Here is a 288358-nt window from a genome sequence, read left to right as displayed (position 1 = left end):
TCTATTTAGCCTGAGTGAAGGGTGACCGTCAGCCTCGCTCTCCTGTGCTTCGTCAGCCTGTGACTGATCAAAGAGAGGTGTGATGTCTTGTGCTTCCCACGGTCTGACATTTGGGCTTGTAAAAACAGTGAAAGGAGACGTGGGTTTTGGTGTGGTTGTAGAATACTGTCCATTCATACGTGTCTTTTCAACTGTATGGGAGATCTGTTACGCAGCCTTCTATCACAACACGAGGTATGTGTAAAACAGCTGATACGATATTATCATGCCCATTAAACGGTCTTTGCTTTCATTTTTCCAGCCTTCTTCATCCATGATAAGTTATTCTTGGCTTAGTACCTGGAGTAAGACCTAGGAAAGCAACGTGTATTCTGCAAGGATTTAGGCAATAGCTCTGAAGCTCATAAGCGTTTGGATATAAACGTGCTTCTTGCATATGTCTTCCTTCCTTATCTTATGGAAAGAGAACTGGAACACAGCATTTTCAGGATTAAGCCTTTGGGAAAACTAGTATAGGAACTTCTGGTATGCAGCTAGCTCTTCAGAAGAGACTGCTGAAGGGAGATTTTTGCCTGTGTTGTGAATCAGATTATTTGCCTTCTTACCTGTTTGGAAAATTGCTCAACTTCATCTTTTATTGTGTCAGTCTCCCCTCTCTACTGTTACTTGCCTGTGGCTTGCATTTTTATACTCGCTCACAGCAGAGTTGGGTCAGTTTTCATAGCAGCTTCCACCACACCAAAGGAGTTTCTTCCGCTGGTGAAATGGCTGCCGCTACAGATTGCCATCCTGGACAAGAGCAGCAGTAACTTACCCTAGGACAGGACATGAAAACATCTTAGCTTTAGCTGAAACTGCTGTGAAAATTGGGTCAACACAATGCACTTCTCTCTGTGCCTTGTTATGGCAGATCTGAGAACTTGTGTTGGCTACAATAGAGGGGCTTTAGAAATACAGAGAACCAAGCAGAGCTACTGAGAAATTTCACACCCCAGGTAGGCGGAGGATTATCCTTGTATCTTATCTATGAGAGGGAGTCTCCAGTCAGACAGCTGCTCCACTGACATGTTTGGACAAATGACTCAGCTCTGCAGTGGAGAGGAATGTCCCCAGTGCTGCTTTCCTGGAAGCACTTTCACCTGGAGGTTCTCATTCAGGAATCAATTTGCTTATGAAAACTGGATCATTTCACAGAGCCTGGGGTGGCACAGCTGCAGGCACATTGCACTTACCGGTATGAGGGTGTACAGCTGTAGGCAAGCGTAATTAAGACCTCTGACAAATTTTCCAGTTGTAACTACACCAGTAATTGTCAGGATCTATGAAGTAAATAGAGGTCAGTTGTTCTCTCAGTCCTGAGAGTTGCACAAGTTTGTAATCATCCTATCTTACCAGGAATGAAACACGAGGCGTATTAAAGGAGGCAGTGTTTGCTATTCACTGGTGATCTGTTACAAAAGAAAGCTTTCAGAAATGGCACAAGATGGGTCTGGCAGCAGTCAGCTGACCTGTAATTTTAAGATTGGGGAAATCATTAGAAAAAGGAAGCAGAGCAGAGCAGAACTCACAGCCTGGTAATTCCCATGAGCTTAGCTGGAACTTGAGATACTATCACGAGTGAGACCCCGAGTAGCTGAATCTCCTGAACCGTACAGGTTTGTACTGAAAGTCACCCTTCTGGAAAAAGAAGAGAGATGCACATTTCTGACAGAATAGTTTTATGAGCTGCTTTTTTCCTTCCAAGACATCAACATTATCAGTAGCACTGATACTAAGGTCTATTTACTATCTATAGACATTATCTCTCAGCTTCTTATTTTATTTAAGGGTAATTTGGCTGGAGAAATCGATCATTGCAAGGAATGGCTCAGTTACGTAGATACTATGGCCAAATCCTTAAGTCCTGTAAACAAGTTTTGTCCAATTCTGGCAGCACAAACCAGTTTTAATCCTGGTTTGAAATGGCTAGTATTCCTAGAAGTCCTCTGCATATGGCAGTGGACTAAAAAAAAAAGGCCCCATCCCAACAGGTACCTGCCAGCAGGAGCCCAGCTGGCAAGCATTATGTAGGAGAAGCACCTGGAAGCTGACTTTCTGTGTGGAACGGGAAATTGTTGAGCATCTGGAGTATCTGTTTTATTTTCTGTCAGCTTTTCAATCGCCTGAACAAGATAAAACAAATACGGTGACACATGGAGTTTGTGGCTTTTGCATTGTGAACACTGTTCTGCATAGGAGGGGGTGGAGAAGCAGAGTAATTAAAGCATCCCACTGTGCAGCCAGATGTGTAATTTGTGTCTTAATTTGTTAGCCCCTCACCAACCCAGGTGAAAAACATCTTCTGGGATTAGTTAAGTCCAAGGAAGCCAGGTGGTATATTAACCTCTTCCCTCCAGGATGGGGCTAACTGCAGAAATGGAAGTATCTTAGACATGTTCACCTGATAGACGACTCCAATCTAGCACACCTTTGAACTCTTCTGCCTGGATTCATTCAAACTCCTATGTTGGTATAGAAAAATAGGTCTGATCCCACATATCCTGAGGACGCTGCTTTACTTCCCAGGGCTGGCTTTCTTACAGTAATACTTTCAACATGTCGACAGCTTCAGTGAGGCACAAACCCAATGTGATTTGCTAGCTGTGTGGCTGCAAAGGCACGTTCCTCCTTCCTGGCTCTGACACAGATACCTTGGGGAGTATCAGATTTATGTATATATGGTAAGATATCAGCATGCATTGATGAAGTATATTCAAAAAAGGGGTTTCAATGGCTATCGCATAAGGAAAAACTTAAGCTTGTCCTTTTGAAATGTCCTGGCACTATTTGGATGCAAGAATTACTTATTAGGGAGACTTTAAAGTAGGATGAAAGTAAGCAATCCTGTGAGAAAAAGTTCTGTTTGTTTCTTACATTTTCTCCACCCTTCCCTCACACTGGACTGTTCCATATGGTTAGAAGGAAAATCTTTTCCAAACCCTTTCAATCTAAAATACCATCAGATGGAGCAAAAGGAAAGCTGAACTTGCCCCAGAAGCATTCCCATACTGGAATGTTTTAGATGCTCCAGCCCCAGAGCTTTGGGTACAGGGAAAGTAGGAGTAGCAAGATGTCCATGCTGTTTGTGGAGGGGTGGATCAGAGAGTGTCTCATGCCTTGGGCGCTGTAGGGAACTATCTGGCAGAGCAGAAATCATCCTGCAATGTCATGATGTAGGGACTTTGGTGTCAATACCAGCTCACAGACTTCTTTCTTGTTCTCTGTCCCTGCTTGCCTGTTTCTGTGCGATAGGGCACCATACTTGTGGCTGGATGAACGCAATTCCCTACAAATGGCACTGAATACCAGAACACTTGGCAGGCAGGGTGGGGTTGTTCCTTAAAGCCAGAGAAGCTCAACACTGATCTGATTTACAGCACGCCCCCACAAGTGTCTGCATGCAGGTGACTGACCTTACCCATCTGTGGTGCAGTAAGCAGTGCGCTTGCCCAGTGTGCTGAATAAGGTCCTCGATCTGAGCCTCTAGGTATGCTGTGGAAGTCTCTGCTCCAGCTTCAGCTCCGTCAAATCACGACCCATGAGACTTGAGCGAAGATGACCTCCAGCAGGTTGTTTGCCCTGAGTCATTACTGAGAACAGCAAGGCCCAGGGGCAAGACCGGGAGAGGAGCGCCTCGTTATGAAGTGTGTTGGGCCTTAGCTGCATGCAGTGCTGTCAAGACCAAGGGGCTCATGTTAGGATTTCTGGGAGATCTAGTATCAGAAAATTTAGTGTGTCTGTGCTTCAGAGCAATGGAGGAGGCTTAGGGGATTTTTAGATGTAGGTAATAATTTATTGTCTGAGCTCCACCAAAGCTGCTCAGTGAATGTACTATGTCACCTCTTCTATTGGAATAACACTGTCGCAACACTGCGTTCAGTAATGGGACTTTGAGGAGAGTTTAAATTCAGCAAAGATGGAAATACAGTCTGCTAAACAGCTCTAACTTTCTCTTGTTATACTGGACAAGAGAGGAGACAGTAAGCATTTCAGGTCCTATAAAGCTAGGTGAGATAAAACTAGCTTAAATTTTGTAACAAATCTGAATTTTAAAAAGTTTGCTGGAAAATGAAAAAAGAAAGAAAGTTAGGCTTTTTCTCTTTAACAAGTCAACTGTGAGTAAAAGTGGTTACCTAAAAGCTTATTTTTCTATGACATTTATTATCAGTAAGAAAATGAGAGAAACTGCATGCCAACATTTGTTATAATTTCATTAGGGTCCAGGTAGATCTAATTTATGTGGGGGTGCAGTTTCCAAGAGGAGGAGAAAATGAATCTTGTCTGACAGACAATTGAGTTATAAAGGCTTTACATGAGAACTGTTATCCAACAGAATGTAAACAAAACACATTGTTTAATAAGGTCAGACATGCAATAAGGAGCTAAATTACTGCAGGGTTCATCAGTCAGCAACACGTATATATAGACCTTCTTTAAATGGTGGAAGTTAGCATGCAGTAAAGCTGAAGGTTTAAATTAACCCTAGTGTTTTACCCTCTGGGCAGTGGAACTAGGAGCTAGAGGAAGTAAGTTTATAAATCATAGAAGTAATAGGACTCTGTGCAGCAAGTTATAAAAACTTGAATTTCTCCCAAGGACTTACAGATTTTTACAGTGTTAAATACCACCATAATTATGAAATCTTGCATGAAGAACCCAGGGAAACAAACTACAGCATAAATGCAACATTTGAGACTTAAAATTTATGCTCTGGCAACTGACAGAAACTGCACAAGCAGAAGATTGATGTAGCAAAATGGTGAAAGGGCGTCCCTGCTAAATGCCTCGTGGAAAATGCTAAGCAAACTGGAATAGTTCCAAAATATGCAGGTGGGATTGCTCTTCACAATGCTGGGATTTACTCCATTATTGTCCAAATGACTCAGCTGAAATTGCCCGCAATATACTAGACAGATTTTATTGTCAATACATTTTGCTCTGGCCTTTCTTCTGCATGGCTACATGACCTTCATTCACCTAAATTTCTAAAATGGTGGTGTCAGGTGGTTCTGGTAACAGCACTGCACTTTCCATATCCAAATACGATGTAGACTCTTCTGCATATTCAGGAGGGCAGTGTGTCATTGCCTTGTGTCAACATTGTCTTGGTTAATCTACTGCCAAGAGAAAGATACTGCCTTCCCTGCTATTGGACTGAGCTCTTTATCTTCTATACATGACACTGCCAGTTGCTAAATGACCTTGAAACCGATTCCCAAACACAGAAAAGCACCTATTTGAAGCCCTGACGCTTAATTCAATCAATCAATGAGTCCTGGTTGCCCCTGCTGTGGCAGAGCAAATGGACCTTTTTTCATTCAAAAATGGATTAGGGCTAAATGGGTTTTGTGCAGATAAAACCACAAGATTTCCACATCTGTATCTGGCAGGATGATACCCCTGATGCTGCAGTCCACCACTCTTTTTGACAGAAAATAGGCTGTTCTTCCTGCCTTTTTATCTAGAATATTGTTTGCCTTAAATATTGGATCAGGATTTGCTCAATCAATTCACAGGAGTTCCTGTAACCTCAAATGGAGATTAAAATCCAACCCAATGCATGGGATTGCAGTATCTTGTTTTTAGAGCAGCCAGTACCAGCTGTTTCAGAAGAAGGTTTAAGAAGCTCCTTAGAGGACAAATACGAAATAATCTTGAATTCTGCCTCTGAGCATTTAGTGAGGGGCTGGGCTCTGAAGCATAGTGGTTTATATCTCTAGCAATTTTTCAATCCTGTCTAAAAAATGTCAGACATCCTCATTACCCGCTTACGTATCCAGTAATGTTTTGGATCCTAAATCTCAGGAATACCTATTGACAAGGAGTTTGTAGGTTGGCTAAAGGTGTCACCCTCCTCTGCTCTTCCAAACCTGCCATTTGCAATTGGCTTGCCTTCAATTTCACTGATTTTTCCCTTATTCTCCTGTCATACCAAGATATGTGCTGCAACTTCTAAGCACTTTCCAGCTTCCAGTTCTAGCTTTTTACTCCCCGCAGTAAATGAGATGCATGTGTGCTAAATGTCCCCGCTCCCTCTCCCCTGGCTCCCGAGGGAAGGAAGCCCAAGCACGTTGGCCAAAAGACAGACGCTTTGACCAGGTACCATACAGGTCAGAGCATCTATTTCTTGTAAGTCTAGGCACAGCTCTGGTGCCCTTTCTCTGTATTCTGTTTAGATAAAATTCTCTATATAATATTGTACTTTAACATATAATTCCCTGTGTTTATCACCATTTTAACTGACTAATTCATTCTCATATAAATACCTTCCTATGCTCTTTAAGAGGAAGCAAAACATACCATTGCTCTTTATTAAGTCTCCTTATGCACGTTGGATATCCTATAATGCCAAAACAGCTGCTCTTTTATGTTGGATGAGGGCCATAGATCCTTAAAGCTATGTAAGCACCTAATTCCTTTAAAAAATTCAGGCACAAAAATAGCTCCAAAAGTACTTGACCACTTCTACAAATGCAAGCCAAAGTGTCTCCTTTCCAAACAAAGTGTCCTGAAACTTGGTTCTCCAGCTGTGGATTTGCAAGACAAAACAGGACAGTCTCTGTGCTTGCAAGGGGGTTCCTGTTCCTGGCAGGGACAAGGAAGAGACCCTCCTTGGGGCAAGTAGCCAGGGAAGAGACAGGACACAACAGCTAATAGGGAAGGAAACCTATAAATCGAACTCCACTAGTGCTAGCAAGCCAAATCACAGGGACTATGGGGATTGCACGGGGCTGCAGGAGGAAAAGGAGTAGCTGAATTTTGAGTTATGGGAGGAAATTTTAAAAAAATTTAAGATCTCTATTGTATAGGACGCTGAATGGCACAAAAGAACTATTGGACTCCAGGCTAACACATTTCAAACTACTCCTCTACTGACAGCATGTCATAACTGGACCAGCACACAACTGTAAGTAACAGTAGGAAATCTACCTACATCATGCCAAGACGGTGAGTCAGCATTAGTCATTTGGTGCTTTTTTTAATAATTGGGGGTTTTGCCCAAATCCTACTTAAAATCGCTCATCTCCCCCCTCTGTAATACCAGGGGGGATGTGGTTTATATATGTCTTTTCTTAGATTTCATGCCATCAGTTTGCCTGCCCACAGATTTTTACAAACTTCTTAGCATCCTTATTAAAAATTAAACTTGTTTATTAAAATAAATTCCCTCAGAAGTTTTTCAGCAAAATGTCTCAGCCCTCTGCAAAGTGCAGTTAGCACATGGGATGGAAGCTGCGTGGAGACAAGAGAGAACTTGTGCTGTTTCCGTGACCTTAATTCCCTTCATCTTTATACCTGTGTAATCACTAGTATACAGAAAGTGTGTTTAATACTGATACGGCAGCATCTTTTAGTGTTAAAAGTATGCTGTACACAAGACAGTGAAGACTCAAGCCCTTCTTATATTCTTTGACTATTTTTTTAATTTCAGTCTTTTAAAGCACTTCTTTTAAAATTTATAATAACTGATTAAATGGCTATCACTATATTTAATAATTCAACCCATTGTTAAGCTTAAGCTTTTCAGTTTCTCAGCATTCAGTGCTTTGAATGTATGTGCTACCATTTGAAGTAAAATAGAAATAGCTTGTTTAGAGGATTTTGCTAGAAGACCCATCAACCACCACTTGGGCCTTATTTCAAAGGATTAATCATGCCTCAATTAAAAACAGACTTTCCTAATGGGCAACTGCTTTCTGCAGGGTTGATACTCCCTCTTTGGAAAGCAAAGTCGCATGTGTGGGGAGCTACCCAAGGGATGGAGCAGTGCCCAGAGGGAACACAGGGTGCTGTGGGCCACTCCGATCCGCTGTGGCAGGTCTGCGTTCCCAGGGACTGGTTTCTGGAGAAACAGAACAAGGTGTAAGTTAATAACATACTTCATAGAACAGCTGCAAACCTCTTTTGTCCCAAATGTGGAGAAGGCCAGGTGGGCTGTTTTAAAAAGAAATATCTTATGGGGAGGCAAGTTTGGTCACACTGGTGGATTAAATTGGATTTTTTTAAGACCCAGGTTGATCTGAGAAATCCGTAAGTAACATACCTCCATGGGAATGTTTTCTCTGTGTTAAGGACAGTGAACTACCAGGGTCACCTCCCACTGAATTCAGGGTCAAACCTCATCTCTGTAGGCTTCATAGCCCAGTAGGGAGGTAAATTTGGGTGGACAAATGTCTTGTGTCAAACTAAACAGCATCAGGGAGCTTTCTTGGGGAGTGGAGCTAAGCCATCTATACCAGCACAGTGGTTCCTAGCCTGGTTTTGGCCTGAGGCAAAGATGGTCTCCCAGACGAGGCTGGGGTAAGATTTGGGAATTAGCATGTGCCAGGACCCCTTCCCAGTGGGCAGCCTGGGTGAAGCCATGCTGCTTTGGAGGCTGAGACTTCAACAGTGAGGGTGCAGGGCGTTCTCTGCCAAAGAATGGTCTCAGACAAGTTTAATTTTAATTTGTATACATGGAGCTGTGGAGTGTGGGTGAATCCTCGGAGGGACAGGGCACGCGGCTGCCTTGGCGTTCCTCCCGCCCCGGGGGATTCAGATCTCCTTGGGATGCTCTGCTGCTGCATGGGAGCAGAGTGTCTCCTGCCCCCAGACACCTCTCTGGGTCCCAGGTACTTGGGCGTAGCGTGGTAGCAATGGAGGAGGTGTGAGGAAGCAGGGTGACCATTGCAGGAGTCATAGCAATACCCAAATGTATCAGCGTTGCCCTGCGGTGCTGGGTTGCTGCAGGAGTCCCCTGCTACAGATCAGCTTCTGGGAGGGAAGGGAAATCTTTCCGAGAGGAGGAGGGCCTCGTGTAGAGACTTGCTGTCCTGTCTCCATCTGATGGTGGGGACAAGCTGTAAGCCAGACATCGATGACTGATGAAAGCTGCTCGTTAGGCACATTTCTGTGTTACTGGCAGGCAATGGGGTGGTTACATTTCAGCTTTTACTCGCTATTGATAAATGTGTCATGACTGACCCGCACAGGCTGACAGGATGGGAAAGATGGTGGTACCTATGGCTGCACGGCCTACGTAAACACATGAACTGTTTGCCAGCAGCAAAACCCCATCTACCTCCCTCAGCTGCACCTTTGCAATGGCTGTTTTGAGGCAGGACTAAGAAGTCTGCTGAGGACCAGCATCTCCTGTGTAAACAAACATGCTTGCAGGCAGGTACTGGGGCCCTATCAGAAAACAAGATGATTGGAAAGATAAGGTACCAGCATGGTCTTGAAAGAGCTGGGTTTGCTAAGAATGTGCAGCTTCATTAGGAGGTTTTGTGGGTTGAAGCATGTTTGAGCTGGTAAAAATAGACGGGGTGGGCCCTGATGCCCAAACACCTGAAATGGCTGCACTCCTAGGGCGAGATCTTGGAGCTGATGGAGCTCTTAGAGTGCGAAGCTGCTGAGCAGAAATCGCTAAAATGCTTTAATTAAACCACAGAGGGGAGGGGGAGAAGGCAGATGTTTCTCGGGAAGGAGAGCACCTTGCGGCGGTTCCTCGCAGGACCCGACCGCAGCACATCAGAGAGTGGTGGTTCCTTCAGACGGCAGCTCTCGCCCAAGTGCCAGCCCTTGGCACCTTCCTGCAGAGAAGAATAAATATGCAAAGGTGTTACCAAAAAAAACTACCCAGAGGAATGGGGCTGGGGGGCCCCGCTCACCATGGCAGTCCCTGTTCCTGCCGTGGCAGGAGCCTGGCCTGGCTTGGGGGGGTGTCCCCACTGTCTCCAGCCCCTGCTCTCTGTCAAGTGTTTTTTACACACCTAATTTTTTTATAAGTGTTAAATTGATTTAAAGCGGGCATGGAGGAGGCACAAAGAGCAAACAAGTTCTCGGCAGAAATCCTGTGCCATTCCCCGCCGCAGGCAAAAAGGGCACCAGGAGATGCAAGAAGGAGATTTTCAAAGCTAATTATTTACTGGTTTATGGACTTTCAGTTACTTCAGCCTGGCAGGTTTGATAAAGAAACCTGGAGCTTCAGTGAAAGCAGTTAGCACGACTTCTACGAGATATTACTGAGTAATTGTGCCATTATTTATTTCCTGTAAAGCGACAGACTACTAGAAAGGAGTTTATGTTTTCTGTTTGCAGATTATTTGTGTCAGGGTGGATGCAGTCACCAGGAGGATGGCAAGTAGGCGTGGGAACACTACAAAGACTTTCCCTGTGACAGTATAAGGACATGCACTTCTCCCCATCTTGTCCACTGTCTGGTATATTTCCCTTGCTTTTATTCTGTGGTATTAATAACGGTGAAGATCCTGAGAGCCAGGTTTGTATTGGTATTAGCCCTGGCCTGGGAAGACCCCGGGAGGGGGACAAGAGTGCCCTGGGTTAATGCCATGCTGAGTAGGCAAGGGGGCAGACCACGGGGCAGATTCGTGCATCAGCCCTAGCAGTCTGAGAGGTGGGTAGAGATGTCCACGTTGATCAATATTGAAGAAGACGGTGGAAGAAGTAGCAAAAGTTGCGTTTCCCTCTGCTTGCAAGTAGCTTTCCTTTTCCAGTTTATATCGCTTCCTGCCAGGCATGAAATCGAACCCCTTTGTATGCAGGAATAATTCAGTCCACCTCAAACCAATTCCCGTCCACTCTGAAAATGAAACATGAGAACTACTAAAGATAATCAGTAACAGGGCAAGAAATAAATAATCCACCACTTTGTCCAGGGAGAAATACTTTCTGACTTGGTCATCAGCAAGTAATTATCCTTGCTGGAACTGGCTAAGAGATTGACATATCTGGAGTGCATAGCTGACCCTGCCTTGGGGAAAATGGTGGGCTGAGATACTTTTTGAGGTCCTTTCCAGGTATGGTATTAAGAATAATGCTGTAGAAATTATTTAAGAAGCCTCTCCTTTCAGCAGGGAATCGCTGATAATTTGGCTTTTTTCTGGAACTCCTAAACGCTTGGACACCAGAAGTTTTCAAGGCCAGCACTGAATTGTTGCAACTCTTGGAAGCATTGTGAAAGACTGTCGTGGTTTAACCCCAGCCGGCAACTAAGCCCCACACAGCCGCTCGCTCACTCCCCGCTAGGTGGGATGGGGGAGAGAATCAGAAGAGTAAAAGTGAGAAAACTCGTGGGTTGAGATAAAGACAGTTTAATAGGTAAAGCAAAAGCCACGCACGCAGGCAAAGCAAAACAAGGAATTCATTCACTACTTCCCGTTGGCAGGCAGGTGTTCAGCCATCTCCAGGAAAGCAGCGCTCCATCATGCATAATGGTTACTTGGGAAGACAAACGCCGTAACTCCGAACGTCCCCCCTTTCCTCCTTCTTCCCCCAGCTTAATATGCTGAGCATGATGTCATATGGTATGGGATATCCCTTTGGTCAGTTGGGGTCAGCTGTCCCGGCTGTGTCCCCTCCCAACCTCTTGTGCACCCCCAGCCTACTCGCTGGTGGGGTGGGGTGAGGAGCAGAAAAGGCCTTGACTCTGTGCAAGAACTGCTCAGCAGTAACTAAAACATCCCTGTGTTATCAGCGCTGTTTCCAGCACAAATCCAAAACACAGCCCCATACTAGCTACTATGAAGAAAATTAACTCTATCCCAGCCAAAACCAGCACAAAGACAAAGACCAGTGATCAGATGATGAACAGGAAATGTACTTTCTAAAATGCTTTAGTCTAAACAAATACTTAAAATTTGTGAGTACCAGTACAGACAGAAAATGAAATAGAATGGGAAATTTTACACACAAAATACTGTTCAGCTTGACATTGGGAAAAACTGGTGCACTTGAGAATGAGCAAAACCATCTGAACCAAACAGGTTATTCCTTTGAAAGAATACCTGAAGTCTTTTGTAATGGAAAAATGACATTTTAGGTCTTGGGGAAATTATTTAAATTAAGTTGAACCACCAAAGACATCCCAAGGATGGGATGCAAGGAAAGAAATAAAAACTAGGGCCTCTCAGGACACTGATAAAGTGATGCAAATCTGCACCAGTGAAACCAAGATTGCCACAGGCAGCACTGACCCTAAAGTCAATTTCAACACTTATATTTAGGGCTTTAATTCCAGAGTTTTTTGAAGCTCGAGTGGACTGAATGGCAAAAAAAAAAGTCTTTTCTGCACTCCTCCCCTGGGTGACTGAACGTCAGCTGGGCTAATTCTTTGCAGCTGGTCAGGCAGAAAGCCAGACCCTTCAGGTGGCGGGTTATAGGCAGAACAGGAGAAGGAGTTCTGGCATCCTCACAAACAGGACACCCTTGGGCAGGGGAAAGCCCAGAAAATATCAAAGTAGTGCCCAATACTGCTCTCCCACATGGGCTTTCTAAGAGCCAAGATAAGGAGCATCCAGCAAGGTGATAGAACATGCTAATGGGACTCCAAGAGCCAGGCCATGGGGAAGGGGAAGGGATGTGGCTCAACACTGTTCTGTTCACCCAGGACACATGGTTTTATGTATCTTACATAGGAGCAGAAAGTAGGGACCTTTGATGCACGTGCACAGTAAAATTAGTGTAGAGGTTAAAAACCTTTTCTGTGCCATAGTTCTGCCACTCTACATCATCCCTCCATCCTCCCTCCCTCCTGCTGAATAAACCTCTAATCCTCTGCAGTTTGAGTTCTCCTTTCCATAAATTTATTTTTTCTCTTTGAAAGTTGGAATCCTTCTGATTTATTTGCTTTATTATTATATTTCTCTTCAAACAAATGCTGTTTGATGGAGTCAGTCTTTGGCACAGCACTTTCCCTTTCTCTAACAGATTCTGTTTCATAGAATCATAGAATGGTTTGGGTTGGAAGGGACCTTTAAAGGTCATCTAGTCCAACCCTCATGCAATGAGCAAGGACATCTTCAACTAGATCAGGTTGCTCAGAGCCCCATCCAGCCTGACCTTGAATGTTTCCAGGGATGGGGCATCTACCACCTCTCTGGGCAACCTGTTCCAGTGTTTCACCACCCTCATCATAAAAAATGTCTTCCTTAAACCTAGTCTGAATCTACCCTCTTTTAGTTTAAACAATTACCCCTCATCCTATCGCTACAGGACCTACTAAAAAGTCACCATCTTTCTTCTAAGCCCCCTTTAAGTACTGAAAGGCTGCAATAAGGTCTCCTCGGAGCCTTCTCTTCTCCAGGCTGAACAACCCCAACTCTCTCAGCCTTTCCTCACTGGACAGATGTTCCAGCCCTCTGATCATTTTTGTGGCCCTCCTCTGGACCTGCTCCAACAGGTCCATGTCTTTCCTGTGCTGAGGACTCCAGAGCTGGACACAGTGCCGCAGGTCAGGTCTCACAAGAGCGGACTAGAGGAGCAGAATCACCTCCCTCAACCTGCTGGTCACGCTTCTTTTGATGCAGCCCAGGATATGGGTGGCTCATGCCCAACTTTTCATCCACCAGTACTCCCCAAGTCCTTCTCCTCAGGGCTGCTCTCAATCCCTTCATCCCCCAGCCTGTATTGATACCGGAGGTTGGCCCAACGAAGGTGCGGCACCTTGCACTTGGCCTTGTTGAACCTCATGAGGTTCACATGGGGCCACTCGCAAGCTTGTCCAGGTCCCTCTGGATGGCATCCCATCCCTCAGGCATGTCAACTGCACCACACAGCTTGGTGTCATCTGCAAACTTGCTGAGGGTGCACTCGATCCCACTGTCTGTGTCATTGATGAAGATATTAAATGGTACTGGTCCCAGTACGGACCCCTGAGGGACACCACTTGTCATCGATCTCCATCTGGATGTTGAGCTGTTGACCACTACCCTCTGGATGTGACCATCCAACCAATTCCTCATCCACTGAACAGTCCACCCATCAAATCCATATATTGCCAATTTAGAGAGAAGGATGTTGTGGGGGACTGTGTCAAAGACTTTACAGAAGTCCAGACAGATGACATATGTAGCTCCTCCCTTGTCCACTGATGTAGTCACTCCATCATAGAAGGCCACTAGGTTGGTCAGGCAGGACTTGCCCTTGGTGCAGCCATGCTGGCTGTCCCGAATCACCTCCCTGTCCTCCATGTGCCTTAGCATAGCTTCTAGGAGGATCTGTTCCATGATCTCCCCAGGCACAGAGGTGAGGCTGATAGGCTGGTGGTTCCCAGGGTCCTCCTTTCTACCCTTTTTAAAAATGGGTGCAATGCTTCCCTTTTTCCTGTCACTGGGGACTTCACCTGACGGTCAGGGTGGTTGAAGTCCCCCAGCAGGATGAGAGCCTGTGAGCGTGATGCCTTCTGTAGCTGGAGTAAGAAGGGTCTGTCAATAGGCTCCCCTTGGTCGGGTGGCCTGAAGGAAACACCAACCGCAAGGTTCCCTTTGTTGCCTCAGCCTCTAATTCTTACCCATAAGCTTTCAACCTGCTCATGGCTATTTTTCTCCCTATGGGATAGACTCTCTACTTCTGTACATCTGCTCGGGTGCCAGAGCTCACATGAAACCTAACTCAGCTGAAAACTTCTCGTCCATCTCATTCATGTCTGCACATCAAGAAATTATCTTTGCGCATCAGCACAATGCATATATCTAACTGAATTACTCAACTTTTTTTCTGAATTCCATCTTCAGTTTTGTTTCTCCAATGTGTAGAGGGCACCATCAATCAGATAGGATGAATCCAAATTATTTGATATCTGGGTCTCTCAAGTAAAAATAATAAGCTAATAGTAATGTCATCCTTAAAAGCTAGGGTTCTTCCCCAAAAGATTTTATCTAAACATATCCCAAAGTGAGATCATTATTTCTACTCTGCGCTGTCGTGTGTCACATCATAGAATGTCCAGAAAATCTGAACAGGTATGTGAAATGTAGAGTATTTAGAAATGATTGAACAAAAAAGCGTTACCTATCCCAGCTGCCACAGAGCTGCCGCTCTGCTGCTGTTTGCTGGGATTCAGCTGGGATAATCTGTCTCCCGGTCTTTTATTTAACTTTAAAGGCAACAGGAGAGTGACAGTAGGTTGGACTAGATGACCTTTAAGGTCCCCTTCCAACCCAAACTATTCTATGATTCCATGATTCAGACGGGGATGCTGGTCAGCGCTGGCCGATACCCAAATCCAGCCCCAGAGCAGGCAAGCTCCCTGTGCGAGTGGCCAGGGCTGTACAGCCGGAAGGAGCTGTTGTTTCCTGCTCACTTTGCAAGCTGTTGTTCTGCTTAAAATGTGAGGCCAAAAAGAGAGATACTGGGAAAGCAAAGGTCTGGTTGAAAAGGTTCAAGTGCCTTCATGTTCTCATTGCTTATGAAGGAATAACTTGCCCTTGTCAAGCAAGTGACCTGGAGATTTATGTTTGCACCATCAGGACAAGGTCTAAGTGCTATTTTTTTAAACGAAAGCAAAAGCCTGTCCTCCTGCAGGGAGGGTCGGCAGTCCCTCCTGCCTCCCGACTAAATCTGCCCATCAGTTGGGCAAGGTTGTGCTGGGTTTGGGGAGGTAAGGTCTGCAAGCTCTGGCCGAGGGCTGCAGGACCTCACTGAAAACTGGTCTGCCAAAACCTGGCTCTGATGAAACAGCCCAACCCATCCTGTAAAGGCTTTTACTGAAAAATCTTGAAGTAATCACAGGGGAAATGACAGGAACTCGGGCCTCCCTTCCCGCCCAGGCCAGACACTCCCCGGCTCTTTTTCCCTCCAGCCCGCTCGACACGCCGGTGTCCCAGGGGAAGGGCCAGGGCTTGAGGTGTGGCACGGCAAGGGCAGGCTGAGGCGGGAGGGAGGAGGGGTTGCAGCAACGTGCTCGACGCTGTGCTCAACTCCTCGTAGGGGTGTGGAAATGTAGGGTCAAGTTCAGAAACTGCGGTGGCAGGAGAGGGAGGAACAGAGCGGTTCCTCTGGCCGTAGTGACATTTCACTTATTTATACCAGCTGCAAATCTTATCTGGAGTCTTGAGAGACTTTCGTGTGGCTTTCCTTGTTTACATTTAAGAAGGCACTCAACAGGAGTGCCGCGTGCTGAAATACCTTTATGAGGGGGCAGGGCTGAACAGGTTAAAAATATATAGGACTTCAGATTATATTACTTCCTATGAAACAGTTTCCAGCTCTGCTGTTCCAGTCCATGTATCTCCTCCCTTATCAGTGGATTAGATATAAAGAAACCACTCTCACTGTTTTCATCAAGAAGGTGAGGAGGCTGTTGTGTTTGATTTTTTACCTTGTGGTTTGTAACACGTCATTTCCTGGTGAGACATACTCTGAACCCGGCCTTGGTTTGGTACCTTTGTAAATTGCTGAACATAACAGAAGGGTAATAAGGAACATGCTGTGCATTCTCTACCTGCCCTTCATCCTGTCCATCTTCTTGGATGACTCCAAACATTATTTTGTGTGCCACATTCCTCTATTGCACACCTTCTCTTCAATGCTGTTTTTTTCTAATGCGTACTAATGTACTCCTGTCCTATGGCAGCTACAGAGGAGCAACATGTCAGCAGGCTGCAGTGTGCCTCCGTGCACACGCAGTGTGGTCATCAGCCTGCAGGTACAGTCCTGGGCTGGGGAAGTGATGCTCTTGGGAGCTGTGTTCCTAAATCCTTTAGAGTCACCTGAACCCCCCGCCAACCTTTAATTTCTGGAATTGTACAGACCGGTGACAGCAGGACACAAGCAGGAAACCTGAGAAAACGAGGTGTCCTCAGCAGAGATGTTGCAAGATTATACCTTTGTACTTGGCACTGGTGAGGCTGCACGTCGAATACTGTGTTCAGTTTTGGGTCCCTACTACAAGAAAGATATTGAGGTGCTGGAGCATATCCAGAGAAGGGCAATGAAGCTGGTGAGGGGTCTGGAGCACAAGTCTGATGAGGAGCGGCTGAGGGAACTGGGGTTGTTCAGTCTGCAGAAGAGGAGGCTGAGGGGAGACCTTATCGATCCCTACAATTACCTGAAAGGGGGTTGCAGAGAGGTGGGTGCTGGTCTCTTCTCCTAAGTGACTAGTGACAGGACAAGGAAATGGCCTCAAGTTGTGTCAGGGAAGGTTTAGTTTGGATATTAGGAAAAATTTCTTCACTTGAAAGAGTTGTCAGGCATTGGAAGGGGCTGCCCAGGGAAGTGGTTGAGTCATGATCCCTGGAGGTATTTAAAAGACATGTGCATGAGGTGCTTAGGGACATGGTTTGGTGGTGGACTTATCTGTGTTAGGTTAACGGTTGGACTTGATGATCTTAAAGGTCTTTTCCAACCTAAATGATTCTATGATTCTAAGATTTGGTGGCCAGTAGGTTCTGCCCTCCTCCAGGCTTCCTTCTGGATGTTGCCACCAGCACCTCCTGCTTGGTTGGCTTCACAGATGGTCACCACTTGCCCTGGGTGATGGCAGCAGCCAGCAGGACATTACCTTTACCTTTGCACAGCTCTGAGATTTGTAAAGCTGCTCCAGACTTCAGAGAAAGAGTGTGAAGCCTGTTCAGCCTGTACAGAGAAGCTGACGTTGCTCCAAGGCAGGGCAGGGCTGTAGAAACCACCAAGCGATCTGGCCAGTCATGGGAAGAGTCATGGAAAGAAAGAGGCGAGCAGGCTTCGCCCCGGTCTTCGGACATCTGCAGTTGCTCTGAGGCTGTAAACCACTCGTGGCAGGAACTGTCATCTCCTGTGAGACACAGTGGGTGGTGTAGGCCGGATAACACACGTCTAAAACCCAGTCCAGTCCAGACTGTAAAACAGGCTTAAAGTGAAAACAGATTCGCGCACTTCTCGGGCTGTGGGCAGACTCAGCTCCCGGATGCCGCAGCTCCTCTGGGCCTCTGTTGGCGGGTTGTCCTTGCTGCTTTGACAGAGCGTGCCACTTCCTCTTATCCCATGGCGCAGCTCCCCGGTTTTGTTCATTCGGTGGCTGGCTGGGGAAGAGTGAGCAGCAGCAGCCGGGTCAGAGCGCAGTGACCTCCGGCAGGGCGGTGACAGCTGGGGCGGGAATGGAAACCTCCAGCTGGCACCACTCCCTGCGGAGTGCCACCCTGTCTGCTGCATTTTCGGTCAGTGCCCGATGAAGACGTGACCCCTTGTCAGCTGTTCGTTAAGGCTGCGATGCCAGGGATGCCCTCAGATCTGCTGTCAGGTCAGGGCAGGTGCTGCGGGGACTTGCTAATCCCCTCCAGGAAAGTTCCTGCGGTTTATTTCAAATACCTAGTTTAAACTGGTTAATCCGAGCGGGTCGGTCTGTCTGGGCAGGGCAGGCAGTGCGCTGACACATGCGCTGCTCTGGGTTAAGGTCGGCTGTTGCTCCAGGGCAGTGACGAAGAGCGGCTGGTTCTGCCGCTCCCCAGCCAGACCTCCACCTGCAGCCCTGAAAGCCTTTCGTCCAAATCCTGTGCAGTTCTGGGCTGTTTCCCATGCAGTTTTTAGTGCTTTTTGTCCTTCCTTAGTTTAAAACAGGACTTCTGTTGTTTCCCTGCTTAGGCTAGTAAAAGCTAGGAGGGTATTAATCTTAAATTTCCCCTTTACACCATATTATACACCTGGGTGAGCAGATGGGGTGAAAATGTGGCTGTTCCCAAATTCTGCAGCACAACTAACAGATGCCAAAACACAGTGACCTGTGTTTTGCTGTAGCCTGGTTTATCTTGCTCGGAGAAATTTCAGGAAGTTGTGCAGAGCGAAAGGGTACAGCTTGGCTTTTCATTGTTTTCACTGCTCCTGCTCATATATGATGCAGGAAAACAAGGGGAAAATATCCTTTCTCTGGGACTCACTCCCGTGTTTCTTGTGAACCTGAAGTTCAATCAAGCATCGATAAAATGGAAACTGAGGGAATGCAGAATGCATTGAGGGAAAGGTGGTGCTCGGTGCAGTGCATGTGCTTTGCACTCAGCCAAAGTTTGTTTGCTTCACCTGACTCATTGGCATTTAAGTAATTTCACTTAGCATCTATACATAAATAACTTTCCATGGCAAACAACATCAACCTTGAATCTGCAACTCTTTCTTTGCTCAAGAAGATTCAGCTAAAACTTGGTTTATTTTCATATAAATTAATTAATTAAACTTGGAAATACTTTTTTTCTCAGTCATATAATGTTAATTATGCTACATTCACAAAACATATCTTATGTTGGCTGAAAGCCAGACCACTTTGTGAGCTGTTTGGAGGGTGCTGGTAAATTAACTCGCATTAGTTCCCTTCCTTCAGTTTAAGTTGCTTTTTCCAAGCTGTGACTCCTGTCCTCCCTCCTAATTCCATCTGTGACTCCTCCCCTCCTTCCTAACTCCTCTGCTGATGTTGATGCTCTCAGAGGAGTAATTAGACGATCCCTGGATCAGGTCCTGCATGTATACTCATCCTAATTGCCAATTTCTGACAATCACCTGACTTTTTACATGTAAGTGGCAAACTCCCTGCTGTGAGCCCCGTGATGGGCTCAGCAACCCCTGGCAGCGAGGTGGAGGGAAGAGCTAGGCGCAAGCCTTCCTTGAACAACAGCAGGAAGATTTGCTAAAGCCTGTCTGTCAGGGCTGTCTGGGTTTTACATGCGGCGATACACAGTCTCCGTACACACACCATTGTACTCAGAAATGCCCTGATCAAGGTCAAATGTTGCTTTGCTGAAGTTCTTGATTCAAAACTTGAAATGGAGGCAGCTTGCCATGTACTAACAATGGATGACCCTCCTACTTACACATTTTTGTCATATTTCTCTATCGGAATAGCTTCAACTTCCAAGTGTATGGAAGGCTTTGTTGTCAGATTAAAAGCCTCTGTAGTCAAACTCATCTCTCTTCCCTTTCACAGGTAACATTTACAGCTGACTCATCTGCGTCTGACTCACCTGATGCAACAGCGCATTGCTTTCAGGACAGTCCTGAGTATAGAGTCAGGTAAAGGTAGGAAATTTGGGAAGCTGCAGGCAGAAGGATGGATGCAGGTGGTGTTGTCCTACATGGAACTGCCCTTCCCGTAGATTAATTAGTGATTCTGCTGTGTCTAGGGAGCATTAGGTACATCCATCATGTCCTGCTTAAGTGGCCAGAGTTGTCCAGTGCAGTCTATGCATATTAGATAGTCTTAGTGGTCACACAGAGATGGACTTCACAGCATGTGTCCTTCAAGTCTGATATGCCTGGGGTGCTTTGGGCATCCTGTGCAAGTGCTGGGTGGGTTGTTCAGACTATGCACAGTAAGTATGTGTCATCATGGGATCAGGATGCACCGGATTTACTCTGCATACACAGTCATGGTGTGGGTTTCTTGAAAAAATATGTGAATCCACTGTGGGCTTCCCTTTCAGTCCCCATGCTGGTGCTCCCCAAAGCATTTTGGCACTGATAATCATGCAGCCATAGAGTGGGTAGAACCAGCTCAGTGGTGCAGCTGACTGTGGAGGTACACAAGCACTAGTACTGACACAGGAGAGGTGATGGGAGCAGGCAGGGGAGAGCAGGACTGCTCCTCTTGACAGTAGCACATGCTTAGATTGACATAAGCCAACCATGACACTGCACTCTCAGTGATTTGTCTGGGATTTTAGAGTGTGGGACAGCCCAGGCAAAATTATGGCTGGGGCTCACGCTTTGATGAAGCTGCTGAAGACCTGAGACCAGTGGACAGATTCCTCTGCTTCTGTCTGGTAAAGAGGACATAACTGGGATACTGGGACAACTGGTAGTTCTGATGGAGCTGGCCTGGCCACAGGGTGGACTAATCCCTGCATACCACAAGAAAGAACCAGGACCACCAAGACCACATGGCTGGGCATATGTGGAGAGAGAAATTGCACCTGGTTTGAGTAATGTATCTGCTTATCTTCTCCTGGTTAAAATTACTGACCAGTCCCAAGAAAAGGATCATATTGATCTTTCACAGCTGTAGCATACTAAGTAATTTTTTTTTTCTAGGAACATGTCTGCTCCTTAACTCAGGCAGTGAAGTCCTGTGTCTTGGTGCTCAAGCCCTATTGATTCTCTGTCCCTTCCTTCTGCGATGACCTTCAAATCTTTACAAAACTGCAGCACATTAGTGTCTTTGACTGGGCCTTCACTTGACATTGACTGGCTTTGGGAGCTTAGAGCTATCATAGGGCTTCTCTTCTAGCTACCACAATCTGCAAACAATTAATCTTGGTCTGGACTGTACAGGCGCTATGGTCTACTCTGTCTTCATAAATATTTCTCCTCCCTTGACCTTTTGAAATGATCATTCAGTCTGTAAAGTTTCCCTTTGCTTCCTGTTGTATTCAATAAATTCCTTTGCTTAAAAAGCCTCTTGTTGATACTAACCATCTGGCATCTCGGGGAGAGGAGAAGACAAAGGAAAGACGAGTGTTGGATTGTGGGTGAAAAGCCTCATCTGTAAAATCCTAACGTAGAAACATGCTGAAAAAGGAGGGAACAGGAGTAAGAACTGGGGAAAACTTCTGCTTCAGGCTGCTGTTTCCTGGCACAGTGCCCAGCAGGCACTGCATCAGGCAGCTCAGATCGGGATCTTGTTTTCACCACTGCGTGCTACCTCATTTTCTGGCCTGGGACGACATCTGGCTGGGATGTTCTTTTCCACACCCTGGGAAGAGTGCTCTTTTTAGCTGGTTACTGCAGTACTTGGCATTAAGATATAGTGAATCAGACTACAAAGTAGCATGAGATTGGCTTAAAAATAATGAGGTTTAAGTACAGTTGAGCTTTGAGTTCTTTTTGTTTGCCTTTTGGCTTAGAATACGTGATGTGCATATTGTCCTGCTTTTCATCATGACTGTGAGTGCTCAGAAGTCACTTCAAAAATGGAAAAAAAACCCCAAAACAACAAAAGCAACAAACCAAACATAATACATCCTTACCTCTTTATTGAGAAGTCCAGAATAAATTATTTGGGCTTTCAGAATAAAACCAGCTATCAGAAACTCTCAATTAAAAAAACCAGAATAATTGGCAATATTCTTGCTAAGAAAGTAGAAGGGAGATAGTGGGACAAGAAAATCGGAGAAACGGGCAAGAAGACTTATTACCTTCAAGAGATCGCTTAAATCTAGCAAGAAACAGGGTCTGTGATGGTGTAATACCCACGCAGTTGTCTCCAGATTTTGAGAACTTCCCCTGTGTCTGGAAAGATTTCCTCCACCAGCAGAGAAGAGGTCCCAGAACAGAATTCATGGTCTGGAAACAGACACCACTGACTGTTACACTGATCTTCTACTCCATCAAACCAGCGTGTGTACTCCTACATCCACCAAGTCGCATCGAAGCACAAGGAACTTGTGCTTGGCTTCTTTCACATCATTCTGTATTTCAACAGCAGCTTTGCATAACAACGTGTTTCAGCTTTCACTGATAACCTGTTGCAAATCTTCCAATCTACCCCTGCAAAACAGAACCTGGTGTTTTTGCACAATGTGAAACTGGGGTACTGCATGCTGGCAGAGTTGTTTAATTTACTGGACCAGCTGCAGGTATGGGTCTGGTAGCCACATGTTAGTTCAGCCTGACTTTTCCTGGCTGGGGAATTCTGCAGAAAGCACAGCTACAAGTGAGGGCTACAGACCAATAATTTCTCTTTTGGTCTATATACATTTATTACTTCTCAACATAATAATAAAGCTTTCTGGTTTTAGCTCTTACAGATAGGATGGACAAGCTTAGGTGAAATACGTCCCTTCCAACTACAGGAAGAATATAATTCAGTACTAATGACAAGTTAGCACTATAAATATATAAAAATTTGACCTCTGTGTACGTGTCTCAGAGTTAAAAATGTACTTTAAGAAGATTGGAATGATTTCCCTTGAGAGTGGAGCCACACACATATCAGCTGCTCTGATACCATGTATTGATGTCTCCTGGTTGATATTTACTTAATCATTGACTCATTTATGATGCTAATTAAGCATTGGAACAGGTTGCCTAGAAACACCATGTACTCTTCACCACTGATGTTTATGAGACCAGACTGGACAGAGCCCTGACCCCAAGGAGCAGGAGGTTGGACTAGAAGCCTCCCAAGGCCCCTCCGACATGAGTGTTCCTGCGATGCTGTGACTCCAGGCCTCTCAGGCATGGATCTCAAGTTTTGAGATTTTTCCCTGCATTTTCCAGTATCCAAAAGTTTAGCCCAGCCTCTTCATCCCTCTGTAATTCTTGTAAAAAGGAAAAAAAGCCCATGCCACTGAAAAGCAGTAAAATGTGCTGCGTTTGTGAGTTTTTCATGGGTGCCGAGTACAGATATAAATATTTTGCTCTTCTACTTTGGAGGAGCCTGTAAGGGTACAGAAGCAACAAAAAGGGCAAGAAATATAAGCACATATTTTATTTGGTAAGGTGACAGCTGAAGGTGTGGTCTCCTTGTCGGAACAGAAGCACAGTCCGACGACAATTGACTGGCAAACTAGAACATTGCCTGGCATGGTAGTTCCTCAGAGCCCAACACGAAGCAGTGACTCCCGTCCTGCAAAAGCAGCAGGCAGAGTCATGCAGTTGGCTTAAATACATGCAATGTCATTTTATTTTACAAACTCATTTTGGAGGCCTGTTGTCTAAGGCCTCTGAGAAGACTATCAGGTGCCTCGGTATGAAATGCATGGGACATACGTGTGTAGTGATACTTTCCTTATTGTTTTGTGGCTTCTCTGCTAGAAACCCTGTCCAAAGTCCAGTGTTTGCTTTGGACTTCTCCCAGTTCACTTTTCTGGGCTTTGCCACATCCCCAGCCTTTTGCTTCCTCAGGCGGTGCCCAAGCAGGATGGCTCTGCCACCAGTTCCTGTTCTCCAGACACTCCCTTGGAGTTACCAGGGAGTGGTAGGGGCCTGGGGACATCACTGTGGGATTGTGGGAGGCCGTGCAGCCTCACCAGGGAGGAAAGGCTGGTTGCTACTGGTATGCTTGCCACAGCCTGGTTGTCTCGCTGCACCCTCACAGCACACTTTTGCTCATGGTTAATGTATTAACGGCTTCTAGAGTCCCTGCTTTCTTCCTCTGGGATTAGGGGCTTTAGCCACTCCCAGCCTTCAGGCTGGTAATCCATAATCTAATCAGATTTTATTATGCTCAGAGCAAAGGCTATCTAGGATGGCCTAGATCTGATGTCCTGTTCCTTTAGGGACCATCAATTTTCCATGTTCTGTCACCTTTGAAGATGCTCATGAGTCTCCTATTGCATGACCATAGCTCATCAGTGCTGTGTTTAGTATCGGCTCAGAGTCATTATGTCAGTAGCCTCATTAACCTCTGGTCTTTCAACAAGAGCAATGTGGAGGAATGCTGACCGGTTATGGTTATCTTCTGGTACAGGGGTTTGACTTAAGCTACCTAACTTTTCCATTCTTTCTGATGCCTGCTACTTCTGCTCTTCCATCCCTCCATTTCATGCTCCCAAACACCACTCAGAGCCTCGGTAACAGGCCTCCTGCCCAGCTTATGCTGGAGATGAGAATGGGTCTGAAAGGCTACAGGATTTAGGAAGGATTCTCTAGCATGGCAACAGGGGACTCTCTTCTTCAGGGCTCCCATTTGGCTCTCCCAGTCCCGATTCCTCTCTTCTGCTGTGTGTCTCTATAATTCACATTGCCCTGTGTGTGGGCTTAACCCCAGAGCTATTTCTGTAGCTTTGGTGTCCTGCCTGTTTCTCGGAGGTGGTCTTCACCCTGCTGAGTCATCATGTTCCTTGAGAAGTGGGGCCCTGTGGCCAAAATATTTTGCTCTGCAGTATTTAGATTTTCAGATAGGATCGACAGATTGTTTCTTCTTAGCCATCGTGAAAGCATCGCCCAGCCTTTTCAGGTGATGTAGAGTCCTCCTACCAGCTGCGTCATGTTAAGCTGTATGATCAATGTAGACCATCCCTTTCCCCCAAACCAGCTTTAAGCATCATGTTTTCTGGGTATGGGATTCAATGGATTGGACAGAACATCTGATTAGGGAAAAACTGAGAGAAAGAGAGGGATAGGGAAGAAAACAGAGGGAATTAACAACTCTTGAGAAGGGGGTATAGGAATGCACTGAGTCCCAAAAGGCATGTTTCTGGAACAATGATTTTCAGTCTGAGGAGGCACAGATGGTTTTTAGGCTATGATACACAAAAGATCACTCATTGAAAACGTGTGTATGTGAAATCTAGAAAGGGATCTGTAAAATTTTTAGGGATCCACAAACTGGAAAAAGTAGAAGGCTGCTAAATATTTTCTAATAAAGTGATGTGATTACAGTGAACTGTGAGAGAAGTATCATCACTGAAAGCCTGAACTGAAGTCATATGCCAAGAGGGAAGACAATGTCATCATCACCCACTTGTTCCTTGAGAGGGACAGACACTAATCCTCTAATCTGGGAAAAGCAGAAACCTGTCCCTGGGAAGTGGTGCTGCATAGCTCTGGAAACTGCTTTTAAAATGTTAGGCAAAGTTCTCATCCACATTTACAGAGATGAAGCTTGTCCTCTTCAGAAATTCAAATAAAAATGCAGAAGTTCTCAAACTTGATAGCTGTCCAGTGCGAGTTAATACACTGATGGTTTCACCTCTTGATTTTTGCCCTGTTTCTGGGAGGCACAGGAGGTTGTGTGTGCACTGGTTTTGTTACCTTGATCTCTATGAATCCAAATGCAAAGCTGCCTTTAAGTAACTCCCAAGTAATAACCCCCGAAGAGGCTGGCCATTAGATGGCAGCACAGATATATGCAATATCCATTACTGCCAGGTGCTGCTCTAGGAAAGCCCCTCCATTGCTTTCAGCATCCCCAAGGTATCTTGTGGCTGAAGAATTTTCACATTACTTAATGAAAAATTAATTAAAACCTGTAAATGAGGAATTTCATATTATATTACAGAGATAAAATATAAAAACCCCAGTGGTGGCAGGTATTAAGTTGGAAGATCTTTCAGAATTTCTGAATGATTTTATTCCATACCCTCTGAAGCATACACGGAGTTCAGCTATACTGACTAAACCAGCTCCTTTCTTGATGTCACATATAGCAGCTTATAGTCTAAAAGCTCTTCCAGAAAACTCCCTCATTTTGATGCCACCAACCCTCTCAGCTCATTGCTTGAGGAGCATAATATTTTACATTCTTTTCAGTTGCCATTTAGGAAACTCAACAAATACAGCAGGCACTTAGTTGAGCCTCAGAATATTCCAGTGACGCTCCAACTAATTTCATTTTATTAATGGAAAAAAATTGAAGCAAACGGAGAGGAGAGCTAGTTTTCTTTTTCAAACTTGAATGTCTCCCACCTCGCTCATTACTAATTTTGCATTGTGTTGGCATAATGTCAGATAAAGGAGCATCAAGAATTGCATACCCATAAGCCTGACATTTGTGCTGACATCCCAGTGCTTCGCTTGGTATCTTGTGAGAAGGCTGTGTTTGACAATCGTCAAAGTAATGAGGTGCCTGGTCTTCTCTACGGCAGAGCAAAACTCCTACCTTTCTGTGCTAAGGCTGGATGGGGAAATCCTGGGTCTGTGTAACTGGTAGTGTAGCTGATATTCTAGAGCATCTTCTGCTGCTAAACTGTGGAAATATTTTTTTAAATCTGTGGTAATCATATCAAAGAGACGTCAGTCTAGCATACAGGATTTTGACAGTATTTAATTTTTTTCCCTAAGAAACAGCAAGGTAGTAGATTAATAATTATTATTAACAACTATTAATACATAAATATTTTTTCTTATTAATAATCCTTACAGCTATATTAGGCTAATATAAAGCTAACTTGCACTTGACAAAATCAGGAGTAATAATCCATATTGTTATGCTAATTTAAAACCAGTTTGTAGAGGTAAGTTCAGCCCCAGCTCCTAGCTTTTTGGAGCATCTTTCCTTCCAGGCTGTTTTCCCAGGTGACTGAGCTGATGTTCAAACTTGGAGGCCGGTCGCACACCGGTGGTCTCAGGAAGTGTTTTGCAGCAACTTTTGGAACTGCTCCAGAAGAAGAGGAGCTTTTTAGTGTTTCATAGGCAATTGATGAGCAGGAGTTGATGAGCACAATGTGCCTGCTTATATTTTATTCCCCAGAAATTTGTCTCTTACACAGGCAATACTTTCCTCATCACCTTGTGATGTGGAAAAGCTATGTAACTGCCCACAGCGGTGTTACGAGACTATCTGGAAGAAGGGAAGGGCATCTCAGTTTACTTTTTAAAATGCAAAAGGCATTTCAGAAAGCAGTATGAAGTAACACTAAGCAAAAATTCAAGAGAGACAGATGGGTAATAGAAAGCATCACGGCAGTATCTAATCACTGCAAGCCTTGGTTTTTTGTATTCAGCAGCACGGGTCTAGCGTTTGATATAAAAGAAAGAGCATGAATTTTTAAACTACATATTCTACTTTCTGCAGAATTTTGGGTCTTACATGAAAGTCTCTTCTCAAAATATTAATGTAAGCCAAAGAGGATCACAGATCAAGGTGGAATGGCTGCAAGTATGGCTAATGTGCCAGCTACTCCAACAGCAGGCAAAGCCATTCCTCCTTGGAAAGGAGAAATGTGTAAATGTCTAGACTTTAGCAGATGGGAAAAAAAAAAAACCTGTGTTGCTTTCTGACACTACCTCAGAAGCTACTCAGCATATGGCTGGCTTTTCAATGTATAAACTAGTCAGGACAAATCTGTTTTAAATAAGTTCTTATTCCATTTCAAATCCTCAGAGAATCAGCTGAAATTACTAAAACCTTTAAATGTTTGAAGGACATCAGACTAGCAGAGTGAAAATGAACAGAAAGCTGCTGGGCCCAGCGTTACATTTTCTACCTAGAACAGGGGAAGCCGTATGGTGTGAGGGAAGCTGATCTGTTACTCCGATCAAAATATGGCAGAGCCTGGGAGTTTGGCAATAATTAGACCCCAGTCACAATCATTTCTAGATCATCTCCAAAGGCAGATACCACTGCATCAGCATCATGGAGGCAAATCCAGCATTTATTTGACAAGAAAGTACCTGTCTCTTGTTGGTGCAGGCTTTGGGATGATGTACATCTGTGACAGCCCCTGACAGCTCCAGTGTAACTTCATGTAGTGAAATTAGGGGGCATCAATTTCTGAGCTTTACTGTGTCCTCCAAATCACTTGTTTGAGATTTCCCATCTATTTAGGAAAAACTGAAATAAGTTGCCTATAAAAATGAACAGGACTTCAGCATTCTACAAACCTGGCAGTTCTCTATTTAACTATAATTAACTCCTAAATAATTGACACTCTCCTTTCTCTTATTGTAAACTAAGTTTTATACCAAACAAAGTAATCAGGAATTTTATATTGTTGGCCATATTTATATATATAGTCTGGAACCAGAAGGTGGAGATGACTTACCAACAAGGTTCTTATGCTGTGAATTTGTCCCGTGTATACAAGTCCCTGCACTTATTGAGGGATCAGATCTTGCTTGGACTTTACATACCTTAGGGATCTGTGTAGGTACAGGTGTGTAGGAGGTGGCCAGGCTTGTGTTTAGGAGGAGGACAGCAATTCCCAACAACAGCAACCGTTACCACAGATGAGCTGGAGAAAAGCACTATCACACTTTATTTTAGTATGCTACAAAATTCATTGTTGAACTTTATTAGGTACTTTAATACCAAGCATACTTTAAAGTAACAAAAATTATTGTTGTTATTACTTTTTACAGAAAATCAGGTATTTCAACAGTTTTCTTTACAGTTTGTTGACTTAAAAAAAAAATTACATTTGACAAGTTACAATGGAGTGGGATGGGAAAGCGGTAACGTTTAAAAAGATGAAACATACTATTCATACTGAGTCAACATTTAGTGATATACATCCTGGTATGTCTCTCCTTCTGACTGTGTACAAATGGTACATACTCACTGAGCTGCCCTGGCAGGGTTGCGAGGTCTTGTGATGACACTTTTTTTGCAACATTTGTGTATATTTAGAAAGGGCTTCTAGATTACACAGTCACCGTGATGCAAAACTTCGTAGTCCGTAACAAAATAATATAATACAGAGAAACCCTGTTTTGGTGATTTCTGTCGCAGCAACAGTGCCATGACTGCAATAATGTGGGGTAGGTTAAACCTAAGGAGCAAATGAAGACAGTGATACGATAGCACATCCAGATAGCAAACCCTTTCACAGGCTTTTTGAGGTGAGAGTGTGGCTGTGAGCCAACAAGAGCAGTGAATGAGGACGGGCTTCACCGAGACACCATTTAACAGAGACTTCTGAATGCATCCGGCCCTTAAGGATGTGCGTTTTCCAGCTGATACAGGTTGGACTAATCACAGATTTATAAACCTGTCTGAAATGGGACCTTAATGAGTTTATGCAGCTTCATGTGTAAATGACTTGATTTTTACCTTCCATCCCCTTCAGGTCAGTAGCAGGTACTGGGAATATGTTTATGGTGGTTGGTTTATTTGCATGGGGGTTTTGCCCAGCTCTAATGCTGGTCCTGTAGAAGTCAGGGGAGTCTCCTACACAGTTACAAGAGCAGATTTGGATTAAAACAACATTTTTTTTATTTTAAATGCTGCCCAGATTCACACACAGATTTACTTGGCAGACATCCACATCAGTGTTCAGTCTCTAAGACAAGCAGCGCCACACTGGTACCTTGGTAGTTAGAAGAGTTATCTAATTCCCTGTATTTATTTATCGACAGTTTGCTTAAAGATTTTTTTTTGTTCAAAAATAAAATAAATTTTCTGAGATTCATGCACTAAATTCTGGAATAATTTGTGTCGTGCAGCCAATAGTTAAAAAAGAGTTTTAACTCATGTTTTACTCAGGTCTTGAGTGTATTGCGTTATTTGGGATCATCATTAGCAATGAATTATTATTTTAGCCATTTCCTTTGAAAGCCAAATAATGAAGCAACAGGCTTAAAAAAATCTGAAGAAAATAGCGTTCATTTTGGGCTGGATTCAGCTGCGATATGCAGGAGAGGGTGGAAGAAATGTAGGGAGCAGCGTGCTCCTGCCCAGTCCTGAGCCCGGAGGAGATGCGTGCCATGCTGGGAGGTATCGGAGAGGAGCAGAGGAGAGGGGGTCCCTGCTTCCCTCCATTGCTCTCTGCCTGGCGCTTGGCATCCAGGCCTTTCGCTATGAGGTCTTTCTTGATATCCTGTGCGTCCCCCTGTTTTGCTGTTCAGTGGCTTCTGGAAAGGAGGGTGTTCTTTGGGGAGCGACCCGCTGAGCCCCTGCAGAGGGAGGCACCAGCCTCACCAGTGCCCCGGGGCTCCACGCACCCAGCCCTCCTATAGCTATTTGCAATGTGTATTTGCTTACTAGCCTCTTAATTTATGGATTGAGTTTAAGGCCAAAAGGGATCGTTAGATCACCTTGCCTGATTGGCATTAGCACAGGCCAGAGAGTGTCACTTAGCGGTTATGTGGCAGAACAAGGAAAAGAATAGAAATGCCCTTGCAGTGAGCAGCTGTATGTTACATTTAAGGGGTAAATTACTTTCTCCTATTAAAAAAGAAATCAAGTGCTTTTATTTTGTCACTTCAAATACAAACAATTCTATGTGTCTTGGGAAATTATAGTATTATTATATTTAGTCAGACATACCTTACAGTATATATGCTTCATAGAACTAGAATATAGGTCAGAAATAATTTTTCAGTCTTAAGTTTGTTACAGACATAGATTAATTGGAACACATATGCAGTAAAAATTGAGAAGCTTTACAGTTTTAGTCAACTTATTATACAGTGAAGTAAATGAAGTGCAGCAATGTAGCAGTAAAAGTTATACTTTTTCCACTAGGTGATGGAAACATTCAGAGAGTCTATTTATAAATGCTAATTTAAGAGAGATGGCCTATCAGCTTCTTGGCTACTGGGATAGGAATATTCTGGAGTTAACTGCCTCTCTACTGTGAAAGGTTTTAAAGCTTTTTGCTTTCCGTCCGAATAAAAAAAATGACATTTATAAACTTCTTCAATGCATATATAATACATATGTTTATCTAGCAACAACTATACCCCTTTTAATTTATTCCCCAAATGTGACTTTTCATGCATGTCTTCTGGATGCTGTATTCAACAACAGTTTCTAATGAGCTGGTGTGTAATCCATGATTGCATTTCTCTTCTGAAAATCACTTCCACGTCTGGCTGATCTATGTTTAGAAGGTGGCGCTTACCCATCAGGCATTTTTGCACTCGTCAGCGTTCTTCTCTCTCAGAGGCCCTTTCCCAAGCTTCTTCCCATTTTAATGTTGATGTACAAAAGCTGTTACTCATTTTGTTTTGTGCTCATTCTAGTGAGGATTGGCTTAGTAGGACTGTGCAAAACAGAGAGAAGAGAGAAGCTGGTTTACTGCCAGCAAACATAAAGTGTTCACGTTGTGCTTGGCTCAGGGCAAGCCTCTGATCAATATTCTAATACACTTCATTATTTGCATTTCCATTTATCATGAAAAACGACAAGTTTAATTGTCAGCTATGACAAGGATTTGTAATCTGGAATTCTTAAAAATCAGTTTTCATCAGCTAATCAACACGGGAAGTCAAAATAATGCGATTGTTTCATCTAAAGTTTGAACAATAACGAAAATAAAGATACGATGTGTATGGGGAAAGAATGACATTTGCTAGATGAATATCATGAATTGAGTTAAAATCCTGACGTTTCTGTTGCATATCACTGATTTCTTTCACTCCCCTGACCACACAATCCACATTCGTAAACAAGATAAAATAATACCTTATGTTAAATTTCGAAGGAGCAGACCACAATAAGGACAGAGGTGTTTTCAACCCAAACTCTCTCTTAAAAATAATTCTCACCCATCCAGTTTCCAAATACTGTAAACAGAGCTGCATACGCAGAAGAGCGGACACTGGCTGCGGTGGCACTGTGAGCGGGGTGACGAAGGCTCCCCCCTCCTTGCTGGAGGTGACTGCACATAAGTTGGCACCAGAGGGGCAGTGCATGGGAACAGGGGCTTAATGAGAAAGTCTATTTACAAGTACCCATGTACACGCAAATATAAAAAACATGACTGCTCCAGCGTTTGGCATTGAACAGAAGGGTCTTGTCCCAAATGAGCTCTGCAAATTCACCATTAGCTAAACTCTCATGGATCGCACAGAACAAACCGTGAAGTCATTTGCCAGGCAGCCTCCCCATTGCCTCCTGCGGAAGGGTCAGAGGTCCTACAAGCCTGCAGCCTGGGGGAGAGGACAGCCACCTTCATCGCAACCCTACTACCCTCATCATAATTCAGGAGCCTCTGCAGCAGAATCCTGGAATGCAGAACTCGGGGGAAATCACAATTTTTGTGAAAATGAAAGAATTAATTTCATTGTGAAATGACAGTGAACTAAGAGTTTCAGAACTAGAAACTCTTAAAAATGTTACTGTAAGAAGACTGAAAAATTTCATTTCAACCCCATGTTACATGGAGCAGCCACCTTCTCCCATTCCCACCAATTCCTCACACGCCTTGACTCCCGTGGTCACCTTGGCCTGCTGATAATTCAGCCACAGGCACCAGGGTGAGCGACGCCCTGGAGCAGGATGCCCAGACCTGAGCGCTCGGGATGGTGGTACCACGAACCGGGGAGCCCAGTGGTGGCTAACCCTTCTACTGCGGACCCTGGGTGCCTGCTTCCCCCATCAACTTCAAACAAATTGACATTTTTCATGCAAAGTTTGTTTTGTAGGAAAATTGCTGACTTGTTATAGCCCATGTGTTCAGCATGTATCTGTAGTCCAGATATATTTTACAAAGAAGACACTTTTGATTGATGTTGCTGAGACTAGAAAGTAGAAAATAAGCTATGCAAGAAGCATGAGGTGAGCTAAGGAGGGCCCTGCAGAAGACAAATGGATCAGTTTTGCTTTTGTCAGAAAATGAATACGAAATATAGCGTTCACTGTGTTTCACAAGTATGTAATGGCGATGTTAGTTTCCAGTTGTAAAAGAAAACTTGCCATTGATAGCTCCATGAGCTTCCTTTCTCCCTTTAAAAAAGCAAAAATGAAGGGTAAAGAATGGATGAGAAATGCACATATTTGTGGTAAATAAAATCTATTAAAAGTGGTCTGAGTTGGGAATTTTGGTGTATTTTATTAATATGGTTACTAATGTAATTAATATGGTAATTATTAATATAGGTAAATAGCACTACTAAATAAAAGAAAGAAAAAGTGCTTGAGCCTCCAATCTGTTTATTCGCTAAGTGAGATAGGGGTTTTTGTGAGCCTCTTAAACAATCCATAGTTGGTGAAACTGAAATCCAGCGAAAGCCAAAGTTGCATGGTGAGGAGCACGTGCCCTGATACTCCTGGGAACAATCTAAACTTAACAGAACTGAATGAGCCATTTCTTTCAATTATTTTTAATCATAATTTCATGTACTTGTCTTATTCAAATCCTTAACAGTGCTTATTGGATTTCCAGCAGTTCTCAGTGTTTCAGTTGTAACATACTAAAACCTTTATTAGTTCTTTTGACAAATTTTGCACACAGGTGTTATACACATAGAAATGAAATTTAATAAATGCCAGAGGTGCCTAGTTGATAAGGCAGAAGTAAGTCATTCACATCCAACATCCCTCAGTCCGCTTTGTATCACATCATAGGCTTTTGACTCCTTGAAGTCTATTTTCTTAGAGCTACTTACAATCCTTTTCTCATGCTGTTGCCTAGAAATCAGTTAATGAAAGCAGGCTTTGTGAAAGCCATATTACCCAAACCACCTAGGTGCTCTGCTGTTAAATTCTCTATTTAAAGTCTTGAAAGGCTGCCTGTTAGGCTGACATCCTGACAACATGGTTGTTATTCATATTTGACCTGTTCAATTAGGGCAGTCACTTCTGTTGACTGCAGAGCTAGGGTACAGTCACCGTGGGAGGGATTTACAGCATTTTAGCATTTATGTACATTTTCAGAGGGAGGCCACTGACACTTTTTTATTTTGAAGATGAATCACGAGGAGATTTCCAGGTTTCTCCCTGCCAAGGTATAAAGCACGTACCAAATTTCAGATAGTCCCTTACATGCTGTTACTATAAAGGCAGTCAGATGGATAGTAAATATACAGAGAAGGGCAGACCTTCTAGGTCTGAATATATATTCTCTCCAACAATCTTAACACTTTACACCATTAATTGTCACCAGCCATATTTATACGATTTTCTTCGCCATTTATTTGACTGGCATCTAGAAAATAACACCTTTCCAAGAGTTAATCTTTTATTGCTGTCTCCAAACACACACAATTACTGAGCTAAAGAGCAACTGGCATTCATGGTCACACCAAAATTGGTGCTATTCCAAAACCACAGCAGCTGGCAAGAAGCCCATGGGCTAATGAAGCACCAGAGATTTCTTCCCAGCGCCTCCACAGTATTTCTCTAGCCTAGGGAGCAACATTATCTCTCTTGAATGCTGGTGCTGTGTTTGGTGTATGGGAGGCGATGAAGGAGGAAAGAAACATTGCTGCTGAAAATCTGCAATTGAAAATAAACATGCAGAGGCACCTTGGATAACACTGCTGCCTGGGCAGTAGGCCAAAAAATTATGGACAAGTTCAGTTTTAATGAGGTGCTTGGAGTTCTTGCCTTTCTGCTTATGATCTGGGTCAGCTCCTTGTAACCACAGGTAGATGGTTTTGTTGTTCACTACAGGGTTGGTGCAATGCTAAACATGTTAAAACTCCACTTGTAGCTACTGCACCCCAAAATTCCAATAGTGGCATGCATTCAGGGCCTGGGCAACATCCAGATGTGTGTAATTAAAAGGCATGAAAGGCAGCTAGATGCCCAGCTGCAGGGGGCATCTGGTGTCCCATCTTCTCTTCTTTCTTTGAAGATATTCCCTTTAAAGCACATAACAAAAACTATTTGGGTGGCCTGAGAGAATGATTTTAGTTTTCATGTGATGAGAGAGGAATAGGGGTGTCTTTAAATGTGTGTTCCCATTTGCCTACCTGCTGTGGGTGCCTTTTCCCCCTTGATGCACTGAGCATCCTTTGCCCTGGCCTCATTGCGGGGCGTGCTTATGCATTGCCCTGAGAAGTACCCCTAGGCAAATACTGTGCTCTCAATAAACAGCCAGGCACCAACTCAGGTTCTCTCCAAACTCATATAAGTCCTGATGATCCAAGCTGAAACTCCAGCACATGTTCTGGAGATGCTGCCCACAGATCATCCTGGAAATAGCTGTGTGGCCAGGCGGTGAATGAGTTGTGCTCTCTGGTGCCTACGCCTGCACTGCAGTTTAGACACAACAAGGAGGGAACAAGGCTGCTCTATGGAGATGGAAGGAAGAATGGACAGAAATTCCTTAAATATTTTGCTAGCAGCCCTCTTTCAGTGTTTGAGTGTTCAGCATCTTTTCAGCAAAACATGATAAAGGACCTGTCCACACCAGAGCTACCTAAGCGCGTTTCCTGGCAATCCAGCAGGCAGGATCTGGCAACTGCCTGCTCTGCCGTCACTCACAGCTACTGAAGCCTGCCTGAGAGGGCAGCGGTAAAAGAGAGTACAGAGCAAACCTTGAGGGGCTACTAAAACTTTTACAAAACTTTGTGATTGAAATTGTGTGATGGTTTTGTCTATACGGCATACAGGAGAAGCTCATCTCAGCAGAAGGGTATGTGAGCTGGCTTTTTTGTTGCAGCACTTCCTTGCAATAAAATAGAATCGAATCACATAAAAATGACAAGGCTTCTACTGATTCGGTATGCAAGCCCTGTGAAACCAGAGCTGAGTGGAAAGGTAGGTCTTATTGGACCTGCTGGGCAGCATTTTGTGCACGTTGTTAGTGGCAGCAGCTGAACTCCAGGGCACGGGCTGTCAGAAATGTTTCCAGGGCTGTAGAAAGTGTTTCCAGGGCTGTAGGAAGTGGTTTCAGGAGCATCCAAGATTTTTCTAAATGTCCGTCGAAAGGAGGCCCAGGCTGTTTTGCAGGCAGAAGGCTCAGTTCATGGCTGTACAAGGGCATTTCTAGCATTGAGAGGACGGTGTCAGGGCCACAGGGGTGATGATGGTCAGAGTTAACCACTGACCAGACAGAATGCCATTTTATTAGACATCCTTTTCCAAGAAGAAACCGAAAAATGGCTGAAGGATTGCCAGGTTGCTGTGTAAGGAGTATCTGTGAATGACGTCTAGATGGACAGACCTTTGCTATCAGCAACTCGTATACTGTCATTCACAAGGAAAAACCCAGTGCGTTGGCAGACCTAAAGCCATACTCCTTGCACACTTCGTGCTCCCAGTGACTGCCCTGCTGGCCACTTCCTGTAGTTCTAAAAAACAATTCAATCTTACATTGCTTTTTTTCCCTTTTTCTGTAGCTGTATGTGGAGACTAACACATGGGAGGAGGAAATGGCTGTCAGTTCAGAGGCTGGCTGGTTGTAGGCAGTGTGCTACGGGGGGAGAAGAGTGACACGGCAGGGAAACATTATTTTCTGGGTTGTTTTCTTTTATGTCTCCAGACAGAATGTTTTTTGAAGCTGTTATGACAGTAAGCAAAAGTCTCCAGAGAAAACTGCGGTTGTCAAGACAAATTAATTAAAAGAAAAAAAGAAAGGATTAAGCAATTAAGTCTGACACCTTGTGCTAAAGTATTAAAGGAGAGATATATTGGGAAATTAAGTCTGGAGCCCAGGATGTGTCAGGACAGTCTATTCATTTGTGGTCTTGGCTTCTTCAAGTTCATAGTTTTTTCCTGAAGGAAATTTTGAGAAAGGTGAGGGGCTTTTTTGGGAGGAGAGAGAAGATGGAGGGTGGGCTTGGAGATGCATCTCACGTAACATCAGCTCTCTGAGAGTCAGGCATTGGGTGTACAGCTCTGGGCAGTCCCTGGAGAGGGACAGGGCCCACTCATTTCATCCACCCTGGGTTCCCAGGGTGGATGAGCACCCGTTGGCTCCTGTGGGACCATAGACCATTGGATGAGACTGGAGGCCTAAGTCTGAGATGGACAAAGTGAGGTGTGTGAATCCTGGACTTACAATTATCCTGCACAGACTGATTAACAGCATGCATGGAATCAATCACAGAATCACTACAGTTGGAAAAAACCTGTAAGATCATCAAGTCCAACCATCAACCAACACCACCATGCCCACTAAACCATGTCCCACAATGCAACATCCACACGTTCCTTGAACACCTCCAGTGATGGTGACTCCACCACCACCTCCCTGGGCAGCCTGTTCCAGTGTCTCACCACTCTCTCAGTAAAGAACTTTTTCCTAATATCCAGCCTAAACCTCCCCTGACACAACTTGAGGCCATTTCCTCTAGTCCTGTCGCTAGTCACTTGGGAGAAGAGACCAACACCCACCTCTCTGCAACCTCCTTTCAGGTAATTGTAGAGAGCAATAAGATCTCCCCTCAGCCTCCTTTTCTCCAGCCTGAACAACCCCAGTTCCCTCAGCCACTCCTCATCAGACTTGTGCTCCAGACCCCTCACCAGCTTCGTCGCCCTTCTCTGGACATGCTCCAGCACCTCAATGTCCTTCTTGTAGTGAGGGGCCCAAAACTGAACACAGGATTCGAGGTGCAGCCTCACCAGCGCCGAGTACAGGGGCACGATCACCTCCCTACTCCTGCTGGCCACACCATTTCTGATACAGGCCAGGATGCCGTTGGCCTTCTTGGCCACCTGGGCACACTGCTGGCTCATCTTCAGCCGGCTGTCAATCAACACCCCCAGGTCCTTTTCCGCCAGGCAGCTTTCCAGCCACTCGTCCCCAAGCCTGTAGCGTTTGCATGGGGTTGTTGTGACCCAAGTGCAGGACCCGGCACTTGGCTTTGTTGAACCTCATACAATTGGCCTGGGCCCATCGATCCAGCCTGTCCAGATCCCTCTGCAGAGCCTTCCTACCCTCGAGCAGATCAACACTCCCACCCAACTTGGTGTCATCTGCAAACTTGCTGAGGGAGTACTCAATCCCCTCATCCAGACCATCGATAAATATATTAAACAACACCGGCCCCAAAACTGAGCCCTGGGGGACTCCGCTTGTGACCGGCCGCCAACTGGATTTGACTCCATTCACCACAACTCTCTGGGCTCGGCCATCCAGCCAGTTTTTTACCCAGCGAAGAGCGCACCTGTCTAAGCCACGAGCTGCCAGCTTCTCCAGGAGAATACTGTGGGAGACAGTATCGAAGGCTTTACTAAAGTCCAGGTAAACAACATCGACAGCCTTTCCCTCATCCACTAGACGGGTCACCTGGTCATAGGAGGAGATCAGGTTGGTCAAGCAGGACCTGCCTCATGAACCTGTGCTGGCTGGGCCTGATCCCTTGGTTGTCCTGCACGTGCCCTGTGAGCATCCTCAAGATGAACCTCTCCATAATCTTCCCCACCACCGAGGTCAGGCTGACAGGCCTGTAGTTCCCCGGATCCTCCTTCCGGCCTTTCTTGTAGAAGGGCATCACATTGGCAAGCCTCCAGTCGTCCGGGACCTCCCCTGTTAACCAAGACTGCTGATAAATGATGGAGAGTGGCTTGGCAAGCTCCTCCGCCAGCTCCCTCAGCACCCTTGGGTGGATGCCATCAGGCCCCATAGACTTGGGAGTGCCCAGGTGGCATAGCAGGTCATTAACTGCTTCCTCCTGGATCACGGGGAGTTTATTTTGCTCTTCATCCTTGTCTTCCAGCTCAGGGAGCTGAATACCCTGAGAATACCTGGTCTGGCTATTAAAGACTGAGGCAAAGAAGGCATTAAGTACCTCAGCCTTTTCCTCATCCTTCGTGACAATGTTCCCTCCCGCATCCAGTAAAGGATGGAGATTCTCCTTGGCTCTCTTTTTGTTGGTAATGTATTTGTAAAAACATTTTTTGTTATCCCTTACAACCATGGCCAGACTGAGCTCTAGCTGGGCTTTTGCCTTTCTATCTCCCTCTCTGCATGACCTAACGAGATCCTTGTACTCTTCTTCTGTTGCCTGCCCCTTCTTCCAAAGGTGATAAACTCTCCTCTTTTTCCTGAGTCCCAGCAAAAGCTCCCCGTTCAGCCAGGCCCGTCGTCTTCCCCGCCGGCTCTTCTTACGGCACATGGGAACTGCCTGCTCCTGACCCTTTAAGATTTCCTTCTTGAAGAATGTCCAGCCTTCCTGGACCCCTTTGCCCTTCAGGACCATCTCCCAAGGGACCCTCTCAACCACTGTCCTGAACAGGCTGAAGTCTGCCCTCTGGAAGTCCATCGTAGTAAGGACCCCCCTCCTTACTTCACCAAGAATTGAGAACTCGATCATTTCATGGTTGCTAAGCCCAAGACGGTCTCTGACCATCACTTCTCCCACCAGACCCTCTCTGTTCGTAAACAGCAGGTCAAGCAGGGACCCTCCCCGGTAGGCTCGCTTACCAGCTGTGTCAGGAAGTTACCTTCCACACACTCCAGGAACCTCTGGGACTGTTTCCTCTCAGCTGTGTTATATTTCCAGCAGATGTCCAGTAAGTTGAAGTCCCCCACAAGAACAAGGGCTTGCGATTGTGAGACTTCTGCCAGTCGCTTGTAGAATGCTTTGTCCGCCTCTTCGTCTTGGTTGGGTGGTCTATAACAGACACCCAGCAGGATATCTGCCTTGTTTGCCTTCCCACTCATCCTTACCCATAACCACTCAACCTTGTCATCACAATCGTTGAGCTCTATACAATCAAAACACTCCCTAACATATAGAGCCACCCCACCGCCTCTCCTTCCTTGCCTATCCCTTCTGAAGAGCTCATAACCATCCATTGCAGCACTCCAGTCATGCAAGTCGTCTCACCATGTTTCTGTGATGGCGACTACATCATAGCTGTCCTGCTGCGCAATGGCTTCCAACTCCTCCTGTTTGCTGCCCATGCTGCAGGCATTGGAGTACATGCACTTGAGCTGAGCTATTGATTTCGCCCCCAACATCAGCGTGCCACCCCTAGGCTCCTCTCTAGGCAGCCTGGTTTCATCCCCTTCCCCCTTTGAATCTAGTTTAAAGCCCTCTCAGTGAGGCTTGCCAACTCATGAGCGAGAATCCTTTTCCCCCTTTCCCCCCTTTTCTCCATCTGCTGCCAGCAGGCCCAGTGCTGTGTAAACCAGCCCGTGGTCAAAAAACCCAAAAATCTGCCGACGGCACCATCCTCTGAGCCATGTGTTAACCAGGTCCGTTTTCCTGCTCCTTTCAGTGTTCCTCTCTGCCACTGAAGGGATTGAGGAAAACACCACCTGTGCTCCTCATCCCTCAACCAGTCGCCCCAGTGCTCTGAAGTCCCTCTTGATCACTTTTAGGCTTCTTTGCTCAACCTTATCACTGCCAACCTGCAAAACCACCAGCGGGTAGTAATCAGTGGGCCCTACAAGGGAGTTTCCGAGTGACCTCTCTCACCCGGGCCCCAGGGATGCAGCAGACTTCCCTGTGGGTTGGGTCTGGTCGGCATATTCAGCCCTCTGTTCCCCTCAGGAGGGAATTGTCAACGACAATTACCCTCCTTTTTGTCTTAGTAGAGGTGGTTGTGATGTGTGGGGCAGACTGTCTCGCCCTAGGCAACCCCCTGGAAGGACTTTCATCCATATCCTCGTTATCCTGGCCCTCAAGTTCCAGAGCCCCATATCTGTTGTGTAGGGGCAGCTGGGAAGGTGAGGGAGGCCGGGAGGGGATTTGCCTGCTGCCCCGAGCAGGGACCTGTTTCCATTCCCATTCGTCTCTTTGGTCCCCTCCTTCTGCTCGGCAGCAAGAAGGTAAGGGATCCTCTGCTTCTCCTGGAGCCTCCATCTGCTGCTGCCTTTCCCTCAGGGACGGTAGGGCATGGCTCCACCAGTCTATCTCCCTCTCACACTCCCTGATACTCCTCAGCCTCTCCACTTCCTCCTTCAGCTCTGCCACCAGGCTGAGCAGATCGAGCGACAGGCTCAGGCACTCCCGGCAGCCAGAGACCTGGACAGCCGCGTGCCTGAGCGGGAGTTCTGTCTGGATTGCCACATTCCTTCTGGAGATGGCTTTCAGCTGAGTGGAGACCACAGCTGGGCCTCTTCTGGGAGGGCGATGACCACTCGTCGAGAGAGCCTCCAGAGCCAGGAGGGAGGACTGTGTCCTGCCCGCACGCCTTCCCTGCACACCCTGCCTGTGCCAACTGATGCCCCATGCCCTGTTTGCCCGCCCTGGTCGCCATACCCCGGGTCGCTCACTCTCCCTGGGGGCTGCTCTTGCACGCGAGGGGCTTAGGCCGCCATCGCTCTCGTCCCCGCTCACACTGAGTCTGAGCTGCTGCTCGTCAGGAGCTCGCTCTGCCAGCTCAGGGGGTGTGGGGGGCCGGGCTGGGGCACCCTCTGTCTCCCTGCGCTTTCCCCTTCGCGGTTTGCCGCCTTAGGAACCATCCCCTGTCGTGATCCTCCACTCCGGAGCCCTTTGCCTTGGAGGCATGAAGAGAGAAGCTACTGCCCACGCACAGAAGATAATTTTCAGCCTGAAATGTCAAATTATTAGGCAGTTGTGGATCAGTTGTTTGTAACAGGCTGTCAAAGATCTCATCTGCGCACAGCTTGAGGACGGGTATTTTTTAGTCCTGTTGGGGCGTGCAGTTGAGTACCAGGACTGTCTTCACAGGGGAGCAAATGGCCTTGCAGAAGGTGGGTCTAAGATTTCACCCCCAGCCCAGGAGGGCTCAGTAAGATAAGCTCAACATCTTAAGGGCTGACTGGCCTTGGTATAGGGATGCAAGGAGCAGGCCAGCCCGGTGGGAAGGTATGAGCCATGCTATGTATGGCAGTCAGCTTAGCTGCTCTTGTCAGTGAGACAGTGCCTGCGGGAGCAGTTGAATTTTGACTGCAAATCCTGAGAACCATGGTTAGAGCAGCTTCAGGAAGGCACCTCATCAGAGCCTGACAAATTTTCTTATTTCCAAAGGATCCTCCTTCAACTACACCTAAATGTAACCTGGTGGCAGTGACAGGCTCCGGAACCCCGAACATGGGCAGGCTTCAAGCTACCCTGCCACCCTGCCTAATCCCTGGCTTGGGTGGCTTTCCTCTGGTTTGAATGCAGCTCAAAGAACACAACATATGCGTATGTGTCAGTGAGAAAGACGGGGGAGAGGGACAGGAAGAGAGACCTATCCAAGGATGGAGCAAGTCATAGCTGTCATTCCTGTCATCTGCCAGCACCAGTCAGGGCTGATGGGAACAGGGCTCCCTCGGGTGATGGCTCTGCTACCCACACCTTGCTACCAACAGCTTTCGGGTCCCTCAGCTGGATGGCTTGGTGCTGCACTGTGGTACCTCCCGAGCAGGCACGACTGCCCCTCTGCTACCATCAGACACAGCGCAGCATGCCCTGAACAAGGGAGGAGGTTTTGTGTCCACTCAAGGTGGGTACCAAAACACTGAGATGTAGTGATCAGGTCCCACTGAACAGTGGGCAGTGTTTTCCTCCATTTCAATATTTGCTTTATGCCTGCCGAGAAAAGGAAGATTTTTATCATAATGAACAAACACAGCGAAAAGCCTCCTATTCTTCCTCCTAAAGAGTTTTCTTTTACTGTGGAGCATCACAGAGAAGCTCCTTCCTCCAGTGGTCCCTTTCCAGAAGGCTCATCAATTTGTCTTTTGTACTTGGTGATGTTTCTGGCAAGTTTGGAATGGGAGTCACGTCTCAAGACAGGTTTGCTGGCATAGGAGATCTAGTATGTTGTTGGAAGGACTGGAGAGAGGCTGAAATGCCTTCATCAATAACATCTTTCACGTGAAGTAGCTTCCTGCTCTGCAGACTTGTAGGCTCGAGTCAAGCAAAATCAGTTACTTGTTGTTCCTCTATTTTTATTTCCTCCATGTGGTTTGCTGCAGTCTTTCTTTACCCAGATGGTCAAATAAATTGCTGTCACTAAACAGGAGTCCCTGAACAGTGACTCCTAAACTCTTCCTGTTCTTTAACTGTTTAAAGAGAAAATATTTTACTTTATATTCTGCACATTTGCTGGACTTGCTTTTCAGTTTCTCCTCCGGAACCCAGAGGATATGTAGGTATTTTTGTTTGTTTCGCCAGCCTTCAAGCTACGTGATCAGACTGCTCAGAAAGCTCTGCATCATCTTTATTTAAAAACTGTTACGAACTTTGATCTGTACTTGTTTACTGAGAGCCCCTCTGAGGATCCAGCCATGTCAGTAGAGGTACCTTGATAAGGTCCTGGGCAGATCAGCCTGAAAATGTTTGGATTGTCATTGTATACTCTTCTGTTTTTTCATTTTGTTAATAACAGTTTATATCTAACTTTATATCTTCCAGGAGTTTTCTTGTGCTGGGCAGTGTTAGAAGTTGATGTTGGCTCATCTTTGGTCTGGGAAAACAAATCTTATTGACATTGATAGAAAGCTCTACTTGTCGAGGAGGGGCCAACAGGAAGGGCAGAAGGCAGTGCTCAGGGCCAGCGCGGGCTGGGGGGGGCTGCGAGCAAGCTCGAGCTTGGGAAGAGCCAGTCACCATTTCAAGTGTGGTGCTCAGGCTTCACGTTGGTTTGAGCCTGCATTTCTGCGCAGCAGAGAAAGAGTAGGAGTTTGGCCCTGGGAGAAAGCCAAGATATTGACGCAGATTCCTGAAGGTGCTAGCCAGGATCTCTGCATAAGGAAACTGCTATGATGGGGCTTATTTTACTGGTGTGAACGAAACGGAGCTCTGCTCTTTTTTCGACAGGCTGGATTTCTCCAAATGATTTTACAATTCATACAATGAGTTTTCCCTCCTAACATAAAGGAGCAGGGCCGTGACAAATCTCTGGTCATTCTAGTGTGTTAAAATGACATTCCCGTGAAGGAAATTTCCTGAAATAATTTGCTAATTTTTAATTATAACATAATACTTAATTAAAACATCTACAAGAAATTAATTTCAAGCATCTCAAAAAATGTAGTAAAAAATACCAGTGCTGGTGAATCTTAAATGCTGCAGAATAATAAAAACTTTTAAACTTTATTCTCTTTGTATTCTCTGTTCGTTGGCCAGTGCCAAAGCTGTGTGACCTGGGAGCACAGCACAAATCCCACTTGCTTCCCTGCTGTGCAAAGGCACATCCAGGGGTTTCCAAAAGTTTTGCAAGCTTTCTCTTTGTAGGGACTTGTGCTGGGGAGAAGAGAAAATTTGATGAGAGTGGTGGGCTGAGGCTAGGAACGGGGCTCTGGCTGCTGGGGCTTGCTGCAGAGGGGACAGGTCTTGCAGCTGGAGGGCTTTGTCCAGAGCACGCTTGGGGCAGGGGCTTGACAAGGCAAGGCTGCGGGTCCTTCACCCTGAGCGCAAACTCCTCGCGGAGTGATTGGCTGCTGTAATGCTGGGTCTCAATCAAAACCTGCTAATGAGCTGCGAACATTGATCCCATTTCTGCCTCTGTGAAAGGTACAGTTGCCAAGCTACATGTTTATGGGAAACAGAAAGCTAAGGATCTGGGAAGCTTTAGTCTGAGGTTTCAAAACTGCGGCTTAATGATCACCTTACCTGAGCACAGGAGTATTAATTAACTGGCTATATAATCTCTAGGTAAATAGGAAGTATTTGGGGCTGTGCCTAAGGCCCACAAACATTTCCAAAACTATGAAGTTACATGTAAAACTACTGAAAAAATCTCTATGGGGTTAGGTGATATTCAGCTAGAACAGAGGCTGGATGCGGGAGATGGCAAAGCCAGGGTCTAAGGAGAGGGCGAGGTTTTTGGTGACCACCATCCATCATGGAAACTTGCCTGATGTGCAGCAAAGAGCGTGTTGGATGCTCATGGTCCTGAAGGCATCATTTCAGTCATCTTCCCTTTCCAGCTGTCCTGCAGGACTGCTGCAAAACTGATTTACACAGGCTTTGGACAATATATAGGGATTTATTATTGCTATTCTTTTATATTATTCTCTTAAACATTTTTCTGAGTTGCTGTAGGAGTGTTAAGTGCACTCTTGCAAAAGAAAAAGAGGGGATTCCTTCCCTGAAGAGCTTTCAGCTCAGAAGGCAGACTGTGACTAGCAGTGCAGAGAATAAAAACCCTTCACAGAGAAGGAAGGGGAAGGATGTGTTAGGAAATTGCCAGCCAAAAAGCGTACAGGAGAGCAGGCTGATTTGCAGTAGCCCTGAATGATGGGTATGGTACAGTGTCCTGGTCGTGCTCCTTCTCCTCTGGTTTAGAACAGGAAGGTGACAACCCGGCGTATCCAGCAAGCCCTCCAGTTTCAGGCATATGAGGCTTAGCAACTGCTGTGCATATGAAATGGCGATGGCAATGAAAAGAGCATCACTCTTAACGCTGCCTTCCTCCCGTCTGTGGGAGCGGATCCCTGGAGGGAAGCTGTTGGCTCCCACCTCTTCCCGCTTCCCGCGGGGGTCCTGCAGACACAGGTGTTCCCCGTACGCCATCCTCTGCACCCAGCATTGCTTCATCTTCCTAGTGTCACCTTGCAGCTGTTTTCTGCTCTTCCCACTGTCCCATTTCCACACCCTGCTCTACTCCCCACACGCAGTTCCTTCTGGTGATGGCTCTGGTACATGATGCCCTCACAATGGAGACTAAGTAAATAACTCTTCAGGTAACCAGTCTGTAAGCATCTCAGTACATCCAGTGTTTTCTAGTCCTATCCTAGAGGCCTGTCTATATAAAGGTGCGAATACAGAAGCCTCAACTGTATGAACTTCACTTATAACCTGTGGTGTCTCTTGCAGGAGTGAGAAGATCATCAGTGGTCTGAAGGGCAGCTTTCTACAAGCTTCTGCTCTCCAGCAGAGCCTTCTCTAACACTTGGATGTGGCATCCATGTGGTGCTGTAAAGACACCCCCCCCCCCCCCCCCCCGCCTTATTCTCTCCTTTGGAAGGATCACACCTCATACAGTGTAAGACTGGCTCCAGGGCTTAGGAACCTTGGTGGCTTCTTTCCCCCTTCCTCCCTACACCTGTTTCAGACACACACATGGACAATTTTCCATTCGTTTGGCTATTCCCACTGATGACCGTAAGGCAATTCTTGTATAAATGCCACTTTTCTACATAAGGATGCCATTGTAACAGCAAGAGACAGCAGGGCGGTCTCAAGAAGCAACCAGCCTGGTGGAAAACACTAACAGGGAGGGGGAAAAACCTCACCCCATTTCAGACCAAAACCCAGTTTTACCAGGATTCCGCAAAACTCAGTCACCCCTTCCTCAGAGACAGTAATAGATCAGAACAACGTAACAGATAAAGAAGACACTGATATAGATTTGCTCAGAAATGAAGCTCATCAATAAAAAAGAGGGGAGCTTAGACAAAGAGAACAAGTCTGGTCTGCACAGTTACATCCACAGCAGCACTCCCTGAGGAGCTGTGCAATAACGCCTTCCACTCTTACCTACAGCCTTTAGTACAGGGGTTAATGCACTACCCTGCTGTGTAGCCCTAGCAAAGCTCTAATAAAGGCTTCCACCCTCCCACCCTAAACAAGTGATTTTCGTCCATCCTTCCCTCTCATTTTCCTCCATCAGGGTATGGCCTTGCAGTGAGTGCCGTGGGCCAGGTCAGCAGTGGGAGCATGGAGGATGCTGTGCATGCCCTCGGCACTGGGCTGCTCAGGGCTAACAGGGCTCAGGGTCATGCCGAGAGCCCCTTGCCTCCGATAGACCCCGGTGGTGTCAACTTTTCAGTGCAGGTGCTGCCTGTGTTTGGTATCTCGCACCAACTGAGACACCTCTTTGGTGCTTAAATAATAATGATGGATATCTGCTTTTAAGTGATAGCTTGTGTTGTGCAGCTGGGTTAATGTATGTCAGCTGTCATCATCCTTGTCAGCTGCTGCTGTCAGTGAGCGGCAGATAACTAAATCTGTGATGATGAATATCCCAGAGAGAACAGGGATTAAATATTTCATCGCTTCAGACATCTCCTCATTTGGAGTCCTTTTCTAGTGGTCATATCCTCTCAGATCACCCCAGCCTTGGGGAAGAGCAAAGGCTGCCTGGGTTTCTAAGATCGCGGGGCAGGGGATCGCCGGCGGCAGAGTCCCTTCAGCTGGGGCAAGCCAAGCTGCTGCTTCAGTCCCAGCAAATTGAAAAATAAGCATAAACTCAAGGGAAAAGAAAAATCTTTTTTTCTGACTTGCCTGACAAGGCAGTTGTGCAGACCTGCAGCACTTGGCATTTACCTTGCTGACCCTCCACTGTTGACCAGGGACGGATGCCCTAGGATCCATCTTTAGCTGCCACTGGGACATGCTGCTGAGTACCTGGTGCCATGGACCAAGTATCTGCAGTGGTGTGGTGGCTCACTCCATGTGGGAAACGCTATGGAAAGCATCAGCCGTGGTTGTAGTTAGGTAAATGTGATTGTCTTATGGTGTTCCCAAAATGATTGGTCACCAAACCTTGGAGATAAGCTTGGTGGTCATTCCTAGAGCCCCTGTGGCACCATGTGTTCCTCCTTTTTCTTCTCTGAGGTGTTTCTCAAAACCCATTGCTAACAAAGTCTCGTATTATCGATTGCTTGGAGACAGGAAAAAATGAAGTCATTCAGGTTTCTTCACTCTTCCAGGCTTTCCTGGTATTGCCCATAGGAACTTTATATTGAAGGGATTTTCAGTGCAGAACACCAATTTGTTGAGACTGAAGTTTTCTCGGGTGCTTCTTATTTTGATCACATCAATGGAGTTAGTCTAGGGGGATGTGGAAAATGAAAGAAAACGCTCTGATAAACAAGGTCTTGGCTACTTTGGAAACTGGCTCTTCTCCACTAACTACCTACAGAACGAAATAAAAATGAAAATGTCTCATTTTTTGTTCAACACCAGAAGAGAGAGAAGACCCATCCTGCCAACACTGCTCATGAAATGAAGTCCTTGTTTTCCAGAAAGCCTTAATGAGCCACAAACCTTTGCAAACCAGGGAGATGAACAAACATGAGCTTCTGAAAAGTCTGATTTCTTTCCTATTTACCTCACGTTTTCTGAGAGCTAGGGATTTTCTTTGCAATTTTGAGGAACAGAAGAGTGGGGTTTTTTTGAAAGTTGACATTCAAATGCAACATGTGATTCAGAGCTGGAACATGAAAAAAAATAGCATGAGCATTCATGACATTTCTAAACCTTTAGGAAACTGCACAGGCATTTCATCTTCATACTCTCCTCCTCTTTATATAATCTAATATCCTTCCTTTGTTGTGCTTTCAACAATAGATATGCAGTATCTTCCATATGGGTATGTTCCTATACAGGTCTGTGGTTCCCCTGAGACTGGTACCTGAGGATTCGGTAGCAGGACCCCAGCAGAGGACAAGTGTTGAGGCTGTGCAGGTGGATCTCGCTACTTCCTTATTATGTAAAGTGCCAAAATCAGTATTCATCTGCACATTGCTAAGTAGCAGCATTTCTGCTTTTTTTCATGCAGGGAAAGTATAGTTTGTGCTGTCTTCTTATATAAAAATAGCAAATTTTATGAGATGCATTCCCTCAGGCCGCACAGAGTAGAGTTTGTTCTGTAATAAGAAACCAACATGTTTTAATTGCTTGTTGTAGACTATTACCTATTAAATTTGTCTGAAAGTGTGACACCAGCAAAAAACTTCTTTTCTGTTTTGCTTCCTTCTACTTTAGAGCTGCCAAATAACTTGAACATCTAAGAATAAAACATGACAGATGACTCAAATATGTGACAGGTCATAAAATATCGATTCTTCATCTTACCTTCTGATGAAACACATGCCACTGTGGGTAAATCTTCTTTAATTGGGATTCCTAACTTCTGATTGTTATAACCCCAGTTTAGGTTGCAGTCTAGAATTATGAAGTAATGGGTTTGGTCCCAGGAAATGCTAAAACCTGTACGTTGGGAATCAGTTTTACTTTTCTTAAACTAGTGCTTTTTATCTAGACTCCCAGCCATGTTTTTGTTACGATCTACATCTCCTGGAAACACTTTTGGACTTTTCTGGTTCCTTTTTGTCCCAGTAGAGCCAACTCAACTCCTAAGATCGTATGATAATGATAAACACTGTGGATCTATCAAGGACTTTTTTCTCAAGGTAAGAATCTTCTCTTGATTATGTATGAAATAAATCAATCATATTTACTAGATTATTTTTCAGGATTTTGGAATTTCCCTGGTTAAGCTTTTAATTTTAAGGCTTTTTAGGTAATTTTCAACTAGCAAAGACTCAAACCTGGCTTTCTTCTCTGGTCCTCTGTGAAAACAGAGTCTTTGTTGCCGAATGAAGGCAGCGTTTATTGGCTAGAGCTCAGTGTGTAAGATCTTCGGGCAGCAAGAAGGAGATGCTGCCCTACTTGAACCTAGCTTTCAAGCAAAATGCTGGAAAATAATGCTCAAAATTAGATTTGTAATCTCTGTTGAGCAGAGCTTGTATGAGTTTAGGGGCCAGAAAAAACCGCAGTGCTTCCACAGTGAAACAGCAGCAGCTGCCAGTCTCCTGACGTGAGTCTGTACAAGCAGACCTGTGTCACATCTTCACTTCTAAAGCACTTCCCCATCCATGACTGAAAACTTCTCACAGGAAAGTTAACATCGTCCCTCCTAAAAGGAGCCCCTTCTAGTGTGGCGAGCACCCTTTCTAATGGTGTAACTGTGTGCTTTCAGTGCAAAATTATCCCTGGCCAGAAGAGCCCCAGTGCAAGGACCCATTGCAGACTGGCAGACATTCAGCCCTGAGAGTAGGAGGTCTTGGAGTCCGACATGGTCTTTGCTGCTGTCGAGGGGGAGATCCCTGCTCTCCGTAACTCCCATGCCTGGGAAACCCACCATCCCACAGGTGGCAAACCAGGGCTCTGCTCCAGGTGGGATGAATGGCACAGAGGAGCAGATGTGCATTAGGGTATTTTATTGGAATCTGAAGGACTTATCCTCTGTGTGGCTTGGGAGGGATGGGCAAGCTCTTCCATGATGCACCATGAAACTATTCCCAGGGCAGCTTGGAAGGTTATCTGTTTTCCCCTTATATAAGCCAGTCTACTAAAAGTCTTGAACCATGCCCACAAGTCTTGTCTCCGGTATTCACCTTTGGGGCTACAATCTGAAAACACTAGATAAACTGCTATGGAAATAAGTGCAAAACTTTTTGGAAAGACATACTCTTAGAGTTGTGATCAGTGGTTCGCTGTCCATCCAAAGGACTGCATTTATTAGTGTTTCACGGGAATCTGACTTAGGTCTGATATTGTTAAAATACTTTCATTAACCACTTCAATAATGGAATAGAGGATCTCCAATGGAATAGAGGATCTCCTCTTCCATTTGCAGCACACAGTTATCCTGGAGGGGCTGCAAGTGTGTTGTAGGACAGAAATAGTACTCAGTGTTTACAATGAATTAGAGAAATAGCATGAAAAAATAGGACACAATTAAAAAATGATATGTACATGGGCAGAAGAAGGATTTGTACAAAATATAAGTTAGGGACCAAGTGACTACATGAGTTCATGGGGCCCTTCTGTTGTGGAAAAAGACGAATGCCCTATCAGGATGTGTAAGCAGGACTATTATCTGCCAAGATGTGCAAAGTGACTCTACAAGGCTACTAAGCAAGGCCTCGGCTGCATGGTTGGCTTTTTGGCACTAGACTGTAAGAGAGAAGTGGACCTACTCAGTAAAGATAAGAGTACACAGCAACAAGAGCGATCACAAGCCTTGGAAGTCTTAATGTAAGAGAAAACAGGGGCAATTGAGCTGTTTAGCCTACAGGAAAGGAGACTTACTGGACATAATATTCTTAACTATAAAAAAAGATGCTGCAAAACGGAAGGGAATAAATTATTCTCTCTGGGGAGGTGACAAGTAATGGGCTTAAGGTGCAGCTAGGGAAACTTCACTTAGACATTAGGAAAAGCCTGTCTAGGATAAAGCCTGTTGGCCAGCGGAGCAGCTGCTGAGTGGGAGCCGGCAATGCTGGGGGGGCCTCATGGTGGTCTCCCCACTGAAGTGTCCTCACTCCCTGCAGCATGGCACGGCTGGAGGCACAATAAAAACCCATACTGCATCTACAGACATCGAACAGGGAGAGGAGAGAAGAAAAGCAAAAAGCACTGTCTCCATCTTGTACCACTTGCCCCCATAGGAGCTACAACAGCCCCTTCCAGACGCTGGACCGCAGAGGCTGTTTGTAAGCCCAGGCTCAGGTGACAAGTTGTGACTTGCTGTTTGCAATTTCCCCAGCTGGAGGGGCTAGCTTCCATAGGGACATCATCCTTTCTCCCTAGGTGACTTACACAGAGGGCATTTCCACTGATCAGGGAAAGAAAGATTCCCCAGCTCTTATTTCTGTGCCAACTGAACTGTCTATTTTTAATGGCAGGCTCCCATTAGCATTTGTTTGCTAAAAATAAACATACTTCAAATGCAATTCATTATATAGCGCATTAGAGTAAAGGCAATTTATGCTTCAGTCAAGAAGAAATATTTTTAAGAGATAAATTGGTTCATGCAAATATCTGTGGCTTGCACTCATTGCACGTGGTACCAGTGGAGACGATGCTCTGATTTCTGTCGATTGATGGGATAGATCACAAAATTCAGGAAGCTGTTGAGGAGCTCAGTGCAACATCCTATTTCAACTTAATTAAAAAAATGACCACAATTATGGAAGGGAAAAATAAAAACAAGATGGGGGGTGTTCTCCCTTATAGCTGCAGCATAGCAGAATTGTAACAAATGGGGTTTGGGGAGGGGATATTCTTTATTACATTGACCATAATGGCTTCCTAAAACCTAAACATCACTGCTTCTTGCTCACAGAACAGGGAAACATTACAAGGACATAATTTTGAATCAGAAAATGCCAGTGCATAAGGATTCTGAGGGGGTTTAGATGAGCTGCTGAGTCAGGAGCTGGATGGTGATCTCTGGTGAACCTGTCCTTCATGAATTGCCTAGCCTCCTTCTGAGCTGTCAAAAAATAATTTTCTCTTTCAAAATGTGTTGCGGAAATAAAGTATTTCAAGCAAACCTTGCTAGTTTTGATGGCACTTTTAGCTGGAGGATTTCTAGGGCATATAGGGAATTACTGCTCTGAACCAAGGTTCCCAAGTAGGAGCTGAACCTGAGTCTCGCATACCGCCCCCCCGCCATGAGTGCCCCTCTATCCTTCCCGTTATAATTCAGAGCAAAAACAACGTACCATAAATAAACAACAGACCATGAAAAGATAAATCGACTCAGAGTCTTCAGGATGTTTGGGGGAAAAGTGAAGCTTCCCTTTCCAGTCAGTGCTAATGAGCAGGATGCAGCAGGTCCTGCAAAATCGGGACGGTCTGATTTTACCCACTAGAGGGGAGTGCTGTACCTAGAGTTACCAGCTCACTACGGCAATACTGGTAATTTCAAAATAAGTGGCATTACTAAGAAAATCAATTAATGTTACTTGTAATATAATTCAAAACAATGTAAAATTGGAATATGCCAGAAACCGTTATTAAATGTTCAAAATAAAAAAATAACTTCTCAGGTTTAGGATCCTTCACTCAACAATATTTTGAAGTTACCAGACTTTATTTAAAAAAAGATTAAAATCTACTAGTTTATCTGAAAAATGTGGTGTTTTTTCTATATTGTTTTGCAATGCACAGATGAAATACTTCAAATTGAAACAATCTGTTTAACCTCAGGAACTGTATCTATAAAATGCTCCTAATGATTCACAGTAATTTGTGTTAAATCTGCAAAAGCCAACACCTTGCTGTCCCAAAATAGTTTGGTGGCAGGATCCTTAGCCAATCGCAAACACCTGAAACAAAATGCGAAGAGGAAGTTAAAAGGCCAGGTGTGCTTCCCAGCTTGGATGTGCTGCTGGGGGAATGCCACAGCTGATGGGACAAAGAAGGCTCTGAACACGGGAGGAAAGAAATATATGATTTCTTCACACAGTCTCTTATCTATACAGTTTTGGCACTTTAGCAGTTCTTTGGTGCCTGTTTCACCAGAAACATCCACCGAAGTAGCATAAGTTAAAGCACATCTGCATTTATTGAGGTTTTAGATTCCAGGAATGGGGAACGTGTTAGCACTGGTGCCCACTGGGAAGGGAGCTGGTTTTGGGATGGGTGGTCCCAAGACTCGGGTTTGAAGCTGGCTGCTCTTGCCACTAGGCTTTATTTTACAGAGCTTTATTTGTATCAGTTCTTACTGACTGACTGAGACAGCGTTAGTGGGAGATGCCGCCCTCCCACTGCGACGATGCAGCCATAGGTGGGGTGTGCTGCAACACCTCCCCTGCTGCAGCGGTGATCCCGTGGGGAGACCTGTTCGCACCCCCTGCTCACCACTCCATCTCTCTGGCAACTCTAACCTGTTGTTTCTTACTGGCCTTTTACTGCAAATCCTTAAACCAAAACTCATATTTTCCACCTGCTGGTTCCCTGCTGTTATCTTGTCTCAGTGTCACAGACTCAGAAAATGGCAGAGGTTGGCAGGGACCTCCGGGATATCTAGTCCTACCCCACTGCTCAGAGGAGGGTCAGCTACAGCAGGCTGCTCAGGGCTGTGTCCAGTCAGGTTTTCAGTATCTCCGAGGTTGGAGACTCCACCACGTCTCTGGGCAGCCTGCTCCAGTGCTTGACTATGCTCACCATAAAAAGTTTTTTCTTATGTTTTAATGGAATTTCCTGCATGTCAGTTTGTGCCTGTTGTGTCTTACACTGTCCCTGAGGCACCACCAAGAAGAGTCTGTCTATGTCTTCTTTACTGGCCCCCCATCAGGTATTTATATACATTGATAAGTTCCCCTTGAGCCTTCTCTATTCCAGGTTGAGCAACCCCAGTTTGCTCAGCCTTTCCTGATAGGAGAGATGCTCCAGTCCCTTCATCATCTTAGTGGCCCTTCATTGGACTGTCTCCAGTATGTCCACATCTCTCTTGCACTGAGGAGCCCAACACAGGACACAGCACTCCAGGTGTGGCCTCACCAGTGCTGAGCAGAGGATCGTGTGAACCTGCTTTGCCACAAGGATACATTGCTGGCTCATGGTCAGCTTGGTGTCCAATAGGACCCAAGGTCCTTTCCTACCAAGCTGCTTTCCAGCTGGGTGGCTCCCAGCATACACTGGTGCATGGGGTTGTTCCTCCCCAGGTGCAGGACTTGAGGTTTCCCTGTGTTGAACTTCATGAGGTTCCTGTCCACCCATTTCTCCAGCCTGTTGAGGTCCATCTGGATAAGCAGCACAACCCTCTGGTGCATCAACCACTTCTCCCAGTTTTTCATCCAGCTGGACTTTATGCCACTGATCACAGCCCTTTAAGCCTGGCAGTTAGCCAGTTTTCAGTCCACCTCACTATCTACTTATCTAGCCCACACTTCATCAGCTTGTCTGTGAAGTTGTTATGGCAAACAGTGTCAAAAGCCCTGCTAAAGTCAAGATAAAAAATGTCCACTGCTTTCCCCTTGACCACTGAGGCAGTCATGTTGCTGTACAAGTTTTTCAGGTTTGTCAGGTGTGATTTCCCCTTTGTAAGTCCATGCTGACTACTTTGAATCACATTCTCATCCTTTGTGTTTGGAAATGGTTTCCAGGATAACTTGCTCCATCACCTCCCCAGGGACTGAGGTAACACTGCCATGTCTGTAGCTCCCCACATTCTCCTCCTTGGAGATCGGAGTGACACTGAATGTCTTGTCTATGGTATGTCCAAAATGACTGAAATTTTTTAATGACTTTTTTGATTCAGTCACTGAATAGAAAAGTCATTGCCATGGTCACCTCGAATACTGTGTTCAGTTTTGGGCCCCTCACTACAAGAAGGACATTTTGGTGCTGGAGCATGTCCAGAAAATGGCAACGAAGCTGGTGACGGGTCTAGAGAACGAGCCTTATAAGGAGCATCTGAGGGAACTGGGGTGGTTCAGTCTGGAGAAAAGGAGTCTGCGGGGAGACCTTATTGCTCTCTACAGCTACCTGAAAGGAGGTTGTAGAGAGGTGGGTGTCAATCTCTTTTCCCAGGTAACAAGTGATAGGATGAGAGGAAACAGCCTCAAGTTGCACCAGGGGAGGTTTAGAATGGATATTAGGAAAAATTTCTTCACTGTAAGTATTATCAAGCATTGGAACAGGCTGCCCAGGGAAGTGGTGGAGTCACCATCCCTGGAGGCATTTAAAAGACGTGTGGATGTCGTGCTTAGGGACATGGTTTAATGGTGGACTTGGCAGTGTTAGGTTTATGGTTGGACTTGATGATATTAAGGGTCTTTTCCAACCTAAATGATTCTATGACTCTATGATTCTTTTTTCCCTCCACGGGTGACAGGCACTCTTCTCCCATTATTAAGATTTTCTCTTCCTATACTCATCACAAGTTTCATTCTCCTCTGTCCTCTTCTGCTTTCCATTCTCTTCTTTTTTATTCCAAGAAGAGAAAAGGAGGGAGCACTGGCATCCCAATTATTTATATGTAAATATTTTCTCTACTTTTGTCCTGATTTAGCAAAATTTGGAGTCCTGCAGGAGCAGGCAACAGAGTCCTTTCTATTCCCATCAGGCATCCTCACAGCTTCATTCCTGGCTAGCAAAGCAGTTTACAAGACCGATGGAAAACTGACGTTCTTTTATCCCTGCTGCAAAACTTGTTTCATAATTATGTGCCCTATTCTAAAATGTATATGCAGCCTTAATCCTCCTAATATGTAGGGTTTAATATGTATAAAAAGCCTGCTATGTACATCATCTCAGCACAGAATTTCAATTGCTAGAAAGGCTGAAACTGAATTAAAAAGGAAGCACTGTGCATGGCAATGAGCTCATTTTGACAGGCTGAATTAATTTTAAATGATAAGGAAGTAATTTCCATCTCACTAAATGCCTGCATTTTTCTGCAAAAATAAAACACTATAGTCAGAAAGATACTCTTGAGAAATGTCTCTGATAGAGACAAGTAAACCAGATAGCAATTAAAAAAGTAAATAAGTCATAATTACAATAGTAAAAGGTAGTATTAAGTATTAATGCACTTCAAGCCCAGCTGCTTTGATTGAGTTCTTCTTTATCTCATTAGCTTTATAATCAGAAAAATATCATCATCTGAAGATACATAGATTTAAGCACAGACAAATACCTCCAGCAGTTAGATATGGCTGTTGTGAGGATACAGTCACAACTTCCTGATGCCAAAGAAAAGCCCATGAGAAAAAAAGGCATGGGAAGATGTAGAGAAAGAGATCCCTAGACCACCACCACCACCACTGTCCCCCACCATCCCAAAGCTTAGAGGCTTGAAAGTGAAATGTTCTCTGGATGGTCATGTGAGAGACATGGCTTTCTTTTGTTGAAGCATGACCAGAAGAAGCGATGGTGCTTCCTGTGAGAATCAAGACATTATAATAGTCATCATGAAACTGAAAGGGTGATGTTCAGCTCTCTCATCTGGAAGGGAGGATTCACTCCTGTACCCCAGGCCAGCCAGGAGAGTTTTCCCACCACCAGGCTGGGAACACAACAGGGCACACAGCACTGCAGTGGCAAAGGTATGCACCAGAGCCTCTGGGTCCACCCTCGGCACTAGACCGCAGTTTATTTAATGAACTATGCACAGATAGATGCTGGTAGATCCATGGCCAGCACTCCCATGCCCTGGGGAGGGATGCAACCACCAGACACTGTCCACATCTCTCCTTGAATACTGAATTATTTTCTGCACAGCATCGGTGGGGGGATCTAGGTCATGGATGTCTGTGTTTGTGTGTGTGCCCCTCTTCTCTAGCGTAGCCTCTGGGCTGGGGTGTAGGGCCCTCTCCAGGGATTTGGACAAAACCACCCCTTTTTTATCCAGCAGAGTGGTGGTTTGAATGTCTCCCCAGGAGCTGGGAGATCCTGGTTCAGCTCTAATCCTTGCACTAGCTGCTTGACTGCAAAGTCTTCTATAAAATGCAGCTTGCTTTGTACTGTAAGTGAAACTGGGAGAAAGGGAATAAAAAAGCAAGATCAAGGATGACATTGTAGCCTGGTGATGGGGGCATTAAGCTGTTGAAAAGGTGATTTGACTTCCACTCTCTGCTCCCATTAATATTTAATAGTCATTAAATTAAAAGACAGGGATGTGTAGGATTAAGTACAGGTCAGCATCCTCATGCTTATATCTGAATGAATGAGATAGTGTTAGTATGGATGGAAATGCTATTAGCAATGAGCACAGCCAGTATGTCAGTAACAGGCATAAATTTAAACTATTTAAACGCTGTCCCCGAGAAACCAAAACAATGAAATGGCTGCTCCAGTACGGAGACCTGCACAAACCCTGCACCAGCACCGAAACCTCCTCCAGCGCAGACTCTCACTGAGATCTGAAACTGTTTGGCAAAAATCAGCCCTTTCTCCCTGTGGATTTGCTCAAGGGACTTGCGAGAGACTGACACTGCTGATCACTGAGAAAACAGCCGTAAACAGCTTTTCATGCACTCAAAAGCAGTGATCACAAACCAGCAACCTTTGAAGGATGCTGTAACTGAGCCACCTGCATTGCCAGGAGGGAAGGTGAGTGCCTTGCGCAGGAGGACGCCGGGCTCTTGCCGCACCAAGCCGCCAGGCTCATTTTTAGTTTGCAGAGTTTGAGTGGCTGATGGGAGAGCTGCAGGAGTATCCTCCTGCTCCTCTCTGGCCCTGACCTGCCACCGAGGCACAGAAGAGCTGCAGTCTGATTTCCCCTCTGCTGCGGTTCCTATTTTGGGTGCAACTTGGGAACGTCACAGATTGCAGCTGTTACTGCAAGATTTCCTTGTCCTTTCCATGCTCATTAAAATGAAAAGCAGTCTAACCCCAAGCAACCTTTCCACGTCTGGAGGAACCACACGTGAAGACTCTGAGAGGCAGCTTGCCCCCTTGTCCCTCAGCAGAGAGAGGTGGGCTTGTTTGCCATTGTGGTGGGTTGGCCCTGGTTGGGTGCCAGGTGCCCACCAAAGCTGCTCTATCACTCACCTCCTCAGCTGGACAGGGGAGAGAAAATACAATGAAAGGCTCGTGGGTCGAGATAAGCAGGGAGAGATCACTCAGCAATTACCGTCACAGGCAAAACAGACTCAACTTGGGGAAATTAACTTAATTCATTACCAATCAAATCAGAGTGGGGTAACAAGAAATAAGAAATCTTAAAACACCTTCCTCCCACCCCTCCCTTCTTCCCAGGCTCAACTTTACTCCTGAATTCTCTACCTCCTCCCCACCAATGGCACAGGGGGACAGGGAATAGGGGTTGCGGTCAGTTCATCACACGTTGTCTCTGCTGCTCCTTCCTCCTCACACTCTTCCCCTGCTCCAGAGTGGGGTCCCTCCCACGGGAGACAGTTCTCCACGAACTTCTCCAACGTGGGTCCTTCCCACGGGCTGCAGTTCTTCACGAACTGCTCCAGTGTGGGTCCCTTCCACGGGGTGCAGTCCTTCAGGAACAGACTGCTCCAGCGTGGGTCCCCCACGGGGTCACAAGTCCTGCCAGCAAACCTGCTCCAGCGTGGGCTCCTCTTTCCATGGGTCCACAGGTCCTCCCAGGAGCCTGCTCCAGCACAGGCTTCTCATGGGGTCACAGCCTCCTTTGGATGCATCCACCTGCTCTGGCATGGAGTCCTCCATGGGCTGCAGGTGGATATCTGCTCCACCGTGGACCTCCATGGGCTGCAGGGGCACAGCCTGCCTCACCATGGTCTTCACCACGGGCTGCAGGGGAATCTCTGCTCCAGAGCCTGGAGTACCTCCTCCCCCTCCTTCTTCACTGACCTTGGTGTCTGCAGAGCTGTTTCTCTCATGTATTCTCACACCTCTCTCTGGCCACTGTTGCTGTTGTGCAGCAGCTTTTTCCCCTTTCTTAAATATGTTAAGCCAGAGGCGCTACCACCATCGCTGATGGGCTCAGCCTTGGCCAGTGGTGGGTCTGTTTTGGAGCCAGCTGGCATTGGCTCTGTTGGACATGGGGAAAGCTTCTAGCAGCTGCTCACAGAAGCCACCCTTGTAGGCCCCTGCTACCAAAACCTTGCCATGCAAACCCAATACAGCCATCCTCCCTTGTGCAGGGAGGGCTTCCCACCGGCCGTGTGGTTTCCCTGTGCTGATGAGCAGAGAGGAGGCGGGCGGTCCTCCACGGAGGGATGCCTGCTGGATTTGACCAGACAGCTCAGATCTCAAGCAGCTTCTTTTTCCACAGTTGCTAAGAAACCAAAACAGTCATCTCAGCTGCTGAAACAACTGTTTAGTACATTTTTTTCCCTGATTTGTCTCATTCCGGTTAACAACAGCTTTAAGCCTCTCAGGGCTTTCCCTGTGCTCCTCACGGTGAAGAGCTGGGCAAACATGATGTCGGGGGGGTGAGTTTGTCCTTGGTAGCTTTTTCAGGAGGGCTCCAATTGCAAAGGTTGTTTCCATATGTGGCCATCAGGAAGTTCCCTACATTAAACTGTCTGCAGGAGTCTCAGAGACACTTATTCACAAGTGTTTTTCATGAGCTTTTTCAGCTGCCCCGTACAGCTGCTGTTGGCACGTCCACCTGAGTCACCAGCAGCTCCAGATGCGACTCTGATGAAACCTGTTGTCTAGCTCCTACCTTACAAATGACAGTCCTCCATTTATCCCTTTGCAGGCCTGGATCTGGCTAGCATCTTGCTCACGGCCATCTGCAGGGTGCCTGGAAGTACGGACAGTGCCGACTGCCCTGCAGTATTTTGGCTCTCCTTGCTGGAGCGCCATCAGGAAAGAGACCATATGGGCATCCCCACAGCTGAGAGCTGGGCGGCCAGGGAGCCAGCGAGGAACAAAACCCCACACGAGGTTATACCTGCCAGGAACATCACCCAGGAGAAAACTCCTACCCAGATTTAGCTGCAATAAGAGAAATGAATGAGAAAATGGACTTGGACAAAGGGCAGGGAGCTGATCCCTGGTCAAGGCAGAGGTAGGTTTCCAGATCCACTTTTGTAGTAGCAGCACAAGGCAATTGCCTCTGGTCGAATGGGACTGGAAGGCTGATAAAAAACCTCGGGGAATAACCTTCCCTGCATAAATGACTCTGGGAACTTTGGTTCTTTATTTCTCTGTCATGTAAGTATTTTGCAAAGTTCAGCTGCATGTTCACAATTAATAATAGGTCCAACTCAGCAGAGACTTGTAGTGTCTTGGAAATGTCACCTATCAAAATACACAAATGAAGCTAATACAACCTCAAAATATTAACTACTCTGTGTGTTTGCTAATGGTGCTGTGCTGACCACGAGGGCTGGATTGCTGTTCCCAGCACAACGCATGTAAATTCTGCCAGTTCCCTGGTGGGCTTGGATTGTTTTTATTAAGAGGTTACGTGTTGTGCTTCCCTCTTGCTAAACCTCCCGTTTTCTGATGGAGCTGTGGCTCTGATGATAGAAAGTTACAACCTTTTTTCCTGCAGCCTTGGTGGAAACTGGCTGTTGTACCAGCTCATGTATTTTGAGCTGGCAAATAAATCTGGGTCTTGTGCACGTTAGTAAAACAGAGATCTCTACTGCATGAGAAAGAAGTGACACAGCGCTGGGAGCAAGAGTGACCTGTGCTGAGCTTTTGAACTAAGGATGTTCTGCTGAGCCAGCACCCCTGGGAGCTCTGGCTTTGTGATAGGGTGGGCTGACAAGGCACTACTGTAATGGTATAAATACTGTAATGAGATAAATACAGGGTCGGTGGGAGCACGAGGGCACACAAAGGGCCAGGTCCATGGCAGCCGGAGGAGCCAGGGTGGCAGTGATCCCCAGGCAACAGGCATTCCCCAGGCAGGTGGGAAAACAGAGCTTTCCCCTTTTATGTGTAAGGTCAGACCAGAGGTCCACTCAGTCTGTACCTTTTTTCTGGCAGTGGCTAGCAGTGGACACCTAGGGCAGAGCAGAAGGACAGGGAAAGCCATAGGGATGTTTCCCCAAAATATTGTATCATCCTCCAACAACTTGCAGCACGGGGACTTTAGGAGCTCAACAAGCATCATTGCACGTAAGGGCCTTGCAAGTCTTTCTTCCATGAATATATCCAGTTGTTTTGTGAACCCTTTTAGCACTTACAGTCTCAGAGAGGGAACAGCGGTCAAGTGAAGTCCAGGTCACACAGGACATTTCTGCCTGCCTGGCCTGAATCCGCAGCCCAAGGCACTGTGTCAACCACTAATCCAGCTTCCTCTCCTGAGAGTGAATCAGCATTGACCTCACTTCTAACTCCCCAGTGACAACATTTACCCAGTCAGTCATTAATTTTTCAAGTGGTGTGTGTGGCTTCAGATTTAAAAGGAAAACAAGGCTGGCCCCTTGATCCCAACAGCATGGCTTACAGTGATCTGTGCATCCCATGCTAAAGCAGAGAGGAGGACCTCCTGTGGATCATGGAAACAGTTTGCTGGACCTTCGGGTAATATCATTGATGGTGAGGAAAAATAGGAATATGAGGATTTCTGATTAGCTGGGTAAACTGCCAAGTTACCTAATTGGGTTTCTCCAGACAGCTGCTATCCTTAGCAAGAAACATGACTGTATTATCCTATAATGGCACAGTGTTTAGCAAATCCTGCCAAAGGAATATATGGTCCCTGTTTTTTTATTCCTCTGAGCAAAATATTCATGTTTTTTCCAAGATGTTTCTATCAGACAATGTTTAAAAACATATTTGACTGACTGACTGAGTTTACTGCTCCTGAAAAGAAGCTGGAATAAGTCTTCAGGATGCTCTAATTAGAAAAGCAGCTCCTATCCCAACAGGTAATAAGAGGAGACTGTCATATCCTGCACATCACTAGGATCAGGTGTATTCAGCCAACTTGGATGATTTTTTATGTTAAATTTTCTACCTGGGAAGTGACATTGGCTATTTACTCCACTAATATGAATCCCCAGGCCAGCATTGGCAAGTTACTACCTGGTTCACAGACTTTGCAAGGGAGTCTGAGTGCAACCTTGTGCTTTCGTTCACGCGGGAAGTCTATAAATACTGCCTGTTGCCTTTCATACAACATGCTCATCAAAGGTTATCTGAAGGAGGCAGTTTTTGTAGGACTCAGTAAACTTTACCACTGTCAGTGATAGAGTTGCCTTTAAAGCTGTTGAAAAGCTGTGCACTTTTATAAGTCTCTGGACCAAGATCATGGAGAGACATTTATTATTAGGGGCATGTATTACATTCTAAGCATGTGAATGGAGCATCGTAATATTTTATGCAAGCTATAATTAATTAGACATAAAATGTACAGGCAATGCAGTTAAGGTACGACTTGCACACATTTTGCAACATTATTGAAAACCTCTTACAAATGACTTGACCATCTTTGGTGCAGGATATAACGTCCATCATAGCTGACACTGGCAAAATGGAATTAGCCCTTTCAAACCCTCTAATTTTGGATGTAATTTTTGTAGCATCTTCATCTTTCAGAAAAAAAAGCCCAAATATCCAGGCTCTAAAAACTTAAATAGTTAAGTCTAGTGCAGGGCACCCAAAATCTCCAGCCACCTTCAAGTACTCTGCATCACAGACTTGAATGAATTACTCTTGCGCATGCTTTCTTAAATCATCAATATAAAATAGCTGTACTCTTTTTTGTTTATTAACTTTGATATGTAATTGAGAAGTCTATTCGCCATTCTGCAGTGACCTATTTAATCACAATGAATTATTGTTATTTAGAAATCTTTGTGGCGTCTCTGATCTTTCTAATCTGTTATGAACATTGTCTTTAAGGAATCTGAAAACGCACGTATTAATTACAAACTACTTCAGAGGCGGCTGCTGTCAGGCAAATAACTTTTTGTAAATCAGAGAGCTGAAATAAGCTGCTCAGGGAAATTGTGTGGGTTACAGTAAATATTTTTAAGTCTCATATCCAGCTCAAGCACCATATACAAGATAGAGGTGAACAAATGTCCTCTGGATGGCGGGTAGTATGCTAAACTTCGCTCAACAGAGTCTACTCAGACACTATCTTGCGGTCACACTGTCACTTTCCTTTATTTTTTCCCCTGGGAAAAAAGATAACTGTGGACATAGACATCCTGAGACACTTCACCTACCCAAACCTCATTCATAAATTCCTTTTTAATTTCCAGAAAGATCTTTTCCTCAGTACAATTTTATTGTAATGCCAGGTCTTTTACAGACATTTATAAAACTCTCCATTCCTAATAACTTAGAATGGAGGCAGGAAACATGCAGCAGCTGTGTCTCCCCCCAAAAAAGGATGTTTTCAACTCAGGATGAGCTGTAGGTCCCCTGCTACAAAACCAAATGGCAGATGAAGACTGATTCTGGTTTACTTTGAGGTAAATTCAAGCAAGGCTAACTTGGGCAGGAGCATGGCATTGATTTCTCCTCCAGCTGCTCCACACAGACTTTGTCTCCTCAGAGGACTATAGAGCAAGAGAGTTATTGCATGTGCCTTATTGAAGGCAATACCTTAACACCAGAGGCAGGAGTAAGTGGGAGACCAAAGGATGACTTGAAAATAGCACAGACAAGCCTGATTTCCCGAAAACGGCTCAAACCTATGGAAAACTTGAAGATTGGTATGGTTTGAAAGTCTCTTTGGTGGCACTGTGGGAGGAGGTTTTGTCTTGCAGGAGGCTTGAGATGGGAGAGGGAGGCACCATGAAGAGGAAAGGGAAATGGGTAGTCTGGAAGAAAGGAGGAGATAAGCAGGTAAAGCCATAGGAGTAGTTTTACGGAAACTTTTGAAAGGTTGGACCACGAACTTGACAAAGAGGATGAAGGTGAGCAGTGAAAGGATTTAGTGTGGTTTGCTAAGGAATTGAAGCAAGGAATCAATTTTAGCTGTGACATTTTGAGGGAGGACAAGGTGAGCATCGAGGGCCAGAACAGAGAAGGTCACGGAGACTGAGGATGAAGCTATCAGGGCCTTACTGTGGGAACAAATAATAATAGATATTTTTGTAGGACGCTCTTGAGGGAATGTCAGCAGAATTAAATGACAGCATCAGTCTGGAGAGAAGAGGGAAGATGGTGATAATGTTGAAAATAACACTGAGGATGTGTGCTGCCTGCATGCAGAAGCTAATAGGTTTCCCAACTGCAATCAAACAGGGTAGGCATGTGAGGTAAGATAAGGGGGTCAGTTTTAGCTATAGCTGTATAGTTAAATGAAACTGTCTTGCATTACTGTCCTGGAGAGTGGAGACCCACCTACAGAAGAAGGAGGGAGGTATTTTAAAAACCAAAACAGACAAAGATGGAGACTCCAGGGGAATGAAAGAAGTTTCCAGAAGTTGACATTGCTAAGGAGGATTTAGGAAGAGCTTGGACAACAGCTGCATCAAAACAGGTAAGGGAAGAGGAGGACAAGAAGAGACTTTGGCAGTATAAAGGACAGAGATGAGGGATGCAGAAAGAAGGCAAGGCTGTCTGAAAAGCTATCCAACATCCTGATTTTTAACCTGGTGCAGCCTGCCGTGTACATGTACCCTTGCTCTGTTCAGAAATGTTGCCTGGGCAGCATTTGAGGATTTTGGATATTTGCTCTGAAAGTTTAGCAGGTTGGAGGTGCACATGTGCAGATCCACCAACTGTGGGATGCATGCTCACTTGGTCCAATCTGTATCGCACATTGATCCCATGAGTATCTGCCTGGGATGTGTCAGACTCGGAGGTGGCAGTGCCCATGAACATGTCTGTATCCAGGGCAAACACCCCCTTTCTCTGCTGTCTTAACAAGTGTCCCTTTCCCACACACCTGGGCAGAAGAAATTTTACAAACCAAAGGGATTATGTGCTGGGTATTGCATGTACCATTGATTGTACTTATCTATGCACATCTAATCTCAACCAAGGACCAGCTGACCCACTGGTTTTTGGGTGGTTCGGTTTGTCATGTCTTTGAGTCAGGCATCTAAAGTCTGTTCTACAGGGATTATATGATATTCAGCCAGAGGTGAGCATGCTCCCCACAGAGATATGCTATTGATAGAGAGATTTAATGACTAAGATGAAATCATTACTTATGCTTCCAGTAAGTTGTGTCTTGATTTGGTAACATATTCCATTTGTAGATCATATTGTCTCCAGTGAGTCTGCTTTACAACAGCAGTGCAAACAAATTAAACAAAGTTTTGATACGCTTTTATCAAAGATTTGTCCCTAGTGTCCTTTGATTTACTTCTTGAGATCTCCTCTGGCTTGAACTGGATGGAAGTAATATTTTCTCCCCCTCAAAGCTGATCTGAGCTCAAGCACCTCTGAGAATATATGAGCTCTGCCTTCAGAGCTGGCTTCAGGCATTCTGGAGAATGACTGCCCTCCCCTTAATATATAACAGGCTGAAGATAGCTGTATGTCTTCATTTCAGTGAAATTGCTTTTTTTTCTGCATTTCCTTGGCATCCAGATGGTGGTGCTCTGTGTGTCCTGAGCCAATACCAAAATGAAAAAAACCTGCTGCCTTTTCTTGCTGGTTAACAAAGGGAGCTACAGAGGTACAAGCTTTCCTTGCCTTTAACCACCCTTCCCTCTCTAGTGAGGACCAAAATTAATGACAGATGTAATTTGCCAGCAGGGAAAAATTCTTGCATTTTGCAATTTTTGTAATTGTGTCACGGAGGTTAGAGATGGGAATAACCTATTAATTACCTTTGCACCATTCCAAGTCTGTTGAAGATGGTTCTCTACAGCAGGAGGTATGGTTTCCAGCGCACATTTTGATATGAAACAGAAATCTGGAATGGGAAAAGAATTGGTTCCACGGGCACCAGTATAGAGTCTTTTTTGTCTCTAGTCTTTCAGAGGATCATTTTCTCCTGAAAATGCTGTGATTAAGAAGAGGAGCACTTGATGTCTCATGATGCTTGCATGATTGTCAATAGGACTACAAAAGGGAAATATATCTTAAGAAATAAGAAAATGCTCTTAAAGATGAGCGTGTTGAATGACTGGAAAATCCAAAATAGTCATTCATCAGGAAGACACGTAAAGCAGTGTGTGCATCAGGCAGTTCTAGCTCAACTCATGTATAATAACTTGCCAGGTGAATACATTGCCGTCTTGTAAGATGGTACTGGTCAGTCTAGGTTTCTGCCTGTTAAATTCTTTGGGTAGTCTGAATGCAGAGAGGGGATATCACTTGCTGCCATTATAAAGGAAGCCAATGATATGCAGCAAATGCAGCCTTTAAGACAGCAGATAACTTCTGATCCTTTGGCTATGTTTGACGAGTGGTTCAGCCCTGGTTCCCAAGCACTGTGGTTCCCATGGGACTGACAGCATCCACCTGACACTGGAGTCCCCAAGATAGGGCAGGCTTTGGGGTTGCAGACACCAGCGCAGCCAGAACACGTGGGGTTTAGACACATGCCCAGCCAAGCTGTCTTCCATAATGAGTGTGGGAGAAGGACCCTGCTGTTGTCTATGAACAACCCCAAGATCTTTGTCCTGCGTCAGATCTTCATGGTCTGCCTGGTGGCTGTTTGCCATAGGAAAAGGTTGGCATTTTGGGGACTCATGATGCAAAAAGGTTGGCCAGCCCTAATGAAGGATTATAACTGTGCTCTGCTGAAGGAAGGAAAGCTGGAGGTCAGCTGAGCTTTTCAATGCCTTTGATAAAGACCCTACAATTTTCATACTTCAGGAAGCTGGACAGTCTTTGGGCAAGGCAGGCATTGGTATTCCACTGGGCAGATTTCACTTTCCCAGCTGTCCCATGGGCTTTCAGGAGCAAGTTGGTCTGTGGCCCTCAGCCAGCAAAGCACTTAGATGGGAGCACACCTCGCAGTCCATGGATCATCCTGCTGAATTCATTAGGGCTCCTTACGCACTTCCAGGAAACAACGTGCTTTGCTGGGCTGGCTCCAGCGTCACTCTCATGTCCCCATTTGCGTAAAGCTCTTTCATATCCCTTGAAGCCATATTAATATGCTGGATGGGCTATGGACGCTGCCTGGGACTGCACTGCTTGCTTGAGTCATAACCACACCTTCCAAAATGAATGAGTAGAGTATGCTTTTGCTTAAAGTTAAAAAGCACCATTCTTTTAGGTTGCGAGCAATATGAGCACCAGGAAAAGGAGAGCTGTCCCTATGCACTGTTCCAGTGATAAACACATGTACTCTTGTTTCCTCCCTGAATAATAGGTCTTCGAGCTCAAAGTTGGCAATGCTGGAGGGGATCAGCACATGGCTGAAAACAGCAGGTGGGAGCAGAGGAAGATATGGTGTGTTATGCGGTGGACTTACACGCTTGTGTGTATGTGTGCAAGAGGGAGATGGTGACATTCAACAGTCTGCAGTGGTTCTTCAGGACTGTCCTCTCTCACTGGCGAATTTGTGTCCTGATGTCAGTCACTTATATGTGCGTGCAATTTAGAACGGTGATTAAATTTTGTGGCTGAGGCTGTTAACATCATTTAAAATAACAGAATCACACAAAATCATGTCAGGAGAGAACTTCAGGAGGTCATGCAGACCACTCCTTGTCCCAGGGTAGGCTATTTGCACTAGTGTCACTTCTGATGTGTTTGAATAATTTGTCCCTTAGGCTCTCCAACACTGGAAGCTCACAGCACCCTTAGGGAATTGTTTCCTCTGCTTCACTCTCCCCACTGCTGAAAAGGCTGTGGGATTTTTGTTCATCATATCTGATTTGAATATTTCTTTCTGGAATTTAAAATATGGTTGCAGGTGCTATTATCCACATAGGGGTGCTGAAAACCAAAAACACTCACTCTCATTTATGGACTGCTCCCTCACACTTGTAAGATAAGAGAACTGAGTTGGAGACATCCCTCCATGCACAGGAAATCAGTGGGGAAACGGGGCTCTTCCAGTGGTGTGGGGCTGACACAGAAACCAGAGATGGCTGAGTAAGGAGATCAGCGTGAAACACCCAAATGAATAGGCTGAAATGTTGCACAGCTCAGCAGTTCTCTGCCAGATACGGGTATCTGAGAGACATCTGGTTGCAGCAATACTGTAATGCGGTCAGAGAGTTGAGAGGAGGGAGGCTGCAACCAGGAGAATTTGCCCAATTCAGGTCTGAACTTTGGACTAAGAGTAGTTTAGGGGAAGAAAATGGGAGCAAAAATGCTTAACTGGGTGCTTTGGGAGAATGGCCTGCTTCTTGGCACAGTGGCACAGTGCAGCAAGACTCAACGGCAAATTCAGGATCCTTAAGTGGTGCTAGAGACAGACCTGTGAGTTGGCCTCTATCAAAAATGGTCTGTGGGACATCCATTTAATGACATCCATTGCACGACAACCGTGGGTAGATGTTGGCCATCGTTTTGTTTTGCTGTGCAGGATGTGGGAAGGTGGGTCTCCTGCCAGCGAGGGGAGGAGGTGGGAGGTTGTGGGGCCCAGCGCTGCGTGTGTCTCATGGCTCCAGCTGCCCCGAGGAGGCACATTTTTTGGGGAGCGAAGGGGCCAAGCTGAAAAAGGAGCATGGTGACTTCTTGGCAGGTGGCAACAGAGGTCTACGGTGCTCCTGCCTTGGGGCCTCAGTTGAGTCTCAGGAGCTCTGACTGCTGGCGGGAACTCACCGAGGAGAAGGAAGCAGGGAAATCACAAACCCATTTTGACTCCCTTTCTTTTCTGCAACCCATCCCCAGCACTAACCATATTTGAAAATACAGCTTCCAGGCTTCTTTTGCAATGGTTTCAAAAAACAATCTTACCTCTGTAGAGACTTATTTTGCCAGCCCTATTTTTCCCTAGCTTTGAGTTCACCATTGATGTTAATTAGGACTTCCTTAGCCTTGTTAGCCTTGTGTTTTCCTTTGTTACTGAGAACAGTGAAGGTGACCTTGCTCACCAGGTGGATTTTCTCAGCTCTGACAGTCTAATCATTAATGCCTTAAGAACAGAGGTAGGGATCTTACATGGGAAACTTGAGAAGAGCTATAAAAACATCATGTAGACAGCCGTCAGTGTCAGCTGGCATAGCTCCAATAATTCAAAAGTAGATATGTTTCCGATAAGACATCCTGTTCTCACACAACACATGCTGTAACTCCACACATATTACACATATTGGGTGCAATGGATTGAAGTGATATTTTTGTTGCATGACAAGAAAATACAACAAATACCTACATGTGTAGCTCAGCGGCCAGTGGCCGAACTGGGTGTTCTGAGAGTAATAACCAGCATTTGATAAACTCCATTTTATAATCCAGAAAAGTGGATCTGGTTTCAAATGATAGCTTACAGCATAGCAAAAGTTATTTTGGTGGCTTTACTCTACTCCCCACCCGTACAGTCATGAAACTGTAGAATCATTGACAACTGTAACTAAGAAGGGACTTCTGGAGGTCACGTATTCCAATTCCCTGCTTCAAAGCAGGTCCAACTAGAGCAGGTTGCTCAGGGTTGTGTCCAGTCAAGTTCTGAGTATTTCCAAGGACGGAGATGACACTACCTCGCTGGGCAACCTTGTCAATATTTGACAATCCTCATGATAAAAAACCACAGTGCGCTTAAAATATGAGTGGCAAGCCCAGGTGAACAGAAACCGAGGCAGAGAATAACTGAGTTCTGCCTCTCAATACCAGGCAGCACCAGAAGACCTGTGTGGGTAAGTATGTTTCAAGATGCTGTGTTTGGTCTCACCTTCATAAGCATTACATACACTAAGATTAGAAGTATATAAACACAGGCGAACGTCATATTTGCCCATAGTAGTCTTTTTTAACAGAGTACTGTGAAAACATAACATTTTTAATTCTGATGTGTCATCTGTCACACAAAGTAAGAGTTTGACAACAGAAGAGTCGTCACGAAGCATTCACATTGCAAAGGTACAGATGTGGGTAGCAGAGCCTTACGCAGCAGCCAGCTGCACTAGTACGAGGCTTGACTTCTAGAAAAGGCAAACTGGGAGCTGCTGCTTTCCACCAGCAAGCACGGAAGTGTCGATACTGTTTCTGACCCATTTGAATTGCACACTTTAACACCTCTACAGTAGATTTCTAAACAGCCATATCCAATGGGGCCCTGATCCTTGTAGGTACTGCTGAACGTTACTGAAGAATAACATACACAGCTTGCAGATTTGCCACTAGCAGCTGCCACAAGCTACTGAAAAAGGCAGATTATTAAGACTATACAAAACCAAAGCTGGGAATATAAATACCAAACAAAACGCTTACATGTTGCTGAACATGCTGCCTAACATCAGAAACACGAGACAACAGCAGAAAGCCATGCAACGTATTTTGGCAGAAGCGCGCAAACAGCTTGTCCCCTGGATGCCATGCTCACACTTACATTAGTCTGTGTCATACTACCTTAACTTGTTTTAAGCATTTCCATCATCTGTGAGGTAGGGAGGGAAAAACAGAATAGTTAAGGTATAATCAAATGAGATCTTGCACATCGTAGTATAATTTGTAAACAATCTCATTATTGGCTGTAGTGTGGAGAGTGTGAATGGTTCAAGCTTCTGTCTCAATTTATCCAGACAGGGAACTTTCTGAAAGCCAGGTGAGTGATTCAATGGGTTACTAAGAAGGCAGATGAAAAAAATAGGATTAACAGAGGAGAAAGAGTGAAAGAACATAAATAAACACATAAAAAAGCAAAGAAGTTTTGTGTCTTACTGCATTTTTTTTCTGTCATGACAGAATCAAAACTCCCAGTAACATCTTTTGATCAGTGGGCAATTTTAAACACTATGTTAATCTAGCTACTTCAAAAATATTTGAATAATGATGCAAAATTAAAAAACAAACAACCACAAATCAGAACAATGAATTAGATCAAAATAAAACTGTATCAGTTATCATCTCAGTATGTACAGATCTACAGAAGTCTTTCTTCTAGATGAGAAATTACAGTAATAAAATAAAAATAATACATCTAGATTTTGTTGATACATTGCACATCACTTTTGATTATGCTTCCAAAATCGTAGGTACCATTTGAAAGACCCAGCCTACCAAATCCTTATATGCACAAACTCTCCTAGTAGCTTAGATTTTAAGGGCAGCCGTGCATCGTGCTTTTAATTATGCACCCACAGAAGCCTGCTCCAGTGAGATCTTGTACCCATGATGCCCTGAGAAAGCCCAGGGGAACCTAAAGATACTTTGGAACTCAAAGGACTGTATCTTCAGTCATCTACTCCTATAATTTATGGTGAACTTACAGTACTTTGCGTAAGTGTATAAACCTTTCATGTCTGATGAGGACAGATACTAAAAGTCACCTACAAGCTGAAGGATTTGTATCAAGAAAAAAATGCGTACTTGCACATCTCTATATTTTACTGCTGAACAGCTAAAAATCTGTAACAAGCATGGAAGAAACAAGAGTCTTTCCTGAGGGGGTGGCAGAGTAATCAATTGGCCTAAACTTCTGCTATTTGAGAGGAGCCTCAAAGGAGATGCTAAAATAGAATTTGAGACACTATCTTAAAGCAACCATTTCTTAACTAGGAACATAGACCAATGGTTCCACTATCATTTGAAAACTGTTTTGAAAAGAATTTAAGAACTTTACAGTGGATTTGACATATAAGTCACAAATAGCCAAAATAACATCAGGTTTTTTATTTTCTAGCTGGGTCTAATGAAGAACTAAAATGGAGCAGAGAAATTAGACACAGTAGCTGGAAATATCTAACTGAATTGATTAAATGATTGGCATGTTCTTGGTGAAAATAATCAATATATTAACTTTTCTAAAGATTCACAGTAGGCAGTAAGAAAAAAAAATGTCTCTGTGTGTATGTATATGTGTGTGTGTATATATATATATTTTTAAAAGAATTTGCTGGATTTCTGTCTTTCTTGGAAGCTGTGACTGTATACTGGTACTGGAGTGCCTCCATTGCCTTGTGTCCTACCATTATTTTGGCAATGAAACATGGAACAGACAGAGGTGCTGAAGGATACACACACTGGTTGAGTACTGAGATACAAAGCAAAGCAGCCGTCTCATTTACAATGCTGGAAAAAAATGAGGAAAATAGCTTATCAAACCAGTGATATTGACGTAATTTTACTTTTTTCTGTATTCTGTTTTGATCCTTCTGCATTGCGAGAGCACACGATCAGGAATTTGTAGCAACGCAATTGTGCTTGGCTCCCTGCCTCCCTCCAGCACATCCGGGTTAAGTGGAACCGATGCTGTTTCATGCGGATTAGGCGTCAGTCATTACAATTCAGCGGCATTACACCAATTGGATACACTTGAGGAATACCCTAGGAAAACACAGACCCTATTCAAGCACTGATAATGGCTCCCATACTCCCCATGCTCTGCTTTTCCCCAGTCACATGAGCTTTCCCCAGACGTGAGCTTTCCCCAGGATCACCCGAGGATGTCCCTGCCTGTCCTGCCCCCCGGACATGCCGGCCGTGCGGCCACTGAGGGATGTGGGACATGCAGTCCCACCCCTAGGACCCTGTGGAGAAGACTGAGGGGAGCTCTGGCACTTATTGCCTGTCCCATGGGCCTTGGTTTAGGCTCACCATCCCCATGGAGATGAAGGCTTAGTTATCACCCAGATAGCGTAAAATGTACATGAGTAGAGCCGATCTCACTGCTCAAGTCTCCTGGGGGATCTGCACAGTTTTATTGTGCTGGGCAACATCTCCTTTCCACAAGAGACTCTCCTGCCACCCTCTTAGTTAGGTCAAGGACTGTTTCCCTTCCATACGTATGTTAAGTATCATGTAGCCAATGCAGGAATAATTTCTGACCCTTAACGGGTTAATTAGCAATTTTTCCCTTTGGTCAGAGGTAGAATTCTTGTCCTTCCTTGAGCTTCTCTTTGGCGTCTTTCATCAAGGGATGTACTTTTCACTGACCCATATTTTCTGCATCAGTCTGGACCCCAAAATACACATACAATATAGGTTTCTAAGCAGGTTAAGTGTATATAGCCAGTGGCTGTCTCCTGAACAAGTTCAGTCATGGGAATGACCCAGCACTTGGTGATAAACTGGGAAGACCAATCCTCAACCTCTTTTTCTTCAGTAAACCGTGACAATGCACATGAGATACTGGCAGACCTGGGGCCATCTGGGGATGTGCCCACATCCATGTTTCAGCTGGGATCAGGAGGACATTTCTGAGGTGAATTTCCCATGTACTGTGCTTGTTCCAGCTGATAATGGGCAAGTGGGAGCTCGGCTGGAATAATGCCCTCTCTCCACCATGCCGCTGGCATGGACATCAGGCCCCCAGCAGAAGCCATTTCACCCCGCAGTGCTGCTCCTACTGCTAACTTAGATGTTGCCTGAGTGAATCCTGCTGACTTGATTGATCCTGTTTAAATCAACGCAATTGTTTGTACAAGCAAAGTTGATAGATCTGGCCCTAAGTGGCATTTGCTCCACCATATTATTTGGCATATAAATCAGCTGTTTGGGGCAGTGGTAACTGTTTTGTTACCATTGTGAATTTAGGAAAAAATCTATTAAAGTCACTGAAGAAAGTCCATATTTACAGTGGTATAACTGATGTTAACGCTTGACTGGTTTTATTTAGATGTGTAGAGCAGCCTTGCTCTGGAGCTAGTTTAACGGGAATCTTTTCGGATCCTTTAATTTAGGGCTATAGGAAGAAGTAATCAAGTTCATTATAATCGCTTTCTTCCAAAATATCATATATACGGGTGAATTATGCATTTGGTTACATAGTTGTAAATCTGCATATCGCTGTTTGTACCCAGTGAAAAAATAATCTTTTGGCTTTTTTAATGGTTACAGTAAAATTCTCCATGATGTATATTGCAAGTAGTAATTTTAATCTAGAAATACCGATGATATCTTGCCTATGGCAATGAACAGGTTTTAATACAACAATAAAGCATGCCCAGTCTTCTTAATTAGTCTCCATTGATTAAACATGCAGATTATTTACGAAAAGCCTAACACAATGGAAAGGAAGAATAACTAATGCAATGGCCGTATTCCCAGGATCACATGTAATTCATCTTTACTAAGCTAGCTGAGCCTCTATAATTTCAAGGCATTTATGAAATAATAGGGAGAAAGCTTTAGGTTAAGCATATTTAGTATAAAAAGTATTTGTTTAATTTGTTTCTTAAGATTAAATTCTCCTATTTTTGAGGGAAAAGGAAAACACTTGCTGAATTAAAGCTACAGACATCTTGCAGTAAGATGCAAGAAGCCTTGTCAGACCGCTAATGGAAACAATTTTTATGATGCTGAGATTTTGTAGCTTATAATTAAACATCACAGTCCAGCCCCTGTAACCTGTATCATCCTCACATGCCCTATTTTACACATTACAGCAATTAGTGAAGCATATAGTATATATTTAGACAAAGGCTCTCTGTCAGGAGCTGGTGATGTAGTGACTCAGCAAGGCATCATCAGAAAGCATTTGCTAGTGCTGAGGCTTTGTACACCTCTGTGGGGGCTAGACCCGTCAGATTAATACAAGAGGCTATTTTTATAACACCCAGAAAGTTTTTGCTGTACATCAAACTGCACTAGCTGCTTATTTTAGATGACAGCAATTCATACATTTTTCTTGAACAATACAGTCTTTAGCACTTTTTGGGTATGCACATCACCTAAAATGAAACTTTCCTGTGAAGCATTTTGTAGAAGAAGGGCTTCCAAATTGAGATCATCATGAGAGACATTTTCATCAGGCGCTTCAAACGTACCAGTGCATTAACAGTCCACGTACCAAAGGTAAGTAGCAGTCATGGTGACAGGCTGCCTGGGTGTCAGGGAGTACTCTGAGTGCGTAATTCGGTACAACATGAATATCTGGATTTGTGCCCTGCTCTCTTCTGCCGAGTTGGGGTTCGGCCCTGGGCAGTGCCGAGTGCCTCATGAAAGAGGCTGTGCTCTTCAGCCAATCTGGTGTTTCATTTATGGTGTTCATTTTTTTCTCCCCGTAACAGAAATCTCACCCTCCTTCCCATCCACTCAGTTGTTTTCATTCTTGAAAATACCTTGCCCAAAAGCCACCGTTTTCCCTGGGGGCATTGATGCTGGATCACATGTGTGACATGCACAGCCTGCTGCTAGCGGAGGGGCTGTGCTTTACTTCCTCTTGTCTGCCTTTAAATCTGCCCATGGTGTTCGGAGGGTTAGTCTGAACCCATGAGCTGAGCATTTCGCCCTGACTCGTGTCTCCTTCCACGTCCCTGAGCTGATGGGGCAGATCCTGACTGTGAATGTATGAAGCAGTGGAAGACACCCGTGAGATCCCAGCTGTGTCCCCAAGGTCAGAATCAAGGACTTCAAGCAACTTGCAGAGAGGTAATGGAAATTACCACTGAAGCCAGGTAATTTCACCAAAGATGTCATCATTAACACTTGGCTTTCACAATGTGCTCTTTGTGTGTGTAAATCTCAGAAGGATATTGTCAAGGAGGTCACTGTTATTAGCTCCAATGGCACAGTGAAGTGACTTGGAAAAGGTGACACTGGAGCCAACAAAGGCACTGAAATAGAAGTGGGCTTTTCTGAGTCATGGTCTGACTCTCAGACCTCCTTGCTCCTGCTGCCCTGATGCCACCGGAGCTGCCTTCCCTCTCTCCCATTCCCTGTTGCTTTTCTGTGGTCCCGTAACAGATGCCCACCCTTGCTCACCAAAGCACTTACCAAAAAGTGCCTTAATTGGCATATGTTCCCAGGTCTCGCTTGGCAAACTGTAGCTGTGTCTGCACTTTTCTAAATGGGGATGGATTAATCACATGCTTAAAAGCTTTGCTGGATGGAGACCCGCACTCTAGAGCCAGATCTACCTTCATTGCTGGAGCCTGCAGGGAGGAGGAGAAGGCATTTTTCTCCTTCTCACATGCTGGCTGGGAAAGGGATGGGAAAGAGAAGCAGAGAGAGCACTGACTTGGTTTCCGCATGAGAGCAGGCAGCGCACCACTGTCAGGAAAGTGGGAACTGGAGCATGAGGCTCTGAGCACTTGCCCAGATCCTGGAGCACCCTAATAGCAAGGCTGAGCTGAGAAGTGTACCACATCTTAGTAGTTCTGACCTCTTTTTTAATAAAAACATTTGGAGAAAAGGTTTCCCTATTGACTTTGGAAAAAAGAAACACATAAAAACTCAACAACATTTTTTACGCAGGCAGCTATTAATAGTAGTGGTAATATTAGTTGTATCTAGGATAACTAGCAGTAATAATAATAATTGCCTGCATAAAAAGCCTTGTTAGGTTTTTAGTAGGAATTGGGTATTAGTAATAATAATGCTTTCATTTAAGTAGCTCTTTTGTGTGCAAAACATGTTAGGGATGGTACCTAAGTTGCGCAACGCAGGGGTGCTGGAACCTTCATTACCTAAGGTATTAAACATACTTTAAACTGTGGAATACAAGCACCACATTGTGCCTGTTATTATAAGAACACAGCATTTAACACCCTATTGAAAAGAAAAACTGTACTTCTTGCATCTTTTCTTGACTGAAGCTTATTTCCACTGTCTTCTCAGAGAAGCAATGAAGTTTGGACTTAATCTGTTTAATCACACCTTCAGTTTTCATCCCCTTATGTTATTACCGTCAATATGTGATTTTTAAAAAGATCTGTTCCTGAAGTTATTTCCCCCATCAAAATGTTTGGTTTTGCTTGAGGTGTATGTCTTATATAGTAAACTCACCTGTGCTATTAAGGACAAAGATGTCTTTGCTGAATCACTACAGTCAATGGGAATGTGAATATTTATCTCTATGGCAGTTGGGTGAGGTCCTTCTTAGTTTCTTTCCCTTTTAAGTTGCTGCTTTTTTTTGTGTTTCCCTAGACTCCCAGCATCACTCACGGCAACGTGAGTGGAGGGTTCTCACCACAGCAGCTGTAACAATCATTGACTTTTTTGGTTCAGCAGCAGAACCAGAAGAAAAAGATTTCTATCAACCTTCCAAAATGCAATCCTGAAAAATTTAATTTCAGATCAGCAAAATACACAATTTGAGGGACATGGTATAAAAGTAAAGGGAAAAAAGCCTAACATCACAAAGCGGAAGAGTCAGGTATGTTCTTCTCAGTCAGCTGTTCTTCTCTGACCCAGTACTCAAAGGAAAAGATGCTCGCTGAGGTCAAAACCACACTCTGCTACATGCAGGGATTTGAGCCAAAGCCCTTCTTTTACTAGTGATGTTCCCAAGCTCCAGCCAGAGGTCACCTGAAATAAGATGTTCTCCAGCTTTCCTGATGTGCCTATTTTACTTTTCATTGCAACTGTACAAATGCTCAACAGTCAAGAGGGGAAGAGCATGTGTTTGAGTGACTCTGCAGCCTGGTACAGCCTTTTGTGGAGACAGAGCACCATTGGGTTTTAGCTTGGTGGCAATGGTCATTGAAGCCATTTACACCAAATTAAACCGTATTGAAAGAAGAGATTTCAGACACATTCCCCAAAAATTCCTGGCAGTGTGATGGATGAGCAATGGCTGCCCTGAAGGAGGGCAGTGGCGGCTCCTCTCTCCAAGGGAAGGGAGGGCTGGAGTCACACCTCCTGTACCATCATCAGTGCACCTGGGAGGGAAGAGGGAAACTACCAGCAAGGTCCAAACTATTTATCAGATAAAACTATTGCTGAATTTGACGCAAAGTAATAAAGAATTGTTATGACCCCAAATTGCATTTTCTAATTAATAAAAGAACTAAAAATGTTGCTGCTAAATGCTGCTCACCACCTCTGAACATTAATCACGCACATTGAAACCACCACTTTCCGTGACAGCCCATGCCTGTGAGCTCTACCTGCACATGCAGGAGGGCTGCCGATGAATCCTTCAGCTCCACCAACATGGTGGTCAAGACAATATCATGATCTCAATTGCCTTCCTGCAATCTCCTCGCCACTCTGCGAGCCAGTCCCAACCTGAAGGATCTGCACATTGATGCTACTTCACTAATCTCACCGGTTTAGGTTAGAAAGTCCCAAGGCTGTATGTCAGCTCTCTTGTACACATTATTATTTTTGTATCTAAATCTTCTTTAAATATTGGGCAGACTCTTTTCAGAGCTGAGTACTCATTTCAGCAAGTGTGGCGGTTGATTTACAGTTTGTACTTTGTACACTTTCTGTAGTGAAGCATAAAATTGAAAGGCTCATGTCAAATTCATTCATACCTAGACACGTTCAAGAATAAATTAATTTTAAAGCACTTACAGGGTATATAATGTTTCTATGTCATGCTTTACAAATCTATAAAGTAATTTATAACATAAAGTCTACTTCAGAAGAGAGCTGCAGTAGAACAGATAGCAGAGTGATTTCAATCTAAAATATCCCAGTGCTACACTCCCCCAGATATCTGCAATTCAGATCTGATAGAAATCGTGAGTAATCAGTTTCTAAAGCAAAATTATTATACAAGGAAAGGCTCTCAGTGCAATGTCCTCTTGCAAAACCAGGCTATTCTAGGACAAATTAAGTTTTCTAACCATCAGTATGCAGCACACTAGGTAAGGGGTCAGATTCAGATCTCAAACTAATATAGATCAGGAATCACAGTTATGCAGGACCAGAATAAACTCATTTAGATGAATATTGGATAAATGCCATGTGTAACTAATACTAGGGCCATTGTAATTAACTTCAAGAGAGTTTCTACCCCATGAGAACCGATGTCTTCCAGCTGACATTACTGTTGTGGTCCTCTCCTCTGGATGGCATGGCCAACGGAGGGCACCTCTGCACAGGGTGAGTGCTTCCCTGCACCATCCAAGTCCGGGTCCCTTGGAGGCCCATCCAGCACTTCACATTTCGGAGGGCCAATGGCTTCCTTCTGCTTTCTTCAGCAGGAGCTGGGAACTGCCAGCACTGCTCAGCACCAGCCTCTCGCTGCACGGGGCCAGGGGACCCAGGAACCATGTAGACCACCTCTCTTTGGCCACAGCCAACCTCCTTCTCTACTTGCAGCAACATTGTGCCTGTAAATTCCCCCACGTTGAGCACTGGTCATTAGCAAATGTGGTAGGCAATCATCAAAAATGTTCAAAGAGAAGTGGTGACCCAAATTCAACCCTGGGATGAGCAGCCACAGCTCCCCTGAAATTGCAGGCTGGCACGGACAGGAACGAGCGCTGAGCCTAACGAGCTGACAGCCAGCTGGTGTGTCACAGCTACTCCTGCTCCCTCCTGCTATCCTTGTGTCCGCAATTTTTCAGGGGCATTCCTGCTCTCTCTGCAAGCAGCAATTTAATGTACTAACAGTACAAGGAGTAAAATATACAGCAATGGCTGCGAACTGCTGCTGTGCTCCTCTTCCCACTATTCATCTCACTTGTCTTGCGTATGGCATCTGGGTAGCTAACTCTGTAATTTGGACACAGGTAGTGTGTTCCCTCATCTCCTCAGGAGAGACAGAGACATAATCAGAATTTAGAGTGACTTCTAAAAGGTGCGTATTTCAAACGCAAAATTGCAACATAAAGCATTGAGAGAAACTATAACCCAAGTACCACCTGTGTGCAGAAGGGGGAAGGAAAATATCATTCTTTGTAATAGCCAGTGGCTGCAGACCAACGGGTCTAAATCAAAGCAGCCGTTCCTACTCCTTGCATCAGAGGGAAGAAGCCCTAGTTTCAGTTCCCCCACGCAGTGAATTTTGAGATATTTATAAAAAGTGGAACAGCTTCCACAGTGCAGGGTGATAAAGGTCACTAGTCAGGACGGCACAGCCACAGCAACCCGGGGAGAAACCACGGCTGTGGGGCGACAGGATCGTCCTTTGACACAGACACACAGGCCAGGGGGTCACCCCGAGGGTGGGTGGATGCTCAGGGAGGATGGAATTGCTGCACCTTTCCCTTCTCTTCTGCTGAATGCTGGGACCAGGTTTCTCAAAAGTAGCTAATGATATTGGGAGCATTAAACTTCTCAGCACAGGAATTGGTTTTGTTGGACATTCTTTTTCTGAAAGTCAGCTCAAACCGGGTCCCCCAAAAGTCCTTTTGAAAAGGTTAAGCACCGCCAGCCTCCTGCACCGCTTTCTTCCTTGCAGCCCCACAGCAGCCGCGTTGCTGAGACATGTGAAGGGAGAAAAATCCTTATTCCAGCAGGAAAGGCTGAAGAAGGAAGAACTATTAGTCTGAAATTCTGCAATGAGAGGAAGATTTCCGAGCAACCCAACGAAAACTTGCATCCAGCTCAGTGGGAATGCCTTAGGTCTAGACTTCACCTAGTTCTTTGCAGAAAGCCAGTTAGTGCTGCAACCTTAACAATGCTTTAAACAAAGGGACTCCTAAAATTTGCTTTATCATCAGAAGGTGACGGCTGGCAGCAAGGAAGTGCAGGAGGCAGTGGGGTGCTGGAGGACCCCTGCCCTGGCACAGCCCCATTGCAGCCACTGCCCCACTGCAGCGGGGAGGCAGCTGTGCCAAGTGCCATGCTGCCTGCTGTGCCGTTTGCTGAGTGTTCTGCACACTCCAGTTTGCAGTTGCTAATAAATACCCTCACTGTTAATAACTTTGGCTGGAATCTTCTGTGACTTCTTTCTGCCTCAGGTTGCATTTTTTTCTTTAAAGTTTCAGCAGAGCAGCTCAGCAGTTTTTGAGAACCTGTATCATTGCCTAAGGAGCTCCTGACTCTGAGAGGAGACAAAATTCATCAGCTTTCCTGTGGCTGTCACAGTAGTACTCAAATATTAAATAAATGGTATTTGGATGGAGTATTGCTGAATTTTGGTTGTGAAAATCAGTCATAAAGACCTTGACAACTAAATGTCAGTGTAGACCTATCCCACCATTGCTGTGCTGGTGCAGAATGCTCTGGGGCTGTTTGTGCCCTATGGGTTAGATTCACAGAGTGATCATAGTGTCATGCCTCGATGCTGTAGCACCCACCTTTCAAGGATCTAACCCTCCTCAAGCTTTCACAAAGCAGGATGTAATAGGTAGGCAGCTTGCAGCATGAGGGAAGAGATGGGAAAGCCAATACAATGCAGAAGGACTGCCTATGCTACACGGTTGGACTTGATGATCGTACAGGTCTTTTCCAACCTTAGTGATTCTGTGATTCTGTGATAGAAAATGTAAAGGCCAGGATGCATTTGAAATGCAAGACTGCTGAGCTCTGCACAAAATGCAGAGGAAATGCTCAGCTTTTCCTGGCTGCTGGAGAGTTGCTTCTACTCAAGAGCATTTCTATGGACCTCTGCTCTTTCTGACCCTTGTATTCAAGGAAGGTGGTTATTGTTCGTCCTCCCTTCTACTGTATTAAATCTTCCCAGGTGGCTATTATGAAAAAAAGTCTGCTGGGACATCTCACAGCTCCCCTGGAGACCTCCGCAGGGCCGTGAGGGGACCAAGCCTTGGTCCTGGCTGTGGTACTCATTCCTAGCCAAGGCTGTTTCCTTTGGCCATGTGGATCTTCACATTTGTAGCGTGCTGTATGGGTTTTCGGGTAGAAGGGAACGTTCCCTGGAGATCACCAAGTCTCCCTTCCACGCCTAAATAAAAATCTCCTATAAGTAGTTCTTCCCTCTTTGTGGGTAAGGGAATCATCTTTGAGTAAACAACTGTGTATGCCCAGAAAAATGCTTATTAACAAATTACATTTGTTTCTCTCTAACACTGCCATAACTTTCTCAGTGAATTGATGTGGAGGAGTTTCTCTCTTGAATTGGCTCTCTAATTGCGCTGCTAACGAGGTAGGTAGGGCACCAGGGTAAATAAGCACTCGCAGGGTGGTCTGGTATTATGGCTGGAAATTACCTCCAGCTGCCTAACTAACACAGCGATGGTGAAGCCCGCAGTACAGACAAACATCTTGCTACTGCCCCGGATTTTAAGTTAGCTTACAAAAATGTGGACTTATGCAATATAAAAGACTTTCTAAGGTGTTTGACTTGATATTGCAGGGTATAACATTAGCACTATGTAGGTTTAATAAAGCACATAGGAAACAAAGATGAAGACCTCCTTTCTTTGAGCATCATTTGCCAATGAGCCACCATCATTAAATAGGGGTGTTCCTAGTAGGGATGTATAGAGATTGTTCCTAGACCTAAAACTGTTCATCAGCAGTGCAGCTGCTACATTAGATCATGGCTGATAAAATCTGTAGCTTGCACAAGAATCGACGTTATGTTTAAATGATGAAGAGAAGGCAGCCATAAGAGATCTGTTGCTCGGTCAGCTGGATCTGCTGTTTTTAAGTACAGCCAAATACAGAGTTAAACTCCACAGAAGAAGAAATAATGGCTGCTCTAGTGAAGTGCAATTTTTCCTCTAAAGGATTCAGAGGCCAAACAAGAAGAAGAAGAAACCTCAAGTTCTCTAATAGCTGAGAAGGCTAATGAGACTTTGGATAGCTAAACAGGGGATGCTGAGAAGGAGGCAGGAGCCGAGGCTGACATGCGTGTGCTATCTGTGGTCTTAGTATCCACGTATCACTGAGGATACTGAAAAACTGGGAAAGATGCAGAGAAGAACTGCAAAACTGGGCCAAGGACTAGAGAAGACACCTAATGGGGAGAGAGAGATTTAAAAAGCACTATTTGTCTAGCTTATAAAAAAGATTGAAAGGTCTTGATTACAGTGAATAACTATCTTCACAGAGAGAAAAGAGCTCTTTAATCTGGGGGAAAAGGATGAATCGTTGAAAGCTGAAACCAGATATATCTGAAGAGGAAATTAGGCAAAACACGTTAATAGTGAGGGTTGGAAACAAGCTGCTGAGGGAAGAGAAGGAGTCTGCAGTGCTTGGTGGAGATGTCATGATGCTTTTCTGAGAGAGACAATTTTCTTGTACACGTGCTGTGTTTCAGTCCATCCCAACAGGGACACAACTGGGTGAGATTTTAAGAGCTGTGATAAAACCTAGTTGTGTCTTCCAGCTTCAAGCTTTGGGATCCTGTATGAGCCGTCTGGAGGTACGCAGGGGTGTGCACACCAGCTGGGGGTCTGTGCAGGGAGAAGAGGCTCCTGTTTTCTCTCTCTCCTTTTCCAGCAGGACGGTCATGCCAGGAACCAGCACTGGGATTTACTCCTAAAAGCTTGGCTGGCTGTGTTTCCGAAATGCCTTGCAGCACAATGAACCCCTTGTTCATCTGACCTCACTGAAATTCTTCCTAACAAGCAGAGGGGATGGCAGGACATTGCGGGGTCAACCACACCGGCTTGCACTTGTCCCCGGCAGGGCAGGTGGCTCGAGGTGCTGAGCCAGGCTGGCATGACTCCAGTGGGTGATGCCTCCCTCGGGGGGATTATTTGGGAACAAAACCTGCCTCCTCATTCTGAGAGAGTTTTCCATCTGAAACTCAATACTTTTTCTTAACTGAAATACATTTTCTCTGCCCCCCCCCCCCCCCCCCCCATCTTCCACAGAGATAAACAATTATTTTTTCCCCAGCGGAGCAACAACATCCTTCAAGTGCCTATTAGAGAGCTTCGCCCTCACTTAGTTGGTGAGCTCAGCTGTGCACGCTCTGTCTGTGAGTCACTCCTGCAGCCTGGACCAGCCACGCTGTGCTGTGGCTATGCCTTTGCATCTAGGAAATGGTTTCTAATATAATTATAATATTTTCAGTGTACAGCAGGATTGAACTCAACAGGGCTAAAAGGCTCAAAATAAGGTGAGTATGATGTCACCTGTGGCAAAACAATAATTCCCACCTTCTTTGAAGCTGACTGTAGCTATTTTTTATTCCTTTAAGTTGTCAGTCTCATGGCAAGATGCTGGCAAAAATTAACTCCCACACTTGGCTTTGCAACAGGAAGGTGACTGCATCATAGACTGATGTTTCAGGCTTTCATAAATTTATCTTTGAGAAAATGCATCCCTTTAGCGAGAGGAGAGCTAGGCTGGAAATAAGCAGGGAATGTTAACACCCTATCAGACTAGGTTTAAGGAAGACATTTTTTATGATGAGGGAGGTGAAACACTGGAACAGGTTGCCCAGAGAGGTGGTAGATGCCCCATCCCTGGAAACATTCAAGGTCAGGCTGGATGGGGCTCTGAGCAACCTGATCTAGTTGAAGATGTCCCTGCTCATTGCATGGGAGTTGGACTAGATGACCTTTAAAGGTCCCTTCCAACCCAAACCATTCTATGATTCTATGATCATGGTGCTTCTAGACTTTTGCAGGTTGGAGAGTCCTTTACTCAACGTTTAAAGCAATTATCAAAATCTCCATATACTTGCTATAGAAGAGAGAAAATCTGAACAGTGCTAGCAATGGTGGAGCAGCCCTTGGAGAATAAAGACGTGTGGACTGTGGTTGAATTTGCAGTGCCTTGCATTATCCCAGACTGCATGTCTGGGACCCTTGAGGATTCAACCCTTGGAGGGAGTAAATTTCCTCCAGCTCATGAATGGTTCCCAAACAGTAATCTCCGCTGACAAGCTGCATATCACCTATGGATGCTCAGCAGGCAATTGCCTGGTCTCATGATGATATAGTAAGAAATCTAAGATCCTGCTTTCTTCTCAGCCCACAGTCATTCCTCCAGGACCCCTCACATATTTTCTTCCCATCACTTTCCAGGGAAAACAGCTGCTGTAGCTGCTCCTGGGATGCAAGAGTGCAGGTAGCTGAGTTACAAGGGAAAAAGCTCTTCCTTGAGCAGTATCACTCACTAATGTGTGGTTAAGCACAAAATATTTCCTGATTATTTTTTTTAAGGAGGTAGAGAGGGGTAACGAGCAGTAAAACTAACAAGTCAGTTATGTGTTTTCAAAAAGATGGAGAATGGGTTATTTGACGGAAAATTGGAAGGCTTGATTGCAGTCTGTTGTGAGCCTCTACCAGTTTGGCCATGGTATAATCCATTGACTTTTCTATAATTGCCCTAATTAAACCATCAGAAGTGAGGGGCAAATTAGAACCAAAGTCCATATTTGCAGGCAATTAAAAGCATAGCATTCTGGCTGGTAGAGATGAACATTTAAATCAGCTGATTTAACAACAATTAAACAAAACCTTGCTAACTTGTACAATAAAGAAATCAATAGAGAGATCAGGATAAAATACCTGGAACTGCCAAAGAGAAATGGAGAAGTGGAAATTAATGACAATTACAAACTGCCCCCCAAAAACCCAAAAAACCAATGTTTTTCACAGAAAAGAGCCTTCTAGGGAAACTACTCCATAGTAAAGTAGAGGAAAGGAAAACTTATGAAGACATTAATCAAGGTACAAGTGAAAAGAAAATGAGATGCTCCAGGGCAGAGAGATGACAGGAAGCATATCTGTGGCAATGAGGGATGATGGAAATCACACAGAGGGAAATAAAACAAAGGATACATGAGGAAAGGATGCAAGAGCTGCAGAACACCTACTCTGACAATATAGTCTTTTGCTCTCACTAAAAGAGAAAATCAATAAACTCTGTGTAGGAAGAAAAGCTTATTAAATGATTGACTGTCCAACTGCATATTCCTGTTGGCAAACACATTGCTCTGTGTGATAGATGGACACCAGGGTCAAGAGGTCATTCACTGAAGCGATCAGGCTTCATAAAATGTAGATTTGCAAAGAGCCGGGGCGGCGGAGCCCCAGTGAAGTTACTGCTGTTGGGGGATTTCTGTTCGCTGCAATACTGCGAGTTCATTTATGGAGCAGCGAAAGGGTTTCAATCAAGGGAGAAGTGGGAGGGACTCTCACAGCTTTGGCCCGGGGTTTGCCGGACCTGCGCACGCCCGTGACCGGCCATGCTGCAGCGCCTGCCCTGGGAGCAGTGAGAGCCAGCGGCCACGGTGGGCTGCGCTGGGTCACCAGCACTGGTGGCTCACTCCCTCAACCCTGCTCTCACGACATGGAACCTGGCGGTACAAATGGGATGAAACCATAATGCTGTAATTCTTTGCATTGAAGGAATGTCCTAGCCCACCACCAGGAAAGGACTCATGAATGCTAGAGTCATAGGGGTTTGGGTTGGAAGGGAGCTTCAAAGATCACCTAGTCCAACCCTGCTGCCGTCAGGTCAGGTTGCTGAAGGTCACCCTTCATTTGGCACATACCAAAGCAACAATAAAATGCCTTCTTTGAAGAGACCCTCTGTTTCTCCCGCTGTCAGGCGGCAAGCTGTAGCTTGATTCAGTTTTTGCTCTCCCTGTTGTTGGCTGTGTTACCGGCAGGTCCCTGGTCCCATCAGCATCAGCCCATTACTTCCCTATGCTCCCTGCCCCATCACCTCCCCAGGGCTTCCCCGTGGGTCAGTGACTTCTCCTCTCCCCCACGGTGTTACTGGCCCCTTTTTGCAAGATGAAATGCAGAGCTCGCTCGCTCACCTGAGAGCAGCAGACTGTAAGACTTCAGGAACGTGCATTTCATCCGTAACCGCGCAGCTGAGCTAACCAGCCTGAGGCACCAAGAAAGCAGGGTCCTGCAGGACCAGGTCACAACCCCAGTGCCCCAGCCTCCCCTCCAATACGGCGCCTTCTTCTGAACCGAGGTGACAGGATTGTACCCCAAGGGAGCTCAAGTAGATTTCAATGTACCTGCAGCCCCTCACTGCATGGTCCCGTGCACAGCGGGGTGGAATTTGGTGAAGGCACGAGAGCCGGAGATGGCGGCCACGGAAATGTCACTTCCCACAGCCAGGCCCTCCCGTAGCTTCCCTCCTCCCCTGTGTTTCTTTGCCAGCATAACTTACACCAGCAGTAAGATTTCTGTGTCTAACCAATGCAAAGCATTTGCATTTTATTAAGTGCTTCTCACATTAAATAATGCCTCATTCAATTTTCTTTCTGGAATAGGTATTTCTTTTAATTTTTTTAAGCATACCCATTATTTTTTTCTTTTGGAGGGGAGATGGGCGTGCTCTGACTCTCAGGGGCAAGACTGAGATCCTGGATGCTCATTTTAGACTGATGGGGAGCCGTCTTTGAGGACAGGCCACCAGTGCCTGTAAATCCCCAACTCCCAAATGCCGCACGTTTACTGCTGTGGATTGGGATCTACCCAGTTTGACCTCAATGAGCAAAATGTTTTTCTGCTTTTTTTTTAGAGTTTTGGGTTGGAGAAAGCACAAAGTGTGGTTTTTTTTTATTTTCCTGGAATATGAAGCGCTGGATCAGGCTTATGAACTCTTGGGGCTACTTCTGCTTCACTTCAGTCTGAGGAATGACAGGGGATCAAACTATGCTTTGGTCCTTTGGATATTAAAAATTTATTTAGAGATGTTTTCTCCGTCTCAAATTACTGTCAAGAAAATCTTGTTGTTTGTTGCCTGCAAATTGTGGAGAATTTTTACATTCCAGCATATTTTCTCCTGAATGCTGACAGATTAGAAAAAATCAAAATTACTATGTACATTAATAATAGAATACACACATAAAGATAACCTTGATGTATCTAAACTTTGTGCATATTCCTCTAGATTGCTATTAGATTTTGTATGTGAATGGATTAAACCCAAGAAAAATATTGTGAACTAAATTTAAATTTAAATCTTTTTTCAAAAAAATAAAAAGAATTTGTATCAGTAAGTCAATCATGATTTGTAAGCAGTCTTTGTTTTCAACCATCAAAAATAATCTTTCTATCTGCAAAGAATGCATTTGTAACCTTAAATAGTTGATACTATTCAAATTAGTTAGAGCTTAGCAACCTCTTCCTCAAGTCATAAATTATTTGTTTTTCTAACAGAAAGCAAAGCTTGATTTTATTTTACTGTGCCTACACAGCATCATCCCCTTCATATTATGTTTATTTAGAAAGAGAAATGAAAGTTTTTCTTTTGTTTCTTCTGGAAAAAAATGTATTTGGGGAAAAGAGAAAAACAACAATACTTCTATCAAAGTTAGCAGGAGTCCCAACAGGGAAAAAAATGTCTCTACTTATAATTTTTTCATTTCTTTTGCATTTTTAGTTGTGTTTAGAAGCAATGCTATCTATGATCCATGCATATGACACACTTGTTGAACCATGAAAATCAGTGCAAAGAAGAAAGGTCAGCGGCGGGCTGTCTCTTATGTCAGCCAGCCTCGCTGATGTCTGCTGTGTGATTTAATCATCTGCTTGCTCAAGTACCAAATTTCCTTGGGATTATTCAACCATTGTGAGCTTTCTACAAGAGTCACATACTGAGAAAACACATCACATGCAGCGGATCAGCTGGGAACCTTGCTTGAGGTAACCTGTCGAAACCAAAGTCGGGAAACCAAGTGCCAGACATGTGGTTTGAGAAAATTATTTTCCAAATTCAGTTACGTAACCAAGATGTACAAAGCTTATCCACAAGTTATTCAGATGCCAGAGCCTTTCAAATTATTTGCCTACTGACACAGGTTAAATCAATTAGGGCTGTACTAAATTGCCTTAGTTAGTTGGTCAGATACATCACGGGGGCAATTTCTCTGGAATTTGATTGATGTGATGCCAGGGAGGAAGCTTGCCTTGGAAAGTTACGGGAGGCTCAGCTGTTCAGCTGCTATCTGGTCTAGCTATAGAGACGGAATATTTAGTAAATGGCACGATCTAACCCTTGAAGAAATTGCATTGGGGCAAGAGACTGGTTTTAATGAAATCAGTGCAATCACAGAGACAGATCTGGCCTGGTCTCAGCCCGGGGTAGTTGCTGCCACCTACGCAGAGCAACGGTGTACAGTAAGTCAGTGGAGAAAGAAGTTCTTCAGACATTTTCTCTGCAGCAATACTGTATGACAATAGTTTGCGCTATCACTTCCAGAATGACAGATTAATCTAATTTTGGGGGAAAAGCAGAACTGACACTGACGGATGAACAGGCTGCAGGAGGGGCTGAGAGCAGGGTGTTAATCCTATTGCTGCATCTGAGCCGAGAAAGGACCTCATCCTCCAGCACTGATGACTCAGCAGAGGGCAGATATTAAAGGAAAGGTCCTGTTCTGTTTACCTAAAAACTTGGCTCTGGGAATTTAGTTTGCATGAAGGATGCAGGATCGAGCCCTCAGTTATGGCTGCAAGGTGTTACGAGCTCCCCTGCTCCCTCTCCTGCTCCCGAGAAAAACCCCACAGAAAACAGGGTTCCCCCAAAAGCGCTGCATTTCTCATTTGAAGAACTGCCATTTGAAATCTTTAATTTTTCAATTTTCTTTGTAACAATGTATTACCAGATGCATTTGATGCCTTATTTAACTTGGTTTCCACACATCGTCATGTTCATGAAATGTCTTTGTCTTTCAGTGAGGCAGATGCAACCACAAAATCTTGCTCTTTGGCTTAATTTCCAACTACTTGTCACATTTGTTTTTCTAAATACAGGCCAGCCTGCTAAACGTACTTAATAACTTATAGTTTTCAATGCTTATTGCCCTTACCCAAAAGGCTAACTATTTTCTTCGGCTCATTGGGAGCCCTGCAGAGGAAAAGACTGAAAACTGCCAAGATCAGGAGGAATTGCAGGTTAAAGTTTACGTTGTGCTGTTATTTAAGTAAACAAAGGTAAATTCCAGCAGGAGGGATGAATTTAGACCACATGCAGTGTGTCTTTACTGTGATGAGGTAGAGCTGGAATGGAAATCTTCTCTTCCCATCGCCAGGAGGGACTGAGCAGGAGTGATGCGAGAGGCTGCGGAGGAAGGTTTACCAGAGGGTGCTGGGATGGGTAAAGAAACAGCAGGAAAAGCCCCGGTAGCAGCCACAGCTGTGGCATATGGAGCATTCACACAACCTGCCAGAGTAGGTGTTCATGCTGGGGCCTGGGGTTGGGTCTACACCAGTAGATGAAAACAGGCCAAGTCCTGCTCTCTACTCCTGAGGGCAAGCGGTACAGCATGGCATGCATCCTCCTCCAGCCCGGCCTCCCTGCAATCCCCTCCACCCAAAATGACCTCCTCCCTAACGCCTAGCAGCTCTGGGCCACGTTATCACCCAAACCATGTCCCAGACATTACTATCAAGAGTGAGTCAAAAATGTGCCAGGGAATGCACCAACATTACGCTAACAGCCTGGACAACCGGGGACAGTCCTTCAGCCCTTGTTCATGTACAGCTTATTAATACAGTTGTAGCCAGGGAGCCCAAACTAGCTGTGGAAGATGTGTTTGCCCCTCTCTGATGGATGAGTTGGATGATGTGCCTTTGTATTTCGGTTTCTTTCACACTGGGAGGAAGGTTGCAGAGTTCATTAACTGCTTAAAAAATAGGAATCTAATCAAAACCAACCCTCCAGGCCAGTGGATGAAAACAGGTATATCCAGGTGGTAGTTCATCCCCAGAGCGCTGTGGATATCTGATATCCACTCAGAAATCTCAAATGGCAGTGGGCACTTAAATGTGGGCACCTGATATGCATCCCATGAAAGATGAGCTGACTCTATGCTCTGCTCTCCATTGACAAGTACTGACTAGATCTCCCTTGATACAAGAGCTTAGGTACCTCACATATGCAGACATCTACATACAGGTGTCGTCTTCTGTATCTGAATTCCGTCTGAGGTGTGCTAGTGGCTGTGTTGTCATTGGCCGTGCTATTGCAGGCAAGACATACTGGGGATGCAAATGAAGATACACCTACGTTGCAGCTATCTGGTAATGTGATTGCAGCTTGTAATCAAGGATAAATGAGGATAGCTGTGGCCTATCCTCTATCTTGCGAGACTTACAGCAGTGCAGGTGCAATGATGTATGTGTCATTCACCACTATTATCCAGCATCCAGCTGGATTGATTTATGGATACGTTTAGCCTGTGCTACTGCTTCTCCACTGCTGTGTCTGATGGCCCTTCTGTGTGGAGTTTGCTTGCATCTCTGAATCGCAGTGGAATTGAAGTCCCCAGACTGGGCTGAAGAACTGGGCTCCAACCATAATTCAGATCTCATGGTCATATAACTCAGTATTTCTGCTCAGGTCAAACAGGGAGAGAAGCAGAGCTGGCCCCACTGGATGTGTGAAGCATTGGCCAAGAGGGATACAGCTGTAATCAGGTCGCTGGCGTGATGTGCTTGAAACCAGCGTATGGGCTCCAAATCTATACCACGTTGGGTACTGCTGTCTGAGCCTTGCCTGAACTTGTGGGAGATGTACCATAGTAATTGCAAGGAAAATACAGGAGTGTCTTCTGAAGTTTATTAAAATGTGATTGAACTGTGAGAAATGAAGAGGAAAAAACCAGCTTCTTGAACAGAGCAGCCCTGCTGTTCGGGAAAGTAAAAGTAAAGCCCAGAATGGAGTGGGAGATATATACAGGGAGACACCGCTACAGATATTTTAAAATAACCATGTGGAAAGAATGGAGAATGAAACTGCAAAATGAACTGTAAACAGAACAAATTTACATGAAGCTGAACAAAACCAGGGATGTTAGACTCACTATCTTTATCTTGTGTGAAGGTTTTATTGTGCCTTCAGGATAAAAAGGAGCTTGAAAGGGTTATATATCTCATGAAACACATCTGCTGAGCTTCTAATGGTTATGCTGCAGGTAGAAGACATTGCTTATCAAAGCCTAAATAATGTTCTCGCTTGCACATATAAAGAGGAACCGTAAAGTCTGGGAGTGGGATTCCCCAAAGCAGGTTCACACTGGAAAAATACCTACTCATTCACTGCTGGCAGGGCTAGGAGTCTACGACTAATTCTGCATCAATTAGGTTACAGATCTGCTGTTAATCTATACACAAATCCTGTGGGTGCATTAATATCCCTTAGTGCTTAGAGAGAAATAAAGCAAGATACAGACAAAACTGATAAATTATTGTTTTCTATTCATTGTCTACGCTAGTGATCATAATGACACTGTTCCTTGGCAAGGTTTGGGATAAATGAGCCAGTCACATTCCCTTTCACTCTGGAAATGTCCCAGGGCTTAGAATTTTCTCAGGTGAGTTTAGTGCTTACAGAAAATATTACACTGACAGCCTTGAAAAATTAAGTCTTTGTTTCCAAAGAGCAGAAGCATGCCCAGCAGAAACAGATTTCTCCACAATTTTCCATCAATAGGCTGCCAGATGTTCTCTGCAAAATGGGATTTTCCATGTGAGAGACTCAGCTCCCATGCCTCTTGTTAGCAGCAGAAGGGACATCCTTGTGTCTTCTGCAGACCCTCCTCAATGGAGCAAGGTGGCAGCTGTGCTCCTCACCATAGGGCACCCAGACGCTGCATGACAGAGAGGATGTATGTGCATATTTGTGCTCGTGCTCTGCTGCCTGGACAATGGCCTCCAGCATCTTCCCCACGTGAGCCTGATGACACTGGAGCCGCCACCGACACCATAGCCCAGCCTTCTCTCTGTCTTCCCCATTTTCCCTGGTGGCCCCGAACCCCGCAGGCTGTCTGTTTTCCGTCCAGATCTCTTGGTATAGCCCTGCTCTATAATTTCCCTGCTCTCTGTACATGTTCGCAACCATCCTATTTGGTTCAAGTCCATGACAGATAGGGCTGGATTCAATCCAGTGAATCAGCAGCTTGACTTGCCATTTATGACACACCTTTTCCAGGTTCTCAACACACCAGTACCAGATCTTGGCTCTAAAATTTTTGCTATAGAGCAACCATGCTAGGAGGTGTTACAAAATTCTGCTCCAGGTACCTGGAGCACAAAAAGGTTCTTTTTAACATTTACCTGTGATGTTCCACATTCCTGTTCATCCAAGAGTAAAACAGCACCAAGGAGTTTCTCACATGACCAATGGGGTATCATACCATGTATTTGGCAGGCTTGCCTGCTACCCCTCAATGGTTTTTTGTTACTCAGTTGCCTCAGTGGGTTTAAAAATATTTTAATTGATTTAAATACATTCACATCATTTCTGTAATGGTTTTTAATTGTGTAATTAGTGTAAAGACACATAATCATGTAATTAGGCTGTGTAATTACAATGTGTAATAATATTGTAGTGCTGTTATACACATCCTTTTTAAACACAGAGGGAAAACATACATGCATATAACTCCAAAACCATAACTATGAATCCCTGAGTGTCTGTACATATTTCCTTACATATATTCCAGTTTTCCTTCTGCAATCATGGAAGTTTAAATACCGGAATATATGCTATTATAAGGCTGCTGGGGAGACACTGGATATTTTTGAAAATAAACTCCATTAAATTGTGTGGTGCCAACATGAAATGGTCGTGCTCAGGTGGGGCATGTCTAAAGGCAGATGTTGAGGAAAAATGAGTGAATTTAGCTGAAGACGTGATTATAATGCACACTTAATTCCTGTGTGGATGCCCTTACTGCAAAGGATAGCGGTGCTTTTATCATGTGTCATAACTCTCCTTTTCTTATGGTGGAAATGGATGCTGGCCTGATCCAGCTCTCCTTGAGGTCAGTGAAAAAGCTCCCAGTGGCTTTGGCAGGGTAGGCTCACACTCCCTGCGAGGATGATCCCACTCCATGAAAGGCTTTAAGGCTCCTTGTATCCATGGGAAATCGGTGCCTTATTCTGCTCCCCCCTGCTCCTGTGCTGGTAAAGTCAGACTTAGTTTCAGGGGTGTAAGGCACTTGGATTCACCTACTTTTCTGAGACAGGGCAATATGTCTCGAAAAGAAAGAGTTTGTTGCTGTTAAGTTTCATCAGCTCCCAAGTGGATCAGACAATCTGTTCCATGATGCTGAAAAGTGTTTTACAATTCACAAAATTAAAGTACAATGGGATTAACAGCTAGCAATTACTGACTCGCTTTGAGGAGTTCAGGTGAGTGTCTCCCACATTCATCTACATTTTACTCATTTTAAGAAAAGGATGGTAAATTCCTAAACCAGGCAGATGTTGCAGGTTTGCATACGAGACATCCTTCACCCCCAGCTGTGGAAACAATACTGGTTTTGTACAGAATTAATAAGCAGTTTGCAAAATGTATCACGTCTTCAATAGATGATGGACATGTTAATAAAGCCGTATTAGATTTTGCAGAAGCACAGCCCCGTTTCATTCATGCATTGGCACTGCAGTTAACTACAGTGAATACAGTGTTTAATGCAAACAGGTGCCAATGCTGGAAGGCTTCTGTGCAGTTACCTGAGTGGAAAACCCCTCATAACGGTGCCTCAGATGATATTGCACAGCTGGCTAATACCTCCTTTGCAATATGTACAGATCACTTCAGGATGTGACAGTCTTTCCAAAGGGTCTGAGATACTTTTAAGGTCAGCAAGCAGCCACACCAACAGCTTGTTGCCACCAAGAGAAGGTTTGGCTCTCCCTCCCTCTTCTCCCTCCTCAACCCGCACACCGTGTGTTGTGCAACAAGTCCACGTGCTGCTGGAGCTTGTGGGGTGTTTCTGAGCTGATCTAATCCCTAACACAACAGGAATGTATTCACTTTTTTTGCTCTGTGAACTCCAACATGAAGCTCAGCAGCCACGAGGCAGGAGGATGGAGCCTGCACCTGGTGGCAGGGGCTTGAGGTGGGGAAGGCAACCGGACCTCCTTCATCTGGTGGTGATGAGCTGTTGGGATCAGCTTGTATGCAATGCACATCACTAGTAAGAGCACCCAGGAGAGCAGACAAAGCACCCTCCTGTGCCACAACACATTCATTGCTAATTGAGACTATATATTCTAAGGGAGACTAAAAGTGTGTATACAAAAGATACATAGACTTACAATCTAATATTCTTATTTTAGTTCACTTACTAGAATCAAAATCTTACTTTTGTGCTGCTACTGTGTTAGGAAAAAGCTGCTTCTCCTCTCCCCAAAGTGAAAATAATAGTGGTTCAGATGAAAGCCACACTGCCACGCATTCAAAATGATCGGTTTCTAACATTAACACTTTTTTGTTCCTTAAGATGATGTGGATAGAATGATACATATTATAATGCTCTTTCAGGCTCTTAAAGCTTGTGTTTTTCAGTGCTACTAAAATGCAGACAGCCTGCAGTGAAATCCAGGTAAATATGTTCAGAGGGAACTCTATTAGCGAGAGATGCATGTCCATTCGCCGACAGAGCACGAGAACCACCAGGGCTGGAGGGACCTCCTGAGCAGCATTTTGTTTAGAACGTGCCTTAAAATTGTCAGTTCACCTCCTTTATTGTGACAGCCTCATAATCATGGAAAGTTCTATCTGCTGAAGACAGAGCTGGCTTTTCCGGCTCCTGGCCAAAGCGGTCTGGGCAGTACCGGGGCGATGGTAGATATTGGTGCACAGCAGCACATTGCAACTCCAGCCCTAACTGATGCGGGGGCAGAAACGGCTGCTCGTGGAGAAAGCCGCTCATTTCTTTGCCTGACAGACTGACCTCTCGCTGTCTTGGACCAAACACCTGTTGGAAAACTGCATGGAAACCACTCTATATTCAACTGGGAGAGTGGGGAAAACTTCTCCAAGCAAATGCTTTTATTCATTGAATTTAGCTCCATGATTTCTGCTGGTGATTTCTGTGATAACAGGGTTTGATTTCCACACATGTGCTGTTCACAGCTCCACCTGCTTGTTCCGCTTGTGCTATTCTGAGCTGCTCCATCTTCTGCTTGCTACTCTTACTAGGATGTTCTCTTGTTAGGATGGTTCCTAACTTCATGTGGCATGTTCTTCTTCTTCCTGATCAAATATCTGAAACTTTTGGAGAAAGGAGGAAAAATCAAAGATTTCTAACTAACAAGGTGAAGTCACACAGAGAAAACCTCTGCATGACGTGCAACTTTTTTAGTCGGACTTTCTCTTTCTTGGAATTTGCTATGAGTTAGCTGATGGCTGATATGAATGCTTGTAGCAAACAAAGACTGAGATATCAAAGCAATTGCATGGGTTTTATTTGTATGTATCTTGGTGAATGCTTCTTACTGCCAATCTCCAACAGCTCAGCCAGAGCAGTTGCTACAGCACCTGAAGTTTCTCATGGCACATGGGTCCTGCTGAACCTGCTGATGAATGAGACACAGAGTTTTTTCTCTGTACAGTACAGATTTGGGGGTTGCTGCTTGTATAAGTGAAAAAGCAAAAGCCCTGAGCCGACAAGAGTGCAGAGGAGCCTGGCATGACATTAATGAGAGCGCAGCATTAATGAGAGCAGCACTCAGCCCCGGCTGGATCCTGCCTGGCAGACGGATCCCACCTGGCAGCTGGGAGCCTGGCAGCCGCCTGCCAAACTGCTCAGCACTGCGAGGCGCAGGTGTCACCTTATCCCCCCCCCGGCACCGCTGTCCTCCCATCACATCCTGCCCTGCTCGCTATATATAGACACACCTCACCCCCTGCGTTTGCCGGAGACACAGGCCGGTTTGGGACATAGAGCTGTGCTGTGCAGATGCAATGCCTGCAAGGCCACTTGGCCTCGTCCCTCTGAGCAGGATGAGGTTGGTACCGTTCCCTCTTTGGCACTCCCTTACGCTGTTTGACCAAAACGGCACCTCCTTTCAACTTTCTCTGTTTGACAAATGTTTCGTGAGAGTTATTTTTAGCAAATTGTTTTTTACAGTAACATGCACTTTTATCCTATCTTCCTCATGAGGAACCCCAACCATTTCAGAAGGTTAGTTGAAAAATCCTTGCAGAACATGCTGGAGGCAAGCAAATAGTGCTGGAGCCCCAGGGGAAACTGAGGCACGGAACAGTTATGTGCTTTGCCCAAAGTCATAGAGAATTGGAAGTAGTCTTTCAGCTGCCCACTCCTCTGCTCTGGCCTCAAGGCGAGGACTGATTCCAGCCTCCTCCTGTTCTGCTTTTTGGGTGCTTTTGAGCAAAAATACAGTGTTCATTTTGAATCCAGGCAACTGTAGTTATGCCAGCACTGAATTACTTCTCCCTTTCCTGCACCTAACTGTATTTCTTTTGATTGCAGAGGGCTAGACAAGCTCTTGATGAGGCAGACTGGGCAGTGTTGCTGGGGGACACTTGGTGTTTGTTCATCACATGAAATGACACAACTCAGAGGACCCTGCGCAGCTGCTTGCGTCTGAAAGTGGGGACACAGCCATGACAAGGGGTTAATTCTCCAGTCAAGCCCATAAATCCTGCATATTAACAGGGTTTCTTAGCTTAGCCAGTACTGCAATAACGCAGCTATGAGGCTGTGAAGACCTGAGCCAGGCTCTGCCCTGTGTCTGTGTGGGCTGCTGTGAGCTTAGGGGATCCGTGCGCCGTGCTCCATCAGGTGATATACACATGGCCAAAGACAAAAATACTCGAAATGTTCCTTTCCAGATGGAAACAGCATCTCAGTAACATCCGGAGAAGGGAAATGACACACAGAAGTTGAAATGCAGAGACCAAACCAGCAGCTCAAAGCACATTCACTTGGCACAAGGTGCTGTGCGGATATTAGCTGAGTCCTAAATCCAATACAGCTGTGTCAGCTCAACGCTGTGCTGAGGCGTGTCACCTCCAGGCTCGGTGCTGGTATGGAGCCATGCTGCCGCAGCTGCCTCCAGGCCTGGAGCAAGCAGCGGCCCTTAAGCGTCAGCATCTCCAAACCCCACCGTGTCACTGCAGCGCTGCTGCAACCTCCTTCCCTCCCAAGTTCAGGGAGGCATGTGCATGGAAGAATATGCTGCCACAGGCTAAGTTTAGATGTGCTTAACGCTCTCCTAAAACTCTCTCAGCATGCGAAGTAATTCAATTAAGAAGATTTTTCTACTGGGTACGAACAACTTTGCATTCTGCCCATCTTTTTTTTAGATACTTTGAACCAGGAGTTATAATCCGATGCCAGGTCGATTTCTAGGTATGCTGAGCTGGACAGAGGATAATGAGGTTTTTGTTTCAGGAGAAGAGAATTGTCTTCACAGCTTTGTTAGAACAAAGATTACAGGCTTGATTCAGATCTTGCTCACACCGCTGTGATGGTTGAAGTAGTTTCTTGCGGCCATAGCAGAAATCAGGTGATGGAGGTTTATCGTGGACATCCACTCCATTGGCGAAACCCACTCATGCCCCACGTTGTCTGTTGGAGGTGCTGGGTGTGGGTTCAGTCTAAAAGGTGACTGAAGCCTGGACGGAGCTGCAGGACACAGCATGCCCTGGTGCAGTGCCAGCGAGGCTGCATGCTAATGGCACTTGCTTTTATCTTATGTTTTCCTCAGCTGTAACAAGAGAAATGCTGCATCTTCAAAATGCTGAATTTCCTAGACCAGCTCTTCTCTATCTTTTTCTCTTTAAAGGAAATTGCTGCAAAGTGTTGATTGACAGTATTTGTGAATATAGCTTTTTGCTTATCTAGAAACCACTTCTACTGTGGGCACTGCTTGCCTACTGCTCATTAGAAATAGTTAATATCTATTTTCTGGAAGCTAAAAGTTCCTCAGGCATGGCCCATGGCCCATGGCCCATGGCCCATTTAGTTTGTCAGCTGCAGCAAGCATCCTGGCTTCAATCAGTATTGTGGACTTCATCTCATGAACCCGGTAGCATAAGCCCTGGTAGCATTTGGCACATTTGAATTGTGATCTGTAGATGAGAATTGATTATTTTGTATGTGCCGACCTTCAGAAAAGTTTCTTACAGCAGCTGCTGAAATGATAGCATCTCCTAGGAAGATTATAATCGGCAGAGGCAGGTTGGTTGGTTCTACCTTGTTTATCTTCGGCTGAACAAGGGAACAAATGCTCCGAAGCACAGCCTGAGATCTTATCGGCCAGAACTTAATAGACAGCGCTGGTTCCCTGGCATGTTTTGTGAGCTGCTCCCACAGCAAAGTTCTGAGTGAAAGGTACTGGACATGCCTGTGTTGAAAATATTTTTAAGTATAACTGTTAGGTAAATAACCAATTTTTCAGTTCAATGGCTGAAGCAAGCAGTAGAAAAAATAGTTTGGGGCTGAACCAAAATGGAATTTTTAGTTTCTTTTGAAAAATGGGGTTCTCGCTACTTCCTATTGTATTGTTTTCTTTAAAGTTAAACTGGAATATGTCATTAAATACTTTGTGAGTTATTTAGATACTTCAATAACCTTTTTATTGGTGAATTTTAAATGAGCCTAATGTTGCATGAGCGGTACAAGGAATCACTGAAGCCTGGCTTTCAATCAACAGCATGTGTCCTCCTTCGCCTACATGGCCAGAGTACAACAACCCAGCTCCTTTGCCACGGCCCCATGACACCTCCATAGCAATACCCTTTTTCCTCTTACACCCATGCACCTTCTGTCTATGATACCCATCTTTCTCATGTCCTCAGATCCTTCACTAGTACTTCCAGCTCCACTCACACCCCGGACCTTTGCAAACTCCCATGCTTCCCACATGCCCCAAATGTCTCTTACAGCCTCTTTGCTATAGGACTTTTGGCTTCATTCCACTTTCCCTACATTATTTTATATTTTTTATATACATATATCTACACAGACACACACACACACACACACACATGCAGGAATACTTGCAATGTTTCCCATGTATTCTACCTAACTTTATTTATCATGACAGATGATCAAGAAAGAGCAGGCAGTGCAGCATATCTGAACTGAGATTTGAGCTGACTTGGTCAGCCAAGCACCCTTAAGCACCGAATCTCCTGGCTTTCCCTTAGTGGGATCACTAGCTAATGCTCTCTTTTTTTATCCAGCCATTGATCTTCAGAACACTTCTGGGAGTTTAATATTTTTAAGACATCAGCCTTTTGTTAAATTTTGTTGAAATTGGACACTGGATTTAAAAGTTATTAGGGAGGGGGATTGATAAACAGGTGGGCAGATAAGCAGTGTAATTTCATAAGGAAATTATTTTGATGGGAAAATAAGAAATTTTTGCGTTCAGATAGCAAAATGAAATGTACTAGCATAAAAAAAAATTCCAACTAAAGCAAAGCATTAAATTCAACAGCCATCCATTAAAAGGCTTTGTTTCTTGAAATACTATCGCTCACTGAAATTGCAGTTTGTCATAAAAGGCTCCATAATTGGGTTTGTGTTGGTTTGAGATCTAGCTGGTACACATCATGCCACAAGTTTCTGAATATATTTCTGAATATAATGATTGCCATTGAAAAAGTCCTTCTATTTCTTGGAGGATGGGGAAATATAACAATCAGAAATGTCATCCTTGCTACCAGCTCTGAAAGTACGTGAATTTAACTCCAGAACTTGGGCATGTTGCAAATCTAAATAGGCAACTGCAGTTCCTTTACTTGTGTTATCCAAATGAGTAGTGCAGTGTGCAAGCATATGACCTGCCACTGTAGTGCCAAGGCTGGTTTGCCTGTCATCATCTATTTAAAAGCAACAATACTAGTGCAGTCCTGGAAGGATGGGAGGGTCAGCCATTCATTGCTATAAGGCACAAATTCTCTCTTTAAATGAGAATGCAAGTTAAAAATCAGATTATCCAAATGGGAGAGTGGAGCACAGAATGAGAACTATTTTTATGTTAAATACCTCATTATGTTCATTGGGAACTGTGAGCTAATCTGTCACTAGAAAATGGCAGACAAAGCAAAATTGTAATCACTAGAGACTAAGTTTCTTGGAAACTTAGAGAAAGAAGTGTCAAATACTAGGTTAATTCACTTTACTAATTCAATAGGATTCAAATGTTGAGGTGGAGTGGGAATGAAAAGAGACTGCTGTACTTTCCAAGAAAGGCACAAGCCATCGAAAGCTGACCTTTAGCTCTACCACATAGCCCTGCCAAAATGCATCAGCTCTCTCCTAACATATTCACACCACACCCATCTCCATCATGTACCCAATCTGCAAGGACAGTCCCATCAGGAGCAAGCAGTTACTGTTCTTCAGAAGAGACCTCACTTTTTGGGTGCATGGTAGTCGATACTGAAAAACCAATTTTCAGAGATTTGAGAGGCATGTCTAGGTAAATTCCAGTTCTGGAAATAGGTATTAGATAGCTAAAGTTAGGAGTCCAGTGATGAAGGCATCCAAAGGTAGATACGTTCTCCATTCATTTCTGAGTCTTCCTAGTTAGAATGTTTGTTAGTACAGGGTTAAGATACATGTATTTTTTTGTTTTGGCATCTGTCTACTATGAGCTGAGCAGAAACAAACCTTTTTTTACATACTTCAGCCATCAGTCATCCTCCAGATTAAATTTTGGGTCAATTTTCAGCAAATATGTGTTACACTTGAGTCAATGATCTAGAAATGAAAAGTACCAAGTCCCTCAAACTGTCAAAGCTAGCCAGTTCACAAATTCCACTCTTAGAAAAAAGGCACAAAATATTAGCTAGACTGGACAAGTGATGAATTGCTGCATTCTTTTCCTGTTAAAAAATGGAATTGTTCCATGCAGCAGGCTTTGATCTGAGTGATAGTTATAACAGCCCATGTATACTTATTATATGACAACATTCACCTCCTCTTCCCAAGCAGGCTAAGAATGACAATACCATTTATAATGCTTTGACTGTTAGAGTTTAGAAAGTAATACTAGATATACATTAAAAAAAATAGAAAAATCCCCCTTTGCTTTTGCTTTTTGTCTGCTTAAATGATGATATAATATTTTTCTATAATTATGAACACATAAATTGAGAAAACATCTAGTCCAGGGATTATGAAAGTTGAAGGTCTGAAATAAAAGTGAAATAAAGAGATTTGCTAAGCAAATGGGATACAAATACATGCCCTATGAAAAGAGACGCGAGAAAGGCAGGGAAAAGAAAGAAGAAATGTGAACCAGGGTGGAACTGAGGCACAGCCCAGGAAACCTGACTGGAAAAGAAAATGGAACATTTAATATTTTTTATTATAAATTCCTAGTTTGAAAGAGATTATACTTTCTCTCTGCAACTTTTTTGATGAGGGTCTTAGTTTATGCCAGAAGACAACCTAGCTGACAAACATAGGCTAATAACTGTGATTTCAATGCTATGCAGAGCTTTAGAGAATATTCTGAAGAATAACAGGACAAAATGTAATGAAGGTTTAGTGGGTGCTGAACTAACCTGATGGGTTTTAGGTGTAGCTCTAGAATACTAAAAAAGAATCTAAGTAGCATACAGTGTGCCATGGTGGGGACCAATGTCACTAGCCATCAGAACCTCTCGCGGTGCTTACCCCATTTCCTTGCGACGGTAACTTTCACTGCGCTCCCAGTGCTCTGAAGGGTCCTGCATGTTCCTGATACTCATACATGTACAAATATATATACTTCAAGGCTAGTAAGACCACAGTCACAGTCACTCTGTGAATTCAGCACAAAAGCGGAGGATGGCAATGTGTGCTCACATCCATAGGCATGAAGTAAGGATTTGGGTGGAAAGGGCAGTGGCAGGATCGTAGCCCGTGAAGTTAATCTGAGGTGTGATTATTGCTAGTTGAAAACTTTTCCCAATACCTCACCATGACGACTTGAAATACAGTTGGCAGCGGCACTAAATCGAATTTTTGGTGCACTTAGCAGTGTTAGGTTAACGGTTGGACTTGATGATCTTAAAGGTCTTTTCCAACCTAAATGATTCTATGATTCTATGGATACAAAGATGCCACCCACCCTTTCAGGTGAACCAACAGGAGCCAGACTGTTGGTTGTTCTGTTTTCCTGCTGAACCTCACAGCGACATGAACTTTCCTTCCTGGACTTCTCTTCATGTCTCTTCACTAAGTCAGATCTAGTCTTTGCCTAGAAACAGGGAGAACTGGTCTCTTCTAAAGTGGACACCCTGTGAGAGCCAGAGACCCAAGCAGAGGCCTTTGGACTGCCTCTTTGCACCCAGCTCCAGCTGCTCCAGAGGTTCCCAGATTGTTCTTTGAAAAACACTTGCCATAGTACAGAGGGCAAAGGTCAATATTACCCTATCCACAAAAGTTTTTTGAGACTGATGTTGGGTGAGCACACACTCTGTATCTATCTGCAACACCATTAACTGCACTGAAAAGCAATGGATGGGCTTCAGCTGGACTTAGGGAAGAAGGTGACACCTTGCCAAATTGTTTGTGATCAGGATCTTATACAGAAATTATTCTGAAATATGAAATCCTATGAGTTCATGCTGTAATCCCCAATACTTAGCATTTTTAGAACATTTTTATACCTATATTTGTGTCTGAGTACAACTTTACTACCTCTAACCTTTGTGAGAACTGCTTGATAGATGAGCAGACACAGCCTCGGATGCCAGCTGCTCACTAGTGTATAAATGATTGATCAGTGTATAAACCTGCTGATCTTCTGGCATCATTGTAAACATACAACTTCTAATCATTTCACAGAGCCCTTTCAGGGATTTATTTAAGATAAGCTTGTCAGTCCTCTTCAGGAAAATAGTTGGGCTGATGGTTATATGGGAAGATTTATTGTACTTAATAACATGTCATCTTTGCCCATATGGGCTAAGAATTAACACTGACACATCAGCAGGGAGCATACTTATAAAACTGAGGCAGAACAATGGAGGGCAGTTTTGCTCTTCGGATAGCTACCACCTTTGCTTGGAAGTGCTGAGGCCACATGAGAGTGAATGCTCAGAGGCTTTCAGCTATCGTTTTAAATCCAACAACTAGATACTGCAAGCTAGTTCTGAAAGGGCATAGAAATGCAGCCTTAATGCTGATACAAATTTCTATTCTCCCAAGCAAAGTTGCTCCTTAGCCATTTGGCATTACTTCTTTCCATGTTGCCAAATCCAGCATTTCTGTTAAGGATCACAGAATCACAGAATGATAGGGGTTGGAAGGGACGTCTGGAGATCATCTAGTCTGTGTTTTTGTGGCTGTTCTCCTAAGTACAGCACTTTTTTACTTTGCCAGCATGGCTTCTGTACTGAGTTTCCAAGCAACTCTTTGACAATGTTTTCTTCTCCTTAACATTTGAAACACATTGAATGATTTCTAGTACACTTCCACTTTCTCTAGTAGACCAATATTTGTCTCTGTAGGATATATGATGTCTGATCTTTACTGCTTTATCAGAGTTTTATATGCAAGGGGTCAGCCAGTTGTTATTGTCAGAATGTTATGATAGTTCTTCAAAGGAAATGTGAACGTATTTGATACACATCAAACATTAAAACAGCTGAAAAATGTTGTTTGAAACTCTGTACTCAAGGATTAGTATAAGTAAGATTCACGACTATTTAAAAAGTGTATGAATTGCTCTAATGGATTCAATTTACTCCCACCCTCTAAAATTCTTACTGATTTCACAGGATGAAAAAACCTCACTGCATAATCATGTCCAACACGCCCAGTGGATTTTGGTTCAATAATCTACTTAAAAACAAAAAGAATAGTAGTAAACATTTTGTAGAAAATGAGTCCATTTTAGCCATGCCAATCCAATTTGGTTTCTGAACGTGCTCTTTTTGAAGTAACCACTAAATAACTGAACTATTGTACTCCGCAGAGATTCCAGATGCATCCGTTTTAGCAGGCATTTACATAACACTGCTATTTTTCTCAATTCTTATCCAATGTGCACTTATCTTTCACATATATCATTATGGTAGAAATGTAAAAAGTACAGCTGAACAGGAAGCAAGAAATTATCAACCTTTACACTTTATTGCTGGTAGCAACGCTGGTGGATTTACTCAGTATTTCAAGATGGTTGTCCACTTATTAGAGCCTATAGTGGGCATTCAGGGTCTTCAGCTATACCAGACAGTGGGGAGTGTTCATCCTGTAAACATCTACCTTTATTGATTGAACTGTCCAAGTGTAGTGAGAGGTTATGAAACCCTTGGAAGAGTGGGGAAGGAAAGCAAACAAAGTCATAGGGAGGCACAAAGTGCCCTGATACTGTTAGTTCAGAGAACAGGCCTTACATTGGGATGCCTTGGTGTCTGAATTCAGCGCACCTGTAGAAAAGAAAGAAGGTTGCTCCTGGTCTCCTCTTCTTCATGTCTTTTTGCCTCCTTCTAGTGAGGACGAAGGAGGAGATAGACCTACAACATCCAGATTTTCTCCAGATTGCTGGGAGCCAGTGGCAATGTCCATTTTCTCTCTCTCTCAGCTGCTGCGGTGAAGAGGATCAAAGAAGTCTTCATGTGTGTTACCAAATGGTTGATTCTATAAGCATGGCCTGATGCAAAATGATACATCAAGGAGCAAGAAACATAGCCATGCACTGACAAAGAGCATGTGGGAAGTCAGCTGAACACGAGCTGGAGCGGTGCTGGCAGACAGAAGGGCTGCTGAGCACCTTGGGTGCAGACAAGGAAATGCTGAGCAGAAGTAGAGGGGTTGTAACACCTCTGGGTATGGCAGAGTCAGAAGCACTTCTGGAACAGTGTCCAGCTCTGATTCCACAGTTTATGCAGTGCTGATAAACTGGAGGGGATTCAGGCCATCCTATAGCCTGTGTGATACTGAAGACTAGTGTAAATGATCATGCTGATCAGACACAGTTACACAAAGAGCAGCGAGTTTTGGTTTCAGCGTGCATGTACTAGCCAGGAACAACACACTCAGTGATTAGGAGAAAATCAGCTGGGAACACCAGAAGGCAGAAACTGAGGGAAATAGCGTACAGGAACCAGAGCAATGGTCTGCCTTGTGTCATACGCTGCCATCTAGAAGGGTGCAACTGCTTTGAGATGAAAGAGCATTTTGAGATGAATAACTTTGTGCAATGGCATCCTCATGCCAGCTCATTATGATCCTGAAAATTTTTAGATTTACGAAACTAAGGTGAAGGTGGTTCATAAAAACAAATGTGCTGTAGTGTTGTAAATACATTTAGTCAAACGGGATTGCAACTAAACCTCTATTTTCAGTTTTACCATGTCTGTAGAGTACATTTCATGCTAAATGCTCTTGAAGTAGGTGCATAAAAATATTTCTGACAGCTGGAGTGCTTGCATGCCAAATGCCTGAAAGATTAAACATAGTAACATGGACCATGTGCTACGAACAAAATAATTTATTTCATTTAAAAACATGAATTAAGAAAAAAAAATCCTCCAGATACAAGAGATAGGCAAAACCTTGATAAAATATCTTTGGATTATAATTTCACTTGTTTTCTATTGTGTAACTTTCTAGCAAATGAAGTTAGTACACACCTATAGCAATCTTGAGTGCAATATTACTCATGAATATTATGTCTCTGTTTCCTCTTCTGCTGCTGTTTTCTGGTATAGTACCGAGTAAAACTGCACAGACGTATCGAAGTCAACAGACAAAGATATTGGCAGTCAAGAGCAGAACCCTGACTCTCAGTCGCAGCAAACTTGGCCCTAGTAGGGTCATCCCAAAGCCAAGGAACTAAAATACGTGGGTGCCCTAGTCTGGGCCTGTCCCAGGGCCAGGCTCCCAGGCATCCAGGGAGAGATCTGTGGGAATGACAAATGGGAGTCCACAAGCTTGTCATTCAGGAGAAGATGAGGGACCCCACAAAAAGTCCAGATCAACTCTGGAAGTGGGCCAGAAATAACAGGAACAGTTTCAAGGTTCTAGAATAAAGCCATATGATAATGACTGGCTAAATAGAGAAAAACTACGCTGCCAATAACTTTTACTGGTTACTGTAGTAAGCAGTCTTGGACGCTACCTGTAACAGAAACCAGGAAGAGCCAGGTATCTCAAATATCTCTTTAGGTATGACTTAAATGTCTCATTGAATATAATTTTGGGAACAGGGCTGTTTGCTTTGCTTTCATTTGGATTTTTTGATAGCTCCTAAAGCTACTGACAACATCCTTTGTTGCTGTTGACACTATACCCAGTAACGGAGAGGTTACCTGCATATTTTTCAGATGTTTTGTTTGCAGATAGAAAATGATCCTGGCTTTACGAAACTGCTGAAGAAGAGTCAAAACAAATTCACAGTGGAAATGACATAATGAAACTAACGACTTTTTAAATCTTGAGAAAGATTTCCAAGAAAATTACTGGAACTTGCTTCAAGAAGGAGCAATTACAGCTCAGTTCTACAGCCTTCCTCTGTGTGCAAGGACAAGACATTAGGGCTGGTGTGAACATACGGGCAGCCCGGGCAGCTCTCTGAAATGGCAGGCTGGACTGTGCAGCAGAAAAGTCATCATAGATCAGCTGTTCCCAGTCACAGTCCAGATTCTTGGCACAAACCTGCCTTGATTTTTTTAGTTAACACTTTAACACTTTGACCAAAAACATTCATGCAAGAACAGCTGAGTCATGAGCTCTCACATTCTCTGCTGTTCCTCCTAAAAACGTAGTTTCTATCAGTAGGGAAGAAGGTATGGATGGTGGGGTATGATAATCTTCGTGTGTGACTAGCCCTACCCAGAATAAAATCTGTGCCAGCTACTTCCCTTTTATCTATCTATGTATTGTGAAATATCTCTGATTTTTTTGTCCAAGCTTCAAAACACCATTTCTAATGCAATTACTAGTGATGGCACAGTCAGACTTGTCACTTTCTAGCTCAATAAATATGGTCTTGCTTTTAACAGGCCATAGACTCCTTTTAAGTTAACAACCCAGATCTCCAGATCTGTCCAGGTTTTGTATGGACTTGTCTTTAACAGCCCAGAGATTTGTTTTAGTTTGTAACAGCACTTTCTAATGACTTCATCCCCCATTCCCATGCATCATGTCACTCTACTTTGTATTGATCAACCCCTCTGTGCCTTGCCGCCCTACAAAATTTTTCAGCTGAGCACAGAGCCCATACAATACATTGAGTTCCCTATACCGTATAAGAAGCGTGTTTTTGAGGCTGTCCAGCTTTTTGCTACCAACATGCCTTTAAGTCCTCATACTTGGTCACTCATATCATGAGCCCATTAAATGGAATGATAATTTCTTTAACTGATCTATTGTATGAGACTCCTTACAGAGTGTAAAAGCAAGAGCAAGTGGGATCCATCTTTCTATGAGACAGAAAGCAGTTCACCATGTTTTTCCTTCACTAATCAGTGGGGAACTAGGACTTTATTCATGGTCTCCAACTTCTTCAGTTAAGTAATTAATGCATATGTTTAGGACTAATTTTACTTTCTCATTATAGAAAGTAGAGCTGGAAAGGAACTGTTGGATCAGCTGATGTATCAATCAGCACTACTGCAAGATTGACCTTTATTTAATAAGGTATTTTAATCAGCTTTTGACTTTTATTTTTGATGCCTCATTTGCCTCCCCTTAAGAGTATCATCATTTAGCACATTGGTAAAGTAGTTCCCTGATAAAATATTTTTGTCAGGGCTTAGTCTCGGAATACATACTTTAATAATAATTCCACCACCATTTACCTTTTCTAATTCACCTTTCATTGCTGAACCACAACATACCTTATCAACAAAGTCAGTCTCATTCCTCCCCATTTAAAAGACAGAGAAATGGAGAAATCAAATGATAGATACAAGCTCAGTAAGAGAACCAGGAATCAAACTCAGCTATTCTGAACACCGCTCCAGGGCTTTTGCCTTGCTGCCACTCAATACCAGTAGAAAAATCTACGTAGCTTCTCAGATGCATATCCATGTGCTTCTCACATGCTCATAAACACAAAAGTAGACGTTTTCAAAAGGAAGACCTGGAAATGTCTTCTAAGTCTGTATTGAAGAACCTTGACTTCTGGCCTCACTCCCCAGTTTCTTCCCTTCATTTTCTACTAAAACCTCCAAAATACTTTGATTTTCTGCCTGCCTTAGTTTGAGGATGTTGTCCCCTCAAGTTGGAGGTTCTCAGACTTCCAGCTCTGATCTCTAACAACAGTGTCCTACACAACATACTGTAGACTGCTGTGGAGGAGGGAGCCCCAAAATCCTCTAGCTGGAGCTGTTCTGCTTTGTGCGACAGAATTCAACATACACTGGGCAAGAGAGTGCATGACACTAAGGCAGTGCAAAAGGAAGTCCTGGATTTGGATCCAATGACTCTTCATACAGTCCTTGGATGATAGTTCATAGCTTGGGCTTAGATCCTACAGCAGTGCTATAAGAGTCTTCATCCTGGAGAGGTTAAGCTCCCTCTGATGCCAAACACAATGAAATTTCCATATTTATATGTTCTTTTTTTAAAATATTATTTATAAAGTTGAAATCACAGGCAAATGGTTGCCATTATCTAAACAAGGACATTTTGGGGAAAAAGTTTTATAAAAAAATCTGTTAGCTTGGCTTCTAGTTGCAGGTTTCTAGATGAAATACGTCTTGTACTCAGAGCTCCTTGTAGCTCATTGTGGAGGTGGTACCTGAAGGAAAATAGGTTGTAATTAAATAAAGAAATTAACAACTGGAGCTAATTGCAGTGATGCTGTGATAAATGAGCCACTTGTTGGTTGAAGCCGAAAGAGAACATGTGAGCTCTTCACAGCTGTGACAAGACTTTGTTCTTGGTTGATATGGCAGACAATCACGTTTTGAAGCTATAACTGAGGGCCAGGAATTCCCAACCTGGAACCTATGGCTGTGGGCTTCAAAGACGAGCCTGATTTTGCCTTTGAAAAGCAGGGTACCTAAATAGTTCTCTGAGGCAAGAGCATAAACCTTTTGACGTAGTTCCAGGTTCCTCTGGACAGCTGGTGGGCTGTCTATAGCAATCCATCACAGATCACTCCCCAATGAGTTTCTTCCACATTCCCCTCCTCAAATGGAAATTCAAGTGGCCAAGTTGGTTCTGAGTTCAAAGTCACCTTAAGTCCTTTGAACATGGAGCCACACACTGAAACAGCAAGAGGCTGAAGTGGATCTCTCTTGAACTCTTTAGAAAGGAAGGATGGAAGAAGACTAGCAGACACGAAGAGAAATGCCAGTCTACAAAAAGGAAGAGAGTAACAGAAACCCTGCATTTTATTTTGGAAAGTATTTTTATTTTTGAAAAGTACATGCTAACTGAAATGAAAAGGTGCATACACTGACTTTTTGTGTATCAGGAGGAGTCAGGGAGTACACAACTTTACAAAAAAGGGGCTATGTAATATTATTGGATAGAGAACATGGTATACACGGTGTTCTGAATGGATCTGTACTCTTTATTACTACTGGAGCTGTTGGCAGTTCTTTTACGCATTTTAGCTACATATGAAAACTTAAATCACGTATCAATATTCATATGTTTATTCACCTGATTTTGAACAAGTTAGCCTGAATTTTTGTGAGTGTATGCCATGAGAACTACAGGCTGATAAACAGGGCTTTGCAATTTCACAGCAGTTTGCACATGCGTTGTGACCTGAGCTATTTTCCTTTTGAAGAATGGCAGCTGATGTGCACTCTGTCACGTAGTCCCTCGATGGGACAAGTGCACCGCTAGCCTCCTGTCACTCACCTTCAGATGCTAGGCCTTTTGCAGATGGTTTTCTGTTGCAGTAGCAATCATGTGGGTAGACTATTCCTGTTTACAAAAGACGATTCTCTTGCCAAAGGTGCGCAAATCTCCGTGCAAGGCTATTTCTTTCTTTTACAGAAAACTGCTTTGTCACCAAGAAACAACTTCCCCTTAGCTTCTGTCTTTAAGGGTGTTTATTCTGCAGTGACCATAGCTCAGGCAGATGTATGGAGCCAGCCTTCAACAACATGGATTGGGCCCTGACAGCACTGGTGTGGAGAATAATGAGGATGTAAGTGTCAACCAACTGGCAAGTCCTGGGTTGGGCATCCTGCGCTGAGCTCTGCAACGTGGCTGTTGGGAGTGATGCGGTGTAGTTTGAGTCCCTGTGAGTTGCAATCACCGCGAGGCAGATGAATCCTTCAAATCTTCTGTCTAGCTCCAGGCTCCTTTTATCTATTTCAGCCTTAGGCTTGTAACTCTGGGAAATCCTTAGTGCAAATTGCTTATCTGTGACCATATGGGCCCCAAAGATGAGTCATATGTTAAACATAAACACCTTGTGAAACTGTTCTATCCATCAGAAAAGCCACAGCTGTCCACAAAGTGCATCATCCACTTGCTCTAACTGATATTACTTAACAGCATAGTTTCTTCTGAATACTCTTGTATTTATCACTCATAATGCAGATCGTATTACCACTTTCTACCATAAAAGTAATTGCCTTGCACTCTTAATTTCTTTTGGAAGCTTCTTATTTGGTCTCTTCACCCTTTTGCCAGAACTTTAATTTTATGTCATTAAGACATTACAGTTCAAAATGTTAAATTATGTCATTACACAACACATCAAGGTTTATGCCTGTTGTTGATGGCTCACTCAAAATGGTGTTGATGAAGCTTAAAGGTAAGGTGAATTCTGAGTATTTTTGTCATTTGTTTGCCATTAGTTTAATAACATGCAGGCCTTTAAGTCATTACCATTAGTTCCTACAGATTAAAGCAAGCCATGTAATACTGTTCTCTCCCCTCCTTTTGCTAATAGCATAAACATAATGTGAAAGTTTTTTTAGAAATACCTTTTTTTTTCCTCCAAAAGGCAGTTTTCTAAATGAAAAAGGTACAGATTGTTGTGTAAAATTTGCGTGATTAGGAAACTGCATTAAGTAGCCTATAACCTAAAGAAAGTCTGCTAAACTTGAGTTATATTTCTCAGATGTGAAACCTGCATGGTAGTTTACTCTCACACCTAAGCAAGTAAGAAATGAATAAGCGCTATTTTTATCATGTAGTGAAAAAGAAAACTTTCATGTATGGCAAAAATACAGCCGTCTTCTCCCATGAATAATTTTAACAGTCAAATTCCTTACTTATGAGCATTCATTAACCTATGTAAATATACAGAACTGTAGTCATCAAAAGCATAGAGCAGGTGGACAATTCAGCATGGTAAGTCTACAGAGAAGTACATCTTGCTCTTTTTCTGTCATCTTCTCACCTTTTTACCGTCTTGTTGCCCTTCATATACTTTTAACTCTTTCCTTGTCACCAATTCTCAGAAACAGCTGTGGTGCCAGGTACTCGCACAACCACTGCAGACTCTCATTAATGAGCCTACGGGAGCTGATCTGCAACGAAGCCTCCAGACAGAACTGTTACTTGATTAAGAAAACAGCTGCCCAGCTGTCTGATCATTGCCTAATAATGTCTTGTTCATGAAGGTTTTTCCACATAAATGAACACTGTTGTGACTGTTATACTTAATTTACTGTCTCTTCCCCTCCGCTGAGCTACTGCATAGTGGTATCTAAGCAAAGCCCCAGCAGCAGAGAAGAGCTGACAGGGCAAGTGGAGGTTCCTCTCGGGTACAGTGTTGGTTGCTCCCCAGGTGCATTCTCCTGAAAAGCCATGATGGAGCCACGACTGTACTTTAAGGGGACACCTTGCTTATCGCAGGCTATGGGATGTCCAGGCCTGTGACCAGAGGACATCACCACCATCAAGGGGAAGGATTCACTGGGGTCCCACCTAATGGACAGCCCTGACCATCTGGCCACGTTTTTTGCCCCTTGGAAGACAGCAGCAGCACAGGGACTCCTCCTTGAGAAAGAGATGCTCCTTATCCATACCTGCTAATCTAGAAGCAGGAGCCAGCACAAGCCTAGAGGCAGACCTCATGTAGATGAGGAGGGGGAAGAAGGGATAAGCGGGTGTTTAATATTCATGACTACTTGTTATGAGGGCTTTGACTTCACATTGTAAGAGTAGCTTGGGAGGCTGAGGGTGGTATTGCTTATATCCTTAGTCTTATCTTCTCTTCTATATGGGAGGCATGCTAGTGATATTTGCATATTTCAGTATTTTTGCATCCTGAACATTGCCAAGGGATGCATGGATACTCTGCATGTGGACAAATGGTGATGAGTAGTTCTCCAGTATCTCTTAACCTGAAAGGGGACAAGGGGAAATAGTTTATGGGCTAAGTGTCAAAGCCCTCATACATGTGCAGTGCGTGCCGGGGTACAGACAGGAGGTTGTTTGGTGCCAACTCAAGGAGAAGTGTTGGTAAAAATGTTCTATCAGCTTCTTCATCATTATGGTGTAAATTACTTACACCCCCTCTAACCACAGACCACTGGCCCAAACCGATCAACTGAGCATGCAGCCAGTGACTGCCAGGATTACAAAACCTGCCTCACAATCCTGGCCATATGAACCCAATATCTTCCTCCTAAACACCGTTAAATGACTTCTAGCTGCAAAAATGCATGAGTACTACCTACACATCCCAGTGCCTGCTTCAGAGTGCAGCCTTTTTGGCAGAAACCTCTCCTTGGTCTGCAGGAACCATGCCCCAGAGCTCTGCTCCATCAGCACAGTGTTGGGGACGGCAAGCTGCAGCCCATCTTGCACAGACATCAGAGACCACTGGCGGGAATTAAGTGCTCGTGCCTTGTTGTCTCAGTAGGATATTTGCTCACTAGGATGCAGGCAGGGTTTCCTGGCGTCCAAAAGACCAGAAGAAGGACTGATCTCTGGCCAGCAAAGTGGAGAACTGGTGCTTTGCTGGCACTGGTACCTGTCACGTCCCCACCACTGATGGGGGTGGTGGTCTCCAGCCATACCTCCACTGTGCTCTCCTGGGACTCCTCTGAGGCTGCGGCTGTGCTTGGAGGCAACACATACAGGTGGGGAAATGCCAGGGGGCTGCAGGGGGATTTAGACTTGCCCTGTTATTGCTTAGCAGAAGCTTTTTGTGATGAGGGGGGAGAGGATGTTCTTTTTAGAAGACAAGTTGCCTTTTTTTCTTTTCATTTGAAAGACAGTTTAAAAAGTGGTGAACATGAGGCTTGGCTGTGAAGGACAAAGTGGGGTGGGTCCCTTTTTGTTCAGTTCTGGTTTGCTTTGAAGCTGGTGGTGTGGTACATTTCCGTGCCTAATCCAAGGAAAATGAGCTGCTGAATGATTTCGTCCGACATGCTGAGGACCAAATGTTCTGGCAGGAGCTTATGCCAGTGACGTGAGAGGTGATGATCCTCCAGAAGCTGCTTTTTGTTCATAAGGTGCCAAAACAGTTGAGGTTCTTTGATACAACAAGTTGTAGGGTTCATGAACTCTCTATGGTATAGACAAATCAGACGCAGTGCTGATGCCAAAAGCACTTGTAGCATAGCTGTGAATGCTATTTTGATAAGTATTTTAATTTTCAAAGGCAGATGAATATTATCCTTACAGAAAAGGGCCATGGGGATAGTCCTTGAAACTGTTGCCCTCAGTTTACCTGCAGAACAGATGTACTCATGCAATTGCAAGCAACATACACTTTCCTTAGTCTACAACATTAGTAGGCTTTAACCAGGTCTGGAATTGCATGTGAAGTTCAATCTTCTAGTCCATTTATCTTTGGGCTGAGTGTGCTGACTGTCTGCAATTTAGCAAGCTGGGGCCAGTGTGCTGGTGCTTTCAGATACATGGATAATGGTCGTTCTGGAGCAGGACTGAGACCAGCTATTTTTGTACAACACAGGCTGCCAAAGAGCTTTTGATTTCCAATCCAGCGGTGAAGGGCTCCTAATATCTTTGCTATTATTAGAAGCAACCTACAAAATTACAGCAGTGGTGGATAAGCTGAATGCAGAATCCTGCACTAGGGGACACTTGGTGAAAATCATAGGGGATCAATGTGAAACAGATAAAAGAAAGTACTTCAGCAGTCAGTAGTGAGCTTCAGGAACTCACTGCCACGTGGTGCTGTGAAGCTGACAGTATCAGCAGGTTCAGAAGGGATTAGACAGATCCAGGGACAACAGGCCCATTAAAAAGATAAGGTCCTCTGTGGTATCTGTCACATCAGATACACAGCTGTGGATGCTGGGGGGGGATGAGGGGAAAGGGATGCAGAAATCAGCTAGGCTGGCACATGCTCACCGAACAGCATCTATCCTCTTGCAACTGCATGATAAACTACTGCGCTGAGCCACTTTCATGTTCTTAATCTAGAAATGTGTTTTATCTCCAACACACTGCATGAATATTCAGTTACTACGGCATCCTAGATTCCTGTGAGCTGACTAATGAGCTCAAAGCAACACAATCAAACAAGAAATAGGATTCTTCTTCATTCCTGGCTTTGATCCTCAGTCCACCAGTGCCTCGCTGTATAGGCGGTCCCGTTACACAGCTCATTACCAGTCTCCCAAGCCACACTCCCTCCTTACCGTGTACTGTGCTAACACATATAATGGAATGCCATTCATATTATAATGCAAAATCTTAAAGGAACCAAATGAACAAATCTTCCATGGGGTACAGAAAAAGATGGAGATAGTGAAACTTAAATGCTAATGAAATAATGTACCAGTGCGTAACACAAAACCATCCCATCTACAGCTCTAAAAACTGTTAAGGATAACTCATGCATAGTGCAGCAATCACGGCAAATTTCGAGCTTTCTTAGATTTTGGAGGCTGAAAAGCAAAACTTCCTCTGCCCCTTGCATTTCCTCTTTCCCAGCAACTTAGGAAGTAAGCCAGCATGCCAACTTTTAAGTGTAAAATAAAATGAAACCGATCACTGTTTTTAAGCAATTGCCCTTGAGGCCACCCAGTAATAGTGTTTCTAAAGCAGTCCTACCTTTGTTTTCCAACTTGAGCTCCTCTGCTAGCAAGCTGTCTTGTCTGTTGCCAAGCACAAATGCCAGAAATGAGAGGATCAGGGCATCCAAGATTCCAATAATCGCCAGGATATATGCCCAGCGGACTGAACAAGCCCCCAGCGTGTACTTGTCTGTCTTTTCACCACACATCCGTTTTACCTCATCTGAATCCCAGCCATCAGGAAAAATCATACAACCCAGGACGAGACAGGCAGCTTGGAGAAAAAAGAAAAGGAGAACAATGGGATAATGAGACCAAACTTTCATTTTGATGAGAACCTACACAGTTATCATTAAAGAAACACACTTTTCCATCCTGAGCTTCAAAGCTAGGTTACTTAAAAACAAGTCACAGAATTATATGCTGTGATTAAGTATTTAATATAAAAACCTAAGATACAACACCAACCAATCGTGCACCTTGCTTAAAAAAAAAAGTTACAACCTGAATCCCCGGCCAGTTTTTGTACCAGTACCATCACATTTTCCTGGTGAGACTGATTTCTTCATTGTAATATGAAAGGCTCACACAAAACAAGAGGGGAAAATGATTAATAACCTGGATATTCAAAGGAAACACCAGATTACTGTCAAATGGTCAGGCAAACAAACCAGAGAAAAATAGAGGAAAAAAACCTACCTGTCTTTTCTGGTGATCTAAGTGCTTGTAACACACATAGGTAATAGCAAGGGATTTTTTTGTCAGTTGGCAGTACCCCTTTAACTGAAATATGTTTTATGCATAAGGTTTGTACTCCTCAAAAACACAAGTAATGACATTGTTCTGCAAGGAAAAATAAGCTGTCAACATTGCTGTCAACTTCTGATCTGGTTTACCTGAGAAATCACCACATGACATCTCAAATATGAAAAAGCACTCATCCTTTTAACACTTAAAAAAATGAAAAGCCTCTACCCATATGGAAAGCTAGCTGACATCGACCACCAGCTGCTCTGGGTAGGGGCAGCTGCACCATGGTGGGGACAGAGGCAAAGGGTGGGTGTTTGGGTCATCATCCATCAGCTTGGGTGACTGCTAAAAGGCTGAATTTAATTTTTAAGTAGCAGAAATTTGCTTTGACCCTTGGTTCCCAGGGAGACTGGCCTGCTGTGGGACAGCAGGCAGTGTCATGGGCCAACATGGCTCTTGTGGAGTGGGCAAAATGGTGTGACAAGTTTGTTTTTTCAAAAGTAATGTGCTCCATCACCTGAAGCAGAGTCAATCTCGCCCACTGGCCAGCAGTCGCTGTGACGTCCCCTGCCTGGATGACACCAGGGTGAGGGCTGAGCACACATGGCTACCTGTGCCTGGGCACCCACACCTTGGGTGGGACATGTGTGCTCCTGGGCAAGGAGACTCCAAGCATGGTCCTGCTGGGCTCTAGAGCATGGTCACAGCCCTTGCCCCAGCACCTTACCAGCCCGGGTTTGGCCACAGCCTTGGGCTGGCACAGGACTTGCTGTTCAGACGAATGTCCTGAGGTCACGGAGGAGCAGCCTCCTTGGAGGTTGCTTGCCCCTCTTCCTACTGGAGTGTGTGCCTTGCGGTGGAGGGTACCATGACAGCAGCAGGGCTTCTGCTCCCAAGAGGACACGATGTGTCCTGAGGTGCTGCAGGCAGGCAGCACGTTGGTAACGGGGGACAGAGCAGTTGGGTACTCACAGCACATTTCCTATCAGCACGGCTATGCTTGACTGCAGCCCTTGGTCATGCTGGCGGACTCATTGGCTTCACTGGAGCAAACAACATGAGTGCAGCACTAGCCAGGGCAACAGCGTAGGGGAATCTTCAGTAGGGGAGGATAGGATATAAAATTTAAGTAAAATAAGAAATCTAAAAATAAAGATTATGTTGAATAGGTTAATTCCTCAGTTTTTATTGCATTTAGGAGAATCAGAAAATCCATATGCTTTCAGTAATTGTCTGTACTGCCTTTTCTAACATGGAAACAAGCATATTTCCAGCATTAGCCCTTCCTTCTTAGTATGGCTGATGAGATACAATGGATCCTAAACCATCTTTTATAAGTCTTAAGATTATATTGGTGCACTGTGTTCTAAATTGGGGGTATATGTGCTAATTTAAAAGAATACACTGTGTGGCTTTCAGCCTTTTAAATGGTTGCTGAACTGGACCTCTGTTTGAAAAACATAGTTTATACAAAGAGTAGCTTGTGCAACCAACAGCTGCCGTCACTTTGGGAACTTCAACAAGTTCTTTTCTTTTCTAGACAAACATAAGTACTGTCATTTTACATACCCGTAATGCCCACAAAACAAAAAAGCACACCTGCACTGAATCAATATGATGAAATCCTGGAAAAGAGATGTGAAAACAGAGCTCAGGAATGGTATTTTCCTTTGACAGCTACACAATTGCTGTAGACAAAGCCATGAAAGCATGTCTGCAGAAAGCAGCTGATGTAGAATAAAACCTGCACCTAAGGCATTTGACAAATTCTTCCTGAGCAGTTCATTTGTGTGAAAATATAACAGCTTATAATACTTTCAAGGACAATTAGGCTTAGAAACAAGGACAATTAGATAAGGCCTGATTTACTCAGAACATGCAGGTTGGACAAGTTGTAGTTGCCTATTGCCTGCCTTAACTCATTTACACAACTTCATAAGATCTTCCAAAGATTTTAGCGACAAACTGTACAATGATTTTCTTTCTTGAGCCGGTTACACGCACTTCCAGAAAGATTATTTCTTGCAGCCAACACATAAGCATTGCCCTCACAGTTGTGAGGGATTTCATTGAAACGATGCATCAAATCTGCATACTTCTGACGTTGTCTGCATTTACCCAGGTAAATGTTGACAAATGTTTACTATATAACAGCAACTACCAAAGCCAGTTTACTTTTATTAATCATACTCAAAATGAGAGGCAGCTTAATGCTTAGTTAATGATCAGTGGAGATGGGATTTTTCTGCCTAAGTGCAAGAATAATTAGCAAATACTGACATCTCTGTGTTTTTTTTATTACACAGCACATCAGACATATGTTCTTAGTACTTCCTAAAAATAATTTAACTTTGTTCTTTTCCACCTAGGTAATTAAAAATATGGGCCCTTATCTCAGGAACTCAGTGCACAGCTTCCCAGCTGAGTTCCTCAGAATTCCAATTAACTCATCTTTCCTGAATTCTGTTCCTGCATGCTTTGATATACTTGCCTAACTTTCTGGAGTCATTCTGTTGATTGCAGTTGGACTTCTCTTGGTAATAGGACACACAGGTAAATAGTGGCCAGACTAGATCCCTTTGGTATAAAGGCAGACATCAAAGAGAGGATAGTATTATTATTTCCTTTGCCTATACAGTTTACATGCTTTTTACTAGATGACTGCTTGGTCAACACCTTTAGATGCAGGAATCATACGTTACCTGTAGCTACCTGTGGTTAACATAAGTGAGATTAGTCAACCTTGAGTCTTCACTTGCTGAGGGAATATTTGGCACTGAATGCTTTTAAGAACACAGACTTGCTCAATAATATGAAACAGGTGATGATTCATTTATCAGCTACAAGACCTAAAAGACAGGTATAAAATCCACCTACAGATCTACTTTGTATTGCTAGAAATTTTTACATTTTAATCCTTCTAAAGAGGATTAGAAGATTTTTCTCTAGAAGGAAATTACTTTCAGTTTTATACAAATTTGAAAAATGGAAACCATTTTATGCAATTTCAGTAAAACTGCTAAGAGATGATTTCATAACACAGACATGGGTCCCATATCTTTGTCTAAACTTCCACTGTCTCTAATAGCAATGTGACTGAAATGGAAATGTAACAAAGGTTACTACTGTTTTACTACTATCCACTTCTAATAAATTCAGAAACTTTTAGATTTGGAGAGCTCACCTATTGAATGAAAAGACTTAAATCATCAGTTCCTACAGACTTTTTGATTCAAGTAAGGTTATATTGGTTGAAGGTAGCGTTCTGTGTGCGAGCTGAATACATCGGATTAGCACCATCTTCCTGAGCCTGCAGACAGCCCAGCCTAGGACCTCCGTAGATAATCAACAGCTTTCATGAGAAGCAGCAGGGGGAAATTGATAAATGACTGACTGGTGTCACTGACACCATTCAGAACTATTTGGGCAACTGTAAAATTTAGAAGAATCATATCCACATTGTTCTCCCTTTGGTTGCTTAAGAAAGCTCCTGGCCGGAATAGTGCCTTTGTAACAATGGCCCTGGGCTTCCTCCAGTCCTTCTTCTAATTTTCTTACAAGATGTGAGGTAACAAATTGTTTCTCCTATGTATTGGAGTCCGGTGAAGCTTTTCAAGCTTTTAAAAAATAATTAATAAATAGTAATTAAACATGCCTGATATACATTTACTTCTCTTCTTAAAAGCTCTTTTTCATACGAACAGCTAAAAGAAACTGTCACATGGTTTTCCTTTAGGGCTCTGAGTGACAAGACAAATTATTCATACTAAGAGAGCGAGTCCAGGATTTTACCTCCTGGGATGAAAGGATGCAGACACGACACTTTCAGAGATTGGAAACTGATGCTGAGTTGCTGAATTGTTGCTGGCACTGACATACTTGTGACTCTGACCAAGCTAATATTATCACAGCCCGTGCTCTGTGCATGAGCTCAAATGGTCATTAGCAAGCAAGTAGTTCATGATCCTATGGTTGTGCCAAATATGGTGACAGATTAGTATTATATCATTACATGGAATGAGGTTCTATTTATAAAAAGGCTGACTGTTATACAGGAAACCAGTGCTGAGAAATTCCTGCTGGCAGGAATCCTCCGTCATCTTCATTCTTTTCCTGACAACATACCCAATTTGCTTGCATGTAGAGTATAATGATGGCAAGTTTCCTGATAAGAGAGTCAAAAAAATGGAACGGGAATTACACTGACCAGCTATTTTCTTTCCATACCCACACATGCAAAAGCCTCCAAGCCTCCATGGTTCCAAAAACTGAGAGGTTCTTTGTTTTCAGAATTTTTTCTAAATGGTATTTACAAAACCAGCAATCCGTTAAATGCCAGTAAATGGAATAGAGTTTTGCCAGCCCGTTGGTGGAGTGAACTTCTAGAGCGAAATGAAAGGTGAGGCCTCTGGCAGGGGACATTCATCAGGAGCTTGAACCTGGGAAAGAAAGAAAGGGTGAGGGGAGGTGGCTGAAGACACAGGCTCAGATACAGTCCTGACTGAACACAGAGGCTGCACATCCATGCAGCTGAGATTGCATTGAGTGATATGGACGGTACTAATGAGTGGGATGATAATTCTCTGTCTTTAGATTTGTGTTCTGGGTTGGAGCAAATGTGCAATTTTGAAGCAAATCCCCTGATTCTCTCCATTTACTGATTCCATTAACAGAAACAGTTCTGACGCATGTAAAACAGAGTATTTTGGAGGAGCTTAGAAGTTCCTTTCCAAAAGTTCTTCAATGCTGAATGGGGACCTTAAAATTCTGACTCAATGTGTGGGCTTCATCACCACAAAACCTGTGCCTAGGAGAAGGCTCTTGAACCATGCAGAACTTCCTTAACACCTGAAATGGTTCTTGTGCAATACAAAGAGGCAAACGCCACATAAGACTTCTTATTTGCTGCTTTGTATGAAGACTTCCAGATCCAGTCTTCAGCTTTGGAGAGATTCTTCAGAGAGGTGCCAATTGGCTTCCCAAGGAGATGACACAGCCTGTTAATTTGTGCCATAAGCAGACCGAAAATTCCTCTGGCAGCAGCATATCTTGGTGGTGCTCATATAGGGTTGCTAACAACACAATTGCTGTTGGGTATGGGATAGCCAGTGAGAAAAGTGGCACGAAATTCAAGATTCAAGGGCTGTGTTCTTGGAGAGCCGGAATGGTAAAATCACACCTGGATTTCTGTGCCCTGGGCTCTCATGTGGGACAAGGGAGGTGCCCTGTGGAATTACTCCAGGACACTGATGTGCCACTTACATGAAAGTGACATGGACAAAAGCAGACCTTCCCAGAGAGGCCCAAAAATGCTCCCGCCTGCCTGCCGCCCAAATGAAGGAGCAAAGATTTGTGGGTTACACTTCCTTAAGAAAGCTTCAAAAAACATGTATGATGGGGGCATTTGGTTCAGGAGACAAGACTAGTTCTCATTTGAAGTAAAACCCTAGAACCACATATGATGAGGATGTGAGAGGCTTCAGCAGTAACTGCTTCAATCTACTTATTCTCTTATTTTGCATCATCTTGCTTGGTAATGTAGACAAGCCTGAACCTCTCCACAGGATTAAGAACATTTATAGACAGTGCTAAGGGGGAGAAAAAGGAGGAGAACCTCCCACTGCATTCCTGTGATAAAATAAAAGACCTAACACAATTATGGCCACTTGACTTATTAGGGCACTGACTTTCTGATGCCAAATCTGATAAGAATATATATATACACACATACATATCAAGAGATATGTGAATTTCCCATGCTGATTTTAAGAAAAGGAAAAAAGAAGACCAAATATTCAGTGACTGGACAGCAAAGAGAAAGAAAATAATATTGTGGAAAGAGATAGTGAGGTAGGTGCTACAGTCAGGGAGAGAAGACTTGCCATAACCTGGGTGAGTTGACAGATAACTGAGATATTTTGATGCCTGCTAGTTATGCTTAGACAGCAAAACGGAAGAATTTGATCAGCTGTTGCAAGATGTGAAGCTGGATAACAGAAATATGGTTGACCAACAGCTATTTCCAAAGACAATCACTAAAGAGCACTAGTTTTTCAGAAAGATGGAAACAACTGGGAAAGTGAAGTAATGTTGTATGGGAGGAATGCGTTAAGCTGTGAATATGTAGAAAAGAATAGCAAAGGTAGTTCAGATCACTTCAGTTCAGATCACTTGCAGGAAGAACTGTTAGAGAAATTCTACTGCACTATGGGGGCCTGTTTTAGACCTCAAGTGTTGGATTTATGTATGGGTAGAGATTTCTTTGATATGATAGAGACAGAAATTCTGTGAGGGGTTGTATCATCATGGGAGCATTTAATTTCCAAGTTTTGATCATTAGCCATGATAATTAAACTTTGAGATTAATGCAGTTCTATGAATAATTTAGTTAGTACAACAACTATCTTAGCTTGAGCATAAAGATAATGTAAGAGTATCACAGATTTTTAGGAGTGTGTGGCAGGTGACTCACAAGGTGCACCCTAATGACTCCTTGCAAAAGATCACAACTTCTGGTGTTCCAACCATGGTCATATGCAATAGGTATTTACAGTGCCTTGTCCAGAAACAGTATGGAACCTGGGGACTATTAATGGATGCAGGCCTAATCACCATGTGGGCAAAAAATCCCTAGGAATGTCATGACAACGAATTCCTAACAGCTATAGCAGAGGTAGATGACTAACTGATGAAAAATGGGTGAACTGAAATGCTATATGACAAGAGATAAAAATACTTCTTTACAATGAAGCGGGTATGGGAGGTGGTATAGCTAGAAGCCCATGGGAAGGTATGTGTCAAAAGTTACATTTACACTGTTTCACCTCCTGTGATGTCTACTGGCCCCGGGATCTAATAATTTTTTTCTTCTGATTTTTCTGTTTAAAGTGTCTAAAATAACATGAAAACTGTGTCACAGCCCACCAGAGGTTTTCTAACACGTCTTTGTATCACAGAATGTGTGTTATGATCTCTGTGTGTTAGCTGAAGGTCCATGCCCAGAGATCACAGGAATGACAAAGTTGCTGGCAAATGCCTGTGCTCAGAGGGCCACGACCTGGGAGTCAACTGTCATGAAGCCAGGTTGTTTGACGATGGGGGGATATCCAAGAGCCACTCTTCTCACATGCTAGAGTCTCCTGAAAAAGAACTGTATAATTAATGAGGGAACTACTTGTTTATATTGCATCTTTGTTTTTTTGTCAGATCACAGCCACCTAATGCAATTTTGGCTTGGCTTTGCCTGTTAACAAAACTTATTATTGAGAGTGTTTGTTTTGAATGCTGTCACAGAGGAGTGTTACAGCTTTCTAATTTAATGTTAACTTCTCGTTGTAGAACCTGGTCTTTAGCCAAACCATATCAAGCCATAGCATACTGAAATATACTAGATTTAATTAATGGATAACCTCAATATAAATACAGTCTAGGCTGCGGCATACAGACTGGAGAATAGGTGCTATTATGAATGGCATAGGCTAGACATCGCTTGAGATTTATACAGCTGACGTTTCATCACAAGTTACTGATGCAAGTAACGAAGCTATTTTAAACATGGTTTTGGTAAAGAGAAGGAAGAGCTGAAAATAATCTTACCTTCAGCGACCATGAGTCAATTCAATTTAAATAAAATGAGAATATGAATAAAAATGATCCTGAAACTGGGTTTAAAAAATGCATAGTTCAGAGGGACAAACTTTGATAAGCTAAAGAAACTAGCTAACCAGTTAACTAGACTGAAGAGGTCCATACTTAATTGTGGGGAATGCCCTGAATTTCTTTCAGACAAAGATGTAAATTTTCTGAAGTATCTTGACAAGATGAATAAAATTCCAGGGGCACTTTCAGCTCTGTCTGAATGAGTAGCAATCTCTGTTTCCTTCTACCCTCATTACCTATCCCCCCCAAAAAGCCTTGGAAAAAGGAAAGAAGATGGGAGCAGAAACCTGAGAAATGATAGGAAAAGGGATTAGTTAGCAAAGAAAGACACATTTGGGAGGTTAGATAATGCAAGTCTAAAAGACAGCTTGCCAAAAGTCAAGCTGTGCTAAACCTTTCAAAAGAAATTGAAACAAAAAGTCAAATAATATTCAGCTAGGTTAACAAAGAAAGGAGGAACGCAGCTATGGAGTGAGGCTGGGGCTAGGACCTAATTCTTTGCCTCATTTTTCAATGAAGAGGATGATAGAGAACAGGAGGACAATGCCCTGAGAGCTGATGGGCATGAGCATTTGGAAATGGGAACTCCTGCCTCCAAGCCCATAGCAAACCTAAAATAATGATCATTATGTTCTCAAGCTGGAGGAATGGACCCTCCAACCCCAAACACTGAAATAACCAACACATTGAACTGCAAAGCTGGTAGAAAGGGTTTTAAAACAAATTTATTGTTGAGATACTGGAGAACAGCATATGCGCTACCTAATTTTTAGGAAAAAAACCCCAAAATTGAGAACTGAAAAGTAATTGGAGCGAACACTCAACCATCAGTTTGACCTCAGTTCTTTGAATAATTATTGAAGGAAAGAATAATTAAAGACATGGAAAGAAATACAAAGTGAGGTGATGTTAGCATGGTTCTATCTGACAGCTAGGAAGCAGTGACTTCATAAAAGAAAGCTAAGTAACACGCTCTTCAGAAAGCATTTGATACTGTGTCATATAGAAACATCTATTAACCTGGAGAATACAGAGATTAGCATTAAGGTGCTTATGGTACTTGTTCATGGGGAGCTGACATTTTTTGCTTGAAGGGTAATTCTTGAGCTGTCGTGAGGATACATGGGCTCCTCAAGGATCAGCCTGGGTGTCAATCATTTAGTGTTTTCATTAGGAGCTTTGGCAAGAGTAGAGGTTTGGTAGTAAAATCCACTGATGGGAGGCACTATCAATGCAGAAGATTATTGGGACAAATGGTAAAGAAGAGAAAACATAGCAGTATGCTGATCAGCCCTTGGAGGACCATGAGTGACCAGTAAAATGCATGAAAAAGGTAAACATGAGCCTTGGCAGTACCATGGAAAGTTTTTTCAGCATAATGTAAGCACTAGAGCCATCCGGTGCTGGTGGTTTCTAATCTTTAGAAGAGTGATGTTTGGAACAACCAGTTAATCAGAGCAAGATTATTTTAAGATGTAATGTTGTACTTTAGCAAAGGTATTGCATGATGCTGTAACTGCCCATGATAAGGGGACTAGATCTGATGATTTAGTAGGTCTTTTCCAGGCCTATGTTCTTATGAGGAGGCTGAGAGATAAACATCTTTGAAATTAATAAAGAAGGATATCTAAGGGGAATAGCAGCCAAAGAATTAGGAGCTAGATGGAACTACAGAAAGCTAAGATAAAAAATAGTGTTTTCTGTATCAAACTGAGAAGATAATCTAGCAGAATAAATGGGGGTAAGAGGCAAAAGAGTTCATTACTGGGCTCTCACTGTGGTCTTTATAGAAATTTGCCCTCTTCCTTCTTTATTAAAGGTTTGAAAATGTGATGGCAAAGAAAGAGGAGAGGCATAAAGTGATTTTCTTTTTTTGCCAGTCCTCATCCAAGCTGTCCTGACTTCCCTGCCAAACATCAAGCAACCACAACAGCCTGGTTTTGTACTTGGGAAGTGCATGCCTCCAGCTTGTTTCCGAAGCTACTGCACTTGCAAGCAAATCTAAACATGCTGGTGAGTGGGGAGGTCTGGGAGTGCACCAGCCACCATTTTCAGGATAAACATGGCAAAGTTCTGCAGGCTTCTGAGGTGGAAGCAAGATGCAGAAGCAAGAGATATTCATACAAAAAGGGAATTTCTGTAACTAAGTCTATAGTAGAGTCCATAATAAATACCACTGTTTCAGTCTTTTGCTCCTGAAAACTAACAACTTCGCAGCCAGTAAGTAGTCACTTGCAAAAAAGGAAGCAAAACCTCTAAAAAACCATGCAGTGTTGCCTAAAAAACAGATCTGCATGGCTTATGGTGCTGGTGCACTGAAGAATTTTATGATTACTCTGTATAAACACAAGAGAATGGATCCCAGAGAGGGGGAAGAACTATTTAACTGGAAGGGCAGTCTTGGCACCTGAACAAACAGATACAAACCATCCAGGAATACATTTAGGCTGTAAAGTAGAAGGCAGTTTTGAATTGCTGGGGGAGAGGTTCTGGCACAAACTCAGTAGCTGTAGCCAGGCTGAAAAATTTGAAGTTGTCCAAGCTGATGCTGTTAAATAGTTATTAAAGATGGATTTTGATCAGTGCATTAAAAAATTATTAGGATGCGTTTCTCTGTGAGACTAAATTCAGCTACTTGGGACCTTTAAGGTAACTGCAAGAACTTAAAGGTCTTACACCATGTATCTTCAGACATCAGAAACCTGGGATCATCACTTTTCTCAATGTCTGAGCTTTGCAGTAGCTGCAGAGCTGGACACAAGGACAACACAAACAGCACCCGTTTGAGCCTTAGGGCAGGAGCAGCTCTGAAAGCAAATTCCAGGCTTGAGCACTGTGGCCATTTGGCTGAAAAGCTTCAGATTTATTTTCCTTTGACGATAAATTTAGCAAAACTCTCTACCTGGATAAACCCTGCCCTGTATCATAGTCAGCAAAGCCTCTTGCGGACTGTTTTCCCTCCTGCGGTTACACTCTGTGAAACCAGTTCAGCTTACACTGCGTAACAATTGAGTCCACAACCAGCAAGGCTTCCCTACACTGTTACCAAACTTCGTCCACACTAGTGCAACCCTCAACTGCAGGGGTTTGTCTGTGTCTCACCTGGTACGTGCCATGGAGCACACTAACAGCAATAGCATATCAGTAATGCATTAAAGAATCAGTCCCCACAGACTACTGCTTCAGAGAAACATCTGGTGTGATGTCCTGGTCATGTTCACAATTTCATTTACATGACCACTTAAGGGTATTTGACAGTCATGATTGGAAATGATTGGAAAATGGGGTAACTCACCCATCCAGTACATGAAATAGCATGGGTCAGTGGTCAACAACTGAGCAGGTGATTTCAACATGGCCACCAAGAATTCAACCAATTGTTATCTGCCCTCCGCTTCACTGGCTGTCATGCCATGAAAGGAACATGAATGATAAAAGTACTTGCAAGAGGAAATGAAATAAAAAGAGAGGGGGGGTGAAAAAGTTTTCTTAAATGTGCTGAGCCTCTCCTCCATCTTTGCGCCCCCCCTGCGGTGCTGGCGCAGAATGCCGACTCAGCACACTGTGTGGCAGATGGGGAGCAGTGAAACACCTGCAGTACAAACAGCTGCTGGGCAGATGCCTGTGCCTGCTCTTGGTCACTGGCCAGCTGGAGAAGTCTTTCCTATGGAACCTGATTGAGAGATTCAAGAAGTTGCTTGGCAGTGGATAAGATAAATAGCCACTGGCGAGATTTCTCTGCTGTAAGCTGAGATGCAGGTTCATGGTCACTGCTACATTCTCTGCCAAAGCATGGCTATGATTCCCAGAATATAATGCATCATGATAAGGAAATGTGATTTAATGTTGAAATGAGAAGTGTTTTAAGATCTACAATAGGCATTCAACCCCCTATCTGTGGGCATGACAGTCACATTCCCTTTGCCCTCACTTGGAGCTTTGTGTTCCCCATGTACTTTAGTGGAGAAAGTGAAGTTTAGAGGAAGTGACTGATGTCAAGTAGAAAGATGACATGATGGACAAGGAAACATTCTGTCATGAGAAAGGAAAAAAGAAGTAATGGAGCGCATTGGGGGAGAAACAGGAAGGCTCTTGTCCCTCTTGTCTTTTGTAAAGCATTAATGTTTTGCTAGCAATTACCTGCAGTTGACTAAATGCCATGCTTTCCTTGACCAGCAGGAACCGTACTCACCTTCTCTGAGACATTGGCTCATCCTCCAAGTATTAAAATCTGTTCAGGATTCACCAGTTTCCTCAGGGCTGGGGATCCCTCAATGCACTCTGCCAGAGGGCTCCAGCTAACTCTGTATGGGAAGATCTAGCTCCAGACTGGTTTCACTCCCCTTTTTAAAATCAGCAGCCTTCCCAAAGCCAGCCTGCACCCTGCTCCCCACCTCTTCTGAATGAGGGGACCCATGCTTGTACCTCAGAGTGGTGTGTGGGATAGGAAAAAAGTGAGACAGGGTTTGAAGCACCTTTATGCTGCAGGCAAGTGGAAGTGGGTAATGCAAAGTTAAAGCCCTGCAGAGGGGGGGACCTTAATATGTGAGGAGACAGGCAGCTGGGAGGCAGCAATATGGGACAGTCTCCTCTGAAAAGAGAGAGGTGGAAGCAGGAGGCAGCCTTGCTCTTGAGCTGGAAATGTTAAGGTTTAATCGAAGTCATTACAATCATTTAAATCTGATTTCCAAAGCAGTGCTAGCCAATATTGCAAATGGACTGGCACAGAGGCAAGACAAGTTCTGAGCGGATGATAAAGGCATCGACTTTTGTATAGTTCCTTTCAATACCCCTGAGGTGCACGCATACGTCTTTATGTCTGCACAGCTTGTCATGTGCTATTCTTCACTTATCTGTGCTATACCTCTTCCTGATCTCCTAACAGCTTTGCTTGGAAGAAAAGAGAAATGGACAATAGGCCCCGAGACTGCTCGGCTGCATTGCTTCTTCATTAAAGTTGACATTTGGCAGTGAGACTTTACTGCCTTTCAGGACCTGATATCTCATTGAAGCTAACAGCAGCAGAGGTAGCAGAGATATCAGGGGCAGCAGTGCCTCTCCCACTGAGTACCTGAGCTTTGGATGGCGGGAGAGAGCCCTGGAGAATGAGACCAGTAACACTGGTGATGTTTTTCTCTCTCACTTTTTTCCTGTTAAAGGCAAGACTACCCTCTTACCTTCGGCCAACTGTATGAGGTTGCTGAGCCTCCTGAACTCATCGCTTTTGACAAGCCAGAGCTGAGAAAATTTGAAATCTTTGAAAAAATGTGGAAGATATTTGCATTAGTTTTGTGAATATTTACTATTATATATCCATATTGGCAAGCACATCTCATCTTCCATTTGCTATCAAGTCTGTCTGATCAATAATGTGTCCTGTTTTGTTCAGTATAACTGCAAACAGTCGCCTGGGTGTTTTGGTAATCCTGATTCCCCAATCAGTTCCTATCTGGAAGGGTTAATTTTGGAATTTCTTTTTACTTCTACAGAAGTACATTTCTGTGCCTTTATTTTTTTAGTCTTGCTGGTTAACCTGAAGATTTGTATTATACAGCAAAGTTTATCAGTATAGTTGTCAGCAAATCCTTGTGTGCATGCACATGTGATTTCAAGTCCTGTCTAGGTTTATGATACCAAGTTGTAATACCTTTTTGAATATTTTTGTAAGTCAGTCCTGCACGTGTACTGTTCTAGTGCTGCAATGCCTCTGAGGTAAAGAAACCCTCAGTACTTCCAACACAGCAAACAACCACTCTGGTGCTGATTTTCAGCACTGATGCCCAGAAGTCACTGAAAGTAGGTCTCCCTCCATTTAAAATTTCTAGCATACGCCTATTGATATACCACTGCCAGTGAGTTCTGTCTTAGAAATTAAGATGTCTGTTCAGACATTGAAAGGACTGGAATAATGTAAGGCAAAGAGCAATGCAAGGCAAAGGGAAAATCTGGCAGTCCCACCAAAACCAATGAGACTGACACAGGCTGCCAGAAAAGCTGGGTACCTGCAAAGTTGGGTTTGAAGCTTGAGGGCTTACTAGGTGACCTCTGAAACCCCATAAGTGCATGCTGCCCACCAGCTCATTAAGGATGAACCAGGAGATGTGGTGTTTCCAAAGGGAGTAAGAGGACTGTAACTCAACTGGATCCAGAGATGGAGCAAGAGGAAAGAGGAGTTTAACTGGGATTGCAGTAACTGTGTCTTCTTTCAAAAATGTTCATAGGTCCTGGAGCCCCATGTCCTTTTTCCAGTACTCTCTTTATAAATAAATAATGGCTGAAAACATGTATAATAGAAGTGTTTTCTGAAGTAGTTGGTTTAGTTTAACTCTGTTGGTGGTCACCAGCAAAAAAGAGAAGAAATCCCACAAGCAACTCAAAATGTTCCTGAATGCATCAGGCAGCAAGTGTTTCTACCACTACATTGCAAGCAGTTGAAATACAGCCTAAGAGATATTTGAGCATTTGATTAAATGTACAGAAAATATAATGTCTGCTTTGCGAGCAATCCAGTATCTTGTCATTCAGACTACTTGATTTTTATAAATAAATGTTTAGAGGAAACATAAATTTCGAGACCTCAGCCCATCAGAATCACCACTGGCTGTAGTAAGTTAGCAATCTTTAAAGCATTATTCCTACCACTATTACCAGTGACCCCTGTGAATGCATTTCTCAGTCTCACAGGACTATTTGCATTGGAAAGTAGTACTACAAAGTGACAGGCCTGAGAGCTTCTGACCTATTCCAAGCAAGTGTATTGGAAGTAAATCCAATTTACTTCAGAGTTCATTACAGTTTCTTTGGAAAACTTTAGTTTGGGGAGGGACCTTCTTCAACCTGGTGACAAACTCCCTGACCATGATGATGAAGACATGGACATATGGAAACCAGTTCTGTAATTCTCTCCAAAAGTCCAAGTTCAGGCTGTATGAAGGAAAGGAGAGGTTGGAGTGCCTGGTTTAGGGGAAACACAGGGACTCCAGAAATGCACAGGGAAGTGCACCAAGATAATATGCAACTCCTTAGACATCAAATACTGTAAAACCCATGGATCAAAATTCCTTAAAACCTGTACAGTAGCAATGTTCACAGACTCTGTCTTTTTGGGATTGGAGATACAATACCATGTCACAATTAGCCTCTCATTAAGCCCAAGAGAAAAATAAAGATTTCAGAGACAACCTGTAATTCATGCAGGAATTGCATCCAACACTTTGCAGTTTTAATTTTGCATGGTTTGTTGTATAATGTTTCTCCTTGAAACCTGGCATTTGACATCTCAAGGTCCCTGAGTAAGTCCATCAGGTTCATAAAAATGTGCTAAAAGCTTGCTTACAATACCCAGGCAAGGCAAATACAGTCTATTCAGGAATAGCACAAAGTAACTCAAAGTGTATGGAGAGGGCTGCTGGTGAGGCACTCAGCTGCTCAGCACCTCAGCTGCCTTGGTGTTGAGCCCCTCAGAATCAGACACTTTCCTCTTAGCCTTTCTACTATGAGAATAATGTTTCCCATCTCGGTTCATGAGTATAACATAAAGATATACCATACAGCCTTAATAATATAAACAATATAAACATCCATGCAACTGCTCAAGCAACAGTGAACTTTATTCTTAGTCAAGTCTGAAAGGCAGACTGAGCCACAGATGCAAAGAGCGTGTTGGGCTCCTTGGAGCATAACTGGTATGGCTACCCCCTACTCCAACCATGCTGCTCTGATGAAACATTCTTGTTTGCAGTGCTGCCTTTTAAAAAATGAATCTCCAGGCCACTCTGGAGAGGCACATTCGTGCCTACGCAACATCCATGCTGGTTCACAAATGCCTCCACTAACAGGAAGGTTTCCTGATGACAGGTCTGTGCATGTGGAGTGGAATCCCAGTTTGAATGGTAACTAATGACATGCTGCAATTCAAGAAAACCATTGCGTCAAGTTTCTTGACTCTGTGCAGATGAAACTCTTTCCAGCTTTGTAGAAACCCAAGACTAGAGAACTGGACTTCTAACAGTGCCAGATGAAAGTAACCTCAGTTGTTGGTATACTAATATATAAGAGCTACCACACTGACCAGAGAAGTTATACTGACCTTGCCCAGTGCTTAAATTGGACAATAACAACAAAGTATTTTTATTTGAGTTCATTGCTAGAATTATTTTCAGTTAGCAAGAAAATGCCATGTTAAATGGTACGAATAATGTAACCATGGGAACAAGATCATAAAGTGCTGATATAAATTTGGTGGAAGTCATTTGTGTATCCAAGAATTATGTTGTCATGTGTTAACTTCTGTACTCCTGAAAATGAATGCATGCATTAGTTAAAAGGCACAATTAAGGACTGGTTCTTTGGAGCTTTCCCTTGCGTGGCGTTGGGACTCCTGTGACATCCCTGTACCAGCTTGGGGGTACCTTGCTTCTGCCTAGCAGGGCTATGATAAGCAGGGCAATTAATTATCCTTATTTTACTAGTAATAAAAAGTAGTCTTTCCCTTCTGCTTAAGCAAACCATTATTTCTGTAATAATATCCTTGTGGCCAGTCAGAAACAAACCTAAGAAATGTAATCATTCCTGTTGAATCTAACCATCCTGATCTGAGAGTAAGCAGATCTTTCTGGCAGCTCCTATGCAAAGTCATATTCAGTCTTGTGCAGAAAGACCCACTAATGGCCTCACTTCTTGATTTTCAGCTTCTCTCAATACGGATTTGCTGCCCCTACATGCTTTGCCAGCAGGGCTGCCAGTTAATGCCTTCCCTCTTACCAGTGTCGAAGTACGTCTCATTTTTGGCAGTACTAAGCGAAACAATTTGCCTGAAAGTTTTTTTGCCAATAAAGAATGCAGCAGGTCAGTGGGAACATTTCAAATATTCAGGCTGATCATTGTGAACTCTACCGACTGAACACAACCCAAAAACATTTCTGAGAAAAACTCTAAGTGCTTTGTTTTTATTGAGAATCCCTCGAAAATAAAGTGCATTTTCATCAGAGGTAGGAAAACAGTAATTTGAGGTTTATCTGCAATTGATTTTTCTTGCCAAGTTTGCCAGTGCACGGCTCTAGAAACGCTGCTTTCCACACACAAATGCTCTGCAGCCCCTGCTGCATCTTCCAGATGTGTCCCCTGGCCTGGTCCCACCTGCCGAGGCTTGGTCCATAAACACGTGCTCCACTCCAGCACTTGCAGCTGGGAAGCAAATGCCTGCAGGAAGCTGGCAATGTCCATGCTCTCCGCCTTCTGCGTGTACCCCTTCTCAGTGCTGCATAAGAGATGCTGTAGCAGTTATAGGAGCTGCATAAAACAGATCATCTGTCCCATAGAGAAAAGAGAGACGAGAACCCAGCTGGTGCAACTGCAGAGCTAATCGGTAGCACTGGTTTCACAGCGTGCCAATGGAGCAGTTTTGCTGGGACAGCTTTCTGTGTAAAAAACCCAGCATGGCAAGGGCAGCTAAATGTACACAGCTCCTAGGGGAAGGGTAAGGCTGGAAATGGTCCTCTTAACAGTTTCTACTGCAGACATGGCTTGGGACAAAAATTTCATTTAGATATCCCTTGGCCTCTCCTTTCACTTATCTTTCCATTTCTCATAGACCCAGCAGAAACTTGGTGATCTCTAACAGTGTTTGAATCGTAACACCATTCATTCTTATCAAATGCATATATACTTTTAAAGCTATTCTTAGCACTTTTGCTTAACTTGCTGACCCTTCCTGGTCACTCGGTTATCCATATAATGGTTTATAATTCTGTCATATAGCCCACTTTTGCTTGTTGTGTGCATGTTTGCTGATGCAAGGTCTGACTACTTTGTTTTCATATTGACAAGACATACAGTAATTTTTCTTGTGATTTCCCTCCTCTCCTGCATCTTATCCATCAGCATGTCTTTCATCCTCTTATATTTGTTTTATAGACTACAGGTTTCTTCTTCACTTTCTCTCACACCTTTGGTGTCTTCTTAATCTTAATTAGGAAACTAATTAGATTAAGGTTATCACTGCTCAAACAGTTATCATGTCACCTACCATCTGTTGCTCAGAGTATTTTTTCTGTCTGCCAAGCCTCTTTCCACACAGCATACACTGGATGGGTTTTATATGTTGACTACAACACAGAAGACAGATTATATCCAAGATTCAACATTTTCCAACGTATTTATCTGAACTGAGAAAGTGGGAAAACATCTCTCTCAGAGATGTGTATCACAATTAAATATTTTGGGTACCTGTATCTTATCTGTGAAGGCGAAGACACCCATGCAGCCTCCAATGTGAATGAATGCCTGCTGAAGACTCAATTAATCAGTGTCTCACGGATGTCACCCAGCTAAAACACTGTGATTTAAACTCAACAAGTCAGGATCCTCTCATGTCCCCTCCCTGTACAGGCACAGTGGTACCAAAAAAGGTCCTATCTGCGAATAACCATCCATTTAATCACAAGATTGGTAGACAAGCATTCACCTGACTGCTGTCCAGGTGACTGAAGATGACTATCCCCATCTCTACGGTGGAAATTTCCTGCGAGGAGTGCTGGTATTCCACAGAGCATTGCAAGAGTACCTTGATTTTAGTCCAAAATTGAACTATAAGACAATGAGTGCAATTTTAATGTGCCCCTTAAACTGAATTAGGCAGGTTGCATTGGCTGGCCGCAGCTTCCCCGGTTGGGCTCCCAGTGTTTCTAACACTGCACTGCAGTTATTGCAGTGAGATCTCCATCCCCCTGAATGAGCTGAATGGGGACATAAAAATGAACAGTTTGCTGTAGTTTCAGTGTGAACACCTATGCACTGGTGAGGACACAAGTTGCAAGAGATTTCAGGGGGACTACAGTGAACAAATCTGGAGTACGAGATTCTGGGATTAGAGGTGGCATCTGACGGTCTTCCCAAATTTGGGATGTGCTCTCTTCTCTTTCTTCTCAGTCTTCCAATCTATTCTCTCATTTTTCTGTTTAAATGTTACCTCCCTAACACCTTCGCAATAAATTGCCCAACTTCTCAGTCAAATGTTTCCACATGCTTCCTGCAGGTGTTTTTCTGTCTGCTCCTGCCTGTTGTCTTCCTCTATGAACACTTCAGCAACATTTGCAGGCTGATTCCTCCCTTGGTCCTGTCAGTCATTCAGACGCATTCCTGCTTTCCCTTTCTAGTGAGCAGTAGCTGTGTATTTTTTGAAAATCTCAAATCTTCCCATTGGGACTTGGGTTTAGTTGACTTTATTTAAGGTTTGCAGGGTTTTATCCTTATCTGAATGCTTAACATGCCTGTACGTTTGGAGTCCAGACCCCCCCTAATTATCCTTAGTTTGTATTATTAATGCATCAAAGTCCTTACAAACCAGTAACAAATATAATCACAGAATCACAGAATGATAGGGGTTGGAAGGGACCTCTGGAGATCATCTAGTCCAACCCCCCCGCCAGAGCAGGTTCACCTAGAGCAGGTTGCACAGGAATGCAGCCAGGTGAGTTTTGAGTATCTCCAGAGAAGGAGACTCCACAACCTCTCTGGGCAGCTTGTTCCAGTGCTCTGCCACCCTCAAAGTAGAGAAGTTCCTCCTCATGTTTAGATGGAACTTCCTATGGCCAAGTTTGTGCCCATTACCTCTTGTCCTGTCAAGAGATAAGTGCTAAAGACTTCACAGAATCACAGAATCACTGAGGTTGGAAAAGACCTGTAAGATCATCAAGTCCAACCATCAACCCAACACCACCATGCCCACTAAACATGTCCCGCAATGCAATGTCCACACGTTCCTTGAACACCTCCAGTGATGGTAACTCCACCACCTCCCTGAGCAGCCTGTTCCAGTGCTTTACCACTCTCTCAGTAAAGAAATTTTTCCTAATATCCAGCCTAAACCTGCCCTGGTGCAACTTGGGGCCATTTCTTCTTGTCCTGTCGCTAGTCACTTGGGAGAAGAGACCAACACCCACCTCTCTACAACCCCCTTTCAGGTAGTTGTAGAGAGGGATAAGGTCTCCCCTCAGCCTCCTCTTCTGCAGACTGAACAACCCCAGTTCCCTCAGCCGCTCCTCATAAGACTTCTGCTCCAGACCCCTCACCAGCTTCGTCACCCTTCTCTGGACACGCTCCAGCACCTCAATGTCCTTCTTGTAGTGAGGAGCCCAAAACTGAACACAGGATTCGAGGTGCGGCCTCACCAGCGCCGAGTACAGGGGCACGATCACCTCCCTGCTCCTGCTGGCCACACTGTTTCTGATACAGGCCAGGATGCCGTTGGCCTTCTTGGCCACCTGGGCACACTGCTGGCTCATATTCAGCCGGCTGTCAATCAACACCCCCAGGTCCTTTTCTGTGGGGGAGCTTTCCAGCCACTTGTCCCCAAGCCTGTAGCATTGCATGGGGTTGTTGTGACCCAAGTGCAGGATCCGGCACTTGGCCTTGTTGAACCTCATACAGTTGGTCTCGGCCCATCGATTCCACCTGTCCAGATCCCTCTGCAGAGCCTTCCTACCCTCGAGCAGATCAACACTCCCTCCCAACTTGGTGTCGTCTGCAAACTTGCTGAGGGAGCGCTCAATCCCCTCATCCAGATCATCGATAAATATATTAAACAAGACTGGCCCTAAAACTGAGCCCTGGGGGACTCCGCTTGTGACCGGCCGCCAACTGGATTTCACTCCATTCACCACAACTCTCTGGGCTCGGCTGTCCAGCCAGTTTTTAACCCAGCAAAGAGCGCACCTGTCTAAGCCACAAGCTGCCAGCTTCTCCAGGAGAATACTGTGGGAGACAGTGTTAAAGGCTTTACTAATGTCCAGGTAGACAACATTGACAGCCTTTCCCTCATCCACTAGGCGGGTCACCTGGTCATAGAACTTCTCTACTTCTCTTCTGTTAACATCACATTATAATTCCTTTTATTTCAAAATATTAGTGCATGAACCAAGAGACACCTCACTGGCTCACACACCTCGATGGTGAGAAGGGGTCCCACAGGGACATCCCTCTTCCAGTGCTGGTAGGCAGGAGTGCTGTGTTGTCACAGCCCTGTCACTTGCAATAATGCATCTAACCTCTACGAAGCAACAGCCCTTTGCTGATACGTAACTTCTTAGTAATAGACTCTATATCACTTGGAGATAAGGTCTGTAAGCTTCCATTTGAATAAATGCCACTGCTGATGCTATTTTTTAAAAGGAAAAGAATTTCTTTTGACAGGAAATGAGTATGTATTATTTAGGTGCCTGCCACTATTTGACTGTTTTAGCTCCTTTGAAAATCAGCTGGAATGGGTAACCCAAGTATCTTTACTCATCTTGTTCTCCACATATCTCTGTGTGGATAACTGAGGGAGACAGTGTAATTGAAAAGCTCAGAAGAACATAACAATATAAAACCAGGTGCACTAGGTCAGCTGTTTCTCCCCGTATCATTGTCCTCATTCCCACCTCCCCATACCCTGTCCCCGGCAGCGGGCAGCAGCAGAAGGAAGCACAGTGCAAACACGCAGCAGCATTTCCCCGGGGCATTCTGCCAGTCTCAGACAATCTGCAGTTCAGTGGAGGTGTCTTTATACTTAGTGGGATTTCATTAATTTTTCCTTCCTCAATTAATTTGTCCAGCTGATCCTTGTAAACTTTCAGTGTCCACAATGTCCTGAGGTAAAGAGTTCCACAGCTTAGTTCCCCATCAGATGACAAAAGAAAAAAAAAAAAAAAAGTAATTTGGTTTTAAAATTTTCACCTGCTAGCTTCATTTAATGGTTCCTAATTCCTGTATTGGCAATAACAGTGGACAATATTCTTATACTAGACTTACCCATGTACTTCCTACTTTTATATAGATCCTTGCCCTATCTCTGCTGAATCATGTCTTTGCAAGGATGGAGAGTCCTGGTCTCTTCAGTCTGTCCTGGTATGGGAGAGGTTTGCTGTCTCTGCTCATCTCTGCTGCCACTCTACGAGCATTTTCAGAGCTACTCTACTGAATCATAATTTGTCTTTCTAAAATCCATGCAGACTGTTCTCAATATTTATGTCATAGTTTCCACTGCGGCTGCGAATTCAAAATTTCTACCACTTTGCCCAGTACTGTTCTGCAGTTCCTTCTTTCTCTTCTGAACCCTTTGAAAACTGGTATCAAATTAACTATCTCCCAGGCCTCCAAGGCAATTTTAAACAAGAGGTTAGACACTGCTGTTGAAACATCAAACACTTCATCCCTGAATTCCTTTAAAACTCTTCGGCATATCTGTTCTTGTTGATCCTTCTGATATGTTACCATTAATTTTGTCTATTTATTCCATGAACTTTGCTATCTCCATTTCAGTTTGTAAACGAGCATCTGGTAAGCCTCCTGGAAAGAAGATTTCCAGTGTGGGAACCTCCCCAAACTCCTCCAAAGTGTGTACAGAAGATTTATTTCAGGTTTTTTTCCTAGAATATCCCTGTCTTCTCTGAGACTTTTATCAGAGACTTCTCGGGAACTTTATACTTCGATCATCTTCCTGGACTTGTGGCAGATTTCCTCCTTCTGATTTTTTTTCCTGAAGGATTAGTAGTTTTTATGCCTTTTACTAGCTGTTCCTCAAATCCGTTTTTATTTGTTCTCCCTCATTATGCTTGAATTCAAAGTCAAATTGCCAGGGTTTTAAGTCTTCTCTTTCTCCCTAACTAAATGTTTATCTTAGAACATGAGAGAGACTATGTATATGCTCCTGCTGGAGAAAAATCACAGCGTCTTCAGACATCGCCTCTGGCTGACCACCGTTAACGCATGGGAATTTTGTGTGATAGCACTTCAGGGCCCAGCCTTCATTCCAAGCACGCTATGAATCAGCGCTGTCAGACCTCATGATTTCACTGTGAATCTCACAATGTTTTTAAATAGTTACCTCAATGTGAAAGATTTTGACATTTTCTTAAAAAGAAGTATTGAAAGTACACCTGAAGGGTGGTATGCAGATAAAATAATTAAAAGGAAGTTAAAACAAATCCACCACTTCAGCCTCCTGCTGGGACCCAGCCGGGGCCAATGCACAGAGGAACCTGTGCCCAGCCTGGTGTCCCACAGCCACAGGGACCCGTGAACTAGATGTTCAACCCAGATGCTCACCACAAGCAGGAGAGCACTTCCGACACTGCTAGCATCATTCCTTCTCCAGGCGGTAGGACCTGGCAGTCACATTGTAGGGCCTGCTCTACATCTTGTTTCCAAAGCCACCCTTGCATAGAAAGGGAAATTTTCAGGGCACACTGTTTTTGCACCCCAAACCCTGACACTTATGGAAGGATCCAGCATCCATTTCTGGATCCAGCACAGACACATCACCTAAAGACCATGCTTCAGCCCCACCCTGGAAAAACCAGCCCTGGAGGCACAGCATCTTCTGGGGGTGGGCAGAGCCTCCCTGCACCGCCGTGCTGATCTGCTGGTGCAAGCGTGCTGGTGCCAGCACGCGTAGGGCTGGTTTGCGGGAGAGGGATCAAGAACAGTGTTATCAGAACCTCACTTTCAAACACACAGAATTCACTCATTGTTCTTTTAAAACACACCAGAGCTGAGCAGACTAATTTCAGGCCCCAGACCTAACACAGTTTCTAAAGCTTTTATGTAAGGAGAAACGTTTGAACACATGCTTTTTTCCTTTCTGCAATGTTAACCAGTCTTCTGCTGTCAGACGTCTAATTTGACATATTTAAACATCCTGATAGGTTAATAATAGTGTCTAGGATCATAATGCTTGTAACAGCTTCAAACTCCAGGCAACACTTTCAGATGTATCAGTACATTTTACCTACTATATAGATAATATTGTATAATTTGCTCAGGGAAGATTTGTATTATGGCCGACACTGATGAAATACATGCAAGGTATCTAAGGTTTGTAAATACATATGCACAAGACCTGGAAAGCTGCAGGCATGGATATCATCAAAACATCCTTTCCTCTGTGCACTCCAGGTAGTATTAGCTACTCAGACTGTGCTTCACAGTGTGACACTCTAGTACTTCAGTACTTTTGGCTGGGAAGGAAATTACTAAGTAAAGCCGCGCCTTAACTCCTCCTTCAACATCAAAGGCTGCAGCTGAGCTTAGATTTTTCCACATAAATACACTGTAGAGAAAGGCAACATGTATAAGCTAGTCTAAAGGGCTGAGAATACTGTCCGTCAAAATAAAGAAATAAGGAATTTCTTTTAATTTGGATAAACATTTCATTGAAAAGCACCTAGGTATAATTGCCCCTGGATGTGCATTCACTGTGGGCCCATCTTTGCTTCTACTGAAGTCAAGTGCAAAATTGATGAAATGGCACCAGGGCCAGTCCCTCTGCAGACATTATGAAGAAATAGGGAGTTTGTTTCATCAACTTCGTATAAAAATTGTTACAAGATAGTTTTTTTAGGTCCCTTCACTCAAAAACATCCAAAGTGAACAGTTATTCATGGGAACACGTAGGACATTTTTGGTATTTCACCATCCAGGTTCAAGCTGCAGAAATACAATCCTTGTCTCGAACACTAGAGCTTCAAAGGCTCTAACATGAGTGTATCCACGCCCCGTCTTGTGCCCTCCCCACACCCATGCAGGGAGACTAAAAACTTTTTGAGATGCGTTTGTTCCGTAAGTGGAGGGTTGGCTATAGCCACAGCCTATGGTGGGAAGTACACAGCTGCACAGCTGCGTGAGTCCTCCTTAGTCCACGACCTGGAGTGGATCCGTATCTAGTAGCATTAAGGGGAGCAAGTAGGGGGAACGATGCCTTTAAGTCTTTGCCCCTGATCCACTGACACAGTAATTATCTGTATTCAGCAGAGACTCAATGTAGATGATCGCTACGGCCCTTTGGCTCTTTAAAAACTCATGGGAAATTAGGTATGGAAAGATATAAAATTGCAACTGGTGATTTTAAGAACATCAGTTTTGGGTGCTTCAAACACTCAGGCAGGTCTGGTTAAGCAGCCAAACTCCATAGCTACATAAGAAGTTCTTGCTCATAATATTACCAAACAACATCGACATAATTCGGGATTTTTTTTAGCTCCATTCAGTAATTCATTCTGACATGAGTAAGAACAACCAGCACTCAGGTTGGCAATGTACACAGAGATTCAGACAGCTAAATTGAACTGTTTACACTCCACCTGTAGTCCATGGAGATGCAGTCAATACAGTCAGTGGAGTCTAGGTGGCAATTCACTCATCAATTGTACGTGCCTGCTTCCAGGTGAGCTGAATAGCTCTCCAGGTTCCACTGACTGTATTGACTACATCTCCACTAACTATACTGGGAGTTACTGGACACTGAGTGCACACATAGCCCTCCACATATAGACATCTAAACTGAAGTATTAATTTGCAAGCTGAATCCTGCCCTGTGCATCTCCCCTGGTTTTATTAACATTGGCATTTGAGCAAATGAGGGACTAACACAGCTCTGACTATGTCTGGGACAGAATTAAATTTTGATCAAGAAAAAGATGATAAACTGGAATAAATTCGTGCACATTATCTGAAGCAAATCACAAGTGATTTTTAATTAGAGACACTTTTTGAAGTACTATACACATGCCAGCGAATTGGAAGATACTTTAATTTTCTTCCAGGGTGTATTACCATTTTTTTCTGAACTAGTGTTTCTGAAGTCTTTCTTCTGGTCTGTCTAACATAATGTTTCTGCAGCATAAATCCAAACTGCATGAAGTGCCATGAATAAAGCCATAAAGTGCTAACTGTAGGTGAGGAAGGCCAGAATACCCATGCACCACCAACAGCTCTGACTTTAATTAGAAATTTATTCATCACCCTCAGAGGTTTTGTCATGCCTCTCTTCTGTCTCCCATTCCACGGTCTAGGGATTTATTTTCCTTTGCTGGAGAAATAATAAGCCAGGCAGCAAAGGTAGACATTTACTGTTGCAAAAGAAAATAAATACTTTGGCCCCAGCTGTGTTAAATATGTTATCTCTGCTGTGTTAAACTGTGTATAGATGAGCCAGGGTTTGGATGCTCTTAGGCTCTTGATAGATCATGAATATCCTAATGTGTAACTATAATCATATTAGGAGGGATTTTGGCCTTATTTCATTTGTAGTTCTTACCTTATAGCATTGTCTTTTTTGATGGTTTATCATTTCTGAATGAATAATTGTTTAGCATGTCTATTTTAAAAAAAGGATTAAAAGCAAAGCCTACTTAAGCCTTCTTAAATACAACTCCCTTTATATCTTCAGAGTTTCCAGTTCCCTCAGCATATCTATTTCCAATGTACGTGAGTTTCCATTTATACACCAACCATAGAGAAATTCTGATCTCACACAGTACAGTCACACTGGAGTTAGTCTCATATTTTAAATAGAATAATGAACATGCAATAAATTTAATATAATGTTAACAGAAAATGGGCCACAGAAAAATGATCTGGCTGGAAGGAATTACAAGACAGATAGCTTTAGAGATGGAGGATGGCAGTTTATCTTATTCAGCCAAGGGATATTTCAGATCCTTTTACTCAAAAATTTTTTTTCTCTTTCTGGTCAAAGTCCTCTTCAGCTACAGGTAGATACCTCAGAGGGATTTAGGCAACACGCAGCTTTCCATCACAAACTGTGTGATCACCTGCCATGTAATAAACTGTGTGGTTACACTCATGCGTTAGATAGGTTTACATGTTGTGCTCATAGGAAGCAGTATCAATTTAACCAGATTTTAATATTTGATTCGGTTAAGCCAATATTTCTAATACAGAAACACCGTTTTGTTACAGCATGTCTGAAAAGAAAAATATTACTGCAGGCATTGGCCCCATGTTTTTGCAATTTTTTTGTCCCTGATGGAGTTAAGTAGGATGTATATTAGCGCGAGATTTATTCTATTATTCTTCAGCCTTGTTAAAATGCTCAATATGGCCCCCAAATGACTATTTGCTTCTGGATAAGTTGTCTCCAAACATTTAAAATGCAAATGCACTCTGTCTGATAATTCCAAATTCAGAAATATCATCAAAATTGGAGTGAAAAATTTTGTGAACTTTGGATTTGCCTTTTTTTGATCTGCTTTCCCTGCAGTCACTCATACAACTGTGTTTTCCCTTTAATTAGTACCAAACCATTCATGGTATCTCAGGCACATCACATGCAAATGTTGAAGCAAATTTAAACAATAAAGCAGAATGCACTGAAACTGCAAGGGAGGTAAGTCACACCAGGTGTGGGGTCCATAACCAAATTTCCGAACACTTTGTGAGTTTACATTCCCAAAAAGTATCACTTTCTTCTGACAAAAATTTGTTTTCTTTGAATGGAAAATTATGAACAGAAAGTTATTTTTGTCTGTGAGCAATACAAATGTAACCCCCAGGAGCAGGATGTAAACAATAAAAAGCATATAAATGCCAATCCGAACAGATGTCCCCCTGCTGAGAGTAGTTTGGGGAATAATTTTTAAAAATGTAATTATACACTCATTACATCAGTGCCACTTTCCCATTAAAAGATACATTTTCCATACACAATTCTTTTAGATGATGAGTGATGTTCTGTTTTCCAGTTGGAAGAAATTATTTATCTCGGCAACAAATTGTGTCATCCAGTATGTCAAACTGTTGCTAGTTATTAACCGCAACATTATGATTTTGTCTGTAATTCAGAACTAGAAAATAAAAGACCCAATTCCAGCAACATCTCTAACTCACCAACCATAACGCACAGAGATTTTGAGCTACTAAAGGCAAGTCACTACAGGCAGTGTTTTGCCCATAGCACCTTCACATCTGCACACACATAGCTCTGCCTGTGATATATGTGTGATGTGTGTTTACTGAAATGGGAAATTTAACCTGTAGATATATGGATTTAGTGTTCCTTAACTAAAAATGTTGTTTAGTGGGATATTACTGGCACTGATGTCATTACAGCATAGTGATGTCATTACAGCTTAACACATAAAAGTACATCCTGGTGTCATTGATAAGTCCATTTGGTGAATTTATTCTTCAAGACATCTAGTTTTATAATGTGAGATTATGAGAAGTCTGAACAAATTAAAGAGCTGTGTATTCCTTACAAATAATTTGAAATATTTTCATATAGATGTTCCAGTTAATGCTGTAATAGAAAGAAACAACTACATAATGTGTTTTCAGGGGGATGGTATGTATTTCCAATTTGTGACCTCTAACGGGAATAACTGATGAACTCAGCTTCAGAAGTCACTCTTAAATTTACTTGCACTAGCACTTTTCAAAGAGGCTTTTGCCCAAATGTTCTACAACTCATAAAGTCTATTGAGCTACAGCCACTTTCTCTAGCATTCACTTAACTACCTCCAGTTACTGTCTTTTTCGTACAGAAAATACAAACCTGTGCCAAATTTGCTCTTTGACTAAAAAAAAAAAACAAAAGCAAATTTACACATCTACTGTACCGCATGACTAGCTTTCCTCCTGGTCGCCAAGGAAAATGAAAATCAGTTTCTGGCCCAACGTGGAGGGATCCAGAATGAGTTTTGTCCTTGAATTCAATATCACTGCCTCAACGTGCAGTGTGCTGCTAGGATCAAGTGTGATGACTGTTTATTGCGTGTTATTAAGCTGTTGATTAGACTGTGGGAATTGACGATTGAGAATTGTACATAAGTCAGTTCAAATGAGCTAAGCGTCACTTGATTAGACAGTAAAATCTAAACACACTGTGTGGGGAATAGAAAAATAGTGGGTTTCCCTGGTGTCGATTCATCAAATTCAGAGTTTGTGAAATATGTAGTAGTATGGAATATACTCTCACCTACATTACTCGTCATAGAACATTGAAGTGGAAAGATACTTCTGCTGATTCAAATAGTTTGCTGCCTAGGACTGCATGTGTTTTACTACCCAAGACAAGGCAGACAAATGGTAGAAGGGAAAGCTAATAAAGATAAGGGTGGCAACAAGAAGAAGATGGGATAGTTCAGCGGGGCATGAAGATATTACCACATTTGTTTGTTTAAATTTCTCTCATTTTACATAGGGAAGATGACAGAAATGAATGCTCAGAAGGGCGCTGAGTGAGGAAGGGAAAAGCTGAACAGTTGACAAACCCTTTCGCCTTTGAGAGTGCGAAGAGTGAGTGGGCTGCTGGAAAAGAGATTGGACTGGGTAGAGTGGGAAGGAGGAGGAATGAGAGGCTGTCTTGACAGAGGAGGCTCTGCTGGAGAGATGGAGAGAAGACTGGTAAAAGAAATTCAGAAAGCATAGCCAGAAGGAGGTATATGGGAGAAAGAAAAGCCAACAAGAGCGTACTCCTCAAGAACAGCAAAAGATAAGTAATACAGTAATGGGAACATGCTGGCTCAATGGCTCAATTTTTAAGTCAATGGGGAATCCCATTTCAAACTGAAGAGCAAATAATGGCCCTTACTATTAATCTTTCTGGAAGCTGGGTCACAGTTTTGTACTTTACACCCTTCTGGTCTCTTGGCCTGTATTTAACCCATGTATTATCATTTCTGCACAGGTGATTCTGTCATTTATTTTTCCATCCTGTCTTATTCTTTTCATTTCCATAGTTACAGAATTGAAATGACAACTGTTTGTTCAAGATAATTAAAATAGACTCTGTAAATCATGCTGATGTTCAACAATTTCAAACTTGCAAAATATTAACATTCAGGTTATACTGAGAAATTGGTATATGGGCAGTGCTTTAAGTAATCATGTCCTGGAATGATGCTGAATTCAGAGAATTCAACATGAGCAATGTGCATACAGATACATGAGAGGATAATTTGAGAATACTCTACAAACAGCTGTGTGGGTTCATCATTATTTTGTGCGTCAGTTCTAAGGTAAGTGCTGTGAAGTGAAAATGTTGGTCAGCATTTAACCCGGTGACAGTAAAAATACAGGCTAAAAGTTTTTCGGGGGGGGCAGCAGAACTAGGCAATCTTTTTATGGCTTTGTGTCCTGTATCACTAGCTCTCAGACGCAATACCTCAGTATCTCCAAGTCTCTTACATCTCCTCTTCAAATTCCCCAAGCATAAAGATACCTTCTTAAGCCCTTATCCCTTAAATGCTGACCAGATAAAAAGCAGCATATTCTGTAACTGCTTCTTAGCTCCACACGTGTTTATTGACTTGTCAGTACATAGGCTGTCACCAGCCAACCATGAGGTCAAACTCATAACCACTGAGCTCTTGTTGCGATTTTTCCTCCAGTGAATATATTAATTTGGGACCCTTTTGTCAAACTAGTCAGTGTCAGACCTCTCAGGAAGATATGACATTTGGGTGTCTTCTGTTAGATCTGACTGAAGTACACTCATTGATAATAAAATTTCTGAGAAGGACGTGACAGATAGGAAGACAGCATGATTGCACATGCCTCATTTCAAGGGGAAACTAGGCTAAAAATCTTGTTATACGGAAGAGTCCATAGGGTATTTTTGTTAAATATCACACAAAGCTAAACTGAAAGGTCTCTGTATCTATTGCTTTATGTAGCATGCCTAACTGATTTTCATGTGTTTCTCACAGGGTCAGATGATGTTGATAAGCTGAATGTTACAGCGTAGCTGGGCACGTGTAGGGGAACCCAAATCAGAGGTTGTCTGAATGTATCACCCTGCAAGTACCTTTCCCTCTCCCTCCAGTAATGACTGGGGGAGAGCCACCTAGACAACTACAATTAGGTAAAAGGAATCTCATCCAAATTGACTCAAGTGACTGAATTTTAAATATTTAGAAAGTGTCTTTAATGTACAGAAGGCTGTGTAAGTGTTAAGAAAGCAACTACATTATCAAATTTTATTTGGTGTAACCTTTTGCTGTATTACTTTTAAGATTATTTTTACCAGTAAGGCTCTCATCCTGCCAACTAGGTGTGTACAACTCACCGGATGCATCTTGAAGACTATGAGCTACTGACATGAGAGATTGCTCCCAGAGACTCTTTTGTTTCTACTACCATCTCCTTGTTTTTCCCATTCCCTCCAGCTCTCCAGCTGCAGCTTCCTCTTAGCACCATTGCACTTAACACTTGCAACCATTCTCCTCCAGTGCTATAGTAGATGTTGTAAAACCCTCTGTGTAACCAATTTTCATTGTCCAAGTGGAATGAAAGGCAATGTATGTTAAGCATACATTATGAGAGGGAAGAAGGAATGAGATTTGCAATATTTTCAGCTGTAACCTTCTAAAATGGGATGGTCTAAATGGCAGCTTGTGGGCAAGAGAAATCATTGCATCCGCACCAACACTGGAAGAGATGGTGGGGTGGAAGTATAAATGTGAGAAAGCATTTAATCCTGCAAGCTGCCCCCATTGCTTTCACATGGCTGGCAAAGGGGATTCTGAAACTGTGCCCTAACCATCCCAACCCGCAGTACTACAGGTAAGAAAGCTGCCACCCTTCACTCATTGCTGAAGCTGAAGCAGCAATACAGAATGTACCTTATGATCATCAAAAACAAAATTTTCCTGTGTATTCAGAATATCCATTTGCCTTTGCTTAAGATTACAAAGATGTAAATCAAATACTCATCAAATTTTATACAAAAAATGTATCGTTGGTAAACAAGCACAATAATGTTTTCCCAGTTACACTCCCCTGTTGATTAAAAAGCACTCCTCTAATGTTTTAAAAAATAGAAACATGCACATAGTGTAAATGCTACCATTTTCTATGTAAGTTAATAAGAATATGTTGTTTTTACTCAGACAAAAGCTCACCCATCCCCTCTAACCTTTACCACAGCACAAAAGCAAAAAGACACCATGTTTAACATCAGCAATTCGCACCTGAATAGCAGAAAGTCACTGTAACCAGGGAAACTGAACAGTGGCACGGACAGGTTTTTATTTAAGCATAGATGGGGGAAGAATTACTGTGATTATTACAGGATACTGGATTTTGAACAATAGTAGTTCATTGTAACTTCAACATTATTTTTATTTTGGTGGTGAGGAAGAATTCTGTGTCTAGGGAGTATTCAAAGGCAAGTACTTTGGCAAGGGCTGTGCAGCGTTTCTAAATGGATCAGATTTGCTGTAGGTGAAAATGCCTTTGTCACAGACTGTGATGGATAAGATATTCTTGTCTGGCAAGCATGTGGGGACAATGCTTACAGCAGAGTCCCCTGCTAACAGACACAGGAGCTGGGCTGTGGGCAGGATTTCCACCACGAGCCATTTGCCTTCCTCTCTGCGACCCTCAACTGTGGCTGAATCACAAGAATATGTATAAAATGTTCTTGGCAGCCACTTTTACAGCCAGTAATGCAGGGGAGGACGGGAGCCCTGCTCTGACAGCAGTTTCAAGAGCATTGTCCATAGCTAGCGGTGTTTTCCTGTGACAGACATGCACACAGGCAACAATGCCCGCAGTAACTTGCCAACCAGAAAAGCAAGATTAGGAAAAATAGCAAATACTGTTTGCATATTATTTCAGCCTTCTCTTGCCAAACAAAGCACGTTCTCCCCCAGCAATCGGCTGATGTCGAGAGGGGGAGCTGGACCCCTCCCAGCAGTTTCTGCCTCTCTGAGGGCTGACCCACAGGTCCACGTCTGCTCTCCTCCCACCACAGGCTGCCTGTCACCCATTTCACACTTCCCTGTCATCAGCTTGTGGAGGGCACCTGAACCTGGGCACGATGACCCCATGTGCTGCTGGGGTTCAGCAGCAGCCTTTTGCCCGTGACTGATGCCGTTTGGCAGAAACCAGAGCTTCTTGTGGCGTTCCTGGCACTATGGAGAACTCCAGCAAGGATTCACCTGCTCAGCAGCATCCGTCCTGCCTCGCATGAAGCATCCAGGAGAAGAGTGTCTCATCTAAGCCTGTTGTCTGTGACTCCATGAAAAGAAAGAAGCAAATCCGGAGAGTGACTCATGCCGTGCAGCTCGGGCACTGATCTCGGCATGGCAAGATTCACTCCTCGGAGGTACAGACCTTCACTCTCTCCATTAACTGTTGAGGAAGCCTAGAAAACCAACTTATACTAGATTAACCTTCTCAAAGCAAAGCCCAGTGAGATGGCTTTAGGCCTTAGCTTTCCATTGAGCAAAATATCAGCTATTTAATTCACACCGAAATATGCAGTATTTACAAGACTATACAGAGGGCTCCCACAGCCTTCGCATTATGTCTGCCCTTTTGGGCCATTTTCTTGCCAAAAGCTGCTATTTGAGCAAGGCTGTTCAGTTTGGTAGTCTGAGGAAGCCACCAGTCTATAATGTAGTAACCTTTCTAAAGAATTACATATATATGGTGAAGCCTTTCTGCTTCATATTCCTCTTTATTAGATGGTAGAACAGCAGCTGTATGTCTACCTGTCAGTACATGATCATGATATCTCACCTCAGAGGACAGCAGAAGAGCAAATGCTTCCTAGATAAAATAGATTTTCCTCAACAAACATCTGAACATTGAAATTTGCAGAATCAGAATTTTCCAAAGAAACTAAATGTTTGTGTCAACATTAAAAATAGAGAAAAAGGTACATGGATAAAACAAGTTTTGGACAGGGCATAGAAATAAAGAAGCTTACATTTTATTTTTTTTTATCTGTGACCTTTTTTAAATGTGGGACGAGAGAGGGGAAGAGGGATTAGAGAGGAAGGGCAGAGACCCTGGCCTTGATAAGGAAGCCATGAATTATAGGATGGGGTCTTGGACATTTCCTTGTGTAAACTGGCTCCTGGAGGCTCCAGTCCCAGTGGGGGCCTTTAATCACTATGTGAAAGCAAGTAATATTAACTGAATATTTAGTGTATGTATTCACTGCTGTGAGCATCCATGCCAGTAAAACTTCTTCACTCAAATGTTTATGAAAAGCAAACACTGGGTGCAAGTCAGGTCCAAACTGCATTAGATATTTGAAAGCATAAATTGATCAGAAAGAATTTTTCTGTAATGTTTGACTAATTCTTATTAACTGGAATAAGTCTAAACTTTCCTCAGGAAGGCAAATTCTCAGTATGCTCTTCCCTATCCAGCTCAGTCATTGTATGGGTAACACACCAATACAAGACCCAAATCTTGAAAAGGCTCTTTAGAAATAAGAAAGATTTGTTAGTCCTTAATGCAAAAATACATCTAGGTGAGAATTGCTTACTTTTAGCTTCCTGTGTTTTAAAAGCAGTGAGGAGAGGCAAAAAGTCTTTTTCTCTCCCATGCAGATAACTAACAACAAGGGCATTCTTTGCTAGCAAATACCCCTTGAAATAATTTGTAGAGGTAATTAGAGGAAAAGGTCTCTGAAGACTTAGATTCAGTTTTCTCCAGATTTTCAACAGCTAAAACATTGAAAGTATCCACTTTTTCTACCAAGTTGTTCATTTTTCTATCAAAATGTCCTAAAAGTAAAGTAAGAGCTGTGCAATTTGCCATTGAAAAGGTTCTTTATCTGAATTAGTTACTTTTTTTCTTAATTTCTCTTGTCTGTCAACTATACCTATAAAATCCAGCAACTAATCAGAGCTGCTAAGTCCCTGGAAGCACTTGCGTTACCTTCACTGCCCTTCCATCAGGCCTCATGATGAAACTTATTCATCTAGAAACTGTTAATTGTAGATTATTGAGCTGAACCTTTTAGACTGATGTGTCTCTAGGAGAATTTAGCGCATGTATGCATTCACCCAGGCCACACATTAGCCCTCAGTTTACTTTCTGTTCAAGCTTCACATACAAAATTGCACCTCACTTTTAGATGTCTGCATTTGAAAAACAGAAATTCAGTAAGGATCAAAACTCCAGCATCCTCACAACGAAGCCCTGAGTCACACTGCAGTATCCCCATAGTGAAGTCTCTCCGTTCAGTGGCTAACATCACACAGCTTTTACGATAGCTCCACATTTACTTGAATAAACTGTCACGCATTTAACTGTAGCAGAGAAAAACAAACAAACATTTTTTTTTTCCAGAATAAAAATTGCATTCAGGAGCTACAAGATTATTACAGGAGCCAGAGCACTCCTGTGGGTAGCAATATCTCTCACACTCAGGAAGCAAAGGAGCCTTCTGAAAGCAAGCTTTCATTCTGGCTGGCACAAGCACAGCACCCTTCAGTATCACTCCAATCATCCAGCTAAAAGGAGAGACTCAGAAAATTATTTAAGAGCCGGGAAAAAAAAAGATCTGAAGTAACAACCCTATGTGGTAGCTCAAAATGCGTGTTGATCTGTTTTCTGATACCACAAAAACAAGAACAACATAGTTTGAGCTGCAGGTAACCATAAGTGTTTCCTACTCATCATGCAATATCACTGCATTAGCATCGAGAGAAGCCTGGTGACTCAGAATATACACAGCCCAGTGCAGCACATGGTTTACAGACAAGCAGCCAGGACGCCAGGGCCTCAGAGCCTTCTTCCTACCACATGGAGCCAAAGACACAGTGCAATCTGGAGGATTTGTCTCCAGATTCCTATATTCCTTCAAGTGATAAGTTCAATATAAGGTTTGCTAAAGATGCAATGGAGTTCTGAATGCCACTGCTCACCTTGTGTAACCAGGTTGAATACAGTCTAAGTAGACAATGACTATTTTGTTAGAGATTTCAATGATCACCATCATAGTCCCCCCATAACATCTGGAATTATACTAGGAAGTATCGAATAAGTCGATCCACGAGTGATGGACTCTATGGCTGGAATCTCTAGAGTCGCTAAGACCTCAAGCAGAAGCAGGCATGTATTAGTGAACAGATTTTCCTACTAGGCAGAGTGATATAGGACCACTCAGGTGGCACTGAAGCACAGACTGAATTAAAAACCAAAACCAAACAGAACTGAGATTTCATAGAGTGAGTATCTACCCTTACAACTCCTCCCATATGGAGGATGCTGAGTCTAGTCTGGACTTCAGTCCGGAGGAGAACTGGGGAGACAGCTTAAGGTATTTGAAAATATCTGCAAGTGATAGGATTTCTCCTGATAATACACAATACAAAATTATGTTGCTTCTAGTCAAAATGAAATGCAAATTTTTCATCCATCATTGCTACTTAGAATCATGAGCCTACTCTTTTTTCTCACAAACCATCCCATTAACCTGAACAGTGCTATTTATATCTCTGCAAGGCTTACTAGTGTGAGTAAGAGTTGCTGGATTAGGCTGTGTGTTTGGAGTGTGATTTTTATTTTAGGTGCGTGGGAGCAGAGTCCTGAGTTTGCACAGAGAGATGCTGGTGTGAAACACTGAGGAAAGAGCATCTGCTGAGCCCTGTGAAAAACAGATAAAGAAATAAGGTAGAGAGAGGGAGGATGAATGGGCTGAATGATAAAATAGTCTCATAACAAGCCCCAGACATTTGAATATTTATTTTGAATTATTCTGGTTTTGATAGCCCCCAAAGAGTACTTTTAAGTGCTTAATTTGCTTTGCTCCATTGATTTTAATTAATCTTGCCCTAGGCTTTCAAACTTGATGAGCATGGAGAACTTAGGGGTGAAGAAAAAAAAAAGCAGCCTGCTTTCTTATCATGTAATATTCCTTAACTTCACAGCACGGGCAACCACGGTGGGGATGTGTTAGCCTCAGACATAAACACTCATCACACCAAGGGCACTACCATTGAAGGTAGGGGTACTACCTTCATGGGCTGAATTTAAAGCAGAAGACAAATATCTAACGCTGAAGGCTTCTGCATGGATGGAGCTGATCCAGTTCTCCCTCCAGCCAATAAAACACCAAATACCTGCCTGCAGGCTCTGTGTTGGAGTCGTGAAGCAATCACAGTATCATAGAATCATAGAATAGTTTGGGTGGGTAGGGACCTTCAAAGGTCATCTAGTCCAACCCCCCTGCAATGAGCAGGGACATCTTCAACTAGATCAGGTTGCTCAGAGCCCCGTCCAACCTGACCTTGAATGTTTCCAGGGATGGGGCATCTACCACCTCTGTGGGCAACCTGTTCCAGTGTTTCACCTCACTCATCGTAAAAAATTCTTCCTTATATCTAGTCTGAATCTACCCTCTTTTAGTTTAAAAACATTACCCCTTGTCCTATTGCGATAGAGTCTACTAAACAGTCTGTCCCCATCTTTCTTCTAAGCCCCCTTTAAGTACTGAAAGGCTGCAACAAGGTCTCCCCAGAGCCTTCTCTTCTCCGGGCTGAACAAGCCCAACTCTCTCAGCCTTTCCTCATAGGAGAGGTGTTCCAGCCCTCTGACCATTTTTGTGGCCCTCCTCTGGACCCACTCCAACAGGTCCATGTCTTTCTTGTAATGGGGACTCCAGAGCTGGGCGCAGTACTCCAGGTAAAATGAGACACCCAAAGTCACGGGCAGCTTGGACAGCAGTGGCTGTATCTAACAACTCCTGCTGCTCGATCGGCTGGCGTGTGGAAGCAGCAGACTACCCTGCACTGGGAAGAACGGGTATTTCTTTCGATAGTCAAGCCTCCACAGCATCCCAGAATTACTCTGGCTATGCAGATGTCACATGTCTGTACTTTGAAAGGCTCCTGCAAGCACAGAGACATGTTTAAAAAGAAACGAGAGAGCAGACCTAGAGGAAGCAGATGAGCTTTTGCACCACATGGGAGATGCCTCAGCTTTAGGAAGGACGGACGAATGATAAAAGAAAAATTATAGGATCCTCTCTCCTCCTTGGAAATGACTGACCCAAGGCAGCCCCTCCAGTGAGACATCTCCTGGGATCTTTTAAAGGGAACAATAATGACTGGTGACGACTGCAGCTTAGGGAGACTGGCACTGGCACCAAGTCTACCTAGTGAAGGTGAATTTAACTATAGCCAAGTAGCTGAGTGGTGTTTAACCTGGTGTTAAGCAGCTGGGTGATTCAAAGATCTTGTTCCAGTGTTGCTAAATTTGAAGGTTAAGAGATATTTTCTTCCAGCAACTTCCATTAAAGAGAAGAGCCAGAAATCCTGGAGAGACCAGGACCTTCGGTCTGACAGCACAGCACTGTGCACGGGATGCGTGATGGGACCAGAGACTGCAGTGAAGACTTGTTTTCATGCTTTCCCAGTTGAGCAGAAACAATATCAATCAGATGACCAATTTGCCATTAACCCTGCCAAACCCTAGGTGTGGACATACCTCCTCTTCTTGATTCAGCTGAGAGCAGCAACCCCCGAAAAGCCCCCGGTTCCTCAGCATCCTCCCACTGAGTAGGGCTGCCGAGTCCTGGGGGGACGTAGGGCTGTCACCTCTTGGGCAGCACCACAGGAGGCAGGGGATGCGCTGGCAGCACCGGGCTGTGGCCAGAAGCCCTGGCCCATCATGCAGGACAGTGGTAAGGTCAATCATAAACCGGGCTTTATACCTTGTTCTCCTAAAGGGCACGACACTGACCAGCATTAACTGATCAGTGATTAAACTGTTACTCAGAAGCTGTAATTTGACATTCGTGACTTCTTTAATTACTACTGTCTCATTCTGCATCTTGCCTTCCTGAGGAAGGTTATTAGAAGGTCGTACGTTTTAGGTAATAATTAGTTACATCTCCTGGCTATGAATAAGCAACCTCAGATTTCTACCGTCTCTAATTCTGAATGTGGCTATCTGGACAAACCATCCTTAAAAAAGAGAGGAAAAGTAATTTGCTTTAGCAAAGGAAGGTATTGATAATGTATACCCACAAGAGACTTAAAACACTCATAAATAGATTAAAGTAATTCATTAAGAACATTAATCAGTTTCAGACTATCACACACTGTAGTAATCAATCATTTTAATTAAAAGGATCCGTGCATTCTCTCCCTGTCTTTTACCTCAGCCCATCTTTGCACACACAGCTGATCAAATACATCATATTTCAAAGATGCTGAATACAGTCTCTATAATCTTTGTTAAAGAATTTCACAAAGCAATGATATCCTCTGTTTGTATTGAAGCGCCTGACTTCTTAGGGAAGCTTTTGCTTTTGCTCTGGAGGAAACGATCAGATAATTGTCCAGCAGCTCCAGTTCCCGTGCTCTGTGTAAGGGAAGAGAGAAGACCCGACTACCTTACAGTGAGGTGTACTGGCTCATCCTCGTCTCTCCGGGACAAACCTGGCTTCACATGCACAGCCAGACAGGTGCCACCACTCAGTAACTGTCTTTCCTCCATCCCCTGGGAGAGCAGGACCCCGCAGAGGGTCTCCATTCTGCCCAGTACCTTTTCTTCAACAGCTGCCAATAGCAGATAGCACGGAAAGAAAGGAAAGACTGCACAGAGAAAATATATAGGGATATTTTCCCACTCTGCAGTGTGTTGCAGGTCAGGGACATCTTGAGCCAGAGGCAGTGTTTAATGGCTACAATGGATTTTTCATGCCATGCATTTCTCCAGTCCCTTTTTGAATCAAGTAATGAGCGGGGATGAATTCTTTCTTTTTAATATCAGCTGCTTTGTTCTGCAGTTTGCAGGGCAATCTAACACTAAAATGATGGCAAAAAATAAAACATTTTGGCTCTTACAATAAGCAACAAAACAGTTTTGTTACACTCATCAATGTGTTGCAGTCTTCTAAGATCAAAGAATGCTGCTACTTTCCTTTTAGGAGCACAAGGAAGAACAAAAAAAATGGAAAATGCATTTGCAAAATAGCTATATCTTCCCTTCCTAAAGTTGATCCTGGTATTTTAATACCTGCTGCTTAGCTGATATCTGCCTCTGCCTATCAGCATGAAGTTTCAAAGGATTCCATGTTATCTAATGTTGATTTAATTTAAGATAGAGAAAGACAAGGCTGTAAAAGTGAGAATCAGTCAACAAGAAAGGCATAAGTCAAATGCTGTAGCAGGGAAGGTTTTTCAGCTGTCCTGTTCTTAAGTAAGAGGAACAAAAGGCAAATGAATGGGTCACAACCGTGATTCTTGCCCTCCTTAAACTGATGCTCAGACAGGGACTCAGAGGGATCGTTTCATTTTTCACCACCCTACAAGACAGCGGATGGAAATAGAGCAGCTGACGTGGTTCAGCAGCACTTTCAAAAAGCCATTGGCAGAGTTCTGTACAAGTAGATAAGTAATCATGGTGTGAAAGATAAGCAGTGACATGGCCTGCAAACACGGTAGGAACAGATGCATCAATAAAGGGTCACTTCTCAGTACGACTGAAGGTTACACTCGAGCACGCTGGAGTCCCAGACTGAAACTAGTGGTGCTAATTGTATTTATATATGACCTGAGAGAACTAGAGAATAGACAAATAGAAAAAAAATATTCTTTAGGTTAATCAAAACTGGAAAAAAACAGGAGGAACTCCTCAAGAGAGTCCTGACAAAGCAATGTGACAGCTAGGACACAGACAAATGTGAATGAAATGGTCTGAACAACTCCTCTGTATTACTAGCTTGGAAATGTAATGCAGCCAGAAAGAAAAAGACCTCTGTCCATGCTCAGCATGAACTCCTGCTTACAGAAACAGTCAAAATATTGGGATGCACAAGGAACCGGACAGACAATTCTTAACTCATAAGGTTCCAAAGTAAACAAAATGCTCACCCTTGCCTTTAACAGTGTGTCTGTTCTGAGCTTCATATCCCAAAAGAATAGAGTTTAAATAGAAAGAGTTCAGAAAGGGATAGTGCAAATACTAACGTACATAGGGCAATAAACGTAGAAAATAATTCCCGCATTGGAGAGAAACTGAAAAGTCTGTGTCTGTTTAGAGAGTAAGTGAACAAAATCGGATGTACTGGAGAATATTGTTCTCTGCCCTGTCATAAGTCAAAAGCAAAGTAACATTTCAAGTATTTGGAGGGCAGCATTTATCTACATCTGAGGAAATGTCTTCTTTTTAATTAGAAAACAAAATGTCTAAATAACCCACGGATGTCCTTATTTCAAAGTATCAAGTAACCAAGAGCCTTACAGAGTTAACAAGAGGATTAAATAATTATAGAGCTAATAGCACACACTGACATTAGGTACAATAAAACAGAGATATCAATGTCTATCTATCTTTCTAAGCTAGAAATCCATTAGCTTGACCACTGTAAGATTTTTACAGTTTCAGGGGCTGCTAGGAATATACATGACAAAGTGGCGTATGATGGAGACACAACTGAATGAGCAGAGACTTGTGCTTCTGCAGCTCAGCGCAGCACAGCACTCCCTGGACTTCACCATCTTTGATACAGGTGTGCTCCAGCCACACCAGTGCAAGTGCTTTGCCCAAACGGAAGAGTGCTAATGCCGGCTTCACACGGCCATGCTGAATCTGGTTGCAAGCACTGAAGACCACCGAGCACTGCTCCACTACCCTGTCCACACCAACTCCGGGCTGTGCTCCACCTCACTGTAGGCACAGGCTCTCAGGGATACCTGACGGACCAGATGGACATCTAGCCTTCATATGATGCTTCCTGTGTTTCCAAATAGAAATCAACACTATGACTATAGTAACCCTACCGCTGGACACAGAGACAGCAGTCAGACTCTATTAAGGACACAAGCAGAACAAGTCCAACTTCTAGCTCTATTCTTCCATTTTTTCACTTTACTGTTTATTTTCCTAATCAAAAGTAAACAGAACTCCTCATTGCTGCAATCCTCACTGTAATGCAGCCAAAATATTTTGCAATTTAATTCTGTGTTCTAAAAATGCGCTAACTTCAAATGATCACACTTGGGGCTTTCTCTAAGTGAACCACACAGGATTTGCAGACTGCAGAAACCAACTTTTCTCTGGACTACCTAAAAGACTCGTAAGATGGGAATTCAAGTGAAAAGAAGAATTACTGTAAGAAAACAGATGGTGAAGACTGACAGCTGTTTCAGTGTTTTGACAGAAATACCTTGTGGATGACCTGAACATTTGTTTTGGACCATAGTATTGGCTTGAGAATGAGTGAGTTATATTGGAAGTGAGTTCTTACAGAAACTTTTAATCCATCTTTTATTTTAAAAGAAACATGATTGACAATTTTCATTTAAACAGACTCGAGCCATGGTTGCCCTATGGCAATGGGCAGGCTTACTTAAAGGGACTCTGCACAAAGTGTACCACTCTAATACTTATGAGACTGTTCCCAGGTTTGCTAAAGTGCAAGTATAGACCTCTTTTTATTGCATGAGTCCCAAAATTTAGAGTTAGTTAAAATAATTTATTCGCACTAACTCTAATGTGAACAAACTATTCTAAAATAATCCACACAGGGAAATCCCAGTGCAAAATACCCCAGCTTCTCCTGTTCAAATAGCTGGTCCATCCATACTCCCAGCCCTACAGCACACGTAGGTGAAAGCCCCCTCAGTGCTGCTCCATGTCAGAACATTTTAGCTGCCTGTTGAAGGTAGCTCTGTTTGAACCTAGGAAATCTCTGAGAGTCTTGCTCTTCAATTCTCAAAACTACTAAATACTGTTTCTTTGTTTGCAAATGCAGTAATTACTAGAATTGATAATAGGAAAATAGTTGGCAGACCTTGAAACATGATGCACTTTATGTGTCAAGCCTGCCCATGGACAATTTATGGGCAGAGCTTTACTGGAGTTGTGCAACAAAAATAACAGCATAGGTACAGTTCCTACCATTAAAATCACCCTTTTCCCAGTATGCTTTTATTTTTCTATAATGTCTTCTCTTTTTCTCCCTCCCCCCACACACCATTTTTGTGCTGGCAGTTAGCCAAAGGCATGCAAGAATGAATTGCACTGTTGTGGCATTTAAATTATATCAATACCGAAATGCAGAATAGAGTCCTTTTCTATTTTATCTCTAAATTGAATGCTTTCACAGAGAGGCACTGTTATCTGCATTACAATTTGAGAGCTACATTAGTAAATCTTGAATGCTCTGAATTAGAGTATTCAACTTTCAAGATGGATGGTTGAGCTCACCACAAAAAATGTATTAAGCTGGAGATATGGCTTCATTTGGAGTGAACATCAATTTTGAACATCTGTGATTCAGAAACGAAGCCTAAATTTCTGGGGGAACCTGCATCCAGATGAATGTTACCCCTTTACTTTTTAAAGTAAATCTTTTTAGATTTTCCTGTCTAAAAACTGCCTGCAAAATGATTCTCCAGGTACCATTTCCCTGTCAGATGGGGAAATTATGTGAATTCCCACTTCTACACAATCATTGGAGCAGTCTGAAAATGCTGCCTGGGAGTGGAGAAGGTTCCCATCTCTTTTACAGCACACTCTAAGTGCACCAGTAATGTTGCAAGCATATTGGTGGGGTGTTCAGCTGCTAAGCAGTTATATGAGTCTGGAGAAATGAGTTAAATCTTCTAGGAGGTAGCTCAAAGGCTTTATCCTTAGGACTTCAGTGACACAGCAACCCCTCAGTGCCCCACGCTCACCCACAGAACCTTTTGGCCTTTAACCAAGCTGGAAGTTTTTAGGTTTCCGCGCTGCCACAGCTGCCGCGTGCAGCCAAAGTGGGATATGCCTGGAAGTGCTGTGCTCTCCGCTCCCGAGGGTGGGAACAGAAAGAAGAAAAATCCCCCGCTTTCAGAATACACAAAGAGCAAACAAGTGCATTCAACAGCTGTGTTTATGGAAAATTTATAAAGATTGTGGTGATCAAATTGTGTGAGTACCCTGTGATAACTGAGCCTGGTTTTGGGAAACACATGTTCTGAAGCATGGTCTGTATTTTCTTTTTTCATATGTAGGCGATATTTGCTGGCAAATATCCAAAGGGCAGTCCTTTCCCATAAAAAACAGCACAGAAAGACTATTTACCTCACTTGGGCTCAAATGGTTATTTCTATGACCCAGCTGGTAATGCGAAAGAAAACTATTCCCACAATTAACAAAATAAGGCCAGAAACAGTTATATATAAAAGAAAAATTCCTTTGCTGCTAAAACTTATTTAATTCGGGAAACTGATACAAATTATCCTACTGCCATAAAATGTGCCTCCAGTACCAGGACTATTTGATAAAGCTGACCCAGAAACCTCTCTCTGCATAGCAAAGTCCTTCGTTCCCAGAAGCTTGAAAAAGACTGAAGGGTTTTGGGGAGAAAAACCGAGCAAGGCTACGTTTGCAGCCTTGTAACAAGGCGAGTTTGAGAAGAACCCCAGAGAGATCTGGCCATGGCCGGAGATGGATCCAAAGCACTTGCAGCACAGGGAGCCCGCTTTCACGCGGCCGAAGGAAGGTCGGGACTGGGGCTGGAGCCCCACCTGTGCCGGGGCCAGGGAGACACGATGCCCAGCTGGGGACCACCAGCTCTGCCACCTGAACCCCGGCAGGAACAGCAAGGGACTCTGTCAGTATTTATAGCCCTTTTCCTCAGTTATCACGTGCCTGTGGCTGATTTTCCTCTCTTGTAGCTCCTTGCGCCGGAGGAGCCGTGCTGGCCTTGGTGCCACGGCTGCCCTCTGGCACTGTGCCTGAGGAGAGCAAGGTGTGGTGCTCCTATGGTCATCGGCCCCCAGCAGCACGGTTCAAAACCAGTCTACAGCTCATCCCGGCCTCTCCCTCCTGAAATTAGATATTTTTGCCAGTGCACAAGACAGTGTCAAATGTTGAAGTTCAAAACAACCCTTTTTTGGACCTGTGGAGGACACAGGAATACAGAACCTTTCCCCTTTAGCTTGAAAAAAACGTATTTTCTGGAAGGGCTCACATCTGCTTTTCAGTTTAATGAAGAACCTTTTTTATTGAATTCTGTCTGCTGGTGACGTCCATTAGGGAACCTGTTAGAGGTTTCAGGCAAAGGCTTGATCCGTTTGATCCCGAATCCGTGGGGATGAGGAACAGGTTATATTACTTTGACCTGAAGGAGAAAGTATGGGATCACATTGATATGCTGCCTGATCTTCCTGTGACCAGAAACCGTGCCTGCAATTTTTGTACAACATCAGATATGGATTTCTTTCTCCAAACAAATCTATGGAGCCATCTCCTAGCAGGAAGAGATGGCCCCTGCCAGGGCAGGGTTGCAAGTTGTACAGTTTCTCGGAGACCTCCCGCTTCACCTCTCCTCCACCTGTTACAAACCAGTATTTTCAGTTGCTTGTATCAGAGAGTCACCCAGGAGCCAGAACGAGAGACTGCTTGTCTGATAGGCTTGCACACTCATTTTCTGTATGTCTACTGTGCACAAAAAGCACAGCTTTCCGTAACACAACCCTGATATAACTGAGCATGTGATACCACCCACAAAGTATCTGCCAGAAACTCTTGTGTTTCTCTCTCTTTCTTCCTGGCAGATGCCCCTCAGCTGTGGCATTTCTAGCCGGAGTGGGACCTGATAGTGTTGTCTGTGAAAGTAGTGGAGGATGTGACACATCATTATTTAGTCTCATTATTTATTTGATTTGATTCATTGCATACTATGGAGCTGATGCTGTCTGAGTCCATTCCCGTCCATAGCGAGAGCTGAAGTGATGTTTACCTACTCGTGCAGCAGATAAATTGTATCCAGGGAGAAGCACTGACCCTCTCAGCACCTGGATACTTACCTGCAGGGTCTGCACTTGTGCACCTGTATAATCGGTGGGATAACCTTTAGCTGGCTACTGGAGACTGGAGGCAGACGCTAAGCCTGCAGCAGAGCTCAGCCACCTAATTGGGGTGACGACGTGAGTTGGTTTGTTATCCTGTGCTCCCCTTGCAGTCCCCGGAGAGGGACAGGTGTCCCGGAGAGTCACTCTGAAACCCGCTGTTTGCAAAGAACACACAGAGACGTGGCCAGAGGCTTCTAGGGCAGGTACACCAGCTAGACGTGTGTATCTCTTCACTGAAGGTACCAAGTCGTGGTGTGAAATACAGGCGGTCTGAGGGTCCCTGGCCACTCTCCCTGGTGGTGGTGATGTTCCCAGAGCCCTTGATGGGTGAAGAGTGGCAGATGACAGAATCACATCATTTTCCAGCTGATGCATGGGTCCAAGGCAAGGGTGCGCTTGACATCCATCGTGCTGTGGACACAGAAGGGGACTTGTTTGCCAGGAAGGACAGGCTGACCACAAAATGTTCCTGTGAGCTCTCCAGAAAGGCACATCATTTGGGGGTGAAGCTAGATCCCTCCTTTTGGCTTTGCCTGGTTCCTTGTGTTGCATGCACACCAGGGGAGAAAAACTCATTGGAAAATCACCTCCTACAGAAAACACAATGCTCAGATATAGGCAGACACAAGACTGAAGCAAATCTTTGTGCTGGGACTGTTAATGCGAGGAGCAATTAATCTTCTTTCGGTACAATAGCATACGTAGGAATTTGCTCCAGTGAAGCTGGAGCTTAGATTAGGGTGGGGCTAAGAATTGATTATGAATCTCTAATTGAAGTTTCCAGAATATCAGTATTTTTTAGAGGTTCCAGCAGCTACATTGTGGTAAGAAAGACCTGATATTTTACTTAAAAGCTTGAAAATGGACAGGTACAACACAGCAGAGCAACGTAGCAATGAGAGTAAGTGAACCCCACATGTGACTAATAAGGAAGTACCATGGTCCAAAGAGGTAGAATATCAACAGAACATAATGTGAGGTCTGAAAGATGAAGATGGTGGCACCGTATGTAATGAATGACAATCGATCTCCAGGAACATTTTTTTATATTTCTTGGGATCCATCTCACCAAAAATCGTAATCGCTGGCACAATTGGTTTGGCCAAAACCTCTTTGCTTCCTCCTCTTAACAGCCTTATTGAAGCCAATAAATTTTCTTAGGATCACTGCAGAGAGCATGACTTCCTTTTAAATTGATAAATTATATAGTGTAGTATCCTGCTTTCTAAACAGTACTAATGAAATGCTTCCAACTCTGCAAAACATGTATAACCTCCATTTGAATGGATTCTGTCAAATGTGAATCTGTTTTGGCTGATTATTGCTTGAGAAATTAATGCATGTGAAATTAAGAAGCTAGTCTCTCTACCTCAATCATTTCGCTGCCATGGTTCCTGATGCTCCGATTTGCTCAAGCCGCAGGTGCCTGCTGTGCATATACTTACCTGTATCAAACTGAACCTCATCCCTGCAGCTGTGTGGTGGGGTCCATCTGCCCTACTGTAGGCATACTCAAGATAGCTTTACTGGCTGACATGAATATTCAATTCAAATTTGAGCAAAACTTGCTCAAAATACTCAAGCATGCACTACCTTTGTGCTCCTGTGGCTACCCTGCCATCAATACCCCTGGTAGGATGGACCGAGCTCAGGCATGACCCAATGGGCTCCATCTGCAGCTGGGACAATGGCATCAATGTACTTGAAGATAAAGGATGTTGTAGAACGTCTGAGCTACTAGGAATGAAATGCATTGCACAAGCCTGGCAATTTGGGGGAGTATCTTGTATCATTTATTTATTTTTGTCTCTTTCTTCTTAAAATAGAAGCGTACCACTTTGTTTAGCAGCTTTATGAAAACACACATCCATATTCACATAAGTACACAACCATTTTCTTACAAAAATGGCTGTTTTCTTCATGGGTTACTTTGATTTCACAAGAAATCTCTTCTCTTTGTGTAGAGAATCAGAAAGACAGAGCTTTTTTCCAATGTAGCTAACACTTATTTTACAATTCAGGGCTGAGAAACCAAGAAGAGAGTAAAATGTATTCATATTGAAGTATCAAAAGGTATCCCTCTTTGATCTTATTTTGGCTTGGATCAAGAATACCCAACAGCTTAATGACACCTGTGGCATTTATGAAGCTGGAGTACTAGAGAGACTTTTGCCTCCAGTGCTTCTCCCTGTTGCTATAAAATTTATAAGCTCTGTATGCTACCTGGACCAGAAGGTCTCTGCTCTTGCAGAATTTACAAGCTTTGCAGGAGTGCCAGCCAGGGAGTGAGGACCTCTGAAATCTTCCAGAAATTATTGAAATTCCAGAGACATAGACCAAGAAATTTGCAATTCTTAGAACCTTCTTTGCAAAGGAAATACATTTCCTGTGGGAGCACCTAATGAAATTAGCCCAACAATCTCATTGTAAAATAGTCAAAGGCTCCAGTCTAAGCTAACATAACAAACCATAGTTATTAGATGTAGCTAGCTTTGAGATAAGATTTCTGTTGCCTTTCCTCCGGCTATTAGTAGCAACATAGTAAGAAGAAAGTTTACGATGCTTTTTCCAAAGGTGGAAAACTCAGATATGTGTTAGGGATTGTAAATGATGAAAACCGATGTTGGGTAGCCCTGACAATCCTCCACAGCTTCCCCGACTAGGAGAAAAATTTACAATGAATTAATTTAATTTTGATGTATGTTCAGGTAGATTAAAATAACCCTTCTAATCTTAACTGGGAAAGATTTTTGCCTCTTTACAGCAAGACTGCTGAAGCACAATCATAAAGAGAACCTTAAAAAGCAACACACAGTTCAGTTACTATCCAGCATACACTGTATGATTCAGTGTCAGAGACAATGCTGAAATAATGGCAGACATAATTCTGAAACCCATCCTGACTGTGAAACCTGTGAAGTGATGGATGGCCAGTAGAGAGAAATAAATTAAAATCTAAACTGCTAATAAATTTCTTGGTTTACTGCAAGAAGGCTCTTGAAGAAAATCCAAAGCTTACACTGAGTATTCTCTTAAATAATGTTTTTAAATGTCTAGATTGATTTTTTAAATTGAATTGAATATTACATTGGTCCTCCCATGCGATCCAGAGGAAGAAAGACCTTGACTACATTAGGGGAGAGAAACCTTCAGATGAATAAAGCTGCAGCTCCTCAATTAGGAGCTGTGGGACTGCTGGGGCAGCCAGGCTCAGACTAGGAAAGGAAACACCACCATGCAGCAAGGATGATTAATCTTAAGGTGAAGCTTATCAGCTCCAGCCTCATCTTTCCTGGCATCAAGGAATGAAAGCAGGAGTGAGAACATGTCTGGCAGGTGACCTGAGGTGCTAATTGTACAAGACATCAGCAGATTCACAGGAGGGAGAGACACCTTCAAAGTCCTCAGCCTGGAAAAGGGTGATAGGAGTAGAAAACATCTAGAGATAAGAAGGAAGGGCAAGGATGAGGGACGCATTATTTCTTGTCACTCATCTCCTCTGTGCTAAGAAAGTATCTAGAGGGACAGCTTCCAAAAGGTCTGGTTACAAATACCTTAGAAGAGCAAAATGAGACTCCACCAGCTCCATAAGTGTCATCCCCCAGGTCAGCAGCAGCAGCCTCTGGAGGTCTGCTGACATTAGGAAGTGTGGTGGGGCTCAGCTGGAGCTACATAGCTCTGCCCTGGGAGGCCCGGTAAAGCATGCTGTGGTTTTCTACATCTTGAGTGATCCTAAGTATCTCATTTATATAGTTCCACCTTCCAGCAGACCTGAGAAATACTCCTTCTGGAGATCAGCTCCTGGTTATCCTCACATCACGCTAAACTGCATTGAAAAGCATACTTACATGGGCCCTCATCTTCCATTTGCTGCCAATAACTTGCAAGCCATTGGCCAGTTTCAACCGTGTTGGACAAAGGAGTGAAGGTCTCAAAGAGAATCGAGATCCTACAGACTCCATAGAAAGTTGTAAGCTACACAGAGGAGACACTATGGCTCAGATACCCACAAGCTTACCCCAGTCACTTTTGAGTCTCGGCTGAGATGTGCAGTCAAATGGCTGCCTGCACATTGCTGTCAAATTACTCTGCAGGAGGAGATTGTACATACATGCGGGGACAACAGAAAATCTCGCTATAATTCAGTCATAAAGCCAATCAAGCAAGAGACATAAATCTGTAGGAAACTAGGCTTTGTTAGAACAGGTGCTTGCAAAACTGCTTGTTAGCAAATTAAGTTTTCTAGCGGTTCTCTATGTGTTGTTAATAATCTCCATGTGAATGTTTATTTTCTGCCTGAATCTACAGACCAAAACAGTAGCTGAAAATTTATAGGATAAAGTGATAACATCAGCATTGCACGTTCCTCCTGATGGTGTATGGAAGACTAAATTCTTTAGTCAGGGTATCCCGACCGGTTTTTCTTCCTGTACTGTCTCAAATGGGAATTTCGTCTATGAAGAGTTAATACCAATCGCCGGTGAAATCATTAGTAGCTCTGCAACTCTGCATGGCACTTTAGCCCTGAGATTAAGTTATCAAAACCCATGAGCATGTTCTTAAACGTGTACTTAAGAATTTCACTAAAGTAGGTTACAATCCTGAATTACAACCTTAAAAAGGTGCTACTCAAATAGTTTTAAAAAAAGTACAGATTTACTCAGGTTATTGGGAGTTGTGGCTGAATGAACATTTAAGGTTTAGACCTTATTCTACAATGAAATATACAACTTATATTCCTCGCCATTGGGTTTGGATTTCTCTGAAAGGACATTCCTTCCCTGTGACAGCACATAACTTATTTGGGGACAAATCCTAAAATAGTAATGCAGTCTGAGTTCAAAAACCCTATTGATTTCAAAAAATCAACGTTTTTAACTGCTTCGTATCAATGCTCAACGATTTTGCTGTTTATCCCTGGCTGACTACTGATGCCTTCTGAAAGGCCAGAAATGAAAGGTTTTGTGTTCACAAATAAACAGTTTGCAGAGAGAAAGGAAGAATTTCAGGGAACTTAGGAGACTTTCATTGCCAAGTCAGAAGAAAAAATCATGAGGGTATGATTTTGAAGGTCAAGTGAAAGTAGGAAAGCTAACATGTCAGATAACCCCTTTTTCAGACTGGGGAGACTAACTCCTTGTGAAGCCTCATTCAGCTCAGTAGGAGTAATCCTGGTATAAGGTAGTGTTTCCCCCAGTTATGAGCATCATAATCACAATTGTTAGTCATAGGTGAATTTATGTAAAAAGAACAGGTATTTTCCCTTCCCCACGAATTTTGAAAAGCTGTTGAAAGGTATTTTATCTGCCCATTAGCTCCCTTCACAGCCCATTTACATCAAATTACAGGTACAGAGTTTTTTTTCATGATTGCATTGAAATATAAGTCCAGTGTGGTAACTTGAAATCAAACTGTGAAAATGTAGGATGAGTACATACTGTACAGTTTCACATATAAAGTAAAATTTAAATTATGCACACACACAATTAAAGTTCCTTAGGATATAGCTTAGGATCTTGCTAGCTCCTATCTTCTTCCTAAGTCAAAGAATTTAAACTTTTTACCTTCTCTGTCATTTAAATGGGAATTTTAAACAGCCTGAAACTAAAATATTTCATCATTAGACTATCAGCTGCAGACAGTGGAATGAAAGGATTTGCTTCTGCATCACAAGACTTGCTCTGGGTTCTAGTGCAAAGCTTTATGTTTTGGATAACTGTGTCTCTCAAGACCTGAAGGTCAGATGTTGTACAGTATCTCTCTGTATTTCAGAGAACTATGCTTTGCCCTCTTGGAAACATGAGAAAGTAGAATTGCTATCAATTAGAAGCTGAAATGTCTATGACTCTATAGGAAAAAGACTCATAAAACTCATTAGTAGATTGTCTAAAATGTATTCATTATGCAGCTATTTTATTTTGAATGTAACAAAAACATTTAAAATAGAAATGCAAGATTTTGTAAGATATTCTTAATTATACAAGTTGAGTATATTTCATAAATTACTTCTCTAATATAAGTCTTCGCTGTTTTCTTGACCAAAATAAAGATTACATATCTGTACATCAAAAAAATACATTCATAAACAAGGTGAATAAAATGCACTGAATATCCATATCTTCTGAAAATGTTCAAAACCAGCCATTAACTTCTTTCTAAAAGAATAGCTTGCCACTAACTATGTGCTAGATGTGCAAAGGGACACCATAGCTAAAAAAGGATGCGACTGTAGAAATGAATTTTTGTGTGCTATTCCTCTGTTAGAGATTCCAGCTGTGCCTTTTGCCAATAATGAACTTGAAAGTTGACAGAAATGTGTTAGACACAACAGAAATGCATGATCATAAAAAAGCCTGGGAGAAGGAGATACAACAAATTAGATGGGCTAATTCTGAGCAGCCTGGAGTCTCGGCGGATCCTGCAAAAATGAGGTGTGTGGATTGACAATACAGACAGCAGAATGTCTCTCTCCAGAAATGGAGACTCGATCCAACTTTCAACCATTTTTATGTAACGGATAAGCATCTTGTTGAGGCCAATAGTTGTGTAAAAAACTAGTGGGAATGAGACCAGAATTAAGGGGCAAATGTCCTTTTGTTAATTACTGCACTCTGTCGGATATACGGACAACCTACGTCAGTTGTTACTCCAGTACAATGATGCTGTAGTGAACTGAGGTCGGGGTCTTCAGCTGGTCCCTGGGCAGCAAAGATGGGCAAATGGAAAGTGGGCACTGGCCAGTGATGGCAGTGGGGAACCCAACTTGTCTCCCACAGAGGACAGGGCTGATGCTCTTACCCTGCCAGCAGAAGTTCTGCAATCACAGATGTGAAGGAGAGAAGCTTATTTCTTCTCTGGTACAGCAAAAACCAGGCAAGGAAAGATGGAACAGCTTTTTCAAGATGACACAGAAAGGGTAGGGCAGCGGTAGATTTTTGGGGAAGGGCAGTTTTCTCTTTAATCCCTCATTTTACTGCCTGTTTTTGGCATAAGGAGGCACAAGTTTAGCAGTTTATGTTGCGAGGTCTCCTACATTGAAAAGGAACCAGAGGAAGGAGCAAGGGGAAAGATACACTAATACTCTGGAGCAGCCTAGGCAGAAATGTAAACTAATGAAAATGATGATGATGTTAATAACAATATGATATGTGAAATAACTACAGCTGACATATGATCTATTGATTAAAGTCTTTCATATGACAGGATGTCAGCCGGCAGAACTAGGAAATCAATACCTCATTTAACAGCAAAGAACGACTCAACCTCCTCCAGGCCATGTTTGGGATGACTGGGATGTTTGAACAGAAACAGTATGAATTTATTTGATCTATTTTTGTGAAAGAGAAAGGATTAGTTATACTAAATAATGTTTTTCCCTGAATTCAGCAGAGAGAGGGGTTTGTCAGGTAGCTTATGAGCAATTAGTCAGTCTAGCCAAATAACAGCTGTGTTCATGCATTTCAATGCATGTTCCTGGGATGTCAGAATTTTTGAGCACACCAATATATTTCAATGACCGCAGATTCCAATAAACATGAATTTAAGTACATATAACAAAGGTAAGAAAGGTGATATTTTCAGGGCCTGGATATTATTTACATATTTGCTGCAAAATGCAGATTCTACCCCAGAAGCTGGATGTCTGCCACTGGGAGCTGACAAACTGCAGAAAACGTGCCCATGAGGCCCCGATGGAGGAATGCTCTCCGCAATGTATGTAAGCACACTCCTTTGAGGAGGAGCAGATGGGTGCATAGATTGTACCTGTTGGATCTCCTGGATCTCCTGGATCACAGGAGTTTTCTGATCCAGGCTACCAGACACACACACAAGGCAGAGTTGCTTATCCCATCCATTTTTTTTGAGGCAAGTACTTTAGTTCTAGGGCTTTTCCTCTAAAAAATGGTCTCCATTCCTAAAAATGAATCTTTGGTGAAAACAGAACTAGAAATAACTCATGCATTTGTAATGGGGAGAGTAGTATAGCACAGGAAGATATCATCAATGGATGTGCTAGACTATCTCATGGCATTTTTATAACCGGGTTGCATATAAAAGATCTACTGCTTTGTGAGTCCAAAGTTACATAGATTCATGAAGGACACAAAGGGAGATAATTCTATGGATTGCAGGTTGTGATCTGTGGGCAGTTTATACAGCATCATACTTGCCTTATTTCTCTTTCTAAGAAGAGAATAAAGCAATAAAAAAGGCATGAATACAACAAAGCAATTTGTAAAACTATGTGGGAAAGCTCTTCACTGCAGCAGAAATACTGCATTTTCATGCATACAAACCACAAGTGATCTACAAAGAAAACTGATTCTTTACAGTTTCACAGAGAAAAGGGGTTTTACGTTTAGTCTCACGAAGGAAGGTTTATCATGAGCACTCTTTCCACCCAATATTTCCCCGGCTTTTTTTCTGCTCCCCTATAGCTGGCTCCTTCTTGTCAATCCTGAAGGAAGAGATGCTTCAAAGGCTGGTTACCTAGGGTGCAGGGTGTACATGTGAAACTGCAGCACATAGGGACATGAAAAATGAGCACCTCAACAGTACTGCGGTCTGGGTGCTCTAACCCTGGAGGGGAACTGTGGTTCCCTTGATTAAATTAATTATTTTATCTTTGCCCTTAACACTTAACCCCACCATAGTTTAGCTATTGCTATTTCAGTTGCCAGGATGGTGGCACTTTGGCTTGCAGTGAGCAAGAAGGGATTTAGGGAGGGATTGAAGTATTTCCACCACATTTGCTGTGTACATCTCTACACTGAACACAGAGCTCTTCTTCCAAACAAAGTCAAATTCCAATTGTTTCTCTTCAAGAGCTGGAATTAATGTTTTTTCTTTACTCTGTTATATATTCCATAACTTGTTTTAGCAAATGGATCAAGTATTTGAGAATTTACATTCAGATGGGTTTTATTTAAGATATGATTTACTACCAATACAATGGTTCCCTGACAACACACAGCCGTAAGTCATGTTTTCCTGCAAGCCGTGCTGACAACCTCAGTGACGAGCCAAAGATCAAAAAAGGACAAATGCTAAATAACCTGTTAATCAAAAATACTGGAGCTAAAATTCACTGGCAATGTATTTTTGGGAAATCCACACAATCATTGCTAAACCCTGCCTGTTCTCTGCTTTAAAAAGGCTTCCGTCTCCAAAGCAATAAATTGTTCACAAAAATAAATTAAAAAAACAGACTGTGGAGAATTAATTAATCCATAATTTCAATATGCAGAGATGAGGATAAAAGCACAATATTATGCAAGCATGCATTTTTATTCTGCTCATTTTTGTAGCATGCCCAACAAAGAACTAAATCATTCTTAATTTAAGCAAAAAATGTATAAATTTGAGCTCACACTCTTGACTTGGTTTTAAAGTTTTCCTATTGATATAACTTGGTATCAGTACCAAGTATCAAGTCCAGAGTATCATACATTCTCAGTATTTGGTACAGCTAACTGATTAAACCCTACCACGCACCCTTAGGAAATGCAATAGCCCAACCATGTAATAGGCTCACTAGTTATAAGGAAAACACGAAGTCTTTGGGGACCTTGAAAAGGCTCCAATGTCTACCTTGCCTTTTCTTAGCAAGTGATTAGCTAGCAAAAATGGTGACCTCAGAGTCCGTGTTCCCTGCTTTCAGGCAAGGGCATGGTTCAGAGAGCCCCCTCATTGCAGCCTCATGTCCAGCCCAGCGAAATGCACGCTCGCGATCTGATGGTGCAGATGTGGTCGACTGCCACAACCTCCTCCTCTAGGGACAATCTCTCAGAGGGGGTGGAAAGGCTCAAGCCCAAAGGCAGATTTGGAGCATCATCACCTGTAAAACCACACCTTCTCTTGGGATTTTGCAGTCCCGTAGCTACAACATTGCAAAGAGCAACTTATTTTTAGCCTAATACAGGCAAGACTACTACTTCCAAAAAAAACCATTAATACTGATATTTTTGTATAGAAGTATAGAGATTTGGGAATGCACATGTTGAGGAGTGTGGTGATGTTGCCTCATTTTAGAGACAAAGCACATGATGCTTTTAGTTTCGCCTGCACAGCTCAGGCGAACCAGTGCTGAAGTGGAGGGATAGCAGCCAGTGTACCTAAGGTTGGAAAGGCCCATACACAGAGCTGCTGTAATTGTCCCAGGAGGGGTGCTGGACCTGCACAGCGGATGAAAGAGGTGACACTTATTTGGAATAGGAACAAAAATTTGAAAAATGAGCTATTTCTTAAGGCCTGAAGACCGCAAGCTGCCTGCTGATGCTGGGAGCAGGTGCTAGTTGGGACACGGACAGGCAACGCAAAGCTATAAATACAAAGGACTTCCCTACCACAAACTCTCCTGCATTAATGTCAAGAAAGGCACAACTAAAGAACATTAAGACATGGAAAGCTATGCTTTGCACACTTCCATAGTACTGTCTATTCAAGCATTTTCTATAATAGGTTACAGCTTTATTCTTTTTAAACTGTCCATGTGAGGGAGATACTCTCCTCCTTTTACAGCTGAGGAACCCGAGACACGCAGACGTTCAAGCCTGTACTGCATTTCGCTCCAGGCTGTCCAATCTACCTCCCAAAAAATCTGCCTGCAGCTCTCCTGGGCTCCTTAGAAATGTAAAAACATTTGAGCAACTGCCATAGCACCTGAAACCCCACTACCATCACACACACTGCCCCAAAGATGTCCTTGGTGGCACAAGGAAGACCCAGCACCTCACCAGAGCTTGGACCAATGCAGAAACATTCATGCCTCTGGCCACCATCAAGCATTCCCCATGCTCAGGTGTCCAACCCTGGTCCGGCGGGTTCCATGGCTGGGGGAGTCCAGCCACCCCTTCCCCACAGAAGCACAATCTTCTTCCCACTGCAGAAACTGGAACGTGAAGTGAAATACAGCACTGCCCAGTGAGCAGCTATCTTACCCTTAGGACTCTCTGTGACTTTCTAGGATTGTTCTTGAAACTATATGGTTTAAATATTTGATGCTGTAATGCAGCATACCAGCTGACATCTCAGGAGGAATTTTTGAAATGGTATAAATTAATTATCCCTCATACCCACAGATCATTTCTTCGGTAGGCTTGGGCAATTTGTTCATTAACTACCAGCTAAAAACTACTTAATTTTTCCCTTCAAAAGTATTTTTCAGTTAATATTATGTGTGAGTAAATGTTTTTTAGTATTATTTTCCACAAATCAAGTATTTTATTTAAAATTCCCTGAAGCTTAAGTCTCAAACACCAGAGATAGATAGATATGAATACTGGACCGTAGTTTTGGTTTTCAACCTCAGGTGGCATAATAAACCAAGGAGCACAGGAAAGCTTATGTTTTCTATTAGATATATTTTTTTAAGAAAGAAGGGACAGGCGAGGAAGGAGGGGCGGAGAAGCTGCCCTCTACATCAAGAAATGGATAGATTGTGAAGAGCTGTCTCTGAAGAATAGCCACGAGCAGGTTGAAAGCTTATGGGTAAGAATTAGAGACCGAGGCAACAAAGGGAACCTTGCGGTTGGTGTTTCCTTCAGGCCACCCGACCAAAGGGAGCCTACTGACAGACCCTTCTTACTCCAGCAATAGGAGGCATCATGCTCACAGGGTCTTGTCCTGCTGGGGGACCTCAACCACCCCAACATCTGCTGGAAAAGTAGCACGGTGAGCTGTAGGCAATCCAGGAGACTCCTGGAGTGAATCCAGGATAACTTCTTAGGCCAGGTAATAGACAGGCCTACCAGAGGGAATGCGATACTGGACCGGACGGTCACCAACGCAAGTGAGCTAATAGGTGACGTCAATATTGGAGGCAGCCTGAGCTGCAGTGGTCATGCACCGGTGGAGTTCGCAGTCCTGAGGGATATGGGTCAGGTGAAGAGTAAAGTCAGGACCCTGAATTTTAGGAAAGCAAACTTCTGGCTGTTCAACGAGTTAGTCAATAGGACCCCCTGGGAAACTGCCCTCAGGGACAAGGGAGCAGAACAGAGCTGGCAAATCTTTAAGGACGCTTCCCATAGAGTGCAACAGCTATTGATCCCCAGGTGTAAGAAATCAGCAAAGGAAGGCAAGAGACCAGCATGGCTGAGTCGAGACCTGCTGGTCAAACTAAAGGGCAAGAAGGAAATGCACAGGCAGTGGAAGCAGGGACAGGTATCCTGGGAAGAGTACAGGGTCGCTGCCTGGTTCTGTAGGGATGGGGTCAGGAAGGCCAAGGCACAGCTGGAGCTGAACTTGGCCACGGATGTAAAGAATAATGAGACTACAGGTATGTCACCCAGAGAAGGAAAGTCAAAGAAAGCGTAGTCCCCTGATGAACACGACTGGCAAACTGGTAACAATGGTTGAGGAGAAGGCTGAGGTACTCAACAACTTTTTTGCCTCAGTCTTCACTGGCAACTTCTCTTCCCACACCGCTTGAGTGGATGGAGCACAAGATGGGGACAGGGGGAGAAAAGTCCCTCCCACTGTAAGAGAAGATCAGGTTCGTGACCACCTGAGGAACCTGAACATATATAAGTCTATGGGACCTGACGAGATGTATCCCAGAGTCCTGAGGGAACTGGGTGATGTAGTTGCCAAGCCACTCTCCATGATATTTGGAAAGTCATGGCAGTCAGGTGAAGTCCCCAGTGACAGGAAAAAGGGAAACATTGCACCCATTTTTAAAAAGGGTAGAAAGGAGGACCCTGGGAACCACCAGCCTGTCAGCCTCACCTCTGTGCCTGGGAAGATCATGGAACAGATCCTCCTAGAAGCTATGCTAAGGCACATGGAGGACAGGGAGGTGATTCGGGACACCCAGCATGGCTGCACCAAGGGCAAGTCCTGCCTGACCAACCTAGTGGCCTTCTATGATGGAGTGACTACATCAGTGGACAAGGGAGGAGCTACACATGTCATCTGTCTGGACTTCTGTAAAGTCTTTGACACAGTCCCCCACAACATCCTTCTTTCTAAATTGGCGATATATGGATTTGATGGGTGGACTGTTCAGTGGATGAGGAATTGGTTGGATGGTCACATCCAGAGGGTAGTGGTCAACAGCTCAATGTCCAGATGGATATCGGTGACAAGTGGTGTCCCTCAGGGGTCTGTATTGGGACCAGTACCATTTAATATCTTCATCAATGACACAGACAGTGGGATCGAGTGCACCCTCAGCAAGTTTGCAGATGACACCAACCTGTGTGGTGCAGTTGACATGCCTGAGGGATGGGATGCCATCCAGAGGGACCTGGACAAGCTTGCGAAGTGGCCCCATGTGAACCTCATGAGGTTCAACAAGGCCAAGTGCAAGGTGCCGCACCTTCGTTGGGCCAACCTCCAGTATCAATACAGGCTGGGGGATGAAGGGATTGAGAGCAGCCCTGAGGAGAAGGACTTTGGGAGTACTGGTGGATGAAAAGCTGGGCATGAGCCAGCAATGTGCGCTCACAGCCCAGAAAGCCACCCATATCCTGGACTGCATCAAAAGAAGCATGACCAGCAGGTTGAGGGAGGTGATTCTGCCCCTCTACTCTGCTCTTGTGAGACCCCACCTGCGGCACTGTGTCCAGCTCTGGAGTCCTCAGCACAGGAAAGACATGGACCTGTTGGAGTGGGTCCAGAGGAGGGCCACAAAAATGATCAGCGGGCTGGAACATCTGTCCTGTGAGGACAGGCTGAGAGAGCTGGGGTTGTTCAGCCTGGAGAGAAGGCGGCTCCGAGAAGACCTTATTGCAGCCTTTCAGTACTTAAAGGGGGCTTAGAAGAAAGATGGTGACAGACTTTTTAGTAGGGCCTGTTGCAATAGGACAAGGACTAATGGTTTTCAACTAAAAGAGGGTAGGTTCACTTTTTATGATGAGGGTGGTGAAACGCTGGAACAGGTTGCCCAGAGAGGTGGTAGATGCCCTGTGCCTGGAAACATTCAAGGTCAGGTTGGACGGGGCTCTGAGCAACCTGATCTAGTTGAAGATGTCCCTGCTCATTGCATGGCGATTGGACTAGATGACCTTTAAAGGTCCCTTCCAACCCAAATCATTCTATGATTCTATGATTCTAGGATTGATGCCAGAAGGTACATATATCCTATGCCATGAAAACTGACTTTCTGGGTTCAGCAAAGAGAAAGGCAGCAGAAGCAGTTGCTCATGGACTGCAGATGGCACTGAGGAAGCGCAGATCTGGGATGAAACACCCGCTGAAAATGAGAAATGGGAAGGTACAGAGCTTATGGGTTTTGCTTTCTTTATGGGCCCAGCCCTGGGCAAGGCTGACATGCACTGGTAATTGTTAAAAGAACTTGCATCATGTTATACAAAGTGTACATGCTGTCATGGCCATGCACAAGTCAGAAATGAAACTGAGAAACTAATAAATACGAGCGTACCCGCTCCGTGTCTGCACGGACAACCTCACCTTCGGGGCCCTACCAGCACACCTGAACTTTAATAACCCTGCAATTTTCTGTCAAGCACAGGCTTCCAGCTGTGGCAGTGACTTTCTAGCATGCTAGAAAACTCCCAGTTAGCCATTAAACTCCATTAAGGCTGGAGTTGGATGGGTTTTCTCAGGACGGATGCTAAATGTGCTTTTCCAGTCCCAGCTCAAGGAGGGAATCAGCCAAGTATCCCCAGGGACTTGTGAGCCCTGGGGTGTGCTGCCTGCATGGACCTGCCTGGACTGCCCGGACCAGTATTTGCCACCCTGAAACACGCCTGGGATGGACACTGACTCTCCCACTAGAGATGGAGAGGGCATGAGTGAGAAACATGCAGCCAAAGGCATCATTACCTTCGGCATTTTTTAGAAAAACTTGTGCAATGTCATCAGTTAAAACCATAAAGCGAACTCAGAAAGCTTTGCTCATTCATTACCCAAATCAGTAACATCTTTTTCTAAGGAGGAAGTAAATTACTGTTAATTTTATTCTTCCCTATGATCAGAACAAAGGGCTGTTGAGGAGAATTTATGTGTGGGAGCTGGTGAACTTCCTTGACAAAAGTATAAGGCTGACTTTAATGTATTGCTATCACAAACGGTGAGGACTGAAAGGCATTACATTGAAGACGGTCATTAAAGAACACTGAACTCTGAAACCTGCTTTAAAGTTGGTAAATCTGATCTTTTGTTCTGTGACACGGATACGAAACGTGGGAAGTCTATCGGTTACATGGCAACTGCTATGACTTCTCTGTGCAAGTTACTCCACTGCCACCACTGAAGCGCCTTGCTCTAGGAAAAGCACCGATGAGGCAGCAGTAAATAAAAGATGGGCACTATCTGTCCAGACCTAATTTCTCATAGGTCAATTCTTTGCTGCCAATGACACGACAGGAGATGGTTGTATTTGGTCACCTCACACCCTGCGATAACATCTGGACCAGAACACCAAACCAGCCTGCACCTACACTACAGCACAGTCTCCTCCATTGCTTAACTGCTGCAGAATAGTGCTGGGAAGGAGGTGATGGGAATGGGGAAGGGGGAAGGAGGCATCTCTAACTTGTTTGAAGCACACCTAGGGATGAAGCATCAGAAATCTGGATTTGATTTTCATTTTTGGCTAAAACTATTTCCATGCTCATTTTTTTAAAGAAAACTACATTATCTGCAGCCACTTTTCACCAGAGTCTCAGCTAGGTAAAAAGCTACTGGAAAATGGTTTGAAGGAAGATCTTGACCAGTCTTACAGAGAGTCCTTCAAAGCAAATCCTTAGATTTGATAGCTGCAACAACAAAATTCTTATTTGGAGAATCTTATTGTATCTTCCAGATGAAATCAGTACAGAAGAGGGAGTTAACCTGTACCCATATAACCTGTGTGTCACACAAAACACCGATACTTATTTTTAAAACAACTATCTACCTATGCTGAATATGCTCTTGAATCACAGGACTTCCAAGAGTATTTGCACACTTTTTCCTTTTGCAAATGTCAAGATCACTAAGGGATTAACTATAACATTTTACAATTACACCATTTTTCCTTCTCAGCAGCTCATAAAAAAACCCTTACACCACAGGATTTTTTTTTTTTTTGCCAGATTGTGAGATCAAACAGAGCCAAACCAATTATCTACAATTCTCAAATGACAAACATGCAAACAAAAATATTTGCAGCAAGGCAAGTGCCAAATTTCTTTGTAATGCAACAGAAAAACAAGGCTTGCAGTATTTTTAAGTGCTTTGATTAAAAGTTATAACTCTCAATGGGACAACATGTCAGGTGTTATTGCAAAGTCAGCTCCACTGAATGAAGCTGAACCATATTCAACCTCTGATTTTGCAGCAATGTATGTCCTTATGTGACTACCTGGGGCTACTGCAGCACAAAGCCAGAGTACAACATGCTCAATTTGTCCTTTGGTTGCTTCATAAAGCAGCAAGAACAGCCCCAGGAAGGCACAGCCACGCTGTGAGATTCACGGAAGAGTTGGGAGAAGCTCCTGAATTTTCTCTTGGGAATATGCTTGGAGGACAAAACCAGTAGCAGGAGAAGAGCAGTCCCCCAGGGAGGCAGGTGGCAACAAAGCAGCTTCAAGCGATGAACCTGAGTTGCAATGATGACACATCATCACAAGTTGATATGGCTTCATGACTGTGATGAAGGATCCATCCATGATCAGCTTGGGTCTCTGGAAATCTCCAATGTCAATGCAATTCTCTGGCTGCTGGAAGTTGAGTACTGCTGATCTGAAGAGTGCAGTATATAGTTATACAGAAACATAATTTATCCCCTCATAGTCCAACTGCATAATCTCATTGCTATGTAAAGAGGCTCTCCGCGGGGGACTTGGCGGGCACACTTGATAATCTCTTCATACATGCAAAATAAGGATCTGAACTGCCGATATGCAGTGAAGCTTGAAATGTGAAAACAGCACACGGAAAGTTCAATATGCAATCAACCATAAAAGCAACACTGCCTCAATTTTTAGGAGTATTTACAATATGATGCCTGAGCTGATTTAATAGTATAGAAAAGCCAGCAACTGACAACGTCTCAGAGGAACAGAGCAAACACAGGTATATTTAAGTCACAGACATGTGACAAAAATGGTAAGTGGGAAATAAATGATCCAGATGGTCAAGGTTTTCAAAAATTGACTGTAATTTTGAAGATATTCGGGGTAGTCGAGTTGTAATAGAGGCCTGTTTTTCAGAATATGCTGAGTAGCATTCCTCTGACAGCAATGTTGCTGCATGGTATCTCAAATCGGGCACCCAGGAAATGACAGCGGGTTTTGATGCCAGGCACCAGAAGGAAGAGGTGCTCAGAGAAAATGGTCTTTGCTCACACTCTCAGCCCCAGGTTTGCTAGGACACAGACTGCTCTTCTGCACATTTCTGTGAGAACTGAGTGCAGCCTGAGCTTACACAGATTCAATGTAAGTGGGGGCACATTGTATTAATTTTTAAGTAAGACCTTTCAGGATTGTTCCATTTGTTCGTTAGCGAAAGAACTATGAACTGTGTGGGAAAGGACAGTTAAAACCCTGCCCTCACCGAGTATTTGATCATTTCTAAAAACAGGCAGGCAAAATAGAAAAAATCAAAAAGGTGAGAGCCTCAGTGTGAGAGAAATTTGTGGAGAAGCTTCTGTCTTTGAGTCACGATAGAAAGACTGACAGCTTGCAACTTTGTGAGATAATCCAGATTGATCCTTCACCTCTCTCAACCCGCCACCTCCTCTCTACCATAGCTCAAGCCTCAAACTCATCCTTTACTTCAAATTTTCACACATGTGAGTTTATTTCACTCTTCTGAATGGAACCAAATGAAATTTATTTTCACGGCTCACCCTCCCAATGCTTTCTGCACGGTCTGATACATTAATTCAGATTATCATTCTATGCACTTTTTGCATTAATTCTCAACTGACTGACCCTCTTCATCTGTAATTATTACCATGAAGGTTTTGAATGTCATTAAACTCTTCTCACCGACTGCATTAACTTTAAAAGGTAATTTGATTAATTCTGCAAGCCACTGGTAGATGGAGATTTAACGCCTCATGGAATTTCTGCATTATCAGTATTTTGCAGCAACTAGATCTGAAAGATAAATGAAATCCTTGGAGACCAGATGAAAAAGGTTGGTTGTTTTTGTGAAGGATTTTAAGTAATTTCGTTAAGCTTTAAAAACAGTGCTCTAAATTGTTTTTCTCGGAATTACAAACAGATCATTCCTCTGCATTCCCCTGCAGTACTGATTTAATAACTTTTCATTTCTGTGAAACGCATATATTTCCAGAGCTCAGCCAAAGGTTCTTCACTTGGGAAAACACAATGACTGTGAGGCAGCAAAAGTTATCAACTGATAAATTGTAGAACAATATAGCCTGCCAAAATAGTCAACATGTAAAGACTTCACCTAACTTCAAAACTTCTTGGAGACCAAAGAAGCATGTTAATGCAGTTTTCAGTGACTGGTGTCACCTATAGCTGATGCTAGTGTGTTTAAATAGAAGTGCTGGAGGGTGGTAATGGTGTAAAAGACAGTGCACAGTGTTACTGAGCAGGAATGTGTTGCATTAATGACCCAGTGTAAGGAATTGCAGATACTAATTCTCTAGCAGAGATTTCCAACTTCTCCGTAGGCACGTCTGATGGCTGTACTGGCAAGCGGCTCTTTTCTGCCTGTATTACTTCAAAGGTAGCAGAAAGCAATATTCATTAAAATTTCATAAATGTTAATAAAGGCTCAAATTACAGATTAGAGTAGGGAATTAGGGCTACATGCTTCCTTGCATGGGATATATTGAAGGGCAGTGAAAATAGAAATGCCCCAAGGAACAGGCATTACGGAAGAGGCAGCATCTGTAAAAACCATCCTTCCAACCCATGCCAGAGCACATCAGCTCCAAAGACAAACTGCTAACCCAGTGAGGCAGAGCTGCTGGAGAAAGGATGAGTTGAAGGGATGGCTGCTCCACAGGGAAGTGCAAATTTATCCCAATTTCCACTGCACAGAAGAGAAAAAAACATTCTCTACTGTGACAGATGCTAATTAGGAGACTTACAAACTGGGTGAGCTGGTGCTCGGCAGTGGCAGTTGCCACTGCAGGAGCAGAAATGTCTGGTCAGCCCCCAGAAAAATCTATCTGTGCATGTGTAGAAGGATTTCTTCAAGGGCTGGAAGGTGCTCCCTTGCCCGGCTCCTATCCCTCTGCCATCACCCTTTCTTAAGGCAGGGTGGCACAGAGCAGACTGTTGAATGGTGGTAGATCTTTCTCAGCATGCAGCTGGTTATGGAGGCAATGTTTTTTCTTTTACTCTAGAGAATCCTTCAGAATTTGAGTTTGTTTTTTTAAGGCTGTAGATCTCGCAGGTGCAAATACACTCTTTGGTATGTCAGTCAGCTGTAACAATCACATGACCGACAGGCTGGAAAACAACTCTCTGAGGAGCATGCTGTTGTTGTATTTATTTCACATGAAGTCTCTGGCTACTAATTGCAATGACCTCCAATGACCTTTTAAATGGAAATATCTAATTAACGTGAGTCAAGGAAACAATACTTTAAGCTACGTCAATACAAGTAAACCAAACTGCTGGGGCATGGGCACACACAGTGGCCTGTTATTGTCCATCATTTTTCACTGTTAGTTCAATTTCTGGCATGGTTTTGGCATGGCCATCTGTTTTTCTCCGATATAATGCTTAGGACTGGCTCAGGGCTTAGCATGCCAACGCCAGTTCAAATAGGCTGTTGGATGTGGTCTGGTAGGTTAGTTATATAGTTTGTAAGTCATGTCCAGCCAGTTGGCTGCATGGCCACAGAACAGTCCTTGGCTCATTTTAGTTACCAAGAAAGACCCAATGACTGGAGAATGCAATAAAGGGAAAAGGTGATCACATTTGAAGGGACAAAATCAGAAAGATCTTCCCAGTCTATGCTTCATGATTTTGCAGTCTGGTATCCCATACGGATTAAACTTTTTCTATTGGGCCATCTCTGGAAGAGCACCACTGTTTTCCTTCTTCCCAGAACTTCCTCCTTTGGCCTAGCAGAATTTGTGGCTTTGCCAGTAAATTGCAGTATACTTCACAGAATTAAAATGAATTAAATGAAGGAACATTTGGGCAGCTCTAAATACCACATCTGTAGTTGCATTTAAACTACATGCTGAAGGCCCCAACTAGGACTACAGAGAAAACATGAGAAAAATAAAAGACCCGGAGACATGAAGTGGTTTGTTTGAGGTCTAGTAATCAGAACATATTTGAGTCTTTCATGGTACAGGTAACAGAAAAGGATCATGATACTATCAAGTGCTGTGGTACTATTAAACACATAAGACACTGAGTTTTCAGAGGGCTGTAGCTGGGGGTTGGTATCCCTCTCTCTCTGTATCAGGGCCCTGAGGACTCTTCTCCCCTGGGGTTTGGTTGCTTGGGCTCAGAGCCAGGTTAGATAGGCTGTAGGTGTCTAGCCTCGAAGAGAGCCGTGGGAAGCCTTAGCACAGGTCTCTCCACTTTGCTCAGGAACCACATTTAAGCTGAAGTTCCCACCTTTGGTCTCTGTCGGAGCTATACTGCAAGACAGCCAGCATCCCATCTCACAGCTGGGCTGGGTACATCAGTGGGGACGCTCCTGTGCTGCTGAGACTGATGTCAATGTGGTGCTGAAGGGCATGAAAAATGTGCACAGGGAACGTATTTTTGCTGTTTCTAGTAACACAACAACTATGAATAATACAGTGAAATCGTCAAGCAGGAGGTTTATAGCAAATAAAAGGAATGATTTTTTCCCCCCTACAAAATGAGTAACTGAACTGTGAATGCTACACTGCAGAATGCTGTAAAAAATAAATATATGAATTAGAAAAGGGGCTAGGCATATCAGTTTACAGAGGATAAATTCATACGCATATTCCAGGCATATGGATTAGATGATCATTGTAGGTCCCTTCCAACTTTACTATTCTATTCTATTCTATTCTATTCTATTCTATTCTATTCTATTCTATTCTGTTCTAAAGGGCTTTTTACAATTTTTTTTTCGCTATAGAAGCAGGAGGAGGAAGTCAGGCCAAAATCTCATCATATTTATGTTGAACAAATATTCAGTAATAACAGGGATTCATGGACACAATTTATCATTTTAGCTTTTTGGGATAATGAGTATCATTTGTTCCTCTAAAACTAGCACATTTGCATATGATATTGTCTGCCACTGCAGTTTGTCTAGGAAGAAGTGCTGTGGGAGCAAGTGCTGATCACCTGCCAGCGCACAAGGTAACAGCACCAATTAAACGATGGGTTACTTGCCCTGTGGGTCTGCAATCTGAAGGTCCCACTCCAGCAAATGGGACCCACACCAAAAGCTTTGACACTGCAAGTTCAATAATGTTCAGAGCTTTCTGTGCACTTGCTTGCTGGCCACCAGAAACAGTTTCAATTCCACGCTTAGTTATGGTCTGCATATGTTCAAACTGCCTTGTAGTAGCTATCTCTACAAGTCGTAGAACCAATTAAACATCTGCTAATAAGCCCTATTGTTAGATCAATGCAGAGAAATTGATCTACAGAAATAAGTCAGGATTTCTCACCAGTCAGCGGAGCTTTGTTTGAAGCTCAGGAGAAGACAGAGTCCGTTTGTTCTGTCCTATTGCAAAAAAGAGTCTGCTCAACATTCACTTAAATGTATAGACACACCAGTTGCCATAAAGCAGTGTATTAAAATGCATAATCATACTTCATTTATTGTGTGTATCTCACTATCTAAGCTACATGGTGTTATTTCTGCTTCCTGACTGGACCAGTTTAAATAGTGAAATAATAGATAATGGACAAAAAACTTCAGAAAAAAATACTTGGACAAATAATACTGCTTTGTTTGAGAAAATATATTTTCAGTTAGCATGTTTTAGGTCATTAATTTTCTGTGTCAGTGCATTGAAATGGACCTAGGTCTTTTCCAGGCCTGCATTTCTATTATTGTGTAACACATTCCTGTACCAATCAAGTCTTGGAAATAGCAATGTGTCAGACATTTACAGACAAAAATATCTACAGCAAATTTGCACAAACAGAACATCATTATCTTAACTAAACTTCAATGTTGTTTGAAATTCCCTATTTTTTAAAATGTACACACTGTGAGCTATGTAGTGTTCCCACTGGATATACAGCTTATAGAGAAACATGATGCTCTTGAGTTCTCCTGAAAAACTCTGGATGATATTCGTAAGATCTGATTTATCAGTAAACATATTCACGAGAGGAAACAATAAGCTCTTATTTCCAGTGCCAGTCAGTGTCCTTTTTTGCCAGTTCAACTGCATGTATGTATATATACTTCCTTTTGCAAGCATCAGCTGCAATAGCACTCAAATTACAGTGAAACAAAGATTTCCCTTGAACATGGAGGGAAAGAACGTGTACAAACTTCAAAAGGAAACAACAAAATGCTGGTTCCAATATACATTTCGTAAGGGTTTGCATTACGAGTAGGCTGGAGCGTGACGGAGGGAGGACAGAGAAGAAAGGCAGTCTGCAGAAGACACCACAGCGGTGGCCGTCCTGCCGTTACAGGGCTAGCGGGACCCACGGTGACGTTACAGAGCCCATCCTGCGGCTACTCCCCTCTCACAGCACACACCCCCCGCTCTTATATTCACCTCTACATCTCTTTCCTTTCCAGTAAACCAGAACAGAGACTTCTCAATTCCCCTGTTATTACTTTCTGGATTTCTAAAGCCCTTACTACTCACTGAGTTACCTCAACGCACATCACATAAATTAACCATGCACCAGTTTCCCCTCAGTCACCACACGGCGCGGGTTAGAAAAGGCAGTTTATAATTCTCTCCACAGCCTTGCATCAGCTGGCTGGCAATGAATCTTTCCCTTAAAATCTCTTCGAGTCTTTTTATTTTTTTTTAATGTACCGTGAGTTATGGGCATTGTAACGCTGTATCTATACAACTTCAAAACATTTGAACGTGGAATTCAAAACAGATGGCTTTTTGCAATGGAAGATAAATGAGCGAGACCTGATTTTAATATTATGTGTTGAATATACGTAGGGGAAGGACTGGGTATCACAGAACCCATAATGTTTTTTAATGTATTTTGTGATCACTTTGCAGACAACACCAAAATCCAAGCTAACATATTCTTAAGGGATGCAAAACTGACACTAAAAACCCCTTTCAGAAATTTGTGTCCAGATGGGAGAGGAAAATAAACCAGGCTCCTGAGGTATGATACTCCCCCTAATCTCCCTTCAAGTGGATGCAATCTCATCTAAAGTAAGAATTTTTAATCGGATTTGGATACAAGGGAGACGTATGTAACTGCTGAGAGAGCCAGAATCAGGAAAATGAGCAAAATGTTGGTAACAAAGCATTTACGCAGTAACTGCATTGTCCCATGAAACAAGCACAGGTCTCAATTAGCAAAACATCTTCATCCATGACCAACACTTTAAAATTTGTGAGATTATTTACAAATAACTAAAATATTCAGAATATGCTGTTTGTTGAGATCTATTTTTCATCCTGTTGGTTTTAAAAGCTCTTCTACTGTAAGAGACAAGGAAATATTTGTTGCACTTCACTACCAGAGTTTATGAAAGTAAGGTATGGATAAAAATATCTTCAGCATTAGGCATTCCAAAAACAAGAGCTTCAAGTCATCTTCATAAGAGAGACCTTATCAAGGGAGTCACTGGGACTGACTAGACCCCAAAATATTTTTATCCCTGACCTAACTCATACACAAACCCCTTGGAAATATATGCAGCGAGTTCCCTCAGGTAAGGATTTGGGTGCATTAAGGGATGCCTGGATTTAGACATCATCTGATGTAAAACATAAGTGGCTCCATTTACCTCTGCCGCAATGGCTGATTCTCTCCGTTCCACTTGAATGCTCGTAAGCTTTTTCATCTTAACTACAGATGGAGATTTTGGTGGGCCACAAACTGCTCCAACAACCACTAAAAGCTCTTAATCTATACCATAGTAAAGAATGGTATTAAGCTTAACCTGTCTTTTCTGAACATTAGATATATACACAAACTGGCAAAAATACAAAGAAAATTAAGAAAATACGATGATCATGGAGAAAGTTTGTTCCAAACATAACCCAGTTAGTAGAAAAAAGAGGGAGTGAAGGTGATGGAGAAGATGGGATGGTAGACATGTGGGTGTCACGTGCTGTCACACCTGTCTCTTCATATTTTTGTTGCTTTGGATATTGTGCTTTACCAAATAGGGCACTTACTTGATCAAGAGCAAGAATTTTTTTCCAGAAACTTAAGAAAACAATTGCCTTTAGTTTTGTTCTGCATCTTGTCATCTTCTGTTGTGATTACAAGTTGTATATTGCTATTTCTTAATCTAACAGCTAAATCTAATAACTGTTGTCCTTTCATACTTACTTAGAAGGAGGATAGCAGAGGCACAGTTCCCTGATTCCAAATCTTTGGACCTCAGAGGATAATGGCATTATCTAAAAATCTGTAGCTTTTCAAAGATAAATGCATTCCACTCTGTCAGCATTTTGCCAGCTTCTTCAATGCACTGACACCAAACTTATTTTCCGTAACGAAGTCTTTGCCAGGATGGAAATCAGTATTCAGCGCTAAGAAAAGCACAACAGCTTGCTGACTCTCTTGACAATAAAGGAAAGCACAAAAGCCGTATTTTTATTCGTTGTATGTTTACGACAGCATTTAAATACACAGGTGAATTCCCAGTATATAAATAAGTATTTATGACTAACACAATAAAATATTTATAGCATTGAAAAGTCATTCAAGAACCTAGAAAATATCTTAAGCTTCAATATCAGGGCTTGTAAATGAATGCATAAATAAAAAAATTATGCCTTAATTTAAATGCATTCCTATGTTCTGCAGCTTTTAAATAATTTTAAGAAGTTAATTGAAAGCACAGATTATTTTAATAATGTAAAAAGGCTTCCTGATTAATTTATAGGATTTATCTCCTTTCATTTTTGCTGTAAACTTAGCACAGGTGAGCTGGTCCACGAATGAGCTTATAGGCCAGGAAACAACACAGAGAACAGCTCTTTCCTCCAGTCAGTAGATTATTTTAGGTCGCTTACAAATTTTCTTGGCTGGCAAAATTTGACAAAGCTACAGATCGAATGGATACCTTGGATCAGATACGGAACATGAGCAGCTTGCGTTAAAAGTCATGTAATCTTTGTTATCCTGGTGTTTTTGCAAGAGGAGTAGAATTTTAAATATGCCTATTTTGAAGATCACTCAATGGGAAAATAGCTGGGTTTTGCACTCTAGCTAAAACTTCCTACACACGTCTAGTCAGTGGTGGTTGCTACTGAATATTCTTGTTGCAGGATCACACTTTTGTAAAAATAAAGAGGCTGACACAGGTAGCAGTTTCAGATGTCTTAGATATTTAAGCACAACGTTAGCTAAAGGAATTTATCACATCATTGTCTTCTGAAAATGGGGCCAAACTGGGAAGTCCTTGGAGAGGTCCCCCACTGAGGATGTTCTCAGCTGCAGAAACAAGGTAGGTGCTGGTTAAGTTCAGGACAATCTGACTGGGGAAGGACCAAGGGAGAAAAGGATGGAAGGTGTTGGGATATGTTCTTGTGCCCAGGCTGGAGGCATGGCACTAGGATGGCGGCAGGGAAGGTAAAAGCAGAGCTGCTGTTTACCAAAGCCCACCACAGCAGAAGACATTCAGTAGAGGCACTGGGAGGTAAGAGCAAGCACTCTTCATGCAGAGGAGGCTGTGAGTTTTAAAAGGGCACCAGTGAGGTTTAAAAGGGATTGGGCAGGGCCATTAGTGGATGGGGAAGGGGAGTAGGCAGGGGATGCTGGAGGAACGCACGGCAGTGGCTGGAGAAAGCAAGTCCCCACGTCCTTTCGCCACCACAGGGTTCAGAGGACAGGGCAACACAGACCCTTTTTCTGCCTAGTACAGCATTTCTTACGTTTATGTTTTCACACTTGAGATGCCAAAGTGAAATGCTACTGACCAGAAAATAATATTGCAGCCTAAGAACTAACCGGCATTAGAAACCACGGAAAACACATCCTGGATATTCAGCAATTTTCTGTGAGAGAGCCGTCCACTGAAGCTGGTGAGTTGTGAGTGCAGATAAATGGCGCAGCTGGCCTTGGCGTGAAACTGCTCCCACAGCAATCTCATTCCAAGTGCCACGGGTTTACCAATACAGACATCTTGTTCACTCATAGGGGACCACCAGCATCTCAGTTGCAGGAGTTAACACAGAGAAAACTGTGTTTCACTGCAAGAGAAGCCACACTGCTAAATAGCTTTCTACGGCCCTGAAAATCTACCCCGGGCTACTGCCAGGGCAAAGGGCATCTCTGTCCCATCCGTGTCCCTTCTGCTGTCTGTCCATACTCAAGCCCGGTGCAGAGGCACTAAACACATCTTCAGGGATGCTCGAAGCAGCTGGAGGGGGAGTACAGCCTGCCCAACCTGCACACGGTTTCCTCTCTGAACCAGGGAGAGGGAAAGGCACAAAAACTGTGCTGAAACCATCCTGCCCCAGCCACTCAGCCCACACAAGCTTGACAGCGCAGGCCAGGAACGCTGCTTTGACCCTGGGACATGCCGTCCCCTGAACCCTGCCCGGGCCGTGCCTGGAGAGCTTCGTTGCCAGCGGCTGGAAAGCAGTCAGGGAATTGCATGGTGCAGGCAGTACCCAGCTCACCTTCACCAGGCATGGGCTAGCGGCAGTGCCCAGCTGGCTCACTAGTGGGTTTCCCCCTTGCTTATTAAATCTTATCTTCTTGCTCCATGCAAGCCATCCTCAGAAAACAGTGGAAAACCTCCTGGAAGGGAGCACCAATGCCACCCTTGAAGGGCAATGGCCTACTCCTGCAGTCCTCCATGGCTTCGGCTGCCTCCTCAGCATGGCGGAGAATGGCTCTGCCCACAGTGCAGTAAGGGTAGACTTTATCATTTAATGTAAAAACAATATTTGCAGTATGTATCCCCTGAGGAGAGAACGCTGTCAACACTATGTCCACCATGCATGGGATCTTCACTGGGAAAGGCATTTTGATGGGGTTTAAATAACCCTTTATACTCTGAATATTACCTATTCAGAAAGACTGACTGTAATCTGAATTTTCTTCCTGGCTGATCTCCCAAACAGCTTCCACTAACATGCTAAAGCAGCCCAGGTGGCACTCGAGCATTCTGAAGGCTTTTAAAAGCAACTTGCCCTGTTCCCAGGGGCAAGCACCACTAGAGAGTGGTGCAGGGCTGAGGAAAGCCCCACACTGGCTCAGGAGAGGTCAAGAAATTGTTTTACCCACTGTTTCCTGATGGCAAAGGAACAGGTTTCTGTATTCAGCTGCAAATAGAAAAAGCTGGGTGGATCCCTCCAGCAAGCTCAAAGCCCGTCCGCTTCAGCAAGGACTGGGATGGAAGGCTGGACAGCTGCTGAGAGCAAAAGTTTTCAGTTTAAGGGAGAATTTAATAGGACCCCACATGGATCTGGTGACATTTAGTTTCTTACCGCATTAGATGTAAGAGAGCTGGAGACAGGTGGTGGATCTCATTGTGGCGTGAGGCTCTTGCACCCAGGACAGTGTTATCTCTTCGCACAGGGAGGGGAGCCCAGGTCTGCTCCGGCCAGCAAACGCCGCCAGGCAGTCTGTGGGGACGCACAATAGCACTCCCTGACACAAAGCTGAAGAAGTGATAACGAAAGAAGCTTGTGGCTTTTCAACTGTCTTTGGGGGATAAAAGCCAAGAACCATCATTTTTTCTGCAGAGTGCCTGTGTTCAGAAGAATAATGCTGCAATCTTTCTTTGCTTTCAGCTCTGAGCTAATTATCCCCTCTCCTCTTTGTAAGGGTGCCTTTGCCACGTATTTCATTAAAAAAAATGAGTTGGAGTAGTTTCTGCTGCGTGGGTTGGGAGTTTATCACCATACCTCCGGAAATCCAACAGAAAGGGAAACTTCAGGGGAACTGAAGTTGCCATGAGATTTCTGCACCTGAGACCAATACCAAAATGTCCCACAGGTGGGAAGGGTGACAGATCAAACCACCGCGACTAGAAGACACAACTAAGGTTAGCGAACATGGTTAGGAAGTTGATCTGGAGCACATGTCATCAACCCATTATCCAGAGCACAGAAGTGCAGAGCGTGAGGTTCTTCAGGGAGGAGATTTGCGTCAGCCAGAAGGTGTGAAGGCAGGACAGCTGCAAAATCTTCTCTGGGCAGCTCCAAGAGGGTATTACAGACCAACAGGAGTGAACAGGACTGCAAAGCATCACAGTCAACACATTTTGGGTGCGTTGATACCGGTGGTGCCTAGGGCTACGCTGATGCGCCACATTTTTCCCACAGGTATGATATCACCTTTTAACTTCAGCTGAGAATTAAACCTGGTGAGTCCTGTCTTTGATCCCAAGACAGAGCCTTTGGCAAGGACTCGTCCTGGCTAAGACACGTACTAATCAGCCCACACACCAGACAGAGAGAGATCATTACTGTTCTTTGGCCCATTTCTCCCCATGGATTACAGGGAGTAGATGACTTAGACAACTAAATCTAGTTCAGCACAAGCCAGGCAAGACATCTCTTTTATCATAGAATCACAGAATCATTAAGGCTGGAAAAGACCTGTAAGATCATCAAGTCCAACCATCAACCCAACACCACCATGACCAATAAACCATGTCCCACAATGCCACGTCTACACGTTCCCTGAACACCTCCAGTGATGGTGACTCCACCACTTCCCTTGGCAGCCTGTTCCAGTGTTTGACCACTCTCTCAGTAAAGACATTTTTCCTAATATCCAGCCTAAACCGCTCCTGGCGCAACTTGAGGCCATTTCCTCTTGTCCTGTCGCTAGTCACTTGGGAGAAGAGACCAACACCCACCTCACCACAACCCCCTTTCAGGTAATTGTAGAAAGCAATAATGTCTCCCCTCAGCCTCCTCTTCTTCAGATGAAACAACCCCAGGGATGTCTTAAATCAGGTTGTCTTAAAAAAATCTAACTTGACAGCAGTAAGGCTTTTGATGAACTACATCATCTCACTGCTTTTCGTACTCCTCTGAATACATTCATCCTCTGGCTTGTCTTGTGTTATACCCGGCTGCCTTTATGCTCCATGTTTATGCAACATCCAGCCCTGCCTGTGATTAGGGCTCCTCTGAACAACAGGAAAGCCAATGAATGGTAACAGGCTGTGGGAGAAACACAGTGTTTTACCAGGTGTGCTGGTTTTGGCTGGGATAGAGTTAATTTTCTTCATAGTAGGTAGTACGGGGCTGTGTTTTGGATTTGTGATGGACACTGTGTTGATAAAGCAGGGATGTTTTAGTTACTGCTGAGCAGTGCTTACACAGAGTCAAGGCCTTTTCTGCTTCTCACCCCACCCCACCAGCGAGTAGGCTGGGGGTGCACAAGAAGTTGGGAGGGGACACAGCCGGGACAGCTGACCCCAACTGACCAAAGGGATATCCCATACCATATGATGTCATGCTCAGTATATAAACTAGGGGGAAAGCTGGCTGAGGACCACTGCTTGGGCTGGGCATTGGTCGGAGGGTGGTGAGCAATTGTTTTCATTTGCATCACTTGCCTTTCTTGTTTGTTGTTGTAGTTGTTGTTATTTTCCTTTTCATTACAATTATTATTATTATTATTATCATTATTATTATTTTATTTCATTTCATTTCACTTATTAAACTGTTCTTATCTCAACCCATGAGCTTTCTCGCTTTTACTTTTCCTATTCTCTCCCCCATCCCACCGGGGCAGGGGGGGAGTGAGCGAGTGGCTGTGTGGTGCTTAGTTGCCAGGTGGGCTTAAACCACGACACCAGGGTAGAAATTACTGACCACTGGGAGCATCTTTTTATGTATGCTACAGAGCTGAGCTCTCTCCAGGCTGTGGGTGAACCTATATTATGTATAAACCTCCCTGTTTCTGACTTTTGCCCTCCCCAGAAGTACAGCATGATTAATTCTCTGCAGACAGCTCAGAGGCCTTAAAACCACCTTTCAAAAGCTCCAAGGGACAGGACAGCACAAGGCACATTTACCGTTGCTATTACCTTGCTAGGTACAAAGGGGACAGATTTGGCTGTTAAAGCACGTCCATGGGGCTGTCTTCGCCTCTCCCACTGCCCTGAGTCTTCCCGCCTGGGCTGCACGGCAGTGCGAGAACAAAGTGGACTTCTGGAGAGCGCAGGAGGATTTTGATGCTTCTCTTTACAGCCTTAATTTCCGTCTGAGAACTTAGGAGTCCCAGGCCAGCCTAGAGCTTTTCTTGTGATTTAAGACGCTGTAATATACTTGTCATCCTTCAGACTTCAATGCATCTCTGAAGTTATGCAACTGATCTTTACACTTCTAAAGTCAACTGGGAGCTAAAATCTTATGAAGTATGCCATATGCATTTGTATTAAAGAGAAATTATGTATGCTTTCAAGTCCACTTTTTGTTAGTGCAGAATTTATCAGTTGGCCATATCTGTATTATTCATTTTTCTAGAGAGATAAACTTCATTCTTATACTTCTCAGAATATACCACTCTTTTTTCTGTACTAACTCAGTAGCAGTTAGTAAGCTGGATGTTATCAGAAAGCTGAACATTATTTGAGCCTCAGAACAGCCCCGTAAAGCGCTTTATTCTTGGAAAAAGGCTTCGATATTGAAGTCTGTGGTCAGAGGTAAAGTCTGACCACAGTAAAATATAGAGTGAAGTACACAGTAAAATGAAACCCAAGGAAAAGTGAAAAACAGGCTTCTGGGAAGGGAAAATATCTTAAACTACAAGCGTAAGTCACAGGGATGAGTGAACAGATGGAAAAAAAAGCCTACCAAAAGCCTTGAAAAGGACAATGTTTTCCTTCCATTCCCACCCTGCACAAATCAATTTACTGCAGCTGGGTTGTTCAAGTGTTAGATTTGCCCTGGAACATTTCTGAACCTGCTGGGCTGCCAATTTCACCGTCTTTTTGTCACACTCTTGTAGCAAACACATACACAGAAATTCAAAAGGATTTTTCACATTGCAGAAATACTAGATAAACCTTAAGAAACAAGATTCAAGAATAATTGTAAGTCATGGGCTTCCTTCACCTAGCCCTTAATATCAACTGCATACTCCAACAAAAATACCATCGCTATTTGAGGAGCACCACCTTGCTGGTTTTTCTTTCCCATGGTCCCTGCCAGCTCACTGTTCCCCAGCTCTTGCCTCTACTGTTATACCTCAATTTTTTGCCTCCCCATGGCATGAAGTGCCCAGCAGGTTTGTGCAGTGGGGTATGACCCAGGCAGCTTAAATACTGCTGCAATACGGTGCCGTAGTTGTTGTTGAAGACAAAAAGCTACATGTCTCTAAAGTTTTGCTTCAGCTGTTGGGATGCTCTGCCTACATAGAAAATCTATGCACAAAGTTACAGCATTTTCATATTTCTCTAGGAAAGGCTTTCCAGGCAGTAATGCTACGGCCAATGGAGTGGCTATAGGAAACAGCCAGAGACTCTCTGCAAGGATCAAATGGTCCCTGAAGTCTGAATACCATTTCATTACGGGCACTCAGCAAGATGGAAATCAAGAGGAAAGTTCCATCTAAACCTCATTGTAATTCAGTGATGTGGAACTTAAGTGTGCCTACAAAATTGACTTTGTACCTTCGCCTTTGCAAGGTCCTCCTTCAATTTACCCGGTTCCCCTTATTTTCTTAACATTTTCCATTTACTGCTATGTCCTTTTTTCACCCTTTCATTTTCTTCCTGACTCCTGTGCACCTCTCCTCACAGTCCCATGGGAAGTTAGGTTTCTATTCACTTTGAAGTAATACACCTTTCAGACTGGTTTTGATGGGATAAATTCTGGATTGATTGGGACCTGTGGAAAACTCATAAAAGCAAAAAGGTTTCTTAAAAAATAGAGTGATTAGGTACCAGCTATGATCCTCTGCCCTGTGAGCACAGATTATACCTGCCAGGAGGAGAATAAACATCTCGCACAGTGTTGCCTTCACTTGTTAAATTGGATCTAAATTCAGGGCAATTCTTTGTATAGAGACTTAGTATAACAAAGACCCCGCAAAGAAGTTGGCAAAGGACAAGGACACTACGTGGAAATTTGACAGCAGTATCTGACACAATGGATGAAAAATTGGTTTATCCATAAATGTGGTGCTGAACTTGAGGAAAAGTAACGTTGTCTTTCCTGATTTCAACCTCTTACAGAGAAATTGTTCTCTGTTGCATACTACAGTCCTCTCATCCTCTTCTCTTTAGAGCAAAGACAGTTTCCACAGAGAGAAGTGGCTCATTGGGACAAATGAAATATGTTTTGAGTCTGTACAGTGTTAAGTATGTTTCTCCTTGTATCTCCTGTCTTTTGCAAGGTATTGCAGAGGAACTGGAGATATGTGACTCTGGGTTTTGGATCCAGTTGCCAGGATCAGGCACCCTAAACGGTAGACGCTGCAGCACTTAACTGGTATATGCCTCCTTTTTTTCTGGATCTGGTCCAAATCCTTCATTACAGTTGCCTCTTTCAGTATCGGAAAAGTTTCTTCTAAGATTAAAATTCATCACTTGCAAAAGTTCAGCCTTTAAAGAGTGGTGATGTGCATTACTGTAATTCCGTGTGCTTGTTCCGTGTTGCAAGAGTAATTAATGAGTGGCAGGCCTCTGAGTTTTGGCAACCAATCTAGGCAATTTCAAAGATTAATTATGCTCATGTGCGAAAGGTGAGAGACTGAATTTTCTGTTATCGGTCCTGTAAAGAATACGCCTTCACTGTGCCAAAAATACCCAATTAAAAGCTTAAAATAAAAGTAGATTTTAAAATAAGTGTTAGGCCTGCCCACGGGTCAGTGCTGATGCTATTTCAAAGGCCCAGAAGACTTCCCCTTCACGCTCCTCATGCTGAGGAGCAGGGAGGTGGAGGCTTTAAACATGCCTTTGAAAGGGACAACCACGAGCAGCTCTCGGCCAGTGATATGACCTGGCTGTTGGAGCACATCAGAAATCTGCCTTTCATCCAGGGACTGCTTCACAGCGGCAGCCTGCCGAGAGCGCTGCAGGCATCCCCTCCTTCGGGCCGCGGTGGGGCTCCCTTGGGTTAAATCAGTTCTCATTTCGCTGCTGCAAAGCAAAATGGCCTTATCAGTGACTGTGGTTGGTGGCTCACTCCTGCCCTCGTGATGATAAGAAATCTGGGACTAAGTCATCTATGCTGGAAATTCTGGAAAATTCTTGAACGTTTGGGTGTTGGGATTCAAGGATGGCAGCATCATCTCCTATCGCAGGAGCAAAACGGCCATGACAAATGGGACCTGTGGGGAACCATAGAAGCAGATGTATTCATGGAGGTGTGGTACAACACTGCAGTCACTTCAGTCACATAGATTTTGTGTATGTCCCATTTTGTATGTGAGACGGGCACCAAACTGCTCAACGCTGCCAAGGCTGGAGCCATTCTGGACATGTTCCTGGCTCCAGGGAACCTGTGCATTGAAAACTCAGGTGTCAACAGACAGACCCATACAAAAAGATGAGACGGGACAAGGAGATTCACACTCTTGGACCAAGATATTCTGCCTAAACTCCCTAAACTGCCTCCAGGTTTTATGTGACTGTGGATCTACACGTAGCAAAGCTTATTACTTTAAGACACTCACAAAGCGAGAGAATAGCAGCTTCTGCCAGACAGAGAAAGGCCAGTGGCCACAGAGAGCAAAGGGAGAGGACAAGGAACCAGCTCAAGGAGATGATGTGTGTGTGAGAGAGACTCCAGTGACTTGAAAAAGCTGTACAAGTGGGATCTGATAATCACAGAGGACACCAGCCTAAGCTAAAAGGTTGCATTAAGGAAATGGTGGGAGCAGATATTTATGAACTGTATTATGTCCAGATCTCTTATGTTAGCTCAGGTAAAGGGTAAAGGCAAAGCTAAAGAGTAGGTCAGGTAAAATTGGTTTTACTCACAAAGAAAGCTTTGCCCAAACATACATCAACTAGAAAATAGTAGGTAGATGGTTATTTGGAATACAAACTAAAAACTGCTTTGCTGATTAGCAAGGACTGAGGCCTTTCCAGAAACCAGCACTCCAAATATTCCACACTGCCACATTTGCCAAAGATGCAAAATATTATAATGCAAAGATCAAAATAGTTTTCTCAATAAATGCTTGCTCTGCCTCTCCCATAGTTCTGAATTCGTCTGCAAACCATAGTTTCCATTGCAGTTTCCTTCTGCTATATGTAAACGCAGTCTGGCTTGTAAAGTTGGTATGGCTATACTGCTGCAAAGCATTTTCAAAGGATAAAGTTAGACTAATTAAAATCTCTGCTTATGTCTACTGAGGGTTTGTTGGTGGGGTTTTTTTGCCTCTTAATCTGGCCAGCCAAACTGAGTCACATAGGGAATTTGTAACTGAAAATAAAATTGTGTGTGTAAGACCAAATACTTTTTGGACCTCCTTTGCCTCATGCAAATTGCCAGACACACTATTGCCCACTTCATCTAAATCTTGTTGCCAGTAATGTTAAATACCAGATGTTTAGGGATGACCTACAAAAAGGCCTGACGTTAAATAGTTATGAGGTGATCTTTCTCCTGGGAAACTTTCCTCCTGCAACTGAAAACAAGTGCTGAAACTTGAGGATTTACAGTTTCCCAAAAGTTTGTTGTTAGCCTTAGCTTCTAAAGCCCTAAGTTTCATCCATATAAACATACAATCTGGGTTTGGATCCTACTAAACTCTTGGCTTCGACAATTTTTAATGGCACAGGAATGTCAATTCTCATTACTTACAATGCAATAACATACTTCCTAGTTTCTCTTTTTAATTCCCTTCTTTCAGGTTCATTGACTATGCCCTTCTACTTGCCATTTCATCTCACTGGTATTATTCCTATTTTATGCCTTTTTATTGTGACTCCTATTGTCAAATAAATAACCCTTATAATATTTAGTGCCTTCATGCGAGGTTTTCCTCCAGTTGTCTTTGACAAGCAGATCTCCCAAAGTTTGTCAAGGACAACTTCTACTGGAGCCACTTACACTTGGGCCATGCAGTGACCGCCCAACGGTCTGGCAAGGTGCACCACCAGCTCTTTCAGATGGTTTGTCCCCCAGAACCACAGACCATTTGCTGAACCTGCATCATACTAGAGTTCACTAAGAACAGGGGTAGATCCACAGTTTTGGGATGAATTAATCTGAGCACTAGCATGGCACTTCATATGCCCTCTGGAAAAATAATGTGATGCTTTGTAGGAAAGCAAACCTCAGTACCAGGTAGCTGGCTACTTTTCTGTACGTTATATGCCATCAGTGATGTCTGGCATTGTATTATCAAATACTATCAATAGGCAGTAATGAAAAAAGTAAGAAAAGATCTTTTGTCAAATGAAAGCCAGTGGAAGCTATTGGTAGCTTTTAAGTGTGCTCTGCTGTTTTCAGTTTGTTTGTTGAGCTTTTTTATATTTTAAATGAGAAAAAGACATTTCAGGAAATATTTTAATAATTTTAATAATTTTTATTCCCAACAGCAATAATGATGAGCTACACTGATTTTTTGAAGAATAGGGAAGGGCAGGAAAAAGAGGAATGAGGATAGTGTGTCCAGATGCCAGATACAATTTCAGCTTCACAAGCAATAACCCTGTTTAAATTTTTGTAAGACTGGTAATTACACTCTAAACAATCTATCGCTGAATCCAGCATCAAATCTTTTCACTTGGCAATAACCACTACAAAACGTGTCAAGAGTGGTCGAATACCATAACCAGAACTTGGGGATAAAGAGCTTCAAATACATGTTTTCCTTTGGCAAATTTCTACATAAACACAAAAGAACTGTCTTAGAACTACTTTGCTGGTACCTGTTTCTTCATCCAGCCTTTATACAACATGCATTTTGTAAAGAATAAACGGAGTTTCTTCTTTAATAGCTATCATATATAACACCCGGAATTTCAGTGCTGGGGTGAAGGAGAATCAGTTGCTTTAATAAAAAGTTTAGGATTTCTGAATTCTTTCAGAACAAATCATTTGAAATGTCTGCCTCAAATGGTATTTCTTCAAGCCTTGCATTGTTCTTTGCATTTTCTGCTACCTCTCATGCTCCAGTTGCTCTTGAACTTTACAAATTCATCTGTATCTTTACTTCTGAGGACTGTTTTCCGGCAACATCTTAATTACTCTGCTGGTCTAAACCAGGATTACTGAAGAGCCTGGGAAGGAAAAGGCTTTAGCTGAATTTGAGCACTTACTACTTGTCAAAATACTCTGTAATCCCTGGTAGGATTACTCTCTGCAGTGTTTCCTTGTTGCTAAATGACAAACAAATAAAATTTGCTATTTCAATACAGCATGAAATGTTCTTTCACTTTTAAAGTCTGAGGGAATAGTTGACAAAGATACCAGAAGGTTAAACCCAATGAGAAAGTAGCTTTTTGAAGAACAAAGGTAAGGGTAAATCAGGTTTGTGGTGAGCTTAATCCTGGACCCATAAGAGTTTCTAGCAGGAGGACCGCAACAGGTCTAACTGTGACAGGTCTGTTTCACAGAGATTTTTTTCAGATCTTGAAGCAGAAATGTGTCTTTGAGATGGTCAGAATAAACTCTCCAACTACTGCACCCTGGGAATCACGGTCCACAACAACTTAATGCAAGAAGAAATGTCAGGAAAGGCAGAGAACATTTATAATCGCTTAAGAGATCTAAAAAAGGCAGCCTGGGATGGATGCTTTGGGTGAAATTTTCAGTGTGGCAGACAGTCACTCAGTTTGGGAAGACTGGAGGATGAAATCATGGATTCATAGCTATCAGTGGGAATTTTGCCATTTAACTACAGTCGAGAAAGGGTTTCAGCAAACACCTGTTTTTTCTAGGAAAAGCTGAGTCCCGACATACAAAGAAGTACCAGTGCCTTACTGAGCTATGGGGTTATCTTCCCCGCATCAACACCTGCACGACACTTGTGACCAGGTGTGCTGACTTTCTGGCAACCAAACTCTGGACCAAGAGGGGCACACCAAGATTTACACCTCAAAATGCTTCACAAGAATCAGAAAGGGTTATAAAACCTTAGTGATTCTGTGTGATTCTGTGAAAAGCGCCACTATAATTTTATTTCAAACAAGTGCTGTCATGAAGCCCTGACGACTTTCCTGTTTTTCTGATAGCTTGTAACAGTGATGGATATAAATCAGAAATCCAAATACCCATGCTTTTGCAATCACATTCAGAATACGTTCCTGGCTACTTTTATCTCCCAGAATGTTATAAATGCATTTGCAAAGGCATTTTTTAGCTGTTTTGATTTAGGGACTTTCTACTATTAGTTATTTTGTAGGATTTTGGGTTGAGTTTGTATATATTCCTGGATCATGTTGGTCAATGCAAAGAACATTATCAGAAGGCATGCTGTACCTTTTCTCCTGGTTCAAGTATTTTTCTGGTGGGGTCTCAGTGCTCGCACAGACCTCTTCCCAGAGCACTTTGTTATCTGCGCCTGTACATGTAACTTGTCTTTCCTGTGTTAACACCTTCACCATGTTTTCCTTTGTGAATTCTTTTTACAAAAGAATTAGATAATTTCTTCCCATGTTTTTTCCCAGGAATGCTCTTCTCAGTCCTCAAGTGCTTGATGTCCTGCTTGTGCTTCATGGCAGTCACTTCCAGGTCCTTTGTTCATTTTCCAGGACCTGCTCCACACCACTCTGCTATTCAATTTTTTTCATGACAGCACATGCCAGATGATACTGGCACAGTAAATTTTAGGGTAACACCTAGTTCTTACAATTTTTCCTGCCTCTATTTTTCTACCTATGCATAAACAAAAACGCTGCAGCTTCTGGCTCTGTTCAAGACCTCAGATAAAGGAGTATGGACTACATAGCATACTGAATACAGACTCCAAGTGCACGCTTGTGACATAGTCAGTTCATAAGCTTTATATGGTTGCACTAATGAAAGCCACGGATTTTTCCTTGCTGAGTTTGAATTATCTCCATTTATCTGTTACTAAGCTTGAGCCAACCTCTCTTACTACAGAGGAGTTAAGCAAAATGCTTGAACTGCAGCCTCAGTATATCATTTTGCATTGAAAAAAACAACCAACCAAACATTTCTCCCTCCCATCAGCTTCTAAATCATAAAAATCCATAGCACTAATGAAGGATAAACATCTGAAATTCTTTGGATAATTCAAATCAGGCCTCTTAAATTTGGATCCAAAGCAACCAAATCTTTAGAACACCCAGCAGTGCCTATGAACTTCTCTAACTACTCCTGGTCTGGGTCAGCCTTCCTCCTAACCCCTCTAATAGCCATAATCTGCTGAGAGAAAATAATTCATTCCAGCAACCTACCCACACTCAGAAGTATCTTCGGTTCCTACACCAAGAGTCTGATGAAGAGAAACTATTTCTGCTACAAATTCTGATGATATACTGACAGTGAACAGAGGTAAGGCTGAGGTAGTCAGTGCCTCCTGTGCCTCAGTCTTCACCAATAAGGTCTCCCAGGTCTCTGTATAGTGAAAGCGTTCAAGGACAGCTGCTACCAGCAGTGGGTGAACACATTTGTGTGCACATGAAGAAAAAGGTGGTGACTGGGACCAACCGGCATGGATTTACCCAGGGTAAATCATGTCTGACCAACCTGATGGCCATCTATGATAAAATAACTGGGGTTGTGGACAAGGGGAGAGCAATGGAGGCCATTTACCTTGACTTCAGCAAAGCTTTCAACACCATCTCCCACAATATTCTTGTATCCAAGTAGATACAAGAAGGATGGACAACTATATAGGAAACTAAGTGGTTGGGTGGTGGGGCTCAGAGAGTAGTAGTTAACGGGTTGCACTCTACCTGGACACCCATGACAAGCAGGGTACAGCAGGGGTCTATCCTGGAACACAACCTGTTTAACATCTTTGCCAATGACCTGAAGGAGTCAACAGAGTGCCCTTTGGTCAGGTTTGCTCCAAACTGGGGGACCGGTTGATATGGTCAAAAGGAGGACTGCCATTCAGAGGGACCCAAACAGGCTGGAGAAATGGGCTAAGATGAATCCTCTCAAATTCAACATGGACAAATGCAAAGTCCTGTACCTAGGAAGAAAACCTTGCAGTGATACAAGTTGAGGACTGACTGACTGGGGAGCAGCTTTGTGGGAAAGGCCCTGGGGTCCTGGCAGACAGCAACCTGCACATGAGCCAGTGGCATCAGAGAAGGCCAACAGCATCCTGGGCTGAATTAACAGGAGCACAGCCAGTAAAAAAAGTGATTATCTCCCTCTGCTCAGCACTTATCAGACCACATCGGGAATATTATGTCCAGTTTGAGGCTTCCCAAAACAAGAATGGCAAACTGGAGTTCAGCAGGGGCTGCCACCAAGATGGTCGGGGCTGGAGCAAGTGCTCTGTTAGAAGAAGCTGAGGACCTGGGGCTTGTTCAGCCTGGAGAAGAGACAGCATTGTGGGACCTGACAGCAGCCCCCCAGTATCTATGAGGAGGCCATCGGGGAGACAGAGCCACTCTGCACAGTGGGGCATGGTGGGAGGGCAAGAGACAACGGGCATAAGCTGAAACATTAGAGTTCAGACTGGATATAAACAGAAACTTCTTCCCCATGAGGACATCAAGCAGTGGGGCAGGCTGCCCAGGGAGATCACACAGTCTGCGGAACTGCTTTCAAGACCTGACTGGATAAAGCCCTGAGCAACCTCGTCTGACCCCATAGCTGATCCTGCCTGGAGCAGGAGGTTGGACAAAACACCTCTTGAGGTCCCTTCCAGCCTGAACAATCCTATGATCCATTCCCTTGGATGAATTGCTACTGAACGTAGTATCTCTGCATCTGAAGATGCAAATCCTCAATACATGATTAGAAAGATTGAAACATGGGTAGTTTGGATGGAGCAGGAAGGTGGCAACAACAGGAAGAGTGTTAGGGCCCACTTCGTCAGAACTGCTGAGTGCTTCCTCCACATAGAAACACAGCACACTTTGCATCAGAGCTACAGCCAGAAAAGCGAGTGAGAAGTTTACACCAGCCACAGTTTGTTTGTCCCCAGCCTCCCCTTCTCATTGTTGGAATAAGCCCTGACAAGGTTACCCGGGTTTCACGGAATCAGTGAATTGGCTTAGATGGTTGCCAGTGTGGATCTAAGAATATCTGCCCTAATTTTTTTTAGCACTCCAAATACTACAAACACTCAGCCCAACTGCTTTCCAAAGGGATTATTTTTCTCCACTGAAAAGCAGCCAGCTCCACAAAGCTGCCTGAACTCAGTTATGGCCTGAGCCAAGTTGATTTTTAACATTAAATAATGTTTCTAAATTGCTTTGGGGTCCACGGATGACAGTTTTTATGAATTTGCAAAGGGTTTAATTCCGCAAAGACCCAAGTCACACAAGCAGTTCTTACTCAGTGATATCTCCCCTCATTTTCAATGGGACCAGGGTTTTTTTGTGTGAATGTGAAGTATCACATTACCAGCCTGTCAACACCAAACATTTCAAAACATGAGTAAGTGCCATGAAAAATAATAATGTCGACTTGAAAATGATGAGATTTGAAAGATTCTTTTAAGATACTAATTTTCCATGGATAATTGCACTTCTTAGGTGCACTTTTTAAGCATCACCTTGAAAATAAAAATGACAAAATCTTCATTTTTTAAAACTCTGGAAGTTGGTTTTGTGATGGCCCATTCCTTCAAGAAAAGGAGCCTAAGGACAAATATGACAACAACCTAAGTGTTGGTAACGGTGGTGGTGCATTCCTTTCCCCTCTCTCCTGAGCCACTCTACGATCTCAGAAATGCCAGCTAGGCCCTGACCTTTGTGTAACGAGTTGGGCAGTTAAGCATCCCTTGACCATTCCAGGAACTCTTGCATGGTTAAGGCAGCGAATGGCACTGACTGTACCAGGCACTCCTGTTACCTGACCGAGGCCGGTAATGAGAGCAAAAAGAATGGGATGATCCATCATTCCCTAGCAGCCCTGGAGCACTCCTTATCAGGATCGTAACCCAAGTGGAACGACACCATGGTTACTGAAATTCCACCGTTTTACTAATGACTAAAGCCAATTACCTTGCGAACCTATAAACAGCGGTCCCAAGTAAGACCCTCTGAGCTCTCCTGGACTGCAGTGGGCTGTGACCAGCATCTCCATCTGAGTGGGACGCCTCTCAGAGTTTCGCAAACTATCCCATTTGTGAAATTTTGGAGGACCGCGACCTGGGCTAAAACTCTCTCCTCCCAGAGACTCAACCCTGGCCCATTAAGGAATGCTGAGACATTTGAAGTGAGAGTTTTCACAGAACTTGAGGGGAATTTTTAACAGGTATACCTTTGTATATATCTATATCTTTATGTCTGTGTGCGTACGTGTGTGAATCAATCTGTAATCAAGCCATTGTTGTGATTAACTCGCTTTGTACATCTCAGAACTAATCCATGATTAAGTGTTGCTAAAATCTTATGGTTTACCTCAAACTGTGTATGAACCTCAAATTGCTGCTAAATAGACATAATCTTTTAGATAAAACCCATTGACCAAGTCTGGGACTAGAATTAGACCTAGCCGCACCTAGACTCCTCTCTAAGAAGGAGTTTAGAAAGCAAGGGGGTCTATTCTGAACCTCGTGACTCAATGGAAGGGCCTCACAGAATCACAGAATCACAGAATGATAGGGGTTGGAAGGGACCTCGGGAGATCATCTAGTCCAACCCCCCCGCCAGAGCAGGTTCACCTAGAGCAGGTTGCACAGGAATGCGTCCAGGCGAATTTTGAATATCTCCAGAGAAGGAGATTCCACAACCTCTCTGGTCAGCTTGTTCCAGTGCTCTGCCCCCCTCAAAGTAGAGAAGTTCCTCCTCATGTTTAGATGGAACTTCCTATGGCCAAGTTTGTGCCCGTTACCTCTCGTCCTGTCACTGGGCACCACTGAAAAAAGACTGGCCCCATCCTCCTGGCACCCACGCCTTAAGTATTTATAAGCATTGATAAGATCCCCCCTCAGTCTTCTCTTCTCCAGGCTAAAAAGACCCAAGTCCCTCAGCCTCTCCTCATAAGAAAGATGTTCCAGTCCACTGGCATCTTCGTAGCCCTTTGCTGTACCCTCTCCAGCAGCTCCCTGTCCTTCTTGAACCGGGGAGCCCAGAACTGGACACACTACTCCAGATGCGGCCTCACCAGGGCAGAGTAGAGGGGTAGGATAACCTCCCTCCACCTGCTAGCCACACTCTTCTTGATGCACCCCAGCATGCCATTGGCCTTCTTGGCCCCAAGGGCACATTGCCGCCTCATGGTCATCCTGTTGTCCCCCAGGACTCCCAGGTCCCTTTCCACAGAGCTGCTCTCCAGCAGGTCAGCCCCTAACCTGGACTGATGCGTGGGGTTATTCCGCCCCAGGTGCAGTACCCTACACTTGCCTTTGTTGAATTTCATAAGGTTCCTCTCTGCCCAACTCTCCAGCCTGTCCAGGTCACACTGAATGGCAGTGCAGCCTTCCGGTGTGTCCGCCACTCCTCCCAGTTTTGCGTCATCAGCAAACTTGCTGAGGGCACAATCTATCCCTTCATCCAGGTCATTGATGAATGAATATACTGAACAGGACTGGAGCCAGTCCTGACCCCTGGGGAACACCACTTGTTACAGACCTCCAACTAGACTCTGTGCCACTGATCACAACCCTCTGAGCTCTATCTATCAGCCAGTTTTCAATCCATCCCTCTGTCCGTTCATCTAACCCACACTTCCTAAATTTGCCTATGAGGATGATGTGGGAGACGGTGTCAAAAGCCTTGCTGAAGTCAAGGTAGACAACACGCACTGCCCTCCCCTCATCTATCCATCCAGTCATGCCATTGTAGAAGGCATGAAACTTCCCCTTGGTGAATCCATGTTGACTACTTCTGCCTCCAGATGCTTTGAGATGACGCCCAGAACAAGCTGTTCCATCATCTTTCCAGGGACGGAGGTGAGACTGACTGGCCTGTAGTTTCCTGGGTCTTCCTTCTTGCCCTTTTTGAAGACTGGAGTGACACTGGCTTTCCTCCAGTCCTCAGGCACCTTGGCTGTTCTCCAGGACCTTTCAAAGATGAAAGGTCCTACTCTCTGTATTCCTTTCACTAGATGTAAACTGTTGCCCAAGTCTGGGACTAGGATTAGACCTAGCCACACCGAGAATCCTCTCTGAGAAGGAGTTTAGAAAGCAAGGTGGTCTATTCCGAACCTCATGACTCAACGGGAGGATTTCTTTATACCTTGTACCCTCTCTTTTCCTTTAGACAGAAACCAATGACCAAGTCTGAGACTAAGTCTGGATTCAGACATGCCTAGACTCCTCTTCATTTTATAAAGCAAGGGAGTCCATTCTGAACCTTGTGACTCAATGGGAGGGTCTTCCCTATTCTTTACCCCTTTTGTTTCTCTGCTCTCTCTCTCTGTATAAATCATTCTGAGTTGATTCTAATTTGATTTTTCCTTCTATGTTTTAGTAAGTAATAGAATGGGCCTTGCCATCGAATTCTGTTAAGTCACATTTTTATAAACTTCTATTAAAACCGCTTTTGCCAATATCCTTGATGGTGATTCTTTAAGCAGCCTAAACCACTCATTCGTGACAGTAACACAGCCAGTGTTTTGCTCGGGATAAAGGCCTGTTTTCCTGCGGAGAGTAAAGAAAGGTCTTTGAGAGACGGGCTGATTTCTGCCAGATCCAAGTTAGGCTCAACGACACTTAAAACCATTCCTGAGATGCAGATATCCTTGACTTGTTCTCAGGATCGTCCAGTGATATAGACACTACAACTTTCCCCAGCAAACTTCTCCAGAGCTTCAGGATTTTAAAATTAAAACTAATTCTCCATGCCTTTCCATTTAAGCATATTGCTTCTTATCTGGCTTACAGGGGATATGGAGAGCCTCATTCCCAGGAGAGGCAGCAGAAAAGGGGACAGGAGAGTTTTGGTGTGAAGCAACACATAGATTCCATCAGCCATCTCTTCTCTGGACTAAACAACCAGTTTTCTCTCAAACTTTCCTATTATGCCACATTTTCTAAATCTCTGATTAGTCTTATTGTTTGCCTTTGTTGCTCTCCAGCATAATCCGCTTGTTTGTGGAAGTGCAGTGCCCAAATCTGGACTGATTACTCCAGCTAAGTTTTCACTAGTTCTCAATGGAACATTTCTTTCATTATTTGTTTAATGTTTAATATATATAATGGCTCTGCATCCCACAATGCTGGTTGCTTTTTTTTGGACAATGATGACACTGCTGACCGGTATTCTGCTTGACAACCACTACCATCTCTTACATCATCTTCTGCTGCCCAGAGGACTCTGCTGTTGCATTTTTGGACTATATATGTAACAAAGTCACAGTTAAGACAGGATCCTACCTATGCTCAGTGCTTTGCAAGAGCTGCTGCCACTGCGTACACCAATGCTTTGGAGCTTGAATGATATGCAGGCTCATTACTGTAGTTGTGCAAGTGGAGTAGCAAGAAACATGCAAGTGCTGCTGATGAACAGCTAGATCAGGTACTGACAAGCTGGATGTGTGTAGCTTATGAAAAGACTGGCAGAGGTTTACACAGACACATGTGGCAGTGTATGGAGGGACATGCACATTGGGGAATGTTCAAACATGAAGACAAACTGGACGAGCCAAACAGATAGTGTGACTACTGGTAGGAGATTGTATGCATTGCGTATTGATAACACAATTACCCAGTTAAAAAGTGCATGAGAGAAATGCATGACACGACATATGTGGAATTAGATGTACAGGAAGGGAAGCTGTGGCTGGAGTTGGTTTTGTTTCAGACTACTGAACATTTGGGCTCAGCATGTTCTGGTCAGTCTCCTGTAGAGAGTCAAGCTCACCACTTGTCATGCTGCTTGATACAGAAAGCCAAGCGCGGGTCCAGTGCCAAGTCAGTTTTTTTCTGAGCAGACAGGCCCCCTACCTGGAAGAACTGAATTAGAAAGAGGACCTGGAAAAGGCACCTGTGCCTGGAGGGTGAGCACCGCGCTGTGGAGCACTTGCCGCACAGGCAATGGCGAGTGCTAGAGCTGGTGGCCAAGGGGAGAGGGAGGCTGGGAAAAAAGTAGCCGAAACTTGCTGAGTTACATGCTACATATTTCAAATTTTTTCCCAATCCGGAAGATCATTTTGAATTTTAAACCTGTCCTCCATCTCCTTTTAGTATTTGTCACACATAGATTTAATAAGCACCCTCCTTAGTTCCCCATTCATATCGTCGATGTAAGCCCTGGGCAGTTTTAGGCTCAGGACAGAGTCTTGTGGAGCCCCTTGTTGAAAATTAAGCCCTGGACTTCATTATGTGAACAAGGTTATGGAAGCCAGCGATCCCCTGCGCTACCAGTTTCACCTAGACGAGACTTCTTTCTCCAGCTTGCTTCTGAGATCCCCGTGCGAGATGGCACTGAGAGCCTTAGGTGATGTCCCTTGCTTTCCCTCTGTCCACAGTGTCTCCTGCCTTTGTCCTAGGAAGGAATTATTTTGTTTTGACATGATTTGTTCTAGACAAATTGATGTTGGCTTTTTACTGACACTGTATTACTCCTCTGTAATCCATTCCAAACACATGAAAGAACTTTATAAATACATAAATGCATTAGCCAAATATTTCCTACCTAATCTTTAATGCAGTCTACTCATAGTTCATAAAAATATTTATGCAGAGACACATTATTGTGTTTTTCTGATCCTTTCGACGTAAATGCTTAACATAGCTGCTCCCTGCACAAATTAAATAAGATAATTCCCTGCAAATGAAGTAAAAAGCTGAGACTTAATTTGTGAGGCCAGTCACTCACAGAAAATCCTGGAGCAGTCTTTTCCAAAGGTTGAGGAGGCTTTGGCTCCAAAAATTACAGCTCTGATTTTGCCCCTGAACTCCTTTGAACATTTATTCAAGTGTTGAAAAAAAATTTTAAATAACAACATCAAGTACTGCATTAGGCAGCAAGGTCTGTAAATCTCTTTGGTGAACTTCAAGATTTCATGAATCTATTTGGAAGTACACAGGAAATATTTAATTAATTCATTAATTTATTTATAAAGCATTAAAAAGGGTCATAGGTAGTTTATAGGCATGTAATAAAGAGATAAGTAAGTGCTAAAGTGTATTTATCAAATCAATCTAATCTCTAAAGAGAGGGTTTAATTAGCATTTCTACAAAGTCTCCTGCCCTCTCTGCCATCACGTTGTAAATGTTACACTTTTCAGCAAGGCTAGGATAAGATGCGGTACTCTTTCTTGAGCATTTGTACTACAGCAATAATTCATAGTTTGGATGCCAGGATGCCGAGACTTTGATTAATATAATGACATATTTCATGGTATCCCTGGCAGAAGCTAGGAGACATCACGATTTATACCAAAGAATGAAGTCAGAATTCTTATTCAGACCAGAAGGTTTCAAGATAAATGATACACTACCCTACAGGCTTCTCGCAATGGTTATTGATTGTATTTTATTAGGAAGTGGCACAACTTGACCTTAAGAAATACTGCATACATTCAAGATGCAATTTATTAGGTGGTTTGCATATCAAAGGGAAAAATTTCATGCTAGCACTCAGACATTAAAATAGCACTCAGAAACCACATCCAGACAGACACTGTCCCCTGGATGTTCCTTGTGTGGGACTGGGAGAAGACCTGCCCCAAGAGCTGAGGAGCTTTAACCCGATCTCCCCAGGGATGCTGCAGGAGCAGGAGGATCTGTCCTCCAGCCCTCCACATAACCACTGTGAACCCGTAGGAAGGGGAAAGTCTCTGAACAGACTTCTGCTATGGACAGGGTCTTTCAAACCGAAATAAATCCCAGGCCTCTCTCCAACCTTCAAACCATTATTTTCTTAAACGTAGGAAGTATTTTTGTCTCACATAATAACACAAATGATAATGATGTAGTCTTTTTGGCAAAAACAACTAAACAGCATTATGTCACTGCCGAAGAGCTGGGGAGTCAATGAAAACCAACACCAAGTATCATAAATTATTGTTTGTTGCTAGACAAATAAACGACTGTCTTTGAAAATGGACCTACTTGTATGGTTAAAGTTTAAAACAGTGTTTATGGTAGCAATTTAAGCTCTTAAAATATACGCTTTAAAAATAAAAAGACGCACTGTAATGTCCCTCAGCTGCATTTCTGCAGAATAGTCTTAAATCATTCCAATTACTTAATGCAGCCTGTAATTTATCAGCCCAAATAAGTCAGGCTTGTCAACCACAGATCCAGATATAGGTAATTGTTAAATTACGTAAACTTCATGTATATTATGAACTCTTCATATATCAAATGGCTGCCTTTAAAATTAGTAAGTGGTTTCATCTATGCAAAGAGCATACTGATTCCATGTATCTGAATTTTTTTCTTAAAGTCTAATGTATTTTTGCACAGTCTGGGAATATGAGTGATCAAAACAGGGCTTGGAGTAAATGCTGTAAATTAGGAGTGAAGAAAGAAAAAAAATGGATGAACCTGTTGTGACACATCAAGCCACACATGAAAAGCTCACCCATGTATGCAGTGAACATCCAGAGCTCCCAGTGAAGTCAGAAGTGGTGATAAATCTGAGTCATCCCTTTGGCCAGTGCAGGTAGCCTCTGCCCACACAGACACACAGCAACATTATACTCCTCCTAGGATTTTGGTAATGTAAATAGTACTATTTAGAACTTGAATAGTATTTTCATGTTTGCGTTTCTTTACAGGCACTACTTAATTAATTCACCCACCAGACCAGATGAGCATTATTAGCTCTGTTAATCTGGACGTAATTATCAGCAAGAGTCCATTAACATTATACAAGAGGTGAGAAGCAGAAATGGAAGATCCCGCTGGGATCCAGGTGATCCAGAGTGCTCTCAAGAACATGTGAGTGTGTCAGACTGCCAGAGGGCATCTTTGGAGACTCATATCTCAGGGGTGACTGTGACTCTGCTGTCAACAAGAGATAGTCGTGATGGTGCCAAAACCCTTGGCATCACTCATTTGATGCTTGCATTCAGGCTGGGCACGAGCTGGGCATGAGGGTGGGAGCCAGGTGTGTGTCTCCTGTAAGAAACGTGATAATCTCTGTGTGGATCACCCCTTTGCCAACAGGACAGTGTCACTGTACATTGCTTGTATTAGAGAAAGGATTTCTAAGTGTGCCATAACAAGTAACTATGAAATTCAGCCTACGTGAGAACTAGTTTGTTCTTTTTAATGTCGATCAGTAGCTTAAGAAAATATTATTTGCTAATACCTTGGGAATAGAAAGGGTGTATTTTTGGTGGAAAAACTTAAGGAGCGTAGTGGTCAATAACACTATTACTCACTTATTCCCTCTGCCTTTGTTCCACAACCCTACACACTAAAAGGAAAATTCATCCCTTTTCTTTATGAATATACAAAATAATTTTTGGGGACAGAAAAATAACAATCCCCTCTGTGAAGGAAGGAGAAGAAGTTGGTCCATGCCTCTGTTCAGCAGAGTTCTCCATCCAGCTTTGCAGGAGACTTGAATGGTGACAGGAATATAGAGTCACAGAATAATTTAGGTTGGGATCATCTGGAGGTCATCTGAGCCAATCACCTACTCAGAGCAGGACCACTTTGAAGCTTAAGTAAACTCTTCAAGGCCTTGAACCAAATCTTATACATCTCCAAGGATGGAGACTCCACAACATTTCTGGACTCGTGCTCCAATGTCTGACAACTCTGTCAAGAATTATTTCCTTATACCTTCTTAGATTTCTCCTTGCTGCACATTGTGTCCACTGCTGTTCATCCTCTTAAGGTGCGCCTCAGAAAAATCTAGCCCTCCTACAAGCTCCTGAAGGTAGTTGAAGACAGGAATTACAACCCCCTTAGCCTTTTCTTCTCCAGCCTGAACAAACACAACCCCCTTAGTCTCTCCTCACATGTCACGTGCTCCAGCCCCATAACCATCTTGCTGGCCCTCCACTGGACTTACTCCAGTATGTCAACACCAGCGCATCTCTCTTGCACTGGGGAGCTCAACCTTGGACACAGTGTAACAAATGAGGCTTCGTGAACGTTAAATAGAGGGTGATAATCATGTCCCTCTGCTCTTACTAACACAGCCCAGGACCCTTGCTGCCTTTGCCACCACAAGGGCACCCCAATGATTCATGAACAGGAGATGGTTGACCACTAGTAGGGCTGGGCTACAGCTGAACCTGTGGTCCATGGGCAACTGTTAATCCACAGGCTCTCCTGTGGTTATTGCCAGCATGGCAGCATGGAACCGACTCCCTCAAATGTGACTAGCATGGTTCACCAGATTAGCTGTCATCATCTGATATGACCTGTACAATTTGGGAACCTGGAGGCTACCACATAGACTCAAGCCTTTGCAGAGCAGCTGTGTACCACCACTGTGCCGTAATATGGCTTCATCCCTCTCCACACACCTGTCCAGCTCAGGTGCTTGGGTGGAGCAGTAGCAAGGCCTTTGTGTGCAGGACAGCGCTGCTGGTTCAGCTCTCTTGTCCCTACTCATGCAGACCAGAGCCCACTCTTTTGGGCCAAGAACCTGCTTGCCTTGCACAAAGCAACCACTGGAGTTGTTCAAAGTGGTGGGAAATTCAGGTCAAAGACAGCTTTATAAGGTCTATAAAAACACATGCCCATAAATTTCTCCCTATGACATATGAGTGACTAAACTAGATATGAACCACCATTTCACCTTTTTCTCAGTATTGCACATCCTCTTTTCCTGCTGCAAATCATTATGCATACAGGCTTTTTTCCAGGTTTCATGCTATAATGTTTGAACACCAGATTTCATTGAAGACGAGAATGAATTTCCATTTGGTATTATGAAATACAATAGAATAAATAATTTCTGTTGTAATAGCGAGTTCTTACCAAAGTTTCCTTTGTGCATTAAATGTATTACAGAATTTTAGGAAACACTTAATTTGATTAACAGTCTTCTACATTAATCCTTTGCTCAGTCACTCTTGAGAGCTGCATTAATTTAACAGAAGCTTTGCCAGGCTGCCTGCATGGACATGGATCAATATCCCAAAAGGCAACCATGCATAAGCTTTGATTTGTGACTTTATGATCAAGTGAGAAAGTCCATCCAATATCAAGACTAACTGAAATACCCAAACCATTATGCCTACTTTTCTAGATTACGATACTTAAAACTGAGCTATCAACAGAGGCTGCAACCTCATATTACACTTTTGATATTGCTTCTGACTATGAATATGTTCAAAAGTATTTTAAGACTTGGATACTGTCCCAAGTTTTAGGCAACACAGATCCACTCAATCCTGGAGGCCATTCTGGATTTTCTGGCATGCACAGAAGTATTACACAGCCATATTCCTTTGCAAAAAAGACACCTCCATAATGCCAGCACTACTGTTCACATGGATGGGGAAGGAAATGGGAATATGATCCTGCCTTTTCCAAGATCCCTGCTGAACACCTTCCCAAGAAGCAGGGGCAGAGTTGCAACCACATAAGGACAAATCAAATGACCTTTTGTATTTCTCAGTGAATCAATGAGCTGCTGGGTAGTCAAACAGTGATTTTCCTTCTTCAAAAACTAACTTTTTCAGGATAAACAAACACAAATGTACATTCACATAGCCAAACTGACGTTACTGGGGCTGCAGAGTCTACAATTGCTAAATTTAACCCTGCAAGCCCATCGTAAAGAGTTCAAACCAACACTGCTAGGTTAAGCATATAGTTAGGAAAGAAAAAAATAGATGGTGGCAATAAAAACAGAAGGGAAAATGAAGGAAGAAAGTAAAGAAGACCTGATATTTGCAGAAAAGCATTTAGCGCCTTTACTGAAAAAGGCCTTGGGGAATATTTGCAAAACAAAGATTAGCGTTACTGCCACTGTGCTTGGGATTACATTATTCAAGGTGACCTCTCTATAACTAACACCTATTTAGTATTAAACTGTATTTATTTGATGTGGTTAATGGCTGATATAGGGACAGTTATTACTATTGAAATTTTCTGTTAGGGGTTAGAAAACCTGGAAGGGGAGAGAGTAGGGTGCAGGAGCATGGAAATGTTGTGCTCGAATTCAAGTCTTGGAGACTTCTGCTGAAGAGTTTTCCTGTTTTCTGCTACTCTATCGCACAGATAGGAATTTAAGATGAAGCATAGTGGAGATTTTAACATATTACCTCGAAATCCAAATATTAAAATTAACTACTTTGTTGAAAGATTGCTTTCACACTACAAACTGTCAGTCCCACTGCACTTCTGGACAGCACAAGTGGATTCAGTCTCATGGCCAGAGCTAGGAGGAAGGTTTAAGGACAGCTTCATCTGTTGCTTTCTTGTCTCTTGGGACTCTTCCATGTTCAAGCTGTTCAGGCAATTTAATTGGAGGTATGTTTAAATCAGTTTACTCAAACTGATGCAAATCCCCATGTAAGCATATCTTACTCTGGTTCGCATCAGTTTATTTTACATGTGAGGCAATTTAGGACATTAATCAGGTGCAGCTTAGGCTTTCAACTAGGCTACAGTTTTCTTCTGTGTTTTTTTCTGGTTTTCTCCTCCATCTTTCCTTTGTGTTTTTGACTACCCAGCAGTGCTTCTGTCTTTTTTTATTTCCCACTGTCATCTTTGTATTCAAAACTTCAATTCCATCATTTTTTCAGTTGCCCATGCCAGGTTTATTTTCCCTTGTGACTGTTTTTCTCTAAGCCGAGTGTTTTCTCTCTGACTGGCCAAGTTCAATCTTCTTCAGTTTTCTTTCATTGCTTCCTCAAGGTGAATTTTGCCTTCATGTTAAATCTCTTTGTCCCATCTCCATATGTTCTCCACCTCGGCTTACTGAGTGGACAATTGATTTGACAATTGATAGTTAATCAGGGCCATTTGTCTCAGTCAGCTATCTCATTGCTGCTTCGAACTGACCACCAGATCAGCAGATCAGCTCCTGTACTTGGGCAGACAGTGCTGGATGGATAGCTATGAAGGAAAGTGGTCGATAAGCTGAGCTTCATGGGCCAAGATCCTACTTATAGCAGATGAAAAAGACATTCGTAATGGAGAAGAGAGGGAGAACAGGGTGTGCAGCAGGATTTTCAGCATACAGAGGACCCTTATCATGAGCTTACTCATGATGTGTTCCAGAAAAGTTGAAACTTGAGTGTTTATAAAGCTCTTCGATCACTTGATTCCACAATTCAGTTGACCGCCTTTTTTAACTGCTCTACTTCTAGCTCTCTAAGCACACACAACTTTTTAATGTGGAATAGGTAATTTGATCCATTAGGCTTTATTAGTGAATTTGGCTGAATGCCGCTAAGCCCAGGAATAAAACTAGCGCAAAGACGGGCTGTACCATATAGTTCTGGTGGATAGCACAGAAATTTCATACAGTTTGCTTCCTGAATCTCATCACCAAATACTACAACTTTCTGGCAGTGCTCTCTAAAACAACTTGACCCTCCATGGAGAAAAGTCAGATTCTCCTCTGCACTTTTTGCCAGGGAAAAAGTTCTGGGATCTACTGGGAAACAGCACCATTATATCACATTGTTTCTTATCCCAGGATGTGATTGATCTACACGGCATCCTCTGGCAACCTGTGGTGACGACCACACAAACAGCTAGCTACCCCTCCTGTTTGCAACTTAGATCAACAGGAAAGAAACACAAATGACTGTGTGCAAGACCGCGGTGTGCTTGCACACAACCATCTTTCATTTTAACACTACCGCACTGTGGTTTCACAGTTCCTTTCATTTAAACCCAGCTTGTACTGAAACTGCAAAGGTGCTCCTCTTTGGATGGAGGTGCTCTGCAGACTGATCTAGCTATTGCTTCTGGAGACCAGAAGCACCAGTGGCAGTGCCCTGGTGGCAGCTGTAACCGAGCACCTGGTCATGCTGAGAGGGACTGGAAAGCACTGAAGGAAGTCTCCTGTTTCTAGATGCCTAGAACTTTACAAACAGCAGACAATCTGACAAAGACCCAAAAGCAATCGTGAAATAAAGTGACTCTCTTCTAATCTACACAACATACTGTTAGCATGGATGAGAGTAGCTGTGGGAGTGAAAACTACTTGCAGTGAGTAGAGAAAGCCCACCGGTGTAGTGGTCACTCTGGCTTGACTCCCCAGGTTCTCTGAGCTCTGTCATCACTGCTTCCTGGTTTGGTTTTTTTTACATCGTCTAAGAAACCCCCAAACAAACTGAAGATTCTTGGAGGAACTAAAACCAACATGTAGAAGAAAGTTTCCTCTGGGGACAGCCAGACTTAGGTTTGGGCTAGGTTAGCCCTCCTGGAGAGCCTTCATTAAGCCTGAAAAGGCAGAGAAATAGACCCTGTAAAATGGATCCAGGCCATTTAATATTCAGCATGGAGAATATTATGGCATGAATCACATCTTCAGAGCAGTAATAAAACATGGAAGTCTGTTGGCATGTTGGACTGGATGTTTAAAGTCTGAAAAAACTCCATTCCTTATCATCTAATACACAGTTGGGACATACGAGGAAGGATACCTGGGATTATTCTCCCAGTAAAAATTAGTTGAAACATACCAAAGTATTGTAAGTTTTTAAATGTAAATGAAACATTACATGGACAGTTTTTGAGCTCTCCATATGTTGGGATGGGAGCTAGGCCTGTGGGCAAGCACCCAAATGAGAGCGATGCTGAAGGAGCAATGCAGCACCCAGCCAGTAAGCAGGAGCCTTCTCAGATTTTTGGGCCGATCGAGCACTAACTACAGAATAAAGACATTTAAAAAGGGTATATTGCATGGGGTAGCCTGGATTGACAGTAATGGGTATTTTCAGAAAACAGCTTATTGAAACCACTTCAACATGTTTAAGTTTGGAAATCAACTATGAAGCGTGCACATTGTGAAATACAATGGATGTTTGTACCAACTGTAATTGTCTATTTATTTGCATGCCACTGAGTATCATCAGACACTCATACAGCCAGCAGTGCAAGGCTGGGAAGACAATAATACAACATCAAAACCAAGTCAAACCATGTCAGCACAAATGATACACTGCAAAACAAAATAAATTGAACACGAACTCTTAAACCAGCAGGGAGGGCGAGCTTGGAGAACTCACAAAATCAAGAGCTTTTGGGATATTTCTAATTACAATGAGAAATTACGTGTTAAGAACATATTTGCTCATCCATGCTTCAGCTCGTTCTCAGCAGGAGTGTATGGTAGGCTATCAGGGTAACCAATGCAAACACAAAACAGCTGCCAGCTCCCATTTTGGCCATGTCAGGTCAATGCCATCTAGGAAGAGACAGGTGCCACTGAAACTAATGCCTCCATCAACTGGATTAGCAGATTATTTAGGAGCTTCCTCAGAGATTTCAAAGCTAGGGTTGGTCCTGCTTGTTCACTGCCAGGCTCTGAGAAAGAGCAAATAACCCAGCAGTAGACCAGATATCCAACCTGCTATGCTCCTGCTCATCCACCTACAATGTTACTCCTGTGATGTTACTCCTTAAACAGGAACCACTTTAACTGACAAGTATCCCTCTCCACAGCTGCTGAAGTTGGAGTTACCAGTGTTTTCTTCCAAGCTGTGCTGCAGACAGGCTGGTGCACCTTCTCTTTAAAATAAATACACCTGTCACCACAGGGACAATAAATGCTTTCAGCAAGAAATTTCTTGTATTTGGTTTCAGACCTCAGGGCAATATTTTTCTAAACATCTGAACTTTAGATGTTTTTGTTATTTTTTTGCTGGGAGGAAGGGACATGGAAAGACATCCTTTGAATGCTGGAAAAAATATTTTCACAACCTTTTGAAAGGAACAGCTCTGATGCTTGAGGTAAGAAATCAAATTCTTCCAGAGAACAAAGTATATTCTTCAATTCAGTTAAAAATACCAATTAATCCTCTTTCCTGTTTGTACAAGAGCCAGCCTTCTTCAGTTATTTCACTTACAAAACATTTAATTGATAATACATTTTTCACACAGACATGATTTGCTAATTGTGATGGTGATTCAGTTAACTGCATTTATTAATGAATCTTTAAAGCACATTTTTTCTTGTAATCTGTTTATTCATCAACTATACTTCTTAAATATTTTTGTTGCATTGTTCACTCTACTGCACATTGGAATCCTTCTAAGGGATTTTTTTTTCCTTTTTCTTTAAGGAAACAAACTCATTTTAGCAGTTTCATTATAATTGTTTTATGAAGTGAATAACCATTCATATTGTTGTTGCTGTTGTTATTATTAATATTGTTGAATTTGCAGCAGCTGTTGCAGTATCCTCCCACTTTCTCTGATCGATAAAAGAGAAGTAGCTCATTGTTTTCAGACCCATGAGCAAAACCTGGGGAAATACCAGCATTTTCCTGAGGAATGTGTACCAGAGATCAAAGTAGGGAAGAAATGCAGCATGCAAAACCCTGAAACATGCACTGGGGAGCTGTAGGTGCCCTTGCTTATCCATGTGGAAGTGCAAAAAAGTGTGCCCATGAAAGGTGCCTGTTGTTACACCTCTGTTGTTTTGCTTGTTGTTCTTTTCCACTGTTGCAAAAATGCTTGTTTGTCCCGAAGTAACATTTTTTGGGCGTAATGGAGAGAAACAAGTATTTCCACATGATGAAGATACTAATACTAAAGTCAAGTCTGTGCAAAGTCATAATGGGAGGAGGTTCCTAAAAAAATAAGTAAGTAAATGAAATTTCAGAGTTAGACCAGCTAAGGAGTCCTAAGCTGCCTCCTTTTTCTTTTCTTATTAAGTCAACATTTCTCACCATTATTGTTTTACATTAATATCTGACTCGTGGAGTCTCATTATTCTGTAAAACTCAGCTTCTCTCATTTTAAAGTTTGTTTCCCTCTGAGAGGAAGGAAAAGTAAATATCAGTTCAAAAGCAAAGGGTAATTTGTTTTTTAAGTTATTACAAATTTGGTATTATAAATATAATCTCATTACTCTAAGCAGTGTAGCAATTTTTTACGTTCCTCACGGTTGGGCTTAGCAGTCCCCTGAATAAAGGTATTTCTAGGAAAAGAAACTATTTATTGGTGTCTGATTCATCAAGGCATTAATTTTCAAATGCACATAAAAATAAATCCATAGAACTATTTAGCAGTGAAGTGTTTTTATAATAAGGGGTTTTATTCAACAATAAATGCAGCTATCTGTCTAAGTGCTATCAAGGGGAAGACAGATGATAACTCACATTACTATACACTGTCATGATTTTGGTTTAGTCCCTAAAATACACAAGTCTGTTGTGTAGCTGGAAACAGAAACCACCACAGTCATAGGGCCTGTACTGCCTCTTCTAGGACACTTGTGCCCAGGAGAAATAGGATTGTTTATACAGAGAAAGGGAGTGGGAGAGAAAGTACTAGATTTTTTGCATCAAGCGTTCTGAAGCAGTATCCTATAATACCCTGGGTCAAACTTGACCTCTATCAAGTCTTCAACCAAAAAGGTTTTGGTTGTCTGCAGAACATCGTATCTGACCTGTCACGCAACAGGCCAATTTTATCAGGTTGGAGATGTCATTACAGCAGAATCACTTCTTGGCTTTTCCAGTATTACTTCATACTCTTACGTCCTCCCAGGCAGTTTTAAATCACATGAAACAAAGTCCAGCTCTAACTCCTTGACTTCCCCTTCCCCTTCCTGGGGCCTCAGTGCTCAGGATGATTTCCTGAGGTGCTGAGCTCTATCACCTGGGGGCAAACCCTGGGAGACCCCTGCTCCCCTGCTGTAGGTGAGCATTCAAAGCTGGACACCAAAGATGAGGGGCTGAGCCCCACGCTACATTATTGCTGTATTTGGTGCATCTGCTTTGGAGTAAGGGGCAAGTTACACGTTACCTGTAACGCAGAACCACAGCTTTGGCATCGTATCAGTGAAGCCCCCTGCACCAGACCCTTGAGATCACCTGACAATGTTCACAAAGATGATGAAATGCCCAGTGTGGGTAAGAAAGTCTTAGACTAGATTATTTCATTGCTATTAAATATTGTACGGAAATAACACTTAGATTTCTGTTTGGTCTTATCTGTCTACACTGGCTTCTTGGACATACCACAACAGCACCTAATGCACGTTTCTCCCACCGTATGCTAACTGTCTGAGTTTCTCCTTTAATCACTGTGAAATAAATGAGCTCTTTTCACTTCCTCCTATTGCTCAGGGAACGAGACAATTCAGTTCCAGCAAACAAAAACCCAGTAATATGCTTTTTTGGGGGTGAAATTACATCTTCCATGTTCTGCAGTTACTATGGTTACCATCCCACAGCATCCCTCCGTGCATGGCTAAAAGAAGTAGCGCAAAAATAAATATCCACATTAAAAACAAAAGGACAATCTTGACCTACTAAAAAAGACAAAGTACGAGTTGAAGAATCTAAAAGACTTGTTTTCCATAATGACAAAGGAAGAGGGATGTGCCCATGGTCTTGTTGATAAACTTGCTTATTTAAGCTCTAAATGTTAGACTAGATTTTTGCCCCATCTGGAATTGGGAAGATGGCGCATGCTTGCGAAGGGGAGAACTACTGTTGCTGTTTTACTGGTAAGAAGTTAATTCCCCAGGTCCACGAACCACAACAGTATTCAGGTTGCTAATGCCAGCCTGGGCAGTCTGCCTTCCTCTCAGAGGTTAGTGGGATGTCAGGGGTTACAATGGGAGCTGGAAGCTCAAGCCCTGTTATGGATTGGGCCCACAGCGACAAAAGGACTTGGTGGCTACAGTTGATTTTTGTTGAAGTTATGCACCTCAGCCCATGGATGCAATACCCAACATCAGCCCAAAATCTGAGAGATGCCTGCATCTGGAGATGTCCCCCACAGCGAGTGCTCTTCTGGCAGATTTACACAGCTTAGTGCCTCCTTTGGACCTGAGCGTGACCAAGCCCCTCAGCCAGACCCTCCCGTGTCAGCCCTGGGAGAAGACGGGTGCAAACAACTTCTCTGGGTGCACCTGACCCATCCTGCCTGGAGAGATCCCTGTACAGCAGAGGGGTCCAGACACCTCCCCATGAATGTGGCTAATGTTGGTGGGGCCAGGGACATCCCTGACCTCTTCCCCATCCTGAAACATCACAGGGTGACAGGACTAGTCCAGGCCACGGAGGATCTGGAAGACCTGTGTGGGTGATAGCAATCAAGTCTGCAGGAGGTGCTCTACCCCATGGGAAACGCTGGTGCTTGGCAGGAGGTAACTGGAGACTAACTGGCTCAGAGAGAGAGCAAAACAAAATCTGTCTCTCTGCTTGCCCAGGAGGAGGAGACCTGAGTTCTCACCCTTCCACAAGGGCTAAGGCTTTATATTACCGTAACCACAGTGAAGGAGGTGGGAAGCTTTCCCGGGAGGTGAGAAATGGGAGTCTGATCACCCCACAGGCTGACTGGACCTCCAGGCAGACTGGATACCTACAATACTCTCAAACTTTCACCCATAAACCATTGCATGCTTAGATGAACATTTACTTATCGCTTCCAGGTAAAGCTATCGCTAACTGAAAACCACGATAGCTGTAATTTGAAGAAAAACCTTAGAATTGAATACTGTCATTTCAACAATGGAGCAACCACACAGAAGAGAAAAACAATCCTACAAGTAGAGATAAGCTTTTAAAAAATCGCCAGTATTAAAAAAGTCACACATTTTGAACTTTGACCAATCATGTGCCCTAGGAAATACATTGAGTTAATGGTTGACAGTCCATAACTATCCACTCCTATAAATAACTGGCCAGAGAACCAACTCCACTGCTATGCCAGTGGCATCACTGGGCAAGTGAATAAACTGCCTTCTTATGGTACATACGTACAGCCATTTGGCATGGAAGAATTCAGAACAAGTATAAATTTGGGAATTGCTGCAGTCAGCAAAATTAAATGCATGCAACAGCGAGTGGAGGGGAAAGACTGTGGTCCTCCTGGGTACCAGGAGGCAGCTGGAAGCAGAACCTGCATTGTCCTGAGTCACAGCCTGGCCGCAGTGACCAGTGCTGAGTTTCGCTGCTCACTGGCGTGATGGAGGCTTCCACTTCTGGTATAGGGTAATAGTCTACTTACAGTGACGATGCTGTGGAATAATCCAATTTATGTGAAACCTAGATACTAGCCTCGTCATAGAAGGCAATAGTGTTATTATCCTGCACCTTCTTACTCTTGCTTTTTCTATGTGAGCATCATTGTATCACAGTTTTCAATGTTTTCACTGGAAAAGAATGCAAACTGAATACTCCAGCCTTATGATATTGAAAAAGAGTTACTAATGATTTTCTTCTATGTTTGTTGATTTGAGATTGCAGCACCAAGAAGGTAATTGCATTTCAGGGTCACCTTCTTTTTGTATCATCTGACCTACAAAGGTTGACTGAAAGCAGAGCAACATCTGAATGGTGAGTTCTTCCTTCAATGTATATCTCAGACATAAGTTACAATTTCAAGAACAAATGACAACAAAGTCCTTGTTCTTCATTAACAAATGATTGGCATGGGGTGGTGTGAAATGTGAGGGAATAAAATAGAATAAAAGTGTGAAAACACATCGTGAATTCCCCAACGCTTCCCTGCGGTGTCCTTAGGGCATTTCAAGACCTGTGATGGAAAAAGGCTTTGCATAATAATCACTGCTATGATTAGAGCGGTGTTTCACATTATGTAATACGTACAATTCACCTGATAGGCATTGCAAGAAGAATTACTTGCAATTAAAGTTTCAAAATATTCCAGGTTTTAGGACTTCTCCCTCTCAGCCTAACAAAGCAGCCCCACCATCTTCTCAGCAGCCCCTCAGTAAAACTCACTTTAAAGGTAAGAACATTCTTTAAAATTCCCTCTAAATGATCACAAATTCGTAACAGCAATGATACCAGTGGCCCCAGGGCTATAAGCAGCTCATCAGTGGAGCACTACTGGTCATCAAAGGACTGCAACCTGGGAGCTGAATAGAACCAGTTTTAGGAGTAACAAGAAGAACAAAGACCAAATATTCACCATATGTAAGACAGACAGTAAATTTGCACCTAATGTGGTCTTGCAAGCCAGTGAAGAAATGGCAAGTTGCAGTACATGTTAGTAAAGACAAAAACAATCCCAAGAGGATCCTAGGAGGAAATCATCAACATCATGCAACTCGGGATGTTGAGAATGCTCCGTACCCCAAGACTGAAGCCATTGACAGTGGGACCCAGCAGAGCAATGGAAGGATGAGCATAACACCAGAGAAATGGATGGGTATTAGAAAGTTTTGTGTATACATAATTTTAACAATTTGAACTTGTGTTTATTGCAATCATTGTAACTGGTTCATCAGACTCTTAAGACTTTAACTAGACTAAATTCTTGGCTTTACATCTAATGTGGGTTCCTTTTGCACCTAGCAAGATTTCGAGTTTAACAAGCTGGTAGGATTTCAAGCAACCTATTATGTAGCTTGGATGCAGCAAATTGGTAACAGTCGTCCTGAGGATATACTGCTAGCAGAGTGAAACCTGCACCTCTAACACCACAGCTATGCTCTCGTGGGCAAATTAGGCATTGCTTTCCATGAACTCAGGCTCCCAAGCTGCAGATGGACATGGACAATGCTGGTATCAGGGTACTAAGACAACAAATATGACTGAAATAAAAGCTAAGAATTTGGTGCTTCTTTTTGTATATAGGAGGCAGCAAAAAGCAATGACATACAATCTAGGGCCCCCCTCTTCTCCCTTTTACTGATTTATATTTGGCTGAACTGCATTTAGAATTATTTATGTTCCATATATAGTTCTCCACGATAAAAAAGGATGTCCTTTGAGTCCTAAATCAACTCCAAATACTATGGCAGATTTAATCATAAAGTATAGTTTTGCAGCCTCCACCATGTACATAACTTGAATTGTTTTTTTCTTCTTTTTAGTGGCATTTATTCTACTAATTTAAAAGCTAGGAAGCAAGATTAAGTATTCAAGGCAAAAAACTGTAATTCTAAAGTCATTAGGGAGTAGTTAGTGCTCAATACAAATGCTAATGTAGTTTAAACTTGATATAACCTTTCTAGATTTAAGTCATCAACAAATAAAATGTTAATAAAAATTTCGGACTGTATCTAGATTTCTTTTTGCGTTAGTAACCTTGCTATTACAGAATGAACAATAACCAAAATCTATTTTTCTCAAAGAATAGAATTTCCAGTATAGCAAAAAACAGTAAGGGAGAAAAATTTTATGTGAGAAAGCCTCATTCATATGAACTATGAATGCAAAAAAGACACTGCGCTCCTGAGCAACAACAACAAAAAAGTCAGCAGGCAAATAATATTAAATACTGTTGAGAAATCCACAATTATGAAATCGAAGCAAATTTGCCCATAAGTAACATATCACTCCAACAGTAACACTTCCTTATCAGATTTGTATCCATTTGTGCAGCTTCTAATCTCAAGCAAAATCCTGACCATCCATTGCATATGCAAGCTTCACGTGTTTAATATGTTTACTGTCCTTGTTTTGTTTTGTTTTTTAAGGTAGAGTGACAAAAAGTACCTGTATGGAGAACAAATCCCACAGTAGCAAATATTATACATAGTCTGGCAAGTGAACTTCTTTTAAGATGAATGGAAACTTTAGGGGTGGCTGTCGTGGAGTGCTGCCAATGACCCGTGGTTAGGGAGATCCATCCATTTCTACATCTGCTCATCCTATTACAAAAGAAGCCCACGTTTCAGTTATGCCAAAATGTGTGATGTTTTATGATGTAAAATGTCCGTGACTCTACAAGCCAACCAAACCACAGACACTTTGCGATGCATTTTACTGCTGGTGCGCTGCATGTGGTAGTCCCAGCCTGCAGCCCACCTCGTCCCCGGAGCAGCTTGGTGGGTCCTGCAGCGTGCTGTCTGCCAGAGACATGCTTGCCAAGCCTGCCTGGGAGCAAGAGCCGTGCTCAGCCTTGGGAACTGTAACTTTGGCCTGGCAGATCGGGCACGGAAGGGTGGAGGGGAGAGAGACCAAAGTAGACCTGAGGAACATCATCTCCGGGGACTGTTTCTTTCTCTTTTTCAGGCATAAGCAGCTTCCCTGCCTGGAGGACCTTGCGTGCTCATTTAGGTGCCATCAGCTGCAAAGACCATTTCTGGTGGTAGTGGAACTGTCTCTCCCAGTGGCATCCAAGCCAGCCAACAGTGATGCCATGCAAAAGCTAGCCAAGAGCTGAGCAGCAAACTTTTGTCTGAAAATGGTGCTAGCACCCTTCTTCCAGTGCCAGCTGAAGAGGGAAAAGGTGTTGTCTAGTTAGGGAAGGAGAGCACTCACAGAAGGTCCCCGTTAGAACAACACTGACGCTGGACACTTGCTTTCTAGGTACAACATTAGGTAGGGCATTTTATTACTTCTGACGGGAAAAGGTTGGGCATTTTAAACCCAAGGCATCCCATACCCCACCTCCTTGTTCGCAGCAGCAACCTCCACGTGGTGGAACGGGGGTTCTGGAGGACATCTCCCAATGACTCCAGACTGTACCTCCCCAGTTCCCTGGTGGAGCTCAGGCACAAGCGCTCCACTTGCCACGGCTCTGGTCTATGGAAACATGACAGTGCTGTGAGGTTCAATTACATAACTGCAGAAATAATTTTGCCTTGCTAATTGAAAATCACTATAGCTTTTTTATACATAGCTCCAACGTATAAATACTGATTTATATTCACACAGTCTGCCTCCTCCTTGTCATATTATGAATATAATCCCAGGCATTCAGGATATTTTGTTTGCTTTGGTGAACAGATACAGACTTATGTGTCTGATGTTTTTTATGTTAAACTATACAGATGTAATTCTTCTCGCAGGCCCAGCAAAAATCATCTCGGATACTTTGAATGAGTATGACTGTATGCACACAAAAAACCCCCAAAGCCTCAACCAGCGACAACACAGAGTTAGAATACAAGTCCCAAGGAATAGATGTGGGTCAGTAAAGTGAAGGGGGGGCCATGAGCATCTTTCTTTGAGAGGCTGGTGCTACAACAGAGAGAGGAGCGTGGCTCTGCAACATGTGGATAATTGCAGCGGAGAAGAAATGGCCAGTTCTGTGGGAGAAGTATGGGAAATGACATTACAGGATCAATAAAATCTTCCTCCACCTCCCACACAGTGAATCGCCTGCAGTGCTACACAAAACCGCCGAGATCAATTTCTCGAGTTTTGCATTGGCTGCTGAAATCTGGGAGACATGCTGAGTATTTGCTCACCAAATCCAGTAATGTAATTAACAGAGCAAAGGAGAAAATAAGAATAAATCTTAAAAAAATCAAATTGCATCCTATCTATATAGAATTTTGAATGAACATATTATTACTAAATTGTCATACAGTTGTTATTGCAGCAGCACTCCTAGGGCTCCAGTCTGCCAAGGAAGCATTGGCTGGGGTACGACGGAAGAGAGATGAAGGGTTGTCTTCATTATCAATTAGCTGAATATGGAGTTTATACAACCATGGCAAATCCTTTGAGCAAAATCATTCCGCCAGTCAATACTCTACTTGATAGTATAAGCAATCATGTATGGACATCATTTCTTCCATATTTTCTTAATCCCACAGATGATGACAGTTTTTATTGTCATAAAGGGAAATTTTTTACTGCAGCACGCACTGAGCAGCAACACTAACCATCAGGAAGAAGTCAGGATTCCCCCAGGAGAAAGCGTTTTCCCCTAAAACACACCATTTAATTGCACTCACAACTGTGAAAAATAGATTACTGTGGTTTCCTTTTGCGGCATTTGTTAGTATAATTCTGAGACGTTTGTCTGAAAACAGTACTCCATTTCACTGCTTCTTGTTCAACAAAGATATTTGATTAGCAAGAACTATGTTGCTCTTGTGAAACTTAAAGCTGTATTTGGAATTAGGATCTTTTTTATTAGTATGCATTAAAATCTGTTATTGATCTCCTAGAGGTGCTAATATAAGTGTCTTTTGTAATACAAAACCAAATTAGATTCTGATCAGGTTCAAAGTGTTCAATCAAGGACTACCTAGCAGCATTTTTAAATGAAATGCAGTTTGTGTTTGGCATTTCAGATCAGCTATTTGATTGAAAGTCAGGAAGAATTCCCAACAATGTAGCATCTCTCTTCCTTTGCTGGGCATCTAAAACGCATCTAGCATTCAGCTGCTGCATAACGTTGACATATTGTTTTGTTCAGTCCAGAGCACTTTGACATTTAATGTATTCTACGATGGCTAACTTAAAAGGGACCACTGCAGTACATCAGCTTAAAAAACATTTGCTAAACATTTTAAACCCAACTTCTTTATGACTAAAGACTGATATGTTCATTAACAGAATGCAAATGTGTGATGTATCACTTCTACTGATCACATTACAATAATACTAGTCTTCATAGAGAATTGATAAAATAGGTGAAGGTACAGTACAGTGACCTTTTGAGACCCCAGGTAAGCTCAGGGACCCACTGTGTGAGGTGCTGTACATGGGGCCCTAAGAGATGGACCTGGTCCTAGAAAGTTTATAATTTATACTAGAAAAGAGAGACGTAAGGCAGATATGCTTTTTCTATCATATCCACAATGCCAATACCAAACAGGGATATTTTCACCTCACCTAACTCCATACTCAAGTATATCACTCTAGGGCTCCGCACAGTCAATAAAAAGAAATACACTTTGAGGGTGCAGTTCCTCTCTGCTTTGCAGAAAGCCATCTTTAGTAGAAAATCCAAAGTCACCTACTTTTGCCAACCCTAACAGCCAGATCTCCTGTCTTCCCAGAAGTGCGCAACCCGCCGTACACGGCGTGCAAGGTGAGGAGAGCACCGTCCTCTGTCAGCACAGGCTCCGCTCACATGCGTGGGCACTCACCTCAGGCATAGAAACGGGTCTCGTTTGTGCTAGTGGAAATCAATGGGTTCACTCTGGGGTGAAAACCAGAGCCCAGAGACATTGGGACAGTGAGTGATTACGAAACCACACTGAGGCAGCAGAGACTAGAATCCAGCCCTTTGGGATGCTCTTTGCTTCATCTAAACTGATAAGATTTTAAACGATTCATCTTTGCCACAGATCTACTTACAGAACAGCACAAAGCCTCCAGGTTCAACACTGCAACTCTGGCGGGCGGCTGCTGCACGCAGAAATTACTGCAGCCAAATAATGGTCTCAGTGGTTTAGTCTGTTTATTCAGATGTAGATTAACTCAACCAAAAAAATGCCTATGTGGTATTATAGCTAAAATATAAATTTAGACAATATGTCACATGAAAATACCTCCTGGTCAAGGAAAAACTCAAGCCTCAGTGCATGCCAGGTCCCCTCCTCCAGGGCCAGCTGATACCTGCAAGGACATCTCCTGCACCGCAGGGGTGCAGCCCCTATGTCAGCGACGAGGCTCAGGCTACTGTTTCTAAACAATTTCTGATTCCTCTAGACATCTTGTGGTGCCAGACTGTGCTCAGATTTTACCACCCCTTTACATTAAGTGGCAATTAAAGTTGTGGGTTTGTAAGTGACATTAAACTCAGCATACCTCTATTCAGACTCCTCCCTCCAATCTGGATTTTGCCCATTTTCTAAGGTCTTCCAGAGTATTTCTGCTACCTCCTGCCATTACTCACTTCTTAAGTTCACAGCAAAGCTCCTAAGAAAATGACATGAGCTCTCTGGCTGACTTGCTAGGGTTCACTCAAATGAGGATTACTAGCAAATAATACACATTGTGTCTATGATGAATTTCATTTCTTGCTGCCCGCTGGCCTTAATGGCTATCTAACGCCTGCCTTCCTCTAGTTCCCAGCAGGTAACAGCTGGGCAGGGGGACAGAGGGACACTTATTTGTTGTATGGCCCAGAGCACCTTTCTCCCCTCCAGCCTAGTGGAGATGCAGCTGCGAGAGTGCTCAGCCTGCGCGGAGCAAGCCCACGCGAAGAGAGACCAGGCCCTCTGGGTGCTGCGCACGTGGAGAATTACGGATCAGAAGCTGAAAGAGAAGGAAAGGTGTCTCACGTGCTGGCTGTTACTGTGGCCGTGTCAACACATCCCAGGCTGCTGAAGTGCAAAGGAGAGAAATGGAAGAAAATACAGGTCCATAACTGGTACATAGCATTCCTTCCCTGTTGCCCTCTAATTTAACATGTGCGAAAGTAAAAAAAATTGTCACCATAACTGCCGCATCAACACCAACAATGCACTACCTACGTTAATCCTCTTTCATCATTACCTTTTTTAAATGCTTCAGGATGATGGGAAAACTAAAGGACAGTGATTGCTGCAAGCCCCACAGAAAGGTCTCAGCATTAAAAGGTTTTATTTACAGGTGAAATCCTTTGCCTGTACCGCACCGAAAGCAGGTTGGGGGCGGGGGGGCAGCACGCTGCCACCAGCCCCTGCATCCAGGGGGTGAGAGAGAAACAAGCCAAAGTCACATCACCCTGCCTGAGCAGCGCGTGACTTGCTGGAGAGGGATGCCGCAGCATGCCAGGTGCCAGCCTCGCTGCCCATGAGATCGCCTGGAAAACACAGCAGGGTGGGATCTCTCCAGTAGCTGAAGGTCACCGGTCACTAAATGCAAGACGATGCAGCCAGATGCCTCATCCATGCCCTCTCTTCCCTGCTGGAATGGTGGTGTGAGGCAGGAACGCTGGGACTGGAGTTCAAATTACGGGAGTGAACCAGGGAAAGGAAAGCCCTGTGTTTCCCGGTAGAGCACTGAATGGGGCTTGTTCCAAGCCTAATCAAACTATTAGCTTCAAATAATGAAAGTAAGATGTACCAATTTAATTTGTATTTTTTATTAAATAAAAGTAAATCATTCGCCACCTGGTAACAACATTCATTATTGCCCAAAAGCATGTGGCTTACCATGTCATGCTGGAAGTACTCTACGTACATAAGCTGATGACTAAACTCACCCTTAAGCTAACTTCATTGAAACCAGTTACTCCAGGATTGAGCTTTAGCCAGTTACAGACTTAGATCGTAACTTCTGAGGATGACATCAATCCTAGGCAATAAATGGTACTCACATGAAAAACTATGGAAAAAAATATCTATTTTAATTTACTGCAGCACCACGCTAACCTGCCTCCAAATGGAAACTGCAGGCTGCTGAAGTTTTGACATTTGAACATTTTCAATTGGCACACTAGCAATTTGCTTGATATCATCCTAAATAATAATACATATTGTGACTGAATTAATTTGGCAAGCAGCCAATGACTAAGTAGGAAAAAGTTAATTATGTATTTGTCATGAAATGCACTCTATTTATGGCAAAATGTGTTGACTTTAAGTCAATCTTGATATTTACAGTGAATTAAAAGTTACTGCAGTGTGTAAGTATTTATGTTAAGGACAAATTGTCTGAAGAGGAAAACAGAAGAGGGAAAGAGGTGCAAACCCCAGCTGGGAGTGGACGGGTTGGGGTACAGCATCCCATTGCCTCCTCCCACATCGCTTTGCAGAATGCTAGCATGGCGCAGAGGGGAGCTGAGGAGGGGCAGCCGGTAGCCATCAGACAGTACCACAAAACAGACAGCAATATCTGAAAAGATGCGGATAAATTCCAGGAGATGCCAGTTGTGCCTTCGCAATGAAACCTGAGAGCAAACCTCTGGGTTACCAGGGGATTTCCTCAAAGATTCATTTTGGGGATGAATCTCATTAAAGACTGTATCCAAAAGCAAGACGGTGGTAATAATTTCCTGATGATACCTAGTTAGGAGGAGTTCCGTCAATTCAGAAGAGAACTGGGATTGCACACATTAATAACCGAATGACCTTGAGGTCTGAACTAATAGAAATGAATGGAAATCAATTGTGCAAAGTGCAAGGCCATACAGCTAGGGACTAATAATGAGCATTTCTGGTATAAGCAGAAAGCTCATCATCTGGAAATGGTAGAGGACGGGCACCTCGATGTCTAGACAGACACTTCTAGATATCCAGAAGCACTGGTTGATCACAGAATCACTGCAAACCACCAACATGAGGCAGAAATTACAAGAAAGATCCTAGAACATACCAGAAGTATTTCCACAGAGTCAGGGAAGCATTAACAGCATTGCACAAAGAAATGGTGAGACCTCCTCCACAATCTTGTGTATGAAAATACAGCATGCTTACATGTTTAAGAAAGATATCTCAAAGTGGAACAAGAACAGAGATGGGGCATTTACGATGCTATGGAAGATTAAGTGTTTGACTTACAAGAAGAAACTAAAAGAACATGGTTTGTTTGGATAGCAAGGGGCAGTAGAGAAAGATTATTCAGTATAAACACAGTAGTGGGGTAAGAATTTGCATATTTATCATCGGGAAGGAAAAAGAGCTGGTAAAGCTAGAGGACACTAAGAAAACAAACAGGTATAGGTGTATTGCTAATATATTTATACCAAAAGTAAGAGAGGCACTTCTAATCAACATACGAACTGAGCAGTGAGACCACTAAGCTAACTACTTCTAAGACAGAAGGTGATACAGATATGGAAGAAGTTGCTAGCAACCGCGGGGGCTGGAGGCCCCTTCGGAGCATCTTTTGGTGCCTGAGCTCTGCTACGAGCTTGAACAGAAAGCCCTGATGTCCAGTGGGTCTTTTCCCATGCAACCTCTTACACATGCTACTTGGACCCCAAAAAATTGCGTGATTATGATTCCATACAAAGAAGTTGTTTTGCAGGTTTTTTAATGAAGCAGCAGAAACCCCATCTTTCTGATGAAAGAAATTAATTAAATTTAGCAATTTTATCCCATTTAGTCATTTATTCCCTACACCAAATGCAGCAAATTAGCTGGTTCCACCTCACATCCAGGTCACCTAAGTAGACCAAAATATCACTGATTTATCTATAGAAAGGATTATTTAGCATTCCTTTCTGGAATTATTTGCAACAATGGTATCCCAGAGCAGAGGGTATCCAAACATCATCAGGATGGCAGAACTTTAGCTTAGATCATCAACTTTTATCCTAACTTCATAACCCTGAAAATTCTCCACTGTCTATAACTAGGCAATATCCCACAGTGACAGAAACAAGTAGCTTTATTTGAAATTTTCCAAACTTGGTATCAGAAAAGTGTAACTTATAGACTGTTATTATTATTATTACTACTAATATAAAGCATGGTTCTTTTTCACACAGTTATATGAAGCAAACTTTTCAACTTTAACTTCAATATATATCAGATACATGTCTTCCTGTCCATATTGCCTCCAGAATGAGAACTAAAGTAACATAATAGGCATTAAATCATCAAATCAAAAAAATGCATCAGCATCTTGTGTTCTTATGAGAGGTACTGTACAGTACAATTTACAAGGTAATAGGCCTATTCATCATGGGCACATCATTCATTCGTTTCTCTGTTCAGATGATGCAAGGCAGGAATTTTGATGGACTATTTGTCCTTGCTTTGATTAGGAATAAAACATGGCTTGAAAATAAGAAACTTTGCCTGCTGTTCCGCATCTCTGAAATACCATTCTTGTGTTTCCAGCATGGATCAGAAATACTAAACATGCTGATCACAACATGAAATCAAAGGTTGCACCCAAACCCCATCTTTTCTAAATTCACTGTATCAAACTGGGATAAGGATCACACAGACATCCACTTATCTTTGCATTTCTAAACTGCCCTACTTTGGCAGCATGATAATCCAGGGGTTAATCGAGGACTCAGTGCACCTGGATTCAACTCCCTGCTATGGCCCAATCATCCCATATGACCTTAGAGAGATCTCTTAGGCTAAAGAAAATGATGTGCTTAAGTATCTTCAGCAATCTACCTTTAGTCTACGGTAATCTTCTAGTCTACTATGTCTTTCTGACTATGTCTACACAGAACCTGCTCTGCTCTGTTCTTCACTAACTGGGCATGAAGATGAATAAGGATTGTGAGGCACTTGGATATTATGGAAATGAGGCTATAAAAAATCTTTTAGCAATAATTCTTAGTGCAGTGGCAAATGCGTACATGCTCCATGGCATTAAGGGTTGGCCTTTGCATGACTCTCACTAGAAAGAAATGCTCTTGCCTTTGATGTGCTCCAGTAGAGATTTTGCTCCCGCCTCCTTCTAATTTTTCCAGAGGGCTCTTTTAATTACTATTCACAAGATAACCGAGGCGGAAGGGATGCCACAAGAAGAGAACAACCTTCAGACAACAGTCTTTTTTTATTAAGATCTCGTTTAGTTGCTTTCATTCCAACAGTAGATGAGTTAAAGGCAGTTGAACTGCATGGGTGTAAGATGGTCTCTTTGCCCCGGCTAGCGAACTGAACACAAAAACATGCTGTACCCACAGCTAGAGACAACTGTCAGCAGGTATGAGTACCGAAATCCTGCTGGACCCCACACTGCTCACCTCTCCATGTGAGCCAACACACCGGACAGCCCCACATTAACCTGCTGACTCCAGACCCTGCTTTTCTGTGCCCACTGCTGCCACTTTTCTGGTCTTCTCAGTGTTTCCTAAATAATGACAAATCAAAAGCATTGTAATGCTCCCCTGCTTTCATGATGATACACTCATAAGTTTCCTTGGCTTGGTCACAAAATCAGTGGCACAAGCCAAAACATCACTGCTACCTGGAGAAGCCCAGAAGTGCTTGTAGCCACTGCAGGTGTCCGGCTGTGGGACCTAGGACTGCAGCACGATCCCCAGACTGCACAGCATCCAACATGTAATTCTGTCCTGAAATATCATTTGAAATTTTCACTTCATGGGCTGTGGCATTTTAAGTTTTTTTTTCCATTTTAAATATGCTCCTTTCACAAAGTACAAAAGCAAACTTCTTTTCATAATCCTGCACCTCGCAAACCCCCACTGCAACCTGAGAATCAAGCTGAACCCTCTCTCCCATGAACCGCCATCTACAACATTTTAAGGGGCAATGTGAGCTTTCTCCCCTTTTGCCTCTCTTAGAGTTTCTCAGAGAAATCCCATGGGTCTGACATCTCTCTTCCTCCAGGTAGACTGGCCCAGCCCCTTCTCTTAAAACAATAAATGACTTGCCTCTTGTAAAAGACATGTCACTGCCATACTCCAGGCAGGAAAAAGTCAGTCTGGTCATCCTGACTGCATTCAGGGGCATCCGCAACCCTGCTGATGCTGCTTTAAAGGTGCCAGCGTTCACACATCTCCTTTCAAATCCTTTCCAGCTCACTCACAAACATCCGTCAAAACTGGCACATACGATTGCCAGTGAAGATCCAATTTTTTAAAGCTATTTTTCAGAACAATTTGTACTCTTCCAGTACGGTGACTACAAGACAAGAGACAGTTCATGTGTTGTAGCTCCTGTTATGGCATGATCTTCCTAAAGCTGTGAGACAGAGCAGTTGCTGTAAATCATCGTTACTTCCAGCGCTCGCTGTGGTACAGGCAGCCAGCCGATGTCAGTGCCGTCGCATGGACATGAACGAGGGCAGAATGAGATGCCATGGTTGCTTCCACAATCCCAGACAGGTGAGTAGGAGCCTGGAGGAGGGAGCGGCACCCACGCCTCTTGGCTTTGCTTCAGGCTGGGATTGGCATATGCTGACAAGAAGCAAGAGGACTGAAGGGTGGAAGGACTGTAGTACAGACAGGCATGCCCAATAAGCTCCGGGACAGCCAGGAGCATTGCACTGTGCAAACGAGGTGTCCTTACAACAATGTGGTGCCTGCAGGTGCACCCTCCAACGACCTGCTGTCCCTCAGGCACATCGTTTTCCCCTCACTGCCAGCAGTGGTTTGAAGGCACAAGCTAGCAATTTAGCTCCATGCTATGGTCTGACAAGAAATCTCAGTCCGTTAGAGAAATAATCCACATTTTTCAAAAGATATGCCCAAATAAGTGTTTATTTGATGAACGCTGCTGAAGAGCATTTTGCACTATCAGCTAAATAGTGGTATTTGTTTACAAACCAGGCTAATTATGGAGCCATCATATTTACCGTTTTATGAGCTCGCAAGTGAACGGGACAGACCTGCTGCAAGATTAAAAATCAGAATTTGGTCATAAACCACCACTAATCTTTGAGTCCATCTCTACGTATTCAGAACCATATCAGTGGAACACAGAAAGGAGAACTGCGAGAGGATGGACTGATAATTATTTCTCCTTAATTAGGATTTGATCTTTCGTACATTAGGGGGATGAAAACAAGCCCAGATACACACACTCCTATTCATTTGGTAATTCTAAATGACATGGAATTAAAAGCAAAGCAGCGAATCGCTCATTCAAATATGCACACACAATTCCCATTAAGGATAATGGTTATTTTGCTGTGACCAGCATGTGTTTTGAATGTTTAATTTCCATCACAGGTTTCCATTCAATTAGATCTATTGGCAGAAAGACTTAAACGCTAAGAAGGAGGAAGGTGAACCAGAGGTTAAAAAAAAATACTAATTGCCTATGCAGTGTTTTCCAGAACTGCAACAGCTACGCTCGTCTCCCATATAACAATGTTAATAAAGCAGACTTTAGTCCTTCATTACTTTTAGACATAGGTGTAACTATGACTGATACTGTGAGCAAGAGCAAAGGGAGGAAGCAGTCCCATGTGCCACACTGTCATCAACACAAAATGCCCCACTGAGGTGTACTGCTCCTTGTTTGAGGGTCCGTTGTGAAGTGAAGCTGGTGTGCACTGCCACCAGCTTGCCTGAAGATGTGTGCCGGTTTCGGCTGGGATAGAGTTAATTTTCTTCAGAGGAGCTAGTATGGGGCTGTGTTTTGGATTTGTGCTGGAAACAGTGTTGATAACACAGGGATGTTTTAGTTATTGCTGAGCAGTGCTTACACAGAGTCAAGGCCTTTTCTGCCTCTCACCCCACCCCACCAGCGAGTAGGCTGGGGGTGCACAAGAGGTTGGGAGGGGACACAGCCGGGACAGCTGACCCCAACTGACCAGAGGGATATCCCATACCATATGATGTCATGCTCAGTATATAAACTAGGGGGAAAGCTGGCCGGGGGACCGCTGCTTGGGCTGGGCATCGGTTGGAGGGTGGTGAGCAATTGTTTTCATTTGCATCACTAGCCTTTCTTGTCTGTTGTTGTTATTTTCCTTTTCATTACAATTTTTATTATTATTATCATTATTATTGTATTTTATTTCATTTCACTTATTAAACTGTTCTTATCTCAACCCACAAGCTTTCTCGCTTTTACTTTCCCTATTCCCTCCCCCATCCCTCTGGGGCAGGGGGGGAGAGTGAGCGGCTGTGTGGTGCTTAGTTGCCAGCTGGGCTTAAACCACGACAAGATGTCTGAGGACTCTGGTCACGAAGCCATACCTCTCCATCCCTTCCTCCTCCGACAGTGCAGCCCATGGAGAACACATGCAGCCTCTGACTTGTAATGGCACCCACAAAGTGAAAAGAGTTTCTTAAGAAATTAAAGCAAACTTTTTTTCCATGCCCTTTGATAGCTGAGGAGCTGAAGTTTGGTAACCACCACTGGAGCACAAAGGTTTTTCTTTCCTGGAAATACAAGTTTTGCTACAGAAGCGCCTTCTCCACACGATGGATTGACAATAGTTTTCCAAATGACAGACTCAGTTCTTCTTAACGCTACCAGAACTAATCATACTGGGGTCCTTGCTGTCATAAATCAAACCAAATGTAGACAGATGCTGCGGGAAGTGGCTGCGATCGTGTGTCCTACCCAGGTGAGCCTGGAGGTGCAGGGCATGCCAGGACCCCGGGGCAGAGGGGGGCAGTTTCGGAGAGTGGGAGAGACCCACTACCCCACTGCTCTCACCAAAGAAAATGAAAAATACCCGGTTTCATTCACTTCGCCAGACATTTCTACCGGGTGACGCTGCAGCTGAAATAGCGAGTTCGTGATTTTCTGAGCCTAGCCATTAGACAAAACTGGAGACTTTCAAAAGCGGAAAAAATCTTTCTCTATCATAAAAGCTCTAAAGTCAACAAAAGTACACCAAAGAGGAGTGATCTTGCTGGGAGGTATCTGTAATTCACTTTGATGGCTGACCACAGGACATGATTTGGGCAAGGGTGTCCCTGAATTTTAAATGGTATTTTCTGGAACACATGACTGATTTCTCTGATGGACTCCTGTTATTTTTGATGATACAATATGCAAGCTCACAGTGAAATCCTGATCCTCATCCTTGCGCAGTCCATCCACCTGAACTTCACCAGCTGAGAAAAGCTAACAGGATTTTATTCTCTGGCCAAATACCTTGTTATGGTTTAACCCCAGCCGGGAACTGAGCACCACACAGCTGCTGGTTCACTGCCCCCCTGCCCCAGTGGGATGGGGGAGAGAATTGGAAAAGTAAAAGTGAGAAAGCTTGTGGGTTGAGATAAGAACAGTTTAATAAGTGAAATGAAATAAAATACAATAATAATGATAATAATAATAAAAATTGTAATGAAAAGGAAAATAACAACAACAGACAAGAAAGGCAAGTGATGCAAATGAAAACAATTGCTCACCACCCTCTGACCAATGCCCAGCCCAAGCAGTGGTCCCCGGCCAGCTTTCCCCCTAGTTTATATACTGAGCATGACATCATATGGTATGGGATATCCCTTTGGTCAGTTGGGGTCAGCTGTCCCGGCTGTGTCCCCTCCCAACTTCTTGTGCACCCCCAGCCTACTCACTGGTGGGGTGGGGTGAGAGGCAGAAAAAGCCTTGACTCTGTGTAAGCACTGCTCAGCAGTAACTAAAACATCCCTGTGTTATCAGCACTGTTTCCAGCACAAATCCAAAACACAGCCCCATACTAGCTACTATGAAGAAAATTAACTCTATCCCAGCCAAAACCAGTACACACCTCCAAATATTTAAAAATACAAATGCTGACTCCCCACATCCTATATCAAAAGCAGGTATAAAACTCAGATTGGACAAAAATTCATCAATAAAACTAAAGAAAGCTCTAGACAGGTCCTGAGCAGGAAAAATAAACCTTTTCAAGCCAAGAAGATCACTGATTAAATAAAACTGAATGGAGCGGACAAACCAGGCCTCCTGGGCATCCTAGAAAGTATGTCCAAGGAGAGAGAGAATAAAGGGAAAAGCAACAAAGGAAAAACAAGACAAAAAAGGATCTCATATGAGCCAATGATGGGTATACACAACTATCACTTATCAAATGGGAAAAAAAAGCAGAATCCTGGCTGCAGTTGGCTTTATCATCCCTTGAAGTCAAGCTGGGCACCTCCTCCCTGCCTGCCAGCACCCCCAGAGAGCAGAGCCCACAGAACTCACAGACAAACCAGGCTGTGGACAAGGCTCTCTGCCCAGATGAATGCCCCTGCTTCTGCAGAGCCCTGCACCCCTCTGCACAGCGTCCCCCACATTGCAGCAGAAAGAGCCCCGCGCTGGGATCCCTTTGAGCCACCTATTCATGTGCATCAGCAGCACTCGGATCGTCATTCAAGCGACAGTCTGAAACATGCCTGAGAAGTGCCACCCTGCCCTGGGTGAAGGGACGGTAGCAGCAACAGGAGGTGATGAATTTTGCCATAATTTCTCACACGTAAAGTCCACGGCAAGTACACATCACAGTATTTGCTCTGTCAGCCATAATGCAGCACATCCCATCTGTGCACTGACAAATACAACAGTGAATGGCACCTGCCGCGTGCCTCCGCTTGCAAACCGGTCTCTCGTGGTGTTGGGGTGTAGCCCTGCGTGGGTTAGCACCAGCAGGGCTGCAGGGGAGTCTGGGAGAAAGAGGGAGAGAATGGGAGAAGTCTGCACCTCTAGATGCTAACCCCGGCCTGTGAAAGCCCATTTTCCCAAAATAATTAACTGGCATGAATGAAAGCCTGGTGTGGTGCTACACTGGATTATGGTAATAGGCTGGTGTTCATTTTCTCACTTTATTTCGGTATTTTCTGAAGAAGCCTTAGAAATCAAACATATTTTCCCAACCATACCATCCTTCCTCATTTGAGGAGTATTAGTTCATGGTCCTGACAGACCTAACACCTCCCTGCTTCCTTTTGTAGCCTTTTCCTAGATACCAAAATCAGGTACAACATCATCAGAAAGATGCCCATTTGGGGACTCTAAAGTCCACATCCTTTCCTAATAAAATCAAACACACCTTCTCAAGATCTGGCCTGCAGGAAAGTATTTTATTGGCTCCCACGGAAGTTGATAAGAAAACAAAAATTAATCATTTATCGATCATTTGACCTCACAATGTGTTAACTTTATTGGGTATCTCAATAAAACAGTGTGGGCTCTTCAACAAGAATTACTTGGAGAACACTATGAGCCCAGTTTCTGTATCAGCGTATGTGAGGACACCGGAGTCATTGCTCTGACTTCATTTGTGGGAGCAGGTACTTATATGCACGAATGCAAGAAATCATTGCAGACCTGGACACTGCTGTCAGACCCCACTCGCTGCTGAGGGAATTCTGCTCTCCACGACGAGCCACCCACTGCCCAAACAGAGCAAACGCTGCCAAAGAAGGGATCTCTTGTGCATTGACCAGCATGAAGCATGAGCATACAGGTGTTTGCTCTGGAGTACAAGAAATAAAAAAAGAAGGGGCAGATGGAAATTACCCAGGGCTATCGAATTATGGTGGTTCCTCCTTATATCTAGGGCCGAGTCCTTCACGTCCTATCATTTACACAGGTAACCTCACTGCAGTCGTTTGCAATAAGCACTCAGTAAAATGGACTGGATTTGGGTCCAGAGAGTATTTGATCAAGTCAAATAAACCATTTTCATAGACAATTAAGACAAATCACTCAACATTTGATTTCCTTTTATTAGAACAGTGATCAACCCCTGTATCAGACATAATATACTCTGTACATTTCTCTGCAACAAACTGAAATGGTGGTTTTCGTAAACATTTCATAGGATTACATGATCACCACAGCCTGCCTCAGTAGAAAGATCTGGTAAGACTGATATGGTAAGAAATTAGATGAGTGAATGATGCAGAAAACGATTTCTGTAAAAAAATCCTTCACACGCTCTGTAAATTTTGATAGCTTGACAAATAATTTTAAAGATAAGGAGTTTCCCCCTGCTTTGGAATATTTACGGAGTGGAAGAAATACTTGCTTGACACCCAACAGGGAACCAGGATATGAACACAGCAGCATCATTCTCGTCTTCCTTTAGCCCTGGCCAAACTCTAGATGTGCAGGACTGACTTCTTCAGCTGTACCAGCCTGTGAGCCAGAGGAGAACCGGGGATACAGGGAATGGCGCTAGAAATCCAAACCAAAAATGGATTTTCAGTGCTGTTGGATTGGGATCTTAACACAATATTTTGCGTGAGCACTGACGTCACTTGAAATACAAAGAAAAATGCTGTGTTCAGATATAGCTATACAGAACCTGCCACATTTTCAGCACATTTTACTTCATGAATACACAAAGAAATGTCAAGTAGGTAGCCTAAAACCCCAAATGATGTAACCAGTAAATTTAATTTAAAAAGCAGTGATTATAATAGTAAACTTTACAGGATTCCAATGTCACTGTATCTGACCAGCCATGGTAAAATGCTACTACCCCTGAATTTCAAAACTGAGAGTTAACTACTATGGGCAACAGTATCTAATACCAGGCTGGTACAAAGCCCATTAAGATATACCATCTGTGCGAACGTCTGTCCCTGAGCACATTTTATTTATAAGATAAAAATAATGGGCATGATATAAGAAGATCTAAAAAATAATTAGGAATTAAAACTTGGTTTTATTTGGAATAAACGTTTTAAAATAAAAGTAACTAAAAATATGCATACATCCATTTTTAGTACAAGGAAAAGCACAACGATCTTGCACTGTAAATCAGCATCCTCGTGATAAAACCTCTTCCTAAGCAAGAAGGATTCTTCAATGTCATGGTCGAGTCATAGCTGCTGCAAGTGAATGGCAGGGACACAGGCCAGGAGGCAGCAATAAGATCCCCCACCACAAAGATGACACTGCATCCTGATGCAAAGGTAAGACTTTCCATATATGATTTTCAGAGGGTTTTTTCCCCTCTGACTTTGACCAACTGTTTGTTCACACAACAGCTAACACAGGGTGAGGTGACGTTCGAGGGGAGCACAGCAGTCTGCTTACATCAACTGTAAGGTCAAAACCAAGGATGGAAAAAAAATCACATCTTTTTAGTAAGGATACTATAAAACTAAGGTTTTAGTAACCTGAGAGTAAAAAATACCACTTGTTTTTTGTTTTTTAAAGCTCAGTGTCTTTATGAATATTTTCACATTTGTAAGTGCCAGAGCACTGAGGCATGTTTATCATATAATCGATTATAATTAACGATAGTCTGCATCCATGCTTTGGCTGAGTAATTTTTTTTTCTGCTGGGAGGTCTTTGTGCAACCACAGAGGGGGTTGGCACGATGAATGTCTAAGTACAACGTGGCTTGGCAGATTGGTGCACAAGAAAAAAACTGCTATTAGCTAAGGAAAACAACAGGCAAATACACAACATCAGGGCAGCCACCTCCTCAGCTGCACCTTCCTCCAGCTCAAACATCCTAAAACTGCATGAGTATTACGAAAATACTCCATTAATTGCAGCAGTTGGTATTGTAAAAAGTGGAGCAGTCTCAGGAACCCAATTTCCTTTCCACCACCTGTTTTCCAAGTGCTTAGCACCCCCAGTGAAGAGTCGGGTTGCACAGTCCAGCTGCGCAGATGTCCTCTGGCAGCAGTGTGGCTTCCAGACACAGTGGCAATAGTACTGTCCCCACTGCCATTTGAAATGGAATCGGGTAACTATTTTATTGATATTCGGTTTCCTTTGGAAATGAATCAAGAAAAAGATAAACCCCTCTATCTGCAAAGGAGAGCATGCAGAGACAGCAAAAGGAGAGAAGATGCCCTCACAGGGGTTTGCTTCTGCATCTCCTCCCCATCAGCAGAGCAGGGTTTGCTTTCCTGTTGCATGGCTTCATGCCCCAGCTCATGGGTGGACACAATTCACCGAAGACTCTGAAAAAAACCCCCCAATTCCCTGCTTAGGCTCTGCTCCACCCTCACCCTCATGCTGTGTCTGCAGGCTGAAGGTGGATGGAGTCCTGCCCCTGGCCACAGCACTGGGTGGCCAGGCAAGGACAGCCAAGGCAGGGGGACTTCCATGGAGAAGGTCCTCAGTAAATGGCTAAACAGCTCAGGGGGGGGAAGAACAGCAGAGCTTTTTTACCTTTTTAACCTCATTTCTGTAGGTCTGCAAGAAGATCAGCACACATCCCCCAAGGTTCTGCCCTTGTTCGTCTGTTTTTCCTCTAGGCTTGCAGTCTCCAGCAAAGCAGGCAAGATCCTACCTTTGAGCTGACATTTCCATCTACTCAGACGAAGCAACTGCCACCCCACGTTGGTCTGGGACCTGCCTGCTGCCCGGTACCCCTGCCAGAGAAAACCAGCACGAACGCAGGCTGATCTGTGGGATGCTGACCTTTCAATCCCTACGTAATCGTGGTGGGTGCCCCTGTCAAAGAACACTGCTAACAATGTCCAGCTGATGAGGGCACTGCAGCCGGGAGAGTGGGAAGGGAAGAAAAAGCGGGATCTCTCCTTGAGGATATTGGGTTTGGAAATCTGTATCTATTAATTATGAATAAATGCAACTAAAGCTGCCTTTTTTACTTCTATCAGAGAGCAAAAAGAGCTTCTAATTTGGAGCAGACTTTGATATTTGAAAAACTGAATATATAAGTGAAGACTTGCAGTAAAGTTTCTCTGGCAGAAAACTTCAGCAATTTTCTAATTTGTTTATATTTTTGATGACTGACTGAGAAAAATTATTGATTGGCAGGCCCAGAGATAAGTGGAGGAATGCTCGGAAAGTAATACCGTATAAATGCTACTTTCATGTAACATTTCCCCACTTATCACATCTCTCATATTTCCAAATGAATGAGGTAATGTTAGAACCCTCTGCAATCAGAAAATTGTTTTCCATATAAGACACATGCTATCTTTCTGCCTGCCTGTAATGTGCCCTGATTGCTAACATCTATTAATTATTTTTACTTACTCATCCAATGTGAACTCTGCTATATATTTTTGTTATCCGCTAAGGATACATCCTGCAAGCAACAAAGCTGTATGTTCTTCTCCTTAGTTTTTTCCACATTTTAAATAATCTGCTCCACATGCAACCAAGACTTTTAAAAGAGGTGCTTGTGCCGTTAATGTTATTCTTCATACGTGAGGACGTAAACCTTCAGACATCTGGAAGAAAACTCCTGTTGTGCCAGTATTTTCAGTAGGTAGTATACAGGCAGCTCAGGTAATTAAAGGCTTGTCAGCCTGACAGTGATCTCAGAGAAAATAATGAAATGGCTGAGAGGGACTTGATTAATAAGGAAACAAAGATGGCTAATACAATTACCGCCAATCAACACGGGCTTATAGCAAGCAGATTTTGTCAAACTAATTTAATTTTTTATGGAGTTTCAAGTTGCTAAAAGTAACCATGATGGTATAATAGACTTCTAAAAGCTGCTTTAGATGGTGCTTACTACATGATGTTTTGATTAACCTGAATGATATAAAAATCAACATGACATACATTAAAATGATTAAAGCCTAAGTAATTGTTCATTCATTAGGGAATTGTTCTTGAACCTGTGTTTCCAATGGGATCCTAAAGCCATTAGTTCTTAGCCCTACTCTTCTTTACGTTTTATCACTGATCTACAAGAAAACATAAAATCATTGCTAATAAAGTCAGCAGATGGGACAAAGATTGGAGGAGCGGCTGAATAATGAGGAGACAGAGCCAGCGGTACAGAGGGGTTTGGATTGCTTTCGGAACCAGCACGAACAACCAATATCAACTCCAACAGAGCCAGACGGAGACCACACTGTTAACAGAGGGGGCTCTACTCTCGGAAAAAACAAATCTGAAAAGAGCTGGGGGGTACTGAGGGGTTTTCAGCTCAACAGGCATTTGAGTAAGATGTTCTGCTAAAGGAATAATGTGACCCCTGTATGTGGAAACGCTGAATGGGGTAACAGGCTTTTACCTTAGCATTCAATCCTGCAATACCGCATCCAGCTTCGATACCCACAGTTCAAGACAGATGTTGAGTAGTCAGAGGGAGTTCAGAAAAGAGCCAAAAGAATGATGAAAGAGTTGGAAAACATGGTTTGTGTGAAAAGGTTCAAGGTGTTCAAGACATTTAAGAACAAAAAGTATCTGCTCACAGTCCAAGATGCACCATGTGGAACACAAATTGGATTTAGAGGGTTCCCCAGTCTGGCAAACAGACCCAAGAACTGGAAAGTGAGTCAGGACTATCCGTTCAGATATATGGTGTATACTTTGTATAGGGAGGATGATTTACCACTGGAACACCTTTTCAGTTCTGTGATAAATGTCACATCACTAGAAACTAAACACTTCACAGGATTTTTCTCTGAAAGGTATGTCCTATTTCAACCTAAACTCATTTCAGAAAAACCTGTGACCTGTGTTATCCAGGGGTTTAGATTAGCCGTTCTTGGAGCCTGAAAACCTGCCACTCTACGAATGCGTCTATTTATCAGGCAAAAATGTTAACAGCGATACAAATTTCCTTTAAAAAAAGTTTTTTTTTTTTCTGTCTTCCTTCTCCTGGAAAAGTTTCTTTTTCTGGTTGAAAATCCTTTACAACCAGCATCCTTCTTTTTCACCCACTCCCAAAGTTTTAAGATGCCAGTTGTAGACAAATGATTCTGAATTCCAATGTCCACAAGGCTGCAAAGTCCTGATGAAAATGGGCTACCAAGGACAAAAGCTGCAAGACTCACAGAGAGAGAAAGGATAGAAAGGAATGCTGTAGACAAGAGACCTCAGTTTTGACCCCTGCTCCCAAGCTGTTTGAAAAAAGACTGTTCTCCTCAACAAGGCTGGATAGGCTGATAAATGCCCATCTTAAAGCTTTAAGTTATTACAGGGCTTGGCCGGATTTATATTGATAACCTAGGGATGAAACGCTTTTTATCAATATGCTTTCTACTTGCCCTCTAAGAAAGCTATGCTTTTTGTGCATGTGTATATTTATAGCAAACCTATACTTTAAATGGTCTTTAGCAGCTGAAATAATTACCCCAAAACATGGTATCACTAGAGAAATCAGTGAACAGGAAAAAAAATTCACTAAAATTTGCTATATAACCTGCAGAAATTGAGCAGAATAACAGATGGCTCACAGTATTCTTCCTCCAATTAATAGCTAAAGTGAAATAGCTTACTTGGGGGAAAATGACACTTTCCATTTAAACTTGGAGTATTTAAGGCAATAATTTAGGGGAAATTCCAGCAGGCAATCAGCAACTGTTATGACCCTTAATATTTCAGGACTTGATCCTCACAGGGGCCAAACCCTGGCCTGCCTCTCAGGATCACAACTTTATTTTATGCTAAGTCTTGTTCCTTGCTCCCATTAAAGTCACTCCAAACCCAAAATCATGAGATAAAAACGTGGTGAGAAAAGATATAAATAATATGTGCAGTGAAGAATAAATTCACATTTAAATTACAGGCCAGGGCAAAAAACAGCTTCTGCAGAAGGCTCATCACATCCACTGCCTTCCCTTTCATATCTATTTTCTACCTTCATTCCCAGACTATTTACTGTTTAATAACTCATTCAAGGTCTTGCTTGAATGCTTTGATGCTTCTCGCTTGAATAGATTTTCTTTGGAACATACTCCCTGTGCTGTACACATTACATTTGCTATGAAACATTTTTTGCCCAATATATTCTCTTTAAAAAAACCACCCAAACTCCCACAATTTTCAGCTAAGTTTTTCAAGACCATCCCTGACTTCAGCATAACAAAATTCATCAAAATGGTCATTGTGGGGGTGAAGGTAAATTCCTATTAAGGTATCCCTGGTATATTTTCATTTATGCCACTGAGTTTTATTTTACCTCTAGTCTTCTAGATGTTCCTTACTTTGCACGAGTAAAAACACTCTAAAAACACCCAGCGTAATTGTGCAGTCCCCATGCAAACAGATTTCCCAGTTAAAAAAATTAAGAATTTCATCTGTGGTGTGACAGTAAGATCACAGCCTAGTAATGATTTATTTGTGACATCATTAGTGATGTCTTTGTCTTATCAAGCTTGACTCCTACTGTGATTAAGATTTTGTTTCTACTGTTTGCAATGCAAGGAGATTTTATCCACCTTAATTATTCCTAAAGATTTTCACTTTCACCACATTGAATTTCTGAACATTCAATGGCTGTTTACTTTGTTTTTTATTCATTTCTCAAAGACACTTGAAAGTGCATTTTTCTAAAGATTTTTTTTTCCCTTTCATTTTTCAATCCCTTCTGGATGGTGTAAATATTTTTCTTCCATATTGATTTTTGTCCTTTTTTCCTTCAGCAAATTCTGATTATTTTACTAGAGTTAACTGAAACTGACTCATCTAATTTTGTTTAGCAATTTCAATGCATATATTGCTATTATGCTCAAATAACCTTGCCCACCAGCATTACTAATGCAAGCAGAGCTACAGGAACAGTATTCATTAGATAAATTGTTATTTTAATTAAAGAGAATAGTTTCTGTTGAATCCTTTATTCTTGTGTATTCCCTTATGAAGTATAATAGTAATCATCCCAAGGTATGAGGAAGAAGTTTAGGCTTGCAAAGTAAAGCATACCATAGATAGGAAATGCCAAAACTAAGATAGGCATAGATGCCCAATTTGAGCTTCTCAGCACCATTTTAACACAAATAATAGCAGTCATTAAACATAATGATATATTAAACATCCAGTAACAGTAGAATATATTCAGCAACAGTCCTGCATCTAGCTGTCAGATCAGGATGCTATCAAGTATTCCTTATAAAAAGGGTAATTAATCTCACCTAAATTTGCACTTTGCAGTGTTGCCTCTGAAGTCTGTGGAGACTCGCTCCGTCTGCTCAAGGCCGGTGGGTGATCATGGGCTGGTGAGCTCAACCCTGCCCACATGATGCAAGCTGGGGAAAAGCCCAGCAGCCTCCGTTCCTGTGGAGGTCAACAGGGACTGACGTAGCTCAACCCATTACAAATGTCAGTCTTTAAAGAGTGAAAGCAAGAGTTTGCATGTCCTCCTCCAGAAGCTTCAGAGAAACATGATCAACAGATGTATATAGCAAGTTTTACTAAGCTAAGTACAGGCCTAAATGTTATTCTGTGCTAATCAGAATAGGAGAACAAGCTGCATAACTGTAGAAAGAGCTCGTCTGAGTAGTTCTTCGCTTTTTTTTGGCTGTGGCCAATCTCAGGTGTCGAAAAAAACTACCCGCACCATACTCCATGGCTGAATGTTTCTCATCAGTAACCAAGCTGATGTTCTTAGCAGAGTGTTTAATCAGCTGTAACAGCTGTAACAAACACATTTAGAAACCTGGAAGGACTGAGCTGGGAATAAACCAAAACGTCATGTGAAAATGCGTTGCAGTGTGAGCAGATGCCACCGGTTCAGTTCGCTCCATAGCATGCACAGACGCCAACGCAGGAAAACTCCACCAGAAGCAAACACAATGAAGAAGCTTTGTGAGGCTGATCCTCTTAATTTTTTAGGATAAAATTTCAAGCCCAATTACAAATAAACCCTACTTATTCTGGATTTTGACCAAAATCATCCACAGGAAACCCATACGAGCGGAGCAGAATTGGAAACCTCACACTCTGTTAGGTGTCTTGATTTGCTCTTTAACTGAGGGCACCACAGCCTCTCCAGCGGCCACTGTGCCCAAGTACCTCAGGCCTCAGCATAAGCACATCCATTTTGCTTCTTAACATAGAAAAAGCTTTGCTTGGGCTCCTACCTACTCAAAAGCAATGTCTAAGCAGTTTGTTGCAGCATATGTCTATATTATAGCAATACAGCAAATATAACAAGCTCAACAAACAACGGTATTATCTTCTTTAACCTAAGACGACTACAGATGCCATAATTTATATGGCCATTTACTTCAAAGGCTGTGGCATGTAAATCACACCTATCACCCTGCCATCTATCCAGTCATTTTGCAACCCAACCCCTATAAGCCAATTATGGTGTAAACACATGGACTCAAAAAGATGCTTTATGAAAACTGAGGTGCCACAGTGGGGAGGTTGGAGAAGTTTTACCACCAAACAGCTGCCTACACTCTCATCCCCAGGTGGTGTATTTTCTCTGTCCTTAAAGGATTATCTGTCTTAAATGAATGCTGGTTAAATGCTTTCCAAAGGAGAATTATTTTCTTGGAAACAGACAAACATTCTTCAAACTCTGCTTCAGAAACCATGACTCTTAAAATAGAAGATATTCATCCTAAATTCAGGTTGCAGTCTCCTTCTCACAACCTCCTTTTCTACTTTCCAGGTAGAAATCTTAGAGGTGTCAAAACCACATGGAAAAACATAAGACACGAGGCAAATAGTTCATACATAGAGTATGTTACCTGCCTAGCCAATGTACATATATTTTATTCTAGGTAGTAGGCTTCCCTCCTGTGACCACTTCAGAAAAGGAGGAATACTCAGTAAGTAGTCTGTTAAATGATGTACCTATATACTTAACAAATCATTTTTGTAGTGGCTTATGTAGTATGAGATGAAACTTTTTAACTTTGACTTTCTCTTTCATCAGTATAAGCGACAACATTTCTAAGAAATGTCTACTTTATAGCTCAATACTTGGCTAAAACTAAAATTGTTCCAGAAAGGAGATGATACAGAAGATACAACTTACGTAAAATGAAGTAAAATGACATCTAAGTATAAGGTCATTTTGTGTTACACTTCAGTTTCAGATCATTTAGCAGACACACAAGATCTTTTTTTCCCCACTAGTTGCTCTATTAAATAGGCAAATAAAAGTTTTTAAAAGATCACCTTTACTCTCTTTCCCTTTAAAGTAGCCCTTTGCTGGAAAATTAGATCTCACACTGAGTATAAAACATTTAGCTACTGTTACACCAGGGGCCACAGACAGAAATATTTAAAGTTTAAAATCAGCCTCTCAGCTAAGTCAAAGGCCCTCACTGCCTCAGGAGAATAAAGCGAAGGCTGATCTGTTTTTTCTGATCTGGTTATAAGGTTACAGGTCAATATGTATTATATATTATCTGAAAGTGGCTCCAAGAAATAAGTATGTTTGCAGTCTAAAGCGTTTGGAGGAGGATTCACCTGCTCAAATATAGACTTCAAGGTGGTGAATAGGTACATCTGAGTTTGCTGTTCAGACTTTGTTTAAAGGCAATAACAAAAGGAGGCAATGGAAAAAAAGCAGACACTTCTGAGGTGTCTGAGTAGATATTTATCTCATCCGAAAATAGGACAAAGCAACTTTTCTCTCTAACTTAGCTATACAGGAAGCCTCAGATATAGGTATCTACCTTGGAGATCTATTGAGACCCAAGTTGGCTCATGGCGGTCACAAGGCCGGTGGCTGTTCTCTTCAGCATATAGTGTAATTCTTTTTTTTAATTGTTATTATTGATACACTGGTAATTAAAAAAGCATTCCCACCTGTGCCATTATTTTCCTGTAAGTCATCTGATAGTAAGTCAGTGCATGCTTCTAGGTGAGCATCTTTGTCAGAACATTAACAAAGACCCGGTGTAATTAGGTCTGTAATTTACACACTGTTACTGTATAAAAGTACTGTCCTGGGCCTTTCCCCAATTTTTAAACTGTTTACAACCCTTTCAGTCTCTGTTTAAGCTACTGACTTCTCTAATGCAACTGGAACTTTCTTGAGGTTGATTGATAGAACTCATAACTTTCACTTTTTAAATCCTGCAGTAGATTTTCTGTTTCATGATACATACACATTTGTGAGGAACCCTCAAAGGCAGATTTAAATAGATCTAGAATGTCTTATCACATTCCTTTCAGTTTTTATTTAACAAATCTCTTCCTCATGATTTCTCCTTTCCGGTAGATAAGTTAGAATTTTATCATCTTTGATACCTTCACAAAAGGTGGTTCAGCTAGTTTTATTTTCCACACTTTTCAGTGTTTTTCCTTTACATTTATGTGACTTGAACTGCTTTTGGTTCCTGTATTCTTGTGAAGAATCTTCTATCTTTATGTATCTTTTTAAAGGCAAATAATTATTTTTATCTGATTTTTCCTCCTTCCTACATTATCAAACATATCATGAGGTTTCCTTCAATTACCACTTTGGACACTTCTCTTGAGAATTTCTATCTTCAGAAGCATAGCACCATTACAAATCCAGTATTTTCTTTATTTTTCTTCCCTTGTGACTTGCAAGAAAGTCAACAAATGGATATAATACAATGAAATACTATTATTACTTCCCTTATAGATGCTTGTGCTCTAGAAACATAAAAGGTATCCTGGAATATGACTATTACCAATTCAAACAACGTGCAGCCTTTTGTCCAGGATGGATCTGGATGCTCTCTAAATATTTCTGGTTTCTATTGTGCTGTAGAACGAAGAAGAAATAAGAATCATCAAAATAAAATTTGCCTTATTTTCTATAATTTTTTGAAGGAAAATGAGAGGGAGAGTATAAATTCATCCAACCAAGCACTTTATTGATCTCCATTGATGAAAAGAAAGCAAAATGTAGGGTTATTTTCTTTATTTCTCCTTTTCTTATTTCTCCTTGCTTTGACTAGAAATTCTATCCTGCTTCTGAGAAATCTTCAACAATGAAAGGTCCACTAGAAATGCCAACAAGCTCCATTAGGTGACATTTTTAGTTCTCGGCTGTAAGCACAATATTCTTGACTATCTGTGGATACAGCATTTGCCACATTATGGGGGAAAATAGCACATATTCAAGATATTTAATGATCTTATAGCTCTTTGCTACTCTAACTGTTACTTTATAAGAAGCATGCACAATAATAAATACCATTGAATGTATGAATCATCCAACATATTATTATTTTGCTGAATTTCAAAATCTATTCCATGAAATTTTCCACTTGGTAAACGTATAATGTCTAAGTAATTCCCTCTTTTCCCAGATGCTTGAGGTGCATGCACTTGTGTCCTGTGTTTTGCTACATTTTGAATGCAGTTATATATTTTGGAAACTACACCTTATCTTCTATATATTAGTAGTTTACCTCTTTATCGCATAACAATTCTTATTTAACATCTTCAAGATGTTTATCAGCAGCCTGTCACCTGCACCTGGCTATTTTGTACTCTTATCAATAATTTTCTTTTAAAAAATAATACTAATAAGTAGATATTAACTTGTCCTGAGATGAATATCAAGATTTATTGACCTCGGTGTAAATATTTACCAAAGAAACCTGCAGTCAATAATTTCTTTGTGGAACAATAACTCACAGAAATTCTGTATTTCTGTTCACAGAAATACAAAGACAATGCGTATGCAGTGAAGTCTCACTAACCCACACTACAGTAGACTGTAAACGTACCCAAAAAGTAGATTTCCATGTTGCTCTATCACACGTTCTGTACATAACAGTACAATACTTATCTCTCCTTTAACTGAAAAGGAACCTCACTGAAGAGGAAACGATTAAGAAAAAGGTTAAGAGATTTCATGAGGGGCTGCTCTGTTCCCATTTCCTCAACAGAACCTTTTCAGGAACAAAGGAAAACTAATATTCTGTTGGTGCAGAGAATAACTTTTACCTCCACTCATCCTGTCCATAGCCACACTTCCAACAGAAACACACAATTCAGGACCTCATACACTTTACTCTGTCTGTTTTTTGCTTCTGTCCAGAATTTCTCTGGTAATCAAAAAAATCTATAAAATTTTCTAAGAAATAGAATCCTCCCATAGAAAAGCTGGAAATTTTCAGCACAATCTTTGAAATAACAGTATTCCCGATTATAGATTATTTGTGTAACAGAATTTTGCATGAAAGTCACATAGCCGTTTCATGTCTGATACCATCTTCCTTCCAGCACCAGTCTTTCCACATAAACTACAACTGAAAGAAAAAAGATAGCAAAGAATTTCAAAGAACAGTATTTTTTAAATATAACATCCTACAAGGTAAATCACACTTGAGGAGAGAAAATAAGCCGCTTTTCCCAGCCTCTGATTCAGACAAACACTTCTATGGAGCTTACTACGACCAACAAGGGGATGCTAATTTGCCTGTGCAAACAGATGTTCCAGATCTCTGTATTAATGAACTTGGCCATGGCAGTCACTTACTGACTCACTACTGGAATGTTTACAGCCATTAGTGTAAGCCAGAAAATGTATGACAATGTTTAGATAAATTATCTCCTCCTTGTCTAAAACTGCCGCTTCTGAACCGCTTGCACTGCCACATGAAATATCCCTGTCTACTATGAACACTTCAGCTGTCATGATGAACCCAGATTGTCATGATGAACTCCAGATTGTTCATACAGAGCCTGATTATCACTTTTGTCAGCTTTGTGTTAATGCAGCTTTTCTAATTTCAGTTGGGTACCTCCGGTTTTACACCAGGCTGAGCAACACTCCAGGCTGTGGTTTGTACCCATCACTAAACCCCAAGCGCTCATTTACATTTTTGTTCTTTCAGTGTCTCAAGTCTCCAGACTAAGAGAACAAAACATGTTACCTTTGTTGGCAAAAAGCTTCCTCTTCTTACATCTTGTCATTTACTGTGCCATCTCATTTATATTCAAACCTTCTCATTTATATCCTGATGTACAACTGACTTTTCCTCTGCATTTTAAAACAAATCTATCCACCCACTTCTTTATATTCATCATCTTTGATTCAGTAGACAAGTCACTGCCTTATTTTGCTTCCAGAAAAAATTATCTACAGGGCCTACCATGGTGCCTTTAGACACCTTTACCTCTCCTCCATCCACCACCTTAGTACTCTACCACTTCCACTGCAACTCTCAATGTAAAATACTTCTTCCCTTTGACTTGGAGAGAGGATGTCTTGACCACCTGTCAACTCACACTTAGGCTTCAAATGCGGCTGTCCCAACAGCCACTTTGGTGATGCCAGTTTTTAGGATGTGGTTTGACTCTCTCAAGTTAATTAAAGAAAAGAGTATTTTCAAATTGGGTTAAACTTCATTGAAACCAGTAGGGTTAGTTACCACCATTCACATCATTAAAGATGACAGAGAAACACACATTTCTAGCTAAAATCTAGGCACAGTACATAGCAAATATTCAAATGTTCTGAAAGAAACAACAATGCTACGTACTTTGGGGTGCAGGGATATAGGGGGGTTTGTGTGTGTGTGTGTGTAGGTGAGGCTGCATGGCCGTGCATGTTTAAGGGAAACCATATAGGTGAAGAAAGAGGAGGACATCCCACAGAAACAACCCCAGGGTATGGCTGCATTGGACAACGCAAGTAAGAGCAGAGCTCTGATAAAAACTCGCAAGTGGAACAGTAAGCAAAGCAAAGACATCTGTGTATCTACTGCAGAATAAGAGTTCCTCCTGTATATGGAAAAAAATTTTGGTTGATCTGGAATTTGCTAACAGAGATGAGCTATAGCAAGGATATTAGAAAATACATCACAAACATCAGCTCCGGGAAGAAATCAAAGGATACGCAAGAGAGAAGAATGGAAGACAGCAACTGGATGCCTGTTTGGGCGACTCAAATGATTTATGCTTTAGGAAGAGACTGTTGCAGATTGGGATCCTGCCCTTTCTGTTAGTTATGGAGCTATTTCCCATATGTGAGAGGAACAGCGTCCAGCCAGACAGCTTGAAGTACAGGGGAAAATGCTCTAAACCAGAACTGTCTAGGGAGAACTAAAAAGGCTAAAGGATGCAGAAAACTTGCCTAGTACCATTGAGAATTTACCGGATGAAGTGTCAGTGAGTCAGCATGTACTTTATCAGCTGGGCTTGAACTTACTGGTGAGTATCAGGCAACGGACACCTCCGAGAGGACATTCAGTATTTCCTTGTAACAGCATCCCATAATAGGAAGGCAGCGCTAGTGAGAAAGACCAACTGCCACAAAGCCTGTAAGCGCAGCTCTGTGTTTAATATGCATGAGGTTAAAGGAAGATTAATGATATTTAGTAGACAAAAAAGGAAGCTAAAAGTGGTTTCTAAGCCAAAGGGAATAGGGACCTAGCAGAAAAATTACATGAACTCATTTAGCTAATGCCTGCACAGTGGAAAAATAGCTAGGAAAATAAGAATAGTTTAAGCATAAGAAAAGAGACACGCTTACGGCCAAAGTCCCTATTCTGTTCAGGAAGCAGATGGTTAAATGGAGGAAAATAGGGCACCAAAGTTGAGATATATGAGAATCAGCTAGATAGTTGTTATTTTGTATTGTCAGGAAAAAAGAGAAAAAGGAAAGGAGATGTGGGTTAGATGAAACAAATTATACACAATTGGATGTGAGCAAACAAAATTGTTCTTCATTCAAGGGAAAAACCCATGTAATAGTTACCCACTAGTGGGATAGTTTCCAGAGGAAAAAAGAGGAGACAGAGCAGCTTTGGGACCTAGGCTGTTGGGGAGTTTGGGGGTGCTACTGCCTTTTAGGTGAACAGAACAGGGACATGTTTTTGCTGTGAAGACGATGATGAAAGATCATGAAAGATGGAAGAAAAGCTGAAAAACCCCAAACCAGTTGCTCCAATTGGTGTAAAGGAATACTGTGGGGAATAAAGAAACAAGCTTAAGCTTCAAGAGACTTTATGACTAAATATTGACCATAAAGAGTACATGTGATGTCCAAAGGTCCTGGTCCACCAGCTTTCCAGATAAGGGGCCTGACTAGAGCATATGGCTTATGTGCTGGTATTTCCTTCCCTTGGAAAGCAAGGCACTTGAGTGCTACCCAGTGCAGGTTTAAGACGCAGGCAGGATATGCAGGTCCCTTCCAACCTGGGTTATTCTATGAGTCTATGAAAATTAAAGTAATTTGGAGTTATTCTTATCCATTATCACACATAGATGATAACCTAACCCTCTAGCAGGTTCAACCCAGGGAGATATAAAAATGGGTCTTGGCAAAGTGAGGTGGACAGAAAGGATAGAGGAAACTGTTTTCACAGCTGAACAGAGACTGCAGCAATGTACAGTGACACTTCTGGCTTGGGCAGTGTACCTGCCGTATCCGACAGTCCTACCGAGGGAGTATTACACAGTCTGCCTCTCTCAGCTCCTATGTTACCTAAGGACCTTATCCTAAGGCCAGCTAAAAAAGGTTTCTGCAAGAATTGAAATATTTAAAATCGGTCTGAGATAAACTGACAACTGCTAATCTGAACCTAAAGCCAAAGGACTGAGAGTTGTTCCAAAGCCTGGAAGTTTGTTGGAGGTATGTTATCAGCAAAACAAAAGTTCCCATCAGCATAAAGAAAGGAGGCTGTGCACTGAACTGCCCAGCTCTCCAAACATGCACAGATATGTAGCATTTTGTAGGACTTTATTCCTGTTATAGAATTATTTTTTTTAAATAAATTACCATTATTGCAAAACTCTCTGTGGTCTGAGTGAGAAACAGATTCTGCATCAGCAGACTGCGATTTGCCACTTTCAGAGTTACAATGACTCCTGTGATTGTCCCTGTCATGGCTTACTCATATTTCCTATTCCACTCATACTGGGTGGAATAAACTAGTATTAGTTTGGGAACTAGCACCAATTTGGAAAAGTATTGACACAGGAACATGCCAAGTTGAAGTGGATGGCAGCTGATCACAGCAAATGAGTAAGTTTTCTATGGAGGAAAATCATTGTACAACCTGCAACAAACCGCTGACCAGTGGTGACAGTCACAGACTGATTGCAGCTTGACCTGTAGAGGAGGCAGTTTTTTACCAAGACAGAGCATCCACCCCAACAACGCCTCCAACAGATTCTGCAAACCTGGGAAGTGATTTGCTGCATAGTTGGAAAAACTGCACCGCTGTGATTGTGCAGCCTCAGGCAGGCACCAGAAAGCAATGTTGATGCCTTGTCAAGATAGCCTCATTGAAGTGACAGATTGAAAACGCTGCCCTAAGTAGGAAACCAAAACCTGATTTCTCAAAGGAGCAAGCATACTCAGGAAAAAAATTACTGTCTTCTCTCATCCTGTAATGTGCAGAAAGGGAAATGTTGCTGATTTATCCACTGGTGATGAAGTGGGACTGGAAGAACAGAAGCCAGAGCATCTAGATGCTTCCTATGTATAAGGGCTTCAATTTCAGGACTGCATATGAAAGAGAAAAAATACAAGTGCAACTCCTTCCTCTTTTCTCACACCAGTATGAATGTATTTCATAATTTTAAAACCACTGAAAATTTGGGGATTTCTAGAGGGAATTTTATGAGAGGACAGTCTCTGATAAAATAAACCAAATGACGCACACTCAGATGGTGATTCAAGAGGGTTTTGCAATGGACAAGGGTCCTAAGCTGAAACCAACACTTTGTCTCCATGGCCACCGTTAGCTGTTATTAGCTAGGTTCAGGTTTTACAGTGAAGTACCATGGTCTGTGTGACAACCATGCTGTCCCCTGGCCCTGCAGTCAGACCCAAAAAAGGAATCTTTCACTTCTCTGGAGTCTGGAAGAGAAATAACCAGGGAGTGGAAGTACCTACACAGGTTTCAGTGGTTTGGGCTGTTCAGGTTCACTACAAGAAACAATCTGGCAGACAGAACCTGTCATCATAATCTGCCTTTCAGACAGAGGGCAGAGATTGGCTAACACTAGCCCAGATGAGCTTATCTGCAAGGGTGTACACAGGAACATGGATGACCTGGGCCGAAGAGCTCTGCTGAGCACTGTTCTGGACAGGGATGTGTGTGGTAAGGAAGTAAGAAAGTGAGAGCTCACGTGGAGAAGCAGTGAGACATCCCAAAACAGACGGAAGAAAATTACCTACTTAATCATGGGTTTTGCCTGTGTACTCAGATCTGAAGGACTAGAATTTTTATATAAGTAATTTCCTCCACATCTTTTCCTTCCCAGTTCAGAAGAACTGCTCCAGTACATGGAATTTTTGTTCTGTTATTTTTACAATGTCCAAATCTCACTACATCTTGCCCTTGTCAACCCAAGATTTGTTAGAACTCAAAGCAATTCAGTTTTATTTAAAACCTGAATTCTTAAACAAAATATCTTATGTCTACCTCTTTGGAAAAGAAAAAAGGTTTAACTTCACAAAAATGCAAGGATCCAGTCTTTCCCTGGTGCAACTGTGTTGTGTTCCCATCAACAGGTCTTGCTCTTGGACTTCCTTCAAACAAATAAAGAGCATCTTAGAAAAGCAGTGCAAAGGAATTATGCCCGTTTATTCACTTGGCTCTTTACTGAACCCTGAGTTGGGTCTGTTCATTTTTTGAGAAACCTCACCTTTTACCACTGCAATGCTCTAGAATAAAATGAACAAAATCCCTGTTCTACATAACCGCTCTTTAACGAAGTCCTCATCAACTGAATTCGTCAGCTGCCCAAAGGTAAGTTTCATCCACGACACTCAAGGTTATTTTCTGAGGATATAATTTCTGGGTTAGCATTTCTAGTTGCTGCCTACTCAGGCAGCTAGATCTTTTCACTAAAAGGATGGAAACTGTATTCACAATCATGATCAAATCCACTGTGAAATATGTATGCACAAACTGAGCATTTTTATCTTCCTGACCAGCATGTACCTTGAGATAGGCATCAGCTCAGATGAATTTCAGCAAATGTGCTCCAGAGAGGACACAACTAAAACCTCTCTGAATGGTGATTTGGTATGAGTAACAACCAGCACGCAGAGCACTTTGGAAACTATTACAGTTTCCCAAAAAACACCAGCAAGAATTTGAAGGTTACACAAGTCTTCTCAATGGAAAACAGTGGCAGTCACAAATATCAATTGTGGTTTGTTTTTTTTTAAATAGCAATCTGGAAGGCGCAGCTGGCAGGAGCCTCCCCTGGGGATGGGGAACACCCGCGAATGCCCCCTGAGTGGCAGCCTCCGAGGCCAAGCAAGTGGAGAGCTGCTGCTCTGCTGTAATGGGGGCAAAGGGGAGGCACTGGTGGGGATTTGAAGAGGGGAAAGCAGAATAACCTAATCCCAGAACTCCACTGTAACGCTGGAGGCTCCCAAGACTTGATGTCACCTGACAGGAGAGTTATCTGAGGAGCCCAGCTTGCAAGCTGGAGCTGTGTTTCACTGATTTACAAACAGGGACATGCAGACCAGCACCATCTGCTACATGTGTTGGTGCCCTGCATGCACCAACAGACTTTGTAGCCCCCTCTCCTCCTCCCATGGGTTTAGCTGCTCTGTTCGAGGTCCACTCTGGCACAGCCCAGCAATGTGACCCTGGGTATGACTGCTGTGAAAACAGCTCAGCTGTGGGAATGGGCTGTGTCAAGAAGCTGAGAAGGCTTGCCTCAGGAGCTGTGTTTGGGCTTAGTCCTCTTCTCTTGGCCCTTGCTGGGCTATGCTATATGGATGGAACCGCCTGGCCATGTGCCATGTCAACTCTCACTCATGGACTTCCCTGCCTGACCTTGGAGCTGCCTCCTCACCACAGACATGTCTGGTGGTTGCTGATGGTTGGCTGACCCTGGTTATTCTCACTTCACTCATTGTATGGATTCTGCTGTTCCGGGTTTCAGATCCACTACGTCACCAAGAGAACATTCAGTTTGCAAGGTATTTCAAAATCTTTAGAAATAAATTGTGTTTGACAACTGTATAAAGGGAATTAGCAATGTGGCAAACTGCACGATGTCTTCGTGGACCACTCTGATGAGCAAAAGAACATGGGCTTTAAGAGAGGGAGGGATCATTTCTGCTTCCAAACATTATACTCAAACACTGGAGTGCTTTTGCGTCCGCAGATGGTAAATTCTGAAAGCCTTTTACGTGCTTTCAGAAAATTGTACCTAACAAAAATCCTTAAGATTTCTACAAGTTACCCACTACCTGGATATGACACCAGAAATACCTATCTTCACCTGAACTCTGAAAAGGTCATGACAAAGATTATGATTTATATAAATATGTATCCGTTCCATGTGTCTAATACTTACTTGGTCCAAGACTTTTAGAATTATGTTCAGATTTAGAGTAACAGGAGCTCATTATCTAAAACACGCATTACTTTTGTTTGTTGTCCTCCAGATTATTCTAATTATTTTTAAAAATTCAAGCATGTCTGTGTATATAGTTTTTATATAAAATTACGTAAGTCATGAATCGTATGTAATTAAGTTATCTCACCCCAGCAGTAGAAAGTTATTCGGCCCTAGCAGCAGAAATTATGGCTGCAATTTTAAAGGTTGTAATAAAGTATTAGAATGATCTTTTCCTTTCTAATATTAGATCAAATTATATACCTCAAAAACACCAAGTAATTAAACTGTGGCTTCCTTTATTAGACAACTTATTTTAAGGCGGTCAACAAATCACTAGTTCTGTGGCAAAAAAAAACCCAACCTGCCTTTTATCTTCTTAGTTGTGGGCTTGGCTAGAAAAACAAATCCTGTTCAAAAACCTTACTGGGAAAGGTAACTACCATTGAATTACTTGTCTGTAGCTGAAAAGCTAATCTCCTCTACTCCTACACAGAGATATGGCGTGCATTAGAGTCAATCTGGGACACACCCAAAAGCATGTTTATCAGTGCACTTCTTCCTCCACGGCCCTTAGGGTTGTGTGGCTGCCCTCATGTGGGCTTCCTTCTGACTAGCGGGCTCCTTGTTTCACTGGCTCCATCTCTAGTCATCAGCATCTTCGAACAGCAGCTCTGCAATGCTACGGCTGATGTCACTCAGTCTGCTTCCATCATTCCTTGAGATGTATATGCATTAGCCATGAAATCAAACACACTCGTTTGCACAAGCAACTTCATCACCTGTCCTAGATTTCTGCAAAACAGAGATTTTCCTGTTCAATTCTCTTCCAGCTTCCTTGTTCCCAAAGAGTCTGTTCCAAGTTTTCATCACTGAATTTTTCTGCTTTTGTATATTTCTTTTTAATCCAGAACGTTGCTGTCATCTCAAATCTATCTTGCTAAATGCTTTTGTTTTCAACCATAAGACTCCCACCCACCACCATTTACAGGTAGAAAAGATGAATTCAGATGAGTAATAAACATACACCACATGTACCTTCTGAGTTCTTTAGTGTTTGTAGAAATGTTTATTTGCCACAAAGACTGACACAACATACAGAAAACTCATCAGTTACATTTGAATTGTTAATAAAATCAACTGTTAAATGCAGATCTTTCACACAAAGAAAGCTGGATAGATTAAAACGTCTCCTTTAATCACTATTCGACTTTAAAATGTCTCTGTATGGAAGTGACAGAAATTAGCTGTATTCAGTAAAAGCAGTAGGGAAGGGTTAAACAAAGAAACCTCTTGTTCACTTTGGCCTCTCATCGCCTGACTAGAGCTTATGCTACCTACCACTACTCAGGTTCTCAGGTCAAGGGATAAAGTAGGCAATCATGTAAATGACTGCAGTACAGACCTTTTCTCCCATCTGCCTGCAAACAGAGAAAAAGAGAAATCAAATTAAAAGCAATCACTGTTATTTCAGCCATCTAATTTATCTGGAGCTTCTCACATCTCACCATGGTTTCAGTGATCTTACCTACTTCAAATACAGTCTCCGGAAAAAAGCAGGGAGTGAAATAAGCTCCAAGGACTGTCAATGAGCACAGGAAGTTGCATTGTCCTTTCATAAGTGAGCCTTGATGAAGATGTTAGTTTGTAAGTAGCATGACATTCCAAGAGAAAAATAAAGCTACAAGGCTTTTAAAACACTTTCTGCAGCTCAACAAAGGAACCCATAAATGCCTATCATTACCCTATACCATCTTGCAACAGAAATAGATTCAAATTGTTTTGATATAAAAAGATACAAATAACTAAAAGGAGAAAAGAACAGTTATAAGCAGGGAAGTGCAAAGTTGCAGCATTTACAACAGAAATGTATGCATTAATAAATCGGCACATTTGGGGGGTTTATGGTCACATATGTGAAATTCAAAAATCCCTGTTAAGACTTTGGTCTCATAGACTCAGATGTTGCTTACCCAAAGACTGAACGGACCCACAGTCTGGAGAAGACAGAAAAGAGCAAGAGAGAAGCGAAGACTCGGGGAGGCAACGCTCCTTATCAACAGTCAGCAGCAGCTCATGAGCAAAGCTGGGACAAGCACCCTTTGCCTGCGTGCTCTCAACAACTCAACGCTGCAGATGCAGTGCAGGCTAATGGCAGAGATAGTCTCTAAGACAGCCAGACCTAAAACTGGTCAAAGATTTCAACCCAATGGTAAAAGTTTTACAATAGACTGTGGCCAAGAGTGAATGTAGGATGCTGGAAGGCTGAGCCCAGTTAAGCATTAGCAGTTTTGCAGTCAGTGAGGTTTTCTCTTAAATGTGATACTTCCCTCAAGAAGCAAAGACTCACAATGGTTGCATTCACAAGAAGAGCTGGATTTAGGGTTCTCTACGCACTGATGAAGTTGGATCTCATCGCTTTTCACTGCAGCCACTATTTCCCTTGATAAACTTTGAATCAGAGCGAGACAAAGAGGAAATCACCAGTTTGCCCAGGCATCCCTGAGGACAGACTTTATAAACTTGCCTAACTTGCCAAGAGAATCCCACCCTACACACAGAGGCTCATGGACAGATTGTTGGATCTGGATGAGCCACAGCAAAGAAACGTGCAAAAGCACACTTTTGTAATTCATTTCTGCAACACGGTTATATCGCTGTTATGCCTAGCCCTTTTTAAGTCAATACAAAAGGCTTAAAGGTCTGCTGTCATAAGTTTTTACGGAAAGTTAAAAATAGTCCTATGCATAATATTTGTGATGAAGGCACCATCTTTTGGCTATATAGCAGATTATCTGCCTGCTCTGTAAGGGTACAATCTACCCTGTGAGCACTCCCTTAGACTAATTTCTACACTAACATATACAAGAAACATAGTCAAGCAGTGATGATGAAATAAAGAAACCATTAAAATATTTTTAAAAGAGACACCCTTGAAAACATATTCTATCCCTCTCCCTTATCTGTCGTTGGCTGACTTAAGAAAGCAAACTATTTGGGGTAGGTACTGCCCATACAGTACATAGCACACTGCCGGCGTTACTGAAACAGAAGAAATAAATCAGCCAGGCTGGGTTTTACAACACTGTGTCATGTCAAACCTTGCCAGGTCTGTAGGGTGCAACCCAACAAGGTGGTCGCTAGTCAGCTGAATTTATGAACTGCATTAAGAACTTCAGGACTTGCCTTCACAGGACAGAAGATGATGTGCTATAGTTATCAGTTCAGTGGCATCAAGGTTAGCTTAACATCTGGGCCACATAATCAGGCCAGCATTCACAGGAACACCAAATTCATCACATTTTCAAATGGCCTGGGAAATGGGAGAATATTCCAATTAGATTTCCTATATCAGTATTCAGCCAAACAGAATGATCTGGACTGCTAAGGATTGTTAGGATCCTGTACATCTTTTAAAGCCTTCCATACGATCTATTTATCAAGCATATGTAGTAATAACAAATTAACAAAATAGAAAAATTCCTAAAACCAAACATAGTCACTCATGCATCAATGGGTAGCTGTCACTTTGGAGCTCCTTAGAGCCACCCTCAGTGCATCTGTTATGTCAGCAAACTCATTAAAGTAATCTTATCTGGAATATAACAGATATTAACGTAAATGGGAAAGCACCAAATGAAACCAAAATACTATCTAAACAAGTTAGAGTAATAAGGACTGAATTAATTACTGAAAAATGTAGGCCAAACATACTAATAATATTGATGTGACCTTGTGACACATCCACAGCCAGAAGAGTATAAAGGATAAAACATTCCTCTTTACAGTTAATCTGACTACATTTTCATCTATGTTATGATATGGAAAAGCTTCCAAAAATGGCTAAAGGCTGTAGCTCTCAGTCATATAATTACAGGTAACATTACTCTCTCCCTGTCATCAAAGAAATTAATTCTCAGTGAGGAAAGTACGCATATTACAAATTTTTTTTCCTTCAGAAGTCGACAGTAATGAGATTTTAGACCGACAAAGTATGCGTTATAGCAAGCTTTCATTATTATTCTCATACAGAAAAAGGCAATGCAATACACCACACTAACACGCCGAGAAATACTTTGAATTCTTACAGAGGCCAGGAAGGACAGGTATTAAATTTGGGAAAAGTGTATGGGAATGCATGATCTTTAATACGGACTCATTCATTTATTAATGAGAACTGGTACTAAAGGGTTTCCTGTAAGTTACAAGGCAGGAAGGAAAAGGATCCAAACACAATTAAGAACAACCATTGGCAAAAAGCCTTTGGCCTTTTTCATTTATTTATTTGGCCTATTTACTCCCTCCATAAGGGGCAAACACAACAATAGCCTTAAGACCTGGTTCTGTCGAGTTGCACAGCAGGAAAGTGCATACAAGAAATTTTCTCCTCCTTTCCCAACCTACCAGCAAGCGACAGGCAGGATTGCTCTCTGCCTGCAATGCAGGGGCAGGAGCACAGCTGGAGGTAGCACGGCCAAGGGGCAGAGATCTGCCTGGGACCCTGCACCACCGCGATGGGCTCTGCTGCCCCAGCAGCACAGCACACGCAGTGGCTCAGCAAACAACATCTCAGAGACTCCTGTGTGCTGCCACGAGTGACTCTGTTTTTCAGGCGAAGGGAGAAGCAATGGTTTACACTGGCTTTTAGCACTGCAGGATGGTCTTGTGTGTGTGCTGTTACCCTGGAGAGGGAATGGCTTTTCTGCAAAACCTAAAAGACGCCCACTTCTCCTCGCGATGCCACCAAAACCTTTCTGAAGATTTCTGTAAAAGGGAGAGACAACCTGGGACAGCCAACAGGGTGACTGTCAGGGCATCCTCCTGGGCAGGGAGGAATTTCTAAGATTCAGGTATCTTGGCTTTCCGATTCAAGGGAAAGATTTGATAATGGGTGTTCGGCATCTCAGACAACAGGCTACTCCAGAGTACTTCCCTCAGTAATTCCTGCCCTAGGTGGGAGACACCTTTCCCATTACCTTCAGTTTTGCTGGAACTGGCACAGTGCTACATGTGGCTTTGATTATTGCAAATCAGCATTTTCTAATGAAAAATCTTTTTGTTAAAATTTCTAATCAACTATATGGATTATCTTGGAATTACACCATGAAGTTAGCTCAGAAAACAACCAATTTTTCCCAGGATGTTTCCTTTGATGGATTTAGAAATGCCTTTGCATACATTACTTCTGAACCAATGTTGTTATTAAATCCTATAAACAGACACTGGAAATGTCTCCTTAGTGCTGTTCATCATTAGATAAAGCAATTGCAAACCTTTTACAATGTGAACTGGTAGTGGCCAAAGCCAGAATGTGAGTGATTCATGTAAATCAACAGCTCCCAGCCATATCGTTATGGATTAGGGATGTGAGACACTGCATTACTAGCACGCATTTGGGAAATGCAGAAAAGCTGAAAAGCTTCACCTCTTACAGAGTCTCTCATTAAATAGCAGGACAGATGCCCTAACAAGCAGATAGGACACTACAGAGCACCATTAATGGGAAGGTCTGTATGATTGTGTAACACTCGCCTATTTATAAGTTCAGAGGAATGCAGCATGCATTATTTATTTAGTTGTGCTACATGGTAATTAGCAATGCTGTAGACTGGAGAGCACAGTCAGTTAAATGGTTAGACGTGCTCTGTCACGACACTGCTAACCCCCAGCGATCTGCCCGAGGTGTCAGTGCCGTTTGGAAGTGCTCTGTTACCTACTGCAGCAAAGTGGCGTACCCATGAGCCTCTTAGTTTTTTTCAATAAAGTCTTCTTTTTCTTTAAAGAGACTTCTAAAACTTAACAGGAAGAAAATAATATGCACATCCTAACGTAAATATTCTGTGGCCTTTTTTGCATGACCTTTCATCACTTTAGGGATTTGCAGGCAATGAATATATTGGAAACGGAGTCAGGAAAAACAATCAATTTCTGTTTTGGAAATCAGGTCTTCCTTAGAAGACAGCATTTCATGTACCACTTTTAAATGCTGATAACTGCAGCAAAACTCTTACTCACTGAACACTAAGATATTTTTCTAAAATATGAGCAATTAATGTTGGACTCATTATTTGGCTTCTCAGCTGGACAGACCTGACAGCCAGGTAGCTCACTGACCACAGCGGACAGAGGAATGAGGACATGGATCATCATCACTGAAAGCAGAGTGCATCAGACATGTGGGCAGGATGAGTGAGTGGCTTGATACCAGGGTGACAACTAGAGAATTTTGGCAGCCGAACAGGGTGCAGAAAAAGGCTGCCTTTTCAGGATATGTTGAACTCTAAGAGAAGAAAAGTTTGTTATAATTGATATGGCAGAGCAGGAGCTCCCAGCATCCTTCATCTAGGAAAACTTTGGTTTGCATTTCCCCTCCCTGCTGGAAAGCACACATCAGTGGAAAAAAGCTGTCCCACGTAAAGCAGTTAAAGTATATTGATACTACAAACAACAGTCAGATGTTGAGATACTTACCCTAGACAGTTTTCTCACATAGTGACTAGACTACACTGACTTTTGTGCAGTCTGATCCTTGTTGCTCCTTGTCAAGAAGAATGTACTGCTTTCAGCAGCCACGTCAAGCCAGGCATCTTGACCTCATGCTTCAGGCTTGAGTGCAGCCCTGCCCCTGAAGGGCTGCTGAGTCATATCCCCCTGAGAAGAAGGGATGTAGAAGAGCAGTAATGGGAAACAGACCTCTGACTTTGCAGACAGTCCAGCTGCTGTTGGCTCATTCCTCCTACAAAGTGAGAGAGCACAAGCCATAGGTAGGTTCTGAGGTCCATCAGTTTTGGATTTTCTGGTCAGAACTCAGCAGGTGCTGCACCAGAGTCTTTTTCCTAACCCATCTCCTCTGTTGACTAGCTTCAAAGCTTATACAAATAATCTTACATACTTATATAGATAGCTTCCTTCTTCACCTCCAAGTCTTAGGGATGGGAATTCCAGCTCATCTCGCTGTAAGCACACCAGGCCTCTGTCTTCTCACAGTCCTTTGCTCCCAGGCTGTTCTGCAGGGTGTCTTTGCTCCCTTACATCCTCTCAGCTACATGGCAGCAAAGCAAACTAGATTCATCCTACCCCTACTCAATCCTCCAGCGTTTCTACAACAAGTCCTTCCTTACAGCCCGTTGCCTATGCAAAGCCTTTAGTAGGAATGGTAAAACCACACACACACGATGTTCTGCAATCCAGATCCGAACTAGAAGGAAACTGTAAAAGAAATAGTAACTGCAGTAGAAGTAGTACAATTAAAACTTTTGAAATACAAGTTGGTTAGGAATCTGATGGACTGGCAGGAGAGTCCAGTTTCTTTTTTTTTTCTTTTTTTCTTCCTTTTTTTTTTTTTTTTGCTTTAATTCAAACCTGAATTAATTCTGGGAAGCCCTGTGGGCCACATTAACCAGAAGGTCAGACTAGGTGTTCAAAACGGTCCCCTTTGTCCTTATAGTCTGTGAAAATCAATGAAGACGGAATTTCCAGATGAAAGAAAAGGTACTTCACTCTCCGGACCAGATTCTAGCACACAGACCCGCTTGAAGACCAGTGCCCAATGTCTCAGTCACAAAAAAGGCACTTCTCCTTCCTCACTGCAATCTTGCGCTATTCTCCAGGCTCTTACACTGAGCTAAGGTAAGGTCCTTCTGGCATTGCAGATAGACAGTGTGCTGCTTTTTTAGCCCCTGTGCATCAGACTCCTACAGAACATGAGACACAGGGGTCCCTGACTCCCTGCACGCACACAAGAGGACTGTCATTTGAGATATTTCACAGTAACAGGCTTTTTATTACATAGTTTTACTGTAAGATTATCACCTGCTACACCGTGACCTTAGACAAACCTGGATTCATCTCCATTTACAAGTCATGGAAAGAAAGCAATGGAAAAGGTCATTTAATACTAAATAATATCTCAATGAAAATACAGCACTGAATTTTTGGTTAATCTAGGCCATATTTTCATGTCAGGGTCACTGGCTGTGTTCTAGCTAATACAGTGTCAATCTTCCCAGGTTCAAGCAGTTATAACTATGCATGAAGCTCCTTTTAGAGGAATGTTTGGCAGTCACAGCAGGGGTAATCTGGTTATTAAGTGACTGGAGCTATAGGCTACAGACCTGGACATGTCACACCTTTCCCAAGAGACCTTGACCCAGTCTCAGAAAACCATCATCTTCAGACTTAGACTCTTGAGTCTAAACTGTTGGTTTAAGTTTCTCTGAACCTCAATTTTCTCCTCATTAAATAGCAGCAGAGCTACCCTTCTCCCGCTGGGGTTAAGAGGCTCATCTCATGGACGTTTGCAAAGTGCTCCGACACTCTCAGATCAGAGAGCAAAGCAGGGGTGAGAAACCTTTTTCTTCCTGAGGCCCAAACAGGCTTTTAGCAAGTTACATACTAACCTCTTGTTCTCCAACAATAATTCTCAAGGAAACCCAACAAACGTGGTGTGATCTATGTGAAATGAAGCTACGGGTTATATCCAAATGCATCCCAACTACAAAGTAGCACAACATGATTTACTAATCACTTTTACAAACGCTAACTATCACTATAACTACAGCAGACCCAGGTAGTGAGTAATCCGCATACCTGACTTAAAGAAGGAGAGAAACTGTATGATTTGCTCAAAGCCACGCAAAGTATCAAAATTGTGATTCTAAACTAGGAAATCCTGACTTTTATCTCACTGTTTGATCTGAGAGTAGGCTGCCTTCCACTTAGAGCTGAAACTCCACATGCTAGAGATTTTTCATGCCTACTCAAATTGCTTTAGCTATTTTTAGGTCAGATGAGTAGAATAAATATCATTAAGAATTTTTCAGGCATTTTTAGAATTGCTTCCTAACTAAAAAAAAGAGATCCTTTTCACAAAAATACATTCACCAGTCATCCATCCACAAAGGCACTCAGACCTTTTGATATTGTATTAATCAAATAATGAAAAAAATACTGAGTTAACCAGGTTAAGAAAGCTGATACTGTACATTTATGGCAGCTATTCAGTATAAAAACTTTTAGCGGGCATGAGTACAGTGGAGCAGAGATAGCCGTGCTAGAGTGATGTAGAGCAAAAGACTGAGCTATTAGAAATGAAGATGGTGGAATAAGATGGTATGTAATTACCACTATATATCTCTCAGTGAAGTTTGGTAGAATGTTCTTTAAAAACATCTCAGCTCAATCCACAGACATTAGCCCAAAGAGCCCTCCGAAGACTACTTTTGGGCAGTGGAGCTTAGTGGCTGGGACTGAAGCACAAGTCAGGAGATGGAGACTGTGCTCTCCGCTCTCCAGGACACCGTGCTTAAGCCATCTCTCTTCTCTCTGCCACTGCTTCCCTTTCTGCCTTGCCTGTTCGGAATATGGAACTTTTTGGGACACAGTGGTCTCTTCGTACCTCCTTCTGGACAGGGCTCAGCACAACAGGGCTCAGATCCCAACCGGACACCTGTGCTGCATACCATGGGTATCCCACAACGGGAACAGTACAGCTGCGTTCACAGAGCACCATGCTCTATGTACTTACCCTGAAATTGCCTAGGGACTACTCCACCATGCAACCCACAACATCACAGGCCTGCTTTTCCTCCATCCACATGTTCCTACTGCCTTATCCGCATGTTTGATACCACCCGTATTTTTGCTTCATCCAGGTTATCTCACCAACCTCCCCACTACCTGGCATAACTGAGAGCTTGTTGGAATATCATCCTCTTCTGCTCGTCTGACTGTAAAAAATAAAATACAGAACATTACTTGCCTACAGTCCCAGGACGGCATGGCAGATGCAAGCCTACAACTGAAAGCTTCCCTGATGTCCACCATCACCAAAGGGGTACCCTTCCCCTCAGGAAACATTCTTTATCCTGATAGGCAGTAAGTTCCTGCAACTGGTGCTGAATTCAGTAAGACCTGCCCTCTCGGGCATTTGCCACAAATCCTTTTGGCCAGTTGGCAGAAAAGAGTCAAAAGAGAGAAGAGACTTTTTGGGAAGGATTGTACAGAGAAATAAAAATGGCATGAGAGAGCTAGGGAACACAAGAGCGGTTCAGGGAGGAAGCAGGACATGTGCACTGTCCTCTCCGCCTCTCTGACACAGCTGCTTAGGCTGGAAGGGATAACACTGTTGTTTCTAGCTCCCAGAATGCCAGCACTGGAGCCAGGTGGCCATTGCAACACATCCAACACACAGAACAGAGCAGCCAAGGGGCTCGCTCACGCTGCAGGTTGAGCCTCCTCTGCTGTCAGCCATTGTTAGCTGTCTGTAATGAGCAAAAGCTGACAATACAATAATGGAGACAGGCTACAGGGGCAGGAGAAGTTAATAAGTAATTAAGTGTTCTGATCGCAGTTTCCCTTGCAGTATGACTCTGAGTACCCAAAGAGAAGCATGTGCTTCTTGGAAACCAGGAGGAGTCACTGCTCTGATGAGCTCCCAAGTCTGAGTTCTAGCAAAATTGGCCAATTATCAAGAGAGAGAACACAAATCCCTTGGTCACTCTGCAAGGCACATATGCATTTCTATATATACTTGTCTTGATAGTTCAATTAACTGAGACTTAAGCCCCATGCTTAAGAATGCCCTTCACAGCAGCAACACAGCGCAGTCCGTACGATCAAGTACAGCACATCAGCAAATACTTGGGATTACTTAAGCAAATGGGGAGCCCCAGTCGACTCCAAAAATACTTTTCCTAGGAATCGAGAAGAAGCAAAGAGGCAGCACTATCTTCACCTCTCGTTAACCTGAAGCTCAAATGTGCATGCTTCAAAGAACTGTTCAACATCTTCTGTATTTTTACCCCTTTCATAAAAATAGAATACAGCTTTCCATCTCTGGGCAGGGTGTTTGGCTGGATCACACTCGCAAAAGATTTCTAGTCTTGAAACCATACAGCCGTTTCATCACTTCGTCCACTCAATCTCCTTCAACATAGACCAGTGTGAAGAGTAATCCCCAGCAAATGCTGGCTGTAGCAAGGGATTTTCTGCTCTGCTACTTCTGAACATCTCCAAGCAAACATTGGACAAATTGCACAAGAAAGGGGTCAGTGCCATTGTGAATATTTCATCTAGACAGCACAACAAAATCCAGCTTAGAGAACAGAAAGGGAGGAAAATCACTTATCAATTATTCTTTTACTCAATACCATTTGTTCTTCAATAAAACACTGCAGAGTGTTTTCTCTTGCAATCAGGAGGAGAAAAAAACCTCCACTCTTGGCAAACTATTTTTGGAAACTGAAAATCTCATTCTGCCTTTTTTTAAATTCCTGCTTAGAGGAATTTTATGATAAGGATGTAAGCCTTGCAGCTTATTACAAATTATACAATTAAGATTTATTTTAAAAACCTACAAGAGTTGATTTTTTTGTACTAAACTTTGCTTTTACAATCATTGCGTAGCCAAATTCATCTCTCTTAGGCAGGTATTTTTCCAATTTCTAACACTCCCCTACATGCTAGCACTTAACTGTCATAAATTTTCTTGTAGACACATTTACCCTTTCTGCCATTACTCTGTCCTCCACATAAAACCTTTTTTTTAAATAGGATCATCATCCAGACCTGTCATTTTACCCAGCTTTCCAAATTTTTCTCCCACTAACTGGTTTTCCCACTTAGATTAAAAACTACTCTTCCCCCCTGAAAATGTACATTTGGAATTGTTTACCACTGAAGCTCAGGCTGCAGTTTCTAGGGTAATTGTCATTTTGTCCCCAATGTTGCTCACACTCAGAATTTTACCAAGCATCTCAGATATTTTGTGATTTACCAAAAAGCTGGTTCTTGCACATCTATGAGTACACAAGAATGTCACAGTACCCTTCAGAGTTGTAGACCAAACTCTGGAAATGAGAATCTGAAAGGGTATGGCTCTATATGGCAATTAGACCTTACCAAATGTATTTGGGTTTTGTGATGTTGTATTTTTAGGCAGACTTTTGATTCTAGAGGGCCTTGTCTCATGACTGCTCATGGTTAGTTTACAATCGGATTGAAGGATTCAAGTATCATCAACGGTTGCATCTGAGTTCATGTTGTTGCCAATTCTGTTTCCCGCTATGTAACACATTTTCAGCTCTCATGACTGCAGCCTGCTCCACTGCCACCTCCGACCTCTAATCGTCACCACATCATTCCCACCACCACCCGGGGACTGTGAGGACAACAGTTGCATTTCAGAAGTCGGGTCACTGAGGCTACAGTCCTCCACTCCTTTCAAGCTCAACGTCTTGCAGAACCACTGGCCCTATAAAAGGCTGTGCCTGCATCATACCAGTTTGATTAGACCCAGACGACAATAGAGCAGAGGAAGAGGCTGGATTCTGTTCTGGGCTCTGCTACTGATGTACAACACAAGAACGGGCAGACAGCAAAGCATTTTGTCCTCAGCTGCTGAGACAAAAAAAACTGGGAGAATGATAACCATGCCTATCCTTATGTACAAAATATTTTGAAACGGTTGAAAGCGACTATACAAATGCCAACTACATATTATTAGATACTGCTCCTACTTTAGGGCACTTTTTCATTCACAGATGTTATGCACAAACCATTTACTAAATCAGCCACAACCGTATTTTTTAAATCATAGGATATCTGGAGAAGATAGACTCAGTAGCCATCTCCTGGGAGGGGAAAAGAATGATCCTGACTCTGGCAGCAAACACTCACTACATCTCATTACAGTTTCTAGTAGAGTAAGGGAACAAATATTAGCATACTTGGGCTCTCTACAGCAATAGCTTGGTAAAACTCTGTGGTGTGTGTTACCCAGTAAAGCTGACTAATAGATCTGTCTGGCCTTAGAGTCTGTAGATCTGTGAATTCATTTTATGAGATAAGAAAGTCTCGCAAAGCATTTTCAAGATTCAGACCAGGTTGCTAATGGTCTGGCAATCCTCTGACTGGCACTTCATGCTGGAATATGCCATGGCTCACAGAAAGAACAAATAATCTCTGTTAAACCTACCTGCAAAGGAGCAATTAATACACAACAACAGATATACTTGGTGGGCTAAAGGTTCATCAGGACTGGAATGACATTCCCGAGAGCAGACAATATCAGACACTTAGAAGCAAGGCAAACATGAAGTGTTCTTCCCCCATCACACTCTCCTTACTCCCACCAATCTGCTCCCCAGAGGGTGAATCAGTGACTAACATGCAGACCAGTAAGTTCAACAGCCATCACTGGATCTCTTCTCTCTTAATTGTCTAATCCTTTTCTGAAGCAACCTGTGCTTCTGCTTTCCACATCCTTTGGCAACAATCCAGAGCTATCACCCTGTATCCCCACACCAGCATCACAGCACCATGCTCTGCACCCTGCAGGGATGGGGAGAAGGACCAGTTTGCTTCCTGATGGTGGTGGTACTCCCGAACCAGCTTTCTGTGTCCTACAGTAAAAAGCAGGAGGAGGCTGGATGTGCTATGCAGCATGTCCAAACCACAATTTGGGACAATTTTCTGCTGTTCTGTTCTCTGACCTAAAACACAAATAACCAACAGAAACAGAATATTGCACTGAAGAGCTGAGGAGCTTTCCAAGACTCAACATAAGAACATGCCCTCCTTCCATTTCTAGTGAGCTGTTCTCTCTGTGGGACATCCATGTTTTCACTTCCCCGCCTCATGGGAGAACTCACAGAAGATGAGATCAAGTCACCTGGAGGTGAAATGAAGGCTGATAGAAAGCTGTAACAGTCACAATAAACTTCAGGGGATGGGTACAAGCTGGCTTAATGTGCAACCCTCCACCAGGAGGAGCACTTCCTCACGTACCTCTTCGTGGACACTCCTGCAGCGTTCTCTTCCCCCTGCCATTTGTCAGCAACCGTGTTTGCATAATCTAAGCTAGATGCTACAGTCATCCCAGTTACTCCTTGCACAAGTGTGCTTACCCTGTACAGTCACCATAGCTAAATGAATTGGGGGAGCACCCTGTAACAAGCCCTTGTGAGCTCCTCTGGGCATGAACACTTTATTCTCATGCATTTTAGGCCATGAATTGGAGATGACAGCAAAGTAATCAGGAGAGTATCGTGCTGTGCCTCCTAATTCTCCTGGGCCTCCATTGATTATATAGGAGAAATCCAAGCAGACATGGAATTAAATCACTTCCCCTTACGTTGGACTAGCCGAAGCTGTTCCTTAAATGACAGATTGCTAACAACTCCCTTAATGACATCACCCAATATGTCAAAAAATTTGCTGCCAACACTATGGATTTTTTTCCCCCCAGCCAGAAGCATTCCCTGGCTGTGGAGCAGAAGTTTCATCGACAAAATGAGGCTCAAGAAATAACCTATAAAGAGTTCTCAGTGCATAAGGTAAGTACCACCCAAAAACTCATTGAAGAATAAAATTATCCTTCTTGGCACTGCTTTCCTGGAACAGTGCCCCATGTCAGATTTATCTAAGTGTTTGTGATTGAAATTATCCGTCCACCATCTCTGCAGGTAGCACTAAAACTCACAGCTCAGAAATAGTATCCAGATCTTTGCCAGATTACTACCCTTGGGTGAAAACTGTTATCTTCTTATTGCTTTTGTGCTTTTTGGAAGGAAACTCTTCTCAGATGGGTATTAGCATTAGAGAAGAAACAGGTATACTTGTAGTACAACAGCAAGGATTATTTACCTGGAGTTTCACTATTATCCCTTTACTTCCAGGCTCACATCAGTTTTTCTGTCAGAACTGCAAGTAAAGTGACAACCAGAGCATACATAGCATGAACAGCCTTTGAGAATTTCTAAGAGACAATTTGCAGGTTTTTCTCTACTCTTCAGACACCAAGAATCTAGCTTGCAGCAATGTACCACAAATGACTACCCATTTGCTTTTAAAATGTTACAGCGGAACCTACTTAGGCAGCCATCAACCATGACTGCACAAAGGGTGCTTAATTACCCATTCCTGTAATTCTGTGCTACCTGCATTTTCTCATGAGCATGCTCTATGTGAGAATTAGCTCAGTTGCATAGACTGTTTACACAAAGGGCAAATACATTTCTAAGAAAAATATTTCAGTAAGTGGCACCAACAGTGAAGAAGGAGAAAGTCTTCCTTTTTATTGAGACTTAAACTAAATTCTGATTTATAGTGGAGAGCACTGAAAGTCTCCAAGATTTGGTCTTTCTGACCAAGGTGAGGTTGCCTCTCTCCACCCAGTTGCAGAAAATCAGTGTTGGCTGCTGTTCCTCTAAGTCACTCCATAAACAGATCCTCTTCTCTATGTATGCTGCCTTTCCTGCATGCCACCACCTATCCACTCAAAGGAGTCATAGTTGAACAACCAGAACACGTACAGGAAGAAGGAAAAAGTGAAATACTAAATCTTGTGGGAACTTAAAGCTAGTGCACTCATCTGCATGGTCCCAGGATGTGGCTTGAATATCTTGGTAACTCCTTGGGTATCAACTGTACTTCTGTTCCCTGCAGCAATTCTTGCCAACAGAAATCCCTACTGCGTGCCAGTATGTTGGGGATGCTGAAAACCAGTGGTCTGAACAATCTGTCACTCATGTAAGTTCAAAAGAGAATCAGCGTGGTGGCACTCGCTCGCACTGTGAGTAAATTAAATGAGCCATGAGCTATATATCTGGATATGCTGCAGTTCTTTTCTGAAAGAAAAAGCAAGTCAAAAAGGAAGTGTAACACTCTGCTGAACGCTGAAGTGACCAAATAAATAGGATCAGTTAAACCCCGCTTATCTGTCAGTCACTCCTCCCTGTACGAAAGCAGTCCTTTCAAGCCTGCCCATGATGAGCACGGCCTCAGTACTTGCTTGGGTTCCTAAGCTGATGCATTTCAAGCTATGTCATCTGCTTATGTTACCCAATCATTTTGGTCTTGTCATACAAGGGAAAAACCTGGTTTGGCCAAATGTGTTGCATCACATGTATTTCCAGTGCACGGAATGAAAGGCTAAAATAATCCCCATGAGTTTTGCTCCAAAATTCAGAACTGCACTGCCATGACTGCAAAATGACAGATGTCAAAACCGAGCCGAGTACCTCATTAATGCAGAGATAAACACACAGAATATGTTGTTTGGAATGACAACCCAGTGTGTTTATATATGTATACCACTATTTATCGTCCTACAGATGGTTGCTCACAGTGATGTAGATCCTCATAATATGTTTAATTTTCCTTTTTCCTATTCTAGGTTATTACCATTTTTCCTTGTTTACACTGACCTCTACTAAGATGTCCTAGAGATCTCTGAGTTTTTCTAAGGGTGAGGGATCATGTTGCACAAAGCAGACCCAGAATCCACATGCAATCAGTTCTTTGCAGCAGTAACAGCCCATGCCTGTAGAGCATTTTTTAAGGAATCATCTCACTCTCATTTTACATCTGGGAAAACTCAAAAGGTGAAATGGCTTACCCAAGGTCACACAGCAGGCTCTGTTCAGTACATAGTTACTATTGTTGCAAATTGGGTAGCTAATCAAGCTCATGTTACTCACACCACTCAAAAAAAATTCAAACGATAATTATTATTTTTACTGCAATTTGCACGGCAGTCAGGCTGGAGGCCACAATCAGGATTCAGCTTATGTTGGGCTCTGTTCAAACATCAAATCAAATCCAGTCCCCGCTCCAGGGGCCTTGCAGTCTCAGTAGGGACATAATTCTGTGAGAACACAAAACGCAACGGAAAGGGAGGGAAGGAGAGAGGGAGGGACAGAAGGCAGTAATGTCAATGTAAGGTTTCACATTGTTTTGGATAACTGTGAAGTTTGGAAGCTTATTATTACTTAAATTATTTAGGTGGGTAAGAAATATAAGCACATTACTGACAGCCTCTTGTCTAGTTATTAGGTAGCAGTTTATCTTCATAATCTTAATTGCACAAACACTTTACTTTCATCCTATGGTCTTTGATTACATTGACAGACAGCAACCGGATCCTGCTATTCACTCTATGGGGGACTGACTGACACTGCACTAACCCCATACTTACATTACCTTGTACTTTCTAAAGAGGGATATACTTAATTTTACAGCTCCCTCTCTAATCTGCTGCTAGGGCAATTATTCCTGTAGACCTTTTTATACGATCTGTGCTTAAATATTTTAAGCACGTGACAATTTGGTATACTAGCTATAAGCTAACAGAACCATTTCACTCATGCTAACTTTTACTAAGGTCTGCAGTAGTTTAATATGTATTAACTCCCACCTTACAGTCTGTCACTGCATCCTAATGCGGCTCCATGATAGCAATATGTTAAATACCAAATGACCATATAGACATTCCTCTTTAAAAGACTTAACTGAGTATAAAATTGATTGCACAAGGCTCGCTTTATGTTTACATCATAAAGACAAATTTTCTCTTCTTGTGGAGTCACTCTGCATTTCATCTGATGGTACAGCAGGATATTGAACATTACCAGTGTGCAGTGAGATTTCAATATAATGTCATACAATATAAGAATTAATAGCTCCTCTAATACTGAATGGTATAAACACAATGGGATTATTTGCAACAGTAAGGTTGCTCAGTACCAAGTCAGGATTGCTGACCAGTCCTTAGAAGTTAACCACTTAGTTTTCTGGTATGGATCTGCTACCCCATTATTTATTATAACGCATGTATTTGTATAATAATGAAAAAGGGTATACAGGAAATATTTGATTGACATCCATAACCTCAGATGGGTGGGTATTTTTTCTGGATTTGAGCTAAGCCAAGCATTTAAAACATGTTTCCAACCCATCAAAGCATGTGCTTAAATCCCTTGCTCAGCTGATGGAGTCTGTTGAAACAAATGGGCAGCTATTCACTGACGCTAACAGATTCTAGATCGTCACAATAATACCATAATGTACTCTAGAAGAGCTTGAGAAATCACAATTTAAATATATTATTTTACGTAACAAAAGAATGAGTATTCATTTACAATTACTTTCCTTGCTCCTATTCTCAATTGGCTAAATCCACATACAAATTAATGAGCTATCACAAAGTCTGTTGAGGATACAGCATCAAAAACTAAGGCATTGCAGAACTTACTTACATAAAAAATACTAATGCAATTTCATTTTAGACTATTAAAACTTTTCAGAAAATGTTAGGTATGCATTACTACCTGCATTTATTCCTCTCTGACAGGTATCACTGATGCTGAGCAGAAATGAGCTATTTACTTAAATGATCAGAACCTGACTTCTAGTACTACAATAAATGGAAGCAATAAATAGCAACAGCTTTGTTTAGCAATTGTCAATATCTATTCTGCAGCTCTTCATACACTATCCACTAACCTCCTTCAGCATCAGGTAATTCAAATTCCTTTATCGTATTTCTGATACCTGCATTTATGACACTGTGGCTCTATTTTAATCCCAGGCAAAAGCGATTAAGAAGGAACTATGAATGACAGTACATCGCTAATTTAGAACAAAATACTTGTTTAATCATCCCTAAACTCAACTTTATAAATCCAAGACACAGGCAAGCCTGATTTAATAAAATCCAATGTATGAAAGCATAGTCTATGTCTACATTAGCAAGTTGTGTATTGTAACAGACTGGATGTAAAAAGTGAAACACCGCTTAGGACCTAATATCCACAATGTGTGTGTTTCAGAGGTTTCACTTTGGACCAGCCCTAGTCTGGTCCAGTGGGAGGCATGCACATTAGTGGTAGAAGTGCATCAGGTTACTCCTGGAGGATATCTGGTTCAGTTTATTTAGAAAGAAACCCAGTTTGCATATCCCAACACTGCTCCACAATGTGAATCAAATTGTAGTAAGTTGGGACAACTGGAAGATTAACTTTAAAAATGCATTCCTGACCAAAACTAAAACACTCCTACAGTCAGCCCCATGGATGGTTCCCTTGCAGACCACTGGCCAAAGCAGGCAGTTCTAGCTGGCTACACAGGCACTCCGTCAGCTCCAGGATCTCTGAAGGCTTATCCAGATGACAGAACAGCCATGCCACCCATGCGTGGTGGCTCTGTTCAGAACAGCTCATATCCAGGGCTAATTAGGTGCCTGAGACCAGCTGGCTTCATAACCACAGAGGGCGGGATTCAGGTCCAGACTGAGAAACCTAAATGAAAGTGTTTTACAGGCAAGTTAGGAGCGTAAGCTAGGGTTTGATTCACTTGCCAGCATGCTGGTGCCTAATGCTACTTGAGCTGTTCTACCACTCATGAGACATCTGCGTGTAGATGACAGAGAACCTATAGAAGACATGTGTCCTTCTGGAAAAGCAGACAGGAGCCTGGAGGCATTTTAAGCACAGACACCTGGATGTAAGCAACTGCCTGATGGCTTAGCCTTCACAGACTTCACATCATATCCTAAGACCCTGAACACTCCTGGATTCACTGCAGAAACTCTTGACTGGCCTTGCCAGAGCCAGGTTAGGTCTGCCAAGGCCAATGATGATACCACCCTACTGCAGTCCAACAAGCTAAGCCAGATCTGCATAGTCAGGTATCTCAGTGCACGTTCTCTGGCACATCCCTGCTGTTGTATCTATGCTTACCCATCACCAGATGTACTGTAAAGTAAAATGGAGTTGTCTGTAGAAGTGTGTTTTGCATTTGGTTCACACTTGATTTGGGAAAAAGCAGCCCCAAGGAAGAAAAAAAATTACACCTCTTGGGAGGAGACAAAAATGCAGTTACAATTTCCCAGACAACCTCACTTTTGCCTCAGCACAATTCCTCCAACATACCATATAATTAAAATGAAATGAAATGTTGTGTTGTATGTTTAACACTCAGCTATTAAATATACCATCTTAGGTTCATATAGAAACTCACCAAATTCAGTGAGGCTGAATTTAAACCCAGATACTTGTATCTGCAGATCTCTCCCTAAGGGTCTAAAATCCCAAAGAGACATTTTTAAGTATGCATACTGCATGCGATAGCTTTCATAGAAATGTACAAGACTGAGTGTGTTTCATTTGAAGCTCAGGGTGTGCCTTATATAGTTGTTTGATGCACTGAACACTTGTTTATCGCGTTGACAAATTGCTCCCTCCTCTCTCTCCCTCTCAAACTGCCACAGGAGACAGGAAAGGAGGCAGCAAGGATGGAACAGGGAACTCCACATTGCTCTGCTTCCCATCCTGCGTGAGCAAGGACCACTTGATGGCCTTTCATTCTGCACCAGTGAGTCCATGCCACCACTATCGCCTTGCTCCTCAAGGTTGACAAAGGGTGAAGTGTCAGCTTGGAAGTGACTGTTCGTGAGCCAGCTAATGATATCATACTAACTGATGAATCCGATCAAATACAAATGCCTGACATGAACTAAATGCAAGCGATTGTGGCTGGTTAGCCATTAGCATGTTTAGACTATTTTGAACTATATAGTATAATGACGATGAATTACAATCTCAAGCTTTTGATTTTACTGATGTTCTAATAGAACTTCACCAGTAATAGGAAGGCTAAATACTAAGACACAGCAACCAAGTAATAATTAACTTTCTTTAGAGGAACATAAAGCTACAAGGATGAATAATTTTATTTTCACGGAAAGTCTAATACTTCTGTCACAGAATTAATCTTAAAACTTTGAATTAACTCTTTGCGAAGCTATACTGAATGTCTTTCAAGTAAAGACTCAATGCATAACAGTTTTATAGTGTTCAAAGATGTATTAGCCAAGCTGAAGATAGCTGGGGAAAATCTGATTTTGAAACATGCGGTCTACATCAGAGAGAAGATTCATTTATGATTTTTAGGCTCATGGGTAACATTCTTCCACTATCTCTAGGTGAAAAACTTGTGGCTTGTTCCGCGTTTTTGATCGCTTCTTCCTCTTGCCAAAGATTACAAACATCTTTCTTTTTCAAGGTCATTACTAAGTCTAGTTTCAAAGCTAACTACTTTTCACGCAAGTTTTTCATTGTCATATTTTTCAGAAATTAATACTACGGCACTGAGTTGCAGTTATAAATTGGTTTAAATTAAAGGACTACATTCCATGTCACCTTAACTTTCCTGCACAGATAATTCTTGAGCTCCTCATTTCAAGTCTTTGCTGCATATTGGTTATGTCTACACGGATAAATTAAGCAGTGCCAGGGAGCACTCCCAGGCATTGAAACTCAACTGTCTACACTATTAAATTGTAACAATTGTCCCACAGCATGTGTCACAGGAGTGTTTTTAGTCTGTTCCAACTAACAATCTTCCAAAATATTGCCAGGGCACAGTTTGCAAGTTAGGACATGCCAGGAATGGTTCCCAATAGGCAGCATGAGTCTGGTGACCCAGTTTTAGAAGGTAAAAAAATGTAATAGCATGGACACTGGCCAGTGTGCCAGCTGACTCTGCACCAGAGGGTGGTTCTGGACATGCTTAATTTGCGGGTACAGGCATAGCCACTGCACCCCTCTGTTGGGCCCTGACAAGCTGAGGTGATGACTTGATACGGAAATGTCTGAACCTAACTTAGAAGACTGTTAATCTTCGAGAAGCAGAGACTCACTTATGTAGGTATTTAACGCTTAAATGCTGTCATCTGGGCTGTTGCAAAACAACCCTCTCCAAGACTCTTCTTGCCCACATCAAAACACTCCATGTTACAAAGAGCTGAGGAGCATTCGCTTTTCTGCAGCCATTCCAGAAGGCTGTTACTGCAGAGGAAGAGGCAGGAGGTCAGACGGGAGGAAAATACACTGCTGCTAGCCCGCCCTCCTCCCCTCCCTGCTAAAATCTTCCCTGATCTTAAGAGATCTTGGCCTATTTTATTCACACTTCTGCTGCACACGAAGTTCATCACAACAAATAAAGTATTGTAGGGCAGAGGTTGCAGAGGTACAGTCTAGCATGGCAGTACAAGACACATTCTGGCCATGTTAATCGCATGAGATCACTCACCTTATTCAATGAACTTCTACAAGTAAGGCGCATGACTTTTGACTTTTAGCAGTAAACAAAAGAACCTCCCAAGGCTTCGCAAGTAGTGTTTTCTAAACCTCTCAACTCAGAATATTTGTTTTTGACCTTGCAAGTACAGCATGTCTAGCTTTCTTCTCTATAAACTTTTCTTTCTGAAAGATAACCAGAAAAATGAGGAAAGCGGAATGTGTGACAACTCAACTGTTTGTAATAATTTATTTCAAACCATTTATTCGGTAATGCTCTCCTTCTGATGCAGTCTCAATTACTTGATTGAATAATATTTTCTGAAATAGCACATGATGTGCTTGTGTCAAAGAGGCTCTCCACAGAGGCCATCAGCTACCTTCTAAAAATCAATGAAATTCATAAATTTGCATCTGGCTTCTCAAGGAGAAAATAATGGAACCTTCTCCCCCAGTACGTATGACATTGTCTTTCTAAGGTCAGCTTGTTTCAAGTCTTCTGCATCTCTGAATGCCAACGTGAAGACGGATAATATCTTTATTAGAACAGATAGATCTTGAAGTGTATTATATTCCCCTTCTTAAGGATTCTAGCCGGAATTCTCTCTTAGTAATTGGGATTTGCACACTGTTCCACACAGTAATGCATATTCTAGCTATTCACTCTGTCATGCTGCCACTGCATTTTTAACAATGCTGATAGCAACTGATGTTATCGAATTCTGCAGACTTTTCAGGCTCTAGGCTTGTTCATGTCTTTTTTTCATTTCACCACTTCTGAGCAAAAATGTTTTTATTTTTTTCCTTTGCGATGCCTCACTACTGTGACCCTGCCATTCCTCACAGCTGGATCTTGTTAGTTTTCAGATATTGAGTCCACACTGTCTGATCACACCACAGATTTTCTGTTCTGATGTTTGCTGTCTTTATGTTTGCAACATCAAAGCTAATGCTGTTTATACCACAGTGCTAAAAAGGTTTACTTCTCAAAAGTTAAAATAACCTTAGTGTTTGAAATCTAGCCTTCTTTTATTCCATACCTTCTACTGCAGCTAATATATGTATGTTTCTCCTCTTCCTGCCTTCATTGTCCCATATAGCAATTCTCTTCATTAAACTTTTAGAAAGAATTTTTGAAAGAACTCAGCAGCAGCTGTATCCTATGCCAGTGAAGACCCTTCAGGTGCAAGAAAGTAGAGCTGTGCCAACACCAGATGGTTTCCAAAACACCACTCCCATTTCTCCTTCGCAACGGTATTCAAGTTCTCCGCTCCCCACATTTCAACAGGTGATACTCTCTTCTTTTAAACTCTCTCCCAGTTTCTTTCTCCCCTCCTTTCTTTCCTCCCATAGTTCTTTTTCTCAGTGAAATGGAATTCATCCTCAAATTGCCTGGATAACTTCATGCATTACCTTTTATATCTTAATATTCTGTTATCTTCGTGTTTTTCAAACAGTGGACCACAGCCCCCAGGATGTTCATAAAAGGCAACTGAGAGAGTTATAAGATGCTGAAATTTTTATTACACTCTAAAACAAAAGAAAATATCTTTTCTCCATTCCCAAAACACCTTTATCCTTAAAAAACAAGTTTTGCTGTCAAAATCTCAAATCACTCATACAAATAAATGATACACACTTCTTACATGATATATTTTAGCCAGGTTCCCTGTGGGATCAAGACTGATGTGGCTGTGTGATTTGGAGCCTGATGACCAATTTCAACCAAATTCGACTGAGAAGAATTTCCTTGCCTCCAAGACACTAAACTTTTGCAAGTTTTGTGAAAAAGCTGGTTCCTGAGCAGAGCAGAAAGGATCCCAAATTCCCACCAGTGGGAAGACAGGGATAGTTTATTCTTTAACAAATCTAGGTGGCAACTTGAGGACATCAAATTAACACACAAATAGCTTTCTGTCAGCTATAATATGTGCTGTGTTCTTGTCAACTACACAGATGAAGAAACCACTGTAAAGAGGAGTTGGAGAGTTTAGCTGCCAAAGACAAGAGATGACGGGATGCAGGAGAGAACTTTTGGTATTGTGAGCACAGGGTATTTGGGGAAAGAAGTAACTTGGAGAGGCGATAGCAGGGCACAGCATTCCTCCCTCATTTCCACTGTTCACAAGATACACCTTTTACCTTCATTTTTATAGCTAAAGCATGACATACATGAAAATGTTTACTTCAAACAAGGTAATGAAACCAAAAAGGCTGCACAGCCCCATCACTCATTTCACCCACAACTTACCAATAAAACCTTCAGTTCTCCATCTTTCCAACCTACCCAGCTAACCTTCCAACACCGAGCACTTCCCAAGCAAGTATGGCAATACGCATCACAGCCAGTGTGACAGCAGCAGAGCGGAGGCTACCTTGGGGCACTCCCAGCCCAAGAATGAGGGAGACCCTGGGGATCTCTATTAAGCCCAACGGGAAACTTTCCTCTGGAGCTGAACAAACAGGAAATCATATTGGCAGCATGATTTCTCATCTGGGAAAAAGAAGCACGTGCACTGGGCCCGCTTGAATTATTAGATGTCCTTATAGGTTTGATGAGATAGTCTATTTGTTGGCAAGCAGGGCACTCAGCTCTTTCCCTGCTCCCTGCCCATCCGCACAGCTCCAGCACCCCATTTCCCCAAGATGTAGAGGCAATCCTCATTTTACCATGGTCAGAGGCTTCAGTATCCCTCATTTGGCAGAATTTTCTCCCCAAAGGCCCGACACCCACTACAGCTCACAGACTACTAAATAACCTCAGTGACTTTACCCTGTGGGTGTGGTGGGGGTTGTTAATGCTCTTATTAAAGTCAGCATCAATGCTGAAACTGAGTTCAAAAACCTGCTCTGTGTTCCTGGACTTGGCTTCCTCTCCCTTTGGCCTCCTGTGTGCCTCTCACTTTACAACTGCGGTACATGATGGGAACAAAAGCTGGCAGCAGTGTTGGTTAAGATCCTTTGTTTCTGGTGAGTTAGGCCACGCCTTTTAGAAAGAGGCACCCAATCTTATGTAAAGAAGAAACCACTGTAAAGATAATTAACAAATGAAACTTAACAGGATACAAATGTACATATCTCATGGCTAATGCAAATTTGTGTAACTTCAGCTTCCAAACACAGCATTTGTCAAGTTAAGGAGCACTACATGACTTGAGATCTCCCCCTGTAGGTCCTCATACACCATAGTCTGTCAATTTTTAATCTTTTGAATAGGAAGAATTTTCAACCTTTTAGCTCTTCTTCCTTCATTTATTTAAGTTAGTCCTGAAACCCTTTCTACTTTATACTTGAAAGGGAGTCTTGACAGATGTTTGACCTGGATAGAGCGGGCACGGGAACCACTGTGGGCAAGGGCAGTCCCATTTTTTGCGTACACATTTAGGGATCACATTTGACTTCTTAAGTGCAGCACTGCAGTGAGAGCTCACGTGCAGATGCCCATCTACCACAGCCTCTAATTTATCTTCTAAATAACTGTTTTCCATAACACATAATTTCCATAATTGTCCCATCAGTAGGACACCTACATTTTGATCCCCAGAAGTCTTACACTGCATTTGGTGTATTAAAATACAGGCTGTTGAAGCAAGCCCAGGCTGTGATGACATCACAATCGGTCTATAGAATTAGCTATCTTTACTATAATTTATTAAACAAATAACTATAATTTATTAAACAAATAATTTTTGTGCCACCTGCAAAGTTCAGCAGCCATAAATGTATATTACTCTCCCAACTAATTGTTAAGGATACTGAGGCTACAAACAAGATCCTCGTCTGACTCCACTAGACACCCTGCTCAAACCCTGCTGCAAGACTGGGGTTTTTTCTAGCCTTCTGGAATTTACCCCTATACCAAGATCTGACAAACAGCAGTAACAAAGGCTCCGAGAGCATCAAGGTCAAGCCTTTTAAGATTCTTATATAAATGTCACCTGGTCCTGCAGACTGATTTCAAGTATAAAGGCAAACAACAACCGAGCTACAATGAAGAATTTCACTTTTTCATTCTGAAACAATTCCCTGTTTAAAATGAACTTTTAACTGTGGCATGTAATAACCTCTCTCTTACGGCTGTTTTGGCTCCAAAGAAATGGCAATGGAGTAATACGAAACCAGTTTCGAAAACTGGTTTAAAACAGGTCCAGGGAGAACCTGGGGAACCACAGAAAGATTGATATCTGCACCACGTACATCAGTAAGAACTATGAAAGACAACAGAGTTATGTCGGCACGTGCACAAACATGGCATATTTGTGTGATGAAACAAAGTGAGTAAAGTAGGACCAACACACCTATTTTAAGTCATTTTTCACAAAACTACTAGAGTTCTCCAAAGAGGTAAAAAATAACGCGTACTGTGGAAATTTTCATTAACGAAGTCCACTTGGATTTCCAAAAGACATTTGATTAATCTGTCATTCATAAGTCTTAAAAAAGGTAAAGTCCCAGAGAATAAAAATAAATGTCCTTGCAAGGATAAATAATTAGAAACAGATGGTAGGAGAATACGGTCAATTTTCCAAGCGGAGAGAGGTCAATGGTGGAGTCCTGCAGGGATCTGTGCTGGAACTTGGGACCTGCTCACTTATTTATAAATGAGCTGGAAAACAAGGTAAATGGTGAGGTGACAAAGTTTGCTGCTGATATTCATTCAAGGTAGCTAAGATAAGGGCTGACTATGAAGAAAGACTTTACAATACTGACTAAGCAATAAAAAGGCAAATTAAATTAAATGTAGATAAACAAATATGAAGTCATTTCTTTGAGGGGAAAAAACCTAACTACACAAAATGATGTGCTCCAAGGTGACTATTACCACTTTAGGACTGAAATCTTGGGGTTATAATAGGTAGTTCTGTGAAAACATCAGCCCACGGATCACTAACAGTGAAAAAGTGAGTATTAGAAATTACTAGGAAAGGAACAAAGAATGAAAGAGATAATATTATTATGCCACTGTATAAATGGCTGGTTTGTCTGTCTTGAATATTGCGTGTAGTTCTGGTCCCACCACCTCTGAAAGGATACAGCAGACTGGAAATGGCTGCAGGCACGGCAGCAGGGATGATCAGGCATGGTACAACCTAATGACTAAGGAATGGCTAAGAATCCAAAGATTCATCAGGTCTCAAGACAGGTAACTGAAGGGATGCAGCAAAGGTGTAATCAGGACGAGCACAGCGGAAGGTGTCTGGGAGTCCCCTGTTCACAGCCTCTTCCAATACATGAGCTGGGGGGATCAAATGAAATGGGCAGGTACAAGGTTTAAAACATAAACCCTACTGAATCTTCACACAACATGCGTTAAGCTGTGGAACTCCTTGCTCTGGGGCACTGTAAACGCTAAAAGTTTACACAGGTTCAAAAAGTGACCAAAGTCATAAAAAAGAAATTCCAGCAAGAGCTTTTAAATGCCAAGAATTATCTCAGGAAATCCCTGAACGCAAGTGCTGGAGGACAGACAGTACCAACGGCAAAATGAGCTTTCGCTGCTCTGATGGGGGCTCATGTTATAGACCACTGTCAGACATTACTGGCTTGTGGTTTGATGAAGTACAGAGGTTTTATATTGTTTTGTTCCACTGTCCTCTTATTGTGGGCATGGGCTTATGCATCTCCTGAAAAACATATATATCGGTTTCATCCTACTTGTCCATGGGACACTTCTATGCCTTTCTTTTGCTTTCTCTACTTTTCTCTTTCCTGTAACTTGCAACATCCTAGTAAAGAAAAAAATGTAATGACAAATGTCTAATAATGAAAAAAATCACAATGGCAGAACTGAAGTATTTAATTTATTTAACTTACATAGGAATAAATCACAAGAAGTAGCTTTATGTGTGAGGTCTCTTGCAAACTTTAGATGCAGGGTAGTAAAGAGCAATAATACCTCATTTCTAACACTTTCACTAAGTGTTTGTGTTCATGCAGCTACTCAAATTAGGTAAGTGTACATGCAAGTGTTTGTACATATAATTTTGAAATTGCAGAAGGGGAGGCTAGGAGATGGAGAACGAGGCTGCCAAGACCGGCTCTCAAGATATCAAGTGTACCCTGACAGCACATGGAACAAAAAAAGCAGTCTAAGCCATAGCAAAATCCTAAGGGAGTCTAATGTACGTTGTCCTCATGCACACAAAGGAAATAGCTTTTTTCCTAGGATTTTTGTGCTTAATCATGTCATAAACATGATTAGACTGCGACAAGGATTGAAAATGCATGTGTCCAAGATATTGCTTATCTTTTCCTTATTTAAAAAACACCTCTTCAAAACAAGAGCTGTATCACGCTGACAATTTATAATGACTCATGCAGGACAGAATGTGATCAAAATCTTTCTTTTAAAGAAATTAGTTCCTAAGCTTTTATTTGCAATCCTAAATCAAGCATGATCCCACATCGAAAAACTGGTTCTAAGGAGATTTAAATTACATCAAGTATTATTATATAATCTAACTGTGAACTCTAACACTACTAAGGTACATAATAGCAAGCAATATCAAAGCTATACTCACATACTTGCTTATTTTACTACTTCATGTTCAATTTTGTTCCTGTACTACACAGAACTATATGCATATGTAGATGACATTACTATATTGTTATTTGTGAGATAAGCATCTTAGGCTTATTATTGCCTATTACTTATACTCTCAAAACAGCAAAATAATAACAGAAATAGGTCATATAGCTCATAGAAAACCTATCAGAACTCATTGTAACTCTCGTCCTGCACATTTTATTCTAAATTTTCCTTCTGTCCCACCACCATTGCTTTCTTCTTCAAAGGATGCAACCCGAGCCAATATGGATTTTCTGATAGTTTTCTCTCCCTTTGAGGAAACTTTTTTGAAGTAATACAGAAATGAACAGTCAGGTAAATGCTGAATTAAGGTACAACATTCAGCAAACAACAAAGTCAGGCCCTTTCAACACCCAACATTGTTTCAGTTCTTCCAGGGCATTCATGTACAAACCGGGAAAGGTGGCCAATAACCACTTGTCTATACATCTATTCCCCTATTATTTTAATTTTGGAGGTAAGCAGTCTGAAAAGTGATTCAGCTGCTGACGTGAAACTCCTTTTGTTGACTTTTAATGCCAACAGTGCATCTACCAGCTTTGGAGATCACAAAAATTCTGTGTTATTTTGCCTGAAAACATATCTTCAGTGTCACACCTGCACAAGTGCAGCATGGTATAGACTGGTTGTGCTCCTGTAGACCAGCTGCATGCAGTCATTTCTAAACATTATTATTCACCTGTGCAGAAATGCAGTAAAGGAATCAGATGCGTTTTTGTCTGCCTTGCACTAGCTTCTGTTGGCATGAAGCACTGGAACCATATAAACACCATTATCTCTGATGTTGGGAAGTATAAGGGATCTGGAAATTGTGCTGTCCTACTGCATAGTAGACATGAACAAAACAGGCTGAGGATGCACCAAACCAGTGAATATTCATGCCACCTTTTACCAACAGAGCCATAAGGAGAGGAGACAGCTGAAAGCAAAAGTCCTTAATGGAGCAGAGGAGACATCAGTGGTGCAAAGATGAAACAGTTTGCTCTGCCTGGAGCCAAGTGACATGAATGTGTACAATTAATAAAACCATATCAGAATGCGTGTTACTGAACAGACAAAGTAGCCACCAGCATCAAAGAGGATTCCCAATGCAGAGATAACGAACCCAAACCTAGTCTCACTGGAATCGGGGAAAAATCTACCAACCTCAAGTGATTGCAGATCAATCCCCAAGTGATAAAGAAAGAAACCATACGGAAACTTAAGTGACAGAAACAGCATAAAAATATATATAACACACATAAAAACAGCATCGCAGAGAGAAATGGTTAAAGCTGTTTCATACAAACCAGAAATTTCCACTAAGCCTCATGGACTAGGTGGCAAATTGAATAATGCTGAAGCTGCTCAGCAAACAACTCAGAAGAATTATTGCTCGGAAACTGAAATGAATGTAGGTCAATTAAGGGGACTGAAAAAGTGATTGTGAACCCATTCTGGAGACATTTTGCTCTCTCTCCCTAACAGATTATTCCTGCAAAGCCAAAACTTCTCAATTTCAGGGTTTTATCAGGAGGACAAATAGAAGGTATGCTTTGATTTTAGACTTTTTTTTCCCACATGATGCAAGAATTGATCTTTTCTATCTCGCTAAAACTGATTTTACTATTATCTCAACTCTACAGACCATTCTTTTCTCCTCCTCTGCCTCCCAGCTGCAGACAAATCATCAGTTCTCTACTAACTCAGAGAGAAAGCTGTGTTGGAAATGCAAAAAGGGATGTCCTGGTGTTCTCCCTCTTTCTTATCATGCGCTTTCCCCAGGGAGACACTGGATGTGATGGGGAAAGTCAAATGAAGTCAGGAGACCTTCTGAGTCAAAACCAGCAACTGAAATGAGTTTTTTTTCTTTACACTCCTAGCATACAGAGAAAAATAAACCTTATGAACAGGGGGAACAGACCCCAACCAAAACTCATGCATGTAACATCCAATGACCTCATCTGCCCTTCCAGTTGGCCAGCAGAAGACCTCGCCATCCGCTCCCGCTGCACGGAAGCGGGCTCTGTCTTGACCAGGCTCAGGACTAACCTTCAACAGGCTGGCAGTTGCCTTCACCCACCGTTGCCCGCCTGAGGCGTCCCCACGGCCCCCACTGCCATTTTCTCCTGACCTTTAGCGATAGACCAAGCGCTGGAGGACAGCCTGGGGCTGCCGCTGCCCGGCAGCCCTCCCTGGGGCTGTTTGATGCTCACGGGTCGGTTCACAGGCCGAAACCGCACAATTGCTCCGGGAACCCCTGCTCCTCGGGGGGTGCGAGGGGCTGAGGGCTAAGCCTGACCTCGACCCACGCCCGGTACCGACGCGGGCGGTGGGGCGGCCCGGGGCAGGCACCGGCACCGCTCTGCAACGCGGCTGACGCGTCCCCCCCCCGCCCAGCACCAGCTCCCCTGCCTGCCCCGGCGGGGCACCCCGGGCCCGTGCTGCCCACCCCCCCCCCCCACCGCTCCCCCTACCCCCTCCCGGCCCGGGCGGCCGCCGGCACCGCAAGTTTCTCCGGGGCCGCTCGTGCCCCCCGCGGGGCCGGGGAGGGCAGGGCCGGGCAGGGCGGCGCGGAGCCCCTCCAGGGCCGGGGCCGCTGCCCCCACTCACCCGAGGTCAGCTGCATCCAGGCACAGATCTTGTAGACGGTGGCTGTGTTGCAGAAGAAGAAGAGGATGAAGCAGACGATGCAGGCGATGATGAGCATCATCGACAGCCCGATGAAGAAGGAGGCAGCTTTGAAGGCTCCCGAGGGCAGGCTGGAGAAGTCCGTGAAGCTGCCCCGGCAGGTGAGTTCCCGGCTGAAGCCGTTGCCGATGCAGTAGTGGAAGAGCCCGAAGTAGCCTGCCTGCGGGGTGTCCACGCCGTCCCCGATCCAGTAGGGCTGGATGAAGCACACCACGTTGACGATGGCAAAGCAGATGGTGAAGATGGCCCAGAGCACGCCGATGGCCCGCGAGTTCCTCACGTAGTTGGTGTGGTAGATCTTGGCCGCCTCCTGAGCCGGGAGCATCCCCGCTGCTGCCGCTCCTGACGAGCCTGCTCCTGTCGCCGCCGTCCCTGCAGCCGCTCCGGGCATCCTCGCCGAGAAGTTCCCCCTCCCCTTCCTCCTCCTCCTCCTCGCCTCTCCTCCTCCTCCTTCTCCTCCTCCTCCCCGCTCGCTCGACGCGGCGCTCTGCCGCCGCCGCTGCGTGCGAGAGCCGACAAGCCCCTCCGCCGGGCTTCAGCGGCTCCGCGCCAGCACCAGCAGCAGCAGCGGCGGCGGCAGCACCGACACGGCCCGCCGCCGCCTATCGGGGCTCAGCGCTGCCGGCCGCCGCGCACCGCCCGCCCTGCAGCCCGCCCTCCCGCCGCCGCCCGCGGCTCCTCGCCGCGCTGGGCGCCAACCGACAGAGCGCCCGCCGCGGGGCCAAA

The 288358-nt window shown here is 43.1% G+C and overlaps 1 protein-coding gene and 1 non-coding gene across 2 annotated transcripts; one reads left to right on the top strand and one right to left on the bottom strand.

Moving 5' to 3' along the window:
* Positions 1-101693: 101693 nt before the first annotated feature.
* On the top strand, positions 101694-101842 carry LOC132317001 (U4 spliceosomal RNA). Its single transcript, XR_009483975.1, has one exon. It is a non-coding gene; the product is annotated as a U4 spliceosomal RNA (small nuclear RNA).
* A 12832-nt stretch (positions 101843-114674) lies between these two features.
* LHFPL3 (LHFPL tetraspan subfamily member 3) lies at positions 114675-288023 on the bottom strand. The gene is made up of 2 exons (XM_059816019.1): positions 287555-288023; positions 114675-115000 (listed from the first exon to the last, which is right to left on the bottom strand). The coding sequence occupies exons 1-2, from the start codon at positions 288021-288023 to the stop codon at positions 114675-114677; spliced, it is 795 nt and encodes a 264-aa protein (XP_059672002.1).
* Between the last annotated feature and the right edge of the window lie 335 nt (positions 288024-288358).

This window comes from Gavia stellata, chromosome 4, assembly GCF_030936135.1.
Source record: "Gavia stellata isolate bGavSte3 chromosome 4, bGavSte3.hap2, whole genome shotgun sequence".
NCBI classification, from domain to species: domain Eukaryota; kingdom Metazoa; phylum Chordata; class Aves; order Gaviiformes; family Gaviidae; genus Gavia; species Gavia stellata.
Note: the sequence above shows the minus strand (reverse complement) of the source record. Positions and strands in the feature narration are given on the sequence as shown.

What these genes read in the sequence shown, in the direction of transcription:
- LHFPL3 (XM_059816019.1), bottom strand. Translation starts at nt 288,023, where the DNA reads ATGCCCGGAGCGGCTGCAGGGACGGCGGCGACAGGAGCAGGCTCGTCA. An exon ending in CTGGATGCAGCTGACCTCGG is followed by an intron (nt 115,001 to 287,554) that starts GTGAGTGGGGGC and finishes TTTTTCTCCAAG; the next exon opens with CTGCCTGTCTCGTCCTGGGT.